The sequence below is a fragment of the Hippopotamus amphibius genome, chromosome 17, assembly GCF_030028045.1.
Source record: "Hippopotamus amphibius kiboko isolate mHipAmp2 chromosome 17, mHipAmp2.hap2, whole genome shotgun sequence".
Classification (NCBI taxonomy): domain Eukaryota; kingdom Metazoa; phylum Chordata; class Mammalia; order Artiodactyla; family Hippopotamidae; genus Hippopotamus; species Hippopotamus amphibius.
Window position 1 is genome coordinate 51,378,557 of NC_080202.1, and position 283,595 is coordinate 51,662,151.

The 283,595-nt window shown below is 48.8% G+C and overlaps 10 protein-coding genes and 2 non-coding genes across 25 annotated transcripts in view; 7 read left to right on the forward strand and 5 right to left on the reverse strand.

Annotated features, from left to right (window-relative positions):
- The first annotated feature begins 3,286 nt into the window (after positions 1-3,286).
- Positions 3,287-33,033, forward strand: WDR45B (WD repeat domain 45B). Of its 2 annotated transcripts, XM_057715807.1 has the most exons (11): positions 3,287-3,510; positions 7,760-7,834; positions 18,647-18,748; positions 22,624-22,711; positions 23,763-23,857; positions 26,116-26,169; positions 26,592-26,782; positions 27,354-27,439; positions 28,312-28,413; positions 28,893-29,014; positions 29,375-33,033. In XM_057715807.1, the coding sequence occupies exons 1-11, from the start codon at positions 3,444-3,446 to the stop codon at positions 29,479-29,481; spliced, it is 1,089 nt and encodes a 362-aa protein (XP_057571790.1). In that variant the 5' UTR covers positions 3,287-3,443; the 3' UTR covers positions 29,482-33,033. The 2 variants fall into 2 exon arrangements, with proteins under 2 accessions (XP_057571790.1, XP_057571791.1); XM_057715808.1 differs by lacking the exon at positions 26,116-26,169 and having other exon boundaries at positions 3,288-3,510.
- Positions 33,034-49,752: 16,719 nt separating this feature from the next.
- Positions 49,753-122,001, reverse strand: FOXK2 (forkhead box K2). 2 transcript variants are annotated; one of them, XM_057715598.1, is made up of 9 exons: positions 121,589-122,001; positions 76,976-77,170; positions 73,762-73,909; positions 70,937-71,083; positions 65,659-65,852; positions 64,665-64,840; positions 63,259-63,555; positions 62,831-63,040; positions 49,753-52,995 (listed from the first exon to the last, which is right to left on the reverse strand). In XM_057715598.1, exons 1-9 carry the CDS (start codon positions 121,999-122,001, stop codon positions 52,799-52,801), a joined length of 1,977 nt encoding a protein of 658 aa, XP_057571581.1. In that variant the 3' UTR covers positions 49,753-52,798. The 2 variants fall into 2 exon arrangements, with proteins under 2 accessions (XP_057571581.1, XP_057571582.1); XM_057715599.1 differs by lacking the exon at positions 121,589-122,001 and adding an exon at positions 99,961-100,106.
- Positions 122,002-139,648: 17,647 nt separating this feature from the next.
- Positions 139,649-139,720, forward strand: TRNAM-CAU (transfer RNA methionine (anticodon CAU)). Its single transcript has one exon. It is a non-coding gene; the product is annotated as a tRNA-Met (tRNA).
- A 225-nt stretch (positions 139,721-139,945) lies between these two features.
- On the forward strand, positions 139,946-140,017 carry TRNAQ-UUG (transfer RNA glutamine (anticodon UUG)). The gene has a single exon. It is a non-coding gene; the product is annotated as a tRNA-Gln (tRNA).
- A 2,647-nt stretch (positions 140,018-142,664) lies between these two features.
- Positions 142,665-164,085, reverse strand: NARF (nuclear prelamin A recognition factor). 2 transcript variants are annotated; one of them, XM_057716255.1, is made up of 11 exons: positions 163,957-164,085; positions 162,959-163,039; positions 159,448-159,591; positions 156,096-156,228; positions 153,813-153,947; positions 149,668-149,786; positions 148,946-149,075; positions 147,642-147,705; positions 146,555-146,692; positions 146,117-146,274; positions 142,665-144,331 (listed from the first exon to the last, which is right to left on the reverse strand). In XM_057716255.1, the coding sequence occupies exons 1-11, from the start codon at positions 163,981-163,983 to the stop codon at positions 144,090-144,092; spliced, it is 1,371 nt and encodes a 456-aa protein (XP_057572238.1). In that variant the 5' UTR covers positions 163,984-164,085; the 3' UTR covers positions 142,665-144,089. The 2 variants fall into 2 exon arrangements, with proteins under 2 accessions (XP_057572238.1, XP_057572239.1); XM_057716256.1 differs by lacking the exon at positions 146,555-146,692 and having other exon boundaries at positions 163,957-164,052.
- A 3,671-nt stretch (positions 164,086-167,756) lies between these two features.
- LOC130840012 (cytochrome b-245 chaperone 1) lies at positions 167,757-173,860 on the forward strand. 3 transcript variants are annotated; one of them, XM_057714966.1, is made up of 7 exons: positions 167,757-167,815; positions 168,860-168,987; positions 169,804-169,845; positions 170,404-170,477; positions 171,045-171,141; positions 171,722-171,866; positions 172,245-173,860. In XM_057714966.1, the coding sequence occupies exons 2-7, from the start codon at positions 168,903-168,905 to the stop codon at positions 172,363-172,365; spliced, it is 564 nt and encodes a 187-aa protein (XP_057570949.1). In that variant the 5' UTR covers positions 167,757-167,815; positions 168,860-168,902; the 3' UTR covers positions 172,366-173,860. The 3 variants fall into 3 exon arrangements, with proteins under 3 accessions (XP_057570949.1, XP_057570947.1, XP_057570946.1); XM_057714964.1 differs by lacking the exon at positions 167,757-167,815 and adding an exon at positions 168,253-168,391; XM_057714963.1 differs by lacking the exons at positions 167,757-167,815; positions 168,860-168,987 and having other exon boundaries at positions 169,580-169,845; positions 170,408-170,477.
- HEXD (hexosaminidase D) lies at positions 173,814-192,127 on the reverse strand. 7 transcript variants are annotated; one of them, XM_057714959.1, is made up of 15 exons: positions 191,761-191,890; positions 191,401-191,517; positions 191,050-191,099; positions 189,522-189,661; positions 186,317-186,426; positions 184,207-184,294; positions 179,674-179,838; positions 178,396-178,579; positions 177,476-177,547; positions 177,150-177,345; positions 176,257-176,339; positions 175,258-175,336; positions 175,081-175,182; positions 174,807-174,896; positions 173,814-173,963 (listed from the first exon to the last, which is right to left on the reverse strand). In XM_057714959.1, the coding sequence occupies exons 4-15, from the start codon at positions 189,603-189,605 to the stop codon at positions 173,954-173,956; spliced, it is 1,263 nt and encodes a 420-aa protein (XP_057570942.1). In that variant the 5' UTR covers positions 189,606-189,661; positions 191,050-191,099; positions 191,401-191,517; positions 191,761-191,890; the 3' UTR covers positions 173,814-173,953. The 7 variants fall into 7 exon arrangements, with proteins under 7 accessions (XP_057570942.1, XP_057570940.1, XP_057570937.1 ...); XM_057714957.1 differs by having other exon boundaries at positions 173,814-174,199; XM_057714954.1 differs by lacking the exon at positions 191,761-191,890 and adding an exon at positions 191,988-192,127 and having other exon boundaries at positions 173,841-174,199; positions 174,807-174,978.
- OGFOD3 (2-oxoglutarate and iron dependent oxygenase domain containing 3) lies at positions 192,010-227,037 on the forward strand. 2 transcript variants are annotated; one of them, XR_009049951.1, is made up of 10 exons: positions 192,010-192,130; positions 194,096-194,313; positions 197,247-197,322; positions 198,395-198,437; positions 200,556-200,620; positions 201,165-201,221; positions 201,472-201,625; positions 205,076-205,199; positions 208,487-208,715; positions 226,978-227,037. XR_009049951.1 is itself a non-coding variant. In XM_057714962.1 (9 exons), exons 1-9 carry the CDS (start codon positions 192,057-192,059, stop codon positions 208,621-208,623), a joined length of 948 nt encoding a protein of 315 aa, XP_057570945.1. In that variant the 5' UTR covers positions 192,010-192,056; the 3' UTR covers positions 208,624-208,798. The 2 variants fall into 2 exon arrangements, 1 of the variants encoding a protein (XP_057570945.1); XM_057714962.1 differs by lacking the exon at positions 226,978-227,037 and having other exon boundaries at positions 208,487-208,798.
- On the reverse strand, positions 220,820-222,404 carry UTS2R (urotensin 2 receptor). The gene has a single exon (XM_057714961.1). The coding sequence runs from the start codon at positions 222,321-222,323 to the stop codon at positions 221,169-221,171; it is 1,155 nt and encodes a 384-aa protein (XP_057570944.1). The 5' UTR covers positions 222,324-222,404; the 3' UTR covers positions 220,820-221,168.
- Positions 227,038-234,469: 7,432 nt separating the features above from the next.
- LOC130839632 (testis-expressed protein 19.2-like) lies at positions 234,470-236,289 on the reverse strand. The gene is made up of 2 exons (XM_057713860.1): positions 236,268-236,289; positions 234,470-235,775 (listed from the first exon to the last, which is right to left on the reverse strand). The coding sequence occupies exon 2, from the start codon at positions 235,526-235,528 to the stop codon at positions 234,470-234,472; it is 1,059 nt and encodes a 352-aa protein (XP_057569843.1). The 5' UTR covers positions 235,529-235,775; positions 236,268-236,289.
- Positions 236,290-254,653: 18,364 nt separating this feature from the next.
- Positions 254,654-257,031, forward strand: LOC130840735 (testis-expressed protein 19.2-like). 2 transcript variants are annotated; one of them, XM_057716518.1, is made up of 3 exons: positions 254,654-254,719; positions 255,212-255,911; positions 256,068-257,031. In XM_057716518.1, exons 2-3 carry the CDS (start codon positions 255,459-255,461, stop codon positions 256,524-256,526), a joined length of 912 nt encoding a protein of 303 aa, XP_057572501.1. In that variant the 5' UTR covers positions 254,654-254,719; positions 255,212-255,458; the 3' UTR covers positions 256,527-257,031. The 2 variants fall into 2 exon arrangements, with proteins under 2 accessions (XP_057572501.1, XP_057572500.1); XM_057716517.1 differs by having other exon boundaries at positions 255,212-257,031.
- A 21,375-nt stretch (positions 257,032-278,406) lies between these two features.
- SECTM1 (secreted and transmembrane 1) overlaps positions 278,407-283,595 on the forward strand; it is a 12,570-nt gene continuing 7,381 nt past the window's right edge. Inside the window, exon 1 of the mRNA XM_057716220.1 lies at positions 278,407-278,447. The gene's annotated coding sequence lies outside the window, so the exon portion shown is untranslated. The remainder of the gene's footprint in view (positions 278,448-283,595) is intronic.

The window sequence follows — 283,595 nt, forward strand, 5'->3', positions numbered from 1 at the left end:
AGCTAAAGACCGCCAGGAACTCTGTTGACTCACTGCAATGAGGGAGACTTCACACGGTCAAGAAATGGGGGCATTTCCATAGGAGGGTGTTGGGAAGGACTCAGACTAGCGCTTGTGTTAGGAGAGCACTTCGCTGTGTTCGATGCTCTCAGGGAGCAGCAGTGATTTGGGGGCTGCTGTCTTAGTAACTCTCATTGAGCAAGGTTAAAGCTGTTGCTGTAAGAGCAGCAGCTGCTCAGGCACCAGGACGCGGTCTGGCCTTTGCTTGCTCAGATGCTGCCTCATTCTGGACTGTGTTCATGCAAGGTCTTGTACTTATGCTGCGCCTGTCAGCCAGAGTGTCCTTGTTTAGGGAGCCGTCATATCTGATGTAGCCCGCTGTGGCCAGGCTGTGTGCCAGAATCGCTGGTGCTCTTTCTGTGCCTGATGAGATGACAGAAAGACGACTGTCTAGGCCAGGAGTGGACTTGGCACTCGGGTCTAGAAAATGCCTGTCTGCCCAGCAGAGGCTAACTTTCTACTTCTACTGGAGGACAGTGCATTGTGTGGCTCAAAGCCGACCAGCATTGTCTGCTGGCTTCTTGATTCCCTGCTTCAAAGTTTTATCATTGCTCCATGGTCCACTTTAGAAATGAGGGTAATGGATGGTAGCTTTTGAAGGTTCTCTGATTGTTCTACTAGTGAAACACTGTATCATATGAAACAACCTTACCTACAAAGATTTCTGCATGTTACAATAGTTTCCTACTGCTGTTGTGTTTGAATTTCCTGTGGCTGCTGTAAGAAATGACCAACAATTGAAATTTATTCTCCTACAGTCCTGGAGGCCAGAAGTCCAAAATAGGTACCACTGGACTGAAATTTAGGTGTGGCGGTCCCCTGGTTAAGATTCCGCGCTCCCAATGCAGGGGGCCCGGGTCCGATCCCTGGTCAGGGAACTAGATCCCACATGCCGCAGCTAAAAGATCCCACATGCCGCACCGAAGATCCTGCATGTGGCAATGAAGATCCTGCGTGCCACAACTAAGACCTGGCACAGCCAAATAAATAAATTAAGTAAATAAATAAACCCTTTAATAACCCCACAGTAGACAGACACCTCACTAGATACCCAACCCCCAGTGGAGATATCCTTGGTCATAGGGACACTCAGAGTATCCCAAGAGGATTCTGTGAAGTGTCTCTTCCTGTGGCCCAAGCTGTTAAAACGTTACATGGTGTTTTTCCTCTTACAAATGGAAAGGTGGGCTTTAATATAGAACAGATGTGAAGCTTGTGCCCTCTATTCCCAGCTCAAACCCCCATCTGCCCCTAGAGGTGAGAGCTCAGGAAAGGAGGGTTGGCTGAGGATGGTCTCTCTGCCTGAAGGCTTGGGAGTCATCAGTGGGGCTATGCTGGTTCCGGTGTGGAAGCCAAAACAAAGTGCCACAAACAACAGGCCTTCATGTTCTTGGTCTGGGGCTTCTAGGGGAGGACCCCTTCCAGGCCTCGTCCACCTCCTGCAGGTGGCCTGACACTCTTGGCTTTCACCAGCTTGTGGCCGTATCACTTTAGTCTCGGCCCCCACCATCCCCTGGCCATCCCCTCTGTGTCCACTCCAGAAAAGGACACATTCACGGGTTCTGGGCGGTCATATCTTTGGGGCCCCCATTCACCCCACCACAGTGGGTGACACAGGCTTGAGCTTCCTTGTTAGGATATGATGGCTGTGGGGAGGAGATGGCTGTAACAGCAATGGAAGTGAGTGGAATGTGAACTGGAGTTGGCCCTGAAGGCTGCCCTCAGGGAAATCAAGCAAAAAGTTGAGCCTCTCACTTCCCCACATGCCCATCGATGACCACAGGAACCTGCTCAGGCTCCAAGCAGTAATGACCACACAAGCCTCTGGCATCAGGATTCTTTCTGAGTCTATGGGCCTCGGCGAGGAGTGTTGGATCTGCTGTTAGATCCTGTCCCAAACCATGGGCTGGCTGCCTGTGCAGCCCTGCCAGCCTGCGTTCCCCCCACATACGCTGGCACGGAGGGAGAGCCTGCTCCAAGTTCCCAGGGCAGACACTACCACACGCGGAAATGTCTCTGCCCTGGAGAGTGCGCCAGCGGCCCCAGGGTGCAGATGGTGTGAGAGGGATGCATGTGGGATGGGAGGGGCACTGTCTGGACTGCAGGTGCCTGGGTGGGAAGGGGAGATAGGACAGGGGACAGTGAAAAGGGAGACCAGAGGGTTCTCTGTGCAGGGACCCTGGGGCCAGCTGCTCCTGTCTCCATGGCCACTTGTGTTGGAATAGGACCATGGGCCCAGAGCCTTGCTTGATGATGGGCTGTGTCCCAGGGGTCGTGTCCTGGGTGGAGGTGGAGATGGGGGGCGGCTCTGTGATCTGGAGGACTCTGTGTGCCTGTTGGGGGGAACTTTGTGTCTTAGGGAGCTCTGTGTCCCTGAAGAGGGTTCCGTGTTTCCTGGAGGGGGCTCTGTGTCTTGGGGGTTCTGTGTCCTGGGGGCAGCTGTGTGTCGTGGGTATCTCTGGATCTTGGGGGTGGTCTGTGTCCCTGTAGGGGTCTCTCTGTGAGGAGATGTAGGGTGGGGCGGTGAGAGGGTCTATACATTCATATACAGTTGACCCTTGAACAACGCCGGGATTAGGGGCACCCACCATCCACAGTCAAAAATCCGCGTGTAGTTTATAGTCGGCCCTCCTAACCTCGGTATCTGCCGTTCTGCTTCCACGGATGTAACCAACCAGGGTCGTGTAGCCCTGTGGCACTTATTGTTGAAAAAAATCTGCATATAAGTGGCCCCACGTTATTCAAGGGTCACCTGTACTTCCATTTCCTCACTTCCACTTATTTTGCTATTTTTGAGTACATTTTACTAGCATATCTGTTAAAAACTCCATAATGCATTGTTATTTTTACTGAGATATCTTTTTATCAATTACAAATAAGAAAATCTCTTACACTTACCATAATTTACATGATTTCCGGGGAGACTCGAGTTACTGTGCGGGTCTGGGCCCTGCCTGCTCCTGAGGGTCGTGGGGCATGTCTGTCCCCTTGAATCGCCGCCCCTCGCGGACTCCGTCGCCCGGGGGGAGGTCTCCTCTGACGGGGGCAGGCGCTTCCCGCCCCAGCCCCGCCCTCCACAGATACGACCGCGCCCTCCGAAGATGAAGCCCCGCCCCTCAACCAGGCCCCGCCCCAAACCTCCCCGCCCCGCCCTCCTCAGGCGCGGCCCCGCCCCCCCGCAGACGTGACGCTCTCAGCGCTCCCTCGCCTCCCGGCAGGCCTCGGGTGGATGCATTCGGCGCTCCGCGACTCCCTGGCTGCGCGCGCAGGCGGTGGGCCTCTCGCTTCCGGCCGCGGCGGCCTCAGCGCTGGCCAGACGGACCCCTGCGGCCGGCCTGCCTGAGCGGCATGCGGCGCTGAGGCGCAGTGGATCCCGCGGCGCCATGAACCTCCTGCCCTGCAACCCGCACGGCAACGGGCTGCTCTATGCCGGCTTCAACCAGGACCACGGTGAGGGGAGCCCGTCCGCGGCCCTGGCCCTCCCGCCGTCGTGGCCCCTCCGAGCGGGGTCCCGCCCTCGGCCCTCGGCGCCCTGCGGCGGCGTCCGCCCCGCGTCCAGGCCGCCGGTCCTCCCCACCGCTCGGCGCCTCTTCCCCTCCCCCCGACGCTCCCTTCCCACCCCACCCCCCGCCACCCTCCCCCCGCGGCCGCTGGCCCGCCGCCCCCTTCCCCATCCCCGGTCGGACGGTGACGGGTTTTCCGGGTAGCGTCGGTTCCTTCCTGCGGGTTTAGGGTCCCCCGCGGCCGGGACGGGGTCGCGCTAAGGTGAGGACGCCCCCGCAGGACCAGGACCTTGTCCGCGAGGGTCCTCGCCTTTTCTGCTGATTTTCATAGAAAATGTCGCCGGACGCACACTTTCTTCTTTTGTGGGGTGGAAACCGGACCGTCCTGCACGACTTTGGGGAAATGGCATTTTTTCGCGTTTCCGAGTCCGGCGGGATGCGGGGCTGCGCCCAGCTCTCACCCGGGGAGGGGGGGGACCCGAGTCGGTTCTGAGCGTTCGCTTTGGAAGCCGATTTGAAGAGGATCCAGAAGCAGGAACCGCAGGACCCGTGTCTGTGAAGCTAGTTTGGTGTGGAATTAAATAGGCCGGGCGGGGGTCGTCCGGCTGTGTCCGCGCGTGGGCACCGGGGCTTGTGGGGTGCTAGGTCCAAGGGTCCGACTGTGGGGCCCTGGGAGAGTGCAGTGTGTCTGGCGGCCGAGGCGAGGCGGGGGTTTTCCCTCAGGGAGGAGCCCTTGAGGGCAGGAAGGGTTCTTAGAGGGGTGGAGCTGGTCGTGGGGAGGAACGTGGGATGGGGGCGGCCGGCCCGGGGACCGCAGGTGTTGTGGCCCCACGCTACGGTTGTGGGGTGCGCTCTTGGGGCCAGTTGTTGGGCATCGGGCAATATGTGGCTGAACACTTTGGGTTTTGATTTCCAGAGGTAGGCCAGTAGGTTTTTCAATAGGTTCTGATAATAATTGAGAACTCTTTAAGGAGTTAACCGTGTTATACTAGCTCCTTAAGAAATGTGCTTTCAGTGGAAAGAGGTGACTGGCTGATAGTAAGCGGGGAAGAGGCAGCCCTAAAAAACAAACACGGAAGCAAAAAGCTTCCCGACTGTGCGGCCCTTAAATGCAAGATCTTTTATACCTGCCTTAGTGCCAGATGAGGAATCCTTGTACTAAGTTTCAGTATAATAATTGAGGCTCACAGTAATGCTAATTATTTTAGAAACCAGTGAAGTTTATAATGTCTTTATAAAGGTTTCATCAAAGATTATTTAGAAAATACAGCTATGGCTTATAAATGAATATATTTCAGTTGTCTGAAAAATACACTCTCCCTTGTGTAAAAGCACCTCATCTCATTGTAATAAATTACAAGTAAAGCTTGCAGTGTTGCTGAAAGAAAATATGCTTTTATACTTAAGCATCTGCTTATCCTTAGCTTAATTCCCTGTAGTGTAAATGTATGCCAGATTGTTGGGTTCATTACATTTTGTTTTTACACTGATTTTTAATTTTTACTCAGCATTTTTAGCACTCATTGCAACTTTAGAAACATTTGCTCATAATTTTAAATTGTTCAAACATTTGACTTGTCTTCTCCCAAAGATAACTTGCATTACAGTTTTTAAGACTGAGGTGTTGACATATACATTTCTGTAATCTGGCAGCCGTTTTTCTTTCTCTTCCCGTGGGAAACACAGGTTTGAGTACACGCAGCTTCTCTATAGACTAGCTTGTCCTGCCTGGACCGAGACCGAGGCCACAGGCTGACTTTTCTGGCTCTCTCTGCTGTGGGTCTGGAGTGTGGGTGAAGAGCACTTGCATGGGACCTGCCTATGGCTCACTCGTAGAAGAATGCCCTTCAGTGATTCTGATGCTCTGTTGCCAGTCTGTACTGTGCTTCCTCTGCCCTGTGCTTGGTCACCAGCAGTTGGCTTGAGGACTTCTCTGTGGGCAAAAGTTTTGTTAAGATAGCAAAGATGGGAAGATTAATGCCAACTTTTGTATGATAACCAAGTAAAATCAATTAATTATTTCTCAGGGATAATGCCTAGCCTCCTTAGAGAGCGGTTTCCAGCCTTGTGGTGTTTGTAGTGCCTTTTCATCTGGCTTTTTATTTAAGGGCACTATTCTTACAGAAAACTGCACGTATCCTAAGTATTCAGCTTGGTGAATTTTCCAAACTGAACACACCCTTCCACAGCACCCAGGTTAAGAAACCAAACACCTGTGCTCCTTCCAGCCACTCCCCCATTCGGACTTCCAATGACAGAGATTAGCTTTGCCTGTTTCCGTACTGTATTTTGTTTCTGGCTTTTTTATTCAGTGTCCGTGTTTGTCAGGTTTTTTTTCCTATACTGTTGAGTATAATTGTAGATCATTCTCATTGGTGCAGTGTTTCTTTGTGTGAATATATCACAGTTCATTTATCCATTCAAGCATTGGTAGGCCTTTGGGTAGGTTCCCAGTTTGGGGCCATTATGAGCATAGTGGTGCTGCTGTGAGCATTCTGATACCTGTCTTGTGGTGAACGTATGTTGTCATTAATGCAAGGCTTATATACCTAGGAGTAGAATTGCCAGCGGTAGTCGTGCAGGCAGTTTTCTGCAGTGGTTGTCCTGGTTTGCCCTCCAACAGCAGTTCTGAGAGTTCCCGTGAGACTTCTACACAATCCTTACATTTGGTGTATTTTCCATCATTTTGGTGGATGTTTAGTAGATCTCATTGTGGTATACATGTGAGCTTGTATTTGCATTTCCCTGATTCTGTATGTTTATTGACCATTTGGATATTCTCTTTTGTGAAACATCCAAATCTTTTGCTTATTATTCTGTTGGGTTGTCTGCCTTTTTCTTGTGGTTTTAAAGGGATTTTTTTGTGTATTTTATACAAGTCATGTCAGAAATACATGTGTTCTGGTGAAGACAGGTAAGAGATGTACAGGCTTAAAACTTGTGGAAGGTTTAATAAATAGTTGAGAAAGGAAGAGGAACTTCTGTATTATTTCCATACTTTGCAGAAAGCCAAGCTCTGGTTCCTCTGTCCAGATAACATGATTCCAGTAACACAAAGAGGGAGTTGCAATCCAGAATAAGTTAGAGATAAAAAGTAACATTGCATTTTCCGTGAGTATCAGACTCCAGGCCCAGATAAGTGCCTGAGAGTTGATTGCAGAACAGTCTCAAGCTCATGGGGAAGCTGTCATGGTCCTTGCAGTTTTATAAGTAACTTGGACAAAACATAGAAGCATGCTTTTCATGTTAGGGTGGGGGGTGGCTGATAGGATAGAATAATGTCTTCCTAACCCTAGAAGGCAGATTGAAATCTGGAGAAGAGACCCTGGGGGCAGCTTTGGCATGCAAGCCAGTAGTGCGGTCGTGGTGAGGGTCCAGGCTCTGCAGCTTGTCTTGGGAAAAGAAGTGGAGGGTTTGGTGTTTCTCCTTCTGGCCACAGCTTCATGTGAGCCTGCAAGGTGGTATTGAAGGAGATTAATGTGGTCTTGGTCACATTTAGGCCAGTGAAGTCCAGGTCACAGGATCATCTTGAAAGTTGAGTGCTTCATTCAGTTCCTAACAGTGCCTTTCATTGGACCATTAATAGTATGGTGTGTGACTTGGGGATGGTGACCATGACAGGGGTTTAGGGAGTTAGGATTAGTCCAAGTGGGAGTGAAGTTGTGGAGACCTCAAGCCGCCTTCTGGAAGACCATCCATACTAGCCCTTCCCCCCCCTTCCCCAACCAGGTGTGTCCACACCTGTTGGGTTTGCCCGCTTTGTGGCTGTCCTCGTGGACTTTCTTGTTTGTCATTGCCTCTCTAGGACTTGGTGCCTGATGCAGCCCTCGAGAGGTGTGTCGGGAATGGGGAGGCCAGTGGTGGGTGTTAGAGGCAGGAGTTGAGGGAAATGCACGGTGGCAGAGTGGCTGGTGCAGTCGCCTGTGAGCCCCTCGCTCTGGAGTTAAGTGAGCCTGGTCCACAGGATGCCAGAAGGGCCCTGTGGGGGGCAATGGAGTGACGTGCAAACCCTCTGATAACAGTCCATGAGGAGAGTCGTAGTGACACTTGCAGACCACATCCGTGTTGTTTTGAGCATCCACAAGAGTTCCTAGGAGAGGTCACTGTCTCGGGACCCCTTGCTTGTGCCACTTTAGGCCTGGGGTCCTCAGCTGAGACCCCAGTGGAGTGATTAATATGTCTCTCTCAAACTTTAGGGTGCTTTGCGTGTGGGATGGAAAATGGATTCCGAGTCTATAACACCGATCCACTAAAGGAAAAAGAGAAACAAGGTAAGAGTAACTGACGTTTCTTGGTTTCTGCCCTTTTCCAGCCCTCAGAGTCTAGATTTTATCTTGCAGATTAGAGGGGAGCTGGCTTTGAGAAGTGAACAGGGTTCATGGCTCTGTCAGCCTGGACACAGCTGTGTCCTCTTTCTTCCGTTGAGCTTCTACGAGCGCTGGGCTCTGCGGGCCGGGTGCAGTGGTGATTTCAGCAGGTGTTGGTGACTCTGAGTCCTCTGGTGAATCCAGTATCTGCTCGTCTTGCTGAGAGAATCAGGTGTGATTGTGCTGACCCTTTCACTCTTCCTGTCAAATGTGAAGCGGTAGGGAGCTCAAGTGAGGGGTTTAGTTACAGCATGTGGGACTTTGATTCTTAAAATGACCCACACTTAGAAAATGCTACTGTAGCGATAAATTATAGTTGCTTCTGTTTACTTATTTCAGTGTCTTAAATTATGTTTTCATGTAATACAAGTTTTCAGAAGCTGGAATCAGGAATTCTGTTGGTAAAATAAAATGATGGTGGTCCTTTTCCCATCTGACAGGAAAGATGTGTAATTTATGGATAGAATCGTCCCATTTTCTTCTTCTCCTACATGTTTTTCTTGAGCTTTTAATGTCTCCTGGTCTTTACCTGCCAACGGATGAACAAATCTCAGATAAATCATAAACAATGAGGAACATCCTTTTTCTTCCTGCAGTTGTGGTTTTGGTTTTTATTCATTGTGCAAGTTATGTTTTCTGATGCAGAAACTATTTCTCATCTGTAAGAGGAAGTCACTGCATTCTTAAGCTCCCCTATCAGCCCCCTTCCATTTTGATAACTAATATCCTACATCAGGGATTTTTCAGAATCTTTTTTTTTTTTTTTTTTGGTACTGGAACCTCTTTGTCAAGTAAAATCTTCCATACATCCCTGATATGTAAAACAGTTAGTGGTGCTTTATATCTAGGAGTTTATTTTGTAAGCTGAAGTCTATAACTTGTTTATTAGAGAAAGACCGTGTATTCGGGTAGTAAAGGGTTCAGACTCTGGGCCCACACTGTTTAGATCACAGTCCTGCTCTGCCCTTCGGGCAAGTTCCTCACCTTCTCTTGGCCTCAACTTCTTTATGTGTAAAAATGAAGATAACTGCCAGCCTCCTAGGGTTATTGTAAAGATGGATGAATTAGGACACATGAGACACACAGACTAGTGGCAGCACACACAGAAAATGCTTTGTAAGCTTGTGCCCTCATCATTGGTGGCAGCAGTGTTACCCTTAAAGAGAGGGTCTTTGGGATTAATGAGTGTTACAGGCCACAGTGGGAGTCTCCTGTCAGTCTTCTGCTGTTGACTTCTGTTTATTTTGTTTTGGTTACATAGTGAATTAAGACAACTGTTTTGTACAGAAAAGTAGTTACAAGATATTTTGAAACAGCTTAACTTGTAGATTTCAGGATACTTTTTACTTAAATTGACCTAGAAATTCAGGAGTTACAGACTTTAGTTTCAAAGATAAATCAGCGGCATATTAAAAACTGCTTTCTAATTAATGAAATATTTACAGTAAATGTAGAATTTTTTATAAAAAACAAGTTAAACAAGAAACATCCAAACCTCCCAAGTACCAGGAAGGTTTGCTGTTGTCGTGGCGCAGTACCATGTGTTCTCTGTTCCTGCTCAGCTGCACTGTGTCTGGGGCAGGCTGTCCCTGAGCTTAGCTTGTAGTGAATTTTGAAATTGCGAGAGATTCAGCAGGGCCGTGTGGTACTTACTGATGGTGTGTTGAAGGACTTCACCTACGTGCACTTGCAGGCTAGTCTGCTGCTATATATCTGGCAGCTAACTCAACAGTAGAAAACAGGCAGAAGACTTGACTTTGTTCCTCTTTTATATTTGAGATTTGCTTTCCTAAATGAGGAAGGACATGTGCCTGCATAGTACGGTCGTTCCCAGATCTGGGCTCTCAGCCTTGTCTCCTCTGTGACCCTGGTTCTGAGTAAGGGGACTGAGCTACTGGTTGTGAGCCGAGTGCCTCTTGCAGGCACACCCATCACTGGATGGAGCTGGCAGTGCTGGGAAGCCATGTTGGGCATCCTGGGATCCCAGTGGAGGCAGCTTTCTCCTCCCAGGTGTCGTGGGTCCTGCGTCCCGTGCACAGAGCAGCGTGGCTCTGCTCAGGGGAGGCGTGGGATCCCTGGGAGCACAGCCCCTGTGGTGTTCTCACAGGGTTGCTGTGGGGTCCGAGTGTAGAACTCCTCTTCATGTATATCACACACACATCCAACAAAGACATGTCAAGAGTGATACATTTGGATAAAATTATATCTAAGTGGTTATAGAAATAAAAGGAGTGCTAAAAAGTCAACTCCACTCTTCATTTAGAAACACAACCCTCCCACATTCCAAAGGTGACTAGAACTTTTGTAGCCCACGCTGGATGAAATTGCAAGGTCCTCAGTGAGACCACCCAGGGTCTGGAAATAAGAGGTGACCTGTTTGCACACAGTCCCTGATGTTGCCCAGTTCAGCACCTGCCTGACCTGACAGTCTGTTGGGGCCTTACCCATGGCCCATCATCCTCCAGTTTCAGAGCAGGTTATGTGGGCTCCATGCCCTGCGTGGTCAGCCCAGCATGTGGGGGATGAGGGGACTAGAGAGAGATGGGAAGCATGCTAGACGGAAGGGGCTAAGCCGATTGTGGGGGTGGGGGAGGCGTGTCCAGGTCAGTGGTGAGGGTATGGAGAGGCACATCATCCCATGGCCTGTTCCTAACCTTGATGGTACACGTTTAAATTGGTAGAAGCTTTTTTGTAGAATAATTTGGCAAACTGTTCATTTTCTATATTTACACGCCCACACACACATACTCTGTTTGATCCAGCAATCACACTTAAAGGATTTTATCTGAAGGAAAAAATTGAGAAAAAGACACTAGATGCTGTGGTACCTCCTGATGCAAAGGTACGGCTGTGATGCACTGTTAGAGGGAAAAGTTGGAAAATAGGGTGATGCTGCCAGCTGGTGCTGTTGGTTTGAGTTCAGAAGTACGTACATGATCTCATTTACATCTGTTCCTACTTTATGCTTTTCTGTGTTGTTTTATTTTTATAGTGATAATATATAATTTGTATAATGAGAAATAATTGATATTTCCATTAGAAGAAAACTCCTCGGAAATAGGAAAGAAGGAGCTGAGGGTTGCAGGCCAAGATGAAAAGGCAGAGGGCTGTTGTTGTCTCCGGAGGGCTGAGTTCTGTTCCTTCCTGTAAGAGCCTCTCAGTGGAATGGATGTTAAGCCAACACTCAGACGTCGTTCTCCCCATTTTTTTTTCGGTTTCTCTCTCTCTCTTTCTCTCTCTCTTTTTTTAAGATCCCATGAGCTGCTTGTGGGATCTCAGTTCCCTGGCCAGGGATTGAACCCAAGCTCTCGGCAGTGAGAGCTCAGAGTCCTAACCACTGGACTGCCAGGGAATCCCCCCAGTTTCTCATTTTTTGAGGCAGATTCTGTTGGAAGAATGGGACATGTCAGGTATTGATTTGTGCCTGAAGCTTTCATTGGTCGAAGTTGCTTGGAAGCCTGTCTTGCGTCCTCCATCTCTCTCTGTAGTATAGTCTGCTGCATAGCAAGCCACTGGGCCTAGGGACTTTTAGAGAGAGAGACACTGACGAGCATCCTTGGGCACGTGTCTGCGTTTTCTGCCAGTGAGCGATGCCTGTGGATCTTGGGGCCTGGGGCACGGGGGCTCTGATGCAACATTGGGCTTCCTTTCAGGAGACCCCCCACCTGCTGCAGGAGGTGGGGGTTCAGACACTCTTGGGGGCTGGGGCAGGTGCTCACTGGGGTGGCATCTGCAGCCCTTAGTGGGGGGCACTAAAAAGTCCTCTGGCTCTCCTGGAGTTTGGAGTCTTGCCTTTGATTGCTTCTGCTCTTCCTAAGAAAGCCTCATGTTCCCCTTTCCCTGCTTCATCAGTTGATGCTGAAAAATCTGCTTTTCTCTTTTTGTTTCCAGAGTTAAATTTCAGAGGTCATAGCTGTTTACAGTGGTCAAAACTGCTTGTCTGTCTTAATCCTTAACTCAACATCTTTGTAATCTTGACATTGATTTTTTTTAAATTGCATCAAAGAGTCAGCCATAAATAGGCATCAAGGTAAAACAAAATAATTCTAATTTCATGTAATACTGGGTTTTTTTGGTTGTTGTTTTTGGAAAGAGCCTTAGAGAAAAATCATAGCCTATATCATTTACTTATTTTTTATTTTAAATTTGTTTATTTATTTATTGGCTGCGTTAGGTTTTTGTTGCTGCACACGGGCTTTCTCTAGTTGTGGCAAGTGGGGGCTACTCTTCATTGTGGTGCCTGGGCTTCTCATTGCAGTGGTTTCTCTTGTTGTGGAGCCAGACTCTAGGCACGCAGGCTTCAGTAGTTGTGGCACGCGGGCTCAACAGTTGTGGCTTGCAGGCTCTAGAGCACAGCCTTAGTAGTTGTGGCATACAGATTTAGTTGCTTCATGGCATGTGGGATCTTCCTGGACCAGGGATGGAACCCATGTCCCCTGCATTGGCAGGCAGATGCTTAGCCACTGGGCCACCAGAGAAGTCCCTTAAATTAAAAGTTTTTAAAAAATTTGGAACAGAATGTAATATCCTTTTAACAGAAATTTTTGGTGATTTCTTCACATGAAGTACTTCAGTTTTTATTTTTTTCCCATCCTACCTGATTGGTTCTCTGTGTCTGGGTCCCATTTCAGAGCCTGCTGTGCCTCCTGGCATTTCTTCATTCTCCTGTTAGCTTGGTCACGTCTTGCTAAGGGAGTGACTTGCTGCTTTTAGAACTTGAGAAGACTCATGACTCTTGACAAATCCAACGTTAATAAGTTTGAAGTCTCGGTGCTCCATGTAGTGTTGTGTGTATTCGTATTAAACATCCTCCCTTAGTTGGATAGTATTTTAAAAATGTGTTGGTTACCTCTTGGCATAATTCAAGGTTTCTCTTAATAGATTTGTTTCTAGAACTTATTGGACCTGCACTGAGGAAATAATTACACTCCTAACAGACCCCTAGAACACGTCATCTTGCAAAATTGAAACGCTGTCCCCATTAGACACTGACTCCCCTTCCTCCTCCCCCAGCCACCACCATCCTACTTTCTGTCTCTATGAATTTGTCTACTCCAGGGACCTCATATAAGTAGACTCATACAGCATTTGTCCTTTTGTGACTGGCTTATTTCACTTAATATTCTCAAGGTTCATCTGTGTTGTACCATGTGCCAGATTTTCCGTCCTTTTTTTAAAAATTAATTAATTAATTAATTTAATTGGCTGTGTTGGGTCTTCGTTGCTGCACACGGGCTTTCTCTAGTTGTGGCGAGCAGGGGCTACTCTTCTTTGTGGTGCGTGGGCTTCTCATTGCGGTGGCCTCTCTTGTTGCAGAGCACGGGCTCTAGGCGTGTTGGCTTCAGTAGTTGCAGCACATGGGCTCAATAGTTGTGGCTCACGGGCTCTGGAGCACAGGCTCAGTAGTTGTGGTGCACGGGCTTAGTTGCTCCGCAGCATGTGGGATCTTCCTGGGGCAGGGATCGAACCCGTGTTCCCTGCATTGGCAGGTGGATTCTTACCCACTGCGCCACCTAGGAAGTCCCTCCATCCTTTTTAAGCTGAGCAATATTCCAGTATGTGGATGGACCACGTTTTGTTCACCCCTCAATAGACGTTTGGGTTGCTTTTAATTCTTGGCTGTTGTGAATAATGCTGCCGTAAACATGGGTGTGAAAATACTTCTTCACAGCCTTGATTTCAGTTCCTTTGAGTGTATACCAACAAGTGGGATTGCTGGATCACGTGGTGGTCTGTTTAATTTTTTGAGGAACCATCATAGTCTCCAGTAGCAGCTGTACCAGCAGTACATAAGGGACACAAGGGTTCCCATTTCTCCACGTTCTTGCCAACACTTGTTATTTTATGTGGGGATTTTGGGGGGTTTTTTGTTATTTTTTGATAGTGGCCACCTTAATGGTTATGGTGGTATATCTCATTGTTGTTTTAATTGAAGTATAATTGATTTACAATGTTGTGTTTCTGGTGTACAGCAAAGTGATTCAGTTATCCATATATACATATATATATGCCTTCTTTTTCGGATTCATTGCCATTATAGGTTATTACAAGATAATTGAGTATAGTTCCTTGTGCTATACAGCAAATCCTTGTTTACCTGTTTTATATATAGTATTGTGTATATGTTGATCCCAAACTCCTAATTTATCCCTCCCTAGCCCCCTTTCTCCTTTGGTAAGGGTAAGTTTGTTTTCTATGTCTTTGAGTCTATTTCTGTTTTGTAAGTAGGTTCATTTGTATCATTATTTTAGATTCCACTTTAAAGTGATATCATATGATGATTGTCTGACTTATTTCACTTCGTATGATCATCTCTGGGTCCATCCATATTGCTGCAGATGGCATTATTTCATTCTTTTTTAAGTCTGAATAATATTTCATTGTGTGTGTATATATTCCATCTTTTTTATCTGTTCATCTGTCGATGAACATTTAGGTTGCTTTCATGTCTTGGCTATTGTAAATAGTGCTGCTGCAAACATTGGGGTGCATGTATCTTTTCAAATTAGAGTTTTCTCCGGATATACACCCAGGAGTGGGATTGCAGGATAATATGGTGACTCAATTTTTAGTTTTTAAAGGAACCTCCATATTGTTCTCCATAGTGGCTGCACCAATTTGCATTTCCACCCACAGTGTAGGAGGGTTCCTTTTTCTCCACACCCTGTCCAACATTTATTATTTGTAGACTTTTTGATGATGGCCATTCTGACTGGTGTGAGGTGATACCTCATTGTAGTTTTGTTTTGTTTTTTGTTTTTTTTTAATTAATTAATTAATTTATTTATTGGCTGAATTGGGTCTTCATTGCTGCATGTGGCTTTCTCTAGTTGTGGTGAGTGGGGGCTACTCTTCATTGTGGTGTGCCGGCTCTTCATTGTAGTGGCTTCTCTTGTTGCGGAGCATGGGCCCTAGGCACGTGGGCTTCAGTAGTTGTGGCACATGGGCTCAATAGTTGTGGCGAGTGGACTCTAGAGCGCAGGCTGAATAGTTGTGGTGCACAGGCTTAGTTGCTCCGCGGCATGTGGGATCTTCCTGGAGCAGTGATGGAACCTGGGTCCCCTGCATTGGCAGACGGATTCTTAACCACTGTGCCACCTAGGAAGTCTCCTTATTGTAGTTTTGATTTGCATTTCTATAATAATTAGTGATATTGAGCATCTTTTCATGTGCCGGTTGGCCATCTGTATGTCTTCTTTGGAGAAATGTCTGTTTAGGTCTTCTGCCCATCTTCTGATTGGGTGGTTTGTTTTTTTGTTATTGAGTTGTATAAGCTGTTTGTATATTTTGGAAATTAAGCCCTTCTCAGTAGCATCGTTTGCAAATATTTTCTCCCAGTCCACAGGTTGTCCTTTTGTTTATGGTTTCCTTTGCTGTGCAAAAGCTTTTAAGTTTAATTAAGTCCCATTTGTTTATTTTTGTTTTTATTTCCATTACTTTAGGAGATGGATCCAAAAAAATATTGCTGTGATTTATGTCAGAAAGTGTTCTGCCTATGTTTTCCTCTAGATTTATAGTATCTGGTCTTACACTTAGGTGTGTGGTTTTTTTTTTTTTTTCCTTTTGGTTTGTTTTGTTGTTGTTTTGTTTTGTTTTGGCAGTGCCAAACGGCATACAGGATCTTAGTTCCCTGAACAGTGATTGAACCCATGCCCCCTGCAGTGGAAACATGGAGTCTTAATCACTGGACTGTCAGGGATGTCCTACATTTAGGTTTTTAATCCATTTTGAGTTTATTTTTGTATATGGTGTTAGAGAATGTTTGTTTATTTACTTATTTATTTATTTATTGGCTGTGTTGGGTCTTTATTGCTGCTGTGAGGGCTTTTTCTAGTTGCGGAGAGCAGGGGCTACTCTTTGTTGCCGTGTGCAGGCTTCTCATTGCGGTGGCTTCTCTTGTTGCAGAGCACAGGCTCTAGGCGTGCAGGCTTCAGTAGTTGTAGCATGTGGGCTCAGTAGTTGTGGCTCATAGGCTCAGTAGTTGTGGCACATGGGCTTAGTTGCTCCACAGCATGTGGGATCATCCTGGACCAGGGCTGGAACCTGTGTCCCCTGCATTGGCAGGTGGATTCTTAACCACTGTGCCACAGGGAAGCCTAGAGAATGTTCTGATTTCATTCTTTTACGTGTAGTGGTCCAGTTTTCCCAGCACCATTTATTGAAGAGACTGTCATTTCTCTATTGCATGCTCTTGTCTCCTTTGTCATAGATTGATCATAGTTTGTGGGTTTATTTCTGGGCTGTCTGTACTGTTCCATTGATTTATGTGTCTGTTTTGTGCCAGTATCACACTGTTTTGATTACTCTAGCTTTGTAGTATAGTCTGAAGTCAGGATGTGTGATTCTTCCAGCTCTTTTCTTCTTTCTCAAGGTTGTTTTGGCTTTTCGGAGTCTTTTGTATTTCCATACAAATTTAAAATTTTTTTGCTCTAGTTCTGTGAAAAATGCCATTGGTAATTTGATAGGGATTGCGTTGAATCTGTAGATTGCCTTGGGTAGTATGGTCGTTTTAGCAATATTCTTCCAGTCCAAGAACTGGAATATCTTTCCATCTTTTTGTGTCATCTTTAATACACTAACAATGAAATATCAGAAAGAGAAATTAAGGAACCAGTTCCATTTACCATTGCATCAAAAATAATAAAATACCCAGGAATAAATCTACCTAAGGAGACAGAAGACTTGTACTCCAAAAACTAAGATGCTGATGAAAGAAACTGAAGATGACACAAACAGATGGAAAGATATATACCATGTTCTCATTGTGGTTTTGACTTGCATTTCTGTATTTATTGATGTGCGTTTTTTCATCAGTGTTGAACACATAACATCATCTTTGGAAAAATGTCTATTCAGGACCTTTACCCATTTTTTATAGTCCAGTTATTTGATTTGTGTGTGTGTGTGTGTGTGTGTGTGTGTGTGTTGTTTTATTATTGTTGGGTTGTAGGAGTTCTTTATATATTTTTGATATTAACTTCTTATCAAGTATATGATTTGCAGACATTTTCTCCCATTTTGTAGGTTTCCTTTTCACTTTGAGTCCTTTAATGCACAAAAGGTTTTAAGTTTCATATAGTCCCATTGGTCTGTTTTTGCCTTTTTTAAAAAAAATATTTATTTATTTATTTGGCTGCTGTGGGTCTTAGTTGTAACGTGGATCTTCATTGCAGTGTGTGGGATTTTTAGTTTCAGCATGCAGGGTCTTTAGCGCGGCATGCAGGATCTAGTTCCTTGACCAGGGATCAAGCTCGGACTCCCTGCATTGGAAGCACAGAGTCTTAACTCCTGGACCACCAGGGAAGTCCCAGTCTGTTTTTGCTTTTGTTGCCTGTGCTTTGGATGTCACGTCCAAGAAGTCATTGCCAAGTCCAAAGTCATGAAGCTTTTTTGCCTGTGTTTTATCCCAGGAGTTTTGTAGTTTGGGATCTTACGTTTAGGTCTTTAACCCATTTTAAGTTAGCTTTTGTACATGATGTAAGTTAAGGATCAACTTCATTCTTCTGGGTGTGGGTGGAGATCAGTTTTCCCAACAGCATTTGTTGAAGAGACCATCTTCTTCCCCATTGGTGCTCAGAATTTGTTTAATAGCAGGTTATTACAAGTTTTGCTCAGCTTTCATCTATTGGAGTCCATTAATCTCTTCAAGAGTATAAAGGCTGGAGGTTAATCAGCAGCTTATCTCCCCGTGCCTAGTGAGTGCATCCAGGGAACCAGGTGGTGTGTCTAGTGGTGGAGGCATGGCCTGCACTGTGGGGTGAAGGATTCCTGCGCTGTCAGGGGTCTGAGGCTGCACACTGAGCCAGGAGCGGTTTAAGGACTGAAACATGGTAGTCCTTTGAGTTTGGGCTGTGGCCACATCCTGTTACAGCCAGACTTACTTGAGGTGGCTTGTGTGTCACAAGACCATTAAATTGTTTATAAGGAGAGCTGTGTTCCTTGTGGATAATGTTAAGTACAGAGTCCTTTCTAGGGTTTCTACTAGGTCTTTAATTTGAAACTTCTCCTTGAGCGAGCTGATGGACTTTGCGTCCATCTTGTGTGGCTCTGACTGTACAGGTAGGAGTCGATTCTTAGGTTAACTTCTGATTTTCAGAGGTTTTGCCCTTTGTTGTACCCTCACTGTCGCAGGAGCTCGTCACGACAGACCAGAGTGGGAGCTGGGGAGACCGGTGGGGTGGCCTTGCTGTGACATGAACCATTCAGAATGCAGTGGCTTCTCTGAGCCCCACACTCCTCGTGGGGGTTCCTGTTGCTCCCCTGAGAGTGTGTTGGGCTTCCTTCCGTCATGGAGCACAGCACAGCTGGAAATCTGCTGACGTGTTCCGCTTCACATAATTTGTAAATGTTTGTGAGCATTTTGGACTTCTGGTGGAAGAGGTGTTTAAAGTGGTGAAAAGGAATTCCAGCTTTTGCATCGCAGTGTTTTGCATGCTTTCTCAAAGCTTACAAATTTTGCTACACCTTAAACTATGAATTCAGATATTTCATACATTTTGCTACATTGGCTTCTTAGGTGCTTAGTGTTTATACATGAAAATACAGCTGAGAAGTCTGAAGCTAATTATTTTCCTAGCTGATCACTGTTCTCCTTTCTGATGGTAGATGGAAATTGCTGATTAAAAATATCAAATGCTGACTGTTACGTTTTTACTTTTTTTCTTTTCTTTTTTTAAATTGTAAAATATACATACTGACTTATTTTTATCATTTCAGAATTTCTAGAAGGAGGTGTTGGCCATATTGAAATGCTATTTCGCTGCAACTATTTAGCTTTAGTTGGTGGTGGAAAAAAACCAAAATACCCTCCAAACAAAGGTAAAGTAATCCTGCATTTAATAACGCACCTCACATGTAGTCCTGTCTTGAACTTTTTAGAGTATCTTTGTGTCTCTGGCCACATTGTGCCTTCCCTGGGGGCCCTGTGACACATGAAGGACTAGTCCTTGGGAGAGAAATCTGGAAAGAGAGTGTCTGATCTCTGCTGCCCCCAGGAGAAGAAATGTGTGACGAGGGTCACTTGTCCCCGTGGACGTAGAACACGTGCTTTTCAGTCGTGTTGGGTGGATGGGGGCCTCCACCCCATCTTGTTCTGGGTGTTTGTCTGCAGTTGGTGTGCTGTGCTGTGAGTTCCTTCTAAAGCCAGGTGTGGGGAGGCTACTGCAGAGAGCCACTGACTCACCGAAACACGTAGAACAGAGAACAGCTAGCTGGGCTCTGGGTTGAGGAGTGTTGTTCCTGGTGTGTGTGTGTGAGTCTGTGTTCAAAGAGGTGGCAGTGTAAAGGGTGTGGGTGTTTGATAGTAAGGGAGAAACAGAAACTACAACCACAGCTGAATATCACGAGCCTATAACTAGGTATCATTTGGGGCATGAGGAAGATACCCAGAAAAGGAGGGTGGAGCAGGAGAAGAGGGGCAGGTGGATGGGGGCAGACCTGGGGGTCTCAGGTGAGGGTGTGGTTGGGAAAGCAGTGCCAGCAGGTCTCAGGAATGTTCTGGTCTAGAAGCAAGTAAGTGCAAGGCTGAGGAGCCTGGAGGTTGGAAGCAGAAAGGGGAGCCGTGCTCACAGGAAGAGGCAGGAGAGGGAGGTGAATGTGGGCGTCAGAGGCAGATGCAGAGCCGGGAGGAGGCCTGGGTGATCACTGCAGCCCTGGGGGGCTGCTGAGTTGGAGCCCACTGGTGACAGGCTCCCCTGTGTCAAGGGCCATGGAGACCACTCTTTTTCAAAGCTTGGCAGGCAAAGAGTGTAGTAAGGGAGGTCTCCCTACGAAGAGTAAAGATGGGGGTGAGCTGGAGGTCTGCCTGAGATCATGAAGCGCAGAAAAGGGGGGCACGGAAGCACAGAGTTCTGCCTGGCTCTGGGCAGGCTGGGGGCCCAGCTGGCAGTTCTCATTGGAACCTGGTGGGTTTTGTGGACGTGATATGGGCAATGAATCCACTCGGGTGAGGCTTCGCCCTGATAACCACAGAGGCTGAAGGGCAGGAAACCTGGCTGCTGTCCAGGTCGTTGCCAGCATGCCTGGATGGGCAGGACCTGTGGCTGTGAGTCCTGAGAGAGGCCACCCAGAAGCGACACCGAAGCAGTTGTGCTGGGGGCCGGGGCAGGTCTTGCAGTAGAACAAGCATTACTTGACCTGGGCTCCTTGGAGATGGGCAGAGATCCTGCCGCTGGATCAGTGTTTGTCATATGAAGAATTTCATTGATCATTGATCATTGGTGAGGAGTCAGGAGCCTGGCCCCGCTTGTGGCATTGTTTGGGGGGGGCAGGTTACTGCTCCCCGCCCCCAAGGGAGCAGGGGACTGGATAATCTCTGGGGTCTCTTTCACCTGTAACATCTTATTCTCAGTAAAAAAAAATTCTAAGAATGAAAGGGTCTCAGAAGTTTTGCAGACTTAGGAGAAAGCAATTTTCTAACAACATTTTAAGTTAAGCTTTTTATAGTGTGCTGAGGGCAATTTTTAAAAAAGAGCTTGGTCTGTTTAAACTTTTGTAAGATTAAATATATATTTTTTCAGTAATGTCAAAATTACTTCTTAATATTTTAATAATTATCAATTAAGATACATGTTGTTATACTGTAAAGAATCTAGTGTCTTTGGTTTGTGAAAACAGAATAAGACCGGACCACTGCAGTAGTCGTCATGGTGACCAGCTGGGTCCTGACAAGGTGCTGTTCAGGGAGCATAGAGGCCCTTTCCATTTAGGAGGAAGTCCAGAATTCTGGAATATAATTTTTGCTATCAGGAACAGTATTAAGAGACAGATATACAGAATCCTTCCCAGCACATTTTAAATTTTTGGTTCCCTGCAGTAAGGCAACTCACAGCTAGCCCTCACAGGCCACGAGGAGTTGACAGTCACCAGGGTCCTTTGATTTTTCTTACTGCTCAAGGCATCGTGTCTGGTCACTTTTGTGAGTGAGAATTTGTGCTGCTGCCTCTGGGGCTTCATCACGCTGTTTCCAGACATTTCTGAAAAGGGAATTTACCCGTTTTTGTGACACCCTTGACATCTTCGTCTGTGGGCTTCTGTCTGGTTTGGGTCAGTTGCAGACTTTCTGGTGTTAGGTTGCAGGGCCAGAGGAATTTCACTGACTCGCCTTTCATGTTCAAGAGTAGACTGTCCTTTGCCCAGAAGGTTGTGAACATTTGGTTTTGGAAAGATTATTTTCAATAAGGTAACTGTCCACTCACTGACATGTTGGTGCCCTTTAAGGAAGAGCTGATGGGGGAGTTTATCAAAGATGGTGTTTCAGGGAGCAAGGAGAACACAGTCCTCTGCTTCATTTTTGAGTGGCTGTAAATTGTAACTAACCTCTTCCACAGTAAATACGTTTTATGTTATTTGATAATAATTTTGGCAGTTCTGGTAGGCTGGTATTCAGTTCTTTCTTTTTTTTTTTCCGAGTTGAGAACAGTGTTTTTATTTACCAACCAGTTATTCTGATCCCTTTTCTTTCAACAAATTTTAATGATCAATACATTATTTGTGATTTTTTTTAATAATACTTAAATAAAACCAGATTTTACCTTATGAAATTTAAATTTTAGCTTTTATGTTAAAAGAAAACTAGGAACTAATGGTACACAAGATCTAGAGGATTAAACACCAAATTTTAAATTGTGTTTTTCTTTTTTCAGTAAAAGTAATAACATAACTAGAAATATAGTGCCTTAGAGCTGTTAATGTTAGATAACTTACCTGGTTTCTGAGTCTATTAGTCAAAGAGTGCTTATGGTTGCAAAATATGGGCATATGGTTAGATCAGCACCATTAATAGAAGAAATTAAATCCAAGCCCACCATAATGATTAATTTTATTAAGGGAGTTCAGTTCTTTCTTGGTCTGAAACTTAGGACATTTACCCATTATGGCAAAACTTACCCCTGAATCCCACCTTCCAGACTGTTGTTGGTCATGGTGTTGGGACCTTTAGGGGAAACATTCTTTCCCTTCCGTTCTCAGTCAGCCGTCACCTGACTGTTGAGGGAGCTTATTTCCCTCACCCCGCATGCTTCATACCCAGCTTTTCAAGTGGAGGAGAGAAGTCGTCTGGACACACGCTCCTCATCGTCCAGGGTTGTCTATAAATTGTCTTAGCCCTTGGGACGTAAACTGCTAATCCATCCTGATGGAAGATTGTAGTGTGAGCAGAAGATACTCCCGAGCTTGAAGCAGAGCGAGAACAGTCAGGGCTGAAGAACCCTGGCTCTGGTTTTTATGTGTCTGATTTTTTCCCATGAAACAACCCTTTCTTTCCTTGATCCACGTTTATCTTCAGCACTTGGTACCTGTGGCTGGCTTTTTGGCTCAGTCTAGTGGAATTAAGGAAAGAGAGGTGGAGAGAAGTTTGCCTGAAAGTTAGGCGAGGGTTGGCAGAGAGGAGGTTCAAGTGCAGTGAATGCCTGTGTGTGTAGAGAGGCAGAGGTTGGCTGCCTGAGGTGTGAGCAGGTGTGTGATTGCTAAAGAGGAAGGCGGGAGGGCAGGAGAGAGGGGGTGAGCGGGCGGGCGGGTCTGAGACCTGGGGGGCAGGACCGTCCTTCCAGTGGGAGAGCCGAAGGTCTCTCCCCCGACCCCTGACCCCTGGTCAGATATTTGCGACGTGAGGACCCATTCAGGAGCGGCCTTAATTAGCACAGCAGCCCCTGGCCTGTTCGTTACCGTGTTCATAAAACTCTTTCCTGTTCCAGTGATGATCTGGGATGACCTGAAGAAGAAGACTGTGATTGAAATAGAATTTTCTACTGAAGTCAAGGCTGCCAAATTACGGCGAGATAGGTAGGTTTGGTGTCTCATTTTTAGAGGTGGAACAGTCACTTTCCCTGAAGATGGCTGAAATCACTGAAGGAAGAGAAGTGTTCAGGAAAATGATGTATAAAAACGTGAGACTGTAGTTTATAACCCAAGGACATAAGGCAGTGAGCTTTCTTTGCCTCCCAGGATGGCTTAGAGGTGAGTGGTCAGTGGGTGTGGGTAAAGCGCCCCCCTGTGGCCCTGCCCCTCAGCTCTCAGCCCTTCAGGGGAGCCGCCCCACCCAGCAAGCGCAGACTCAGGGCACACGTTTCCAACCTTGAATTGCCCTCCTGCCTTCCTCTCAGCCCACACTTGTCCACATGCTGCCTCATAAATGTTTCGATTTGAAGGTAAAGGAAAATTGAGGAACTCCTCAGGGAAGGTGTCATTGAACCTCACCTGTTGAAAGCAGCAGGTCTCTCTCAGCCGTTACCTTCCTCATGTTTAGGAGAACACAGAAGTTTTTCCCAGTGTGTTGATCGAAATAGAGCAAAGCTTCAGCGATTTGGATTTTAATTTGGTGTGATTTACGTGTTATGCTCAGCTGAACCAGGCGAGTGTGAATAGGGGTTTGTCATCCCTGCCCTCGTAGGTAGATTTGTTTCTTCCAGGAATGTCCGTGTTTAGGGGCTCGTAATAATGCAAATCCTGGAGCCAAATCAAGGATCTCCCACTTTCTTCCATTTCTGAATTGTCAAGACATGTCTAAAAGTGGGATCAGATAGAATTTCTGCCATTGTGTCCTGCGTGGCTCTTATTCCAGACAGAATATTTGATGAGAAGGCCCCCATCCCCCAAGGCTATTTGTGCCTCCACCCAGGTGAGAGGTGCTTATTCCTAGTGCCAGCCTCGCGTCCAGGGGCTCCTTGCCAACCTGCTCCACAGACCTCACTGCCCAGCACCCGGCTACAGGAAAGGCCCTCTTGCGTGTGCTCGTTGGAGAGTTTCTGTTTCCAAATGATAAGAATAAAAGTCACAAAATGTTTGAGTTTCACTTTAGGGGAGAGAAATTCTGATGGTGTTTTTCTCTTTCCAGAATTGTGGTTGTTTTGGACTCTATGATCAAGGTGTTTACATTCACACACAATCCCCATCAGTTGCACGTCTTTGAAACCTGCTATAACCCTAAAGGTAAGAATCCAGAGGAGGATGGACTGTGGAAACTGGCTTCCTAGGTCTGGTCCAGGTGGGATGCAGGCCCGTGCTGGGCACCTCTCCTTCAGGTGGTCCTGGAGCAGTATCGCCCTAGTGGTGGGTCCCGGGGCATCTGGGGCGCTGGGGGGGGGGTCTGGGAGACGCAGGCTCCTCCCCTCGGCCCCCACCTTCCACCTTCTGCCATGAACCTTCCCGTGCTCACAGCCCAGCCTCCTCACTGTGGTTCTGAGAACCCCGCCTCTTACCAGAATCATCGGGGTCCCTCTCGGGACTTTTCACAGTGACTACCAGCCATTCAGGAGCTCCATGGTGAGCTCTGAAATCCATGTTTTTATTAAGTTCTGAGGTATTTCCTTCCTTTTTTCTTCTGGTGGGTGGATTGTATGTGGCTGACTTTATTGTATCATCTTAACTTTGCTTTTAAAATTTTTGGTTTTTTCTTCCAGCTTTATTGAGGTATAATTTACATAAAACTCAGTCATTTTAAGTGTATCGTCAGGGTGGAACAGTCCTGTCACTCCAGTTTCCCCAGGCTGTGCCCTTCCCCACCTGACCTTCAGGTTTTGCCTTTTCAGATGTGTTTGGTGTCTTTCTCTTTAATATTTTTTAGCTCCCTCCATGTTTTTGTGTGTGTGCATTTATTTTGTTGCTTTTTATAGCTGAGTAATATACCATCATATGGATATACCGCAGCTGTTGATCTACACCAGAGTTTTGGCTATTATGAATACAAGCTGCTCCTCATGTTTTCATGCAGGTCCTTGTGTGGATGTATTTTTTCATTTCTCTTGGGTATATACTGAGGAGTACAGTTGCTGGGTCATAATGTAATTATTTTTTAGGTTCCACATATAAGTGTTAACGTATAGTATCTGTCTGTCTTTCTCTGACTTATTTCACTTAGCAAAATAACCTCCAGTCATCCATGTTATTGCAGATGGCAAGATTTCATTCCTTTTTATGGCTGAGTAGTATTTCATTGTGTATCTGTTCATTCTCTGTGTCTTGATTGGAGCATTTAGTCCATTTGCACTTAAAGTAATTATTGATAGGTATGTACTTAATGCCACAAATCGTTTTGGGTTGTTTTTGTAGGGTCTTTTTCGTTCCTGTCTTCTTTTGTTCTCCTCCTTTGTGGTTTTGACTGTCTTTAGTGTTATATTTGGATTCCTTTCTCTTTTTTGTATGTGTATCTATTACAGATTTTTGGTTTGTGGTTACCATGAGGTTTAATGTATAGCCATCTATATACATACATGTGATTATTTTAAATGGCTCTTTTAATTTCAAATGCATTTTAACAACCTTACATTTTACTCCCTTCTCCCACAATCTGTTTTTGACATTGTTGTTTTTTTTAAATATATTTATTTTAAAATTTTATTATTTTATTTATTTATTGACTGCATTGGGTCTTTGTTGCTGCACACAGGCTTTCTCTAGTTGCGATGAGCAGGGGCCACTCTTCGTTGCGGTGTATGGGCTTCTTCTCATTGCGGCAGGTTCTCTTGTTGCAGAGCATGGGCTCTAGATGTGCAGGCTTCAGTAGTTGTGGCATGTGGGCTCAATAGTTGTGGCTTGCGGGCTCTAGAGTGCAGACTCAGTAGTTCTGGCGCACAGGCATAGTTGCTTTGTGGCATGTGCAGTCTTCCTGGCCCAGGGATCAAACCTGTGTCCCCTGGATCAGCAGGTGGATTCTTAACCACTGCACCACCAGGGAAGTCCCAACATTATATTTTACATATTTTTGTTTTGCGTATCCTTTACTTACTGCAGATGTAGATGATTTTACTACTTTTGTCTTTTAACCTTCCCACTAGCTTTGTGTGTGGTTGATTTTATTACTTTTACTCTATATTTGCCTTAATCAATAAACTTTTTCCTTTAACAGTTTTTATGGTTCTACTTGTGGCCTTTTCTTTTTGCTTAGAGAGGTCCCTTTACCATTTGTTTAAAAGATTATTTTTTCTGCATTGAATTACCTTGATACCTTTTTTTTTTTTTAAATCAAATAAGTATAATGTTTTCCTGGACTCTTTATTCTGCTCCAGTGGTCTGTGTTTCTGTTCTTAGGCCAATATCAGACCACCTTGATTTCTGGAACTTTAAGGTAATTCTTGAAATTAGATGTAGTAAGTCCTCTACTAGTGTTCCTGTTTTATAAGAATTTGGGGTGCTATTCTAGGACCTTTTACTTTCCTTATAACTCAGTGACAGCTTGTCTGTTTCTTCAGAAAAGCCTGCAGAGATTTTAACTGTGATTGCACCTACTCTGCAGATGGATAAAGGTGGGTTCCAACCCGTGGTCACAGAACAGCTCTCCACCCACAGGTCTCTGGTTTTCCTTTGCAGTGTGTTATAGTGTCTTTACATCTCTCGTTAAATTTATTGAGTTTTGATTTTTTTGTGTTATTATTAGAGGATTCATTTTTAGATTTTACAATTTTTTATTCTCCGTGGTGGTACCCCAAAAGACAGACATTTGATAAAGTTTATTCAGTAATAAGTTCAGCAAATGTTTCCAATTATGAAGCCATCTCATGGGAGGGAGCTTTGCTTGGCCCTCTGCTGCCCTTTATAGGGAAAAGATTTTGTGAATAATTCTTACGTTTTCATGGGACCTGGAAGGCGGAGAGTAGGTGTGGTTGTGGAAAAGCAGAAGCTTTGAGATGGTCCTGAGTCCTTAACGCATTTCCCCTTCTCTGTTTAGGCCTCTGTGTCCTGTGCCCCAATAGTAACAACTCACTCCTGGCCTTCCCGGGTACACACACGGGCCACGTGCAGCTCGTAGACCTGGCTAGCACCGAGAAGCCACCAGTGGACATTCCCGCCCATGAGGGCGTCCTGAGCTGCATTGCTCTCAACCTGCAGGGAACAAGAATTGCGACCGCATCTGAGAAAGTAAGTGTGTATCCACGCCTCCATAGTGGCCTCACCTGCCATAGGGTGTGGCTCCTAGGAAACCAGCCCTTCCCTGAAGATCCTGACCCCCAAGAGCTTCTTGGCCACCTCCTCTCAGGAAGTGAGTCATAGTTGACATAGAAGATCCAAAAGTCATTTTATTTCATTGTGCCCCATCTGTTTGGCCCCAGCATTAGTACTTCTTTTTCTAACTAGGCATGGGAGTTATAATTAAGATGCCATTTCTCTGGACAGTGAGTGCACTCACGGCTCCCAGGGCCCGAGACAGCCCCGGGCCTCTGCCAGGGGAGCATGTGCACAGGGCTCCAAGGGGCCTGTGGACCTGGGCCCCGGGGCTCCCTGACCCTCTCTCGGCCCCTGCCCACTGCCATCGGACTGAAGAGACTCTAGTCCGTTCTTGGTGACAACAGAGGGAAAGTTGAATTTTAGGTAATGTGGGTGAGTTTGGGAAAGGGTCAGATGGGCTAATGGGTTTGTGAATGTAACTCATTTCAAAAAAACTCAAAAGTTGTGAATCTTTGATAATGAAACACTTCACTGTTTTTCAAAGGGGACCCTTATACGAATATTTGATACTTCATCAGGGCATTTAATCCAGGAACTGCGAAGAGGATCTCAAGCAGCTAATATTTATTGGTAAGAAAGCTTGTTGTTTTACCCTAGAGAAGGGGCCCTGTGTGATCTGGAGGGAGAGTCAGGACCACCCCTACAAGGCGGGCGAGGGCTGCTGTGCTGGTTTTATTATTACTAATTTAACTCCTTATTATGGGAATATACACAGAAGTAGAGAGAATATTATAATTAACTACAAAGAACCCATCATCCTGCATTTGTCAGAATTTGCCTGTTTTATTTCATCTCTTCACTGTCCCTCTGGCTTATTTTTCGGTAGTATCTTCATGCAAGCCCTGGAGGCCTTGTTAGCCCGTCTGTAGTCACTTCAGCCACCTGTGAGGCTGACCAGCTCTCTGTGGTGGTTGTTACCATGTCCCACAGTATCTGTGGCTCTGACGGGGCTGCACCCCTGCTTGGGCAGGACCTTGTTCTTTGTGTCTGTGGCCTTTGCAGGTGTGGCGCTGCACTGGGGCCTGAGTGATAAAAATGTAGCTAGTATCTGGACGTAGCGTCCGTGAGGCTGTGGTGCAGCCCTCTCTTCCGCCTGTCTGCTCTCGGGCCCTTCCAGCCAGCCTGAGTGATGCCCACCTCCACAGGGGCTGGGTCGTTGGAGGGGAGTTTTTCTCCCCCGAGTGGCATGTTGGAGTGGCCTCAGGGCCCCTGGGGTGGCAGGGTAGTCGGCAGGAAGCCCCTTCCCTCTCCCTGACACCTGAGGAGGGGCTGTGCCCTGGCTTTGACCCTCTGGTTCTGTGCTGAGCCCCATCAGCTGGTCAGGAGGGGGTGGATCTTAAAATGACTGTCCTGACCACGGGGGTGCTGAGGTCAGGGCTCACTCTTCAGTCCACATGAGACCATGAGACCCAAGATCCGAGTTTCGTCTGGTTTCTCTGCAGCATTAACTTCAATCAGGACGCTTCCCTCATCTGCGTGTCCAGTGACCACGGCACGGTGCACATTTTTGCAGCTGAAGATCCAAAAAGGAATAAACAGTCAAGGTAGGTTTCCCAGTTAGGACAAAGCATTGCCTGAGTGTTGCCCCACTCGGTCTGCGTCATAGCCAGGATGCTTTTCATTGGTTGTTCATTTGATTCTCTGAAAACCAATGCAGATTACTTGATGCTAAGACAGTGGCCTCATGACTTCCCCTGCCATTAGCTCCTTAGGAAACGTCTGATGAGGACCCAGGCACCTTCAGAGAGGTAGAACTTGGTCCTGAACTCCGACCGTCATCCTTGTGTTTGCTGTTCAGAAAGTTAATTTGGTGGCAGTAGAACCCTGTGCCCCTTCTGGTGCTGATGGTTTCTGGGTTTATAATAAAGCCATTTGTAATGATTTAGCTTTTTCATGTGAAAAATAAAAATTAAAAGCAAAAATAGAATGTAAATCATTAAGGCTAAGTCAGCATTAAAGAGAGCTGTGTCTCTAACTTTGTTATGTGACCGTGAACTTTTTCTTTGCTTCTTTGTCCTCACAGTTTGGCATCGGCCAGTTTCCTCCCAAAATACTTCAGTTCCAAGTGGAGTTTTTCCAAGTTTCAGGTTCCCTCAGGCTCTCCGTGCATTTGTGCCTTTGGAACAGAGCCAAACGCTGTCATTGGTAAGTGGTCCTTCTGGAGGAGAGTGGCCCCCAGGTGTGGTCAGTGCTGCACCGGCTCCACTGGAGGCCCTTCCTCTCTCCTGCGGGTCAGGGTCTGCACAGCCACCTGCCCTCCGGGGTTTCCCGGGCAGTCAGTGGGGCAGATCATTTGGCCTTGGAACCGACAACCAGCGATGGTTCCCCCATTGCTACACTGGCTGAGTAGATACAGCTCCCCTAGAACCAGCGGGGTTCTCGGTCAGGTGTGTCCCCGCCACCCACAGATCCCTTGGGGCTGCTCGGCCTCCACTCAGCCTGTGCAGTGTGCTCAGTGCAGGCTGCTTGCTTTGCACCCTGAGTGACATGGTCTCCTCTGCCCAGCAATCTGTGCCGACGGCAGCTACTACAAGTTCCTGTTCAACCCCAAGGGGGAGTGCGTCCGGGACGTGTATGCGCAGTTCTTGGAGATGACCGACGACAAGCTGTGACCCTCCACCAGGAGCGCGAGCACCACAGCCCCCGGGCGCCCAGCGGCCCCTCGAGCTCCTGGGGTTGGTGATGATGGGCTGGAGGGACGGCCTGGGACCTTGTTGCGAAGCCATACGTGGTCGTCTGTTTTCCAAAGCCAGACCTCCCGAGTCCAGTGTTAAAGGAAGAATCTTCAGGGCATGTGGACACTCACACCTGACCGCTGGCTTCACCTTTCGTTCAGCCGTGACACTCACTTCATTGGTTCTGCCACATCCACCGCCTGCAGCCAGGGCTCCGGACAAACTGGGGGCGCATTGCAAAGAGGAGGGACAAAGTGAAATTTGTTTGTGGTGTCAGATTCCATCATTTTTACTGAGTCTGTACCGGGGAGGTGAACACGTGTAAATGTTGGTTCTTTCTCACTAGATGTAAGTGGGATAATCATACCAGCAGCCTTAGGAAAGGACGAAGGAAGCCCTGCTCCCATCTAAACTGAAGAAAATTAGAGGACACAGGCCTGGCATCTTCCTCAAGAGCTGCGGGTCGCACGTCCCATCTCATTGGAGCCATTGGAACTGAGGCAGCACCAGGCCCACCCTGTGAGCAGCGTCTGTGGCCTCCTGGTGAAGCTCTGGGTCAGAGGGAGTTTCCCTGTCACGCGCAGGGAACAGAGCAATGCACAGCCTTTAAAGCTTGGTCATAGAAGACGGCGTCACTGAATTTGGAGGATACGAAGGGAAACGGGCGTCTCGACGAAGCCGTGCCCGGCCTCCTGTGGGCCTGGAGCGGATGCCTCTGCCGCCCCATTCCACGTCCCTTTCTCACCATCTGCTCTCCCCGTTTTTAAGAATAGCTGCACACTAATGTTCTGGGAACGAGAGGCACATACTTTTTTTAACGTTTGGTAACTAAAACAGGTTATGGGCTCTATATTATTAGTACTACTTGAAGTATATATTTAATTTTCTTAAATTCTCTTGAAACTTAATTTTATGTTTTGGTTTCAGGTTGCAAACATTAAAATCTGCAGCAGCAAGTTTTCAGTTTTGCCAGTTTTTTTACTGTCATGTAATCAACTAACTTTGTCTGTGGATCTTAGTGTGACGTTTGCATGTTACTTTTATGTGTATTTAATCATGAAATTTAATTTTGCACACTTATTTGTAATGTTTCTTTTAAATAAAAGTGACTAATTTTGTTGTATTCTGTACCCAGCAAGGGAAAAGAATTGTATGTTACAAAACCAAAGCCCCAGTTTTAGACCCTCGTTGCACTGCAGGCTGCAGGAGCAGCGCAGCGTGCTCTGTGCCTGAACTGTCCAGGACTGCGGGGGGCCGGGTGGACACCCTGCTACCTGTGCGGGGGGCGGCCTGGCTCCGGGAGCAGAGGGGAAGAGGGTGACGTTCACTGACAGTTTCCATCATCTCCGGTGGGGAAGCTCTGCCTGAGGTCCTTTTGGGGGACATTCCCCTCTGGGGAGACGCCAGCATGGTGTTGGGCCACCTGTCCGTGTCCGTCCAACACAAGCCCTAACGTTGGGCCCAGGAGTAGGAGGGGTCCTTCACGTTTATGTGATCAGCAGTTTATATTTTCCCCAAATACAATCTCTTTACTGTATCCAAATATACATTAAACTAGGAAAAAGTTTTGTGAAGGAAGTGTAGGTGTCACGGTGTGTGATGCGCTTCAGGCTGGTGAGGAAAGCTGGGCTGAGTGAGGAGCCAGTTCACCGGCCCTGGGAGAAGCTGTAGCTGGGACAGCCCGGAATGTTCCAGCACCTCCATTAAGAGTCCACCGTGTGGGAGCAGGTCCTGGCTCTGCCACACTGGGCACAACCTTGCCTCCTTTATAAAATGGCAGAACAGGGACACCCTGGGCGATGTGCGAGTGACCCCCACCAAGGGCGCTGGTTTGTCTTTTGGGGGTTTCCCCTCGGGACAGTAAAGACACCACGTCTCACCTGGGAAACGGCCTGGACGAGGCTCCCAGGGAGCAGGGTGAGGTCTGGAGGGCCAAGGTGGCTAGGCACTGGCCACCCTCCCCAGGCCTGGGCGTGGGGCCTCATTTTACCGCCACCAGGGACGTGACGGAAGAGCCGTCCCTGGTGAGCGGGCTGTCGGGCGAACCTTCCCCTGTTCACTTAGTGCAGCAGCAGACTTGGTTTTTCAAACTAATAACCACTTATTTGTCACCTTATGTGGAGAAGGGGGGTTGCTCTAAGCCGGGGCCGGCTCCACTTCCTCCCTCGGCTGAGTCCTGCCAGCCCCTGAACGTGGGTACAGAGGGACACAGATGTAAAAATCCTGCGTCCAGGGCTTCCACAAGCCCCACTTGGTGGCTGGGCTGGACAGGCCTGGTTTGTTTCTCCCGCATGTGTCCATGGGAACATCCAGGAACCACCTCACGGGGCCCTGCTCACTGGACTCTCCTGCCTGCTTTCCAGGCCTTGGACGGGGAGGGCTCCCGTGTCTCAGGTGGGGACGGAGCCTTACATGCCCTGCAGCCGCCCCCCGCCGCCCCCCCTCCAACTCGTGTGTCCTCTTAGTCCTCAGTGGCGATAACCCCACTCACCACGGCCTGGAGGGTGAGGCCCACTCCCCCCTTATTCTGTAGCTTGTGAGACCAAAGCTTCTCATGCTTGCATTTCTCTTCTGCAACCAAACCAAACTCCTAGGAGATTTCACACAACTTGGTCCCTGGCCTCTTTCCTTTCTTTCTGTAAGAGGCATTTGATCAATTAAAAGACTTTTGGAACTTGGGCTAAAGTTTTGCTCTTCAAAATGGATCAGAAAATATTTATCAAAATACAAAATGTTCATTGTAAGATAGAAAAGAACATATAGAAGAATATAAAGTTGGAATCAAAATCACCCTGAGCTGCCATCTCCAGAGAAGACCACTCTCAGAAAGCCCATGCCCTCTGGGGTGAAATCTGAATTATTAGCGACATTACAGGGACCATTCTTTAACTTTTCACAACTCATGGACATGTCAGGACATACTGTAATTGCCCAAAGATGCCTATTTGTATTTGTTGCTTTTGTAAACATTTTGGAAATGGAAATCCTTGTGCATACATGTTTACACACTTGTCCACCCGTTCCTCTGAATAGAACTGGAACTGCCAGGCCAGAGAGTCTGCACGTACGAGATTTAGTAAGTTTGCCACCTCACCTGCCATGATTCTGTCCGCTTCAACAGCCAACACCTCACATCCTCACCAGGACCAGGCGCTGAGCACAAGCTTTTTAATCTTTGACGGAGAAGAAAGATCTCCGATTTCTAGCCAGGTTGAACATTTTGGAATACCTTTGCTGGCCATCTGTAATTATTTTGCAAATTGCTTATTCATGCCTTTGCCTATTTTTCTGTTGGTGTATTTTGTCTTTTTTAATGAGAACTTTAAAAATAAGTTCTCCCTTGTCCTTTTTTTCGCTTTGTGTTTATTTTGATTTGAGGGGTTTTACTTTGCTGTGTATGTATCTTGAATTTTTACATAGTCTGATCTACCAGCCTTTTTCCTTTATGGTTTCTAGTATTGGCTCTTGATTAAAACAAAACATTTTTCACTGGGTCTGATGTATGGGTCTTATTTTCATAATTCAGTCTGAGTGTGACTTCCAAGCATGTAATGAGGAAAGGGCCTCATCTTCCTGCACCGGATGGTCAGGCACTGCTCCAGCCAAGCGTGACTCAAGCCCAGCTCCTCTTCCTGCCCAGGGTTGTGGTGTCTCATCCACCTTAGCACTCTTTCCTGGTTTGGATGAAAATTATGCAATTGCCCTGCTACAGTGCCATCTGTCAGCCGATTCATTTGTTACCCACAGACTTGCTGTCCTACTTCACGAAGAACTATGTTCTGGTTACATGGCTCTGCTGATGTTAAGCATCCTTAAGCATTTTTTTTCCCAGATGAACTTTAAATGGCATAACAGCTAAAAATAAAATTTTATTGGCGTTCCAAAAACTCAAAAATGATTGTTTCTGAGGTGCTGAGGGACAGAATGTATCAGGCTTTGGTAAATATTTTCTCCCCAACAGTAACGTGGTAACAGCACAGAGGACACCATAAGTGCAGTGTGATTCATCTGTGGTTGTTTTTAATGGCAAAGCTATTCAACTTGTGTGGAAAGAAGCTGTGAGTCTTCCTTTGTCCTTCCTGTGTCCTGTTTCAAGATGATAAGAATTATTTTATGAAATTACAATATGGAAATTATGATATGTCTACATTTGGTTTTCTTTCTGTTTATCATGCATAGGGCTTACTGAACTTCTTGAATCTAGGTTTATGGCTTTCACCAACTTTGTGAAATTTCAGCCATTATTTCCTCAAATAACTCTTCTGCTATTGTCTCTTCCTGTTGGGATTCAAGTTCATATGTATGACACCTTATGTGGTACCACTCACTGATCATTGAGTCTGTTCATAATATATAGTTTTTAAAGTATTTTTCCCTGTTTTTTAAAATGGGATAATATCAACTCTCATCGAATACCACTAAATGACCTATTACTGCCCACTCTGCTTTAAAAACTGTACCATGTACTGTAAACTTTAGATGGATTTGTCAGTTCTAAAATTAGTTTCTAATTCTTAACTAAGCTTTTTCACTTGCTCATACACATGAACAATCTTTATGTCCTTGTGCATATGTATAGTACATGAGTTAAAAGTCTTTGATACTTCTCACATTTGGATCGTCTCAGCATGTCTCCATTGGTTTTCTTTTATTCTGTGTACGAGTCACGTGAACCTGTGTCTAGTACTTTGGGGTTGTGTCTTGGACATTGCAAATGTGCGTATGTTGTTTTGGATTCTGTTGTTTCTCTGAGGAATGCAGGTTTTTTCCTTTAAGTGTTTAAGCACTCTGGACCCTCCTGAACAGCCTGCCCCGTGACGCCAGTGGGCAGGGTCAAGACAAGAGTCGGGCAGACAAGGTGCTGAGAGCACCAAGGTTAAGGAGGCCGTGCTCTCAGCTTCACGCTGCTGGGAGTGGGTATGTCGTTTTGTCAGATGGTCTCTTACTCTGCTAATGTGGTGAATCACATTGATTTCTGAGTGTTCAACCACCTCTGCAGTCCTGAGATAAACCCTACTTGATTCCGTCATGGTGTGTTGTCCTTCTCTTGTTATTCAGTCATTTAAAAAAATATTTATTTATTTACTCGGCTGTGCTGGGTCTTAGTGGCAGCATGCAGGATCTTTTTAGTTGCGGCGTGCAGGATCTATTTCCCTGACCAGGGATCAAACCCAGGTCCCCTGCATTGGGAGCGTGGAGTCTTAGCCACTGGACCATCAGGGAAGTCCCTTATTATTCAGCTATTATCCAACTTGCTAATATTTAAGGATCTGTGTGTGTGTGTGTATGTGTGTATGAGATATTCATCTGTAATTTCCTTTATTTTTGGTCACGTCTTTGTTGTGGCACATGGGCTTCTCTCTCTAGTTGTGGTGTGCAGGCTCAGTAGTTGTGGCGTGGGGGCTTAGTTGACCCGCAGTATGTGGTATCTAAGTTCCCCAACCAGGGATCAAACCCAAGTCCACTGCTTTGGAAGGTGGGTTCTTAATCACTGGACCACCAGGGAAGTCCCTTCATCGGTAATTTTCTTATAATGTCCTTGCCACATTTTGACATCGTGGATTTCAGGTTAGTAATTTTATAGTTTGGGAATTAATTTTAAAACTATTTGCTTTATGCAACAGCCACCAAAATATAAACATACAATAGATTTTAATGAAAACAAAAGACCTGAGGAACTGAGGGAACACCTAGTGAAATGTGGTTTTCTCATAGTTCTGTCCATGAGAAATGCCACCATCGGTAGAGGCTGTTTTCACCCAGACATCTGCTCCAACAGCGCTGCCCACAGACACTGGTGGCACGTCGTAGAGTGAGATCTGCATGATGGTGAGTCTGTCTTCTGGGGGGTGTGAGCTGAGGAGGACTAGTTAACCTCAGAAGACTACGTTACCTCTCCTGGGCAGGTGCAGGTGGTGATGGGCCAGGGTCTGGCCAGGTACTGCGGAAGAGGGTGTCTTGGTGACCTTCAGAGCAGACGTGTGACTCCAGAAAATCTCAGTGATTCCTACTGTTCTGATACCTACAAGAGGGGCTGGACTTGCATCTGCCACATCCAGCTGGCAGCTTCTGTGCTGACAATGCCTGTCCTTCCAGTGCCCGTTGGACGTGGCCTTGAGAGTGCCGGTAGGTGCCCACTACCAGTCAAGCACGTGATAATCGGGCCCTTTTTCCTTGTGAGCAAAAATAAGAGCCACCAATTAAGTTGTTTATTTGAATACAAGAATTGACAAGGTTTCTGTTTTCAAAATTGACACCCAAAACAAGTTACTTTTCTAATTCCGAGGAAAGAATTGTCTACTGTTACTCCATTGAAGAGCTCTTTCATGGTAAAATCATTGTGACATTCTGCTCTTTTGAAGGTCAGCCTGTGTCCTGGAGGACGCTATTCGAAGCTTTCCGAAAATGGTCCCCAAGGGAGGAGTGAAAGGCTGTCAGGCACCTGAAGGCTGGGGCCCCCCCAGCAGCCTCACAGCTTCCCGGAGACTAATTTCATTGCAGCCCAGTTTGGGTCAAGACCAGGGTCCAGGAGCAACATCAGGAAGGTTCAGGCGGTCTCCCGAATCTGCCCTGGGGAGGTCACAGCAGCTGGTTTACAGTACGTTTGTTGTTTGATTGGGGGAGGGGCTCCAAAGAAAATCCAGCGAGAGCCGCTCTCTGTGAAATCCCGCTTCAAGGTGCTTTCAGCTGTGACCTGGTGAAGCGCAAGCACACACGTCCTGTGCAGCCCGGATGCTGCAATCACTTCAGGTCTAGAGGTGCCCAACTCAGTCACACAGCAGCAGCCACCTCAGGGGCCTATGTGCAGCGGGTGAGCCGGTGTCTCTGCGGGCACACCTGCCTGGAGAAGTGGCGGAAGGATGTTCTTTCTGCGTTGAGAGTGGATAAGCACAGGGTGGTCTGTGGGCACTGGGGGTGGGGACAGGCGTCTTCATCGCTTAGCAAATTCCCCAGGGATCCTGGGCAGAACAAAGGTTAAGTTCCACTCTCCTCACTCCAATCCCTTGGCCCCTCGTTTTGCTCGGCGGCTGTCTTGGGTCAGATCTGTAGGGTGTCAAGCTCATCATGTAAATCATATTTTTACCCCCACCTCCTTCCAGGTGAAACTTTAAAAAAATCATGGTAAAATACGCATAAAATTGACATTTTAACCATTTTAAAGAGTACGATTCATGGCAGTAAGTACGTTCCCAGCGGGGTGCAATCTCTCTAGTTCCAGAACCTCTCATCATCAGATCTGAAGCCCTGGCCCCATTGCTGCCACTGCCCGTTCTCCCTGCCCCCAAGCCCCTGGCAAACACCAGCCTCCTTCCTGTCTCAACGGATGTGTCCCAACCAGGGTTAGGACGTCAACATACTTGGGGGGATACAGTTCAACCCAGAGCATGGAGTCTGCATCTTGAGTCTGGTGTCTTTGACTCCGTGTAAAATGCCTCAGGTTCACCTGTTATATCAGTAGTTCCTTCCTTCAATTTCCAAGTGGTGTTCCACAGCTTGTTTATTTCTTCAACTATTGGAACACATTTGGAATGTTTCCAGATTTGGGCGACTACAAATAATGCTACTATAAACATTCCAATACAGGTTTTTGGGTGAAAGTAAGTTTTCATTTCTTTTAGGTGAATCACCAAGAGCAAGACCTTTACACAAACTGCCGCCCAGTGGTTCCAGGTGCTGTGCTCTTTCACATCTGCCGGTGGAGGAGTTACAGTCGCTCTGCATCCTGACCAGGTCAGAGTTGTTCTGAATTCTCAAGAGGTTTCTTTCTTCCATGTTTGGTAGAATTTGCTAGTGACATCATCTAGGCCTTAAGTTTATTTTTATTGAGGTGAAATTCACACCGTATACAATTAACCATTAGAAAGTGTACAAATCAGTGCATTTCGTGTATTCACAATGTTGTGCGGCTGTCAACTGTCTCTAGTTTCAAAACTTCTTTGCCCCCAAAATTACCTCATGCCCACTGAGAAACCCCCCCACTTCCTGCCATCGCCCCATCTCGTGGTCACGAGGGGTGCTTTCTGTCTCTGTGGATTCGCCTGTTCTAGATAGGTCAGATAAAGCCAGTTATGCAGTGTGTGAACTTTTGTCACTGGCTGCTTTCACTTAGCAAATGTTTCAAGGTTCATCCATGCTGTAGCGTGTCAGCACTTCGTTCCTTTCTCGTAGCTGAACGACACGGATGGCCCTTGTTTGGTTGTCCATTCATCTGTTGGTAAGCATTTGTTTCCACATTTTGGCTGTTGTGAACACGCTGCTATAAACATTCCTGTGCACATTTCTGTGTGGACATGTTTTCATATGGGTCTTAGGGTAATTCTGTGTTTAACTTTTTGAGGAAGCGCCAAGCTATTTTGTACAGCAGCTGCACTGTTTTACAGTCCTACCAGCAGTGCATGAAGGTTCCTGTTTCTCCACATCCTAACACTTGATATTTTCCTTTTTTTTTTTTTAACATTAAAGTCATCCTGGTGGGTGTGCAGTGGCTTTGCTTTGCATTTTCTTAATGACCAATGATGTTGAGCCTCTTTTCACGTGCTTCTTGGTTGGTTGTATATCTTCTTTGGAGAAATGTCTGTTCAAGTCCTTTGCACATTTTTAAAATTGTGGTAAAATATACATAACAAAATGTATCATTTACACCATTTTTGTGCACAGTTCAGTCATATTAAGTACATTCACACTGTTGTGCAAACATCACCACCATCCACCTCCAGACCTTTCCATCTTCCCAAACTGCAACTCCGTCCCCACTGAACACTCATTCCCCCCCTTCCTCCCTCCCCTCAGCCCTTGGTAACCTCTTTTTCACTTATTGTTATGAATTTGACTACTCCAGGCACCTTATATAAGTGGAATCATACAACGTTTGTTGCCTTTTTGTGTCTGGCTTATTTCATTAGTGTGTCTTCAAGGTTCATCCATGTTGTGACATTTGTCAAAATTGCATTTGCTCGCTTATAATTGGGTTGTCTCTTTGTTGTTGAGTTATGAGTGCTTAAATATGTTATGGATATTAGATATATGATTTGCAAATATGGCCTCCCATTCAGAAGGTTGTCTTTTCGCATGGTTGATAATATCCATTGATGCACAGGTTTTAATTATTATGAAGTTCAGTTGACATAGTTTTTTTCTTGTTGCTCATACTTCCAGTGTCAGACATGAAAATCCACGGCCAGATCCAGTGTCATGAATATTTACCCCTGTATCTTCATCGAATAGTTTTATAGTTTTAGCACTTATATTTAGGTCATTGATCCTATTATTTTTTTTAAGATTTATTTTATTATTTACTTATTTATTTATTTTTGGCTGTTTTGGGTCTTCATTGCTGTGCGTGGGCTTTCTCTAGTTGTGGTGAGCGGGGCTACTCTTCGTTGTGGTGCATGGATTTCTCATTGCGGTGGCTTCTCTTGTTGCGGAGCATGGGCTGTAGGCATGTGGGCTTCAGTAATTGTGGCGCGTGGGCTCAGTAGTTGTGGCTCGAGGGCTCTAGAGTGCAGGGTAAGTAGTTGTGGCACACGGGCTTAGATGCTCTGTGGATGTGGGATCTTCCTGGCCCAGGGATGGAACCTGTGTCCCCTGCATTGGCAGGCGGATTCTTAACCACTGTGCCACCAGGGAAGCCCTCGAATTATTTTGTAATTGAAGTATAGCTGACTTACAAGATTATATTAGTTTCAGGTGTACAGCATAGTGGTTTGATATCATTATATGTTACACACCATACAAAGCTATTACAATATTATTGACTGCATTCCCTGCACTGTGACTTTATTTTATAACTGGTAGTTTGTACCTTATAATCCCCTTCATTTCTTTTGCCCATCCCCCACTCACCTCCCCTCTGGCAACCACAAGTTTGTCCTCTGAATCTGAGTCTGTCTTTGTTTTGTTGTATTTGTTCATTTGTTTTGTTTTTTAGCCTCCACGTATAGGTGATGTCATACAGTATTTGTCTTTCTCTGACTTATTTCAGTAAGCATAACAGCCTCTAGGTACATCCATGTTGTTGCAAATGGCAAGATTTCATTCTTTTTTTTTTAATTTAGAATTCAAATTTCATTCTTTTTTAATGGCTGAGTAGTAGTCTATTGTATATATACACCACATCATCTTAGGCTGCTTCAATATCTTAGTTATTGTAAATAATGATACTATGGACATTGGGGTGCATGTGTGTTTTTGAATTAGTTTTCATTTTCTTTGGATATATACCTGAAAGTCGTATTGTTGGATCACATGGTAGTTCTATTTCTTATTTTTTTGAGGGCCCCCCATACTCTTTTCCGTAGTGGCTGTATGAACTTACATTCCCATCTAGAGTGCACAAGGGTTCCCTTTTCTCCACATTCTCACCAACACTTATTTGTTGTCTTTTTGATAATGGCCATTCTGATAGGTGTGAGGTGGTATCTTGCATTTCCCTGATGATTAGTGATGCTGAGCATCTTTTCATGTGCCTGTTGGCCAGCTGTACATCTTCTTTAGAAAAATGCCTATTCAGGTCCTCTGCCCAGTTTTAAGGTTCCAGCTTCATTCTTTTGCATGTGGTTATTCATCTGTTAAGGAAACTATTCTTGCCCCATTGAATGGTCTTGACACATTTGTTGAAAATCAATTGGTGGGACTTCCCTGGCAGTCCAGTGATTAAGACTTTGCATTTCCAATCCAGGGGTGGGGTGTGGGTTTGATCCCTGGCTGGGGAACTAAGATCCCACATGCCGTGTGGCACAGCCAAAATATATATATTAAAAAAAACCCCAAAATATTAAAAAAAGAATATCAATTGGCCATAAATGTTTGGGTTTATTTCTGGACTCTTATTTCCATTCCTTTCACCTATATAGCTATCCTTGTGCCAAGCTCATAGTTTTGATTACCATACCTTTTTAGGAAGTTTAGAAATTGCGAAGTGTGAGTCCTCCAACTTTTTTTTCTTTTTCAGTATCGTTCTATCTATTTAGGGCCCTTTATAGTTGTTTATGAATTTGAGGATTGGCTTTTCCGTTTCTGCGAAAAAGACTTTGGGAATTCTGATAGGGATTGTATTGAGCTTGTAGATTGCTTTTGGGAGTATTGGCATCTTAACAGTATTGAGTCTTCCTACCTGTGAACACAGGGTGTCTTTCTATTTGTTTAGGTCTTTCTAATTTCTTTCAACAATAGTTTGTAGTTTTGAGTCTGCAAATCTTTCTCCTTCTTGGTAAAACTTATTCCTAGAGATTTTATTCTTTTGGGTGCTGCAGTAAATGCAATTATTTTATTTATTTTTGGATTGTTCATTGCTGGTGTATAAAAATACAATGATTTTTGTGTCTTGATCTCGTACACTGCAACCTTGTTGAATTTGTTTCTTAGCTCTAGGTGTGTGTGTGTGTGTGTGTTCTATGGGATTTTCTATCTATGCATTCATGTCATCTGCATATACAGATAGTTTTACTTCTTCCTTTCCAATTTTCTTTTTCTTGTTTAATTGCTCTGGCTAGGACTTCTAGTACAGTGTTGAATAGCAGTAGTGAAAACAGGCATGTGTGTCTTGTTCTTGATGGTAGAGGAAAAGCTTTCAGTCTTTTACCATTGAGTATGATATAAGCTGTGGAGTTCTCTTGAGTTTCTCCTGCTTGAATTTTGTTGAGCATCTTGTATAGATTTGTGTCTTTTTTTTCTGCCCCCTTTTCTCTCCTCCTTCTGGATTATCATAATACATATGTTGGTTGCTAGGTGGTGTCCCACAGGTACCTTTAGGTTCTATTTTTTGGGTTTTTTATTTTTTTCTTTCTGATTAGATTGGGTTATTTCAATTGCCCTATCTTCAAGTTTACTGATTATTTCTTTTCTTTTTTCTCTTTTCAAATTTATTTATTTATTTATTGATGATTGATTAATTGGCTGTGTTGGGTCTTCGTTGCTGCACACAGGCTTTCTCTACTTGTTTCGTGTGGGGGCTACTCTTCATTGTGGTGCTCGGGCTCCTCATTGCAGTGGCTTCTCTTGTTGTGGAGCACGGGCTCCAGGCTTGTGGGCTTCATTAGTTGTGGCTTGCGGGCTCTAGAGCACAGGCTCAGTAGTTGTGTCACACGAGCTTAGTTGCTCCATTCCATGGCATGTAGGATCTTCCTGACCCAGGGTTTGAACCAGTGTCTCCTGCATTGGCAGGCAGATTCTTTTTTTTAATAAATTTATTTATTTACTTATTTACTTATTTATTTATTTATCTATTTACTGGCTGTGTTGGGCCTTTGTTGCTGTACACGGGCTTTCTCTAGCTGTGGGAGGCAGGGGCTACTCTTTGGTGAGGTGCGTAGGCTCCTCATTGCCATGGCTTCTCTTGTTGTGGAGCACGGGCTCTAGGCCCGTAGGCTTCAGTAGTTGTGGCACCTGGGCTCATTAGTTGTGGCTCACAGGCTTTAGAGCTCAGGCTCAATAGTTGTGGCACATGGGCTTAGTTGCTCCGCAGCATGTGGGATATTCCTGGCGCAGGGATCAAACCCATGTCCCCTGCATTGGCAGGTGGATTCTTAACTGCTGTGCCACCAGGGAAGTCCCAAATTCAATTTCTTGACAAGCCTATTCAGTCATCCTATATCTTCTTTAGTAAACTTGGTAGTTTGTGTATTTCAAGGAACTAGTCTGTTCCATCTAAGATGTCAAATTTATGAGCACAGTTTTTCATAGGCTTCCTTTGTTATCCTTTTTATAGATATGGATGTGGTATAAAGCCTGAAATTAAGGTTCAATATTACATGCTACCTTAACATTTGGTTCAGCCGGGAAGGCCTGGAATGGCGTAAGTACAAATTCCCTCTACCCACTCGACTTCCATGAATAAAGCCCCCCAGCCAAACAACGTTCCTTATCAAACAGAACAGGTATAGCTCCTGTTTATCCCTGAGTAAGCATTTTCAGTTCCCTTCCAACTCATGGGATTATTCGAACAATCACATCCCCCTATGGGAACAGGGTCCCCCACTCCTGATACTACAAAGCCTGCCTCCTGAAGCCCCAGGTTGTTCACTATGTTCCCAAGTGACCCCCATGTGATCCTGCTTAGCTTCCAGTGTCCTCAGGTGTGAGTGTGTGTGACTAATAAAATGCCTTCCATCTCATCTGTCCAGTGTCAGTGTCGTGTCCAGCCACCCCCATGTACACGGTGTGGGAATCCTGCCCTCCATAACAGGCCAGATAGGAGGCAGTTAGAGCAGTGGAGCTCATCATGACATTATCTCATTCCTGATAGAGGTCATTTGTATCCTCTCTTTTTCCTCAAGTCATTCCAGCTGGAGTTAATTTGACTTTTTTTTTTTCCCCCAAAGAATCAGCTTTGATTTCATTGATTTTTTTCTCTCAATTTTATTTATTTTTTCAATTTTAAGACCATTTGCTATGGGTTACGTTCATTCTTTTCTAGTTTAAGGTAGACTCGTAGATGACTGAATTTTAGGTTTTCTTTTCTAATATAAACCTTTAGTGCTATAAAATTCCCTATAAACTCTTTTAGCTGCATTTCACACGTGATATATTTTCATGTTCACTCTGTTACAATTATTTTCTAATTCCTTTTAAGACTTCCTCTTTGAATCATGGATTATTTCAGAATATGTTGTCTAATTTCCAAACATTTGAGGATTTAAAAACTATCTTTTATCTATTCCTAGCTTAATTCCCTAATTGTCAAAGAGCATACTATGTATGATTTTAATTCTTTAAAGCTTGTAAGTTTTGTTTTATGACCCAAGATTTGGTCTATACTGGTGAATGTTCCATGTGCATTTGAAAAGAATGTGTATTCTGCTGAGTAGAATGCGACAATTATGTTGACTGGTGTTGCTTGGGGCTCTTATAGCCTTGCTGACTTTCCACTTATTTTGTCAGTTACCTAGAGATGAGTGCTGAAGTACTGAAATGTAATGTGAATTCATCTATTCTTTTAGTTCTTTCAGTTTTTGCTTCATGTGTTACATTGTCTTGCAGAATTGCTCCTTTTACCATAATGCAGTGCCCTTCTTTATCAGTGATAACTTTCCTTGGTTTGAAGTCAGCTCTGTCTGAAAATAACTACTCTTGGGAATTCCCTGGCAGTCCAGTGGTTAGGACTTTGTGCTTTTACTGCTGAGGGCGTGGGTTCAATCCCTGGTCAGGGAACTAAGACCCCACAAACCAAAACAACTCCCAAAACAAAAAAAAACCACTCCTGCTTTCTTTTGATTAGTTAGCATGGTATCTTTTTCTCCATTAATTTACTTTTAATCTATATTAAGTGTCTTCATATTTAAAGTTGCTTGTAGACAACACATAATTGAGTCTTGTTTTTTGATCCACTCTGACAATCTGTGTCTTTTATTGGTATATTTAGACCATTGATGTTCAAAGTGATTGCTGATACAGTTGGATTAATATCTACCACATCTGTTACTGTTTTGTATTATTGTCCTTGTTTTTTGAAAATGTTATAGCTAGGTAGTTGGTTGTTTGTTTTTTGCATTTACCCTGATTGGTGTTCTCTGAGCTTCCTGGATCTGGGGGAAATTCTCATTCATTATTTTAGTTATTTATTTATTTTTTAGTCTTCTAAACTAGCACAATTCATACATTTTATTTATAGAGAAAAGATTAAGCAATGGCTCATACTATGCCAGGTACTCTCATTCATTATTGTTTCAAATATTTCTTCCACTCCTTTCTTTCTGGTACTCCTTTTACACATAGGTTACAGCTTATGTAGCTGCCCCACAGTCCTTGGATATTCTGCTTTGGCTTTTTTGTTTTTTGGGTTTTTTTTTTTTTTTTTCCAGTCTTTCTTCTCTTAGCTTTTTAGTTGTTTCTTTTGATGCATCCTGAAGCACAGAGATTCTCTCCTCAGTTGTGTCCCATCTACTAGCAGGCCCATCAAAGACATTCATTTCTGTTACAATGTTCTTTATAGTTCTTTTTAAGGCTTTCCATCTCTGTGCTTACATCGCCCATCTGTTCTTGCATGCTGCTACTTTATCCATTAGAGTCCTTTACATATTAATCCTAGTTGTTTTAAGTCCCATCTGATAATACCAACACCCGTACTACATCTGGTTGTGATGCTTGCTTTGTCTCCACAAATTGTTTTCCTTTTAGTTAATCCTTGTAATTTTTTCTTAACAACTGGACATGATGTACTGGGTAAAAGGAGCTGCTGTAAACAGGTCTTCAGTGATGTGGTAAGGTGTACAGTCCTATGGGCAGATCTCGGTCTTAGCGAGTCTGTGCCTCTGAGCTATGAACTGCACTAGAGTCTCAGGTTTTCTTCCCTCTTGGGTGGGACAGGATGGCTAGAGTGGGCTGGTTGGGAATTTCCCTTCTAGATCAGATAAGCTCTGAAAAACCGAATCAGGCTAGGCTCCGGTTAACTCTTTTCTCCTGAAGGCAGCAGTTCTCTAGACTATTTCAAACATGGTTCCTTTCCCCTCCCCTGCTTTTCTCCAATATTTTCTGTGGGAACCTGGTTGAGCTTCTGGAAGTAAAACTTACAAAAGTGTGGGGAACCCTTCAGACTGGGTTCTCCTGGGGTATTAATTCTCAGAGTTGTCAAGCAGTTGATTGATCAGTTTAGGTTTTTGTAGCCCAGCACCGGTCCCTGTGGTGATCTCTGCTCCTGTGTTCGCCCATCTGTCCCTCCAGCCTTAGGGGTAGTGGTCTCCCCTGCATCCTCACCTCTCCTAGAGCCATGATAAGTTGTTGATTTTCGGGCTGTTGTGCTATCTACATGTTAAGATGAAGTGGTGACTTCCCAGCTCCTTACACATGAAACCTGAAACTGAAGTCCCTGCTTCATTTTTTTTGAGGCACTGCTGTTGGGTACTTGGAACCCTAGGGCTGTTGTGCGACTTGGCGAGTTGACCCTGTATCATTAGGTAATGTCCTTCTTTATGTCTGATAATTTTCCTTATTCTGAGATCTCCTTTGACATTAATTCAAGTGTTTGCAGTATATATTTTTTTCTATCCTTTTACTTTTAACCTATCCATATTACTTAAAGTAAGTGGGGTCTTATTTTTTGATCTGACACTCCCTTAATTGGTATGTTTAGACCATTTATATTTAATGTAATTATTGATAACATCCTACCATATTATTGTTTTTGCTTGTCCCCTCCCCTTTAGTTTCCTATTCTCTGCCTTCTTTGTGTTATTTCAAAAAAGTTGTAGCATTCCATTTTAATTTACCTGTTGGGTTTTTCCTTCACCTTTGTTAGGGATTAGTGACTGCACTAGTGACTAGCACACACAAAGCTAGCTTTTCAGTCTACTTCAGAATGTTCTACCCCTTCAGTGCAGAGACGTACAGACCTACAAACCTTTGTCTTCCTCCTTCATATTGTACTTTTGTCAGTATTATATTTGCATACACTGAAAACCCTCATAGACAATGTTAAAACCTTAACAATGGACAGTTAGAATATTTTTAAGAATTTAAGAGGAAAAACTAGTTATAGTTGCCCAGATAGTTACCATTTCTGTTGATCTTTTCCTTCATTCCTGAAATTCCAACATTTCTCTCTGCTCTTTACTTTTTGCCTGAAGAATGTCCTTTAGCAATTCTTTTTGAGCAGCTCTACTGGTTAAGAATTCTTAGTTTTCCCTCATCTAAGAATATATTTTAATCTGCACTCCTGATATTTTCTGTGGATATAGTAGTCTAAATTGCCAGTTACCTTTAGCCCTTTAAAAATTGTCTAGTCATTTGGCCTCTGTGGTTTCTGATGAGAAATTTGTATTCATATTATTGTTACTCAATAACTTTTCTTTGGCTGCTTTCAAGATAAAATGTCTTCAGTTTCAGTAGCCAGTGGTCTGCTTTTTTTGTTTTTTTTTTTTAATTTATCTATTTATTTATTTATTGGCTGCACTGGGTCTTCATTGCTGCACTCAGGCTTTCTCTAGTTGCGGCGAGCGGGAGCTACTCTTTGTAGTGGTGTATGGACTTCTCATTGTGGTGGCTTCTCTTGTGGAGCATGGGCTCTAGGCTTGGGGGCTTCAGTAGTTGTGGCTCACAGGCTCTAGAGCACAGGTTCATTAGTTGTGGTGCATGGTCTTAGTTGTTCCACAGCATGTGGGATCTTCCTGGACTAGGGCTCAAACCCGTGTGCCCTGCATTGGCAGGTGGATTTCCAACCACTGTGCCACCAGGGAAGTCCCAGCCAGTGGTATGTCTTGACATGGCTTTTCTTTGAGTTTATCCTACTTGGACCTTTGTGAATCTTTACAATTATATCTGGGACATTTTCAGGTATTATTAAATTTTATACATATTTATTTTACACCAATGTCTTTCTCCTCTTGCTGGGAATTCGTTAACCCAGGGTATATTAGATCTTCTTATATTGTTCCACAGGTCCCTGAGGCTAAGGTTTGTTTGTTTCCAAGCATTTTTCTGTTGATCCACTGAATTTTTCATTTCTTATTTTTAAGTTCTATAGCTTTTGGTTCATTTCAAGAGCATTTGCCCTTATTTCGTGGTTTGTTTACAATAATTAAAGCCATAGAAAGCTAATGTTGTTGGGGGGGGGTTGGGGTAGGATGAATTGGGAGATTGGGATTGCCATATAGAAGGAAAAAAAATCAAATTCTACGCTTTAAATATATGCAGTTTATTGTATGTCAAAAAAAAAAAAAAAACTATAAGGATGAGGCAGGAGAGATGGAGTGATGGAAGTAAGATAAAGTCTCATCCTCCATATCAGGAAGGAAATACATAAAATGTCTCAAATAACCAGGAAAGCATATTCATTCTAGATGTAAGGGTCTCCAAAGAAACAGACAAAAGAGCTAACAGTTGTAAGGTAGGTTGGGAGGTAAGAAGGGTTACAGCAGGAGCTGCTGTTTTTTCAAGTGTGTTCTTGGTTTTTATTTGTTTGGGTTTTTTTTTTCCCTTTATAAAGCAGAACTTCACAGCTTAAAAAAAAAAAAAAGCTAATGGCCTTTTCTGATTATTCACAACATGTTTAAATTGACACCTGCTAATTTTCTTTCCCCTTAAGAGACTATCCTGGCTGTTTGTACACTGAGTAATTTTGGACTGTATTCTGGACATTATGCATTTTATGAATTTCTGAGTCCTATTTAAATCCTCTAGAGAATGTAGAATTTTTTTTTTAAGCAGGCAAATAACCTGGCTGCATTTAGAATAAATGTGCTGACCTGCCCTCTATGGGTTGTGGTTTGGGGTCAGTTGTTTGGGGGGGTCATTGTTTCCCAAGCTCTGCAGTGCTATTTGGGGCCAATCTTTATGAGAGTTCAATTAATAAAGCCTTCGCTCTGCTTCCTCAGCCAATTTCAGGCATGTGCAGCGGAGGGTGAGCCCACGATGCCATACACAGCCCTACGGAGTCTTTCTCTAACTTCTTGTCTCCCAGGTACCCCCTTTCCTGGCCGTTGGCTAAAAGGCTCAGGCTTTAGCCTCCGTGACACTGCATACTCCTTGGGGCCAAAGAAAAGTATTTCTCCCTCTCACCCCCACCTTCTTTGGACTAGAAATGCCCCCTTTCTCAGTTCCTCTTCTCTGAGTCCTCAGTGTCTCCAGGGCTGCTGCCTACAGGCACAGTTTTGTGCCCTCCCTCCCCGTGTCCCACAGGGGTGCCCTTCCTAACACACGGTTCCGATATTGAGACTGTCCTGGGGTCTATACCGGGAAATACAAGAGGGGAGAAAAGTTCAGGGAAGCCATCACATTGATCGTTCTTCCAGTTTTAAACCCCCTGCTACTATTTCTTTTTCACAGATAGTTGCCTTACTGATTCAGCCAACGGTTGAGACACAGAGCAGAGTGTCTGGGACACCACTGCGATCTCAGAAGGACATTTCTAAAATCAGAAACTTTGTGCCCACAGGTTTAGTCATCTCATCAGAGGTCACCTAAGACCCATGTTAAAATCTAATTTTGTATTGACGTGGAGGGGTAACAACAAGAGGCATAGTCCAAAGAGACGTATGATGAGTGCTGGCCACCAGGCTACAGTTTAAATCACTACATACTATGGGTTCTTTCACCTCCCATGTTTAGGCCTGAACTCACTATGTGGCAACTGCACGTAGCTTCATGACGTGTCCCAATGTCCTCCGTGTTTTTTTGGGCCGTGCCGCACAGCATGCGGCATCTTAGTTCGCCGATCAGGGATCGAACCTGTGCCCCCTGCAGTGGAAGCACAAAGTCCTAACCACTGGACCACCAGGGAATTCCCCCCAATGTCTTCCTCAGCCAAATATGGCCTAAATATGGGCCTCCCCACAATAACTACATGGCTTCTGCTACATGAAAGACCTCTTTATCAGAGTTACTGAATTGTTTCCTATACCTGAAGGCCTCCTCCTTTCAACATCTTTTTCTTGGGTTAAAGTATGTTATCTCCTCTAGGATAGCTGTCACCTCTTAATTGACTCAGTTTAACTCCAACAAGATGACCCTAATGAATTACCAGAGTAACTCTTCCTGAGCGAAAAGGGGGAGGTAAGACCTAATACATTTTGAAGCATCTATTAATACAACACAGACAACAGATCTCAAAAGACATTTAGGAATGCTCCCTTTTGTTAGGAGAGAGAGTCTTAGTACACAAGGAGCAGTTCTTTTATGCTAATAGAACTGTTTTTACATTAGAGCATTGATGTCAAGAACAAAACTCCATGTGAACTCTGTCCCTGAGCTTCATTTAGCTCCCAAAGGGGCCTTTGTGTCATTATTTCAGTCCTCCTCCTAGTACTCCTCAGGACATTGGCAGTCTGTACCACAGACTTTCTAGTAGCTGGACAATCCAAATGTTAACAGTGTGGGGATGGGAATACCCATGTGCCTCATTAGACACAACTTACATCTCATGGGAGGATGTATCCCAGCCTATTTGCAATGATCTTTCTCAGGCTGAGGGGCAAGTCCTGCAGAAGAAATGGCAGCTAGAACTATAACCTCAAAGCAAGTTTTAAAACTCCAACATGATGGATAAAAGCCAGCAAGACCGTTATCACTGCCTGTGACCCAGTGCCCTTTTCACATGCAAACACTCAATGCCCCCTTTCTCCTGCTGGAGTCAAGGAACTGCTGTCTTCACAGCAGCAACTTCGAACATTCGCTCCAGTGCTCTAGGCCTTTGGCATGCTCAGGAGAGAGCATTACAAAAAAAGCAAAAAAGCAGTGCCTGCTTAAGCTTTTAAAATGACAATGATACTCTGTATTCAATTAAAATTAATAAAAATATTTTATTGAATTTCAGGAACTTGGTACTTTTAAAATTTCAAATCTTTGCACACAAATCACCACTATACTTTCTAGAATAGTGGAGGTTAGGGCTTGAAGATTGTCACTTGTCTCCTTGTGTCACACAGCACAGAAATCCCAAGTCCTGACACGCCCCACCCACTTCTGACCGCGACCCTGCCTACTCTGTTGTTCCAGGGGGACGATGCGAGGTGTGATGCATTTAAGGAGCTCAGCTGTCGAAGTGGAGACTCTACTGACGTGAGAGGAAGATCAATCCAAAACCATGCACAGATACCTTGGGATGCACCACATCACTTGGATCACATGTGAGGTCCCGTTTGTATTTTTGTCTGGTTCAGGGCAAAACTGCTGAAATGAAGTTTTTAGTTCCTGAGGGAGCTCAGAAGTTTGGCAAAGGTCAAAGCAGAGGCTTTTTGAAATGACATTTAGGAACCACGAGTGGACAGCTGGGTGGGATTTAAGTGCAATGTGACTGTTGATGTAGCACCAGGCATCAAGTGGGGCCACAAGGACACAAACTCAGGGACTCCCAGGTATTGAAGGGCTCCTGGGAATGCAGAGCTAAATTCAAAAATTTTTAAAGTGCCCAGGACATGGTAGTTTGTTAATCTATGTTTTTTCCCCTGCCCTCTCCTTGATATTCTTAAATTCCTATGTGCCAGTGAATGAGCCAACCGCACTGGACAGAGGGAAAAAGGAAAGAGAATGCCCCACCTCTGAAAAAGGCATGCTCTAGCTCCTGGAAGCAAGAGCTATCCTCCTCCCTTCTCCAGATTTGAGAACAGCGTGCTTTCCTTACCTATAAACCAAGCAGAAACCCCTGCAGACGCGTAACGGCTACGTTTTAGGCTCAGGAATAATCAACTGATGGACGGGCCCCAAAGGGAGACCTGCCCGAGTCTTTCTGGACGGTTGTGGAGATGCGTCTCCTGGAGGGCACATGAGGCATTTGCTTAGTGTCGCCCAAGCTCTCTCCCCAGCAGGGTGGTCTTATCCACTCACCTCCCCAGAGCTCACGGTCAGGGGGCTGCAGTGGCTGTGGCTGAGAGGTATGGAGCACTCAGTGGAGTGACCCAACCCCACATATAGGACACAGCAGATCTGAATTATTTTGCAAATTGCAAACCTTCTGAGTAAAAAGACAAATAAAAACATACATTCCAAGGTATCTGTAAAGTGCCTGGGAGATGCAGATTGCTGCCCTGAGGTGCTCTGATCTGTCCGTGCTTCAGTCTGCAAGTTAGATTTTGCTACTGTCACACACGTGGTCTCGTTCACATGATGGTTTCATTTTTATTTTTTAAATGGCTGAGTTATAAATCCAGCTAGTGTGCAGTAATTTCATAATTTTTAATATGCATTACCTGCAATAACATTGTGACAGCTCCATACCATGGATTGACACACAATACTTAGAACAGATTTATCATATTTGGTCTTTAGGTAAATAATAAATGTTTTTAAATTGCCTAAATATACCATTCTGAGCCGTTTCATTCCACCAGGAAAATACAGGGGGGGTTTCCTCTATTTAAAAAAAATTAAATACCAAAATAACTACATTTAAATAAATAATGTTATGATGATGACATTTAAAAATTCACAATAAGGCCAGAGCCCTCTTTCTGTCTGCATGCTGCTCGGCTCTGACCCCCAGAACCCTCTGGAAAGGTGAGTGGCTTTCTTCTGGAGGAACATGGACTGAGGCTGTGCGGGCCTCCTACTTCTCGTTCTTTCACCTTTGTTTCCTTTCCTCTTGCTTTTATTTTTCGCAGGAGCCTTGGTACTGGATTCAGTTCTAAAAGACTGAGGGGAATTTCCTATTACAAATCAGAAGGCGACCTAGGTGTTTCCAGTGCTTACCCGGGCGGAGGGTGCCTGCTTCCAAGACCCTTGTATCAACAGGCAGCTTCTGCTCCACCCCAGCAGCTGCTCCTGCCATGAGGGGGGCAAACCGCAACATCATCGGGCGGCCGGCTGACCGGGCGATGCCGAGAGCTGGTGACGGCACCTAAAATAGCGAACGTGCCACGGAGAGATCTGTGACGTTTGTTTGAAAAGGGTGTGTGATAAAAGATTGAATCTTTTTTTCCAAACAAAGAAGTAATAGTTCTGTCGTTTTAAACATACACAATACATAGGAGACTTGTTTTACTTAGAGTGGAAAATTATGCCAGGGACAAAGTCAACACAAAGAAACAAACAACAAAAAGTAGCAAGAAAGAGAAATGGGTAAGTGCAGCTCCGCGAGCCTGGCAGCTCTTTCCATCAGGGTTACTAGAGGCTGCGGGTGTCCGTCTGTTGTCTGTCCATCCTACACATGGAAATGGAGGTGGATTAAATTCATCAGGTAACTGTTCTAACATGGAAAATTTGCAGATGTCAAGTAGCTCCATTTAACTTAAAAAGGACAGACAAAAGTAAATCATTCCATAGGCTGAAAACAAACAACAAAAACAAACAAAACTACGCTGTTTTTTCTCCCCAAATGAAATCCACACAAAAGGTCCTGTGTGATTCCAAAATTTCCAGAGTAGAAATGGAGTGATCTGAAATGTCAAAGACCCCATTATTTTGTAAAGAAAGAAAGTACACCTCAAAATATTCTAATTCCACATGTGAACAACAAAATACTGTCTTGTCTACTGGTGGCGGCAGGGTGGCTCCAGCCCAGCAGGTCCGCTCGCACCAGACGCGTCCTCCCTTGGAAGGACTGTGAGTCTCTGCTCGGAGCTGAGCTGAGCTGAGCTGAGCTGAGCACTGGGCAGGGAGCCAGAGCCGGAGCCCAGCTTTGCTGCGTTGTGTGGTTTTGTTCAGGGGTGACTTCAGTCTTTAAATTAAGGAGTTTTAAGGCCATCTGGGTTTGTGTTTCCAGTGCTGAGGTGAAGTCCAACCGCAGGGCCCTCTACCCACCGAGGGAATGCGCTCCAAGCGTCGGTGAGAGGCAGTGTCTCCTTTTGGCACCACAGAGTTGACATTAAAGTGAGAAACATTCTCCTGGCCGCTAGTTCTGGACGCCCTTCTCCCGCACGGCCGTCGGCGGTGCGTCCACACTCAGGGCGATGACAAGGCCCTCGCCATCTTCTGTCTTGACCCGCTTCAGCTCCGGCTGCTCCGCCGGGTCGCTGTTCTGGCGCTTGGTGGGCAGGGAGGCCGACGCCGAGGCGTGCGTTGCCAGCATGTGCAAGGGACTCGCCGCTGCTGCAGAGAGACAGTGAGTCAGAGCCTGTGCTTCTGCGTGGACCCTCAGCCCTGCCAGGCCCCTGGGGATCAGAAACCCTGCCACACGTGAACTGCGCGAACAGTGAGTCTTTTTGTGAACAGCTGGCACCTGTCTATTACTTCCAGTAGTGTGCTGCCTGGCGGTGGGGGCGGGGCGCACGGCACTGGACGGAGGCAGAGGTGGGACAGAGACCAGAAGGGTTTGCTGTTTTAGCCAGGGGGCCGCTGCCAGCTTCTCCCTGATGCAGAGCCCTCAAGGCCTGGAGGGGATCACGGTGCAGCAAGCCAAGCCTGCATCTGGGAGGGGGCTCTCTGAGCCCTGGGCTGGCTTCCCCACACCCTCCACCCGAGCCTTCTTCTCTTTGGTCTTCATGGAAGGGCCCTTCCTCCTCATAGGCACAAGGGCCTCCACCACCTCTGATCTCACCTGCCTCATACAACAGGCAAACGGCAAGGGATGCACCAAAGATGGTTGCCCCACACCTACAAGTGCTGGTCCTCCAGGTGGGAGGGCAGGCCTGGGCTGCGAGGAGCCCGCACCTATTCCATACGGGTGGGGATGGGGGTGAGGTGGGGGATGGGGTACAGTGTGCGCTGGAGGAGGCACAGTGACTGGATAAGCAGCATCCTGTCCAGAAAGACCCCTGCCTTCCCACCCCACCCCCTCATGCCCCGAGGGAGGTTTCGGACCATGGCAGCAGGCGGCCAGACGGAGAAAGATGTGCGCACAAAGAGCCCAGAATGGCGACCCTGTCTCCTGCGCATGCCTGAGTCCCAGCAGTGACGCACATGCTGTCCCGCCACACTGGTATTAGTAACTACACGTTAATGCTGCTGCAACTCATGACAGTCTGCTCTGCATGCTGCAGATGAGCTATAAGCATAAGAAGTTTATACCAAACGTTGATAACTCCAGGTATACACTGCTTTAGCTGGCACAAGGGGATTAAAGAATTTCCTCCCAAGAAATGGAACTTGAAGTTAAGTGAGGAGATGAGAGAGGGTCTACAAAATGAAAGAGACAGGAAGCCATAGGACACAGACTGAGGTCAAAGAAAGGAGAGCTCCGACACTGCCAGGATGCCAGTGCCCCCACTCTCATCTCCAGATTCACCACCATTCCAATCAAAGTCGCAGCAGGCTTTTGTGTAGAAAAACTCATGTGGCCATGCCTTTAGGGAACAAAGGGACCAGCAGCTGGACCCTGGTTAACAAGGGGCCTCTGACCACCTCCAGTGTCATCTCTCGAGAACGACTGCTGTGTCACTTTCACGAATAAGGGCCTGTGTGGTGCTGGGGCAGCACTGCCACGGAGCCTGGGTTCTAGCAGGACACACACTTCACTGCTGCAGTCCATGGTGGAGACACAGAACCCTGGCTACTTTGGGAGATGCCCCACAAAATTCTGGCTTGAATAAATGCTATTTCAGGAGGATGTAGTGGTTGTAGAATCAGAGCAGAATGGAGTTAATGGTAGATCATGACAATTGGTCAAAGCCTGAAAAATGATGTGACTGGAAGAAAGGGCTGCTGCGGCCGGGCAGGGCAGCAGCGAGCAGGGCCTGCTGTCTGGGGTGGAGCCTGGGCCCCGGATTCATAAGCAGGCATGGCCTAGGCCATGCTGAGCAGAGTCTTCTGCTAACAGTGATCTGCAAACCCTTAAGAAAGGTGACAGAAAGAAAAGGAAAGGACCAGGACAGTGAAGGAGACTGAGGAGCGGGCTGAGGAGAAATCTCAGCAGGAAGAGTGCAAAGGGGAGTTCAGGCCACAGCGAGCAGGTGGGATGCCACCTAATAAGCACAGCGTCGGCCCAGAACTCCACATCTGACCAAAATGATGGGGGGGTTGCTGAAGAAATAACAACCATAACCATGCTAGTGAACCACACATTTGCATCCATGACTGAGGCCAGGCTTTCCTTTCCACCCCCTCCCCATGCCTGTGGCAGCAGTAACCGGAGCTCAAGGCACATGCCTGGGGAGACAGGCTTCCTTTCCCAAGGGTGAGAAGGCGGCTGTGACAATGTGCTACACTGGAGCTCTCTCCTCGGAGGCCATACAGGTGCCCACAAAGCAAGGAGAGCACCGTGTTCCCGTTGGGGGTACTCAGCCCTCAGTCACGTGGTGCCTCAGCAGGAGGGTGACTCAACTCCAGGGTCACCTTCCAAAGGGACGCCAGGCACCATCCTGACCCCTTTTGCCCCCCACCCACCCATGAGCACAGTCTGCACACATGGGCAGAGGCCAGCAGCTCTAACCCAGACGGTGGCACGGCCTCCCAGCGGATCCCCTGCAGCCTCCTTGTGGCTGGGAACGCCCCTGAAACACCCATCTTGGGCTTGGATGTTTGTTGGTCCCCCAGCGTGCCCACTTCCCACACCAGCAGCCCCTGGCCCTACAGGTCTCCCTGCCAATGCACTGTCCTACCCGGTTTCCTGGCTGTGTCCTGGGATGCACTCTCCACTCAGGCAGAGACTCCACTCCGGTCCGAGCATAACTCACGGACACATTTGCTGCTACAGCCCAGCACCACTGCTCCTAAGAGATACTCAGCACAGCTGTGAGTGATCAGCGCCCAAAGCTGAGCCACACCAGACGGGACACCAGGCTGGCAGGCGCTGAGCTGCTGTCCCAGGGGAAACACAGGGTGGGGCTTGCAACTGATCAACACGTACCTTGTTTTATGTGTTTCTGATGAAAGACAACTCAATCTATACATTAATCCATTAACATTGAACTTATGCCTGTATTTTCTCCATAAGGCACGTCACAGCCTCTGTGCCTAGAACACTCCAGGCCTTTTCAGAACCATGCTTGGAGGCCACTTTAAACAGCAAAACCACCAACAAAAAGCACAAAGCATGAAAAACGTGGCCCCAGGAAACAGTGAGGACACGTGTTCACCGTGGGAACTGAGATGAGGAGGAGGGGCACTGCCACGCTCTGCTCAGCTGGGAACCAGCATGCCGAACTCATATACTTTGCTGCTCTGCACAAAGCTGCAAAGGACTGTGAAAGCACAATGAGTCCTGATTTGGGAATTATAAATTTCACTGATCTGCAAGAAATCTGAAAATATGGAATCCATGGACACAGGCTCAAGTGGATGGGAGCACCTCGAAGGAGTCGCACCGGAGCAGCAGACTCACATGGGGTGGGTACCGCAGGCGCAGAAGCAGAATGATGCCCTGGAGGAGGCGGCGCTGCCTCACTGCTAACCAGGCTGTGCCCCACCAAGTCTAAGCAGCTTCTCCCCTCGTGCCAGCGGAAGGCTGTGTGGCTCCAGTGGGCGCTCTGCCTGCTGCAACTGCAACCTGCAAGTCATTCCCGGAGGAGGCTGGGGTAAGTCAACAGAGGACACCACCGGGCAGACAGAGCAGGTGCCCACAAAACCCTTTCATCTCAACACCTGACAGGGCCTGGACCCCAGCACAGCACAGGCTGGAGGCTGGGGCCACTTTTTATGAGAAGGAATAATACCTGTGAGCACAGTGGAGACTCCTTAGAACAGGTGAAACACTGGTCATACAGGGACACTGTCAGAGGATGAAAACACCTTTCTTCCTGAGAAAACTGTCCCACAAGATGGAGGTCTAAGGTAGCAGAGTCTCCACAAACATGGACTGAGTACCTGTGACCAGAGCCATGGTCCAGTGTGGAAGAGGCTGAGAAGTGGCCAGAGCATGTTGGATTTCTTAGGGAGCAGTGTGAGCACCCCAGAAGGTGCCAAAAGGTTCCAATGCACAATGGCCTGGGCCTGACTTCCAAATTCATTCTACAAGGCCAGCACTACCCAGATACCAAAACCAGCCAAAGACCCTATGAGAAAGCTACAAACCAACATCCCTGATGAATACTGATACAAATATCCTCAACCAAATACTATCAAACCGAATTCAACCACATATTAAAAGTGTGATCACACACCATCACCAAGTGGGATTTACCTCAGAATGAAGGGATGGTTCAACACATAAATCAACCAATGGAATATCCCGTTTTAATAGAATAAATGAGAAAACCCACACGACCATCTCGACACAGAAAAAGCCTGTGACAAAATTCAACACCCTTTCATGATAAAACTACTCAGCAAACCAGGAATAGAAGGAAAATTCCTTAACATAATAACATGTATGATAACCCATGGTTAATTAGCTTCAGTGGTGAGAGACTGGATGCTTCCCCCAAGATCAGGAACAAGACAAGGAAGCCCGCTTTGCCACTGCTCATCAACACTGTATTGGAAGTCCTACCAGGGCAGCTGGGCAGGAAAGGGGAATAAAAGGCATCCAAATGGGAAAGGAGATAAAACTATCTCTACTGGCAGATGACAATCTTTATATATAGAAAATGCTAACAAACACACATAAGGAAACCCCCTAAATCAAGAATGAATACAATCAATAAATGAATTCAGCAAACTTGCAGGGTACAAGATCAACATGCGATAATCGGTTATATTTCTATACAGTAGCAATGAACAATTTCAAAAGAAAATTATGAAAACAATTCCATTTAGAAAAACATTCAAAAGAAAGAAAATAGGAAGAATTTTAACCAAGACTTAAACACTTTAAGACTTATATACTGAAAGCTATAAAACATTGTTGAAGAAATTAAAGGCCTAAATAAATGGAGAGATATTCCATGCTCAAGGATTACAGAACTTAGTATTGTTAAGACGGCAATACTACCCAAAGCAATCTACAGATTCAATGCAATCCCTATCAAAATCTCAATTTTTTCCCCCAGAAATGGAAAAGCTGATCTTAAAATCCACATGGAATTGTTAGGTATCCAAAATAGTCAAAACATTCTTGAAAAAGAATGGAGGACTCACACTTCTGGATTTCAAAACTTCCTACAAAGCTACAGCAGTCAAAACAGTGTGGTTTTGGCATAAGGATAGACACAAAAATCAGTGAAACAGAACTGAGAGAAATAAACCCATACATCTGAGGTCAACCGATTTTCAACAGTGGAGCCAAGACCATTCAATGGGGAAAGAACAGTCTCTTCAACAACTGATGCTGGGACAACTGGCTCTCTACTTGCAAAACAATGAAGCTGGGTCCTCGCATTATATACAAAAATTAACTCAAAATGCATCAAAGACCTAAACATAAGAGCTAAACTATAAAACTCTTAGTAGAAGAAAATGCAGCAGTCTTAAGTGTAAGTCTTCATGACCTTAGATCTGGCAATGAATTCTTGGATATGACACCAAAAGCATAAAAAACAAAAGGGGAAATAAAGTAGAAGTCTTCAAAATTAAAAACTTTTGTGCATTAAAGACACTATCAAGGGACTTCCTAGGTGGCGCAGTGGGTAAGAATCCGCCTGCCAATGCAGGGGACATGGGTTCGATCCCTGCCCCAGGAAGATACCACATGCCATGGAGCAACTAAGCCTGTGCGCCACAACTATTGAGTCTGTGCTCTAGAGCCCATGAGCCACAATTATTGAGCCCATGTGCCACAACTACTGAAGCCCATGTGCCTAGAGCCCGTGCTCCACAACAAGAGAGGCCACCACAATGAGAAGCCCGTGCACCACAATGAAGAGTAGCCCCCACTCGCTGCAACTAGAGAAAGCCTGTGTGCAGCAACGAAGACCCAACACAGCCAATTAAAAAAAAAAAAAGATACTATCAAGAAAGTGAAAAGACAAACCACCGAATGGAAGAAAATATTTGCAAATCATATACAGGTATCCCCCACACCCCTCTCTGTGAAAGTCCCCTTTATGCCACTTTGATCTTATGAAAGACCTACATTAGTGCCCATTTTTGCTAATGGAAAGAAATCTAAAGAGGATTTTCACTTATGGAGAAAGGTGAAAAGCGAAAAGTTACCATTTGTTTTGCAGCGAGTCATTAGAGAGGCAGCAGAGCCCTAAGCAGTGAGTGGCACTGCTGAGCTCCTCCCTGGGAAGCATACTCCATCTCAGCATCAAGTCACCAGAGCTTTGAATTGCATCTGTAAGCATCTGTGCTCTATTCTGACTCATTTTGTGCACCCATTAGCTAGGCATGTCCTCAGGTTTCACAGGAACCCTCTACTTTTGGATAGCAGGGGAAACCTGTATTTGATCAGGACCTAATATCCAGACTATATAAAGAGCTCCTTTAACTCAACAACAAACAACTCAATTTAGGAAAAAAACAGTCTAAGGATTTAGACATTTCTTCAAAGACGCCATACAAATAACCAACAAGCAAATGAAAAGATGCTCAACACCACTAGTAATGAGGGAAATGCAAATCAAAACCACAATTAATGGCCATGATAAAAAAAAAAAAGAAAATACCAAGTGAGGATGTGGACAAATCAGAACCTTTGTACATCACTGAGAATGGAATGGAAAATTGTTGTGGCTGCTGCAGAAAACCATTTGGTGTCTCCTCAATAAATTAAACAGAGAATTACCTTACAACTCAGCAATTTCACTGCTAGGTATACACCCAAAAGAAATGAAAACAAGGACTCAAACCAATACTTGTATATGAATGTCACAGCAGCATTATTCCTAATAGCCAGAAGATGGAAACAACCCAAACGCTCATCAACTGATGAATGAATAAACAAAATGAAAGCATATTCAGCTAATGAATGATGTACTGACATGTGCTACAACATGGATGAACCTCAGAACATTGTGCTAGGAGGCCAGCTAAGAAAAGCCACAATTCATACAATTCCATTCGTAGGAAATATCCAGTACAGGTAAATCCACAGAGACACAGGAAGTACATTAGTGGTTACCAGGGACTGAGGTAAGTGGGGAATGGGGAGTAACTGCTTAATGGGTATGAGGTTTCCTTTTGGGGTGATGAAAATGCTTTTCAACAGGTGATGGCTTCAAAATACTGTGAATATACTTAATGCCACTGAACTGCACACTTTAAAATGGTAAATTTTATATGATGTATATTTTACTGAATACCACAATTAAAAAAAAAATACAGATGATTTGAACCCTAAGGTTCAAATAATTATTTTATACCCTTAGGGGAATTGCCAGGGTATTCCCAAATACAACTTTTAATGAATTATAATTTTAATTTTGGTTTTCATCAATTCTGTAGTTATAATAATTGATAAATGAATCCTTAGTCACAGATAATTAAATCTTTAATATTTCTACATTTTGTTGTTGCAGAGAAAATATGTACTCAGTAAATGACATTTAAGCATAAAGTACATGGCACTAGCACAAAATCTGTGGCGGGCATGGGACTGAGCCACGAGGACTGGTGAGCCTGCCTGCCTGTCTGTGTGCTGATATGTGGGGGAAAGTGGGCATCAAATCAGGGCAGTATTCAGAGCCAGGAGCATGTTTAAAAGAATGATGTTAGTTTTATTTTAAAATATCAGCATTGGGAATTCCCTGGCAGTCCAGTGGTTAGGACTCCAAGCTTTCACTGCTGAGGGTGTGGGTTCAATCCCTGATTGGGGAACTAAGATTTGCAAACTGCACGGCACAGACACAAAAAAAAAAATTCTTTTTTTAAATTAAAAAAAATAAAACAATATTTTCAGTAGTGGAAAATTTAATTCCTTATTAAATTTATAAAGAAAATTTTTAGATATCAATTTAAATATGTGAAAGGGATACACAGTTTTTCAAACTCCTTGGACAGACAGGTGGACATAAAAGGGCCCTGACCTGCACAGTAGTTCTCAGAAGGTCTGGACCATGTGAAAAATGTACATTCTTGGGCCCCAGGCCAGACCTGCTCAGCTGGGGACTCTGCGAGGGAGTCCTTCAGTGAGTCTAAGGCACATGATATTGGGAGTCACTGGCCTACATCTTGGCTTACGACGGGGAAGAACGGCTCGGACCAGAAATGGACTGTCCACCTCTCGACACTACCTGTGCTTCCAGCTCCACACAGGGCCACCAGGTTTGCCACATCCGGACCACCTGTGACAACAGTTATTCATGGAGAAAAGAAGAATGAGGCCCGAATAACTCTTAGTTACTTAGGAGACACAGGGCTAAAGGAAGAAAGCACGTTAAATGGGCAACTGGTTGCAAATTTCTCAATTTATCCACAGGCAGCAATGTTACCTATTACTTAAAAACAAAAAACTCTCGGGCATCCTTGGTGGTGCAGTGGTTAAGAATCTGCTGGTCCGGGAAGATCCCACATGCCACAGAGCAACTAAGCCCATATGCTACAACAATTGAGCCTGTACTCTAGAGCCCGTACTCTAGAGCCCATGAGCCACAAATATTGAGGCCCGCATGCCATAACTACTGAAGCCTGTGCGCCTAGAGCCTGTGCTCTGCAATAAGAGAAGCTACTGCAATCAGAAGCCCGCGCACTGCAACGAAGAGTAGCCCCCACTAGCCACAGCTAGAGAAAGCCCGTGTGCAGCAACCAAGACCCAACACAGCCAATAAATAAATAAATTTATTAAAAAACAAAACAGAAACTCTCAGTGGTCAGTCTTCCCTAGAAAACGTTGCAGATCTTGTTCTTCCGTTGCATTTGGAGAGGAGCAGGGGGTACGTGGGATCACATGAGGTGTCCCAGGTCTCTATCCCTTAATAGCTCAGTAAGGATTCAGAGGTCAACACAATTAAGCCTTCTGTTCCCCACTCTCTTTCGAAGAAACTATCTCTAGGCACAGAGAGCTAGTTTGAGCCAGTAGCTTCTGATTCTACTGCTTAGGGTCCTGAAGTTGAATCACAACAGCCCACATGTGTAGACAGCAAGCACTCCACACGCCTGGGTGAAGGCCCACTGCTAAGACGTCTGAACACCAGCTCCAAGGACCCCGAACTCCTGAGCTGACTCAACAGCCAGCTGGACTCCTACCCTTCATACTGCTCTGCAAGACTGGGTGGAAGGAGGTTCTCTGTCCTCTGGTTTAAAAGCCAAGCTCCCTTAGGCTCATCTATGTCAGAACACCCACACGTGCACGGGGCTCCAGGGGGCTTTCAGAACAAGAGCACAGGAGACCAGCATTCTCCACTTCCACTGTCAGATACTCTCAAGCACACCCCTGCCTCAGGGCAGGGCACTGCCACCAGATGGATCAGCTGGGACAGCCCCCAGGTTGCTTCTAGGCCACACCCAGATGTCTACAAAAGGTGGAAGTATTTTCATCTCTTTAGGTAAGTCATTCCCCTACATATGAACCTTCAAAATGAGAACTTTCAAAGATGTGAACATGTGTTCCATCAACGTCAAGTGTGTGAAATTGCAGCTTGCCCTCCATCCCGTTGCTGATGATCCTTCAGCTCTACCATCTCCTATCTCCTCTCCCTCCTCCAGTCAGTAACTCTTCTTGCCTATTCACTCAATGCCAGCCCCTGTATGCCAGCTGTTGTACTGTACTACTGTACCTTTCAAGGTACTGTACTGTAAGATTTAAAGTGTTTATTTTGTGTTTTATGTATTATTTGTGTGAAAAGTATTATAAATCTATTACAGTATAGTACTATATAGCCAAGTGTGTTAGTTGGGTACCTAGGCTAACTCTGTTGGACTTAGGAATAAATTGGACTTACAAACATGCTCTTGGAACGGAACTTGTTCATATGTAGGGGACTTACTGTATTTAGAAATGCTTCTCTCTTCAGATGGCTCCTCCAATGGGAATCACATGGGCGTCAATTCCCACAAACCAATTCCCAGGTAGCCTATATAGTATTACTCAGTTTCCTATAGTTTAGAAATGAAAACATTTCTTCTGACAAAAAAATTAAAATTGTAACGGAACAAAAACCTTCATAAAGGAGAGCAGAGGACCTTGGCTCAAGTTACCAGCACCCAGTTACCCGCAGAGGACACTGCTTACCATTGTTCACCTGGCCGTGGACGGCGGCGGGGATTGGCACCACGTGAGTCCCGTTTTGTGTTACAGTTTTTATTGGAAGCTGGTGCTGACCTAGAGGTGCCTGCTGCACTATGGTGACCGTCTGGACAGGGGTGGTCTGTGACGTCTGAATGATCCGGCCAGCAGCACCTAGTGTGGCATGGCTAATCGCAGGAATAGGTTCTACTTTCACTAAATTCAAAGAAAAGGAAAAGAGAAAAAATGACACCAGCTAATATTACGGGGTAGCTTACAGAAATCTCACTAGTTTAAAGTAAAACAAACCAGGCAGTGAGCAGCCCTGCTCCAGCACGTTATGTAACACGTTAGCAAGGGGGTGGGCATGAATGAGGCTGGCGGGTTTCTACGAGCTTGGAAAGCTGCCCAAAGTGATTGCTTCCGCTGCTCACCTTTTACTTCTCTGTGGTCTCCGTTCTCTTGTGGCTCTGTCTTAGGAGGGGCCAGCACGGCCGCCTGAGTGACCACAGCCTGCCCTGCGACGGTGTACGTGTTTGCTGGGGCCAGTCCGGCCACGCTGGTGACAGACACCGCTGGGATCTGGTGGACGACGTGAACCGTCTGCACGACAGGCTGCTGGGAGGTCGAGGTGGTCACAGGGGCAGCGACAGTGTAGGTGACAGGCTTGATCGTCGGTGGCAGTGGTCGCTGCACGGCGATTAAGACGGGCTGACTAGACAGAGGTGAGCCTGCCAAGGACGGGAGCGGGGTAAAGCGCATGCATCCCAAACCAACTAACTACGACCTCTCACTAGCAACATGCAGACTGACTGAATAAAACAGGACGTGGCCCAGATGACGTATTTAATGGGGATATTTAATGTACATCTAACTGATAAAAATGCAGTCTCTGCTTTGTTCAGACCTTTTTTTGGCCACGCCACATGGTGATATGGGGTCTTAGTTCCCCGACCAGGGATTGAACCTGTGCCCCCTGCAGTGGAAGCGTGGAGGCTTAACTACCGGACCGCCAGGGAAGTCCCTGTTCAGATTTCTTACAACATCTCTTTTCATAGTTCTCTCCTCATGAAAAAGAAAACATCAACACAAGATATGGCAAGGAGCTGCCCAATGATGCCTGAAGGAGGGCGCCATGCTCCCCAGGATCAAAGTCTCCATCTTATGACTGGAACAGAGGAGCAGGAAGTGTGGAGACGGAGCTGGCCACCAGCAGCTCTGCCAGCCTCTATTCTTTCTGGTTTGGGCACTGGGGCTCCGGCAACAGGAACTACAGATGGGGGCTGGCAGGGGGTGTTGCCAGCATGGCCAGGAATTCCAGTACATCAAAATGCACACTTTGCCAACCAACTATGAACCATAACAGAATGACTTTGGACACATTTTCAGACTATTTTTTTTTAATGTAATTCCCCAGGGCACATATTTTTATTCCACATTGCGACTTTGTAAGTACACTGCAAAATGCTCATCTATTAATTAAACAGACATTTTCTTTGCTGCCAATGTCTACTTTGTCTAATTTATGTTCTTTCTTTCCGAGGGGAATCTTTTTCTTAGATTTCTGAATGATGAAGCAACTGAGAAACAGGTAAATTCTAAAATTTTTCAGGCACCTACACATAATCATAAAAGAATGTTGACTGATTTTTTTTTTTTTAAACACAGCGCAATTAGTTTTTCAGAGCCTATAAAATAACACTCAGGTATCTTGCAGAAAGTATCAGGCACAAGGTGCAAAGGACCCAAGGCCTCTTGCTATTTCTTCTCTGATGAGCCTGGCTCATGTGCTCGTCTGACCCACCCCTCTCCCGCCACACCTGCCCTTCGCATGTCTCACCTGGTGCACTCTGGGCAAACCGCGCCTCCTGGATGACTGCGAGTTTAGGCTGTGAGGCACCAGGCTCGGGCTCCAGAGGGGCTGGTGAACCTTCCCTTGACAGGCTCTCGGGGGTCTGAGCGCCACTGGAGTGAGCAGACAGCACTCCAGCATGATTGGGAGAGGCTGGGGCACTTCTGTATGACCAAAAAGAAGACAGTGGATTTTTACAGGTAAAGCACTCATCAAGCTGCCTTGTTGTTTTAATAAGTGTATTTTGCCAAAAGGGGTGTCATTTGTCTTCTGCCAACCAACTACAGCTCCAAAAGTCTTACTTTCTGTGTGACGCCTGTGACCTGAGACGGACACTCAGTAAGGCTGGGCTGGCTGTGACAGAGCCACTGTGTGCAGGACGCCAATGCTCCACACCCAGCACAGGCTGCACAGCATAGGGTGGGACAGGCTGCCTCTCTAAGCAGCTCCCATCCACAGCCAGGCAGCAGGAGCCTGCAGAGTGCGAGCCACCTGGGGCTCAAGACTTAACGTTACAGTCATTTCTTTTTTTTTGTTTAAAAACAGAGCATCTATTAATGAAGCTAAAAATATGTATTTTAAAATCAGGCAATTAACACTGTATAAACCAGTCTTGAGTTTAAGCAGCTAAGATGTAGCTTTAAAGAGCTTTTCACATGCCAAGGAAAAGGAAAAAACATTAGTCATCAACGTGGCATCGTGATATTGCCGACTCAGCATATTGACAATATGCATTCAATGAAGCAGCAATTGCTACACAGGAATGAAATTTAGGTAAAACTTTACAAGCTGAATTTTCAGACCACTAAAAACAAAAATACATGGATGGCATCAAACACTTTTTTTCCCCAAATCCCCAACCCAACATTTAATCATAATGCATTTGGTAATTCCTTCATTTTCAAAAGGAAACTTTACCAATACATCAAAGGTAAATTTACTGACCATTAAGTGAGGTCTTTTTGTTTGTCTTTTTCCTTACCTAGACGAGAGCGGTCCCAGAGGGGTTCTAAAGCAAGGCACGCCCCTAGGCCGTCTTTTCCTAAAAGCCTGCTCTATTAATTTGCTTTCAGAGGCAGGATCTATCCTCCAGAATGAGCCTTTGCCTGGTTCTTCCTGGGAACGTGGTACTTTGATGAAATAACGATTCAGAGAGAGATTGTGGCGAATTGAATTCTATGAAACATAAAAAAATACGTAGAATTCATATATTTCTTTGCTGAGAAATAAAAATGTGCCCCACTTTTAGTGCCCTGCAAAGGTCCTGCAGCTCTGTGCTGGAAGGAACCGGCCCTCCCCAAAGTGAAGGAGGAATTGTGGGATGTGACTACTCAGAGGCTGCCGCATGGCTTCTACAGAGGAAAGGACACAAGGACATGGGGCACTGTGAACAGCCTGGCAGGATGGGCACCGGGAGGCAAGGAAGGGAGCTGGAGAATGGGAAGGGGTGAGAAATCTACACCACACGTAAAGAGGCTATTTCCAACGGGAAAAAAAGGCAACTTCCACCTTTTTACCAGGTAGGAAATCAAGGGCTATCACTGTGACCTCTGCCCGTTTGGAGATGAACAGCGCTGGGATCAGCTATTCCTTTAAAATACTTTGAGCACAAAATTAGCTTACAGAATCTGTCATAGCCTTTAAAATGTAGTAATCCAGCATAAGGTATTTGGCAAATCAGCAAAGGAGAAAAAATAAGCCAAAGTTTGAGAAATATTATTGACACCATCTTCCAGTAAAGGAACTTCTATATATTTTATTTGATTCTCAAAATAATCTCATGAGGCACATGAAGAAAATTTCTTTTCTATTACAAAAAGCTCACCTCACAGTTTACATGTGATTTGAGGATAGCTCCCTGCTGTACCCAAATCTGAGACCTCTGAAAGTTCACGAAAAGTTGGATGGAAGTCATGCATTCAGATCCTTTCATACATTTACATTAATGTTTAAATTTAAAATTAATAAACTATTAAAGTTTCAACCCAAACTAAAATTCTGGGCTATCCAAAAATCATTTCTAAGTTCTTCAATTAACTTTCTAATAGAATTGCTAATCACAACCTGAAATTCTGAATTGCCAGAGGTGGCTCAGAAATCAAAACATGTCGAATACTACTTTACAAGCAATCTAAGGGACTATTCAAGAATCACACCAGTCAGAGGCCACGACGAATCATCAATGCCTGTGGACATCAGTCACCTCATTGGCAACATGAAGGGACAGGCTAGCTGTGTCTGTGATTTGTGAGACTGTTTATAAGCAGATGTAGTATATCAGATTTAGAATATATCTATAACCACAGATACCTGCTATGACATTTTATCATAGGGTCTGGCTGATTACTAACCAACACCTATCTATCAATCCCTCCAGAAAATCGAATCTGTTACTGGTGCCCCCATCAACACAGAGAAGGCAATCCTTCCCCATCTGCGCAAGACCTTTTGAGTAGAAGGCAGATTCTAAGAAAAAAGACCGAGAAAAACCAGCCCAGACAATGACACTGGAGAACACTCTCACTGTGAACTGTGGGTGAGGGTCCAGAGTTCCTGACTGTGCCATGGGAAGCCGGCACCCAGACAGGAGCTCAGAAGTGACCGTTAAGCCACAGTGCTGGGTGACATGTGACAAAGGAGGTGCCAAGCCCTAAGTGAACGCTGGAACTGCACTGACTAGGGTAGGTGACGCTGGAACTGCACTGATTAGGGTAGAGTAGGTTCACATGCATGTTGTTAGGAGGAGAAAGGGAGGTTATTAGCACAGTGGGAACCTGGAGGCAGGAAGTGCTACTTCAGAAGACTGGGGGGGGCTAGGATTTCCACCCACTGACAAAGGTCAGGACCAGAGTCAGCAATGCAACTGTTCCACTACCCCTCACACCACCGACAAGCTGTACAGTAAGTTCTTAGGTCAGGGAGTTGCTATTTTCTGTTCTGAATGTGTAACAGAATCCAGTCTACACCATCAAAAAAGAGGGCCTAACTTCCTCTCCACTATGACAACAATCTCACAGACAAATAAGCCCAATTAATGGTCACCTGTGATCCTCCAGCCAACAAGACTCTAGAAAATATGAGGAGGTAATAAGAGACACTTAATGTATACACAGACAGAATAAATAATTGTATTTCTAAGGTAACTGAAGGCCTTTGTAATTTGATCAAACCAAGCTACATACATTAAAACCACATTGATTTGACTCCAGTGACTCAGAAATTATTATGAAGTATTCAGAGAAAAGGCAAGTTATTATTTAAAACTAAATATAAAGAAAATGATCTGCAGTACTGCACACATTCTCCTTCCCCCAAATTCTGCTTCCCAGAACTCAGCTGACGAAGGGGAAAGGCGCAGAACGGCTCACTCGTGCCTGCTCTGTCCTGTCCTCCCTGAGCACCTCTGCCCTTCCAGAACCTACGTTTCTCAAGGGCAGTTTGTGTCTGTTAGTCTCATTCAGCACTGAGCACTTGCCAGTGTGTATTCAGCATAGTAAGGACTTGTAAAGGACCTTCTAGGGGAGAGTCCAGCGTGTGGGGTGTGGATGAGCACCAGTCACTCCCTCTACTTTCAGAAACCAGCTCTGGTCCTTTCAGAGGCCAAGAGCCCCAGAATTCTCAAACTTTTCAGTCACAACGAGTACCTCAGTTCTGAGTGGGGTAAAATTATAAGTCATAACAACAGAAAACATTTTGGCATAAGTATGCAACCATAGGAGATATGCCATCTTTCCAGCTAGCGTTACTCAGACCTAGCTTTTATCCTCAGATTTGCTCCGGATTAATCAAAAAGCTTTTGCCATGGGTAGACCGCAAAATACCAAAAGTAAGTCTGAAAGGAACCATGGATTTCTATTAAGTGTTCAGAACTGGTGTGCTGGGAAGTGTCCACAGGCGTCATCTCAGGAACTGAGGCAGAGCAAGGGGCTCAAGCATCAGGGCCTGAGCTCCGAGAAGAATGACACTGCTGCCTCCCCTGCACCACTGGGGATGGCAGGATGCAGTCTGCAAATCCACACTTGAGAAATGGGCTGTTTTGGTTAATAGTTTTTTTTTTTCCTCAAAAGAAAAAAGATATGGGTCTTTTATGAAACAAGGTTGCAAAATGAAAGAAGGCTTTTTGTTTTCAGCCAGGAAAGAGGTGATGGGAATGAGCCTTCTGTGTAGAGACTGTAAGTACAGTCCCTCGGGATGGGCAGCTCAGAGAGTCCCATGACAGAAAAGGACACATGCACGCATGCTGGGGAGAGCAAGGACTGCTGAGGACAGGGATCTGAGTGCACGTCCATAAATTAAGGAGGGCTGGAGCAGGAAAGCCCTTTCCTGCTAAAATAGCTGGAGTAGGAGGTGTAAAGTCCCAGGAGCAGCCTTACACAGGCAAGAGGTGCAGTCACCCTTACGAACCTTTATCTGGACAGAAAAGAAGATGTTTCAATAAAAACAAGCATTAATGACAGTTCGATAGAGAGGATATTTATAACTCTCAGTTCTAAGTGGGCTCTGAAGTCACTTCAGGAGCCAGCAGCAATCAGTGCACTCAGGGGTCACCTCCACAGGCCTTGCCTCTCAGGCCTCTCAGGTCACAGCCCCTCCTGACCTGACTCATCCCCAGGAGACTGAGGCCAGGAGAAGGTCGCCCTTCGGCCTCTTTAGCAAGAAAACCTTATGATGCACGGAATCAGTTCTCGCATAAATGGACGCTACAAAGCACAGGGAAATATGAGCAGAAGGGAAACAGACCGTTGAAAGTCTGGCCAGACTTTTCAGAGACACTCACTCTCATCACAATCCAGCTCACTGGCGTTTCAAATCAACGGAATTCTACACACAGTGAGCTGCACGGAACTCTACTGAGCTCCTGGACAGGACACTCTGTGAGAGACCGCACCTGCCTGTGCAAAGGGAGCTATGTTCCATGGACATGGACACAGACTGTCATCTGTTTCTGCTTCTTGTTTTTCACTTTCTTTGAAGCACAACCTCACTGTTACCGATTAAAACATGGTAAGTACGGCTGGGGCTTACTGTACATCCTCTTAAGAGACCTGCCAGGTAGCTGGGTACGGAAGTGTTCTCCTGAGCCACCGTTTCGCTCATGGCCAACTAAGAAATGTCACCCTGCTCTGAACAGGAAGGTGGGCAGGGCGCAGAAGCTCCAGGCCAGGAGAAGAGGCTGGGCCTCATTTCATACCTGTAAGCCTTTACGTGACTCAAGACCCCTTACAAAGGAAACATTCAGGACTTTCCTGGTACACTTTTTTTTATAACACGTTTATACGTCTGCAGGTAGAAGCAAAAAGTTTTTACCCTCCATTAAACCCTATCCACATCACTTGATTATGGCTATGGTTCAACAGATGCATTTTTCAAACGATCATTTACTCATTAAGCCTGAAAGGAATTCTGTAGCCATTCCTGGTTACTTAATAAATTCAAAATTTGCAAATGTATATTTCTTCTCTTCTGTTATGCTTTCATTGTTCCACACTTCAAACTTACCCTTTCCCTTATTGTCTGAATTAGTGAGGTTCTACTAAATACCTAGTAAATAACCACACGTTAACACAGACACACAGAACAAGGGAAAACATATACAATGTAGAGGTTTAAAAATTAAACTAAATTAAAAATCTGAACAATGGAAATAGTATGCACCAATTTCAAAGTGTTCTCTGAAGAGGCCCGGATTCACAGACAGCGTAGGAATAGGCTGAACGTACAGGTGGACAAATGAAACAGGGCAGTGCTGTGTTCATCTGTTTTGTATACTGGCCAACCGGAAGAGGTATCTTTTGAAGAAAGGGTTCTTCAGTAAAACAGTTTGAAAACCAACTCTGTGTAAACTTCAAAAAGCAACATATGTCAGCAGACGTAGATAAGGAAGATGGAAGAATGCCAAAGTAAATGGATGGACAGGATTTTTAACTCTCCCTCACTTTAGACACATGAACTACACTGGTCCAAGAGAAACATCTCAAACAATCCATGCCTTTCCTACCCATGGAGACCATGACAGTAAGAAACACTGCTGAGGTTTCTTCCAGAACCACTATTCCTTCCACTCCGTGCTAAGGACGTCAGAGACAGCGTGGCATCGGTAGGCCTCTAACTCTTCATTTCTCAGTACAAGAGACCCTCACTCATCTCACTCTACCTGTGCCCCAGCTACATACATGGCAGTTCAATTCTCTTCTCAGTTGGAAACCAGCATCTACAAGACATGTAATAGAAACATTTAAGAACAACTGAAGTGGATTTACCTGCCAGCCCTTGTCCGCAGTCCTGTAGTAGGGATAGTTTTTCGTGATGTGCGTATAAATTCCATTTAGGGTGAGTTGTTTATCAGGAGCCATCGTAATTGCTTGTACAATTAATTGTGCATAGGAATAAGGTGGCTTTGAATCATCCTGTATTTAAGTAAAAGAAAAAAAAAAAGGTACTGAAATTATCAAAATTTTTACTGAATTTACTAAAATTCAGGATTCTTGACATTTTTGAGCATTCCTATGATAATGCTTAGTTTTCCTTCCTATAGAAGTAATCTAATATGATGGCGGTCCAGTGGTTAAGACTCTGTGCTCTCACTGCCGAGGGCCCGGGTTTGATCCATGGTTGGGGAACTAAAATCCCACAAGCCACATGGTGGGGGGAGAAAAGCAATATAATATGATGGGAAAGCATTTGGAAAATTTGGAGGAAGCAAAGAGAGGTGTGTATAGCAGCATAAAAAAGAACACTAAAACCAATTAGGAAAAAGTCCAAACAGTAAAAACGAAAAGAATAAGAAAATGAGAAAAGCTGCCTGACCTCAGCAGAGTCCACAGCATGCATATTAAACCACGCCAGAGGCTCAATACGTGCCTCTAACAGTCAAGAGAAGACCTGGGCCAGGACAGTGGTGGTGAGGGGCAGAGTGAGCTGGCAGGTCTCCCAGGCCGCTCCATCACGCACACAAGGAGAGGGGGCAAGAATGCTGAACACCGCAGCACCAGAGTAACGACCACTCAGAACCACCAAGCGTCCATCAAGAAGCTCCGCCGGTAAGAAAACCCCACGCAGAGGAGAGCACCAGGATCCAGATGCAGGGTTCCCACACCGGGGTCCAAGGCACTTGGGCAGGCATCGCTCAGGTGTACAGGGCTGCCATGCACACCGCAGGCTGCTGGCACCCCTCGTCCCAGCACACTCAAAGCCACCGTGGCTCTTTGCCTCAGAACCCCATATACACGCACAAGCCCACTGGGGAGAGGGTGCCTCTGGCTATAAACTGGGAAATACACACATCAACAGAGGAACCACAAACATACGGCTGAATGCAAAACAGTAAGCTGCAAAAGAATACATTCAAGATGACACTCCTTACATGAGGTTTAGAAATGAACAATTTAGATATTGTTGAGAGATAAATACAAATAGGCAGACAGGCAGAAGACTGTGGGATGGGTGAGGAAGGAAGGTGAAGTGCTGCAGAAGGGAATGCAGCGTGCACCTGTACAGGCTAAGCTTAGTCCTGACAGCTGCCCATGGGCATGCGCTCTGCACAGAAAGACTGAATCACCCATAATCCCAGCATCCCACTTTTATTTTTTTTAAATATTTATTTATTTGGCTGTGCTGGGTCTTAGTTGCAGCACACGGGATCTTAGCTGCGGCATGTGGGACCTAGCTCCCTGACCAGGGATCGAACCCGGGGACCCTGAATTGGGAGTGGAGAGTCTTAGCCACTGGACCACCAGGGAAGTCCCTTAGCACCCCGCTTTTAAACAGCTGACATTTCCCGAGCACTTGGGCCAGGCTCTGCCCTGTCTGTCCCCTGAGTGAGCTCCCTCTGAGTTACAGGAAAGTGACAGTGGAGCTGCTGAGCTGGATTCCATACCAGGCAAGAGCACAACGCTTTCCTCACTGTGCTTATGCCGCTTGTTTTCTTGTTATCTTTCTTCTACGCATTTCGATTTTTTTTTAAAAAGCTTTTTTATACTGAAAAATGGAACAAAGACAAGAAAGCCCATGATACACCTGTATCAGCTGGAAACAAGTTTTTGTAAAGTAAACAACAGTACAACCAACACCAGGTCAAGAGAGAACAGAGCTCACATCCCAGAAGCTTCCTCATGTCTCCTCTGCCCACTTTACCTCCCAGAGAGGCCACCACTATTCCTGACATTTTATACTAATCACAATCTTACTGTGACTTAACTTTTACCATCTAAGAACACATCTTGAAACAAATTAGTTTTGCCTGATTTTAAACAGGCAAATGGACAAAAATGGAACCCTATAAAGGGTGCCCCTCTGCGTCTGCCCCTGCCCAGCACCCTGGCTGCTGCGGAGAGATGGTGTGCAGCCACACCTCATCCGTCCCCATGGCTGTGACATGTCCTGCTGCATGAACATACCACATTTTATAAATACAAACTTAAAGTAACACTATGCCTGGTCTTATTCTCTTTTTTCACTTAGCATTATATCAAGAGCACTTCCATATCAGTAACTATGTCACATAATATCCCCTTACTTAATCATTCTTCCCTCATTTAGGGGCATTTAGGTTGCTTTCAGTTTTCTGTTTTATATGCACTTTTGTTTGAGATTTTTGTCCATTTCCCTTAAATGAAGTCCTAGAAGGGGCATTACTGGGTCAAAGAATAGAAACAGGCCATCAAGAATTACCATCCAAAAGGGGGACAGATGTGTCCTCCCCAAAGTGTGTGTGTGTGTGTGCGCGCGCGTGCGTGCGCATACGTGTGCACACACTTGTCCAGACATGTGCATTTGGGATAGCAGGACTAAACCCCAAGAGCGGTCTCTTAGGACACCAGGCAGTGACCTCGTGAGGACCACGGGTTCAAGATCTCAGCACCTGGGCCCACAGCTGCCACCAAGGAATGCCCAGTGCTGAATGACTGAAAGAATGCATCTCTGAGAGCCCAGCACAGAGAACATGCTCAGCAATGACCCCGCATCCGTGAAGACGGGCACTTCTCAGAAGGCCTTGGGGGTGTTCCCTGATATGCAGGCGAAACAGTGAGGACAGCTGGCTCCCCAACAGGCCCTGGGTTCTGTTTCGAGGCTATAAAACATTTACCTTTGGGCTGTCTCCACCTGAAGCTTCCTTCTCATTTTCTGGTTGTGAGTTGTCGGCCATTAAATTGAGGTCAGATGGTATCACACGGCCCATTTTGTACCCTGAAGACCCTGCTCCCCTGGGGCTGGATGGACAGGAGTTCGCAGCACTGTAGATGAGAAAAGATTGTTCCTATTGGTCTATTACAGAACAGAACATACATCACACTGTGTTTCAATAACTGGCTCTTATTTCAAGGAAAACAAATTTTAAAAGAGAACTTCAGTACTTTCCATGGAAAAATGGACTGATTAATTCTCCGTGAAATTTAAGATCACCTCAACAAATCAGGTATTTGCTTCCAAACATGTTATCTTAGGAACTTACCAAGGACACAGAGCCATGTGTGATGGCTTCAGGGCTCAGCCTGGTAGAGGGACACTGAGCACTGTTCTGCTCGCCCCCTCCCACCACAGAGATGAGGACAGGCTGTGATGAAGGACATAACTTCCAGCTACACCAGAAAGGTCAGAGGGAGTCTGGAGAGATGGGGACAGCAGCCAGGCTGAAGACAGGATGCACAAAGAGGGGAGGAGGGTGTGGATACAGACACACATGCAGGCTGTGAGGGGCTCACAGGGAACACCCAGAAATCAGAAACAAGAACCTGTTTTTAAACATGCACTTTTTTTTACAAGGTAGGGCTGTGCCATGATGCTGAGAATGTTCTGATTCTTGATGTCTGCTGATTAAAAGCCACGTTCATTTGTGATAATTCACTAAGTTATGTATTTAACTTATGCTCCCTTTTCTGTACAGTATTATACTTTACAAAAGAGAATGAGCTACTGAAATGGAAGGATGCCAAGATAAGATCGTTTTAAAAATCCACTAAGTTATAGAACAGTATGTATGGCCGGATCTCATTTATGTTATGGATAAAAAAGGACAACTATTGCAAAGGTACAGAAAATGTATGGGAAAAATACCTAAGAGACAGCAGTTACCTCCAAAAAACTGAACTGGAAAGGAGGGGCCCAGGAAGTGGAGAACACACTATTACCTGGCATCCTCTGAAACACTACTGGACTCTGCCAAGAATATGCACTGTCAGTATACACACTTACCCACGAAACAAGTGTTTACCGCATGCCAGGAACAACTCTTAAAGCACTGGGGAGACAGGAACAAGACAGATGGCAGGACCACACTCATGGAACTCCTGCTTTATGATTTTAAAACTAGCTAACACAGATGAAGGGTCGATGTGGTGAGTGGCCCCACTGGCTGGGGGTTGGTGGGCTCCCTAGTGAGCCATCTCAGCAGCAGGGGTGCTGTGCTGCTCAACGCTGGGGGCGGGGTGTGGGGAAGGGATGAGCAAGGAAAACAGGATGAAGATGGGGCAGGGGGTGAGGAGAGACTGAGTCAGGAGCTGATCCAAACCCTAAAGTTTCCAACCACCTCCAGTTCCCTGAGCACCCACAGAACGTCTGTCTCCACACAGCCAGGCAAGTGTGTTTGTGGCCTGATTCCAAGGCTGCTGCTTTCACTCTGGGCCGCTGTCCCACGTGGGTAAACATGGGCCTTCTCCTCTTCCTCTGTGAATTCTGCACACTTTTCACACAGTGCTGAATAAAAATCTGGCCACTGGCTGCTGACTTTTTTTTTTTTTTTAATTAATTAATTAATTAATTAATTAATTTATTTTATTGGCTGTGTTGGGTCTTTTTTGCTATGCGCGGGCTTTCTTTTAGTTGCGCTGAGCGGGGGCTACTCTTCATTGTGATGTGTGGGCTCCTTATTGCCGTGGCTTCTCTTGTTGTGGAGCACAGGCTCTAGGCGTGTGCGCTTCAGTAGGTGCAGCACATGGGCTCAACAGTTGTGGCTCACAGGCTCTAAAGCACAGGTTCAATAGTTGTGGCGCACAGGCTTAATTGCTCCATGGCATGTGGGATCTTCCTGGAGCAGGGATCGAACCCGTGTCCCCTGCATTGGCAGGCGGATTCTTAACCACTGCGCCACCTAGGAAGCCCCTGGCTGCTGACTTTTACCTACCCACTGCCACACTTACTACCTGGTCCATCTAGTCACATACATACAAATTCAACCAAGTGGGAGAGACAGAGGCAGCATCCTCAGCGGAGCAACCATGGCAGGGGGCAGAGAAGGGGCCCGAGAGCAGCTGTACTCACACGGCACCAAGCAGGGGCGCAGCCAGAGTCTACCTGACACTCTCTCCAGAGGCCTTTCCAGAGGGATACCTTTCTGTCCGTGCTGGTTTTTTAGGATAAGAAACAGAAGCGTTTGACTGAAAGCTACAACCCAGAGCTGCTAGCGCTCCCCCTGTGCCCTCCTCGCTCTGCTACATATGCAGGGTCAGTCCTTGTGGATGAGGCAAGGTCTTCTCTGCTCCCCAGCCATGGCCTGTGGACACACCTGGACAGTAGGAGCTTGGCTCTTCCGAGAAGCAAATGTGTTCATTTTACACCTAAGTCTAACATTACTCACATGGAATAAGACACCTGAATACATACTTCAGTCTTCTAATACCCAACAGAGCATAAGAGGACTGACCGTCTGAGCCCTGTTTCAGCGTTGTGTCTGCGGGTCCCAGGCAGTTCCTGACCTGACCCTCAGCTACTGCCTCCTGAAAGTTCAGCATAATGTGACCATCATGCACAGGGTTCCTCACTGGAGACCATGCCCTGAAGGCACCATCCCCCACTTCCTGAGGCTCCCAGTCTCCCTTAGGACATCAGGACAAACAGAAGTTTGTCACCTCACTGTGGTCAAACTCAGTAACCCAAAGTGTAAGTCATCAGAATTTGCACGAAACTGTAGCAAACCAAAAAACTCAAAATGCAACTGAAAACCCATCTCACACTTTAGACCAATAAGACAAATCATCTATCCCTTAAACTTACACTCAAATAAAAGAATCCACAAATGAAAACCAGGAACATTTGGGAACTGTGTTTCATATGCACACAAACTGAGAGCAAACAGTGCTCACAAACTAAACAATATTTTAAGTGCCCTCAACAACTCCCTCTCCCCGTAGGTCAGCACCAGGGAAGGGAGAAGACATCGCTGCCCACCACTATGTCGTACGATGGCTTCTGAATGTCCCATGGCAAGAGGCAAGGACTGAAATCTGGACAGGGTCACGTCCATCTTGACACATGCACACCCTGACCCCACGGCGACCCCCATCCACCCTGGAAGCTCAGTGTACCTGATGGTTCCTGTGGGGGAGGGGAGGGGGCTGATGAGGTGGGCCATGGTGTCTGGAATGTTGATGGTCAGCGGCGAGATGTGAGCCTGCATGGGCTTCACCGGGGACTCAGGCGCTTCCTGTTTCTCCCTCTTCTCACTGGACAAGGCAGTGAACGTGATCTTGATATTTGTGCTCGGGAACCTGAACGTGCACCTAAAAGAGAAAAGCCAACTGTTAGCACTGTCTGCCGAGCCGCGAGGCAGGATGCCCCACCTACAGCAGGTTGCAGAGCCCATGTGTCCCCAAACATACTGGAGCCTCACCTTGTGTGAAAGAGTCAGCGAGAAGCCCATTTCAAGTTCACCTCACATGTTACAAGTCACTTAATGAGTGAAATCACAAAAGAGGCATCTCATGACTTAAAAACACTAGTAAGCAAAAACATCATGTAGACTAGCCCAATAGGAAAAAAAAAAAAGTAGAGCAGACTCAAAAAAGACTCAAATACCACTTAATCTGCACTGGGCAGGGCCTGGAGACAGGCTTGGGATCGGGAGATGTGCTCTTGGCATCAAGTAGGTGGAGGCCAAGCAGGAATGCTGCTAACCCCACAGTGCATGGACAGCCCCATCACAAGGAGGAAGCCCCAGGCACACCCCTCACCTGCTGCCAACCTCTGATGACATCTCTTGCCTAGCCCTTTTCTCAGCTTCCCACTCTAGTCTGTCTGTAGCCAGTAGCCAGGGTGTTCCTAAAACAGCAAGATCTGCATGCAGTGTTCAAAGATACAAAAGGCCAGCCTGTCTCTCCTGCCCTCAGGCACAGCCCCTTCCTTCTCGAGGTCCTTCTCTCATGCTGTCCTTCCTCCACTTTAATGCCCCAGAGGTCCCCACCCCACTGTGGGTCAGACCCCACATCCCTGCCTCTTGTCCGCTCCTCTCCTCGCTCACTACCTGGGGGTCCCCTCATACCCCTCAGCTGCTTACGCAAGGGTTTCCTTACAGCCCTGCACTCTCCCCTTGCTGCCTGTTCTTCATTTCACTCTGGCCACATGATTCTACGTTACCCCATTTTCCCTTGTTGTCACCCCAATAGGATACAAGCTCCATTAGAACAAAGCCCTTATCTGCGGGGTTCACTGCTGTAAGAGAGACCAGAGAGTCCCTGGTAGATAAAGAGAAGACCCTCAGTACACACTTGCTGAATTAATGAAAAAGTGCCCAGCTTCATACATTAAAAAGGTAATTAAAACAAGTAAATCACATGAATACAACGAATGGGAAGCCCATAATTGCAACTGCCTCTTTGTCGCTAGCATGAGATTTGAATAATCAATTCCAAGCTTAGAAAAGAAGAGGATTAAGACCCCACTGGCCTTAATTTCTAGCACAACATATATAACAATTATGGGAGTAAGGAAGTTCCCTCCTTTTCCTCCCATATGTAGCTCCTGAGCCCCTGTCCTCAGGCAACAGTCATTGTTCACCAGGAAGGCCGAGCTGTTAGAACAAGCTTCGTCACCCAGTGCAAGGGCTTTGGATCCTGCAGAGCAGTTACCTCTCTGTGCCTGTCTCCTCATCCACAGGACAGATGACAGCATCTCTCTCTGAGAGTACCAAGAGCATTAATTCAGATATTTATCAAACACTCAAATGTTTATTAAAATGAAAAAAGCAAACCACCTTCAGCTCCACTGTAAGATGTCAATAGTACCTGCTTTTCCTACAGTTGGACACTCGCCATCCACTGTGCTGTTTGTTCCATCATTACCCAGAAACTCACAGAAGCCCAGCCTGGATCAGAGGAGCAACACACACACCTGCCTGTCCTCCACATGCCACAGAAGCAACAAAGCACTGTGCACAATTCCAACAGAGGAATATGAGAATGGGACTCCTCCCTCCCCCAAGGGGTACCTACACGTCTCCCGGGGTTTATTTTTGCTTTTCACAAAATAGGACCACACACTCCATGTTGGTCCTTAGCCTGCAGGTTCCCTCAATGTTACCCACAGGGTCTGTTTGCACAGACTGGCTGAGCGCTGCCTTCAGGGCTGGCACCATCACATGGAGGACTTCCTTCCTTTGTATCCTATTTCAAAAGTTTCCAATTATAAGACAACAATCGTCTCCACGGCACAAGCACTATCCATAAACCTCAGGCTCCAAGGGCACATAGGGTACCTAAAGCAATGCAAGGCTACCTGCTGACACCCTCTGACCGACAGCATGCAAGAGTGTCCTGGCCATCAATGGACACTACCACCAACACTACTCACTTGACAAGTGAAAATGGTATCTCTGCTTCTAAGTGTGAACTCCTCATATGTGTATGAGCCATGAAACACGTAAAAGCTACCCAGGTAGTCTGGTAACTTTCTGTTTTTTAATCTGGGTTCTGATTACATGGGTGAGTTCCTATTAGTGAAAATTCATTGAGTGATACATGTATGAAACATACACTTTTCTGTACATGTAGTATACTTCAATAAAGAGGCCTTTTTAAAAAAAACTTTTTCCAAAAAGCCATCTGTAGTTGGATACAGAAAGTGGTAAAATGTTCATAACATGTCAGGGGGTTCACAGTGCATCTTCTATACTTTTGGGTTAACAATGGCCTATTTCTTTACCTGCATTGTGATTACATTGGTACCCATGTTATAATTATAACTGATTTTTCTATGTAGGATACATTCAAAGCAAAATACATCAAAAGGGTTTTCAAGTTCTCTATGGAGTTCAATTAGTGATGAAATCATTGTTTCCCTTTAGGGTATGTGAATGGCCACTGCTTGACTTTTCTAAGCTAGAAATAAAAAATAGTGGGATAGGGACTTTCCTGGCAATCCTGTGGTTAAGATTCCAGGCTTCTACACAGGGGGCACAGGTTTGATCCCTGGTTGGGGAACTAAGGTCCCACATGCCACGCAGCCAAAAAAACTAATTAATAAATAATTAAAGCTTAATTACAGAAACTAGATAGCCTACCCTACCCCAACATGTTAAAAAAATAGTGAAATAATTTTAATTAATTGCTTCACAAAAGTAAAAAGAGCAGCAAAACATTAAAACAGCAGACAGGGAGGGAATATGGGGATATGTGTATAAAAACAGATGATTGAACTTGGTGTACCCCCCCAAAAATAATAAAAAACAAACAAACAAACAAACAAAAACAGCAGACAAAGCAAGGTGAGTGTCAGATCTCTGTCTCCCTCGCACCACCACCAAGAAGAGGCTGTTACATCTGGGCACGGTGGTCCTTGTTCCCATGAAGCACTTCAGGTCATGGTGCGGGTTTAAGAGATACTATACTGATTTGGAAAATTAAAAGCATGTTGTCCATCTCACACTGCTTCATACCATCATAATACCTAACACCATGTGCTCTTTAAAAACAATTTAACTGATCCTAAAAGATTTGTAATAAAGCTCAATATAAAAATATGCATCTATTTATGAGAACCCTGAGAAATATGACAAAATAAGAGAAAAGGGAAAGATTTTAAAATGAACAATATGAAAAGCTAGACAGCAGAAAGCAGAACTGCAAACCCCTAAGCAAAAAATGACCAGGTACTGAGCACCTCTGAGCAGCTACACAGCTTGAGCCACAAATCAAAACTGAAGCAACACAACAGTTAATGGTTTCAAACTTAGGCAAGGACTCTGACGAAAATTAAGTTTCTTTCACTCAAATAAATGTTAACAATTTTAATATGGATTAGAAATATCCTTCTCTCCACCTCTCTTAGTCTCCCATACTTGGTGACAGGCATTTTTCTTGTTGGAATGGAAACTCTTACAAAAGAGATATGCAAGCCAATGGCTTGCGTCTAGAGGCCTGAATTTCCAGATTCACAAAGACGCTCTAAGGATTCTGAAGACCTGTTCTTTACGTATCAATACAAAGCTAGGCCTTGCTGCAAATACTTCAATACTAACATCATATAGCTAGGCAGAAATAAGCCATATTGAAATAAGTCTCCAACCAAATGGAAAGCCAAATTTAGTGATATCTCTATGCAAAGCAAGTTCAAACAACCAATTAGACAAACTATTCCCTACAACCAAGTCCAACTGGGCCACTTCAGAGGTGTAGCTGGCCTCAGGAAGAGGTTGGCTCCTGTTCCTATTACCCCACAGAGGATGAGATGGGCAGGAGCAGTGGTCTGGCTCCATGGTGCCACTGGGAAAGGTGAGTGCAGCAGAGCAGCCTTTCACCTCAGCACCAACAGTGACTGCAGGCCCCAGAGGGACAGCCACCATGTCCCCAGCCTCCTGTCATCCTTCTCTGTCATGGCACAGATTACTGAGACAGACACATTTCCTGAGTTGGAAAAATCTCCCCACAAGTGGGCTCCATTTCCACCTACTCAAAAAAATACATCTGAATGCAATTCAGACAGTCATTATCAGGGTAACTCTGGAGTCTCTCAGTTTTTAAAGAGTATTTTAGAAAGTTTAATGGGACAAGGCCTGCAGATGCCACCTTCATGGCCATGGCACAAAGCAGCAACAGTGTCCCTGCCATGGGACACCAAGAAGACACAGCCTCCACCTTTGGACTTCCTGCTAAAAATAACAAACCCTGATTTCACCAAGAGGAAACATCACACAAATATACTACAAAACAACTGGCCTGTCCTCCTCTAAAAGTCAACATCATGGGGCTTCCTAGGTGGCGCAGTGGTTAAGAATCCGCCTGCCAATGCAGAGGACATGGGTTCGATCCCTGCTCCAGGAAGATCCCACATGCCACGGAGCAACTAAGCCCGTGTGCCAAAAAAAAAAAAAAAATGTAAAAAGAAAAAAAAAAAAAGTCAACATCATGGAAGACACAGAAAGGCTGAGGAACGGTCACAAATGAGAGGAAAGTTCAATGCATGTGTGACCTGACTAGAGAAAGGGCATCAGTAAACGATCACTAAGTCCAATTAAGACCAGTGGGTTAGGTCACAGTGTTGTATCAGTGCTAATTGGTGTTGGTGCCTGGGCTGTGGTTATGGAAAAGAAATTTTTAGGAAATACACATGGCGATATTTTAGAGGTAAAAATGCATCACATATGCAGCTTATTCTCAAATTTTTCAGGGAAAAAAATAGAGCAATGAAGCAAGTGTGGTAAATGTTAATATTTGGAGAATCTGGGAAAATGAGAATGTTCTGTTTTTGCAACTTTCCTATAAATCTGAGTAATTTCAAAGAAAAAGAAACAAATTTGGAAACTTTCAAGATGTCGAATGCAAAGCTTGATAATCTAGGCTGTGCCAGTCCAGGTGCTTTTGGGCCTGTGCCAGGCCAGGAACCGTATTATGATCCGTGACAAGGTGAACACAGACACAGTGTTTGGAAACCACTCCCCCTTTAGTTGTTCAGACTGGACCTTCTCCATGGACAGTTTGAGAGCCCTGTTCTGGGACACACGCTTGTCATTATCTCTCTTCTAAGTATTTCAGAATCCTATCAAATTCCAAGGACAGGGACTTCCCTGGTGGTGCAGTGGTTAAGAATCTGCCTGCCAATGCAGGGAACATGGGTTCCATCCCCAGTCCAGGAAGATTCCACATGCCGCGGAGCAACCAAGCCCGTGTGCCACAACTGTTGAGCTGGCATGCCACAACTATTGAAGCCTGCATGCCTAGAGCCCATGCCCTGCAATAAGAAAAGCTACCACAATGAGAAGGCTGTGCACCACAACAAAGAGTAGCCCCTGCTTGCTACAACTAGAGAAAGCCGCCTGCAGCAAAGAAGATCCAACACAGCCAATATATAAAAAAATTTAAAAAAAAATTTATTTACTTAAAAAAAATTCCAAGGACAATCTTGTGGGACACCTAACAGTTATGAAATGTCACCTCATTACAATTCTTATCAATTCCAGACCCTCCTCCAGAACCTGTGTGTCCCTGATAGTCAGCCTCGGGCTAAGCAGGGAAGTGTGATCCCAGTTCTGGAGTACACAGGACAGGGTCATGGCAACATTCACGCAAATGACCCTGACATCTGTGCCCTCACATTCAACCAACAGAGTTGATGTCTATTAAATCTACACACCATCCCGTCACTGGGCTTCCGGACTGTTGTGGGAAGACATTCTGGAACCTTTTTGAAGCATTGAAAGTGTTGAAGTATGTGGGCCGAGCGATGGGATTCAGAATGTCCTGCTTGAGCAGTGGAGGAGCTGAGGGTGCGGGGCGTGGAGACTAATATCACCCTGTTTGGTCCTGAGGGATGGCTGGTTAGCCAAAGACGGGTAAGATTCCTCAGAGGAGGAACAACCTAAGACAGGCACAGCCACAGAGGGGCCAACAGGGGTGGTGCATCCTTATATCACCGTGTTTGGCCCTGGAGGATGACTGGTTAGCCAGAGACGGGTAAGATTCCTCAAGGGAGGAACAACCTAAGACAGGCACAGTCGCAGAGGGGCCAACACGGGTGGGGCACAGACCCCTAATATCTGAGAGAGGTCTCCTGCCCCCAGGGCTGTTTTGCTCTCCACCCCCAGCTCAAATCCACACCTGCTCAACTCAGACCCAGGAAGTAAACAAAGATAATTGCCTCAATCATGTGAGGCCTTTGACTGTTTATGAGTGTAACCTGAGAATGTTAGCCCACGAACTCAATAAAAGCAGCCTGGGATGAGTCAGTGGGGCTCTTGATCCGAGAGGTCTTGAGTCCCCCGGTCCCATCTTTCTCTTCAGTCTGTGTCTGTGTCTTCTTCAAGCTTGCGGCACCCGTCACTCACCTCGAGTCGCTGAGCTGGTCTCGGCAAGTGGCGCCCAACGTGGGGCCCGAAAGGCTTGAGTGACGAAGGTTCACGGAAAGTGAAATTGATAAAAGTAAAGAATTGGGAAGTGCCGTGAAGCCCCCAAGAGGAGAGTAAGAGGCCTCTGAGAAAATCCTGCCAGTAAGTAAATCTCTTGGGTAGTTTGTGTTCGGGGTAAAATATGGGAAATAAAGTTTAGATTAATATCGACCAGATGTATGCCTGTTACGGCAGCTCCTAAGGGCAGGTGGAGTAAAAAGCAAGTGAAGGTCTTGTAAAAAGCAAGTGAAGGTCGATTGTTAGAAGTTCTGTAAATAGTAGAGAATATTGTATGTGCTTTCCTTCTTTAGGCTAACACTGGGTTTATGTACTTAGGGATAAGGTTGGGAACGAACTTAAAAAAAACTGCATTCTAAAGGGACTCCCGTACCAGGTTCTGTTTGGTCAAATGTGGTCTCTGATTAAGTCAGTATTAGAGCCTCTATTAGAGCCTCTATGGGCTCCTGAAGGCTCAAATGATAGCTTTGATGAAGAAGCCGGTCCATCAGAGGACCGATGGGCATGTGCGGTGCCAAACGAAACTGAAAAACAAAAAGGAATTAGAATTCATACTGGAGTAATTGATAATGATTATACTGGAGAAATTAAAGTGATAATATCAACTTCGGTTCCATGGAAAGCCCATCCAGGTGATAGAATAGCACAGTTGCTTATTCTGCCATATTATAAGATTGGCAATAGTACAAAAGTAAGGAGAACGAGAGGCTTTGGAAGCACAGGAGAGGCTGAAATTTTCCTCTCTGAAAAAATTTTAGAAACACGCCCGACGTGCTCAGTAACTATAAATGGAAAAGCTTTTAGAGGATTAATAGATACAGGTGCTGATGTTTCAATTATAAGCAGTAATCATTGGCCTTCTCGCTGGCCTACTTGTCCTGCAGACATTACAATGGTAGGTTTAGGTAGAGCTCATGGCTTGCAGCAAAGTGCTAAAATATTGCCTTGTATTGGCCCAGATGGGCAGCCAGCCCACTTACAACCCTATATAGCAGACCTTCCCATTAATTTATGGGGAAGGGATTTATTGCAACAATGGAAGGCTGAAATCCACATTCCAATGATAGATACTTATAATATGCAAAGTCAAGAAATGCTAATAAATCAAGGATATCAGCCAGGGTTAGGTCTTGGTAAATATCATGAAGGGAAACTATTTCCCATTCCAGCTGAAGGTAATGCAAATAGAGAAGGTCTTGGATATCAGTCTTTTCACTAGTGGCCACTGTTCGTAAAAGCTTATTGCTTCCCCCAGCACCAATCCCATTGACCTGGAAAACTGATACACCTGTATGGGTTGAGCAGTGGCCTTTAACCATAGAAAAGTTAGAAGCTCTAACAGAATTAGTAACTGAACAGTTAGAAAAAGGACATATTGAAGAATCTTTTAGCCCATGGAACTCTCCAGTATTTCCAATAAAGAAAAAAACTGGTAAATGGCGTTTATTAACAGATCTCAGAGCAGTCAATGCAGTTATACAACCAATGGGGGCCTTACAACCAGGCCTCCCATCACCTAATATGATCCCTGCTAATTGGCCTTTAATAGTTATTGATCTGAAAGACTGCTTTTTCACCATTCCATTACATCCCAAAGATAAAGAAAAATTTGCTTTTTCTGTGCCTGCACTAAATAATAAAGAACCTCGAAAAAGGTTTCAGTGGAAGGTGTTACCTCAAGGCATGTTGAATAGCCCTACTATTTGCCAGAATTTTGTTGCTAAAGCCCTTGAACCAGTGCGACTAGAATTTCCTAATTGTTATCTTATCCATTACATGGATGATATCTTATGTGCTGCTCCTAATCAAGATTTACTTACTTCTGCGTATATTAGCATGCAGCTTTGCCTTGATAGAGCAGGACTTAAAATAGCTCCGGAAAAGGTACAAATGCATAGCCCGTATCAATATTTGGGCACAATAGTTGCTAGAACAACTATTAGACCACAAAAGGTGGAACTGAGATCAGATCAAATCCAAACTCTTAATGATTTGCAAAAACTCCTAGGAGATATTAATTGGCTTCGCCCATGCGTAGGGATCCCCACCTATGCATTGTCTAACCTATTTGCTTTGTTAAAAGGAGATTCAAAATTAAATAGTCCAAGAACTTTAACATCAGCTGCTTTAGAGGAACTAAAACTTGTAGAAAATAAAATTCATTCTTCTCAATTACAGAGAGTAACTGTTAATCAGCCATTGCAATTAATTATATTACCTTCTCCTCATTCACCTATGGGGATATTAATGCAAAATGAAGGAATTGTGGAATGGTTGTTTTTAGCAAATACTATGGTAAAATCCTTGTCACCTTATTTAGAATTATTAACTCAGTTGGTTCTGAAGGGAAGAACTCGAAGTAAGCATTTAATTGGAACTGACCCTTCACATATAATTATTAATTTAACTACTAAAGAAATTCAGGCTTGTTTCCAAAATTGTGTAAGTTGGCAAATTGCCTTTGCTGATTATATTGGAAAAATTGATAATCACTATCCGAAAAATCCCATTTTGCAGTTTCTTAAGAGAACTCAATGGATTCTACCTCGAACAACAAAATCTGATCCTATACCAGATGCTTCTATAATTTTTACTGATGGCTCTAGTAAGGGCCGAGCGGGATATACGGGATTTAAAACACGACAAATCCCTGTCCCTCACTTTTCAGCTCAGCAAGCAGAATTATATGCAGTTATCTGTGCTTTGCAAGACATACCTCAGGCCGTTAATATTTTATCTGATTCTGCCTATGTGGTTCAAGCCACTAATATGATAGAAACTGCTACTATTAAGCAGTCTATTCCACAGCCTCTTTATGATCTTTTTCTATTACTTCAACGAGTTGTCCATTCTAGAAACGCTCCTTTTTATATTACCCATATTCGGGCCCATACTACTTTGCCTGGGCCTCTGGCAACAGGTAACAGAGCTGCTGATAGACTTGTTGCACCCGTATTGGATGAAGCTCAACATTTCCACCAATTAACTCATGTAAATGCTAAAGGCTTAAAAATGAAGTTTGATATTACATGGAATCAAGCCAAAGATATATTAAGAACGTGTCCATCATGCCAAATTATTAATAATCCTCAGCAATCTGAACCTGGTGTAAACCCACGGGGCTTGCGCCCTAATTCTTTATGGCAAATGGATGTTACTCACATCTCATCCTTTGGTAAGCTCTCCTATGTGCATGTAACCATTGATACATTTTCTCAGTTTATATGGGCTACTGCCCAGTCTGGTGAAACTGCAAAGCATGTGCAAAAGCATTTATATGCATGCTTCGCAGTCATGGGGTTGCCACAAGCCATTAAAACAGATAATGGCCCTGCTTACATTAGTAAACCATTTCAACAATTTATTGATATGTGGTCTATATCACATTCTACAGGACTTCCTTACAACCCCCAGGGACAAGCAATAGTTGAAAGAGCAAACCAACTACTTAAAAACATGCTCCAAAAACAAAAAGGGGGAATCACCCAAGGGCAACAAACAATTTTAAATAAAGCCTTATTTACTATTAATTTTTTGAATGTATCTGCACAGGCTACAGATACAGCAGCTGAGAGGCATTTTCAAGCCTCATCTAGGAATGTGACTCACTTTAATGATGCACAGCCGCTGATATGGTGGCAGGACCCATTGACTAATATCTGGTCATCAGGAAGGTTAATCACATGGGGAAGAGGGTTTGCTTGTGTGTCACCAGGACAAGGCCTGGAACCTGTGTGGATTCCATCTCGGAGAATTAAGCCATATCATGAGCGTTCCAAAGAAACGCCATCTTGAATGGGATATAGAATCTCCGGAGATAACTTTGTACATTTGTTTTCAGGTTTGAGCTTTGGAGACTAAGTTTACTAATTATGCCATCCCTGATAGACCTTTGTGTGAAATAAAACGGATATGGGCTGACAGACAAGATCAGATTCTTTGGGATGTTTGCTGTGGGACGGAGGGTGTGATACTACTTAATGGTTCCTATGGAACAGTATGAAACTGGTCCCCTAAGGGGTATGCAGTCTCTAATGGTTTACACCAAAAAAACTCCTCCTGCAATCCCTATAAAAGGTTGTGATGGCATATACCAATATTGCCATGCACTCGCCCTATCCCATCTTATGGTTTAGGATTGGATTAATACTTCCTTGGCCTCAATTAGAGAATGGCAGAGCTCAAACAGAAATATGGAAACTTCCCTTAAGTTTAAGAACATTACAAATCTGGAATGGCCATGATGCCAGTGACACATTGGCTGGGATATGGAGCGGATGGTGTCACACTGGACATACAACAATTACAAACTAAAATAACTGGCATGCAATATGATTTTTGCAGTCTCTACACCAAATTTGCTACTTTACAAAGTATAGCTGATGGATTAAAAGCATTGCATCCATTGGATTGGATAAAAGGCATGAATAGCAGTCTCCTAAGCATTTTGATACTTTTTGTTGTCTTTTAATTATCCTATGTTTAAGTTCTCAGGTGCACAGGAAGAACGCTCCAAGGATTGACTGAAAAAGAAATAACTCGAATAGGCTTATCTTCTCCTACAGGCTTATCTTCTCCTAGGAAAACAAAAAGGGGGAGATGTGGGAAGACATTCTGGAACCTTTTTGAAGCATTGAAAGTGTTGAAGTATGTGGGCCGAGCGATGGGATTCAGAATGTCCTGCTTGAGCAGTGGAGGAGCTGAGGGTGCGGGGCGTGGAGACTAATATCACCCTGTTTGGTCCTGAGGGATGGCTGGTTAGCCAAAGACGGGTAAGATTCCTCAGAGGAGGAACAACCTAAGACAGGCACAGCCACAGAGGGGCCAACAGGGGTGGTGCATCCTTATATCACCGTGTTTGGCCCTGGAGGATGACTGGTTAGCCAGAGACGGGTAAGATTCCTCAAGGGAGGAACAACCTAAGACAGGCACAGTCGCAGAGGGGCCAACACGGGTGGGGCACAGACCCCTAATATCTGAGAGAGGTCTCCTGCCCCCAGGGCTGTTTTGCTCTCCACCCCCAGCTCAAATCCACACCTGCTCAACTCAGACCCAGGAAGTAAACAAAGATAATTGCCTCAATCATGTGAGGCCTTTGACTGTTTATGAGTGTAACCTGAGAATGTTAGCCCACGAACTCAATAAAAGCAGCCTGGGATGAGTCAGTGGGGCTCTTGATCCGAGAGGTCTTGAGTCCCCCGGTCCCATCTTTCTCTTCAGTCTGTGTCTGTGTCTTCTTCAAGCTTGCGGCACCCGTCACTCACCTCGAGTCGCCGAGCTGGTCTCGGCAGACTGTGACCCAAGAAGCTGTGGTTTGTGGTGATACCATACTCTGTACTTTTGATTTTTTTTCTCCTGGGAATATTTGTCCCATCCTACATACAGCAATATTCACACAGAATAGTATCTCCCAACCATGTTCCTAGAGCACAGCACTGAGTATCCTGACAGCCAGCACAGGCTGAACCCTGCGGTGCTACAAATGGCCCCAGATCTCTGTGGCTCACAGCAAAAGTCTGGGTCTAGATTCTACCATCTGCCCACCTCATAAGTGGCTGCTCTGCTCCACGTTTCCCTCACTCTGGGGCCCAGGCTGATGCGGTGGCCCCACTGAGGATACCACTGGCTCCAAGGCAGAGAGAAAAGACAGAAGAAGAGAGTCCTGTGGCCATGACTGTGGTCAATGGGCAGCAGGGCTTACAATGAGGATCCTCCCCATACAAAACCACCTCCCTAGTGTTAGCAATCCCAAGGGATGTCTGGAAAATCATTTCAAGTCCTTTCAGCTATGCAACTGGCCACAGAGACATTAGCTGAGCTGCTGACTTGCTCTCCAAGGGAAGAAATGAGAGGCCAGTTCCATTCACCTGTGACAGCTGACAAAGATAATCTAATATGTAGGGGAAGAAAATCCGATCGTTTAATCTTAGGATTGGCAAAGGAAAGACTGTGTTAACAAAAATAACGTGTCGCACAGGGTGGAGTGCTCCAAGGCCATCAATGACTTGGTGTGGGGAACAGCGATTGCCAAGGAGGAAAGCAATAGGATCTTCTGCATTTGAGGAAATGTGTGGACAGTTACACCCAAAACTGGATCGGGAGGTAAGGGGGGGGAATGAGGAAACCAGTGAGGAGGCTTCCAAGGAGCTGAGGTGTGTGGTGCTCACACCACGTGGGGCAGTAAGCACAGAGAGAGGAGATGGGGTCTGATGGGTGTAGGAGATGGAAATAAATGGCCCTGCTGACCCACCAATCTGTGTGGGCACAGAGGGGAGAAGACCGCAGGATGGCTGGCTTCACGTCTGGCTCCTGTGACTAAGGGAACATCAGTACCAATTACTGAGATGCGGATGGATGGGGTGGATGAGGAAAAGGCCGGGCGTGCAATGGCTAAGTGGACACATGACCTCTGAGGTGCCCGTTACCTACAATCCCAGAGGGACGTCCAACCAGCACTTCCTGAAACCTGGACAGAGACACACTCGGTGTCCTCTGTGGTGAGGGTACATTCACCACATCACAGAAGAGAAGGAGCCTAAGAAATTCAGCCAGCAGGTCTGGTGGAAGAGAACAGCCTTCGGGACTCATGCGAACATCACTCTGAAGGAGGAACACCATCGTGGGAGTTTAACAATGGGCTCCAGTCTCAAGTCAGCTACAATGGCAAGCCATGCCTCTTTTTTATCTTTTGCAAAAATGGAAGAAAAATTCCTCTTCTTTCCAAACCCTGAGGAGGATTTAGCCAAAAAGGCACTTTAAATGGGCCTATATATACATTTTCACCATTCTCTTCTATTAGTTTCCTCTAATATATGACAGAAATATCGAAACTTTTACTACAACCTTTAATAAATTGTGGCCCTTAATCAATCACACTTGTCAGTGACTTACAAACCACTCCCCCACCCCAGGGTGCCTTTTCTGTGGCTCTAGGAGCAACATGTCCACACTACTGGTCAGTCTTAGCCACTGGTCACACTGAGCTGCCACCACCATGGGTCTGAAAGGACCACCCGCACCTGGTAGGTGCTCCCTTCACCCCAGAAGAGGGTCTGTGGAGGGACAGCTCACTAGCTCAGGAGAGGGCAGCCCCTCAGAAGAGGTGTCTTTGGGAGGCCAGCAGCCACTTTTTTTTTTTTTTAAAGGGTGGTAAGGGAAGGCCTATTTATTTATTGGCTGCATTGGGTCTTCATTGCTGTGCGCAGGCTTTCTCTAGCTGCAGTGAGCGGAGGCTACTCTTCATTGCAGTGTACGGGCTTCTCATTGCGTTGGCTTCTCTTGTTGTGGAGCATGGGCTCTAGGTGTGCAGGCTTCAGAAGTTGCAGCACGTGGGCTCAGTAGTTGTGGCTCTCAGGCTCTACAGCACAGGCTCAGTAGTTGTGACGCACAGGTTTAGCTGCTCTGTGGCTTGTGGGATCTTCCCGGACCAGGGATCAAACCCGTGTTCCCTGCATTGGCAGGCGGATTCTTAACCACTGCACCACCAGGGAAATCCCCAGCAGCCACTTATTAAAGGGCACAAGTCACAGGTCGAGAGCTTGACCCACTATAAGACAGATTAGGACAATGAACACCATGCTGGAAGGACCCCAAAACCCTAAGTAGTCCACACTTTTCTCTGCTGCTCCTCAGCAGTAAACCTCAAGCAACACCTATTACCTCAGCTTGACTTCTTACCCTGAAAAACGCTAAAACATTCTATGAATACTCATGAAACACAATGGTGTTTATTAAAGGAGGCCATGTTATTGTAGTTTTTGTTGGGTTAAGCATGAATTTCTAACCGGAACCTCAAAAACCTGATTCAATAAGACACCTGCAACCTGGGCTCAGGCCCTGGCCAGCGAGTTTCATCTTTGAGTGAAGCACTTTCACTGCATGTTTAGCTTTGAAGTGACTCAGAAACTACACAGCACATGAAACAAAGCTTTTCCAGGTGGACAGGGCCACTGCGGACATGTGGCTAGTTAGTGAGTGCTAACAGGCACTGTGCTCAGAAGGGCCCATAGATGAGGCTGAATGTTCCATAACCAGCACCGTGAAATCTCCTTAGTCATTTTATCTGAGTCTGTGTTTTGTAAGTGAGGCCCAACGGGTCAATGGATCACAGCCTGGGGCTTGGAGGCTCAACTCACACACATCTTGCCTCCCACACCCCCTTCCACTCCACAACCACCCGCCTTCCAGGACGGAGCTGGACAGGGGCACCTTCGGCACCTGGGAGAGTCTGCACTTGCCGCACGAGTACCCCTCCATCAAAGAAAGCTTGATATTAAATAACAAAAATACCGCAGCAAGTTGAGAGAAAGAGGCCACAAAAGAAATGAAAAAAGCTTTTTAAAAAATTGAGGTATAGTTGAAGTACAATATTATATAAGTTTCAAGTGTACAACACAGTGATTCACAATTTTTAAGGGTTATGTTCCACTTACAGTTATTATAAAATATTGGCTATATTCCCTTTGTTGTACAATATATCTTTAGAGATTTCTGCAGCATTCTTAATCCACATTTTCATTTTGCACTAGACCCCGTATACTATGGAGCTGGCCTTGTATCCTAAGATACCAGTATAATAGGAAATGGTGTATTTCCATAGGCAGATCTGCTTTTGTAACCACAGGCCAGGAAGTCTTGATTCCAGAAACATTCCTGACCCAATTTAGAGAGCTGGTGTTGGGTTTTCCAGCAACACATGTGAACAGCGGCTTCAAAACTGCTTCTGAGTTTTTCTTTGGCTTGGAGAAGAATTTTGTCTGTTGGCCATTTGCTGCACTGCGATTCCATTAATGAAGGTACTGGAAACGGCTGCCTTATCTACTACTTTGTGTGGCAATTTGCTGGTGGGGGAAAGGCTGACTCAGAGAAGCACATCCATTTAAAATCCTGATGCCAGGCTGAGGGTAAGGGCAGTGCTGGATATCAGTGTAGTCAACGTGATGCTTTGTGCATCCAGCAGTCTTATAAAAAACCACAGTACAAACTCTACTTTAATTTCCAGTCATTCAAAACATGTTCTAGACTAACAAAGATTCCCACTAGTTGTAGAAATAAGCCCATGAGCCCTCCCTCGTCTGAATCACAAGCCACCACACCCACGGCACTGGGTGCAGATGGTTGGGTGGGCCCTCTGGCAGTGTCACAGCAAACAGTCAGCAGCACTGAGCAAAAGTAGGTGCTCAGAGAGAAGTGGTTACACCTCTGAAGTGGGACTACTCTTGAGATTACCCCAAACTTGCCCAAATAACATTCACGCGAAACCAAAACAGGCTCTCCAACAGACACCTCACTCAGGCTGAACTCGTAAGCAAAGCCGTGGGGTAGGGCCTGGCCTCCCTCCTTCCTCTCCCCAGTTCATAGCAATTCCTTTTGCCGAAGCAGAATAGCAACAGCCTCCAAATATTTTTGATTGTACACTTCTAGGTGAAAAATTAAGCAGGAGTCAAAGTATGAATAATGTATCATCAAGAAATGAAAAAGGTAAGGGACAGAATCGGAGAAATATTCACAATACATATAGCTCACAGATGACTTGCATTCAGGATATACAAAGAATTCTTAAAATTCAATAATAACACAAACAACTCATTAAAAATGATCAAAGAGACCTTCACTAAAGAAGCAAAGAAATGGCTAACAAGCACATGAAAATATGCTCAACATCATTAGTCATCAGTGAAATGCAAGTCAAAACCACAATAAGATACCACTGCACATCCACAGAATGGCTAATATATATTTAAAAAAAAAACAAAAAAACTGACAAAACCAAGCGCTGGGCAAGGTTCCACAGCAACTAGAGTTCTCCCACACTGTTGGCGGGAATATAAAAGGTTGGGACTGCTTTGGGAAAGTCTGTGGGCTTCTCAGTAAAGTCACTCCACTCTTAGGCATTTGACAAAGAGAAATGAGAGCATCTGTCCACACAGACTCCTTCATGAATGTTCACAGCAGTAAAATGCATAACAATCCAACCTGGAAACACCCCCGGTGTCTAGCAACAGGTGAATGGATCAACCAATGATGTTAAGTCCATACAAGAAAATACTTCTCAAATACCACTCAACAATCACAAAGCAAAAACTGTCCAAATAAGCAACATGGATGAATCTCAAAAACATGTTAATCAAAAAAGCCAAACTGCAGAGTATACACTGCATGATTCAATTCTGAAGAAATCCTAGAAAAGATATAACTAGTCTACAGTGATGAAAAGCAGATCAGTGACTGCCTAAGGCTTTCAGTTCGGTGAAGAAGGGCAAAAGGGCAGGAGAGAAATTCTGGGAGGCAGAAATGTTCTTTCTATTATCTTAACTGGGGTTTTGGTTACACAGAAATATGCATCCGTCACAACTCTTTGAAAGGTACCCTTAAAATAACTTTGTTTTCTCCTATGCAAAGGATACCTCAAAAACTGTTTTTTTAAAAGAAAAGATTAGGACTTCCCTGGTGGCACAGTGGTTAAGTATCTGCCTGCCAATGCAGGGGACATGGGTTCAATCCCTGGTCCGGGAAGATCCCACATGCCGCGGAGCAACTAAGCCCATGCACCACAACTACTGAGCCTGCGTTCCTAGAGCCCGAGCTCTGCAACAAGAGAAAACACCGCAATGAGATGCCTACGCGCTGCAACGAAGAGTAGCCCCCACATGCTGCAAATAGAGAAAGCCCGCTTGTAGCAACAAAGACAAAATGCAGCAGCCCCCACCAAAAAAAAAAAAAGATTAATCTGGCAACAATATATTCACATACGTATAAATTATATCACTGTATTACATAAAAATAGCAACCAAACAGGATGAGGAAAACAGAAGTATATTTTCTTCCAATATTCTAAAAGATAATCTTGATCTCTTTCTGGGGTACACCCACACACACTTTGGAGACTTATGTACTACAGAAAACATCACTTTTGTTCTACCTGTGAGGTTCCAAACACAAGGAATATAATGTCTAGGACTGTGGGATTTTTTTTGTTATACTGAGATATAACCTGGTATAAGTTTAAGGTGTACAATGTAATGATAAATGCATATAGTGCAGAATGATTAGCACAGTAAGATTAGTTAACATCCATCAAATCATATAGTTACAATTTGTGTGTGTGTGTGTGTGTGTGTGTGTGTGTGTGTGTGTGTGTGTAGAACTTTTAAGATTTACTGTCTCAGCAACTTTCAAATTTACAATACAGTATCATTACCTACAGGCACGATGTTGCATATTATATTCCCAGGACCTGGAAATTTGCAATTTTGAATTCCCGCCTTTCACCCACTTCCTCCAACCTAGGATTATGTTTTTAAAATCATTGATAAGGCTGCCAATTACACAGCAGTGAGACATGATTGTATCAAGTTCCTTATTAAATGAAGAGTTTCTATATATGTTCAACATTGGAGTAAGGCATTCCATTCTTAGGGCACTTTATAAAAAGATAATTTCCACTTTATGTGTAGGAAAACAAAAGCAAAACCCCGTAAGGTGTGCTTTCTGAATCGGCAGTTCTGATGCAGTGTCACCCTCCACAGAGGTACTGCTGACAGTGAATACCTGCAGGTGTGCTTAGACTTCTCACTTACCAGGTAAGCTACACACCAGAGGTGTGCATCTGCTCAATCTGGAGGAAAGTCTTCTCAAAATACTATGCTGAATGGCCAAAATGCACACGAGAAGATCATTGTCATTAGTCATCAGAGAAATGCAAATTAAAACCACAATACAATACCACAACATACCCATTAGAAAATCTAAAATGAAAGAGAAAATGCCAACATTGACAAAGCTGTGAAGACACCTGAACTCTATCTTATACAGTGTCGAAGAGATGTAAACATAGAAAGCGTTTTCCAAAGCGGTTTGTACCTATGAAAGTGAACATATGTACATCCTGTGACCCACTGGAGCCTATCCGACAGAAACATGCACATGCTTGTCAAAACACAGCTACCAGAATTTCAATCAAGTTTTCAACTAAAAAAGTCTTTCAACTTAAAAAAAAAACCCAACTATAAAAGACTCATAGCAGCATTATCCATTATAATAGCCCCAAATAAAACTACCTAAATGTCTATCTATGGCAGAATATCAAATTGCAGTATATTCACATTATTAAATATTTTACAGCAATGAGAATGAATGATCCACAGCCAAGTGTACAAAAATATGGGCTAATCTCAAAAACATTTTATTCAGTGAAAAGCCAACACCACTCTCTTGAATTCCCTTCTGTGTAAGTCCATGTATATGAAGCCAAAAGCAAACAAACACTCCAGAGTTTAGAGCTCAGGATAGTGGTTCTGTGGCTGGGCGGTATACATGACGGGCTCCTGGGTGCTGACAATGCAGTGTTTCTTAACTGGGGACAGGTTACATGGTGGGTTCTCATTAAGCTTTATACTTAGGATCTATATTGAGCTTTTCTATATGTAGATTATACTAAAAACAAAAATAAAAACGAATTGCGGAGGGTCACAAGACTAGAGACCAACTAAGAAAGTACTCCAGAAGGGTATTTCCAGGTGAAAAATCACCTAGTCAAGAACTATGCAGAAGGAAGGGTAAGGGACAGACCTGAGAAATGTTCAAGTGGGATGAAGGGGTCAGATAAATAACTCTACGAATTTAGAGAGGCAGAGCAGACTGCGAAGAGTGCAAGCCCTGGTCCTAGATGGATATCAGCTCACAGAAGGAATGGAGGACACTTAAGCAGAGAGAAACAACAGGACTGCAGACTTAGGGCTGGAGGACAGCCACCCCATCAGCATCTTACTCTTCATATCCCACCACAATGACTCGCCCTCAAGGCTTCCACTTTATACAGGCCCACAACCCCTTGTTCACAAATTCCAAAAGGCAAACAGCTCCAAAAAACCTGATCTGAAATGATTTGCAGCCAATTCTGATCTGAACTGAGAAGGAGCTAATTACAGCCTTTAGTTATCCCACTTAGAAAATTCCAGTGTTTTGCAACAGAATTTCTAATGTGTTGGATTACAGGGTGCTGGGAATGTAAAACAGTATACAGTATACACACTGTACTACTTTTCTAAAATCCAAACTACTCTGATTCTGAAACACCTCTGGCTCCTTGGGTTCTGGGTGAGATCTGTGTACGCCTGCTGGGCTAGCCATGGTACCATCTCCTTAAGAATTTCTCCAGAAATATTTGGTTTGTTGAAGGGGAAATCAGATGACTTAAAAAAAAAAAAAATCCATTAAGCTACTGTCCAGAGTAGCTTATCAATTAGTATTGTTGTCACTGTCATGAATGCACATGGCATAAAATTTAAAAGCCACTAAACAATAGAAACAGCAAGACTCCCTCTCACCACTCTAGATTCTAGTGACAGCTCTCAAAGTAGACCCCAGAACTAGTCAAACAAGTAAACAAGCAAAGAGAAGCCCGCCTCAAGAGGCAAAGGCCCTGGGTTCTAAGCAGACCAGCGGTGTCTGCCTCTCCGCTCACTGCCACTTCTTCAACTCCCCACTACGGCGCCTCCCCACACCCTACAGTAGCTCACAGAGCCCCTTAAAAGAAGTATTCATCTGTGTGCAAAAAAGCTCGTTTCACCTATTGCCTTGTTGGTAACTAGAATCCCACTTGTGAATCATGTTTGACCCTCAATAATTTGATTAGCCTCTATCATAAATGACCAAATTGCAATGTGGTTTTCTTTTTTAAAAAGACATTTCATCAGAAAATTTTAGCACAGGCTACAACATGGCTGAATCTTGAGGATATTATGCTAAATGAAATAAGTCAGACACAAAAGAACAAATACTGTATGATTCTACCTGAAGTCCCTGGAGGAGTCAAATTCATAGAGACAGAGAGTTAGACTGGTGGTGGCTGGGCCACGGGAGGGGAGGATGGGGAATCAGTGTCTAACGGGCACAGTTTCAGTTTTACCAGAAGAAAAGTGTTCTGGAGGTGGTGGTGTTGCACAGCAATGTGAATATGCTTAATGTCACTGAATTGTATACCCTAAAGATGGTTCAGCTAGGACATTTCATGTTACATGTATTTTACCACAATTAAAAAAAAGAAAATTAAGAGCACTTACAATTGTGTCAGAACTTAGTAAGCACTCAATAAATCTTAATTATTGTTTGTTTGTTTTTTATTAAAAGACATTTCACCAAAAGAATTTGAAGACAAGCCTGACTGGGAGAAAATATTTGCAAAAGACATATCTGATAAAGGACTATTATCTAAAATACACAAAGAGGACTTCCTAGGTGGCGCAGTGGTGAAGGGTCTGCCTGCCAACGCAGGGGACGTGGGTTCGAGCCCTGCCCTGGGAGGATTCCACATGCCACAGAGCAACTGAGCCCATGCGCTACAACTATTGAGCCTGTGCTCTAGAGCCCATGAGCCACAGCTACTAAGCCCATGTGCCACAACTACTGAAGCCCACGTGCCTAGGGCCTGTGCTCCACAACAAGAGAAGCCACTACAATGAGGAGCCTGCACGCCACAATGAAGAGTAGCCCCTGCTCTCAGCAACTAGAGAAAGCCCGTGTGCAGCAACAAAGACCCAACGCAGCCAATAAATAAATAAAATAAATAAAATAAAATAAAATACACAAAGAACTCTTAAAACTGGACTAGAAAACAAATAACCCGATTTAAAAATGAGCAAAAGTTCTGAACAGACAACTCACCAATGAAGATATACACATGGCAAATAAGTATATGAAAAGATGTTCCACATCATGTCATGAGGAAAATGCAAATTAAAACAATAATGAGATACAACCACACAGAATGACAAAAATCCAGAACACTGATAACACCAAATGCAGAGAAGGATATGGAACAATAGGGACTCTTGTTCATTGCTGGTGGGAATGCAAAATGGTTCAGCCATTTGTCAGTTTCCTATAAAGCTAAACATACTCTTACCATGTGATTCAGCACATAAATAAACTGTGGTACATCCACACAATCCAATATTATCAAGCACTAAGAAGAAAGGAGCTATCAAGTCTTGAAAAGAGTGAAAGAACCTTAAATGCATATTATTAAATGAAGGAAGCCAATCAAAAAGGCTACATATTTGTGTGATTCCAACTCTATGACATCCCAGAAAAGGTAAAACTATGGAGACAGTAAAAAGATCAGTGGTTGCCAAGGGTGGGGTTGGAAGAGGGAGGGATAAATAGGTGGAGTACAGAGGATTTTTAGGGCAGTGAAACCACTCTGTATGGTACCATAATATGGTGGGTACATGTAAATATATATTTGTCTAAACCTATAGAATGTTCAACACCAAGACTGAACTGTATTGCAAACTATGGACTTTGGGTAATTATGAACTGTCGATATGGGTTCACCGACTGTACAAATATCCCACTTTGTTGGGGATACTGATAGTAGGGGAGGCTGTGTGTGTGGAGGCAGGGGGTGTATGGGAAATTTCTGGACCTTCTGATCAACTGTGCTGTGAACCTAAAGCTGCTCTAAAAAAGATTAACCCCCCCCCCACCAAAAAACAAAAAGACATCTCAAAATATTATTCTGATAGCATGTCCAGTTTTTAGTTAGTATTTCCAATAGCTGAGGGGGGAAACAGATTTAGAAAATACCAAGCCCCCCACATGGGAAATGACCTCTGATTTATGGCCCCTCTGGAGACAAGCCAAAAAGTCCTGCTACAGTCAGACTACAGGTGCCCACAGGCGGAAGGGGCACACGGGCACATCCACACGGGCAACATTATGCCTTCTAATCAGCTCAGGAAGTTGAACCAATTCGGTACCTCCTTCCCAGGTAAATAACCTAAACAGTAGCCAAAGGCAGGCAGTTTTAAAAGAAACACAGAAAAACAAACAACACACAACACAGCAAGCAGCTCCTGCACACTGGCTGACCAACCCCTGACCAATGCACCTCTGGCCGCACTCTGACACCCCCCCACCAGGCTCCTTCTCTATGCCTCAGCCTTCCCGCCTCCTGAGCTCACAGGAGCTTTAAGACACAATGTAGTTTAAATAGTAAGTTAAGCATAATAAAACCATTTTTCAGAAGTTTACCAAAAGTTTTGCTTTGAGTGTCATATCTGGTTGTCATGCAAGTTGTCAATTTTTAATATACAGATTTAATAAAAGTTTAAATCATTAGACATATAGAATCTAAAACTACTTTTTTTGAAATTCCAACTCCATAAAATTGCTTACCTCAGGAGTACTTTTTTGACGATTTCTCCGCACATGCCCTCCTCCCTCCCTCTGTGAGAGAGGCTGGCGGGATGTACACCTTCACCTAGAGGAGGGGCCTGTCAGTGAAGCCAGAGACCAATGCACTCCAGTGTGGACCCACTGCCCCAGAAGGTCGCATGTCAGTCCTCCAAGGGGGCCGCTGCACTTCAGCCACACAGTATTTTTTTTTGGATCTTTATTGGAGTATAATAGCTTTACACTGTTGTGCCAGTTTCTGATGTAAAACAAAGCAAATCAGTTGTATTTATATATATACTCCACATCCCCTGCCTCTTGAGCCTCCTTCCCGAGCATCTCTCCCACCCTCCCTATCCCACCCCTCTAGGTCATCAGCAATCATCGAGTTGATCTCCCAGTGTTAGGCAACTGCTTTCCACTAGCTAGCTATTTTACATTTGGTAGTATATAAATGTCAACAATACTCTTTCACTTTGTTTCAGCTTCTCCTTCCCCACCTTCCCATGTCCTCAAGTCTGTTCTCTACCTCAGCATCTTTATTCTTCCTCTGCCACTGAGTTCATCAATACCACATAGTATTAACAAATGAAAAGGCTTCCCACTCAGCAAGCCCAGGTGCCAAGTGCCAGGAAAGCCATTCACTGCTCACCTATTTATATGTGTGCCCTCTGCTGTCACTCTTGACAAACTACTTTAAAAAGAACTCAGGGACTTCCCTGGTGGCGCAGTGATAAAGAATCTGCCTGCCAATGCAGGGGACACGGGTTCGAGCCCTTCCCTGGGAGGATTCCACATGCCACAGAGCAACTAAGCCTGTGCGCCCCAACTATTGAGCCTGTGCTCTAGAGCCCGTGAGCCACAACTACTGAGCCCATGTGCTGCAACTATTGAAGCCCACATGCCCCGGGCCCGTGCTCCACAACAAGAGAAGCCAATACAATGAGGAGCCTGCACACCACAATGAAGAGCAGCCCCCGCTAGCAGCAACTAGAGAAAGCCCATGTGGAGCAACGAAGACCCAACGCAGCCCATAAATAAAGAAAATAAATAAATAAATTTATATATAAAAAAAGAACTCAGAAAATGAGTATATTCAATGAAACCTATGACGTTTTCCCTCTAAACCTCTTCCTGATATGACAAATGACAAATAAATGGTACTCCAAAACTGTTAATTATTTTACTGAACTACTGTTGTCTTTTCTTCACGTCTATATATAAGCAAAAAAAAATTTTAAGGTTTGACTCTTTGTAGTTCATCTCAATGTAACTAAATTCAAAATTTAACATTTAAATTTACATCCAATTAATAAGCTGTTCAAGCTGTAGATTCTAATTTAAAATACGAGTAATTTCAAATAAACCAAATTTAAATACAGATATTTGATCTAAAAGTCAGTCAGCTTTACATTTGTAAAAGCTTCACTACTCTTCCATTTCTCCCTCCCACCCTCATATCAAGTTTTCTACTTCAAAAAGAAGTCCCATCACCACCCAGTTTAAAAAAAAAATCCCAAAGTATTTTCTATCTCACCAGAAAACAAAGCAGAAAAGGAAAGACAAGAAGATTCTCAAGGACTCATCATCATTGCCTGGGCTGGGCGGTCTGTAAGCCCCTCCTCGGTGTGGTAGGGGGACAAGTCCTTCACTGGGTTGCCCATGGCTGAGCCTGGCCGGAGGAGGTAGCTTAAGTTTGGTGGGGCTTTTACTCCATATAAAAAGAGGAAAACACTTTGCTCTTTTATTTTATACCACAACACGATACACAGAGGAGCCCCCAGCAGCAGTCCAGAGGGCAGCTTGCCACCACTCATATATCACAGACAATAAAAGGACCATAAGAGAATTCTGGGAGAATGAAGAGAACTGCTAGCATGGTAGAATCGAGGTGATCTTTCCTTTTGCAAAATGAACTCAATGGTGCTATGTGTCTTCTGATACTTTTAATAAAAAGAAAGAACATTTAAAAAAGGAAATGTGCATTTGACACAGGAACAGCAACTTTAAGAATCTACTAATTCAAAATTCAACTTTTTTACTACTATCATATATTATATCGGTATTGCTTATAATAGCAAAAAATGGTTAATCTAAATGTTGAACAATAGGGGGATGGTAAGGTAATTCACAGCACGTCCAACAGAAGGAAGCTCATCCAGCACGTTTTAAAAGAGTTAACACCATGAAAAGAAGTAATTGAGTGAAAAGAGGAGACAAAAATTCTATCTATAAAGGGGGTCCCTACTATTTAAAAACAAATTTAAACCTATTCACAGAATAATGCACAAATGTTCTGTACTAACAGTGGCTACCTACGGATGGTGAGATTACAGGTAATTTTTCCTAGCCATTTTCATTGTTTCAAATGTTCTATCACAAGCATTACGTTATATTATTTTAAAATTTATAATATTTCAAAATAAACTTAATTTCATCATTTAAACTCTAGCCCATAGCCCCACTTATCAGTTGGCTGGAGGTCAGCCCTCAAACACATACCCAGAGCCTGATGCACAAAGAACCTTCTGCAGAAACTGCTAAGTTTTACATGCTTCTTCCTGGAGAGTGCTTTGTAACCTCAGGTGCCTACCAGAAGCTGCTGGAGAGGTTTTCCAAAGTGTACACACACACACACACACACACACACAGACACACACACACAGACACACACACACACACCCCTCCCGTTGCCCTCTCCCCCTGTCTCTGAAGGGGCAAGGAGGCCCAAGCACCATTTTTCAAAAGACCTCCAAGTGACTGATGGTAATGCCTACCCCTGGTAAAGAGTCAACGATTGGAACAAACAAACCTGGACATTTGGCACCACCTCACAGACCATCCCAGTGAGGGGCCCAGCTAACCAGGGCTCCCACTTCACCCACAGAGCAGGGCTTACTCATGTTCTAAGAACCAAGTAGAGCCAACACGTCACCAAAATGACAGTAATGAGGCCAGTGAGGGGTGCGAGGCAGACACACACTGCACCTTCTGCTCTTCCCGGAGGGAGGGAGCGAAAGGGGGAGAGGGCAGCGCACAAGGGCTGAGAACCCTGAACCTGGGCAGGGCACTCTGACCATAGGCCCCACAAGTCTGAGCAACCAGCTCAGCCTCCAAGTGCACAGCCCACCTGCTCCTCATTGTGTCTACCACCCCGAATGCTATGCTTTTGGCTGGTATCAAAATTGGGAAGGTCGAAGAACCTGTGCCTTAATATAAATCCTGGGGATTTACCACTGCCTCAAATTCAATGTGTCCAAAACGAAATTCAACCATTCCCAATCAGTTAGGGCAGTTCTAAGGTGTAGGTCTGCTCTAGAACTTCCCCACCCAAGCAGCATGTGCTGCCCTCTGACAGGACCCGGTGCCACTCCTCACCTACATGGTCCTGTAGAGGTGCTGATCTCAGCACCTTGTCCACTGAAGCCTGTGGCCCACGCAGAACCAATCAGTGTGCTTCCATCTCTTCTCATGTTTTGAAACAGTTTAGCTCCTGGGAGCACCAGCCTAGGTCCTTCCCCTCCCTCCAGCCAGTAGGAAATTCATGTGCTTGGGAAAGTGGGAAGAGACTAAGGACATCACCATCAAGAAAGACCACAGGTGACGGAGTGGGATCCCTGAAAAGCACCTGGGACCACCTCAGTCCATCCTCCTCAATAGTGAAGCTTCTGCTTCATCCAGGTTGAATTTCAGCACTGAACAGGTCAAAGGAGGCCCGGGACAAGAAATACACAGAACAAAGGAAGGACAGTGAAAACCATAGGACAAAACCAGAAAAAAACACCAGACTAGAACATTAATGCCAGAAGGAAAAACATAAACGACACATATGCAAGCCACAAGGTCTGTGTTATCCTCTTGGACAAGGCTTAGCATCTGCTCTGCCTCCCATGTGCTCAGACTAGCCAATGGCAGCTACAAGAACCATTAACAATGCCCATACTCCCCTCACTCCTGCAAGCTGCACCACACAGCATACATGCTCCCTCCCTCCTTGCAAGAGCATCTACAGCTGCCTGCTTACCCACACGCCCTTGCAGTCAGGTGGAGCCATGAATTCCAATGCTAACCAAGATGATGCACAGAAAGTGCCTGGGACTCCAGGAAGTGCTCACCCTGCTATCTGGAATACAGAGGTAATGCTGGAATGCTGGCCATCAAAAACTGTAAAGGCCAGAACCACAGTAACTTCATATTTTTTAAATGAGAGAAATACACTTCCGTGGGCACAAAACCCCTCATCCACAATTCTGAAGTCACCAAAGTCTGGTTTTTGTTGTTATTCATATGGCCACAAAGCCTGATCTGAAAGTGGGAACGTGCATGTTTCTCTGCAGAAACAAGATATGTCTGAGCAGTAGCGCAGCCCAGTCTCTGCAGGAGATCCCAGGAGCTGAGTTATACATAAGTACTGGGTCACCCTTCTACAATCGCAAAACGTTCGGAACTCCAAAATATCTCTGCCCACAGATCTGTGTAAGGATCTTATTTAAGGCCCTGTTAGCTGTGTCTAGTCATGAGCAGCAAAACCCAGGTCTGGCTCCGCATCCATCTCCAGCCCCGCTCTTCTCCACCCCCACCATGCGGTCATGATAACCCTTCTGCTCTGAACACCAGAGCTCCTTGGCTGATGAAGGACAAACTTCTGGGCAGGCAGGGTACTCCCCAGCCTCAGGCCCCCTGACCATCAGTCCATATATGCAACTCTCTAGACTGTGCCTTACTCCAACTCCCTCCAGCCTCCCTGTCCCCACACGGCCCCTCCCACCAAGGCAGGGCCACATCTTCTTGACCCTTGCATCACAGCCCAGCCCTCAACTGCTGGGCCCTCGAAAAGCCAAAGAGTTTTCTCGTGGATTCTTGTTTACTGTGAGGGAGAGGTCTGAGATCAGGGAAAGATTTGAGATCAGAGAGAGACAACATGTACTGTCGTTTAAAGTACTAATAACCTCTCTAAACAGGAGGTGCCCTGCGGCCCTGCCCCTGCCTTGCTCTCTATCAGAAGCCTCCTGGGCCCACCCTAACCAGAGGAAGGGCAGATACCCAGACATCTAAAAAATACACAGTTACTACAGGCTAGGAGAAGAGTGCCCTTGAACTGTCCAAAATACAGATGCCAACAACAGACTGGATGGTCTGGGGCATAATCAGGAAAAGTAATCCCTCTTTTCTTTCAAAAATGAAAAGGGAAAGCTGTCTTTGCCTATGTCCACAGATACGAACTTTAACACAAAACTTTCACACAAAGCCCAACAAATAAACTATTTTTGATGAATCGGATTTTCCTTGCTAGCAATCACAAAGTCAGAACTAAAGAATAAAATTCCCATCAGACTGCCCTATGAAGGCAACTCAAACAGAACACAAATTTCAACACGTGGGGCCATGCGACATTTATACCAATAATGGACTCCATGAAACTTCCTATTTTTCCTTTCAAGCAGGAGGGCAATCCTCACATCTCTGAGAATTCGAGATTATTTTTAATATACTCACTCCTAAGAGCTGACAAGCGGTGACATGATCTACTGATAGGCACAGCTGCCACAATCTGTGGACACAGCCTATTCTAGGAACAAGACACACACAGCATTTCAAAGCAAGACTAAATGTCCTTCCATGTCAAAAGTGTACTACAAAGTAAGTAAATATCCACCTATATCATCACAGCTCTTTAGCCTATTTACGACATACACAGGCCACTTCACAATCACAAGGCAGGTCTGGAAGCCACAGGAAGGGCAGTTCGCTTGCTGCAGAAGAGGAATAACTAACATGCCTGAAGAACACATTACTCTAAATCTGAGTGGTCAACTTTTAGATGCAGCAGCTTCTTATTAAACAGAAACATATACTCATTACAGTATTTTTTAAAAAAGGAAAAGAGAAATGTCAACCCATGATGCCCATTTGGAGATAAGCATTCTTACCACCTTGATAGTGTTTCAAATGCAGATATGCATCAAGTATGCCACACACATACCCCTACATTTCTAACCGATGGAAGATGTGGTATATGTACACAATGCAATGTTACTCAGCCACGAAGAAGAATGAAATCTGGCCATTTGCAGGAACATGGATAGACCTAGAGATTATCATACTAAGTGAAGTAAGTCAGACAGAGAAAGACAAATATCATACGATATCACTTATGTGTGGAATCTAAAAAGTGATACAAACAAACATTCACAAAACAGAAACAGACTCACAGACTCAGACATAGAGAACAAACTTATGGTTACCAAAGGAGAAAAGGATCGGGGAGGGATAAATTAGGAGCTTGGGATTAACAGATACACACTACTATATATGAATAACAAGGTCCTACTGCATAGCACAGGGAATTATATTCAGTATTATATAATAACCTATAATGAAAAATAATCTGAAAAAGTGTACACACACACACACACACACATATATCTGTATCTTAATCACTTTGCTATACACCAGAAACGCAGCACTGTAAACCAACTATACTTCAATTTTTCTTAAAGAGCAAAAATAAATAAATTAAATAAACATCTCATTGGTTTAAAAAAAAAAAAAAAAGCCAAGTTTAGATTGACCTGTAGTTTCCCGTCTTCTAACCGATGACTTTTTCTTGGCCTTGAGTAAAGCTTAGTGGTTTAAAAAACTGGCAAGAAAACTGGATGTGGGCTCAAATCCAAGCTATGCAACTTTGGGTTAATACCTCCAAGCCTCAACTTGGAATAGGGATAAGAATCAACTCAACAGATCTCACAGAGCAAATGAGAGGAGGAGCTGCAGGTTGGTGCCCCACAGCCTCCATTCCACCCTCAGCACCATCTATATGGAAGAACTTCACCCGTTCCCACTGGCCTACACATGGCAACATTTGAAGATATTTGTAATAACTTAAATGCAATATTATTTCTTACTTTATGCTAAAGCAAAACATCCTGCAGATATTAAGAAACATTAACAAAATCACTACTATGGTCTTAATTTTTTCTAAGGGATTTTAAAGAAAATAAATCAACTTCACACTGCGTTAAGACTACTGAAGAATTTCATATCTTTTGATTCAAAGTACAGACCCTAACAAATTACTAAAAATAGCCAAGACAGACTTATTGAGAATGACTAAGAATCTGACTTTCATGTCATTTTGGACTCAAGGTAATTTAGAAATTTTTTCACATTCTATTTCACTTTTAAAAAAATGGGACAGGGACTTCCCTGGTGGCCCAGTGGTTAAGAATCCACCTTTCAATGCAGGGGACGCAGGTTTGATCCCTGGTCAGGGAACTAAGATCCCACATGCTACAGGGCAACTAAGCCCATGTGCTACAACTACTGAGCCCACACACCACAACTAGAGAGATAAGCCCATGCGCCGCAACAAAGGGCCCACGTGCCACAACGAAGATCCCGGGTGCCACAACTAAGACCCAACACAGCCAAAAATAAAAATAAATATTCTGGGACTTCCCTGATGGTGCAGTGGTTAAGAATCTGCCTGCCAATGCAGGGGACGTGAGTTTGAGTCCTGGTCGGGGAAGATCCCACATGCCACAGAGCAACTAAGCCCATGTGCCATAACTACTGAGCCTGCGCTCTAGAGCCTGTAAGCCACAACTACCGAGCCTACATGTCACAGCGACTGAAGCCCATGTGCCTAGAGTCAATGCTCCACAACAAGAGAAGCCACCACAATGAGAAGCCTGCACACCACAACTAAGAGTAGCCCCTGCTCTCTGCAACTAGAGAAAGCCTACACGCAGCAACAACACCCAATGCAGCCAATAAATAAATAAATAAATAAATAAATAAATAATCCAAGGAAAACAACTAGACTATTTCATACTCAGTGAAAAATGAGAATTGAAAGAATTAAAAATTTCACTGGAAAGAACTAATCAATTGGAGTGACACTAGCAAAATTGCTCAGTAGGAAGCTTCAAGCTCTCATCCCCCACCACACACACACACACACACACACACACACACACACACACACACACACACAGAAAAACAAGCAGAAACTGTCAGAACCAATTTGTAAAAACCCTGCAAAGCAGTCAGAAGTCTATAACCACCAAGTGCTGAATTGAGAAAGTGGTACTGAAAGGTAGGGAAGTTTTAGAATTTGCTGTCCCTGTCCATCCCCTCTGTAGGGCAGCAGCAGACTTGGTCTTAAAGCATAAATGATCTTAAAGAGCAAGCAGCCTAGGTTGCCAATGTGGGAGTTTCCTTGGTTCTAGGGCGCAGAGCATATCTTATTCCCAATTTATTGCATATGTCTGTTCCAACCCGTTTGGGGGCTACCTGAAGGACTGACACAAGCACCCCTCTGTGTTTTGCCTACCTCTGAACTCAGGCTGAAAAAGTTTGAAAACACTGCAAGTCAAATTTGCCCCAGAGCCTATGGCAAAAGATTACAGTCCAAATACACAATACACTGCCTGATGCAAAAGCTGGGGAGAGTTTTTCTGGGTAGTTAGGACATTCAAAAGTAACAGTGCAGGGGGGAATTGGTTGTAAATATTTTGCATATTGTCTAATTAAACACAACCGTGGGGGGGGCGGGGGCGGTACAGGGAGTAACAGTGCATACTGGGAAATTCAGAAAGCCACACACATGCCCAGGGTAAGATGCATGCTCATACAAGACCTGAGAAGACCTTGGGCTTTCACCTTGGGCTGATCCCGAAGCACAATGCAAGCCTGGTCAAAAGTTGAAGGGTGGCCTAGGCACAGATACAATTTTCAAAGACTGGGAGATGGGAGAGTTCCTGGTGTTCAAGGAAATCTCTGTCAAAACACCAGCTAAGGGACTTCCCTGGTGGTCCAGTGGTTAAGACTCCACATTGCCACTGAAGGGGTCGTGGGTTTAATCCCTGGTTGGGGAACTAGGATCCCGCATGCTACATGGCATGGCCCAAAAAAACAAAAAACAAACAAACAAACAACAACAACAAAAACCCACCAGCTGAACACAAACCATGAAACAGGACTTCAGGGATCACTCTGTCAAGGAATACAGTCTTTAAACTAATAGTTTCAGAAAATCACTAGGCAGAAAGGACTCCTGTAGCCTTCAACAAATGAAAAACAGCAAACCCTAGGGAAGGAGGAGAATCTGATTTCCAGAACTATTACATTGTAACAGTCAAATGTCCAGTTTCCAATAAGAAAGAAATTACTAGGCATACAAAGAAACAGTAAAGCATGACTCAATGGAACAAAATTAATTAACAGAAACTATCTCTGAAGGTGAGAGACGGGACTTGCTAGATAAAGACTTTAAAACAACTGTGTTAAGTATGTTCAAATAACTAAAGGAAAACACAAAGAACTAAAGGAAATCAGGAAAATGATGTATGAACAAAAAAGGAATATCAATAAAGAATATAAAGTATAAGAAGGACCGAAACAAATCCTGGAGCTAAAAAGTACAGTAACAAAACATTGACTACAGGGATCAAACAGCATATTTGAGCAGGCAGAATGAATCAGCAAACTTAAAGACAGAACCACTGAAATTATCAAGTCTGAAGAGCAGAAAGAAAAAAGAAGACAACACAGCCCTAAGGACTCATGTGACATCAACAAGCAGACCAACATACCTATTTTGGGAGTCCCAAAGGAAAAGGGAAAGAGTCAAAGAATATTTGAAAAAAATCATTGCAGAGAATGGCCCAAATTTGATGAAAAGACATGAACCTACAAATCCAAGATGCTCAACAAACTCCAAACAGGATAAACTCAGAGGTTCAACACTGAGCCATTAAAATTAAACCATCAAAAGATAAAGAGAAAATTGTGAAAGCAGGGAGAAAAGTAACATGTTACATACAAGCACTCTCAATAAGGTTAACAAGCTGATTTCTTATCAGAAACCATGGAGGCCAGAAGACAGTGGGATGACACTTAAAGTCTTTAAAAAACAAACAAACAAACAAACAAACAAAAAACCAAACCTGTCAACCAAGAATTATATCCTGCAAAACTATCTTTCAAAAAACAAGGGAGAAATTAAGACAATCCTCAGTAAATAAAAGTTGAAGGAGTCTGCTAACATGAGACCTGCCCTACAAGAAAGGCTACAGGGTGTCCTTCAGGTTGAAATGAAAGACCAGTAAACAGTCACTCAAAGTCATATGAAGAAAAAGAGATTTCCAGTGAAGATAAACATATGAGAAAATATAAAAGTTAGTATTGTGACTTTGGTTTATAACTCCATTTTCCTACAGGATTCAAAAAACAAAGGCATAAAAATAATCATAAATCCGGGAGTTCCCTGGCAGTCCAGGTTAGGATTGGCACTTTCACTGCTGTGGCCACGGGTTCAATCCCTGGTCGGGGAACTAAGATCCCACAAGCCACAGGAAAAAATAACAAAAACAAAAAACCATGGTATTTGGTACACATGTATAAAGATGTAATTTGTCACAAAAACATAAAAGGGAGGAAGAAGGAACTGTATAGGAGCAGAGTTCTTATGTTTTTGAAGTTGATATCAATTCAAAATAGATTGTTTTAAATTTAGGATGTTAGGGACTTCCCTGGTGGTGCAGTGGTTAAAAATCTGCCTGCCAGTGAAGGGGACAAGGGTTCAAGCTCCGGTCTGGGAAGATCCCACATGCCATGGAGCAACTAAGCCTGATGCCACAACTACTGAGCCTGTGCTCTAGAGCCCGAGAGCCACAACTATTGAACCCATGTGCCACAACTACTGAAGCCCACATGCCTAAAGCCCGTGCTCTGCAACAAGAGAAGCCACCACAATAAGAAGCCCCTGTTCTCTGCAACTAGAAAAAGCCCATGCACAGCAATGAAGACTCAACACAGCCAATAAATAAAAATAAATGTATTTTTTAAAAAAGAAAAAAGCCAGTCATTTAACAAATAAAAGTGGTCAAATATCACCATCCCCAAAATACTAAAATCATTTAAAAAATTATTTATAGAGAATTCCCTAGTGGTCCAGTGGTTAAGACTCCCTGCTCCCAATGCAGGGGGCACAGGTTCCAACCGTGGTTAGGGAACTAGATCCCACATGCCGCAACTAAGAGCCCACATGCTGCAACTAAAAAGATCCCGCATCCTGCAATGAAGATCCTGCGTGCCTCATCTAAGACCTGGCGCAGCCAAATGAATGAATGAATGAATGAATATTTTAAAAAATTATTTATGAAAGCAAAGCTCTTCCCATTAGAGATACACAGGGAAAAATTTACCCCTAAACATTGAATGCCTGGTTATTAGGAACCCACAGATGTTATAAAGAACTAGGTATTTTTCAAAACTGTGACTAACAGATAAATTTGCATCAACAAGAAAATGAACACTCTGAAAAACAACTTTAAAGAGAGAACAAAGTAAAAGATCAATGGAAAATAAAGTATAACTTTCACAGGTGGGGCAGAAGTGGGGGTTAGAGTTGAACCACCTCATTAAAACCAGGACGTGCTCTGGATTGGTCAATCCCAGAAGGATCTCCCCAGACCTCTGCAAAAGTCCTCAGCCAGAAGAACCACTAGGAGCCTGGCCCTCCTCCAGCCCAAGGTCATAGGAGCCAGGATCTGTGCACCTGCTCTGTGGGAGAAGTGAAGACATATTTGCAGGGACGTAGGCAAGACTAGACCCACGTTGTCTAGCGTGGAGCAACACTGAAGAAAAGAAAACTTCATGGTCTGACTCACTCCTGGAACAGATCTATAGTGGTTACCATGCAGCATGACAAGTTATATGACCAATGCATATCATCAAGGACATTATTATTCAACTACAGAAAATTCTTCTCACATTATCCAGGCTTCCCCTGACCCCCTCCATGTATCAACCAACTTTAACTTAAAACATATAAAAAACTGTATTGTATTACACATAATACAAATAAAAAAAGGCCACTTAGGATGGTCATCAATAAAAATAAGAAATCAAGTGCAGGGAATTGTAGAATCAAAGAGTGAATTTAACTTTATAACTGGTTCTAAACTGTTTCCTCTGGTGCAATATCTACCAGATACAAACCTCAAAGCCTACAAACAAATCCACCAACAGACATTTGAGTCCTATCATGTTCCTGGCACTACTCAAGGTCACTGAAGGTCATAGGCCACAGTCCCAGTAAGTGTACAACCTGATGATGAACAAGCCCAGCGCACAGAAAACTTGAGCGCCAAGGTATAGGATATGAGCAGTGTTTAAAACACGTGTGGGCAAGTCCAGAGGGAGACTAGGCAAAGTGGGAACACAAGACTCAAGGAGGAACTGAGATGGACAGTTTATATTTAAACCACACCTTTCCCCACACAGTTCAAACAGCTGTAAGACTGATACTCATAATCCTAACATCCTCCAAAAGTTAAGAAATGGCAAAAACATAAAGACCAGAAAACACAACAGTAAGTCTCTAATCTACTTGTTTAGGGTTTTCTGTATCCCATCTCTTCAAGAGTCAAAAGATGAGTTTCACACTGCTGATTACTGGTGAGTACCATGAGAAAACGGCATCCTCACAGCAGTCTTTCATAGTGTGGTTGTAGTGACACTAATTCACATTCCCTCACACCATCAGTTCATTTTTCAAGAGAACCAAGACCACAAAAAACTGGAACAACTCCACTAGGACAACTCAATGTTTTTCTCATTAACCATAAATGCTTGTAAAGTAACTTAATCAACCTAACTAAAGCCACTGGATATGCCTGAGCATACACATTCCAAAGGGGAGAACATCAGGTTACTCCTTAAAGTACTATGACCAACCTTCTCACAACCCAGGTGAGAGTTAGGATTGCCTCCTGTGAGTGTCCTTCCAAAGCTGCAAAGGGAGTGATTCTACGCCAGACCTCTCCACCTCTGGCTTCATTTCAGAAAGGCACCTGCCACTGAATTGGAAACAAATGCTTTGGCTTCTGCACAGCACAGGAAACTATAAGCAAGACGAAAAGACAACCCTCAGAGTGGGAGAAAATATTTGCAAACGAATCAACAGACAAAGGATTAATCTCCAAAATATAGAAACAGTTCACCCAGCTCAATATCAAAAAAACAAACAACCCAATTAAAAAATGGGCAGAAGACCTAAACAGGCATTTCTCCAAAGAAGACATATGGATGGCCAAGAGGCACAGGAAAAGCTGCTCAACATCACTAATTATTAGAGAAATGCAAATCAAAACTACAATGAGGTATCACCTCACACCAGTCAGAATGGGCATCATCAGAAAATCTACAAATAGTAAATGCTGGAGAGGGTGTGGAGAAAAGGGAACGCTCTTGCACTGCTGGTGGGAATGTAAATTGATACAGCCACTATGGAGAACAGTATGGAGGTTCCCTGAAAAACTAAAAATAGAGTTACCATATGACCCAGCAATCCCACTGCTGGGCATATACCCAGAGAACACCGTAATTCAAAAAGACACATGAACTCCAATGTTCATTGCAACACTATTTACAATAGCCAGGACATGGAAGCAACCTAAATATCCATCAACAGATGAATGGATAAAAAAAATGTGGTACAAATATACAACGGAATATTACTCAGCTGTAAAAAGCAATGAAACTGGGACATTTGTAGAGACATGGATGGACCTGGAGACTGTCATACAGAGTGAAGTGACTCAGAAAGAGAAAAACAAATACCATATATTAACACATATATGTGGAATATAGAAAAATGGTACAAATCAACCGGTTTGCAAGGCGGAAATAGAGACACAGATGTAGAGAACATATGGACACCAAGTGGGGAAAGTGGGGAGGGTTGGGGGGGAATGAATTGGGAGATTGGGATACCAAATTGTACACTCTAAATATACGCAGTTTATTGTATGTTAACTGTATCTCAATAAAAGCTCTTAAAAAAAAGAAAAAAAAAAAAGAAACAAATGCTTTGGGACTTCCCTGGTGGTACAGTGGTTAAGAATCCACCTGCCTGAAATAGAGACCCAGATGCAGAGAACAAACATATGGACACCAAGTGGGGAAAGCAGGGGGTGTTGGGGTGGGATGAACTGGGAGATTGGGATTGCCATACATACATTACTAATAAAAAAATATCAAATCGTACGCTTTAAATATATGCAGTTTATTGAATGTCAGAAAAAAAAAAAGTCAACACACACACACACACACACACACACACAAAAGATGTCAGTATAATGACCTGATGAAGACATTTAGAGTCAGGAAGCCCTGAATGGGATTCCTGCCCAGACCATTTGCTCCAAGTGTGAACTTGGGCAGCACCCCCCCCCCCCAAAAAAAAAGAATCCACCTGCCAATGCAGGGGACACTGGTTCGATTCTCTGGCCCAGGAAGATCCCACATGCCGCGGAGCAACTAAGCCTATGCACTCTAAGCCCAAGAGTGACAGCTACTGAGCCCGTGTGCCGCAACTACTGAAGCCTGCACACCTAGAGCCCGTGCTCCACAGCAAGAGAAGCCAACCGTGATGAGAAGCCTGCGCACCACAACGAAGAGTAGCCCCCACTCGCCACAACCAGAGAAAGCTGATGCACAGCAACGAAGACCCAACGCAGCCAATAAAAAAAAAGAGAAAGAAACAAATGCTTTGGTACCTTAAAGGTTTTAAACAGGTACCATTTGTAAGTTACTAAAATTCACTGTCTATAGGGCTAAGAATAACATCCCAATGGTAGTGACTGTTAAGATCACTGTGCCCCAGGGGTCTCCGTCATCCTACCACTTATGCTCGGGGCAGGATCATTCCCTGTTGTGGGGGGACTGTCCTGTACATCACAGGACTTTTAGCAGCATCCCTAGCCCCAGCCCCAGTTGCACCCCCTCCCAGTTGTATCAATGTAACTCTCCAGAGGTTGCCAAATATCCCGGGGAGGGGAAGGGTACCCCAGTGAGAACCCACTGTTGTACTCTGATACCCTTCACTGGATAAGATACAGAAGCATTCTACAAATAACAAACTGCAGCAAAAGCCAAATAATGTCTAAAATTCCTATGGAATTCTCAGCACCAAACATATACTCCAGAAACTGAGGCACGTTAGGAAACGCAGTTTCCCATAAGGTGCTTTCTAATCTCCCCAAAGCCATTTCCTGGAATGACGGCAGTAAAGCTTTGTCACGGTGCTCAGGCTGCTTCAAATCACAGAAATGGCAATGTGTGCCTTCAGTGTGCCCTGATGCACCGTGTTTCATTAGCAAATTCAAAAAATCCTCATTAAAATCTGGGACCGGAAGTCTGGGAGCTGACTTACCGTATTACCGTTATTTAAGATATTATAAACTACTCCAAAACCCAAACATAAAGAAAACATGAGCTACACAAAAATGTTAAACAGATAAGAATACTATCCAAAATGCTAATTGCTTTGGTTAAAAGCTTTCTTATTTTAGAAACCCTCTTTTTTTCATCAAAGAAAACAAAAACAAAAAAACCTTTCTCCTCAGCAAAGCAAGAATCGTTGAATTTTCACAATGGAAAAACTTGCTCTGTTACCATAACAGCCTCATCTTCTGGAATATTTCCACCAATTATGCATGAAGCTATGCTGTGCTTCTGCAACTGTGGATCTAGATGGGATCTGCTGATGAATAGGCGACCATAAGTGAGGGAGCCACATCAGACCAGTATCCTGTCACTAAATGATCAACATTTGAGAATATTCAATTATAGTAATATCCTAAATCAGTAGTCAACAGGCACAAGTATATTATTTTTTTTAAAGTAGACCATTTTTAAAGTCTTTACTGAATTTGTTACAGTATTGCTTATTTTATGTTGTTTTTTTGGCAGTGAGGCATGTGGGACCTTAGCTCCCCAACAAGGGACTGAACCCACACCCCCTGCATTGGAAGGCAAAGTTTTAACCACTGGACCACGGGCAATTCCCTGCATGTGTACATTATATATGTACCAAGTGATGATGGATCTGCGCCATTACCAGGGGGTACAAACATATAGGACCTGGTCCCCATCTTGGTGGACCAGTAGGGGAGAAAGTCAAGCAAGAAGACAAGTTACAGCACAAAGTGATGAGGAGGGAGTATTTTGCCTCACCCAGTTTGACTGCGGAAAGTGCTGCTGACAGGCCAGTCCCAAGAATGGGCTATATGACCTACCACTCCCTAGGAGGGCAGTCCATAGCACCTCTGAATGCCTGAAAAGCACACGGCTGACATTCAAGGCCTGCAGGGGAGCCCAGCTTCAGGTCCTCACTGCCTCTAAGGAAGAGACCTTGGCCCAAGTTTCAAAAGTAAACGTGGCTCATTACACTTCAATAAAAAGGCAGTTTTAAAAAGAAAAACAGTATATTGTAAATTGCAAAGTTCTTCAACTGGACAGAGAAGCCATCCTTCATTTACAAAATGAAAGTTTGGCCAATGGCATTAATGAACAAGAATCCTTCAAATCAGACCACAAACAGGACATGACTTTTAACCAGTTCCCTTTCCTGACTTTGCCCCCAAGGCAGAGGCACTTTTCCTTTCCCCTTGAAACAGGGAAGGTCTGTGGTGAAGCTGACATATTGGAGCAGAGTTGTCTTTTCCTGGAGGGAAAAAGATAAATTCTCCTGGCGGAAGAAATTTCAAACTTTGCTCACTACGCCCAGACGCCCCTGATCAATTTAATGCACACACGTGTGCATGAATGTGGAGCTACGAGCAAGCTGGAAAGTGCTGGTGCCTTGAGAACATTTTCACCCCAATGTCACATTTTCTGTCACATTAGATCTCCAAAGGCTCCCCACACCAGGACACTGTGATAGACAAGATACAAGCAGCCCCTGATGTCTAGCAAGGGCAAGGGCACAGGCACGCTGCTAACTGTGCCACACAATGTCAGTTATTATCCCTGTTGAAAATGAGGGAACTAAAACTCCAATAGTTTAAGTGGCAGGGCTGGAATCTGACTCCAGTCTGTCTAGCCCCAGAGCCCATCCTTGCCTTCTCCTGATACAGTTAGTTGGCACACAAATGACCACTACAGGTGACAGGTCCCATCATGTAGGCTTGTTTCTCAAAATGTGTTCGAAATTCAAATTATTTAAAATCCAAACCATCTTAAACTACTCCTTGAGTAAACATTAAAATGAACAAACTGAGTTTTACCACTAGAAGAACTATTAAATGCTAGGTAAAGTACAAATAAGCTGGTTATTGGGTTATTTTTAACTTAGTAAAGTAACTGTTTATGCTAAAGTAGCTGCACTGTGTTTCTAATGTCTACAAATAAGTGATAATAAAAATGTATCTCAATTTGCCAAATGAATACATATTGTAGCTTTTAAAAAATACACAGTTGTCATTAAAAGCAATTAATTTGTATACTGAGCACTTTCCAAAGTGCAAAGCACCTCTACCCCTCTGCTATGGATCTGTCACTACATGTCGCCTACTTCTGGGTCCTGGATTCCAGCCATCCTGGACCCCAGCTCTTAGCTCTGCCTACAAGCTGGGCAGAGTCTCAGGTCATAAAATGAAGGTGTTTCAGCCAACCCTGCAGCCCTGGAACAAGAAAACATGCCAGACCTCACTAGTGGCTCTGCTTAGGTCCTCAAAGAAGACACCCTCATTTTGGTGGGAATGCAAACTAGTGCAGCCACTATGAAGAACAGTACAGAGTTTCCTTAAAAAAACTGAAAATAGAGCTACCATACAATCCAGCAATCCCACTTTTGGGCATATATCTGGAGAAAACCATAATTTGAAAAGATACATGCACGCCAATGTTCACTGCAGCATTATTCACAATAATCAGGACATGGAAGCAACCTAAATGTCCATCAACAGATAAAGAAGATGTGGTACATACATATGATGGAATATTACTCAGCCATAAAAAAGAACAAAATAATGCCATATGCAGCAACACGGACAGACCCAGAGATTCTCATACTGAGTAAAGTAAGTCAGACAGAGAAAGAAAAATCATATGATATTGCTTATATGTGGAATCTAAAAAAAGGCTACAAATGAACATCTACAAAAACGAAACAGCTACAAATGTAGAAAATAAACTTATGGTTGGGGGCAGGGTAAGAGTAGGGGAGGGATAAATTGGAAAAATGGGATTGACACATATACACTACTATATATATAATAGATAACTAATAAGGACCTACTGTATAGCACAGGGAACTCTTACTTAGTACTCTGTAATGGCCTATATGGGAAAAGAATCTGAAGAAGAGTGGATGTATGTATTTGTATAACAGATTCACTTTGCTGTACACCTGAAACTAACACAATATTGTAAATCAATTATACCCCAATTAAAAAAAAAGAAAAGACATCCTCATTTTATCATCTACTGGGAACTCTATCCTCCACATCTCAACTGTGTCCATTCTTTGGGCCTCAGCTACATCTCTCAGTGGTTTCCCCACCAACTTCACCCTGGTGATCCACATGGTTTCCACTCATCCTAACCCTAATCTCACCTCTGCCCCCCCTTACAATATCTACCCCCTCCCCACAAACACTTCTTACACCCCCACTCTCTTCTCTCTCTCTTCACCCAGGGGTCCCACACCCCATCTCCTTCCTCATCCTCCAAAACATCCTAATCACCAAGCCCATGGCTTCCCATCAGGGTGACACTGCAGGTCACTGTCCTTTTCCCGAGGTTCTCCTCTCTTGGCACTCCCCTTCTTATTTCCCACTTCCTGGTACTAGTATTCTCTAGGAACCTTCGTTCTGCCCAATCCCTATTATCTAAGCAAGACCGAGTCACTGTGAGATCCTTCAGTTCTTTTCTTGGAGTCTTCACCTGCAAAGTTCCAGAAGCCACTGTCTGCTCAGCTTTCTCCTGTCCTCACCTTAGAGGATGCTATCTATGATTTAATGAGAAAGTCTTCAAGTGTGACATTACCAAACTTCACTTGCAAGTTAAAACATGCCACATAAGAAAGAGAAAGTGTTGCTGTATCACCAACTGATAGACAACTAATTTAGCATAGGAACAGGGTCACTTTTCTGCATGTTAAATATCTTTGAGCAATAGTAAATTCAACTTGCTCTATTAATGTTTGGCTATTAGATATTTAGAATCTCACTGATCAAAAAATACATCAAATTCATTTGACATTTCAAAGTATAAACAACTGTTAAAGAGTTGCTTATTTTTACTTATAAATTATACTTAGTTTGCTACCATGGTCACAAGAGCAACAACAGCAAACTAGACATTCCTGCCCAACAGATCTTCCTAAAACACTTTACTGCTCACTCAGGCGCCAGACCAGGTCCTTAGACAAACAAAAACCCTGTCCGCCAAGAGAACATTTTTCATTCTCTCAGTGACCACTGTGAAAATGCTCCCCTACCAAGCCCAGGCAAACCTCATGCTCCACAAACCTGTCCTCAAACTCCTTTCCAGCCCGAATTCTACCTCTCCAGTGCCAGGCTACCTGCTCAGCCATACCTGTAAGGCCACTCCACCTGCCCACGTCAGGAGCCCGGCCCAGGTGGTCCATGGCTCCCCCACCTAGACCACTCCACAGACCACCCGCGCCCAGCACCCCCCAGTCCCAATAACACCTGAACCTCCAACAAATTAAATGCTCCTGGGGAGGAAAAAGTTGCATTTCTGTACACAGCCCTGCATACTTGGCCGAAAATCAAGGATTTTTTTTCAAGAAAAAGGTTTTTAAAACAATTTCCCTGCATTTAGTTAGCACCAATCACCTTTACACAGTTTTTTCCATTAACCTGTATCTGTTATCACCCTACACCAACAATTTGGAAATAATGTCTTATGAAAAGGGAGGTGCTGCAAATCCTAAAAGTTTATCCACTATCTCACACTGTAAAAATGCCAAAACCCTTTCCTTAAAAAAACCACTACCCTCTGTCAGTATGGGCAGAGGTTCCCAGGCCCAAAAGAAGTCCAGGCCTGGTGGAAACCTCGGTGACCCAGGGGCTCTTCAATGTGCACTAGCTGGAGATGAAGGCCAGGGGCCTGGCCTCTACCCATCACCTCTCTCTCTCTCTTTTTTCTTTTTGATCTTTTCTTTTTTAATTTTTGTTCTGTTTCCGTTGTTTTGTCCCGCCTCATGGCATTGGAAGCTCAGTCTTAACCTCTGGACTGCCAGGGAAGTCCCCTCGTTGCCTTTCTTACTCATCTCTTCTGCAAGGCTCACTCCACTCCTCAAAAAGTCTGAATTCTTCTCCCTTGCAGAAAAGTCAATTTATTTCCATGTTTGGTATGGCAACACAAATGGTTTTGGCTGAATGATAATAACAGAATTTTCTTTAAAAACCTCAAAGTTCTCAAAGTAAAATTATAATACCCTTTGTTGTGACACCAAGTTATCTGTAAACAAACTGTCAAATTAAAAAGCAGCCGTCAGGTCCCTACTATCGGTTTTATGCAATCTACAGTATAAATACACACAAACAACATTCTGGTTTGAAAAATAACATTCTTTGAAATGCTCCCATCAAGGTTTAAGGAACTAGCTGGTGCAGCTTTACAGGCTAATCAGTAACACAGCACCCATGTACAAAAGTGAAGGAATAAAGAAAAGCACCAGCTCTTATCACCATCTCCAACAACTGAAAGCAGTCAAAAATTCCAGTTCATGGAGAAAGCTTCTACTTGGAATAATCTAGAAAGCCCCTGAGGAATAATTAGCATTTCCTAGAGAGCAATTTGTTTTCAAGCAGGCTAAATGATATCTTCACAAAACCATACAACCAAGTTGAATTGCTTTGTAGCAGGATTGACAGTTCCTCATGAAGCTCACTTAATTATACTCTATAACACCTCATAATAATTTCTAAATAGTTGACTTTTTAAAAAAAAAGTTATGTTGAAAATATCTAGTTTTCCCAAAATTTTAAGGTTCAGAGCACAGAGTTAAACATTCATCATGCTTCCAGAGCTTTCAATTTTAAGGCTACAAGAAACACAATGAGAAAAAGAAGTCCTTGCAGCTTAAAAAAACACACCCTTGAAATGAAAAACATGTGGAACAAAAACAAAGTAACAGATAACCCATCATCAATTAAGAAGACACTGATTTTTGTTTTGGGCAGTTCCACCAACCAGAGTTTTACATTTCTATTCCATGCTACCTACGTGCTAGTTATGAAAAATACATGCTAACTCCCAGAAGGCAGAGACAACCCCAGAAAAGCTCAGCCCACGTGGACAGCTGCCTGAGCCTACAGCTTTGGAAAGGTGAGGGTGGGGGATCCCGGGCAGGGGCTGTAATCTGTACATCGGTCGTGGGGACCGTGGATGAGGCCGAGACACTGGGGTCATGGAATGGGATCCGGCCGGGGTGATGGGGTCTGGTTCTGGTCGTAGGAACCAGATGTCGGGATCTAGGTCCTGGTTGTGGGGAGGACGGACAAGAGTATGGGGTCGGAATGGGGTTCTGAGTCTGGGTTTTGACTGTGTCCTACTCGTGGCTAAGACCAGGCGGGGATCATTGGCCGGGCGCTGGGTCCTGGCTGCCGGACGTAGGTGGGGGCAGCAGATCCAGGGTGGTGATCAGGGCCCGGATCTGGGTCCTCCTGGTCGTAGGTGGGGGTAGCGAACCGTGCGTCAGGGTGGATCGCAAGTGCGTGGTCCGGGTCGGGGTAGGGGTCGTGGTCGGGAACCGGGTCCCTCCAGCCAGGCCGCACCCCCCCCCTCCGCCCCCGGCCCCACTCACACGCGCGGCAGCTGCAGCGGCGGCGCCCCGCGCCTTTGGAACACGCCGTCCACGAACACGCCGTTCTTGCCGAGGCAGCGCAGGTAGAAGTCGCCGCCCGCGTCGGGCCCAGACTGCGCCGACGGCTCCGGGGCCGCCCCGCCATGGCCGCCGCCGCCCGGGGGCGTGAAGATCTCGAGGTGGCGCCGCGAGATGAAGCTCGAGTGGCCCATGCTCACGTCCACCGAGCCCTGCGACGAATTGCGCCCGATGGTCACCGAGCGCTTCTTCATCAGGTACTCGAACTCGCGGCCCTCGAGGCGCGCCACGGCCCAGCCGCCCGGCGGGGACCCGCCGCCCGCGCCCCCGCCGCCCCCGGCCCCGCCGCCCGCGGGAGGCCCGCCCGCCCCCGGGAGCGCCGCGGCCGCCGCCATGGGCCTGCGAGGGCCCGGGCCGCCTTCCGCCGCCGCCACGGAGCAGAGGGCCGAACGAGGCCGCCGGCCGGCGAGCGACGAGCGGCGGCGAGGGGCGGGACACGCGCGGCGCGCCGCGGGCCGGCGCCGGGCCTGTGACTGACGGCCGCGCCCGCCTATGAGGGCGGTGCACGGCAGTGGGGCTACCGGAGACGGGCCAATGGCGAGGCACGCCGGCCGTGCGCCCGCACGTCGGCCGCGGCGCCCGACGCAGGCGCGGCTCCGGGCGGGCTGGAAAACCCGGGACGGAGCAAGGCGGCCACGGAGCAAGGCGGCCGCGGAGCCGCCGAGCCAACGCGCGGCGCCGCGCAGCGCGGGGAACCGGGGACCCGGCTGGGGTCAAGGTCGGCGCGGGCAGGTGGCGGGGGCCCGCACACTCCGCGCCCGGCCCCGCGCTTTGCCGCTGCTGTCACGCGCGCACCCTCAAGCGTGGCCGGAGCCTGCCGCGTGCTGGCAGCCGAAATCCAGGCGTTTCTACGGTTGCGGTGGCAATGAGACCCCACCGTGAGTGTCTGCGGGGTGGCGGGGAGGGGCAGGCGAGCGGGGAAGGGGAGGCGAGCGGGGAGAGGCCGTGAGGAGTGTCCACGGGGGCAGGGGGGGAGGGTCCTCCGGGAGGAGAGTGGGGAGGGCCTGCGGGGAGTGCCCACGGGGGCGTGGGGAGGGGCGCAGGGGCGCGGGCCAGCATCCGGACGCCGTGGGCCGGGGGTGAGCGGGAAGCCTCGAGGACCGCAGGCAGGTCGGGCCCCAATGACAGAGCCCGGCGCTTGGGGTTCTCTGTGTAAACACCCATTCAAAAGAAGTGGAAATTAACGTGTTCCTCTGAATACGACATTCGTCTGTTTCATTTGCTGTAGATGTGTTTGTGGTTATAGTACAAACTCCTAGGGGTTAACACTGCTTTGAACCATAAGTATGGCAGAATCTCCTAGACAGAAGGAAAATAGTTTCGTTAAATACGTATATGTGGGAGAGACTTTAGGTGGTGTTTGAGACAAGTGTGGAAGTATTGGGTTGGCCAAAGAGTTTGTTCGGTTTTTTGTAAGATGTTCGCAAAACCCGAAGGACCTTTTTGGCCAATCCCTAATAAGTGGGGGAACCTTTCATTCACAAACAAAACACAGTCGATCAGAAGAAAGAGCATCCCATCAAGTATGACGGATGTTTCCACACCAGTTGTCAGAGTGACTGCAGTGTGTTGTCCGAAGGTCCTGGTGCTCTGGTTGGGGACAACCACCACTCTACCAGGCATTCGGAAGCCTCCTTGTGATAAAGTAATTGACCGTGTTTGGAGTATGTGCTGTGTGCTGTTGAACTTATATAAGGACGCTCACTAGAAGCATTCACTTGCTTTTCACATTTTTTCATCAACACAGTGTCCGCCTCATGCAGGGAACCCAGGCCTACAGGTATAAAGAGGATGAGCTGTCCCATTGCACTGATGTGTCTCAACGATATCCCTATTATGTAGACACAGGACCTCTTGATGAAAAGGTGGACAATGCCAGGCAAGTGGAAACCGTAACAACCACACGGTTATGAGAAGGAAAGAGGTCACTGACACTGGGATAGTCAGAAAAGGCTCCAGAGCAGCGGGAGCTCCTACTGGTCCTTCCATCCATTCCGAGAGCTCAGTACACACCCGCTGTATACCAGGCACAGGCCAGGGTTGGACAGAGAGCAGCGAGCAGACCCAGCAGCACGTCCCATCAGCACGTTTGATAGAAGGACCAAAAGGAAGCCGCACACAAGATCCGCTGAGACAGAGAAACAGCACCAGGAGATGCTCTCAGAGTTTGGCAGCGTTGTTGCTCTTTACATCAAGCAGCTGAAGGCAGAGATGTGGAGGAGACACACCCGACCTAGGGCTTACAAAGGTTTGTTCTCTCATCCAAGGGGTGTGTCCATGCCGGACAAAGGGACAGGAGGAGAGCAAGACTTCAGGGCACCTGCCACGTGGGGAACATGCCTGGTGGTGCTTATGGAGGACCCCCAGTGCACGTGTTAACACATACAGGCACAGCTAAGGAGAAGCACATAGAGCAGAGTGAGAGGTCTGAGAGGCGGGCAGGAGAGCCAGAGGAGGAGGGCATCTCTGACCTGATGCCTGAAGGACATGAGCCAGGGCCACAGTGACCTCTGGGCAAAGAGCAAGGGCATTGGCTCAGAGGCAGGAATACTGTGTGCTCGGTGTGTCAGAGGCAGGGGGAGGCCCCTGCATGAGGGGAGAGACAGCCAGAGAGCAATTCACAGGCTGCTGCTCCGCTGGCCCCTCAGCACCCTGGGTATTTCAAGTAATGAGTGATGTGACCCAGTTTAACTGTTAAAAAGATCAACCTGTCTGCTGTGTGAGACAAAACTGAAAACAGGGAGGCCCATTTGTGTCTCTTGTAATGATTCAGGCTACAGAAAAGGGTATTTGGACTCATGATCCTCAAAGCTTTTTGTGTAAGTACCCAACAAACTAGTTTTGTGAAAATTTGTAAGCTCGCACATTTACGATAATAGCAAAAGTTTCCATCAGGTTTAAATAGTTGCAATAGATGTAATTTCCCAAATATTATAAATATTGCCTTTTAAAATAAAATCATGGGGACTTTCCTGGCGGTCCAGTGATTAAGACTCCGTGCTGCCACTGCAAGGGGCATGGGTTCAATCCCTGGTTGGGGAACTAAGATGCCACATGCTGTGTGGTGCAGCCAAAAAAAATTTTTTTTAATAAAATAAAACCATGACATCATTCCTTAAATGTATCAAATGGATCCTGAATGCCATTGTAGTTTGAAACCCACTGTCATATGTTTTATAAATATATAAATACTTGGTTAACAGTCAGGAGTTGTATTAAATCCTTTTCTTCTAAACTCAAATTCTCCCACAATTTTAGTTCTAAATACAGTAAGTATTTATACTTGAACATAATTTATTGATGACCCTATTTTTATGCCTGGAGAGAGAGAGAGATTCATATACACATACATATTTTTATTTTGTGGTTTGCTGTGAATTTGTCTCATGTTAAAAATACTTCTGGAGACTTCCCTGGCGGTCCAGTGGTTAAGACTTCGCCTTCCAATGCAGGGGGTGCGGGTTCCATCCCTGGTCGAGGAGTTAAGACCCTATATGCCTCCTGGCCAAAAAATCAAAACATAAAACAGAAGCAACATTGTAACAAATTCAATAAAGACTTTTAAAATGGTGCACATCAAAAGAAAATTCTTAAAAAAAAATATGCAAGTTTTGATTAAGACTAAAGAGTTGAATTATATTGGAGATTTGTCTCAATAATATCTAGGGCTTTTCTTCCCCTGACAATTAGTCCATATATCCAGTGAGGAGAATTATAGAATGAAACGGTACAAAATCAGTATTATCCCTATTTTTTAAATAAATGTATACACATAAATAAACCGAACTGGAGGAAGTTTTATTAAAGCAGCCTAACCTCGTTGAACCTCTTCTGTCTGCAGGTCCTACATGAGAACTGAACAGAGATTGCAGAGGTCCTGCAGGACTGGGAGATGTTGAAGCAAAGGGAAGAGATCTTGGTGCAACTCAGACAACCAGCTGGGACACCAGAAAGGCCACACCCTAGGAGACAGAATACAGCTGAAGAGAGGAAGTTTCAACTCAAGGTCATATCAATAAAAATCATCTGAATGAAAACACAGGAAAAAATTAAAATAAGGAAAAAAGATAACAGAAAAGAGTATTAGAGACCCATGGGACAAGATCAAAAGGTCTAATGCACATGAAATTGGACTCTCAAAAGGAAGGGAAAAGAAATGGAAGAGAAGAAATTTTTAAAGAGAGAATGTGTACAGATTTTACAAATTGGTGAGAATATACCAACTCACAGATCCAGAAAGGTTGGCAAAAATAATATATAAAATATATATTAACATACATAATATATATGCCAAAAATACAATAGAGGAGATGAAACAAAAATTTTAAAGTACACAAATAATTCAGTAGAAGGCAAGAGAGATGGAATAAAGGGCAGATGGAACAAATACACAACAGCAAGGTGGTGGCTTTAAACCCAACTATCATTACATTAAATGTAAATGTATAGAAAACTACAGTTAGAAGCCAGAGACATTAGAATTCCCTGGTGGTCCAGTGGTTCAGACTTGACACTTTCACTGCCATGGCCCCACGTTCAATCCCTAAGCCGAGATCTAAGATCTCGCAAGCCAAGTAGTGCAGCCAAAAAAAAAAAAAAAGTCGGAGACTAGATTAAAGGGAGAAAAAAAACACCTAACAAATGAGTTCACAAAATCCTGAGCAGATATAATAACATAACTTCTTAATGTTCATAGCAAAAACTGACAGAATCAAAAGGAGAAATAACCCACAAATATAATTTGAGATTTTAACATGTTGCTATGTAATTAATAGAACAACCAGGCAAAAAAGTCAGTAAGGATATAGATTTAAATACTTATTAACTAACTCAGCCAGTTACACTCCATAAAAATGATTATGTACCCTCACCATCAAAACTCTGCAGTGGATGGAAGATGCCTTAGAGGACTGGGGTGGGGAGGGTGGGGGGGACTCGGGGGTGGGGGGAGTCAAGGAAGGGAGGGAATACAGGGATATGTGTATAAAAACAGATGATTGAACTTGGTGTACCCCCCAAAAAATTAAAAAACAGTTGATTGAACTTGGTGTACCCCCAAAAAAATTAAAAACAAAAAAACAAAAAACTCTGCAGTGGTCCAGCCACATCATGTGCCAGCAGAAGTCTCAGATTTCCACCTGGGTCTTTCCATTAACTGACGAGTGGTGTAGCCTGGGTGCCATCTTGCCCATATTCTCAGTTTCCTCACCTATAAGATGGGCCACAGCACTGGCTGCTCTCGGAAGCCTCTTCCAGCTCTAACCCTCCATTCTGAGGAGGCTCTAGGGGCTATCCCAGGATGCTGCCCCACTTGAAAACCCTCTTTCTAGAAGAAAATGAGATTCAAACAAGGCCTGACACCTCCAGTGTTTGTCAGGGCTGTCCTGACAGGGGAATGTGCTATCAGAATTGTCTGTGATTCAGTTAAAAAACCCTTGTGCTACATCCTCTGCATGCCAGGCACTACTCTAAGGCCTGTCTGGATACTGGCTTAGGCCATCCTTATGATGCATTTCCCGCCCACACAGTACTCCTCAGGGGCACAGAGAGGTGGACTAACTTGCGCACGTCAGCACTTCAGTCTGCGCTTCATCACTTCACTGGAAAAGCAAAAACAAGGCTTCCTATGTGCCACTCAGCCTAAAGAGGGTGTGTATTGATGATCTAATAATCATGAATTTTGATACTCTAAGAAACAAAACTTCAGAGTAAATCCCGGCACTGCAGCTGGTTTCATTTAACAAAATAATGTGAACAACTTGTGATGAGAAGTCCTGGAATCTTGAGAATGTAATACCAGGTTTCATAACTTTTCCTACTAAAAAACCTTCAGAAGCTCATGGTTAGACACCAGATGGAAGCCAGACCCAGCAGTCTGCGTTTCCTCCCTGTCAGCTCCTGCCCAACTTTCCCCATTTCTTCTCACTGCTCCTAGGTGGTGTGGAGGACCTGTGCCCACCAGCCCCTCAGCTCCACCTGTGCCCAACTCCACCCTGACTGCCACCTGCCCGTTGACCCCTGCATTGCACCTCTGCTCATCTGCTGCCTGCACCCAGCACCTTTCCCCACCTATCCAGTTCCCTCTTGCATAAAGTATTCCAGTGCTGCAGCAACTCTGCTGGGGTCTCCAGGGCCCTAACGTGTGTTCTGTGACACTTCATAACTACCGTGCACTGTTACTTTCTCTACTGTTACTTTTCTCACATGGTGTATGTCTTGTCTCCCTGACTCTACTACTGCAGACCTCGAGCTGTATGTCACTCATAGTGACAGGCGCTCAGCACACAGCTGCCTCAGGAACTCATGCAGCTCCATCCATCTGACTGGGCTGCCAGGCACTGCTTTCAGCTCTGTCCTTGGCTGTGGATACCCTGTCCATTTTGACAAGATGGAAGCACCACTTTGAATTACATGGGAAAAGTGTATAGAGAGGAGACAAATATTCTTATTTTGGCCAAGCTTTCAGAGGAAATATAAGGTATGTTCATTAAAATATGGCCCTGCTGGTAATCAGTACTGGAAATTCAAAAGGTATTACCTTGAATAAATGGTAAATTTCACATTTCTGGTTTTCTTCTTTATAGAAAACACATATACCAGGGAGTAAATAAATCTTATTACCATAAACTTTTTTGCTGCCCATGATTCTGAGACGAATGAAATGTTCCATTTGATCAAACATCCTTGGCTCTGAGGCAGGAATGTGGCTGTTCCTGTGTTCTTACCTCAGCATTACAGTAGCAGGCAGGTAGTAGGCATTTCATATATTTGTCAAACCACGAAGCTGAATTGAGGTCCACTTGATAAAGAAATCCAAATTTATCACTTATATGTGGAATCTAAAATATGACACAAATAATCTTATCTATGAAACAGAAACAGTCACAGACAGAGAGAACAGACTTGTGGCTGCCAAGGAGGAGGGAGGGTGGGGAGGAAAGGATTGGGAGTTTGGGGTTAGCAGATGCAAACTTTTATATATATAATAGATAAACAACAAGGTCTTAGTATATAGCATGGGGAACTATATTCAGTAACCTGTAATAAACCATCATGAAAAGGAATGTATATATGTATAACTGAATCACTTTGCTATACAGCAGAAATTAACACAACATTGTAAATCAACTAGACTTCAGTAAAATAAATTTTTTAAGAAACCCAAATTTATCATATGACTATGAAGTTTCAAATAGTTGTGATACAGTCACAACAACCTGACATCAAAACCTTACTGACGTGACTTTTCTTGACAGTTGAGGCATTTCACAGTCTCACGGTGCCCATGATCATAATTACTGATGCCATTTTCTCCCCTGCTGTCCTATATGCGGAGAAGTACCTGCCAACGTAGAGTTCATCCTGATTGGTTTAGTTAACTATTTTGGTATAGATCACTAAACAAAAGTAATTAATTCTTTTTTTTTTATTTTTATTGGCTGCACTGGGTCTTCGTTATTGCTCACAGGCTTTCTCTTGTTGCGGTGAGCAGGGGGGCTACTCTTCATTGTGGTGCGAGGGCTGCTCATTGCGGTGGCTTGTGGAGCACTAGGCACACAAACTTCAGTAGTTGTGACACACGGGCTCAACAGTTGTGGCTTGCAGGCTGTAGAGCACAGGGTCAGTAGTTGTGGCGCGTGGACTTAGTTGCTCCGAGGCATGTGGGATCAAACCCGTGTCCCCTGCATTGGCAGGCGGATTCTTAACCACTGCACCACCAGGGAAGCCCCAGCAATGTATTCTTGAATATTGATTTGCTAAGTTGGTTATATGGCCCAATTGATCTATGGAGTCAATACCATCCCAATCAAATCCTCAGCTGGCTTGCTGGTAGGAATTGACAAGCTGCTTCCAATACTCATATGGTGTGCTTGCTTCGGCAGCACATATACTCATATGGAAGTGCAAAGGATCAAAATGATCTTGAAAAAGAACTAAGTTTGAAGGATTTACAGCTATATTATAAATTAAAATAAAGCTGTAGTAACCAAGTGAACCTAAGATGCCTCCTCTAATTCAGCTTTTAATGAAAAGCTAATAAAATACAGTATAGCTATAGTAATTAAGTCAACATAAAGCTATACTAATCAAAATTGTGGGGTACTGGCATATGAGCAGACAAATCAGTGGAACACAATAAAAAGTCCAGAAATAGACCTCCATGTATAGAATCAACTGATTTTCAACAGAGGTACCAAAGTTACTCAGTAGGGAAAGGGCAGTGTGACATAAATATATACTTGGTCTCTGCCTCTGGTTCCTGACACAGAGCTCCTAAATCCCTTGGAATTTCCTGTGTGATAGGAGCATCTTTTGTTCTAATGAGGCAAATCTGGGTGGGCTCCTGGATGGGGGCTGGTCACCAGAAAGACCAAGCCAGGGTTAGAAGTGGAAGTTTTAGCCCCACCCCGTCCTCTGGGAGAGGGGCTGAAGATTGAGTTAATAATCAACCATGACTATATGATGAAACTTCCATAAAAGTTTCTCAACTATGGGGTTCAGAGAGCTCCCAGGTTAGTGAACACACACATGTGCCAGGAGGGTGGCACCTCAACCCCACATGGGCAGAAGCTCCACTTCAGACCCTTCTGAGCTTCATCGTGTACATCTCCTCATCTGTATCCTTTATTTTTAATAAATAAATTTATTTATTTATTTATTGGCTGCATTGGGTCTTTGTTGCTGCGCGTGGGCTTTCTTGAGTTGTGGCGAGCAGGGGGCTACTCTTTGTTGCAGTGCACAGGCTTCTCATTGCAGTGGCTTCCCTTGCTGCAGAGCACTGGCTCTAGGTGTGAGGGCTTCAGTAGTTGTGGCACAAAGGCTCAGTAGTTGTGGCACATAGGCTCTGCGGCATGTGGGATCTTCCCAGACCAGGGATCAAATCCATGTCCCCTGCATTGGCAGGCGGATTCTTAACCACTGCGCCACCAGGGAAGTCATCACCTGTATCCTTTAGAATATTCTTTATAATAAGCCAAATCCTTTAGAATATCCTTTATATAATAAGGATATATAAAGCTATATCCTTTATAAACAGCTATTTCACAAAAGAAGATATGTGAATGATAAGTATACACATGGAGAGATGTTCGGCATCACTAGTCATCTGGGAACCACAGACTAAAACCACAAGATACCTGAAGAATGGTTAAAATTAATAAAGACCGAACTGACTAAGTGCAGGCAATGATGTGAGGCAACGAGAACTCTCCTACACTGTCGTGGGACTATAAAGTGGTACCACCACTCTGCAAAATAGTCTGGCAGCGTCTTACATAAAATCTTATACACACACACCCCTACCACATATGTGTAGATCCAGCCATTCCACTCCTAGGTATTTACCCAAGAGAAAAGAAAGCAGATGCCTGCAAAATTGCTTGTCCAAGAATGTTCACAGCAGCTTTATTCAAAATAACCAAAAGCTGAAACAACCCGAGTGCCTTCAGCAGGCAAGTAAGAAACAAATGGATGGGATGGGTGCAGCAGGGCAGGGGTGCCTTCCTGGATTCCAGGGAGCTGGTGCTAGCTCTCCCAGGTGCGCCCTTTGGTGCTTTCTCATATAAGCATTTTGTGGAAAGTATTTTGAGTTTCCACAAAAACATCATTCGAATAGAGCAAAGCTGGAAGTATGGTATCTTCAGACTTGGAGGTTCCAGGTGTAGGAATTTACAAGTTACTAGCACAGCTGTGCTCGATTGATTCCTACATGGTTCAAGATGGAAATCTACACAGTACTGTAATGTATATCAGTGGCAGCCAGCTGAATATTTACTAGGACATCCACACATTAAAGAAATGAAGGGGTGTCATACAGATGGCCAAGAGGCACATGAAAAGCTGCTCAACATCACTAATTAATAGAGAAATGCAAATCAAAACTACAATGAGGTATCACCTCACACCAGTTAGAATGGGCGTCATCAGAAAATCTACAAACAATAAATGCTGGAGAGGGTATGGAGAAAAGGGAACCCTCCTGCACTGTTGGGAATATAAACTGATACAGCCACTACGGAGAACAGTATGGAGGTTCCTTGAAAAACTAAAATTAGAATTACCATATGACCCAGCAATCCCACTCCTCAGCATATACCCAGAGAAAACCATAATTCTAAAAGACACATGCACCCCAGTGTTCACTGCAGCACTATTTACAATAGCCAGGACATGGAAGCAACCTAAATGTCCATCAACAGATGAATGGATAAAGAAGATGTGGTATATATATACAATGGAATATTACTCAGCAGTGAAAAGGAATGAAACTGGGACATTTGTAGAGACATGGATGGACCTAGAGACTGTCATACAGAGTGAAGTCAGAAAGAGAAAAACAAATATATATTAACGCATATATGCAGAATCTAGAAAAATGGTACAGATCAACCGGTTTGCAAGGCAGAAATAGAGACACAGATGTAGAGAACAAACATATGGACACCAGGGGGGGAAAGCAGGGTGGGGGTTGGGGGTGGGATGAATTAGGAGATTGGGATTGCCATATATACATTACTAATAAGATAAAAAATATTAAATTGTACACTTTAAATATATGCAGTTTATTGTATGTCAATTATATCTCAATAAAAGTTCTTAAAAAAGAAAAGAAATGAAGGGTCACCCTTTCATTTCTGCCCACGTGTGGTAACGGCGATATGGTGTGTGCTCCATGGTCAGGGCTGATCTACCACCTGTTCACCAGGAAAGGCTCAGAACAACACTCACCCAGCTGCTCACATGAGCTACTCCCACTTCTTAGGATTCTGCCCTTTTCCATAATGAAAAACAATAATAAGCATGTCTCACTTTTGTAACTGCAATTTAAAATTACATTTTAGTTAAGGTTGGAAAACAATTAGATCATAAAAGTTAAAAATTGGTAAAATATTTTAAATCCTGTCTGATTTTTGGAAAGAGTGAGTTTTATAGGTGAATAATACACACATTCCTAGTTGAATTTCATTCTAAAACAATGAGAGCTTCAGAGATAAATCTTATAATACCAATTTTAAAAAGAAAATACTGAGAATACCAAGTTTACTGATATTAACTGGACCTGAAAATGTGATTCTAATCCTCCTTTACCAAAACCTCTTCTCCAAACACCTCCCTTAGGAGCTTTGGAAACTGGAGGAGGCGTGTTCCCTCTCTCTGTACACCTGGGGACGGGAAGGGGGTCCCTGGGCGTGTCCCTGTGTAGTTCTTCACACATGTCACAGAAACCACTGCATATGGGGCTATTTGTATAGTAAGTCCCCTACAAAAGAACCTTCAAGTTGCAAACCTTCAAAGATGCGAACGTGCATTCCATCAACGTCAGGTGTGAGTGAAATTGCAGCTTGTCCTCTGTCTCCTATTTCTGATGATCCTTCAGCTCTACCATCTCCCACCTCCTCCAGTAACTCTTCTTGCCTGTTCACTCAATGCCAGCCCCTGTATGCCAGCTGTTCTACTGTACTACTGTACTTCTCAAGGTACTGTACTGTAAGATTTAAAATGTTTGTGTTTGTTTTTTATGTATTATTTGTGTGAAAAGTATTATAAACCTATTACACTACAGTTCTATATAGCTGATTGTGTTAGTTGGGTACCTAGGCTAACTTTGTTGGACTTAGAAATTGGACTTACGAATGCACTCTCAGAAAGGAACTCATTCATATGTAGGGGACTTACTGTACTTACTTCCTGGGTTAAGGCAATGGTCCCAGAAAGGCAGGCCTGAGGTGGGCGGCGCTGCACAGACTGTCCTATGTGCCTGTGTTCTAGGCCATATTTACCTAAGTTTGAGAAGAACACCAGGGATGGCCTGGGAGCGGGGGATGAAGGTGTGAGGCACATGCCCTTTGTAGTGACTGGTGTCCCATGGTCAGCCACATGCAGACCTAACTTCAGTTGCCCTTAGTATCATCGTCCAGCCAAGTCTTCTCCAGGTGACCTTTCTGGATATCTGTGCTGAGGTTGGTGTCCCCCCAAAGCCCACACGGAAAACATGCAAGACACAGACAGTAGGACAGACAAGAATTCAATATCTAAAGGTTGTTTCTGAATAGAGGAGATTCTATTGCCTTGACTCAGGGCCCCCAGCCTGAGCCCCACCTCACCTGGGCTGTGTGGCTTCTCAGAGTTTGTCTGGGCATCCCTGGTCCTCCCATCTCCTGAGCTATAAACCTCCAGGCTAATTGTGACTCATGGGCTACTCATTGCCCATTCAGGCATTCACTCTTTCATTCATTCATTCACTAGCTTGTCCACTTATCAAACATTTCCCATCTCTCGCCTCATGCCGGGTCTAATGCTGGATGCCCAGGCCCAGAGGAAGCAAAGGGGACATGGGCCCTGCCTTCATCAGGCCAGGGAGGGGAGGCAGCCTTGATTCAGCACTCCTCACCTGAACCAGCAACCCAAATTCCCTCACACATGGCCAGCCCCCTTCCCTGGGTCCCCCTCCCCTCACATGTTCACCAGCCACCCAAATGCAAGACCTAGCTCCTGTGGCACCTCCATCCACTGCCCTGGCCACCTGCCATGCAGTGAGAACTGCTCCTCCCTTGGAGACTCTTGGTACCTGCCTGGTTCCCAGCTTGCAGTCTGGGGCATCATTGCACATGTTACCCCAACAGGACTCTGAGCCTGGAGTTGGAGCTCCTGATTAGCTTTGGCTCTGCCCTGATGCAGAGTTAAGTTTGGGAAAGTGACATAATGAGTGAATGATTATTCCAATCAGTTACTGTCTATTGGCCCATGAAGAAAACTTCTCTGAGCTCATGTGAAGCACACAGGACCAAGACAAAAACCTTGCCTCATCCTGCTGGCCCTGGGTTAGGGATGAGAAATAGAGGGGAAGCAGGCAGTCAGAACATGAGCATGAAAGCTGAGGCAACTGTTTTGTAGACAATTCTGATAGTAAACATCAAAGTTAAACGTGTCAATTCAACATCAGTGGAGAGCTACCTCCACAGGAGACACTGCTTCATTTAGGAAACAAAAAGGTGAGAAGACAGGGATCTTGCCTGTAACAAATCAAGTACCATAATTTTAAAAAGTGGGCAAGGAAGATTTCTCATGTTGGAGAGTGAGTTACAGAGAAGCAAGGAAGGGCTGGAGGAAACCACGTGGTTCTGGGCTACAGCTGGAAACGTCAGTATGAACTCATTTCAACCTTCATATGACACAGCAAAAGGGCCCAAAGAAATATGTTTTCCCGTGATAGAACTCCTTCACACATTCAGTAAATCACTGGATGTGATGTAGGGTTATTTTATTACATAGTCATGGAGCTCAGTACATGTAGGGGCAATAAAAAATGTATTTGAGTTGCACTTGTATTTGTCTTAAATTCATATTAACTTTGCATACTTGTAAAGAATTACTGATCATATCAAAATTCAAACAGAAAGAAGTATCTTACTGGAAAGAAGGGGTAAAAAAGAAAAAAAGAAAACTAAAAGAAAAAGTCTGGTAGAAACTTCAAAATATCAAAAAAGTGTACCACAATGGAAACTAAAACCCGTAATGGTCAATATTATGAAGGGAAAGAATCATGATAGTTAAGAAAATATGGGTAGTGAAAATGACAACACAGAGATGAAAGGTATTATGAGAGTCAGAACACCCCTAAACAGGAAGCCAAAAAACAGAAGGAAAAAAAAAGCAGAAGGAAGATGATGGTAACAGAAAGGAAAACCACAAGCAGTCCACTCGGCAGGACACACCAGGTGGCGCCACCCACTGATTTTTTACTTCATTGATTACTGTGATGCTTCACTAAACCTGTTAGAATGAACAATGATTCCCCCAACCCTGTTTAGTGAAAAATTCATTCGTTCAAAATTGCGATCCCATTTACAAAGAATCAAAGTACAATGGACAAAAAAGATGCTTCTTGAAACATTCTGAAAGTTATTTTTTAACATGAAAACTGCTACATAATATAGACTAAACTATTCCAAGACTAAACATTGCCTGTATTGTTTTGCTTGTGTACAGTTTTCAGTAAGACAGACATCACTTACATCAGGTAGACTTTCACATTAGTGGATATCTTTAGAAGCGTCAAAAATCATGACGACTACACAAAGCACATGAACGTGTTTAACTGGCCTCACAAATCATGAAAACAGAGTAGGCTCCTTCTGCAAGGAGGGCAGAAACACACACAGGTATGCGATCCAATTAGTGAAGATGAGAAAAGCAAGCACGGAAAACGTTTTCCATTTCTTCCTGATCTGACATGAAATACAAATCATGAAATACATGACACAAAGCTCCTAACAAGCCATTGTGAGGCCGCCACGGATGGGAGGTGGGTCCCCTCCTCCAGACACACCAAATCTGATGGCAACCCTGAAAGAGTATGCAACATCACCAAAAGAATGCAACACTGTACAATCTTTTCTAAACTGTTAATAAAAAGCAAAATTTGATTAACCCTGCTAAAGACAAGACAATTATCTTTCTATTTACCCTTATACAAACAGCATTACCAAATCACTCCCATACAGAGGAGTAATGAAGGTCTGCATTCAAAAATTTAGAAAAACTTGGGACTTCCCTGGTGGTCCATTGGTTAAGACTCCGCGCTCCCAATGCAGGGAGCCCTGTTCGATCGCTGGACAGGAAACTAGACCCCGCATTCCACAACTAAAAGGAAAAAAAGAAAAGAAAAGAAAAAAAAAAAAAGGTGTATTAGGCAGTTAACTAGTGGTTATGTTGAAATGTTTTAAATGTTTTGTTTGAAGTTTGTGATATTAATCAGCTGTGTATAATTTGCAGCTTGTTGTGTTTACTTATTCTAATCAACATTCACCTTCGTACCTAATTTCGTATTCTTCTTAAAAGGGGCGCTCCAAACTGCACTAGCTGGAGACCCCACCCATCCCGTACCCCGCGGGGAGCAGAGCACCGGGGCCCGACCCGGCGCGCGCAGCGTCTACGCGGCCGGGGCGTCAATCAGCGCGGCCCCGCGAAGCAGGCAGCCCCCGAGGTCGCCCTGCCCTCGGGCGCGGCCACCAGGCTCCCCGGGTCAACACCGCTAGGTGTGAAACGCACGCCACCCGCTACGGGCTGGGGGCAGCGCTGCCGCCGGACGCCGACGCCGACGCACGCAGGGCACGTGAGTGCCCGCCCGCGTGACCGCTGCCACGTGACTGCCGGCGCCGCGCCGACGCAGAAACCCGCTTCCGCCGAGACCTAAGGAGGCCGGGTGGAGGCTGTGGGCTTATGGCCGCCGTCCGCCGCCTGCTGCGGCGACGCGTGGAGCGGGTGCCGCGCTTGGCAGTGGGCCCCGGGCCCCGAGTGCGACGGTGTTTCAGGCGGAAGGCGGGGCGGCCTCCTCCCCAGCAGTTGGGCACAGTTGTCAGCGGGAACGCAGCGGTCCTTCGCTTTGCTCCTGCGCTCTCACGCCTCGGCTGTGCTGAGGAGAGAAACAGGCGCTGACACGCTTTTCTAGGGCACTGCCTCGGGTGATGAGGTACTGAAAAGTGAAATCCCTTCCCGGGAGCAGAGGCCTGTCACTGTAAAGCCCCGTGGTTTGCCGGGAGCGGTGTTGTTTAGGGTGCGACGACGGTGGGGATCCCCAAGGGAAAGCAGATAAGTCCAGGTTCCGAATTAGGGTCTGTTCCCACGGGGTCCCGCCCTCAAGGGGCTGGCTGCCTGCTCTGCGCCGCAGCCGATATTGCGATTTAGGGTTGGCCACTAAAACTGGTACGTGGGAGTCAGCCAGGGCAGGCTCGCTGGGAGAGTCCATGTTGTTGAGCGCAGCACAGTCTCCTTCCCTGTCCCCACGGCCAATTCGGTCCGACGGTTGAGCCAGCATCACTAGGAGGGGTGAAGACGGAGTCTGACAGACATCTGCAGATGACCTAGGCCACCTGGTTCAGCCTTTTCCACAGGAGAGACCTTTGGAAGAGCTTGCCATGGAACATGGATCTTCTCAGATTCTCGGCCCCTTCAGAGAAGTCTGTCGGCACACCTCATCGGCAGAGCTCTTTGTCTCCAATCCTCCTGTCAGGTTTTTCCCAGGCCCTGCCTGGGGCATTGATGAGAGGTCCCCTCTGTCTTCTCCCAGTGGCCACCTTTTTGCCTCAGAGCGTACCTATATGGCTAGATGTATCAGGCTCAGAGAGTATCCTAGACCCCGGTGGTGGAGATTTAGTCTCATGGGACAGCCCTGTGGGTGCATTTCAGGAAGTTTCATCCCCCAAGGCAACTGCAGGTCTGTCTTGATCTTGTGAGCCAGGCGCTGCTCCTTGTGCCTCCCTGTGCTGGATGTATCACCGAAGCTGTAGAAGTCCCTGCCAGGTGGCTTTGCCCAGACCTTTGCTAAAGTTCCTCCCTCATCCTCACTCTCCCTTCGACGCCCTTGGCAAGGTGGTTGTACCTCGGGATTCCAGTTGTGTTCTGCAGTTCTGGGTGTCTTCTCCCTCCCCTCTAAATCCATCTCTACCTTCCTCTTCCCTAAGACCAACAGGAAACTGGAGGGCAAGAGAGCTGAGTGGCTGCAGCCAATGGGAGGAACTGGCAAAATTAGAGGTTGGGGTGGGTTGGGGAGGAGGCGTGGGGTGTTCCTCAGTTCTTCCCTGCTTAGCTGAGGGTCCACAGCCTGCGAGGGAAGAAGGCCACAGCTCCTGTTCTCACTGGGTCCAGGAACTCCAGCTTCCAGGCCTTAGGATTCTGGCGGCTTAGCGCTGTGGCCAGTGTTGAACTGCATACTGTGCCTGTGTCTTCCTTTAGCCCTGCTTGTAGAAATAGTTCCATGCACCCCAGCGTTCACTGCAGCACTGTTTATAACAGCCAAGAAATGGAAGCAACTTAAATGTCCATCAGCAGAGGAATGGTTAAAGAAGATGTACATATATACAATGGAATATTACTCAGCCATTAAAAAGAATTAAAATCTCGCAGCAACATGGATGGACCTAGAGATTGTCATACTGAGCAAAGTAAGTCAGACAAAGACAGATGTCGTATGGTATTGCTTATATGCGGAAGCTAAAAGAATGATCCAAATGAACTTATTTACAAAACAGAAACAGAATTATGAACTTACGGTTACCAAGGGGGAAGGAAGGGGGCGGGTACAGTTAAGGAGTTGGGGACTGATGTACGCACTACTATATTTAAAACAGATAACCAACAAGGACCTAATGTATAGCACAGGGACCTCTGCTCAGTATTATGTAACAACCTAAATGGGAAGAGAATTTGAAAAAGAATAGATACGTGTATAACTGGATCACTTTGCTTTACACCCGAAACTAACACAACATTGTTAATCAACTATACTCCAGTATAAAATAAAAAGTTAAAAAAAATAGTTTCATGTCCTTTGAGTGTCCTGGTGCTCATAGTCTGGCCATAGAACTCCAGCAGTTTCAGTCTCTGAAAAAATTGAAAGATTTTTTTCCCCCAAAGGATTTATATCCAGAATGTTCTTGAGGGAACAGTTTCTACTTCTTTGAAATGCAAAGTTATTTTTAATGTTTTTCTTCAAATTATAAAGCTGAATAGCAAGAATTCATAACATTTTAATTTTAAGCATTTTTGTATGGAAGAAACAGCTTCCTTGGCCATGGGGAAGAAGTAGGTGAAGAGAAGAAGCTGAGTTAAAAGAATAGTTTATTGATAATTGGACAAATTAGGAGTCTTTTTCAAATGATGGGGAGAAACGTTGCTTTTGTTCTTTTCCGAAATCCAGCCAGCATCACTGCAGTACAGAACCTGCCACCATTGTCCAAGGACACTCTGGGCTGAAGGTTGTGTTTCTTGACTTTTTTTTTAAACAGCAGAAAAGGACATGAATTCAGAGGTTTCTCTGGGTAAGAAGCTGAGGGAGGAAGAGCAAAAGTCCACTTTATTCATAAACCGGCACTTGCAGAGGATGCCCCCCCGCCCCCACCCGCATTTCTTTCGTCTGCTAGGCTGTGCCCTGGGGAGGCTGTAGCGCTTGTCAAAGGCAGGCAGAGAGAGGAAGTAAGTTACAGCAGAGTGGCGCAGCGGAAGCGTGCTGGGCCCATAACCCAGAGGTCGATGGATCGAAACCATCCTCTGCTATGAGCTAATGTTTTGCCTGCTATAGCTGGCTTTTGGGTCCCCAGCTTTCTGGCAAGGCCTACCTGTGGACGGGTAACAGCTGGTTCTATGATGTAACGGTTAGCACTCTGGGACGCCGAGTCCAGGGATCTGAGTCCAAATCTCAGTGAGACCTGTGTACCCCTTTTGGCCCTTCCCAGGAGCACTTAGGCCAAGGGTGGCCAGCAAGAGGACATAGTAGTGTATGGTTCTATGGTATAATGGTTAGCACTCTGGGCTTTGAATCCAGTGGTCTGAGTTCAAATCTCAGTAGAACCTGCTTTGCCTGTGGCCATTTTGTCTTCCTCTCATGTCCCCGGCAGTGAAACACGGGGACCTGGTCTGGCACAAGATAGGTGGTAACTCTGATTTCCTGATCTCTTTGTTCTTTTTAATGTCCTTCCCCCATCTCCCACCCTGCTCCCCAGTTTGGCTTTAAAAAAAAAGGAGACTAGGGGAATTCCCTGGTGGTCCAGTCATTGGGACTCTGAGCTTTCACTGCTCAGGGCCCTCGTTTGATTCCTTGGTCAGGGAACTAGGACCCCACAAGTTGCATGGTGCGGTGCGGTGCAGCCAAAAAAAAAAAAAATTAAAAAATAAGGAGACCAAAGGGGCTCATACTCTTGTTCTGAGATGTCCCATTATGCATGTTTAACCTCTAGAATCCCACGTCAGGACAGACAATTACTTTAACCTTCTCCACTGATGAGCTTTCAGCACAGACTGTTTACTCTTCATGCAAATGCAGAAACGGGTCCTTTCCACTGGGCACGTGGGCCGCTACTGTCATAGGGAAGGCTCTTGAGAGTGACACTGTCCACAGGTGCACCTGCTCTTCTCACTGACACCAATATTTCATACTGGTGTGCCCAAGTATATGCTTACGTGTGTATGTGTATATACGTATGTGTCTGTGTGCGCTTATATGCTTACATGTGCATGTATGTCCTTGCACACGTACACACACACGTACACATGCCAGCACACATGGGTACGTATGCACACACATGCACATGTATGCACATACACACATACCAGTATGTGTGCATGCATGTATCCATGTATGTGCATGCAGGGATATGTGCACGTGTATATATGTGTGTGCCTTATATACTTATGGATACAACACGCATACACACACACATGTGCACGTATGTGTATGTGCAATTTGATTTCAATTTAAAAATCAGACTTCCATTCTGCCACCTGCTCTCCTTGTCTTCAAAATATGTGGCTTGAAAATAATTAACTTTCACTGAAAGAACATTGTGCCTAAAGTTTTTCATGAAGTGTGTAAGGAACATCTATATAAATCTAATTTAAAAGCAAGTCTTTACAAGGAGATGGTAAGAAAGATAGTTTTTCCTTGAAATCTAAGCTTTTCGCAGCTTCAGTGTAGCCTTAGGAATACTAGTGCTGTATGCCTCATACAATTCACTACTTGCGTGACTCACTAAGGGTAACATCCACTCTTAGAACGCTGTGCTTAAGAGTTTGTTTGTCAAGCTTTTGGAAATAACCACGTAAAACTAATGTGGAACACTTTTTACAGGGACACGGAAAGGAAGGTATTGTTTTTCTGTTAAAAAGCCAGGCTTTTCACAGCTTCAGTGTAGCCTTAGAAAGACTAGTGCCATGGGTCTCTTATCCAATACACTACATCTGTGAATCAAAAAACCAAAACCAAACAAACAAAAACCCCAAACACATGGCCTATCCTTATTCAGAAAGTCCAGGGGCCAGTCTCTGTCCAGACATGAGACCATGCACTCTGCTTCCCTGAACATCACAGTTGAGGGTTCATTTGCTTTAGATGAATGCTATGCCTGCTGTTACTGATCAGGAGCAAAGCCAACACCCACGTGGAATGAGGCGGCGTTTAAGTACCAAGGTTGGGCCTGAGGTGGGAGCCCACATTTGGTGGCCAAGTGGCCTCAGGCAAGTGAGCCACCCGCCTGGGCCACAGTCCTCTCACCTAATGCATCTGACTAGACTGTGTGAAGACCTGAGGTCTCACTGCAGGCAGTGTGTGCAGAAGCTTCTGCTCAGCTTTGGGCCAGCAGGTGAGGCCACAGAACACCTTTAAGTCAGTGGCAGAACTTAAGAGCCTATAGACAGGCAGTGCCCTTGCTCCTTGCCCTAGGCCAGCATCAAACTGATGTGTGGGCAGAGCATGAACTCCAATCCTTACTCCAGCAAAGCTGAGGAGGCAGGACCAGCATCCACACTGGCTGGAACTGGCCCAAGCTCACAGGCCAGGAGGAAATGGAATTGGGAAATTTAGGCTCTGATATGGTCCAGAGCAAGGGCATTGGAGAACTTCTGTTCACCAGGATGGCCAACACACACACCCCTACAGCACATGCTCATGGTCCACTGGAGGTATCAGTGGCACCAGGACTCAGACAACAGCACTCCTGTAGGGCGGCTGCTGGGTGTGACACAAATCTGGACCTACTCTGTTCCCCTCCTCATGCTGGGATAGCACTGCAGACACCCCCTGCACACTGCCCCAGCCCGATCATGGGTCCCCCTCTCACTCTGACTGCTCATATCACTCGAGTTATAATGAAGGAGAACAAATCCTCATTCTACTTTCCTCTCATGCAGCCATAACCAAAGGTGAGCTGCGGCTAGGACTTGACACCGTGTGTCAGAACACCCGGTCCCCCAGCCTGGGCCCTGGCTGAGGGGTGTCTTTGTTGTAACTAGAAGAGGTGGTTTTTGAAGCAAGAAGAGCAGCCCCATCCCTTACTCCTGGCATCCCTGGCCCGTGGAGGGCTTTGGGCAGATGCTTCCCTGCTCCAGATTGGTACTGGCTCCCAAAGCACGAGGGAGGTTGCCTGAGTGGGCCTGGTGAGGGAGGGCACACGCAGGCCCCTGGCTGGGCAGTCAGCATCTGGTTCACACAGTCTCCACACTCAGACACTCTTCAAGTGTTTATTCCATAATCAGTTACTATAGAGGATAGAAACTCAACTGTATATACAATTTCACACAATATATCCAGTTGTCAACCCAGATAGGTATACAGGTACAATACAACATAGATTAGATGAAGGAAATCTAACAGCTCAGGCTTTACAGCACTGAGTGATCCAAGAAGAACGTCACCATCCATGTTAACAAAATTCAAGTGCTTTGAACAACCAACTGGAGGCCTATCCACAGATGTCTTTCGTTTCACAGGACGAGCCCTGATACAGAGTTCCATGATTCTGTAACTTCCAATTCTTTGCTTGCCCTTTCTGTTTGTGGGTAAACTGCTCTCTTCCACCTTTCTTTCAGTTGAGCTCACATGAATACTACTACATGCCAAGTGGGGGACTCCCATCAGGGGCCACAGAGGCTTCATTGAGCCCCGTGGACGAGCCAGGCCCATGGTGTGCGGGAAGGATGACAGGGAGGAGAATGAGGAGAGGCTGGACCATTGGGAACCTGCCTCACCCAAGTTCAGGGTCAGAAGGGCCATCACCTGCCTGACCCCCCCCCCCCCCCCCCAGGGAAGGATGGAGGAGGCTGACTCCTGACCACACAGCCTGGCCTGAGCAGGGCAGCTGCCTCTCTGTCCTTCCATCTGTAACACCTGTCACCCTTCACAGGCCTCCCTCTGCCTTGAGGTGAGTTCACTTAAAGACTGAATGTGAAAGCATGAGTTTGGGGCATGAGCTGCCAGAGCCTGCAGGGCCCATAGTTAGAGGGTGTGGTCCCACGAGGCGGCTGCTACTGCAGCCCTGGCCACTGCGGCAGTGAGGAATGTGGCCCACTGTTGCCAGAACTTTTTCTCAAGAAAAACTGAAAGTCCAGATTCATATATGAACCCCGATTCCCAAAGGATGCAGTTTATTCACATTCCGGCAAAAACATTTTCAGGAATAAAATAAGTGGGTAAAAATAAAAGCCAACTGCGCAGACCACAGACCACAGCCCACAACCCCCGCAGCCTGCCCGCTTCCTGTCATTTCCACATCACATCTCTCTGAGGCATGTGAATCAGAACTTCTGGGGTCTTAGCTCTTCACAGGACACTTTTTGGATTTTTTTTTAAGCCTAAAAGACAGTAGTCTGTCTCCAATCTTGTTCTTTGGAATTTTCCAATCTTAAAGGAAACTCCAATCAGGGCACCCTTCTCTCATGTTAAAATATTCCAATCATACACATATTATGAAGATAGCACCACATCGAACTGAGGGAGGGGGCTGCTGACAAATAAGGGTAGCAGAGAATTCTGAAAAACCAAAGTAGTAAGAGAAAAGCTGAGCTGTTTTCTTCCAGTGTCTCTGATACCCACACGTGGCAGCTCCTCCATCCTCAGGCAGCTGACAGGCCTGCCTCCTAGTCTCCTCGACCTTCACCACTTGATGTCTCGGCTGTTAGCAGGATGCCCTGGGTCCTGGTACGCAGTATGCAGGGCTTCCTGGACTCGGGGGGAGTCGGTGCCATCCAGCCACTCCTGGTACAGCTCCTGCACGTGGGTGCTGGTCTCCGGGAGCTGCACAGGTATGTCAGCGTAGATGCCTTTCATCTTCTGCAGCAGGGCCTTGTCTGTGCGCCCATCCTCGGTCTGGGCTTGGCCTCTGCCATTAAGGCATCCTGAAATACACAGGGAGATTACTCTTTCCCTCCTTTCATTTTAAAGGGAAGATGGTTCTGCAAGAGAAGAGGAATGACAGCAGTGTGCAGTGTCTTGTGGCCAGAGCCTGTAACCGCACCCTGGACCCCAAGACCCCGGTCATAGGCTCGCAGCCCCTGGTGCCCTCTCCTATTTACATTACCCATGAGATGTTTTTACCTAAAGCTGAAATAACTTGCCAGCCTTTTACAACTGGGTGGCTATGTATGCAAATCTGGATTTCCAGTTTCTCTTGAAATTTACTGAAACCAGGAGAGCACAGAAATTCATGAACAGCTAAGTCACTGCCGTGGGCATGATGCCTTAGTGTATGTGTCCACATCTGGGCTGCAGGGGACAGCATCCATAAGGAGGCCAACACCCAAACACCTTGGCCTGAATAAAAAACATGCCTCCAACGTATTGGTGCTACTTATTCTCAAACATGTTAGATGATGTTGTGACTTGTAAGATAAAAATTCATTTAAAAGAACATGCAGTGGGACTTCCCTGGTGGTGCAGTGGGACTTCCCTGGTGGTCCAGTGGTTAATACTCTGTGCTCCCAACGCAGGGGGCCTGGGTTTAATCCCTGATCAGGGAACTAGATCCCACATGCCACAACTAAAAGTTCACATGCCGCAACTAAAGACCCTGCATACCCACAAATAAAGATCCCACATGCTGCAACTAAGACCTGGCACAGCCAAATAAATAAATACTAATATATATATATATATAAAAAAATACAAATAAAAGAACTTGCAGCAAATTTCCAAACCTCCCTCCACTTACCCCTTGGCAGCACCTGACAGCTGCCCTCTGGACCGCACATCTCACTTCCCCAGGGGCCTGCTTCTCTCTCCTCAGATCCCAGCCCCTACTCTCCCAGCTGGTGCTCTAACTACAGGGCACAAGTGAGTCCCACCCAGCCTCTACCCTGACTGGCATGTAGGTGTGGGGTGCCTCTCCCGGAGGGACTGCGTGGACCACTCAAGCCTATAGCTCCCCCACTGCCTCCTCGTCCTCACCTCCTGTCCACTCCTCTGCTCAGACCATGAGATCTGCTCTCCATGCCCCGGCCCCTAGAGTGACGTCTCCAAGGCTGCCTGTCCCCCATGGCCAGTGCTTGCCTCTCTGCCCTCAGCCACCCCCACTGGGGCCTCCTCTCCTTGAGCCCATCTCGCACCTGGATCCACCCCCCCCAGGTATTCCCACCTGTATCTTGTGGGCACCCCCCACCCCAGAATGGAACAGACATCCCTGACCCCTTCTCCGAGTTGGCTCTATCACCACCGAGGGGCCTGATGGACCATGGGAACCACATGCTCCCCTCCTGCCTGACTCCACCAGCAGGTCCTCCTGGGGGACCCCTACCCCCTCTCATGGGCCTCCATCTATCACACGGGTCTCTCCCGTCACTCATGGACGAACCTGGCTGGAGGATGTAAGGGCCGTTCAAGCTACCGGGCAGTCTCAGTGTTCTTGACACCAGCTGCCACACGAGCCGGCTCTCACCTGGTGTGACCCAAGCGACTTTTCTCTGGGACCATGTCCCCAAGAGGATTTCCAAGGTGACATCTCCCAGCCTGCTCTTTCCAGTATGTGGTTGTGAGGGAAGGAGAGGGACCATCATGCCACAACCACCAGGGTAGCATCCACACTCCCTCAAAGCCGTTGGAGCTGAGTGAGGCTGGGGGGTGGCCTATAGAGCCTGTATCCTAAGGGGCTCAGAGGGGCCCAACTCAGCCTGTCCCCCAAGTCTTACCCCCGGCACAGGCGAGAACCTCCACAAAGTGGTATGGGAACTTGCCCTTCTTCAGCTTTAGGACCACGTTCTGGATGTTTCGAAAGCCATAAGCAGCAGCAAAACGCAAGAGAACCTCCCCGCTCTTCTCGAGGGTGACCTCCTGGAAGTCTTTGTTCCTATAAAATCAACAACACAGACTTTGGTCCTTAGGGTCCTTCCTCTGTGGTTTGAGGATTATTTCCAATCTAAGTCTGGGATGCAGGCAAAATTTAAAAGTCTATGAATAACACATAAACGGCCTTTAGATCTTGACTGGTATAAACTCTATAAATATGACCCCTCTCCCAGACCTGCAGCTGGCTCTGAGAGGCAGGGGTCCTATTTGTAGAGTTTACAACTGACAAGCAATGCTGACCACACAGGCAGACAGACAGAGGCCACCCCAGCCCTACACACCTCAGGGCGCGGTAGGTGACCTCCCCCACATCCTCATTGAACAGCTCCTTGGCCGCATGTCTGAAGATGTGCACCAGGTACCCGTCGGAGCTGGCTCCGTCGTGGCGCCTAACCTCCTCTTCCTTCACATCTCCAAACCTCATCAGGTAGGAAAAGCGACAGCAACAGTTAAATCAGACTCCCCAAGTTTTATGATCCAAGGTTGCAAAAACCTTTACAAGTATTTAGACTTCGGGCAAAAAGCTCATCTGCGCTGGGTTTCGCTAGCTGACAGGAAGCCTGCAGGTGCAGTTTCACTCACTGCTGCCTGAGTGACTGCACTCTCTGACTGCACATACGTCAAGACACAACCCTTAGAACCTTATGACTTGGGGCATGAGAACTGGGCACCTGAGGGCCAGAAGGCATGCCGTCTCTGCCCAGCCAGGACAAGGCCTCTGGGTCCGCCTGGGCCCAAGCATGGGCTCTGGCCACAGACATGCCAGTTGCTTCCATTTTATGAACCTCAGTCTGCTTTCCATACCAGGGCCACATGTGCTCCTGATATCACTGCTGGGAGGACCTGCTGTGTAGCCTGTGTGTGCCCTGTGGCCCTCGTGCGCTCTTGTGGTCTGTGTGTGCTCTGGGGCACAGGACGCAGCAGGAGTGCGGTCAGCAGTTGGGGTCACCACTGAGGGCAGAAACCCAGTCTGCTGCTCTTGGGCAAAGGGACCTGAGGGAGCCACTCTGTCTAGAGGTGACTCCCCACCCCCCTGGTAGGTCCAGGTTTGATGTCAGGAACATGTGAAGTTCAGAAAGGGGGTGGGAGGTGCTGTGCCCATGTCAGACCAGAGGGTAAACGGCATCCACTCCACGGTGCTGCCCCCGCTCTATTGAGAGTCAAGGGTCATAGTGGGGCAACAAAAGAAGTGGCCCCCTAGGCCAGGAGCCACACCACACCCATGCCTCAGTGTGGCATGTGGCCTCACTGTAAAGGAGGGAGGCCTTGGGACATGCGCCTGGCAGAGGTCTCAAGGTCACATAGGTGCAAAGGCCCCTTCCTGCACCCCCAAGTTGCAAGGGTGCCCTTCCCTGCAAAGCCACTTACAGGGTGTCTAGTGCAGCATCTCTCACCGAGAGGTCACTTTGCTCCATCATCTGAGCAATTTCTCCTATAGACAAAGAAGGGACATAGAACATAGTGACAGACACAGCCCACACTTCCTCAGAAGCTGTTCCCAGTACCACCTCCTTCCCCTGGAGGACATTCTAGGTTACAATGACCTTGGACCTATCACAGGCAGCAGATGCAAAGTAACACTGATGAAATGTCAGGGAAGTCTAACTCCTCTTTCTGCCCCTGAAACAGAGGCTTTTGCAAATGTCTCCCCATGTTTTGTTTCCCAAGCAGAAAGCTTTAGTGTGGTATCGACAGGATGATGATTATCTGCAACAAGACCAATCGAAAATCAGGACCAGTTTTTTGGGACTTCCCTAGCGGTCCAGTGGTTAAGACTTCACCTTCCAACGCAGGGCGTGCGGGTCTGATCCCTAGTTGGGGAGCTAAGAGTCCCATGTTTTGTGGCCAGAGTAACCAAAACATAAAAGAGAGGAATATTGTAACAAATTCAATAAAGACTTTAAAAATGGTCCACATCGAAAACAAAAGCATCTTAAAAAAGAAAAAGAAAATGAGGACCACTTTTGTATCTCCCTTTACACAAGGGATCCTAAGGAAACCCTTGACAGGAAGGGTGAATCCTGAATCAACTGCTGTGGAGGTGCACGTGAGAAGACTGAACATCTGCGGAAAAGAGTAAAAATCTACTGTATTCAGAGAAAAGATGCCCAAGTGTGGTTCTTAGGAAAATCTATCATCTAAGGTGAGCAGAGGGTTGTGGCTGGAGCTCTCTCCACCCCGATCATCCCCATTACACCACAGGAGCCTGTGCGGTGGGGAACTTTCCACCAGCTTCCACGTGGGGAGTTTCTGGTCAGGGGACCCACAGAGGGGTCACTGTCCTCGGAGGTTTCTGGAGAGCAAGCCACTCCACCTCTGTGCCAGGGGGACCTGTTTTCAAGGCCGTTTAAAGTACACCCACCTGGGCTTCAGCAAAGATCTAATCTACCCCTCAACTGATGGCAACATTCTGAATGGCTCTTGAGGATTCCAGGGAATCACTCTCATCCCAACGCTGAGAAGGTGCTGAGGGCTCTCCGCACAAGTCCGGGGGCAGGGCCTTTGCAAGGGTCTTCCCTGAGTCACACATGCGCTTTCTGCTTTGCTCTGAAGGAGGAAGCTTCCCTGTGCCTCCAGCGTAGGCATGGCTGTCAGGCCCTCATCGTGGACACGCACCGGCTGCTGGGCTGACTGGCCTCCCCTCGCTGCTCCACCCGAGGCCCTACCCTCACCTGAGGTTAGCACGCAGTCAGTGCCCCGGGAACCCCGCGAGGCTGTAAGAACATCTTCCTGAAGGGCCTCCAGCTTCTTGTCATAGCATGGGGCCACGATGACATGGAAAATCTTGTCTGGGGACAGGTTCTGTGCAGAAAGAAGAAATCCGCATTGGGGGCCGTGCAGAAGGGAGGAGGCAGCTTAACATGCTGGAGCCAGAACATGCAGCAGGGGAGCAGGCCTGGTGCTTTCTCGGGATCCAAACCCCATCACCCACACACCAAGTTCCTGAGCCACAGCGCCAACCATGGTGCCACCTCACTTGAGACCTGCTGCCTGGATACTCACAGGGAGAAGCCAGAAGCCAACCTGTTTACCCCGAACTACAAGCATGGTGATCAAACACAGCGACAACAAGCACTGCTGAGCTGTAAATGAACACCTGGCCATTTTCCTTGCAGACTTTCTAGACGCTTCCTAAGCGACCAGGCTGCTCCTCTCCGTGCCCCTGGCTGAGCCGGAATTGGTGGCAATTCCAAGGGCTGGCAGCTGAGTGACCAGGTGTCTGGGTGCCCCCTTCCCCCAGCAGGGCCTGGGCCTGGGGCTCGGACCACCTTGCATGCCCGGTGGCACCTCCCCCGCCCTCCCTTGCTTGCCCTCAGTTCCCATCAGCACCTGCCCTCACACGGAAGCTCGTCGCCTGAACTGCATGCTGCCCTTAGGGAAGAGGCTGGCTTACCTGCCGTCTGGCAAAGTAGTCCTTCACCAGGGATCCCATGATCTGCTGGGGAGATTTGGCAGTGCAGAGGTGGGGGGTGACAGGGTGACCCAGCACCCGCTCAGCATATCGGACCCAGCCTGAGGATGGAAGGGGCCCTGTGTCAGCTCCTCACGCCTGCCTCACTAGAGTAGAGCTGGGACACCTCTTCTTTCGGCCGCTCCAGGAGTGCGTGACAGGCTCCCTCTGACCAAGCCGCCTCTCCTCAGCCGCTCAGCCATGGGAACCCCAGGTGCGTTTGCCACAAGACTGGAGGGTGCCAGGAATAGGCACCTCCCTCGTACCCAGACCAGAGAGGACAGAGCAGAAGGAAGGTAAAAGCTAGGGTAGCAGGTACCCCAAAACTGAGAACAAGCTTGGAGCAGCAACTATGAGGCAGTGTGCTGGGCAGCTTGGTTCCAACTCACCTTGCCAGCTGCAAAGTTCTTCTCACAGCCAGGATGTGAGGCCACAGCTCAGACAGGAGCCGATGGCCACCAGACCCACTCAGTTATTGGAAATTAACAGCCCAGTAATTGCCAACTTTTAGGACAACAAAATACGAGAAACCCACACTCCCCAAGCAATACAAAATAGAAAGCACAACCTGCAATGTGCCATGGTATGCCCAGAATGGTCCTGAGCATTTCCCCAAATCACTGACTCCCACAATGCCCTGAGAGCACCACCACTGCGGTAGTTTCCAGAGGTGCACGCATGTCAGAGAGGTCAGCAGACCACACAAACCAGCAACTCAACCTGCAGGAGCAATAGCTGGCTCCCTTCTCCCGCTGGGCACAGCCTGGTGAGGAGAGTGTCTGGTGGCACTGCTGCCCTGCAGACTGGTGCATACACCACAGCCTCATGAAAGGGGCGGGGTGGGGGAGGGCAAGGAAGCCTGGTGACAAGCTGCCCACCAGAACCCTAGGGCAGCCACCTTCAGCACGCACTCCTGGAAGGGAAAACAGCAAATACCAGCCAGACAATCCCACCTGAACAAACTCAAACCACAGCCATCACCTGCTTGCAGGCCTGAGCACACTAAGGAAATGTCCATGGTCAGCAGCAGAAACCCCAAAGAGAAAGGCTGTTGGAGGATGGCTTCCCTCGTTCCCAGCCTCTGCCCATGTGCATGGAATGGTTCACATTAAAAAAGAAAAACTAGGAAATTCCCTGGCGGTCCAGTAGTTAGTACTTGGCACTCTCACTGCTGGGGCCCCAGGTTCAATCCCTGGTCAAGAAACTAGAATCCCACAAGCTGCATGTCGCGGTAAACAAACACACAAACAAATAAATAAATAAATAGGAAAAAGAAAAACTACCAAAGGCCATAGAACGTTTGGAGGCCCAAGACCAATCCGACCACAGGCCTGGCTTTGGAAGGCCCCTGTACACCCTGGTCTCAGCTCCAGTGGCCGCACCTGCAGACTCGGCTCTCAGGCAGCCCCCAGCTCTGTGCTGCAGCTGGGCATGCTATGTGCTGTAAGGCCCAAGATCAGGCAGAATACCAGGCGGTAGGAGCCAGGGCCCCAGGGGACCTCCTGGTTGGGGTGAGGAAGAGGACCAAGCAGGGACTAGGCGGAGGAACCAGGTCACAGGGTCTACAGCACCTGGCACCCGAGACCGGATAGGCTAGCACTTTCCCAAGGGCACCCCGATCAGAATTTGCTACCAGCACTGGCCTGCAGCTTGGTCAGCCCTGCTGGCCCCCAGCTTTGTAGCAGCATGGGTGTGGACAGGACACCCACGTCCCACCCTGTCAGACCACCCACTTCTTCTCAGTGACCCGCTGTGAAAGCAGAGAGGGAACCTGCTCAGAGAAGTGTCTGGCACAGGCTCCCGCTCTCCAGATGCTCTGCTGGGTTGGAGAGATTACTTTCCACACTTCAGTTCAATGAGTGTTCTTGGCGGGATCTCACAAAGGCCAAGGCCTGTGAGTACGCCCAGAGCCGAGAAACTCAATGCCCCCTCTCCCACGCACCCCCTCTGGGCAAAGGTGCATTGGTGAGGTGGTGCTACATCGGCTTGTGGGCAGCAAGGGCCTGCCCAGATGTCCCTGGCCCTGCCTGGATGCGCTGCCCTCCAATCAGTCTGAGGAAGCACCACTGGGACATACGAACCCTGCGTGCAGAAGCTGTGCCTGGTGAGTCAGCCCAGGACCACCCATAGCCTGATACTGCGTGCCAGGTCAAATCATCTGACCTTGGTGTTGCTTTAACTTCCCTAAGTTGTCATAGGGAAGCAAGATTTTAGCACCAATTCTAGAAAAGAGTTAGTTTCGAACCAGATCTCTCCTCATCACCCTGCATGTGAGAAGTGGCATAAACCTGAACAACAGTTACGGATTTCACTGTCTGGCTTAGCTACAAAGAGCTCCTAGAGGAGAATGCATCATTACCTAGGAAGAAAACTCAGAGAAGCTCCAAATCCATGAGTAAACAGCCCTGAACAGCTCAAGGAGACCACCAAAAGCAGCAAACACCAGGCTGGGGGGAGGGGAGCGGCTGGGGAGCAGCAGCAGCAGACGGCCCGGGTATCCTACCACAAGTGCTGCGCTCACTCCAAGGATACAGGGCTCATTGCTTCCTGCAGGAATCAACCACCTGCTTACTACCCACATCAGCAGGGCTAGTTCCTGCCAGGAGTGGAGTCTTCTGTCCTAGGCTCCATCCTAACAGGGCCTCCCACATAAGGAATCAATCGCTAACTAAAGGTTTAGCGTCAAGACAGCACTGGAATTCCTGAGATCCTGCTGACAGGAACGTGGAACCGGCAGTCTGGAACCGGAAGTCTGGAACTGGAGCCCCAGGGGCACGGCCGAGCTCGGGTCATTTTATGCTGCCTCTTCCTTAGATGGGTGGGACTGAGCCACAGTGATCGGCTGTGTGTGGCATCAAGTGAGGGCCCCACGAGGATCTGGTGCTGGGATCCCAGGGGCAGGGGTACCTCTGCAGGGCCCTTGGAGAGCCAGGAGGTTCCCTGAGACCTCAGCTGTGCATACCTACTCATTAGCAGCTTCGAAAACACCTACAAGGATATAAATGCAGAAGTGGACACCACAGCCCAGCAAAGTGTGCATTTAGAGTTAATTTACGTGTAAACTCTGGATACAGAACTGCCTGACATGCCTGGAGAGCTGGGAGCATCCACATGGCGGTCACCTTTCCAGGACAAGCTACACACAGGAAACAAGCCCCACCTGATGCTGAGTACCTCCTGCCAGTCCGTGGGCTGCTGAACAGCACGGCTCAGTTAATGAATCAACTCATGCACCTCCTGGACAGATGGCACATTTCCTCTCCATGATTTTACAAGTGGGTGGAAAGTATTTCCAAATTCTAAGCAACCATAATGTCAACATTCCATTTCATTAAATCATAATCCTAATGATTAATGGGTGACATGTCAAATGCTAGAAAAATCTGGAACCATGGTGGGGGAGGAGGAATAAACTGAGAATAGAAATGTGAACAAAATCCTAAGATTACGTAGACCACAACTGGACTCTCACAGACCTGATTTATTTAGAAATAATTTTTCACTAAATGTCACTTACCAGTATAGCACTTCCTGCCTTCCCTTATGCATCATCTTTAAACATTTTCTCATTCCCAAACTTCCTATTTTTCCAGAATTAAAAAACCTGTGATAAAATTTCTCTACCTCAGGCACCAGGTTCTATATAATAAAACTAACTAAAAACTGGTTTAAAAAGTGCTCCAGGATGGAATCTAGTATTAATGTAAAGAAATATTTTTCATTAAGTAATTTCTATTTAAGCTGGCAAAGGATCCATCGGTGTTCACCATATTACCTATAATTGTTTGGACATCTGAATATGTCATACTTTTAAAACAGATTTATTCTCCTTAATACGTTTGTCTCAAACTTCAGAAATACGGATAAATGAAGATAAGAAATTAATACTCAGCTGTCAGGTCTCCCCATCAAACTACCCAGAATTAATAAATATGTCAGGCGACATGAAACTACTCAAGGCCCAAACTCCTCCCCAAGACCAACTGACCCCCTGACCTCATCCTTTGCCTAGGCCTGCCCCCAAATGCAGACTGATGTGAAAAGGTGCCTCAGGCACCCAGAGGCCCAGCAGCAGGCCCTGTGCTTACCGGGACAGGCAGAGGTCAGCATGGGTAATGTGGGCTCTTTCTCATTGTGCTGGCGGAATCGACGCACAAATTCTTTTTGACTCTCCAGGATGCTGAAATCTGCAGCGATTGTTGTATCAAAGACATAATGCACCCCTGCAGGGAAGAAAGGTGCATTCAGCTTTATATCACAGAATGTGGGATCTATTCTCGGGGTCTGGAGCCTCAGAGACAAACTGAAAGGGCAGACTCCACAGGCATCACTAGCTTCCCAAGTATCATTTTTCACAATAAAACATATATATTCTCTCTTCTGCTTCTTCTTTTCCTCTCTACATCTACATACACATAAACACCCTCCTATACTCCATATATAAATTAACAGAATATTACAAGGTACCAGCAGTATTCTCTTCCAACACACTGACAAATCAAATTCTAGTCTGTAATGGTCTTTGATATCGTCAAAATAAATGAGTAAACTGGCTGAGCATACCTTTGTAACGGTCTTAATTATTATGTTGATTTTTAACTAGCTATATTTTCCTTAATATTTTTCTTTTTTTAAAAAAATTGAAGTAGTCGACATACAGTATTATATGTTCAGGTGTATGATACAGTGGTTCACAATTTTTGAAGGTTATGCTCCACTTATAGTTATTATAAAATATTTGCTATAGGGAATTCTCTGGCGTTCCAGTGGTTAGGACTTGGCACTTTCACTGCTGTGGCCCGGGTTCAATCCCTGGTCAGGGAACTAAGAGCTTTAAAGCTGGCATGGCACGGCTGAAAAAAATTTTTTTTTGCTATATTCCCTGTGTTGTACAATATATCTACAATATATCGTTGCTGCTTATTTTATACCTAATAGTTTGTACCTCTTAATCTCCCACCGCTATAGTGCCCCTCCCCGCTTCCCTCTCCCCACTGGTAACCACTAGTTTGTTCTCTATGTCTGTGAGTCTGTTACTGTTTTGTTATATTTACTAGCTTAGTGTATTTTTTAAGATTTCACATATAAGATATCATGCAGTATATCTTTCTCTGTCTGACTTATTTTACTTGGCATAACACCCTCCAAGTCCATCCATGTTGCTGCAAATAAGTTCTTAATACTGGAAAATAAGCCTAAGACAAAAGAATGTACTTTCAATAATTACAATAAAATAAAGCAAGCAAATAATTTTGCAGCTTGTCTAAACCTTAAAAGCAGCCAGTTATTCTTAAAAAGAAATATTACAAACATTGTGTCATCTTAAAGAGTTACCTTAAAAAAATCAGTTTCACTGTGGATATATTTTATTAATATTAACATATAATGCCCAACTATTTATTTAAAAAAAAAAAAACCCCTTAAAATAGGGCCTTTCACTATGAGAAGACAGAGCATCTAATAACTTTGATCTCTGGTAAAACTAAGATAACCTTAGGCTTTTTAAGGTTAAAAGCATGAAGAATGACATAAGGAGTCCATGCTCATGGCTGCGGCCTTAGTTTTGGTTGTGGCAAGCTGTGCACCAAGAAATAGCTCTGAATGGAAAGCAACATGGAGCAGTGAGGCAGGCAGACTGGTGTGAGGACATTTAGTCTGTGTCATCTTATTTTATTAGTAATCCCAATGCATTTACATCTTTAAAAAGCCACTGAGGAACAATAAAATCTCTTATTTGGCAAATGGCTCAAGTTCTTCTCTTCTGAGCCCACCTGTAGGACACCCTGGGTTGGCGGAGAAAGTTCTATTCTGACATGGCAGACAGACAGAAGCATTCTTATCGCTCTTTGAGGCAGTATTACTCTAGTACTCATTCACACGAGTCCTCATGTACTGAAATGACTACCTTTCATTGTTCACACAAAGGACATAGCCCATTCCCTTCTTGTTCTGCTCTTCAGAGATCTTGCTGGCAATCCAGACTCCAATCATTGCAGATGTGATTCTCCATCAAATAAACGCCCTCTGTAACCCCTGTGAGCTGGGCAACTCAACATTACTGGGCAAGTGTGGGTCCCAGGTGTCCCCAGCTACATGCCCTAAGACGGTCATTTGCTGTTCCTGGCGGGGCCAGCCCCGGCTGTTAACACAACACCCATCTGCATGGCAAGAGGGTAAGTGACACCTGCCCACCACACATGAGTCAGAGGCACGGCCCTCTTAAGTTCCACAAGACTCTCATAGCAGTTCCTATCTACCCTGTGTCCTTAAAAATTGCACTCTAGAGATAAAAAGGACAGTTAAAAACTTAACTTATAAACTCAAATTACACTGAATTTATTTGCTATAAATAATATCAAAAGGCACCTCACCAAGACTTTTGAGGAAGCCACAGAGTCTTCTGGATGCATCAGTCACACTGAGGCTGAATTTAGCAGCAAAATAAGGCAGAGACTGAGGACACACCGACACTGCCAGCACCTTGTGCTTTGAGGTATCACATTTCTAGGAGAAATAGAGAAGAACATTGTATATGTGTGATTACACAGGGAGTGAAAGTAAGACACCTTTGTGAAAAGTCTAGAACAAACAGAATGTAATAGATGCCCTATGGAAAAACTAATAAAATACACAAGACACTGGCAAGCATAATTAAAGAAAAAGAAGAAAATGAGAATAGGGACTTCCCTGGTGGGGTGGTGGTTAAGAACCCACCTGCCAATGCAGGGGACATGGGTTCAATCCCTGCTTCGGGAAGATTCCACATGCCATGGAGCAACTAAGCCTGTGCGCCACAACTACTGAGCCTGCTTGCTAGAGCCCACGAGCCACAATTATCAAGCCCATGTGCCACAACTGCTGAAGCCTGCGTGCCTAGAGCCTGTGCTCTGCAACAAGAGAAGCCACCGCAATGAGAAGCCTGTGCACCACAATGAAGAGCCCCCGCTCACCGCAACTAGAGGAAGCCCACGCGCAGCAATGAAGACCCAACAGAGCCAATAAATAAATTAATTAATTAATTTAAAAAAATGAGAATTAAAAAGATGAGACATTCCAAGAGATTTTGTTAATTTTAAGAATAATATTAAATCAGAAATATGTATCAATATTATACATAAATGCAAACATCTGGAAAAAATGGATAAATTTATTTTTTAATTTTTAAACATTTTATTTATTTATTTATTTATTGGCTACAATGGGTCTTCGTTGCTGCGTGCAGGCTTTCTCTAGTTGTGGTGAGCGGGGGCTACTCTTCATTGCAGTATGTGGGCTTCTCATTGCAGTGGCTTCTCTTGCTGTGGAGGACTGGCTCTAGGCACACAGGCTTCAGTAGTTTTGGCACATGGGCTCAGTAATTGTGGTTCACAGGCTCTAGAGCATAGGCTCAGTAGTTGTGGCGCACGGGCTTAGTTCCTCCATAGCACATGGGATCTCCCCGAAGCAGGGATTGAACCTGTGTCCCCTGCATTGGCAGGTGGGTTCTTAAGCACTGCACCACCAGGGAAGCCCCCAGAAGGGATAAATTTAAAGGAAAAGGAAAAGTTATGTACAATACTGGCCCATCAATAACTGAAATGACCCACGACAATGAAAATACATGAAAATGGGGCCCTGTGGTCTGTCCCCAAGAGGCCTCAAGCCCAGGTCACTTAGCTGCAAATTTTTAAGTAGTAGCTAATTCTCATTTTCTGTGAACCTTTCTAATAAATACCAAACAAACAAGCCTGAAGCCAGGCTATCAACACCCTGAAACCAAAACCAGATGCTGGCAACTCAAGAAATCCCTAGAAAAATATGAACAAATTGAGTTCAGAAGCGTGCTGACTTCTCATGAACACGCAGGAGGTGACCCAGGGGAGCAGCATGAGCAAGCACGTCAGGCATCAGAAAGTCAGCAGTGGGCCCCCTGACCTGGGATTAGAGAAGATACAGGGTTATCGTGACAGAGGCTGTTCAGGTTAGACACTGCCTACAAGTTAGGAAAAGTGGAAACCTGGGCAGCAGTGTTCAGTGGCCACCTTCCACCGCAGTCTACCTGTGAACTGGTCACAGACAGAACAGTCTGGTCCTGTCCCCATGCCCCCACCTTGCAGCTCAGGTGAGACAATGCTGAGGCTGCCTGTCCCCTCTGGATGGGATCCCACCTTCACATGATGCCTAGGAAGCCCACACCCGACAACACTATCAGGCACCAACCCGGCACACACTGACCTCCGGCTCCCTCACAAGCTCCTAGGATGCCCAGGCCAGCCAGGAATGGTTTCTGTGATTTGTGACCAACAGCATCCTAATATAAATTTGGAAGCAGGAACAAGGGGGTGCAAGTTTCAAGTGGAGGAGGAAGGGCAGAGGGTGGTCTGTCCCCAGCTTTAGAAGCCAGACTCGGCACTTCCTGTCTCTCTGTCTGACACCCTGAGCAGGGAATTTCGAAGACTCACTCTTCACTTCATTCTCACTCTAATATCACCTCCACCGAGGGAGCCAATTTGTGACCAAGAGGGGATCAGCCTGAGCCCAGAGCCAAGGGCAGCAGAGAAATAGAAACTGCTTTTTCCTGATGACAGTCCTGAGTGACTGACTCAGCCAAACCCAGAATCTCCCTCAGTTCTAAGCTTTCAGTTTCATGAAATAACTAAGCATATCTTTTTTATGCTAGTTTGACTTGCGTACCCATTTTCTATATCCGAAACGCTGATTGGTATGAGTATCTACATCTCTTTAATAGTAAGATTCTTAAACATCTATTTAATAGTAAAACTTTACCAGCATTTCCACTAAAGTCTGAAACAATACTTTAGTTCTACTTTTAATTTACTTTTATTATTATTATTTTTTAATTGGCCGTGCTGCACATGGCCTGTGGGGTCTTAGTTCCCCGACTAGGGACTGAACCTGCGCCCCCTGCATTGGGAGTGAGGAGCCTCAACCACTGGACCACCAGGGAAGTGCCGACATTAGTACTATTTTTATCACCACTGTTATTTCAGGTTGATTTAAAGGTCCCAGACAATACCATCAGAAAAAGAAACAAAGCGTACACAGATTGGAATGGATGAAATTTGTTACCTGCACTCAGTACACCTAAAAAGCAACCTGGCCTCACATGATACCTGCACTGTCACATGGGCCAGAGCACCCAGCACTGTATGTAAAGCCGGTACAGACCCTTCCTGGAAAGCAACTGTGAGCACAGAAACACCCCAGGCCAGAGTGAGGGCGAACAGAGATATGCCCTTCAGCCTCACCTGCCTCCGTCTTTCCTGTCTTTCCCTTCCACCTGTCTTCCTATCGCTACTGGAATGAGTGACATCAGGTAGTTCCGTCTGTATGGGGGTCTGCAGGGATGAGGTGAAGGACCACAGCCCTGCCCCAGCTCACAGAGCCCGTCAGGACAGAAACCCAGCCTCTGAGAATGCCCCAAAGGCAGAGCAGCAGCAGCTCAGCCACAGCCCCACCCATGACCAAGCACGCAATAGGCCTCCCCCAAGCCAGGGGAACCTGGTTGGTGGTGCCAGCCACAGCTGCTGCTCACATCAGTGAGGGAGTGTGACTGTGGGTGTGGTTTTGTTCTGACAGGGAGGGGCCATGGAGAGGGTCAACTACAGCAGGGGACACAGGGCCAGGGCCAAGATGCACTCTCCCCAAGCCCCAGCAGAGGCTTCATACCTCACCTTGACTTCCACCCACCTCTGTTGCCAGAGAGCGCCCAGGATACTATACCTTGTTAAGATTCAGAACTCGGAAGAAGTCCTTGGCGTTCTGCTGGGAAACCTGGACTCCTTCCTCTGCAGACACACAGCTGTCACAGGCCAGGCAATCGCTCAGAAATATCTTGGCATCAGCCAACTTATGGAATTCTCCCTTCTACAAAACAAAGATGATGTTTTAGCCCGATTCTTCAATAAAAACTCTTTAATACTTGTTTCTCTAGGAAAAGTAACAGCACGAGCAAAATATAGAAAATTGGTGCAAAATCCCTGAGACATCTGGGCCAGGCCTGGAGCTCTAGGTGCTGCAGCCACCACGGTGCAGTGGTCCCACAGATGGCAATGCTGGGGGAGTGGGTCAGCATCGTAAAATGTGGCAGGAGGAAAGCTACACTTCTGGTTTTCTCCTGCCCCCACACACCTCCTTGCTGCCTCTGGGGACTCTTGCCTTGGCCTGCTCTGCACTTCCCACTGAGCTCGCCCAGTCCCATGGCTCCCCGTAGAAGCCTCCCATGGAAGCCTGAAGCCTGGCCTCCCTGAGAGGCTTAGAACTGACATAGCTCACTGCTGACCCGTAGGCATCAGGGCCCTCACGTCATGCAAGTCTGAGCTGTGATGCTCAAACTCGCATCTCAGTAAGTGACTCTGTTCCCCTGGATGCCAAGATGACAACCCTCAGCTGCTTCATCTTTTGTTGGCTGCACCCGCACCTACTTGTTCCCTGAAGCCCCCTCCCCAGGCAGAGGTTCACCAGAACACAAGTCACACCTCCACTGCTGGAGGCCCTCACTCCCCCCAGCTCTCACTTCTAGCCATGCTCTGGGTCTCCCTGAGGGAAATGCTCCCCGAGAGCTTGGCTCACCCCTTGGACCCTCACAGACAACTGCCAGAACAGCACCAGGCACCCCCTGGCATCTATATGGTGCCTCTTTTCCCTGAAATGTAAGCTCTGAGGAAGGAACCTTGTCTCATTCCCTTCTGTTTTCTGACATCTCCTATATAGAGAAGGCACTCAATAAATATTTTGTGGATGAATGTATGAATATTCTGGAGCCTACTAGAGCCATTTCAACAAAATAATGATAGCTCCTGATGGCTGTACATTGTTTTTTTTTTTTCAAACATGATTTGGTGAGAGAGGGCTTGGGGTGGGGGGTGTGGCCCTCCCACCACCGAAGCTCTGAACAGGAGTGCATGCTGTCACCTCCCTCTCCCCATGCACCCGTGTCGCTGTGCAGCGCTCTCTCTGGGACCGTGTTATGTTGCAGATGCTCTTTCAGAAGGTATGGATGGGACCCAAGGGTTTGCGCTTCTAACAAACCCCCAGGTGGGGCCAGATCTGCTGCTCCAAGGGTCAGGAGCACATGGCTGGTGCCTAATAGATACTGTTGAGCTGCACTGAGAGTTCTGCCTCCATTGCCCCTGCAGAGGTGCCCAAGACCACACTGTGAGCTGCCACAGGCAGCAGGGCTTCCTCTCGGCCTGCAAGCCACATGCCATCCAGTCATCCTCATCCTCCTGCAGGCTTTCACGGGCCAGATCCGGTTCCTTCCCACCCGTCGCAGTCCTTCCTCTTTCTCCTGCTGCCTCCTAAACACGGACATTCTCTGCAGAAGCCTGTCCATCGACCCTTCTCTCCAATAAGTCTCACTTCTCTGAGCAGCGTGAGGCCCCCACTCAACCTCTCCAATCTCTGCCTCCAGGGAGCTCTCTCCCTCCCAAGTTACAGACTGATATCCTGCAAAGCTCACTGGTCTGCGCAGCTCAAACTGCACTCAGCTTCCTGTGTTGCGCCCCCTTTCCTGCTTCTGCCACTCTGGTTGGCCCACCCAGACCCAACCACTCTCGGCCTCCCAAGTAGTTTCCTTCTATTCTTCCCCTACTCTAGCCAGCTTAAGCCACCTGCCCTAAAACATGCTTCCAAGCTGTCTCCTTAACCTTCACACCTTCCCAGTGCCTGATAAGCTTTCACCCCATCCCTCCACCCTCCACCCTCAGTTCTCACCACCCCTCAGGGCCCATTCCAGCAGCCACTTTCTTGACCTGATCATCCCATCAGGGAGTCCACCCATTGTGCTGGCAGGGTGCCCACTTAAGCTATGTACACACATTATCTGCCGGCCACCACAGCCCAGGGAGAGAAGTAACCCAACTCCCCATGTCACTGATAAGGAAACTGGGGCTCCCAGGGTTAGATGTCTGTCCAAGGTGGTGTAGCCAGAGGGCAGGCGTGGGAGGCCCCAGGCCAGCTGCTCTGGGGCTGCAGGGCCCCAGGTGCACCCTGCCTTTCTTCTGCGTCAGTGCCCTGGGTGCTTGTTTCATCCCCTGCTGCGCACTAAGCCCTACAGTCACCAGAGCACAGAGTAGCACCGGTATACGAGGGAACTAGATCAACGTCTGCCTGACTCAATGTTGTACAAGGATTCTAATCTAAACAGGAAACCTGCTGCTTGCTTCTTCCATGTTGCCAATTCTCCATTCCTAAAACCGGTACCAGTACTTTTTAAGGGAAGAACTAACCTTAACCTCCCTGTGCCACAAACCTCTCTTTGTAAAATGGGGACAACAGTAGTGCTTGCTTGAAATGCTCATTCTGAGCATGAAATGAGATCACATATATGAAGCCCTTTCTGTAGTGTCCAACTCAGGGTTATGTACGCAGTAAATGTAAACCATCACTATCAGCTAAGGAAAACATAAAAACTCAAGAACTGAGAGAAGAAACCACTAGAAAAACAAACTTACAGAATCATGAAATCTGAATTACTTTATAAATTACCTACTTAAAATCCCATCTTACAGAATAAAACTTTTCACTAAAAAAAAAAGAAAAAAAAGAGAAAATCAGGGGGACTTCCCTGGTAGCGCAGTGGTTAAGAATTCGCCTGCCAGTGCAGGGGACATAGGTTCAATCCCTGGGCTGGGAAGATCCCACATGCTGTGGAGCAACAAAGCCCGTGCACCACAAGTACTGAGCCTGCTCTCTAGAGGCCACGAGCCACAACTACTGAGCCTGTGTGCCGCAACTACTGGAGCCCATATGCCTACAGCCTGTACTTCGCAACATGAGAAGCTACCACAATGAGAAGCCCGCACACGGCAACAAAGAGTAGCCCCCACTCGCCACAGCTCAAGAAAGCCCTTGCGCAGCAACAAAGACCCAAAGCAGCCAAAAAATAATAAATAACAAAGTTCTCTTAAAAAAAAAAAATTGGAGGTTTCAATATTATACCCCTATTTCTAATAAACAGCCAAGGACGACATTTTTCTTTGTCCCTAACATGATATGTTTTGGTTTGGTGTGTTCTGAGAAGACATGCTTTTCGTGCTCTTACCTTGAAGATCTTGTGCCTCCAACTGACTGACCTGCATGTCTGGCCCCTGGCAGGGGCTTTTTACCCCTTCATTTCTTGCTTCTTTCTTTCTTGGAGCAATGATGTACCACCCAAAGAGGAGAAAACCAGCAGGAGCACCAGCAGAAGCTGTTTACTCCAGGCTGATACAGAACTGAAAAATCTACTTGCCTCTCCATTTTCGTGGGCTGGACTTGGTACGTCAACTGATGCATTCTCTTGGTCATCGGTTTTCGTTTTTTTACTACATTCCTTGAAAAGGCAAAGGAACATATGAAAGAATAACTTTTAATCTGACTCTCTGAGTTTAAAAAAATGTACATACTTGCTGATGAATTCATCTCATGTCTAGAAATCTCTTCTACAGAAAAAGAAGCACTTATACTTGTGGACACACAAACACACCCATACACACCTCTGTATCTGCAATGTTTGCAGCAAATGAAAACCAGAAACAATGTGGCCTCTCATGACAGGTAAATTAGTGTCTGACTACCTGGTCAAGTGTATACTTAAAATACAACAAACTAGGATTGCGTGTAACGCACTGAAAAGGTATTTCCTGTATAATGTTAAGTAAAAAGAAACAGCAAGTGATGGAATAATATTTATGATACTATTCAATTTTGAAAAAATAAACAGAAAACTCCCTGTGCACCACAGCCTAGAAACAAGTGGGTAAGGCTATCACAGTTACCATGGTTACGAAGGTGGCAAGAGGCCCAGCCCCGTATTTCCTTCCTGCACTTCTGTATCGTTTTCGTTACTATAAGCATGAAAGTTTTTAGGTAGCATAACCGCCCCCCCCCCCCCCCAACACTTTGATCACCCTATCGCGAATTCACACCAAGGATAGCGTCTGCTGCGAGGTCGGTTTTTCTGGTGGTTTTTGGCTTCGAAGGTACTTTGAAAGGACAGACACGCGCCCCGACGTCAAGTCGCCTCCGGGAAACTGGAGAGGAAACCCGATGCGCGGGCTGCCCACCCTCAGCCGCCGCCGCCGCCGGCGCCCTGAGGTTCTGTCAGCGACTACGCGGAGGCAGAGGCCCTCGGAGCTGCCAGGCTCCCGACGCCTCTCGGGCCCCGGGCCCCGTGAGCGCAGGCTCCTCCGGACCCTGGACCCTGCCCCCGACCCGGCCCTAGCCCCGGCCCGAGCGCGCGGAGCCCACCTTCCGCGTGCAGTGCTCACACTTCATCTGGAGCGGGGCGGGCAGGTCCCGGTGCGCGACCTGAGGGGAGCACCAGGAGACGCGGTCACCGCCGCCCGCCGCCCTTTGTTGTCTTCGCTCCAGCGCGGCCCCACCCCTCGCGGCTCTACTCGACCAATGAAAGGTCCAGGAGCGGGCGAGCCACAAGCCTGAACCAATAGGAGTGCACAGAGGGCGGTGCGGCTCCACGCTACAGGGCTCTGCCTAGGCCAATGAGACCGCGGGAAAGGGGCGGGTCAGGCCCTGGAGCCAATTGGAGCGCGCGGGGCGGAGCGCGCGGGGCGGAGCGGGCGGGACCCCCGCGGAGGCCGCTGCCGGTTCTCTCGTGGGTTTCCGCAGCGTGCCGGTCTGACGGCGGCTCTGGGTTAGCTAACTGACGGTCCCGAAGGGGTGGGGGAGGTCGTTTCGGGGGCACTCGGCCGCGTCAGTTCGGCGCCAGACGCTCGCCTCCCTCCGGCTTCGGCCGGCTGAGACGGCGCCGCCCGGGCCTGCCGCCATTTCCGCCCCGAGGCACGTCACGTAGGCCCGGCGGGGCGGCAGTGCGCACGCGCGGCGAGCCGGGAGCACGTGGCGCCGTCGGGAGCGCGAGGCGCGTTGGAAGAGGTTTCGCTGCACCGGCCTCCTTCCAATGCCTCTAGCAAACCAGGGGGGATATAGGGCTAAGTGGAGATGCTGAAGTGAAGACAGTCACTCTGTCCACTGTGAACATTTTATGAAGTTAGTGCATGGTCATCATAGCACCATGGGAAATGAGAAATATGCCTTGAAGAAAAGCATGAGGGTCTCTGTCAAACACCAGCAGTTCCCAGGAATCTCAGGAATGGACCGTCTCCCTCCTCACCTTGGGGGGACGGGGGTCACAAAGGTCAGCAAAACATTCAAGGATATTCCACATCCCAGAACCTCACTAGGACCTTAAAATTTTCCTTATTAAAACTTTTTTTTTTTAAATTGTAGTTCTTGGTTCGCCACCTTTTTAGGAAGGCCATCGGTTGAATTCAGGAAGTGCTAATTGGCTGCCAGATTAACCCATTGTGTTACTTAAATCTATGTCAGCACCTCTCAGAAAACATCTTCAATTATCAGCTTGAATAAAATAATTTTAGCTTGTCATTTGTATACATCATGGGGAGTCAAAAATTATCTGCACTCTGGTTATATTAAAACTTCTGTTGGGCACACTGCTTTAGTGCTTTCTGTTCAAGGCTACTGTCTCCTCAGTCACCACTGTGCAGGTGTGAACATGTGACATCAGTTCATTTGCAACTGCAGTGTGAGCAAAAATGGATGCCCCACTTATGATCTGCACGAAAGAAGAGCAGTGTGCAGTGATGCGTTTTTTTTGTGGTCTGAGGGTGTACCTGGTGTCATTATCAAAGACTGTGTGCACTATGGAGAAAGTATTTTGTCGCGAAGTGTGTATGAATGGATAGAGAAGTTCAAGGAAGGTCGCACAAGTGTTAGCCATCAAGAAGGATGCAGCTCAGCCTAAAACATTTTTTAATGAGGGAATGTGAAAGCTTGTTGACAGATGGACAAAGTGTATTGAAAAGCAAGCAGATTATGTTGGAAAATGATGTATTTGTCTTTTCTAAAAGTTAATTAAAATAAATTTTACAGCCAGAGTGTGGATAATTTTTGACTCACCCTTGTATTTTAATGTTTTAAACATATAAACACAATATTATCATGTGTGAAAAAACAAGTTACAATTACTTAATTTCATCAAATATGTAGTTGGTGTCCAGGTTTCCCCAATGGTCTCATCATTTTTTGTTTCAGTCAGGACCTAAATAAGGTTCAGTGTTTTATTAGTCTATATTTTAATTGGTTTGTGTGTTTGTCTCTCAAAATTTTTTTTGTTTCTAAAAAAATAAGGCTCACTTAGAAATTAACAACAAATATAGTACAGGGAGTTTCCCAGTCTTAAGGTTTTGGAGGTTTTTTGGTTTGTTTTTAGGTTTTATTTTTAAATGGCTTGTACTCTACTACAACAGGTGAAATTATGCAAATAATGGTAATGCAAAGTAGAATTTTCTGGGTATTAACTCAGTTCTCCCTAAATCCTACGGAAGTAAGATCACTTTCAGCTGCACCAAACAGGAACGACTTGAGGTGCTAACCAATTCACATGGACCTTCAAGATGGTGGGGGTTTCTTACCAGAGAAGGCACTTCAAGAAGATGGAATGTGAGCTGAAGCATCAGGTCTGGAAACACGCCACGTTCAGGCAGTACCTACTTCTGTTGCAGCTTAGAGCATAAGTTCTCTGAGTGTGGTTCCCAGAGCAGCAGCAGCAGCACATGTACATTTCGGGCCTCATCCACTGCTGGGAACAGGTCCAACAGTCTGTATTTCAGCAAACCCACCAGGTGATTCTGAACCACAGGCGGGGAGTATATGGAGACTGGTAAAATAGAAAACTCATCTCCAAATTTCTGACATTGTGCCTATATTGGTAAAACATGGGTATGCATATTTCTTCATGAGGTAATATGCACTGTGTGTTAATCTTATGTAAATTGTAAGACACATGACAATAAATATAAAAAAAAAATAAGTAGGAATACAAGCTCTAGTATGTTCTTCCAGCACTCCACACATCATCTTGACCACCCCAGTTTGGAGGCCACTGAAGTAGGCAGTGGCTGTGTGGTGGAGGCTCTCCTGTTCCAGGCAGGGTCCTTCTCCATCGGGTGGGAAATAGAAAGGCAAGTCAAGGTCCTGCTCAGGACGATGGGGGTAGGTGCTGAGTGTTTTGGTGGACAGCGGAACAGGGAGGCCACCTACAGGGCCATTCTAAGGTTTTCCTGGAGAAAAGTGTCTCTCCTACTACAATCCTCCTTCCTAGACACTGGGGCAAGTTTCCAAGCAGCAGAATGACTGCCATCAGGAACATGTGAATGTTTAGTTTCCCAGCTACACTGAGTTTTTCCGGGGGTCAAGGATCTCTGGGTTTCCCCTACTATGCCTTGCAGCATTGTTCAGATTTAGTTTTATTTATATTTTATTGGCTGTGTTGGGTCTTTTTTGCTGTGTGCGGGCTTTCTTTAGTTGTGGTGAGTGGGGGCTACTCTTCATTGTGGAGCACAGGCTCTAGGCATGTGGGCTTCAGTAGCTGCAGCACATGGGCTCAGTAGTTGTGGCTCACAGGCTCTAAAGTGCAGGCTCAATAGTTGTGGCGCACGGGCTTAGTTGCTCCACGGCATGTGGGATCTTCCTGGAGCAGGGATTGAACCCATGTCCCCTGCATTGGCAGGCGGATTCTTAACCACTGCGCCACTTAGGAAGCCCCAGATTTAGTTTTTTAACCTGTTGATATTCTCACTGGGTTCACAATTGAATCTGCAGATCCAGTTGGGAGAATTTACAGTTTTTACAATAATTTTCCAATCCGTGAACAACTATCTTAGTTCTACTTTAATGTTTCTCATTAAAGTTTTTACAGAATCTACCACAATGTTCGTACATATCTATTGTGAGGATGACTACGTACATCACGTTTTCTCACCTTCCCCTGCGGACCTTCTAAGGGTTGTGACCCTAAATGCTTTCTGCTCAGCGCCCGAGCCTGCACACCACACCAAGCAGCCAGCTCTGAGACCTCTGCTGCTCCATAGGCGACCTCGCTCGGAAGCCCGGCCCGTCCCCCTACCTCACGGTTTGAATGGGGGCCCCGGAAGTCAGCGCCTGCCAGCCGGCTCCGCGGGTCCGGAAGTCAGCCGTCCCATCCGCCCCCGCGGGTGCGGAAGTCGGCCGGCCCCGCCCCCAGCTCGGGAAGTCCTGAAAGCTAGAGGTCCCGCCTGCCCAGCGTCCGCAGGTTCGTGTCCGCGGTGGGCGCCCGCTCCAGACCTCCGTCGCGGGTGGGTGGCGCGGGGCAGGCTGGGGGGCGGTCTCGCAGCCGGGTCCTTCCGGGAGCGCGGTCTCTGGAGCCGGCCCGGGTCGATGCCCCGGAGGCCTGGTGGCGCGCGAAGCGGGCGGGCGGTGTGGCCGCAGCGGTCAGCGGGGTGTGTCCAGGGTGGCTCGTGCAGGTGACAGGCGTGATCTCGCCCCGCGGGCGGCTGAGTCGCGGGTGGAGACAGATAAGGCATGTTAGGTGAGGGGGCCGGTGATGTCCCAGGATCCTGGTTTCGTTTGTGTGAACTGAATCCACTATTTGTTGTCAGAAATTTGACCTGACTTCACAGGGAATATCTGAGAAGTCCCCCAGAACGGGGTCCCTGGAGCCAGCATTTCCAGCGTATCGCAGCGTGCAGGGCGGAATTCTCCACGTGTGGAAGATCAGTCCCCTTTGCTGACTCGTTCATTAAGGCGGTGCTCTGGTACCTCCGGACCCTCCGCTGGGTGCAGACTGCTATCTCCGCAGCTGCAGGAGACCGCGGAGCCGACTTTTTCGGTCAGTGCCGGTACAGACTCAAACCATGATGAGACTTTCAGTTCCCTATTTCAGAGGCCAGCACAGGAAAATGAGGGCATTCTGGTAGGTTCTGGTAGCGTGCCGGAAGTTTGAAGGCTGCTGGGGCCTAACGGTTTCCAAGAGGCCGAGGTTTCCAGGTAGGAAGGGAGCAGGTGATGATCAAGTGCTTGTTGATGCTTTGTGAGTCTGAGCAGGAGAACATAGCCCCAATGCAGCCATTACAACTGAGCAGAAAAGAACCTTCCTTACAGAGGACATGGGTCTCGGGGGGATTAAGTGACTTGCTAGACCACAGAGACTGCACTCAGCACAGGCTAAATGGTTCCTGAGCCTGCATGGGCCTTAACTAGTGGGTAGCCTGGCTTCCTGTCCTGGAGAGGAGCTGGGTTCTTGTCTGTTGGCAGTGGCTCAAGGGCTCCAGCTGTCTGTCTGTCTGCCCTTCCTCAGCCCCCCAGTCTCCTGTTGAAAGTGGTGGCAGCACGTTCCAGGGATGTATATGCAGGTGGAGACACGCACCAGCTCCTGCCTCCATCTGAAGAAGGCTCCAGGCATCAGGTCCTGGTCCCTGCTGGTTGGTAAGGATGTTCTTATTTCCCCTCAAGTTAAAAGCCTAACTTTAAAAAAAGGATGAAAATTAAAATTTACCTTGGTTCTACTACCCCAAGATATGGCAGATACTGTGTCTTTCCAACTTTTATCCTCTGCGCATGCTTTTACAGATGATGTACATCTGTTTTGTCTTTTTTCACCATTTAACATTCTTTGGCTAATACTCTGCATGTTCTTCTGACGTCCCTGTACTTCCCCTTCTGCTTGCTTTCATGCACCCCGTCCCACGTGATGGAGACAGTGAGGAGTAAGGGGTGGGGGGTGGGGGGAGGCCCTGGCCTTCATCCCTGTCAGTATCCATTGGAGGGCCCTGCACTCCCTGAGCAGCTGCACCATGTTGACTGGAACCTAGGTGTGTGGGGAGGTGCCGCTGTGGCTTCAGCGGCCTGGCTCTGGGGCTTTTTTTCCCTGGATTCTGCCAGTTTCGTCTCACGTGCCGGGTTGTGATTCTTTACCTGCAGTGTTGTCTTCATTCCACACAATGTGCTATCAGTGGGTAAAAGCCACATCAGGTTCCTCTTTCTGGTTCCCCCATCAGCTCTGGAACATCACACAGACATGTGTCCAGTGAATACTGTGTCTGGTACAGAACATTCTTCTGAACAGACTTCCTGGTTGTTTCCTCCACTTCTGAGCTTGGTGGTCTTCTTGCCCCCTGCTCCCTGCCCTCAGTCATCCCTGGCAATGGGAAGGGGCTGCTTACCTGGGTCTGTGGGTCCTGGGAGGAGGTGGGCTCTGGGCTGGTGGTGGCCAGTGGGAAAGTACCCGCTTTCTCCACACAGGAATCTTGTCGATTGGTCTGGCTGCCGCCTACTACAGTGGAGGTGAGCTGCATCCTCTGCCCCTCAGGAACGTCCTCAGCTGATTGGAAAATAGAGAGAAAAAGGAAAGCCCATCATTTGTTATCCATCAGGGCGTGGCTTTGGGCATTGCCTCTGCCTCTGAGTGGTTTGTGGGTGTGGCCCCCACGGCTTACCTTTCTCACTTAGGTCTTCAGCATTTTCATACACCATGAACTGTTCTTCAGGGAGGTGCTCTCGTGTCCGCCTTGGGTTCTGTTGCAGGGATGACCCGTGCGCTCAGCAGCTCCCTATAAGCGTTCCCACCTTTTGTGATTGTGATCACAAGTAGATGCCTGGGGGGGAGAGGACAGAGCTGGCGGAGCGCATCCTGTCCTGAGTGACAGAGCCCGCAGTGCTGGTGGCCTTGCGGGGGTGTGGTGTCCTTGTGGGCGTGGGCAGTCAGCCAGGCCCCCAGGTGCCACTCTTGCACAGCGTCTGGGAAGCAGCCATGCTGGGGAGGGGGCACCCCTTGTGGGCACATTGGCCTTCGCCCCTGTGCTGCCTTCCCTCAGCTGGTTATCTCCTGTGTTTGCTCCCCAGATAGTCTGGGCTGGAAGCTCTTCTATGTCACGGGCTGTCTATTCGTGGCCGTGCAGAACCTGGAGGACTGGGAGGTGAGGCCAATGCAGGAAGCGTGCCCAGGCTTTTGGGCTCCTGGGCTTCCCTACAGTGTAAATCCAAGCAGGAAGAAAGGCTCCAGGGGCCTAATGCCCCCCCATCCTGAAATTTGAGCTTTGTGGTTTCTGGATAGCTGGATTCAGCCCCTGGGCATTGTCTGTCTGTGAGCATGCCTGGAAGAGGAATCCTCTGATGCTATTGTTCTCTTAGAAGTCTCCTAGAATAGAAGGGCAAGGCCACCTCCCTCTTGTCCCTCTTCATGTGTCCTTTCGGTTGCCTGGCCCCAGTATTACTCTCTGACTGCTGACCTCCATTCCCTCATTTGATGACCTGGCCCGCTGTGCTCACTTCCCGTGAGTGCAGAGAGGAGAGGCATCTGTTTCTCTTCACACCCAGTCCCCCAGAGGAATCAGGCCGCAGGGTCTGGGGTTCTGACCGGGATGGGAAGGAATAGGGGCTGCCTCCTTGAGTGTCTGTTCTGGTGAGGTTGGGGACGCAGTGGGCGAGTTTGTGCATGGTGGGCTGGTGCACAAGCCACCACCACCTTGTGGCCGGCCTTCTAGGAAGCCGTCTTCAATAAGAACACTGGGAAGGTCGTGCTGAAGACGTTCAGCTTGTACAGGAAGCTGCTGACTCTCTGCAGAGCAGGCCATGACCAAGGTGAGGCATGGGGAGTGAACAGGACACAGGTTGCTCAGGGGTGGACAGAGGGCGGTGAGCATCTGTGTGTGGTGGCAGGGAGCAGGCCTGAGGCCTGGAAATGGGCTGGGTCCAAGCTGGCTGCTTGGCAACCTCGTTGACACTGTGTACCCCTAGATGTGCCCTGGCCCGAAAGAAATTGCTGGACAGCCCCCAGCTCAGTGACTGGCCACTGGGGACAAGGAAGGCATTTTCCAGCAGTTGGGGAAAATGAAGCAGAAAGCTGGGCCAGCGCCATGCTTAGCTGTCCCCTGACGTGTTAGACTGAGAGAACAGGTGGGCCTGCCAGACGTTCCTTCTCACTCAGACTGAACATTAACTGGCAGCCACACAACCCTGCTCTGTGGCCACTGACCTGTGACATCTAAGGTCAGGGTCTTGGCATCCTCTGGGGCCCAGCCTCGGACGTGGAGTGACACACACCCTCTGCTTCATGACAAGGGTGATGTGATTTCTACATTGTGGCCCCAAAGTGCCCCTCCCCAGGTAGGAGGGGCAGGGCGGGCAGGGGACACGGTCACTGACCTGGCCCTGCCCACAGTGGTGGTCCTGCTCAGTGACATCCGGGACGTGAATGTGGAGGAGGAGAAGGTCCGATACTTCGGGAAGGGCTATGTGGTGGTGCTTCGGTTTGCCACGGGCTTCTCCCACCCCCTCACCCAGAGTGCTGTCATGGGCCACCGCAGGTAAGCCAAGATTGGGTGACTTGATAGGCCAGGGCTGCGTGCCTGTGCCCCCACCCCCAGTCAGGTGGTCCTCACAAGGGACTGCCCAGCACGGCAGGGCATGGAGAGAAGACTCAGGAACGTTGTGGGAAGCAGGTGAGGCTGAGGGGGCAGGCCTGCCACCACCCGCGAGGGGGATGTCAGGGGTCTCTGGTGGGCGTAGAGGACTGGGCTAGGGTCAGGTGAGGGTGGCGACCAGGACACAAGGTGCTGGGTCCTAGTGGGGAACCCTAAAGGTAGACACCTGGGATGAGCCTGGGGTGGTCTTGTGGCTGCTGCGGGGTGGCCAGTACTCGGCCACAGTAACCCACCCTTCCTCCCGGTGCCGGTCTGGATCAGTGACGTGGAAGCCATCGCCAAGCTCATCACTGCTTTCCTGGAGCTGCACCGCCTTGAGAGTCCTGTGGAGCTGTCTCAGAGCAGTGACAGTGAGGCCGAGGGCCCCGGGAACCAGAGCTGACCTCCGTGGACCCCCTGCCTTGATTCTCGTGGGGCCCCAACAGGATTGATGGGCTGCCTGCAAGTCTTCCTCCTCAGCTCCCGGCTGTGTCCCTGGCAGCCCCGGGGCAGGACCCTCAGCCGTTCCTGCTGCTTGCTTCTGTTCTCTGAGCAAATCCACAGTGGGACCTTCTCTGCAGGCTCTGAGGGGTCCAGGGAGGGCACGGGCCTCAGATCTGCCCCTTCCTGGAATCAGATAGCCTGCTGAGGCAGCAGCCCGGTGTGGACAGGCCAGACCTGCTAGCCGTGTGGCACTCAGGCCTCTGAAATGGGAAGGAAGGACACGCAGGGTCCCAGGGTGTGAGGCCCAGGGCTGAGCTCTCTGGATTGGGAGGTTTGCCAGGACCAGGTCCTGCAGGTTGCGGAGAGGTTCCAGCAGGCCAGTGCAGGGCCAGCAGCCGGGTCAGGCTCTGAGGGTGCTGCTTCGCACGTCGTCCCCAGGAATCCCATCTCCTGCCCTGCTCCCCACGCCCGTCCCTCCCCTCAGCCGGACGTCCTCAGTGCTTGGAAGTGAGGTGCCTGCCTGCAAGCTGCCATGGCTCAGCGTGGATGCCAAAGGGCGCCCTGGTTGGTGTGCTGCAGCCACTGCTGAGGCCTCCACAGTCCCCAGACTGCTGTCCACTCAGATGGCTCATCTCGAGTCCAACCAGGATTGCAGCTGGGCCCTCACAGGGAGGATGACTTCCAGTCGCTGCCCCTAGCATAGACAGAGGTTTTCTCTTCTAGCTTCGTGAAGCATTTAAAAACCTGGACCCACCCCTTAGAACCCAAATTCCCAGCTTCTCTTGAACCCTGGCGGCTGGGCCTATTTGTGTGGGGCCAGGCTCATGGCTGCTGCTCAGCAGGGCCTGGGCAGCTGGTTGCAGCCACCCGCGTGGAATCTGGGGGCCAGCCACACTGACCCTCACCTGCACTATTGGTTTTCTCCTGCCTTCTCTGCACCCAGGTCCCTCTGGGGTGCAGCACCTCTGAGTGGGGGAGCCTGTGAGGCTGTGCACCTGGGAACGGCTAGGTAGACCTGGGGTTCTGGGGCTGCCTGAGTGAGAGACAGCAACCTCCAGGGAACTCCAGAGAAATGAGATCCTCTCCCCTTCTCAGTGGTGGCCGCCATCCAGCCCTTAGTTTGGACACACGGTCATTTAAACATGCCAAAGTTGTTTGTAAATCGTTAAGTGTGAAATGCTTTTTTCTTAAAAAGTGTGAAACAGTGTAACTGGTTTCTGGTGTGTTTGCCTCTGGGCTGGAGGAGGCTCCAAAATCAGAGGGAGAGTGGCCAGCTCCCTTCCCCCCAGAACTAGGTTGAGACAGGAGGGTCTCCAGACCATCACGAGGGCCTCCCTGCAAGCAGTCGGGGCCAGGGTAGTAATTAAGTCTTTCAAATTTCTAGTAGCATGATTTTTGGCTTCCACTCTCCTTTTTATTTCAAAATAATTAAAGTTCTAATGCTGATCACTGCATTGGCCCAGAGCGCCTTTTCTTTCCACGACTCTTCTTTCCGTGGCCGCTGCCCCCTGGCATAGCTGTCCAGGGCTCAGGAGGGGCACGTGGGGCTAGGTGCAGCTGGATGAGGGTACAGGGAGGCAGACAGCCTGGGCTTGGTCCCCTCCCCTCAGGGGTCCTGACCCAAGTCCGGCCTGGGGCTGGCCGCCTCACCCAGATCCTGCAGTAGAGCCTGCAGCCGCTGCAGGCTGGGGTGCACGTTCTCTTCCAGCCACTCTTCCACTGCATCCGGGTAGAAGACGCGCTGCAGGGCAGCCTCTAACTCCCCCACAAGGGCACTCCACCTGGCCAGGAGACTGAGGACCAGGAGGCAGTGAGCCTGCCCGGCGAGGGCCTTGGGGCATACCTCATGGCCTCCACCCCACTGGTCAGTACGTCCAGTGCCTCAGTTTACTCCTCCATAGAACAGGGCCGACAGCACCAGCCTCACCGGGTTGTTGAGAATAAATGAGTGACTGTCACCGTTTGACCTAGGAAACTAGAAGGCACTTCACAGCTGGCTGGTGGGGTTTTTCTTGGTGCATGAACCTGGCAACAGTTGACTGAATCTTATATGCAGTGGGGACAGTCTGTGTTGGCCTCTGCTCAGAGCCAGGAGAGCACTGGGGAGGGCTGGCTGGGACCCTGCCCCCGTGGTGACACATGCAGCTGCAGGGCCAGGATCAGCCCTAGGCATTCAGTTCTGTACTGAGCCCTGGGCCCTGCTCAGGGCATCTGGTGACCCTCACCCTCTCAGGCAGGAATGCCCCAGCTTCTCTAAAGCCTAAGTGCACGGCTAATTCAGTTGAGTCACCTAGGAACCCATAGCTGGGATGCCTAGAAAGCCTGCCCGGAAAGCTGCCAGCATGCAGTAGAGGGTGGGCAGCCCCAGGGATGGGCGCAGCTGGGAGGGGTGTGGGCTACCTGAGTGCCTGGGGCTGGATGTGCTGGATCATGACAGGGTGGACGAGCTTCCGCCTGCGATGGTAGGGGCTGAACCAGCCCGTCACGTACCTGGGGGCAAATCCACACACAGGTAGGTGCGCTGTGGCTCGTAAGGCAGCCTTGGTGGTTGTAAAATAAGACCTTTGAAAAGCTGGTAGAAATTTTGAAAAGTTGTTTTCCACCCAGAAAGTCTTCTTGCAGAACTGGCTGGCCCCTGCCCTGCCGGGTGGGGGTTCCTCCCCTGCCCACTCACCCGTCCCCCTCCAGCAGCGCGTCCACGGAGCTGCACAGGTGGAGGCTGACTTGTGTGACGAGGTTCAAGATGTCGCTGCCAGGGAAGGAACCGGCCCCCTCACTGCACGGGGAGCCGCCGTGCTGAGGATGGGTCCAAATGTGAGGAGACAGGCAGGGCTGGGAGTGAGGGTGTTACCTCTTAAAATCTGTTACTTCCAGGCTTGAAATCCCAAGAAAGTTCTCCACTCGTGCTTTAACGTTTTCAGCAAAGCCTCCTGAAACCAATCACAGAGGTCGGAGGGGCCTCTGGAGGAGGAGGTGGCCTGGACCCATGCTGGCTGGACCTCCCAGCCCTCAGGCATGGGTGGTGGACAAAGCAACTGAGAAGGACCACTGACCAGGCCCAGCTGGGCACCTGCTGACCTCAGGGATGGGTGAGCCCAAGGCTACTGCAGCCTGGTGGGGAGGCGAGAGCGCGCTGGAGGCTCTGTGCTGGCTGCATCCTGGGGAAGGGGCGCCAAGGCCAACGCACAGGCATCTGCTCTGTTGTACCTTTTCCCAAAGAGTTCAGAACTGACGCTTCAGAAGAGGATACACCAGAGTCCCAGTATCTGTCCTTCCACCTCCCTGTAGCTCAGCCCAACACAAAGCGTGTTTATTTTTTAGCCCTCACTTTCCTCAACCACCTTGACGGTTTTCTGCATAAACACCGCATACGCTGCCGCTTAAATTCCCACCTGGGCTCATGCAGTTTCTGTAACCAGGGCCTTGCCACCAACCTTGCCTGCTGGTCTCCGTCTCTAAGCATCTCTGCCCACACCTGGCTGCTCCCTAGAGAACCAGAAGCGGGGAAGCTGCTCCTCTGGGGCCACACCCACCGGCACTGACCATTCAGCACATTTATGCAGCAAAGGCGGACCCTTCCCCACACCCTACCCATGATGAATTTCCTGTGGATTCACTGTGCCTGAGGGGCACGTACCCTAACTTCCTCGCCTCTGTCTTGGGTTTAGGCTTGAAGACCCGGGCTGCAGTGGGGTGGGTGGGTGGCTGAGCTGGGGACGTGGGCAAGTTCCCCGCCCCCCCCCCCCCCCCCCCCCCCCCCCACTGGCTGGAAGACTACAGTCCAGCCCTGAGGAGGTGGCAGTTGGGGGCCCTGGGCACTTGGCTTCCTGGGAAAGGGAGGAGACCATACCATGTAGAAGCGCCTGCAGGCAGACAGCCAGGGACGGGATTCCCACGGGCAGCAGCTCACACAGCACAGAGAAGTGGTCATACCTAAGTCCACGGGAGAGGGGCGCTCAGCACAGCAGATGCTCAAGCGTGAGCCAACATGAAACAGGGATCTAGAAGCTTCTGCAGAGCGACTGCTGCTTCCAAAAGGTTCTGTGGCTTGGCGGGTGTGCAGCTGGTAGTCATGGTAGTCACACTCGGACCCCACCCAGAGCAACCTGCCTGGGCTTAATGCTCTGTGGTTGCCACCCTGAAATCCTTAAGTTCATCTTTGACTCAGCTTTGTGGGTGAGAGCCAAGGGTCAGCGGGTCAGCCCTGCCTCCAGCTGCCTCCCATGGGTTCAGGGCCTCCTGCCCTTGGTGTTGGGGCCACCTGGCCTCCCCTTCAGGATGGGATCTGAGGCCAGGACTTTCCTCGGACCAGGGGTTTACTTGTAGCTCTACTTTTCAAACGGTGTGAAATCCTGAACAAACCAAAGTCTGTCCTCATGCCTCTCCCAACGTGACCTTGGGGGTGTGTGTGTGTGGGGGGGGTGAACACACAGAGATGCGTGTGGTGCAGACAGGGTGCAGGCCAGGAGGGCCAGGGTCCCAGGGCCCTGAACACCCCGAGCAGGGTCCCTGCTGCAGAGTGTGGTGTGAGGGGCTTGACCACAAGTGGCTTGTTTTGGGCAGTTGGGCCTCCCACACCCTTCTCAGAGTGCCAGCTGCTTCCCCTTGACCGAATGTGGGAAGGACTGAGGCCAAGACAGGATGGACCGAGGAGGGAAGTGGTGTCCTAGGCAACGGGAGCTGCTTCGACCCTCCCGGGACAGGCTGGCCCCAAGAGCATCCCTGGGGCCCGCATGGCCTCACCTCTGCCAGCCAGTCAGGATGATGCCCCGCAGCGTATCCGCTGGCATGCTGCCTGCCACCTGCAGCCACTGCATGTGGTTTCTGAGGTGGTGCTCGATGGGGGTCAGGGCCTGGCTCGCCCCTGTGGCTCCCTTGAAGGCACTGGCAGCCCAGAGCCAGGAGAAGCCACTCTTCCGGTACTTCTCCACGAGGAGCGCTGGGTGAGCAAGTGAGAGGTATGAGTGGCAGGCCCTGAGGAGGTGCAGACGCGAAGCCCAAAATACACACTTGTCCAGGTGGAAAACTGGGGAGAGCGCACGACTGCTGGGCTCTGTTCTGGTACTGACCCTTGCTGTGGACGTCCAGGTTGGCCCCATAGTCCCAGAGCACAGGCTCCACCAGCTGCGGCACCCTCGATGCTGGGGGTGGAGAGAGGCTGTGAGGGCACGTCCCTCTAGCCCTCCCTTCTTGCATTAAGATAGATTTACGTACATACTCAACACTATGCTATAATTTTGGCCGTAAATGCCGCAGCCACAAGGCCAGCTGGCTTTGGAAGTGACTGGACACTGTGGGAGCTGCTAGGTGTGAGCCCCAGGCCGGTGGACCCAGAGCTCCCTCGAGGGGGACACACTCTGTCTGCATGTGGGGCAGGCCCAAGTGCAGTAGGAACACACCACTAAGTGGACTTAATTATAATTAACTAAAACCCAAGTGGCCACAACGTGGTAGCGGCTGCAGTGAGGACACCTGGGGCTTGTGGAAGCGTGGGCAGCGACCTCCCCGTCTCCCCCCAGAGCCTCAGGCAGGCTGGGCCCCGGAGGGCTGGGGGGCTGCTGCTTCCCTCCACCAGCCACTGTGAACTTCAGTGGAGGCCCCTGCAGGGCTGGCCATGCAGGTGTTTGGGGCCAAAGTCCCTAGAAGCACTGCAAGCTCTCAAGGTCCACCGGGGGCCCTTGCCCGCCCGCACCCCCTGTTCCTGCTGGCCAGCACCCTTGGGGCCTCGTGCTGCACTCTGGGTCAGATTTCTCAGAACAGTACTCTGCAAGATTCCAGGAGGCCTTTTAGGGGAATGGCATTTTCATGTGAGAAACACGTTAAAGTGGTCCTAACAGGATGGTCTGGAGTTAGAAGCTTCTGTGCGGATGTACTACAGGGTCTCTCCTTAGCAGTCGGGGGCTCAGAGTAGCTCAGCTTCCTCCCCTCATGGCATCAGGAAGCCCTGCTGCTAAGTGTGGCCTGCCCCCCAGGGCCATGCCTGGCCAACCTGAGAGCTGGTCCTCGGGAATGTCCCGCAGCATGTCGTCCCACACCAGGGGTATTGTGGTGGGGTGCTGGGCCCGCACGTGGCTGGCCACCGCCTCCATGTGGGACAGACACAGCTCTGCTTTGGTGTTGGGCTCCTGCTGCAGCCACTGTCTTGAGGCCTCACCCTCTCCGAGGTAGTAGACCTGGGAGGAGACACAGGTCGGTTTGCCCCAGGACCACCATCCTCACCTGCAGGTTCACGCAGAGGTCTGGGAAAACTCTTGGGGCAGCTGCCCATGGGGAGGAGGCAGTGAAGGGTGCCCCTGCCTTCTACACCAAGACTCAAACCTCGACTCAAGACTCCCTTGAGCCTGGGCACAGGGGCTCCACAGCATCCAGAAGGTGGAAATGACCAGATGTCCACCAATACAAGATGGCGAAACAGAGCGTGGCCCATCCACACACTGGACCATCACTCAGCCACGCTGGAGGAGGTGCCTTGTGAGACAAGCCCACGCACCAAGCAGGTCTCTGTTTATGGGGTGCTGGGGGTGGGGCGGGCAATGTAGAAATGGAAAGGAGACTGATGGATGCGTGGGCAGAGGGCGGGGAGATGACAGACCCTGCACGAGCCAGGGGTGAAGGCTGCACAACGCTGAGAATGACTTAAAAGTTACTGGATTCTTTATGTTATGTGTATTTTACCACCAAAAAAAAATATGTTTTGAAGAAAAGGAACAAGCTCTGGGGTAAAATGTCTACAAACCACCGCCCTAGCTCAGACGCCCTAGCTCAGACGAGCAGAGGCCTTTGGGTCGCTGTGCTTGGTGGCTCAGAATCTTCCCAGGCCACTGTATTTCTCAAGGACAAGGAGGGCACCCCTGAGAACCGCCTTTCCAGCCAGTGCTCCATGGCCCTAAAGTGGTATTTCCTTTCTCCCGCAGTCTAAAACTGCATTTCTTCAATAGGAAGAAAGTAATTGGCTCAAACTCATGGCCACACTGGCCCCGAGGACGTGAATATGCCGTAACCAGGGGCTGCTCTGCTGCTGTCCCGTGGGTGCCTTCACCCCACTGCACCCTGCTTAGCTGAGCAGGCTTGCCCATGTGAGATCACCTGTCACCTGGGACCAAGGCCCTCTCTGAGGACATCTCCCCGGCCAGCCCTTCTTTATCCTTGGAACTACTTTTCTATTTAAGAGAAGAACCCACAAGGTGGGAGAAGGTAACCTTGAGGTGAAGAGAAGGGGCTGCTGCAGAGTTGAGGGAGCTGTCTGCTGGCGAGGCAAGGCACCCACCTCGTCACAGCCGATGTGGAGCCACCGGGAGCCTGGGTGCAGTTCCATCACCTGGTCGATCATGGCTCTGACCAGCGCCAGGGATTCCGCTTTGTGGGGATTCAGGGTGTTGGGGAAAAGTGCCACTTCCCGGAGGTGAGCGAGAGCCTCGTGCTTCAGCACAAACTGTGGGGAGATGACAGGAAAGCTGGTGACCCTGGGGGGAAGCTTGTGCCTGATCTCCCTGAAGTCTGGCTCCTGCCTCTGCATCCTGATGGCCTTGTGTCTATTAGAATCCCTGGAGAGGCTGGCGGGGCTGCACTGCGGACCGAGCCAGGATGCCAAGTGGGCGGGGCTCTGAGCAACCTGGCTGCTTGGTCAGCAGCCCTTCTCCCTTCCAACTCTGACTGGGCAGGTTCCCTTCACAGCAGAATTACACGTGGGCGGACTTGCTCGAGTGAAGAGGCTGGCAAATCCTCTCCCAAAACAAGTGCAAAGTGGAACCATTTGTCTAAAACAACCATTTGCAGGCTCCAGAAACCAGCCAAAGGTGAACAACAAGTTGGGAAATGTTTGTTCATGAAAGACTGCCATAACTTTGGGTAAAAACAGAGATTCTGCAGCTTCTGCCTACGCGCCCCCACCCCACTGCAACGGCTGCCTGTGGGTAGACCCGGCCCTTGGGGACCTGTCAGTAAAAGGGGCAAACTGTTCTGAATTCTGTGGCCCCCACAGGGCCACAGAGGTGACATATGTTCTCCTTACACACCAGCTGGCTGGGGCCACACACACACGGGGGCCCGACAGGCTGGGTGGAAAGCAGAAGCCGTGGCAGACTGAGAACTGCCTGAACTCTGAGTGGGGGCCCCTAGCCCCTCTGGCACAAGATGGGGCGTCATGGACTTGAGCACAACCACTGCCCAAACGCTGCGGAATCACCAGCTGTGAAGACAGAAGAGGGACCCCTGGGGCAAAAAATAAAGACAAGAACAAAAAAACAGCAGAGGCATCCATGGCCACACACAGCTGGGGAGATGGACTAAATCCAGGCAACGTGCAACTACCCACGGGGGAAAAGGTCAGATTTGCTATAACATATGATCTGAAATGTCCAGTTTTCAATCAAAAATTGAGACATTCAAATAACTGGAAAGTGGGACCCAGCAAAAACAGGTCTATGGAAACTAACGCTGAGTGAGCCTAGATGTTGGATTTATCAGACAATTATTTCAACGAAACTATTATGAATATGTTCCAAGAATTAAAGGAAACTATTTACAATAAGGGAAGTTAAAAATCCATTCAGGAGCTTCCTAGGTGATGCAGTGGTTAGGAATCCGCCTGCCAATGCAGGGGACATGGGTTTGGTCCCTGCTCCAGGAAGATCCCACGTGCCGCGGAGCAACTAAGCCCGTGTGCCACAACTATTGAGCCTGCGCTTTAGAGCCCGTGAGCCACAACTATTGAGCCCATGTGCTGCAACTACTGAAGCCCACGCACCTAGGGCCTGTGCTCCACAACAAAGGAAGCCACGGCATTGAGGAGCCCACACACCACAACGAAGAGTAGCCCCCACTCACCGCAACTAAGAAAGCCTGTGCACAGCAAAAAAGCCTCAACACAGCCAATAAAATAAAATAATTAATTAATTAAAAAAAAATCCATTCGGGGGGAATTCCCTGGTGCTCCAGTGGTTAGGACTCCGCATTTTCACTGCCGAGGGCCCAGGTTCAATCCCTGTTGAGGGAACTAAGATCCTGCAAGCTGCGCGGCATGGGAAAAAAAAAATCCATTCCATGGGCCCAGCAGATCTGAAATGTCAGAAGAGTCAGCGATTGAAACAGAAGATCAACAGAAATTATTCAACTGGAGTAACCGAGAAAAGGCGCAAGAAAAATGAACATGTCTACCAACACATGAGCAAAGGGAGTCCCAGAAGGAGAGAAGGCGACAAAAAAAACACGAAGAAATGGCCCCAAACTTCACAAAAGTGAAGAAGCTCATCAAACCCCAAGCAAGATAAAGGCAAAGAAACCCAGACCTAGACACATCATAATTAATACTACGTTCATGGTTTGGAAAACAACATAGTAAAGAGCTAATTTTCTGCCAGAATTGATTTACAGATTTAACACAATCCCAGTCAAAATCCCAGCAAGCTTTCTGGTAGATACATAGACAAACTGATTCTAAAATATATATGAAGAGGCAAAGGAACTAGAATAGCCAGAACAACTCTGAAAAAGATTAAAGTTGGAGGAATCTCACTACCTGATTTTAAGACTTACAACAAAGCTATAACAATCACTATAATGTGGTATAGACAAAGGGGTAACACACAGATCAATGGAACAGAATAGGGTCTAGAAACAGATTCTCATAAATGTGGTCAATTGATTTCTGACAAAGGTGCAAAGGCAATACCAAATTCCAAAGAAAGAACAGTTTTTTTTACAAATGGTGTTGGCACCATTCGTCAAGTAGTTCCCTACTACATGCAACAAAAATGAAACTCCACCTCGCACCTCACACAAAAACCAACCTCAAATGGATCACAAGTCTAAATGGAAAATGTACAAGTGTAAGACTTCAGAGGAAAACAGGGAAAATCTTCATCACCTGGTGACTGGCAAAGAGTTCTGAGAAATGACATCAAGGGACTTCCCTGGTGGTGCAGAAGTTAAGAATCCACCTGCCAATGCAGGGGACACGGGTTTGATCCCTGGACCTGGAAGATCCCACATGCCGTGAAGCAACTAAGCTCGTGAGTCACAACTACTGAGTCTGTGCGCCACAATTACTGAAGCCCGCGTGCCTAGAGCCCATGCGCCACAACAAGAGAAGCCACTGCAATGAGAAGCCTGCGCACCACAACAAAGAGTAGCCCCCGCTCACCCCTCAACTAGAGAAAGCCCACGCACTGCATCGCAGCAACAAAGACCCAACACAGCCAAAAATAAATTTATTTAAAAAAATGACATCAAAAGCATGATCCATCAAAGAAAAATGGATACACTGGACTTCATCAAAGTTAAAGACTTTCGCTCTTTGAAATACACCGTTAAGAGAATGAGAAGACAAATTTCAGACTGGGAGATGTTTGCAAATCACGGATCTAACAAAAAACTTTGTCCCGAATACATAAAGAATTTAAAACACAATAGTTCAGAAACTGAAATGGGCAAAATCCTTGAACTGTACATCATTACTGAAGAGGGTATTCTGATGCAAGTGACCACACAAAGAGTCTTCATCAACCCTGCTGACACCCTGATTTTGGACCAGACGGTGAGAGAACAAATGTCTGTAGTTTAAGCCACCTGGTTTGTGGTCCTACGCTATGGTAGCCCCAGGAGACGAATCCATCCTAAGAGCAGAGTAAGGCCACTTAAGGGGGAGGAGAGCATGAAATGATGGAGCTGTACTTGAGGTGCTCAGACCAGCTGTGGTGGGGAGCAGGGCACGGGGTGGGGGGTGGGGCGGGTGGGCACACTGACGCTTGGAGACCCATCAGAGAGCTTTACAGCAGGTCAGGCAGTAGTTTAGACAAGGATGGGGACAGTGGGATGGAGGGAATGCTGATTCAGGAGCAGAGGAGTAAAGGCAGCAGGACCTGAAGGTGGACAGGAAGTGCAGTGGGTATGGGGGGTTGGGGGCGGTGCAGCCCCTCCCTGAGGCTGGAAGGGGCCTCTCAACGGAGATGCCAAGTAAGCAGCTGTAGACTAGAACTTAGGGTCTGCACTAGAGACAAGGGTCCTGGGAGTCACTGAGGACAAGAAAGGGAAGCAGGAGGGGAAATGGCTTTGTCCAGAGGGGTGTGAAGTGAGTAGAGGGCCCTTGAAAGGTGCCGTGGGGATGGCCAAGTCCAATACAGCTATAGGACAGCACACGGAGAGGATGCCAGGCACACAGAGTGGGGGACCCGAAGGGCAGAGGGTTTAGGAGGAGGGGGTTGTGGGTAATGAGAGCGTGTCAGGACCGGAGCCCAGAGAGCACAGCAGGGAGAGTCAATCAGGAAAGCTGGAGGGCAGATGGTGGGAGAGGATCCCTGAACAGGAGGGAAAATGCCATCACTGGAAGTGAAAGTGAAGATGTGGGGGAAGGACTACTGATAGATCTAAATGGAGCCTGAGAGCCATTAAATCAGTATTATGTTTAACTTGCTTCCCATTATTTGAGGCAGATGTGAAAAATATTTTTGAAGATCATATAAGAGCTTGGGGAAATATTTTCAATATTAAGTAAAAAAGGATAACACAGAAAACACATTTTCTTAATGTTGTATTTCACCTCACACAATAATACTTTGATAAATACATGTTAAAAAGGAAAACAACCCAGCCCACAGGGCTCTGTGGGAATCAGGCCCCCCTTCCAGCTCTTCCCCTCCCCTCCTTGGACAGAAGGTGCTCCCACCTGGAGCTCCGAGCTCCTCAGCTGTTCACAGAGCTTCTCTGTGCAGAGCTGAACTGCTCTTTGCCTGTGGCTGGCCCCGCCTGTGCACCCTTGAACCCCCCACCTGGGTACCAGGTAACTTCCCTTCCTCCCACTTACCTCCATGTGCCCAAATGTCTGCACCAAGGGAATGACCTCCAGCTCATTCAGTGTGGCCAGATGCAGGATCTCTTTGATTTCGGAGGGACTAGAGAGACAGAGACCACCCAGAGAGGTTCACGCTGGCTCCTGTTCACACTCCCCCCAATCCCCTCTGGTCAGGTCCTGGGGGACTCTACTGCAGAAACTAGTAAGGTCACTAACTCTGACAAGCCCAATAGATATTCTTAAGTTTTCAGAGAAGACTCCCACGCTAGAATTTAGGAAAACGATGCTCTGTTATGTCATAAAGTAACAGTTTACTTCTTATCAGCTATTCTGACCCAAACTCTACAAGAGGCTAAAGTTATTTTACAAGAAACTGGGCCACATAAAGAATCCTATTTTAGAGCAAGGGTGGGAAGATGGGCCTGAGGACAAATTCACCACCTGTTTCTGTACAGCCCCTGACCTAAGAAGGGTTTCTACATTTTAAAATTGCTGAGAAAAATCGAGAATATTTTGTGATAAGTGAAAATCATATGGAATTCAGCCTTCAGTATCCACAAATAGGGTTTTACTGGAACACAGCCGTGCCCACGCATTATCACCACCTGTGGCTGCTTCTGCCCCACTAATAGTTGTAACAAAGATCAGACAGGCTGCATAGCCTAAAATATCTACTGTCTGGCCCTTTATAGAAAAGGCTGGTGACCCCCTTGATAGAGGAAAGAAAGAAGAAGAGTTTCAAGACTTGGATGGTGTGACGCATCCTAGGGCAGGGGTCCCCAACCCCCGGGCCGTGGACCGGTACCGGTCCTTGGCTTGTTAGGAACGGGGCCGCACAGCAGGAGGTGAGCGGCGAGGAAGTGAAGCTTCATCTGCCGCTCCCCATCGCGCGCATTACCACCTGAACCATCCCCATCCTGCCCTCCCCACCCCCACGTCCGTGGAAAAACTGTCTTCTACAAAACCGGCCCCTAGAGCCAAAAAGGTTGGGGACCACTGTCCTAGAGGGTTAGCATCCCCATCTGCAAATGGATAAAACTCTTATAAGGAAGTTGCTGTCAGCACGCCCGAGTGGACCTCCAGGCCAGCATTCTGCCACTGAGGCCACTGAGGATGCCATCCCAGAAGGGCCCACTGCCTGCTCCACTGTGAGTTGTCATTTATGAATTTATCTCAATTTCTGTGTGTGTTTGAACCTCTCTAAAGTTAACCAGCTCTATAAATGAATTGATTATGTAAAGTTCTGTCTTTAAATATACCTTTTTCAAGCTTCACCCGAACTCTGGCACCTTTTCACTTTCAAAAACAAAAGAACAAAATGCATTCATTGTAGGAAGAAACACGAATACCTCCGCTATCTGAACATATCAATGCTCTGTTTCATGCCTTTCCTGTTTCCCACCCACATGCACGTGCTGGGAATTCTGCCACATGGAGCCAAGCCACCCTCCAGAAGGGCTGGGCTGCTTTACAGCCCACCAGCAGGAGGCTTGCTTCTGCTCACCCTTGTGGACACAGAGCATTATTATTTTTTTAAAAGCTTCACCAATTTGGTAGCCAAAATGGCATTTCATTGTTGTTTTGTTTTATTACTGTCATATACTTACTGGCTATTTTTTTTCTTTTTGGGTATCAAAATGTTCTTTGCCCATCTTCTTTTGGGCTGTTTGTTACTGATTTACAGGATACCCATAATTTTAAAGCCAAGTGGGGTGCACCCCTGACCACACTATCTGACTTCACTGATTCTGGTCCTCTCCCCTTTAATCCTCACTTTCCCGGTAAAGATCCTGCCTGTGGCCTTAAAGAGCAGCCCTCCTTCCCCTGCATGGACACCAGTCAAAGTGTCCTCCACGCACTTCACACCCAGACAAGACTGAAACAGATCACAGCGCTTCCTTGTGGGGGATCAGAGCAGATGCTTATTTTCTTTTAAACGTTTCCAAATTCTCTTCAGTGAACACGCTTTATTTTTATGATTAAAGACATGCATTTAACAAGACAGAAGAGGACTGTCCCACCGTCATTCAGTTCTCACCTGCCCTCCCCTCCCTTCCAGGTTGCCACCCCGCACACCCCGTTTTCTCTGCAGAGGCATCCCCTCGCTTGGCGGCTCGGGTACCTGTATGCGTGCTTGGCTCTCAGCAGCCTCAGGTGGCCCTCGTAGGGAAACATGTCTTCATACTCAATCAGGAGGCCGTTTGCACCCAGGGCACGGAACAGGGGGAAAATCTGGGGGGAGACGGAGATGTCATGAAGAAATGACTATTTGAAAGGAAAGTGATACACACGAAGCTCACGGACTCGTTCTTTCAGCTGATGGACGTGGACTGTAGTTGATTTTTGTACTTTTCCTGGAAACTTTCCACCTGGAATGTGTACTCTGTGTTAAGCCAAATCAAACTCTAACGTAATGATGCATTCATTTGACACAAGGAGGCGGGAATGGGGGCAGGTGGCTCGGGCAAGGGGAGCCTACAGGGCTCTGAGGGTTAGTGGAGCCCCTGGAAGGAGCCTAGAGGAAGGAGATAAAGGAGGAAAGAGGCAGTCCTGCTGTGCTCATGGGGTCCCTCCCCTGGTTCTCCCCCACTTTTTTCTCTACCTTTATCTCAAAGAACATGGATTCCTATCTTTCAGGACTTTTAGGACTGTCTACTGTACACAGCACTGAGATTTTCTTCTAGCCTGGCATCACCCCAGGGGTGGGCGCTAAGGGAGGGGGCTCCTGCAGATACTTAGAATAGTAACCCTCCTCCAGACAAGGGCTGCTGTGAGTTTAATACGATTTGTAGCAGTCTTATTGATGTTACTGTCAAAGTTTTCTTTCCTCAAGAATATGGGGACGTTCTGAAGCATGCTGGATGGGTGCAGGAAATCAGTTTGGGACTAAGAATTAGCTGGGATAACTTATAAAATGGGTAATCAGTAATTGACTGCATATTACAAGAAGAGGCAGATTGTGAAAAGGAGGCAAACCAACCCAGGTCGGTCACTTTCACAAATGAAACACAATGGTTACAGCATTTTCATATTTTCCTTAGCGTTTTTGCTTCTAGTTTCCCTTGCAGCGTTTTGACCATCTGACCACGGGGTGGCCTTTTTGGCATTTCTATTGGGGTTAGTAGGGATCCTTGGTGCTGTGGGTGGCTGACAGGCTGGTAAGCTCAGCCTGAGGGTGCAACCCAGCCAACTCGCAGAAACAGGAGGAATAAGAAATTGTTGTCTGAAGCTCTGACTCTGTCAGCAGCAGCAGGTAATGAAATGGGGGCTCCAGCTACACGTAGGCTGGATCTTCTTTGCCTTCCACATCTATCCATTTGTCACCATGCTTTTCTCTCTTCATGCTTGACTTTTTCTTCTCTGCCATTTATTTTCCAGTACTGTTTCCAAGGTGTGTATTCATTTTTGTTCTTTTTCCAGTTTAGTCTCCATTTCTGACTTTTTTTTTTCTTTATAATTCATTCCTGAGTCTGGAGGCAATCTTTTCACAACCTCCTTTGGTCTGGCTGTCACGTTCCTGAGCTTTTCTATATCTGACTTACACTGTTCTTTCATAACTTCTATCACTTTCTCAGGATCTTTGATCTCATTTTGAAATATTATGGAAATATGTCATCTGCTTTGTGGTCACATGTTCCTGGTGCACCTTCACTGTTACTCGATCATCATCCTCTTTTTTTCTTACAATGTTTTTGTCTGGCACAACCACACTCCTTTTCTGTTGCTCATTTTTAAATGAGATGTGTTCTTGGGTTTTTTTTAAATTAACTAATTAGTTGGCTGTGTTGGGTCTTCATTGCTGCACAGGGGCTTTCTCTAGTTGTAGAGAGCAGGGGCTACTCTTCCTTGCGGTGTGTGGGCTTCTCACTGCTGTGGCTTCTCTTGTTATGAAGCATGGGCTCTAGGCACATAGGCTTCAGTAGTTGTAGCACATAGGCTCAGTAGTTGTGGCTCACTGGCTCTACAGTGCAGGTTCAGTAGTTGTGGCACATGGGCTTAGCTGCTCTGTGGCATGTGGGATCTTCCCAGCCCAGGGATCGAACCCATGTCCCCTGCACTGACAGGCAGATTCTTAACCACTGCGCCACCAGGGAAGCCCTCTTGTGTTTTTGAGATCAGGTTCTTATGTTTGGGGTAGAGCTGGGCCAGCCCAGGGCTCCCTCTGCTGCTGTTACATAAAGGATTAGCAGTTACAGACTTTGTGTGGCATTTCCACAGCACTTGGTCTCCACTCCCTCTGGATCCCATCACCCCAGTATTCGAAACTTCTCTCTCAATCACCCTCAATGTTCCTGCCCAACTCAATGTGGATTCTTTTCCCAACACTGTGTCCTTACTGTGGGTTCTGTCCTGGAAGGCATTCTGGAGTGCCTTGAGGCCTTGGGCACTCATCCTCAATCTGAAGCCAGTGACGCCTCATCCAATTTCTGACAGACCTTTACTTATTGGGCTATTTTCTGGATCCTCTGGTCTTGGCATCATTTGAATTCTTTTTTCTTTTTCCTCTACCACTTCCCTGCCCAGCCGCTAACCCCACATGGGTGTTGCGCTGCCTGTGGTTTGGCCCCACCCCTTGCATTTTGGAATTCATGGGGATACCCTGATGCCTCCTTTTATTTTAGAGTTCATGAGTTTCCTCTGGCTGTCGTAACGAGTCACCACAAACTGGGTGGCTTGAAATAGTAAGAATTTAGTCTCTCACAGTTCCGGAGGCAGAAGTCCAAAATCTAGGTGTCAGCAGAGCCATGCTTCCTCTGAGGCTGTAATGGGAATCCTTCCGGCCTCTTCCAGCTTCTGGGAGTTTCCAGCACCCTTGGCCCTCCTGGGCTTATGGATGCATTGAATCTAATCTCTGCCTCTGTCCTCATGTGGTAACTTCCCTTGTCCTCATATCATCTTCCCTCTGTGTATGTCTATGAATCCAAATTCTCCCCTCCTTATAAAGACACTACTTATTGGATTAGGGCTCACCCTATTTCCTTATGACCTCATCTTATGTCAGTGACATCTGCAAAGATCATATCTTTAAATCCTGTCGCATTCACAGGTCCGATGGATTAGGATTTAAACGTATCTTTTTGGGAGACCTGATTCGGCTCATGATGAAGAGGTTGTGGGTTTCTTTTGTCCTTTCTGTTTTTCCTTTTGCTATCCTGGTTGCTGTCTGCTTTGTGAGAAGATTTGGGGGAAATTCAAAAATCTATGCCACCTGCCCCAACTCAGAACCCATGGTTACGTTCCAAGCACACGTCTAAAGAACACCGTTCACAAATTCATAACCAAACCCAAGGCAAAGTGATTCTTCAGGGGAGTAAGGGAGCTCTCACCTCTGAGAGGTAGCAGACCCTTGGTGGGGCTCCTTTCAGGTCCAGATGAACTAGTCGCATCTTAAATGGTGAGGAACCCGACATCTTACTATTTTTTGTGAAGTCATCTAACAAAAAACCTCTTGTCTGGGTACTTCTTCCTAGTGGAGAAATTCAGAGTTATAGACTCCAGAGGCTCAACTGGCCTGGTCCTTCCAACGTCTGTTTCAATTCTGATATGAACTAGGAGCAAAGTCATTTCACCAACACAAAATCAAATCAAGATGTCTGTCTTGGGAATTTCCTGGCAGTCCAGTGGTTTAAGACTCCGTGCTTCTACTGCAGGGGGCATGGGTTCGATCCCTGGTTGGGGAACTAAGATTCCACATATGATGTGGGGCAGCCAAAGAAAAAAAAAAGATGTCTGTCTCCATGTTTAAATGCAGGGACCCTTGCCATTTAATTGTGATTTGTCCCTAAAATAGAACAACATTGGTTTCCTTATAAGATGGCTATAATCTGTAATAATACAAGTGACTACAAAATAATTTTCTGTTTTAAAGACTCTCTTATCCTATATATACTATGCCAGTGAAAACAGGCAAATATTTCAAACATTTTTCAGGCCCCACGATATGATGTTTCTGTAGAAAATTTATCCTCAATTTTATTCTACTTTGAATAGCATTAAAAATAATTTACATTTCTAGAGTTCGAGTCGGCTTTGTTGTATGAAGGAAGAAACTAAAAATTTATTTTAGGTCAGAGCAAACAGTCTAGGATTTAAAATAGGCCATTGATAATTTAAAAAACAAGCCACAAGTTTATCAGTGCTGACTAGTTTATGTTAAACTAGAGAAAGTATCTGGATGACACTGAAGCAGCTGGAAAACAGTGAAATCTTATTTTTTTCTATCATAAAACATACAGGATTGGACAGGAAAACGAAAGAAAATCTTTGCATGTTGGTCATATATTCAGCTTAGTAATTCAAACTACTCATTCTGTGCAAAGATTCATAAATTCCTGACCTTAAGGAATCTACAATATAGCAGAGGAGATAACGTAATGCACACAGAAACCAATCAGTTTGATTTTTTTAAAATAAATTATATTCAAAACAATCTCAATAATAAAGTTCTTAAGGCAATTACCTAAATTACCACTGAGAAGTGGATGAGTTTAAGACAAAGCCTTCTGAAAAAGTGCAATGTTTTAAAGCTGAATTGTTTTACATTTTAAACCCCCCCCCCAAAAAAAAACCCCAAATCTATTTTCCTAGGAAGAGAGTTAAAAGAAAAAAAATTTTTTTTCCATATAATTTCTTGGCAGTGCAGCACTTGGGATCTTAGTTCCCCGATCAGGGGAAGCTGTGCCCCTTGCATTCGACGTGTGGATTCCTAACCACTGGACCACCAGGGAGGTCTCAAAAGAAAAAATTTTGAGCTGAGAAGTCTGCACTGGTCCTGTGTGTGCCTCCTCGTGTTCAGAGAGAAATCCTCCTATTACTCCTGTAGCCCTAGGGCAGCAATGAACACAAACATCTTACCTGCATCAGACACTTTCAGAGTTGTTTATCAACGTAAATTGCTGCAAAATCTAAAGGAAAAGAAGAGGGAGAAGTCAGTGATCCGTCTTGCGAGTGTTAGTTCTTTGCTTTGATTCCCTTCCACGTGAGGTCTATAGAAATGTGATCATTTCAAAGACCTGGGTCAACGGTCATAATTCTCATCAGACAACCTACTAGGTCTGCAATTGTTCTAGTTCCTCGGGCTTCTAGGTAAGTTACCAGGAAAAGGCATCTGATTTCCCCAGTTGCAGGATTGCTGGGCAGATCTCTTTTCTTGTTCAATGAGTCTGTGAAGATTTTCTGTTCCCCCTGTATCAGTAAATCACTCACCTTCTTCAGACTTAATCCTCATGAATGAATCTCACTGCTAATTCCACTCATTCAGAATCAGGTATCTCCACAGGACAGGTTAAGATCTTACTTCTTGCCCACTGGACGGAAGGTTCTCTAGGGAAATTGAGTGTTGTAAACAAAGCAGCAGGGCCTTATGTGAAACACGTGTACTGAGCACCAACTGGACCCAGTGCCCTCAGGTGTGGCATGGGCCCAGGGAGAGGGGCATGGAAGCCCCACAGGAGAGGGTGCGGAGAACCCTGGGAGACCCCGGAGGAAGAGGGCTTGGAGAACCCAAGGAGGAGGACTTAGAGACCTCCCGGGAGGAGGGCTTAGAGACTCTGGGAGAGCACGCACGGTGGCGAGGAGACACTTCAGACGAAGGCCTAGAGGCTCCTCGGGTTCCGCGGAGTACAGGGAAGAAGGAGGGGGCTGGCAGAGGCTGGTATGCCGCGGCTGCGCTCGGGTCCCCGTTCCGCCCCGCTCGGCGCTCGGCCTCCGATTGCTCAGGCCTGGCCACCAGACCGGAGATCGACGGCCGAAAGCGTCGCTCTGCGTGCCCGGCCGCGCCGGCCTCGCGCTACCTCTCGCGGCGGTCTTCCCAGGCTCGCGGCGGCTCCCGCATTCGGCCCGGCTCTGTAGCGGCCTGGGCAATGGCACCTCAAAGGAGGGGCGCTCCAAAGGCGCTTGAGGGCAGCGGGGCGGCGGAGCGTCGGCGCCCGAGCAGGTACCAGACAGCGCCGAGAGTGCACGGACCGCGGCGTGGGCGGGGCCTGGTCGCGGGGGCGGGGCCTGGCCCAGAGGGGCGGGGGCGTGGTGTGGCGGGGGTGTGGGCGTAGCCCGGCAAGGAAACGCTCGATCTACTGCGGGCGGGGTCTTTTCCGGGACCAGGCTGCAGTATGGGTGTGGCCTGGCAGCGAGGGGCGTGGCATATGCTTGGGCGAATCGGGCGTCTGGGGGGGGGGGTCTGTCTGTAGGGCGTGGCCTGCGGAATCCCGCCAGACCGAGCGGGGGGCGGCACCGGCGCAAGTCTGCCAGTCGCAAGACCTTCCCAGACCTCCCTCCCCGATGTGTACCGAGGGCTCCACGCCGGGCCTCCCGCACGGCGACGGGGGTTTCGAGACCCCTATCGTTTGGTCTCTGTATACTTTCTTCAAGGCTGTGCACGTGGGGATTCCCCGTTGGGGGACCCGATGAATGAAAAAGTGATCTCATCACGTAGCCTTCGAGGGGATTCTGCCTAAAGCTTTCAGAGCCAGGGTGTATTTTAATCACTTAAGGATAAATTATTACCTTGTTGTCATGCTTGTCCCATGGGCCATGAACCTTGCGCCAAATCCCCTTCCGTTTTGGCAAGATTCTTGGGGTGCAGCTTGAGCCAGCTTACCCTAAACAGGGGTGCTTATTTTGAGGAGACCTCCAGGGGAGTGTTGCATCCGAATCTGGCCCAGGAAGCTGTTTCTTCCCCGCTTGTTCCTGTACCTCCCTCTCCATCCTTTTCTGTCTCAACAGCTGGGCTGTCCCAGGCGAAGGTGTCACCCACAGCTTTGCACCTGCAGTTAGGTTTCCAGCCCCAGCTGCTGAGATGCACAGGCGGTCTCCTGTCCCATTCGGAATTGGGGAATAGAAGTGATGGGCCCACCAGAGTTAGGTGTCCACCCTGCTCTAATTAGAGGAGGCCAGGTGGGCTGGAGGCTAGACAGCAGTTCTAGGAGTAGGGATGGGGGTGTTTGTGAGCTGGGCATCTATGTTCTCTATTAAAATGATCATGTATCCACTCAACATGGTCTGACTGAACTGTGCCCACATTGGAATTTATTTAATCGAAATTTGTATGTTATTTATATAGCAATTTGAAGCATGGAGGGACGTATAAAAATAGAAGGCAGGCTCCATGCTTTTCAGGAATTAATCATGTACTTGAAGACACGAGGTGCACCTCCTGAAAGGATGCCCTCTTTTCTCTTTTCTGCCAGTCCTTCAAGCTCTTCACATTTTTCTTAGATAACAGAGTGCATGGCTGCTCAGTTACACACAGGTGAAAACACATGTACATGTACACAGACACATGCATGGGTATATACCAGCCAAACACACATAGACACACATGTGCACACACACACAGACATTCCTGCAACTTCTGCACAGGCAGTGTGAATCCCACAGTTAACCCAGGTGGTACAGAAAGTGTTACTGGTGAATCATTTCTGTTGTATTCTCTTCGTGGCTGGCTGGTGGTTTTAGTGAAGTGGGCTTGACTCATGCTTAACTTAGTTCACATTGTGTGTGTGTGTGTGTGTGTGTGTGCATGCACTGGGGCCACGTGTGTGGAGTTGTGGCAGTCATTTTTGGATGCAGCAATGTGATTGATGCCACAGACTCTGCCAGGACCTCCCAGACAGGTTCTCTGTGGGCCTGGCCAGGCTGGGAGGAACACCGACAGGCAGTTCATCTTGTTGCCCTCAGGGGCAAGTGAGCCCTGTCTGGTCATATGGGGTGAGGGACATGTTCCCCACCATGACCTCCCATGCTGGCGAGTGCCTCTGAATTGATTGAGAGTTGCTCTGACTGCGGCCAGCCTGGGAGCAGTTTAAGCCTGTAACTAAGTGTGGGTGTGGTCTCTGGTTGGTGTGGTCTGCATTTTCAGCACATGCAGGTGCGTTGGGTGACCACAGCTGTTTCCTGTTCTCAGCACCAAGAGTGTCCGGGCACCTCGGGATGTGCGGAAGAAGTGGCTGAGAGTCGCGGTCCTGGGGGCCTGCACCATGCTTGCCGCACTCCTGCTCTGGGGCAGTCTGGGGGGTGATGATGGCATCACTGAGGTCCTAGCTCACCGCAGCGAGGTCCTGCCAGGCAGGTTCATCGAGGTGCCCTGCTCCAAAGACTATGACAGTCACCGAAGGTTTGAAGGTACACGATGCGTCTTTTTTTTTGCTACAGTGAATTGATGGGAATCAGGTTGAAAGTAGCGTGGGGGTGGGTTGGGCCCCCATGTCCTGTGCCCTGCCTGCGCTGCTGGAGGGCAGCAGTTTTAAAAACCTAACTAGAGCGGCTGGGTTTGTTTTTTTTTGTTTTTTTTGCGACTGGGTTTTAAAGACAAAGTTCAGTTTATTTTTCTATTCAGAGCAATGCCTTGGACTTTAACTGGGAAAAGATTGCTGAGTCCTCCCACCAAGGGGCGCCATTGTGACGCACACAAGCGGGATTTAAACAAAGGGAGGCAAAGAGGCTTCCAGGGGATAGGGGTGGTGTTTCCCCTCAGGGGTCCGGAATGTGGACTGGTTCTGTTGTGGGCATGCTCTCCATGTCTTGGTCAGCTTTTTCCCCTCTAAAGCCCCAGCTTTTGAGAAAGTATGTTTCATACCCTTTTAATAATTTATCAACATTAAAAACAGAATGAGGTGGAAGGGAAGTTAGTGTAGATGGGTATGGGGTTTCAGTGGGGAAGGTGAGAACGTTCTGGAGATGATGGTGGTGATGCTGTACAACAATGTGGACGTGGTTCATACCGCTGAACTGTACACTTTAAAATGGCTAAAAGGGTAAATTTGGGGTTATATATATTTTACCCCCCCCCCCCAAAAAAAATAGCTGGAGTGTATGTTAAAGCCTCTGGACCCTCCCTCCCTCGCTCCTCTCTCCTCCTGTAGCTGACGGAGCTCCGCCTGTGTGTCTGGGTGGCGTGTGTGTGTTTGTGGCATGTGCACTGACATCATTAATCACTCACAACTCACTTTCTCACCCAAATTATGCTCTTGATGCTTATTCATGCTGAGCAGGTGGTTTTGCTGCTGAATTTTAAGATTTCAAGGTCAATGGGCTTTGGGTTCTCTCTGATTGCAGTGTATCTGGAGACTAACCTATCTGGTACAGACCCTGTGACACTAAACTGACGTTCCTTTTGGGCTGGTGTGTTTTTGTTAACGTTGCATGTGTACCTGGAAAAATGTGTGCTTCTGAACGGTTGCTGCGGAGCTCTGCGTGCCTCCTAGTTCACACTCATGTGTGCAGATTGTCTTCTTGGACTTCTGTCTCACCATCCACAATTACTGGGAGCTGTGAGGCAGGGTCTCCACCAGGACTGTGGGTCTGGCGGCCACCTCGTGTGTTTAAACTGATGTCACTTGGTTTTCTGTTGCCCCTGCATCTTCCTGGTGAAATCATTCCTATAATCAGTCTTTTCCCTTCTCGCAGTTCTTTTGTGTTAAAGTGTATTTGTTGATATGCTCTCACTCCCCAAGCTGCCTTTTGGTTATCATTGTTTTGCCTTTACCTTCGACCTTTAGGGAGTAACCCTTATAAAAAGCATATAGCTGCCTTTTTGTGTTTTCTAAAATATTTATTTATTTATTTATTGGCTGTGTTGGGTCTTTGATGCTGCACACAGGCTTTCTCTGGTTGCGGTGAGTGGGGGTTACTCTTCATTGTGGTGCACAGGCTCCTCATTGCAGTGGCTTCTCTTGTTGCGGAGCACAGGCTCTAGGCGCATGGGCTTCAGTAGTTGTGGCACACAGGCTCAATAGTTGTGGCTCACAGGCTCTAGAGTGCAGGCTCAATAGTTGTGGCACATGGGCTTAGTTGCTCCGCAGCATGTGGAATCTTCCTGGAGCAGGGATCGAACCCGTGTCCCTTGCATTGGCAGGCGGATACTTAACCACTGTGTCACTAGGTAAGTCCTGCCTTTTTGTGTTTTAATAAAAACACCTGCATCGGTAGGATTGTATTTAGCTCCATGGAACTGAGGCATCCCTCCCCTAATGACCCCCAAGTGGGAGTTTATTTTTCCCATGTGACAAGACCCAGAGAAACATGCCCCAGGCCAGCCTGGCTCCCTGCAAGCCCCCCGGGCCGAGCCCCCCAGCTCTCCCACTCAGCACGTGGCTCACGTGGTCCCAGGACGCAATCTCCACCTCCAGGCATGTTTCAGGCAGGAAGAGGGGAAGAAGGATGAAAGCTAAAGGTCAGCCAGCCCAGCGTGTCCTGAGAGTGTCCCAAGGCTCCATCCCAGCAGCCAGGACATATCCTGTAGCCCAGCCAGTGTGAGGCAGCCAGGCTGCCCTTAGTGTCCGGACACCAGGGGCTTGCTGAGCTCATCCATCTTTGGTGCTCTTCCTCGTCCTGGCCCCATGCACCTGACCCTGGCCCTTTCCATCCTGACCCTGGCCTTGTCTACCCCAACCCTGGCCACTTTAACCCTGGCAATGTCTACCCCAAACCTTGCCCTGTCTACCCTGACCCTGGCCCCATCCACCCAACCCTGGCCACTTGCATCCCGAGCCTGACCCCACCCCCATCCAAGCTCCCCCATCCTCTTCCCTCTGAGCAGCTCAATCCTAGGTGCAGAGGCAGAGGGAGGCAGGGTGGAGTGTGTGGTGAGCACCTTGGGGCAGCTTTGCCAGGCCCTGCAGAAGCATAGTGACTACAATTGCAAGCACAGCTTTGGTCATCCAGGACTTGCCAGTAGGTCTGGATCTGTGGTCAGTGGTGGTTCTAGAATGTTGTGGATGCCACCTCTGGGCTGTTTTCTCCAGGATAGGCAGAGTGCCAGGTGCTTTGGGAGTGATCCGCCTGGCGTGGGGCCACCAGGAGCACAGCCCTCCCAGTGAGATGTGTGTGCTGCAGGGGATGTGCTTTTACTGGAAAGTCACGGCTACTTATCTGAAATTCAAATCTGACCAGGTGGCCAAACCTGGCCCCCTAATCGCACGGAAGGCAAGGCCCCATCCCATAAAATTCCATTGTCCCTGGGAAGGGCTGCCCACAGTTGAGTCCTGGACAGCGGCAGGCAGCTGTTGTCTGGGTTCAGCGGAGGTGGCATCTCATCCTGGCTCGACTCTCTCCAGGCTGCTCCCCGAGGAAGTGTGGCCGGGGTGTCAGTGATGCTGTCATCACCAGGGATGAAGCCCGGAGGATTCGCAGGTACACACGTCTCCGAGCTTCTGTCCTGAACGAGCAGGAGAGTGGGGCCGGGGGTGGGGAGCAGAGGATTACTACTAAAAGGATGATTTAAAGAAATTCATTTAGAATTCCTTAAGAATTCCCCCTGTGCACTTTCAAGGCAAAGATGGGCTTTTCTGATTTCCAGGAGAAAAGGCTGTTGCCCTCAGTGATGTAGTTGCTGATGGAACCTTCTGGAGGCCTGGGCCCTCTCCAGGGGCAGTGGTTCTGGCCCATTGGGGAGGTTGGGGGGACACTTGCCCGTCAGCCATTGAGGGGCCCAGCGGGCGCCTGTGTAGAGACAGCGTGTTCACCCAGCAGCCCCAGGCAGTCACTAGGTGATATTTTGGTCACATCTCCAAAACTGGTTGGGATTAGCCCTTCCACCGGCTAGCCGTGACTCATAGCTAGTTGGCACTGGGTTCTTCCTTGTCTTTTAAAAACAAGGAGTTCAGACACAAGGATGTGCCCAGTGGAGCAGCATCTGGTCCGCATGCCAAGCTGAGCCTTGAAAGGAGACGCTTCTCCTGTTTCTAGATAACATTGTAGGGGCTAGTGGGGTGTGTGGGGGTCACTGGAGTGAGGGATGGATCCAGCCCCCAGTCAGCTTCCCGAGTGGCCATGAAGCATCTGTCAAAGGCACCAGAAGTCCCTGCATCTTCGGTGATGTGGGTGGTCCTATGGGGTCCAGCACAGGCCACCACATGGCCTCTACCTCCTGAGCTACTGATTACAAAGGCTGCCCCCTAGTCTGTGAGGACAGGAGAGGGACCTTCCAGTCCAGAGGAACCCATTCAACTCAGCACCAGTCTCTGAGCTAAAGATGGAAACTAAGCCCATTTGTCCCCAAACTATGTCATATGTGGCTAACGAGATGGTGACAAAATATTAACGTTTAGTCACTTAGCTTGAAAGTTGAGTCCTTTGGTCTAAACGTGATTTTGTCATAAACATCAAGCGGTCAGTTAACGTTTAGTCATGCTGATTGATATGTGTCTAGATGTATCATAGCTGCTGCTAACTGAATTCTGACTAAGCCCGGTCTTCCCCACAGCATAGCCGAGAAGGGGTTATCCCTGGGAGGATCCGATGGAGGGGTGAGTTGTGTGCCGTTCCTGCTTCAGTTTTCTTTTCATCCCTTTAACTTTGCTCTCCCTCCAAGGGGAAGGTGAGGGCGCCGGGTGTGTAGGCCCTGCGCCTGGGAATGAAGTGCCCCCTCCCTTCACGGGAGGACTGCCTCGGATCACGTATTTGTGTCAGACACCCGGGCTGGGGGCAGGCAGGGGAGGTCGCAGGCGGGGAGCAGACAGAGCGGGTGACGAGCAGGGGCCCAGTGAGGAGGGCGAGGGTCCTGGGAATGGGAGAGCCAGAGCACGCAGGAGGAGCTTCCAAGAAACAGTGAGGACCGTGCAAGGTGGAGGAGGCCCTCACAGATGCAGCGTAGGGCTGCCATCCACCAGGTGAGACTGCAGGAGGTCCAACACTGGCCCCCGAAAGGTGCATCCACCCAAAACTGTAAATGGGACCTTATCAGGGAAAAAGGTGTTTGCAGATGTCATTAAGTTAAGGGTCTCAAGACGAGATCATCCTTATGGACCCTAAATCCGATGACAAGAGTCCTTGTAAGAGGAAGGCAGAGGGAGATTTGAGATTGAAGAGGAGGCGGTGTGAAGCTGGAGCCAGAGGTAGAGTGATGTGGCACAAACGAAGGGACCCCTGGGGCCGCCAGAAGTCCAAAGATTCAAGGAAGGATTCTTCCCTGGCGCCTTTGGAAGGAGTGGGGCCCTGCTGACACCTTGATCTCGGCCTTCTGGCCTCCAGAGCTTGAGAGGATGAATTTTAAGCCTGCTGTTTACAGCAACCACGGGAAACTCAGACAGGCCAATGCGGCTCTGCATCTCCTCAGCTTCCGGGCAGTCTTGGGAGTCCATCCGTGTGAGCACTTTACGTTGGCCAGAGTTCTGTTGTCCCAGACGGGGATCTCCTTGCCCAGTGTGGCCTGTAGGAAGATTCACTGTCCTCTGCGTAGTTTGGTGATTATCTCCATGACTCTTTTGTTCTGCAAACTCTTTCCTCTTGAGTTCTGAAAATTAAGCTGCTTTTATTTTGGTTCAGTTCAGGGGGAATATTTATTAAAAACCTATTCGACTCGTTTTTTTACTCCCTGCTCAGCATTTACTCGGGAAATTGTCTTGCAATGAATCATCCAGGTTTGATACCTTTAAGTGCAGCTAACATTTTTAAAGCCTAAATTGTATTCAAACAAACCCCTGGACTGGTCACTGCATCAGTGAGAAAAGACACCCAGACAGGGTAGAGGTGGTCCGTGCTGGCGCCCACTCCCCTCTCAAGACGTGGGAGAGGCCTCCCGGAGGCAGGATGGGCAGGGGTGGAAAACACTGGCGGTTTCATTAAAGAGTTATGACCCAGCAATTCTACTTCTGGGCATTTACCCCGGAGAACGAGAGCATCTCCCGTAATGAAATGCTGTCCCAGTGTCACAGCCGCTTTATTTGCAACAGCCCTAAACTGGGAACAGCCCACGTGTCCATCTCCAGGTGAATGGCCCAACAAGTGACTTATACCCAAACAATGGGTGCCCCTCGGCCATGAGACAGTGGGCGGCAGATACCTGCACTGACTGACGTGCGTGAGTCACAGGGAGGCAATGCTGAGTGAAAGGAGTCAGGCCAAGAGCGAGTGCACCTGCGTGACTCCAGGGCCTCAGGTCCTAGAAACTAACCAGCTGCTGTGGCGGAAAGCACCTGGGGAGGGCAGCAGGGAGGGATTGCAAAGGGTGCAAGGAAATCTGGGGTGATGGCCGTTTACTATCCTGGTAGTGATGGTGGTTTCGCTGGCACACGTCAGCATCAAAACTTACCAAACTGAACACTTTAAACGGGAGCAGGTTGCCGTGTGTTGGTTATACTGCAGCAAAGCCGGGGGAGGGGCTTGTCCTTAGGCCCATGGAGGAACTGTGTCTGTGGACTGTTTTCAGAATTTTAGACCAGAGAGTCTTCATTCTTAGGGCAGCAGAGAAAGATCCACTGTCACGCACCTTTGCCCAAATGTCTCAAAACCCACCCGTGGGCGTCGTCGCCCTGAGCTGGGTGTGCAAGGACAGGTCTCGGGAATGTGTGTTTGACATGCGTGGCTTTTAGAACTCGGTCACCTGCCAGGCAGCCCTCATGCTGCCCTGCCAACGTCTCTTCCAGGCGTCTATTCTGGACCTGCACTCGGGGGCCTTGTCTGTCGGGAAGCACTTTGTGAACTTGTACAGGTGAGAACCCCGGGGTGCGGGGGGCAGGTCTCTGCCTGTTTCTTAGCTGGGGGGACACCTGAATGAGGCTTGCATGTATGGATCAGAGCAGCTTCAAGTCTTGGGTAAACATGATGTTTGCCATCGGGCTGAGGCCAGATGCGGCCTGGAAGGTGCAGCTCCTCCGAGGGGCAGGATCCTTGCAAGCTTGCAAGGCCCGTCAGGAGTGGGCCAGGGCACGGGGTTGGAGGGAGCAGTGGGAGAGGTGAGCGGCAGGCCAGGCTCCTGAGAGCTGCCTCCTGAGGGGCTCTGATCCTCCTCGAGGGCCAGAGATAGAGAAGCAAGAGATCCCCCAACCTTGATAAATGTCACCCCACCTGCCAGGTACTTCCCTCCTGCCCTCCTCCCTTTTATCATGCGGTTATCATTGTAGAGAGAGCAGCTCCAAGATAATAAGGACCAGCTGGTTTTCAGGGACTTGCTGGTCAACTGGAGGAAAGACTGAATGTAAAGGAAAGAAGGAAACAATAAAACGCCACGTTTGTTAATACTCATTTTTCCACAGATACTTTGGGGATAAAATACAGACTATCTTCTCAGAAGAGGACTTCCAGTTGTACCGGTGAGGGAAGAAACACCCAGGTCAGAGGTGGAGAAGGTGGCAGCAGGGCTGGGAGAACTGCAGAGAACTGGCCCTCAGGCTCCTGGGTGTGCACGTGATACCCTGTCACACGTGTGCAGACCCGTGTGCGCATCTATTTACCTTTCCGCCTTCTCCAGCCCGTGTCTTTTTCTAGCGTAGCACGGCGTGTGCCCCATGGGCCCGGGGAGGATTCTCTCCTGTGCGGCTCAGACCTGTGTCCTTTTGGCAGGGACGTGCGGCAGAAGGTCCAGCTGGCGATCGCCCAGGCATTTGGCATCAGTGCGTCCTCGCTGCACCTGACGAAGCCCACCTTCTTCTCCCGTATCAACAGCACAGCGGCCCGGACGGCTCACGATGAGTACTGGCACGCACATGTGGACAAGGTGAGCACATCTGGCGCCCGTCCACTGCTTCCCCAGCTGAGCGCTGTCTGTGCACGTGCTCAGGGTTTCAGGTGTTTCCTCTCATGGATGCTGTCCAAGAAATAAGGTGTTTCTTGTGTGAAGAGGTGAGAGAAGATGGTGAAATGCATGTTACAGAACAGCGAGGGCCTGGTGGGGACCATCCTTTGCTACTTGTTCCCAGACACAGAACCATGTCTGTCTGAGCTGTGAGCTTCGTTGGATGTCATCTGACCTGGCCTTGATCGACCTGGCCTTTCTGTCAGGTGGTCTCCTCTTGGGCCCGCATCCCCCCCCCTTCCGCCCGGGAGGCCCCCTTCTCCCCACTTTTCACCTTTCCTTGGGAAGATATCTCGACCACATCCGGAGTCTGGGCGTTCACCTTCCTTGGTCTCCTGTTGTTCCCTAGACACAGTGATACCTGATCAATCAATGGTCCTGATCAGCCCCAGCTGAAGCCCTCTCCCGCCTGCACCACAGCCACCGCCCTGCCCTGCTCGGCCAGCACGCCTGGCGTGGCACTGGCGAGAGCTGGCCTCGGAAACGTCTGAGGGCTGTTGGCGGTCACCCCAGCCGCGGGTGTGCTCAGGTGACCCAGATAATCTCCATGTCGCTTGACGCTGGAACAAAGGAAGCAAAGTGAAAAATAAGCTGAGAGTTTGGGCAGAAGCGCGCAGATTGGGCTCCTGCCTGAAATTCAGTCAGACTTTCATATGTTTATTTAATCTCGACTGTCTGAGCACGCTGGAGGAGGGGAGCACTTGAATGCGGTTAGTGAGATTGAGGAACTCAGTAATTAATTTAACTTAAATTGAAGTAGCTGTATGTGGCCGGTGGCTCTGAGCCAGTGCAGCTCGGAGGGCTCCATGGAGCTCAGTTTGAAAGTGTGGGCCTCACCCTGGGGGGTGTCCGGTGTCTGCTTGTTCCCTTCCCGTGGGCTTGAGGTTGATCAGTGGGTTTGGACTCATCCATCCACGATCAAGCTTCCTGTCCGCCCTCACTTCATGGCTTTAGCAGCCGTTGACCCATCAGTAACCACTGCCCAGAAGCATCATTTCATTAGGGGACCAGGGCCAAGACCTTCAGTGTAAGATCACTGCAGAGGAAGAAACAAGGTTTTATGGGGCTGAGGGCAGAGACGACATGTGTGGAGGACAGACAGGTTTGCACAGGAAACGGGAAAGGGAGCCCCACAAGTGGCATGGAGCCTGGAGAATTTTCCTGCAAGGAAGGAGGAGCAGCCTGCATGTACCGGGAAGGGTGGGTTCAGGAGAGACAACACTGAATATAGCCTGGTTCCATGACCCAGCTTCAGAGGAAGAAAAATTAAGGAAGAAATTCTGCAGGCAGAGAAAACGAGTCGACAGGGCAAGCGGGGCAGACATCTCAGAGCCAGGAGGCCTCGGGACAGGGTCTATAGGACCAGGGTGGCTATCACAGCCAAGAGGTCACTCACACGTGGACGCAGCAAAAAGACATCCTCACAGTAGCGGACTCTGGGCATCTGCTCCTCGCCGTGAAGCTCTCCAGCCTCCAGCTCAGGACAGTTCAGGCCCTGCCGGCCTCTGCCATCCTCGTCACCTGCCATAACCTGCCTCCTTCCCAGGTCACTGTGTTCACGTGGGTTTGGGGTGGTTCCTTTGCAGTATCTGAGCTGGGTAGGTGGGAGAGGATCAAGCTTCCGGACATCCCCCGCCCCCGGGTCTCTTTTATGTTTTATGCAGCTCAGTGGATGTAAGCTTCACTGCTGCCCTGGGCTGTTCTCAAGTTTAGGTCACTTTGATGTTTATTTGGTGCCCTGGTGCTGGTTAAGGGGCCCCCAAATGGGGTCTTGGTGAGGGAGGTGGAGGGAGCCCAGGTCTGTGTAGAAAGTCCAGCCCCACAGATGGCGCTGTACTGAGTTCACGAGAAGATGACGAGGTCTCGGTCTCCTTGGCGGGCTTGCTGCCCCCCCCCCCAGTCAGCCCACCCTCTCTAAGGAGACGACCGTTGTCATGGTGATGGTGGTCTAGCTGGTTGCAGGGGGAGAGGGGCTTTTGGACTTTTTGCGCCTTGGTCAAATGTGTTATGGAGATTGCCTGGGACTTCTGTGTCCCGCTCCCATGACACCATTTTACAGATGTCAGTAAAATCATTTCAGAATCTATTCCTAAACCCAGTAGCTCAGATAACAGGAGCCTGGGGCTGTGCAGTAGGGCTCTGCTAGGATGACTTCTGGGCTGCTGTCCCTAGACTCTTTCATTTTTCTTTATCTTTTACTGCAGACTCGCTGATTGAATGATTCCTCAGGCTGGGAGCTGTTATTATGTGATTAAAATTCCTTGTATGTGCAAGTCACTATCTTTTTTTTTTTAATTTATGTTTTTTTTTTGGCACACGGGCTTAGTTGCTCCGTGGCATGTGGGATCTTCCTGGAGCTGGGATCGAACCCGTGACCTCTGCATTGGCAGGCGGATTCTTAAGCACTGCGCCACCTAGGAAGCCCCAACAAGTCACTATCTTTGAGTGAAAAAAAAGAGCCTATGTCCCCGATTCCCTCTGTTAAGTAGGTGCTAATTTGTATGAGTTTTTCTGTCCTTGGAAACATCACCTGCTTCACATATCGCAGAAAACTAACTCCTCTTCAGCCGTCTAAATGAAATTTTAAACAAACGTTAGAAATCTCATATTGAAAACAATTTCTTCATGTGGCGCCCCTTACCTATAATAAGTCCTGAAGACACACAGATGGGACAACTGTCTGTGGCCACCTTCCCTCCCAGATGTCAAGGGGTCCTTGGGAAACAGAGGATAGCCCGTTCTGTTTATGTTGCCCCCAGGCCCAGAGGGTCCAGGCTCCTATAAGCCCAGAGCACAGATTTCACGGCCACCCCTCACCGTCCCCTGCTTTCCACTGCCCATGCTGTCTTCCAGAAGAACGTCCACGCAAAGAGGGCCAGACAGGAAAGGACAGACAGTGTAGGGTGGGCACTGGTCGGGGAGCAGGGGAGGAGTTCATGTGTAGTGGGAACAGAGTTTCCGTTTGGGAGGATGAAGCGTTCCGGCGATGGTCGGTGCGGGTGGGTGCACAGCCATGTGACTGTGCTCAGTGCCCCTGAGCTGTGCGTGCAGCGATGGGGGAAGTGGTAAACTATGGTTTGTGTGTTTTACTACAATTTAAAAGAAAGCTTGGGGTGCCCACATCTGGAGAAAGAGCAGAAGCACTGCCTTTGCTCCCTGTGTTCACACGGGAGGGTCCTCTTGGGTGGGTGGCGTGGCAGCCCCAGGGGTCACACTTGTGGGCTTCTCAGCTTGGGCTGCACCTGTGACTGTGCAGGAACCAGGCAGGACCACCTGCCGGTGAGGACCGCGTGAGGCTTGGGTTCTGTCCTTTCCTGAGGAGCGAGCCCTCCCACAAGCAGATGGTGACGTGCCCTCATGCTTTGCCCGCAGGTGACCTATGGCTCCTTCGACTACACATCACTGCTGTACCTCTCCGACTACCTGGATGACTTCGGCGGGGGGCGGTTTGTGTTCATGGAGGAGGGGGCCAACAAGACGGTGGAGCCCAGAGCAGGTAGGACTCTCGGGAAGGCCTCGGGGCCCCCAGCCGTGGCCTCTCCCAGGATGCTGCATTTTCCCGGTGTCCAGTGCGTCCATGGAACCCACTTGTCAGAGGTGGAGGCGGGTGTGGCCACGATGACTGCTGTCACTGCAGAGCGGGTTTCCAGAGCTGGCTCCCTCTCCATCCGCTGTAGTGACTTGAAGCCTAAGACGAAGTAGTGATCCTGACCTGATGTCGGTAATAACACCGAGCACAGGGACCTGCCTCCCTGACCTGGTGGTCCCCGAGCCCCTGCTGCCCCCAGCCCAGCTCAGACACTCAGTGCCGCCCAGTGAACATGCGTGGAGCAAGGAGTCATCCCCTATCCTTCCCAGGTTTTGGGGTGGGGAGGGGTGGGGATCCCCTGGGGGCTTCCTGAGGGGCAGCCCAGGCCCCAGCCCAGCCCCAGCCAAGACTCACAGATGGAGCCTGGCCATTTGCCTCTGGCCTGGGCACCTCAACGGTGCCAGCACCATTCACTGGCTGCCGAGGCTCACCCGTGGCATCGCCCTCACCTGCCCACTGGGTGCGTAGCTGTGTCTGCAGGCGGACCCTTTCTGAATGCTGAACGTTCCGTGTTTCTGGGGTTGGGTGGGCCGTCGCCTCTGTGCGAATGTTACGCCTCGTGGGGTGTTACCAGCACTGGCCTTCTGGTTGCTGCGAGGGTGGTGATTTCATGCCAACACTTTCCTCCTGGTTCTGGTGACTGGCGGCCTGCCCTCCGGTTCTTCCTGGCATTTGTGTCGTGCTGTCATTGTTGTGATCGCTCTGGACTAGGGAGCTGTCAGAATAGGTGCGGGGCTTACCTGCCGGTGCATTAAAAAGGAAAGAGGGCCTTGGGCAAGATCGTGAGCGCTTGTGGGCCTTTGCTCGACAAGCTATCACGGTGACGTTGCATTGGGTCGGAGGATTCCCGTTCCAGGTCGACAGGACGAGAGTCACCAACTCTGTCCCGTCTGCACAGACGTCACAGGGAGCCTGGCGTTTGGCGAAGAGCGTGGCGCAGCTGCTCTGACAGGCTGTGCCGAAGGAGTTCTCATTTTCCCTTAAAGAGTTCATTGTTTCTTGTGGAAATTCACAGGAAAATATGCTGAGTGTTTTCAGCTTTTCTACTTATTCACTCTCCAGTGCCCTCCATTCCCTCCTGCGCATCCAGGTTTCCAACGGGTATCATTGCTCTCCTACCTCAGCATGTCGTGGAGTGCAGGTCTGCTGGTGATGGTTTTCCTGGAAATGTCCTTATTTCACCTTTTTTCTAAAGTATGTTTTCACTGGCTGTGAAATTCTGGACGGATGGGGTTTTCCCTGTCTCTGGACTCCCCGCGGCTGTCACCACTATAACTACCCCGTCGTAGCTCCCTCTTTGCTCCGCCACCTCCAGGATATTCTCTAATCTCTGGTTTCATCTGTCTGACTGCGATGTGCCTCAGTGTGGATTTGTTTGTATTTACTGCACTTGGAGTATTTGTCCCGCTAATGGATTAAAAGTCAAAGTTTTCATCACATTAGGGAAAGAGTTGGTCATTATTTCTCCAAATCACCTTTTACTGCCCCAGTATGAACCTCGCCTCCCTCCGAGGCTCCAACATGAATGGTGGATGGTTTCCTATGGTCCCACAGGCCACGGGGAGCTTCCCTTTTCTTCAGTCCTTTCCTTCTCTGTTCTTTGGTGCCTCTGTTTGCAAAGTGTGCAGAAATGCTGGGGGGCCCCCTGAGACACCCATTCTTTTTTTTTTCCCCACTTCTTTAAGAACTTTTATTGAGATAACAATTGACACACAATTAACTGCATGTGTTTAAAGGAGACACCCATCCTTGCTGCACGTCAGCGACACTTGATAACTGTGTCGGCAGCGGGGGTGGGGTGGGCGCACAGACCGCGTGGACTGGCGAGGAGGCCGTCGGGCCTGCTGTGCGGACGGGCCTGGCTGTTTGTCCGAGGTCTCGGGTGTGATTAAAACTGGAAAAACTGAGGACGAGACCCTTTGACATGAGCCTCAGAAAGTGGCATGACTCCAGATTGCTCTGGGAAAGAGTGTTTCCTTCAGGTCAGGGGCAGCCTGGCTGGTCTGGAGGAGGGTCTAAGTTCCAGGTGTCTTCAGGCCCCCATGCAGAGGTTTCCATGTGTGACACCGTTTCTTTTGCTGCGTTTTTTCCAGGCAGAGCACAGTTCTCTGTTTACAACCAGAAAGCGGCGGGCTCTGGGGTGGACTTCCCCCCCCTTCAAAGGTTTAGCAGTCAGGTTTCCAGCAGTGGCCTTTGAAGGGAAATGAAGTCGTCACAGAACATTTTGTGCTGGGCCACGTGGTGGGAACACAGCGCCCGCAGGATCCCAGGGCTCTTCCCTCGTGACTCTGTAACGGTCAACTCATTTGTCCTGAAAAAATCTACAGTACTATGTATGAGGCCAGTTAAATATTGAAGCACGTAAATGTGGGGTTCTCTGAACACAGATGGATGGCAGACCCCCCACTCTAGGACCCTTGGAAGCCACCTCCCGGGTCTTGTCTTTAGCTGCCCTGGGAGGGAGCTACCAGTGCTGGAGGTTTGTCTTGACACGTCTTTCCTGATCCTTTGTTAAAACATTGTCATTACCCTCCAGGGTCTGGTTTTGTTCCGCATGTGATTAGAAATAAGATCCTGGACTTCCTAGGTGGCGCAGTGGTTAAGAATCCACCTGCCAATGCAGGGGACGTGGGTTCGATCCCTGCTCCAGGAAGATCCCACATGCCACGGAGCAACTAAGCCCGTGCGCTACACCTGTTGAGCCCATGTGCCACAACTACTGAAGCCCACGCACCTAGAGCCCATGCTCTGCAATAAGAGAAGCCACGGCAATGAGTAGCCCCCGCTCGCCGCAACTAGAGATAGCCTGTGTGCAGCAACAAAGACCCAACACAGCCAATAAAGTAAATAAATAAATAAATAAATAAAAAAGATTTAAAAAAAAAAAAAAGAAAGAAGATCCTAAGGTGGCCTCAGGGAGGTCACGTGGCTTATAGAGAACCCTGGGGGTGGCCCCAGGGCCTCACCCCAAGTTCAGGTTGCCCCACAAAGAGCCCGCAGAGGCTGGGCTGGGGCGCCCTTCATCCTGCATGAGGGCTCCTCTGCTGGTTCATTTCTGACACCCGCCTTCCCGAATCAGAGGTTTCTCCAGCCCGCTGGGTCTATTATGTCACTGCGTTGGCCTGAACATGGGTCCTCTGAGGCCCAGACACCCATGCAGCCATGCGGTCACGCTCTGCTCTCCTCTCTCCCAGGTCGGGTGTCCTTCTTCACCTCGGGGTCCGAGAACCTACATCGGGTGGAGAAGGTCCGCTGGGGCACCCGCTACGCCATCACCATCGCCTTCACCTGCAACCCTGACCACGGCATCGCGGACCCAACGTTCACGTAGCCCTGGGCGGCCTGTCCAGCAGCCCTGCAGGGAAGCAGCCATGCTGGACACACGCCCCTTCCCTCCCGCTCAGCCCATTTCCACTGAACAAGGTGCCTTATGAATCATCCTGAATTTTGATTTGCTAACATTTGATCATTTCTCAACTGTGAGTAAATGGTGGGAACCAGTTTCCCCTCACAAGCATCGGTGTTGGCTTTGCTGTGCTGACGGGGGGCCAGGAGCTGGCAGGGCCGCCATGCCCTCCTTTCTCAGGAAGGAATCCCGTGCCCGGGGTGGAATCCCCATTTGTCAGCAGACAGAGGGTCCTTCCCCGGCCACTGGAGACCGACTTAAGTGTGGACAGAACCAAGTGGGGCCAGCAGCCTCTGCTCTGGGAAGCAGAATCAGCAATCATGACACCTTGGAGAAGGTTGTAGGAGGAGGGCAGCTCTGGGAGCAGCAACAGGAGGGCTGGGAGGGCTGGTGCTGCTGGATTCTGGGTGGAGGTGCACCTCTGATGCTCCAGCGGCTCTGGGCAGAGCCCCCAACGCTGCTTGCCCCTGAGAGTCACCCTGGTACCGTGTTCATGCCGGGCTGGGCTCTGCCCCGTCACTGGCCAGGGTCCCTGACACAAGGTCCGAGTGTGTTCCCAGCGTGACCATCCCCAGCTTGCCTGGGGCCCCCTGCCCAGCTGAGGGTCTGTCTGGTTAGGTTCAGGTCTTAGCAACCCCTGTCCCAGAGCTGTCCATGCCTATTACATAAAAGTAACAGCCAGGGAAGCCGGAAATAGGAAAGAAATAAACTGGCCATGGGGGAAGCCCGGGTAGCACGGCCCAGGGGTAATTGCATGTCCATCAGTCGGCTTCTGCCAGGGTCGGGCAAGGTTCCAGGGCTGTCCCACAAAGCTACTGGCCTGGGGTTTGGGCACCGCCTGGGAGAAGAGCTGATTCCCCCCCTGCCCCGCCCCCGTGAGCGCAAAGAGGGCCCCAGAAATGGCTGTGGGAGCAGGACCCTCCTGGCCACCCTGAGCCAGGAGGAGCCTCAGCACTTTCCCCTCCGCCCACCCAGCACGGGCACGTGGACACGTGCCCCCGATGTCAGAGGAGGCTGCACCCTTGGCCACCGCAGACCCACGTGTTCCCCACACTCTGCAGCCACAGGGCTGCTTGGGGCTCATGCGGAAAGGGACAGCGTTCCTGGACCCTGGGATGAGCCATTCACACAGCACCTAAGGCTCCATGAGGGTCTGGAAGCCAGGGCCCCGAATCTGCACCTCGGTTTTCCAGGGGTCCCTCCTGCACCATGGGTGATGATATGTGTGTCTCAGGGCTGTGGGGGCCAAACTTCCACATGCAGACTGTGGCATGGGATGTCCTCCCTCTGGGTCATGGCTGTGGGTTCCAGGGGGCCAAGGCTGCCACCCCCATGGGGTCCTGGATCATGGTTCCTGTTTTTAAAGGACTTGGGGCAGATCTGGGAAGGATGAAGGCCAGGCTCTGGGAGGTGGGCAGAGCTGATCTTAGGGTTGGTGATGCTTTGGGGACACTGTCTCTAGGTTGGACCAGCCAGCCTCAGTCTTGTGCAAGAAAAGCTACCTCCTCCCATCCGGTTGTCCTCTGGGTTCTCCTGTCTTGGCTTTTCAAAGGTTTGTTGCTCTGGTCTTGGGATGAGATGTTGCGAATTCCAACAGGGAAGCCTCATGCAGGCCTCACGTTGTTCTGTAACCTTTGTGTTGTCTGAATGACCCCTTACCCTCAGTTTGAGGGTGGGCAGGTGTCCTCTGGTGTTCCACGGCCCGCATGGCCACTCACTGACCTAAGGAGGGGGCATCTGATGGTTTAGTTGTGGCTGAAGTGCTTTGCAAGTAAGGTATTGGTTTTTGTTTGTTTGTTTGTTTTATAAATTTATTTTTATTTACTTATTTAATTTATTTATTGGCTTTGTTGGGTCTTGGTTGCTGCACACGGGCTCTCTCTAGTTGTTGCGAGCGGGGGCTACTCTTCGTTGTGGTGCGCAGGCTCCTCACTGTAGTGGCTTCTCTTGTTGTGGAGCATGGGCTCTAGGCACGTGGGCTTCAGTAGTTGCAGCACATGGGCTCAGTAGTTGTGGCTCACGGGCTCTAGAGCACAGGCTCAATAGTTGTGACGCACGGGCTTAGTTGCTCCGTGGCATGTGGAATCTTCCCAGGGCAGGGCTCGAACCCATGTCCCCTGCATTGGCAGGTGAATTCTTTACCACTGTGCCACCTAGGAAGTCCAAGGTATTGGTTTTAATTGACATTCTTTGCTACTTATCCTGTTCATAATCATCACAGAGGTACTTGGACAAAGAAATAAAGATATTTGGGTGAAAGCAAGAATGTCCTTCTTTCCGGAAATTCCCTGGCAGTCCAGTGGTTAGGACTCTACACTTTCACTGCTGAGGGTGTGGATTCAATTCCTGGTTGGGGAACTAAGCCACACTGTGCAGCCAAAAAAAAAAAAAAGAACATCTTTCTTTTAAAATGAGAAAAAATGCACAGCCTATGCTGGGTGGCCCCAAGAAGTGCTCACCTGCAGCCATGTGGGCTCCTCGGTCCTGCGGGGAGGTCCTGACCGAGGGCAGATGTGGTCTGTTCCAGGGAGAAGTGGGGGTCCTGGCACGTCCTCTGCTGAGTGACTTATTTCCTAATAAAAGTGTTTAGTCTGAATCAAAGAACGTGAACGTTGGTCTCATGGCTAGAAAGAAGGGGTTGCCACTCTGGCTCTCCTGGCGAGCCGGCCATCAGGGCCAGGCCTGAGCACAGCTGAGCCTCCGTGAGAGCAGAAGCTGAAACGTCAGGTCAGGAGCTGACCCAGTCGGACAGGGCCCAAGCTGGCTGCGAGTTACCTTCCCTTCCCTATGCAGGAGAAAAGGGCAGGAGGTCGCAGAAGCAGAAGGGACCACAAGTGCCAGGGAGGGTGTCCAGGGAGGGTGTCCAGGGCAGGTGAGGCCCCACCGTTTGTGCGGGAGTTGGGCTTGGCCAGCGCAGGGAGGGTGGGGGAGCTTGTGTCCACCTTGAGGCTGGCTTCGCCGGTCACTGCCTGGCGCCTCTGCTGCACAGGGCCTCCGCCTCCTCACCAGGTGGGCAGGTGCTGCCAACTCCTTGCCTTGCGCAAGCGGTGCCCAGGCCTCGGGGCAGCCTGGGAGGAGGGAGGTCTTGGGGTCTGGGGAGGCTTGGAAGGTGCTCGGCAGTGACAGCGGGTTCAGGCGTCAGCGTGCGCAGGCAGGCAGGATGTGGCTGCAGCAACCCCCTGATTCGTGCAGGGCCCGTGGGCAGGAGCTGCCAAGCAGGGGGCAGGGGCTTTGGGTGGTTGCTGCAGGGGCCGTGGGGATGCCGCAGGCGGGACAGGGTGGGGGCTGTTTATAGAAATCTCCGCAGCTGCCCAGCCTGCCTCAGGGCTGGTCCCAGAGCAAAACACCAGCCTGTTTGTTCCCCTTTGAGTTACAACTGGAACCACCTTGAATGGTCTTGGGATCCATGCTGGCTCTCAGTCCTGATCTTCTAATCCTGGAGCCACTTTGCTTCTGTGTTCTCCCCTCCAGCACGGTCTTCACGTGAGAACTGGGACCAACCCACCCCAGTCCCCACCAGCCCTCAGCCCCCAGGTGGCACTGACCCCTGGGCATCTTGTCGGCTTGTGCTGTGGGGCCTCGGGCGCACGTTTCTCTCAGGCAGTCTAGGAACGTGGTCCCAGCAACCAGCCCCCTAATTGGCGGCATCTCTGCCCCACCCACCAGGTACCAACTCATTTACCACCTGAAGTCGCAGCATCTCAGAGCCTCCCACACCTTCTAGAGGTTTTCACAGAAAGGAAGAGTTTGGGGACGCTTCTGCTCATCCTTGAGACTGGGGGCCAAGGACCTAAGACCCCGCGATGTGAGTCCCGAGTGATGCAGCATCTTCCAGAAACCAAGCCAGTCACACTGAATTTAGGGCCCTGGCCGTGCTCAGCCTGGAAGGCAGGGTCCAGGGTGCCGGCGAGGGGGGGGGCAGCAGGTGGGGGCAGGTGAGAGCAGCAAGAGTTTATCCCCCAGCGTGTGTACAAAGTGAGAAGACAAAATACAAAGTAGTAAGACATGTGAAATTGAGGCCAAGCTGGGGAGAACACCAGTGAACCAAACGTCAATCAGATCTTAGGCCTGAGACTCCTGGCAGCCCCGGGGGAGAGGGAAACATCCTTAGCCCACATCCAACCCATCTCTCATTTCCTCAGATGCACTGACACATAAATATCAGTTTCATATCTTGATCTTGAGTTCCAGGAGAAGTGTAGAGCCCCCATTCCTCCCCAGGAAGGGGCCCTGAAGGCTTCTGTCTACTACCACGGCCCCCAGTAGCCCCTCTGTTCACCCTCGGGGGCCTGAACCTCTCCTGCTGGCCAGCACACCGTGCCCCACAGCATGGCAGGGGAGGGTTGGACCAGGACACATGGCTGTGCTCTGTTCCCTGCAGATCTGAGGCCCCACCCTGACATTCCTTCCATCTCAGCACCTTTGAGGCCAAACTGATCCCAATGGAGCTGGGGGTGCAAGTGAGCCCCTGTTCCCAAGAAGGCCAGTGGGGGCTCCGGGAGGGCTGGGCCTCGCCTGCCCCAGCGCAGGGTACCTCTCCCACTCTGCAGCATGGGGGTTATGGCTGCCAGTCCCCATCCCAGTGAACACACAAGGTGGGGGCTTGGAACCTTGCTGTGGTCACATACCTGGCCCGGTGCCCAGCTTGAGCCCACTGCCCCCGCCAACTGTCCCTGAGTTTCCCAGGCCTGGGGGCATCCACCTGTCTCCTCCTCTGCCCCTTGATAAAGAACAGACAGCTGGGGAGCACTCAGGAGGGTCCAGTGGTTAAGACTTTGCCTTTCAATGTAGGAAGGGCCCCATTCCGGGAAAATTCCAGTGGGCAGGGAAGAAGAAGAGGAAGGAGAGAGGAAGGGGGAGACGGGTAGGCACCGTCCAGGTCTCTGCACACTCAGCGTGGACCAAGATGTCCTCTCCAGGAAAAAGTGAGCCACTTGCTTACGCCTGCTGCCGCCTCCCGCAGTGCCCTGGCCCCCGTAGGCCCTCCCTGTGCCCCCCACATAGCCAAACCTCCCCCTCCCTCTGCCCTTACCTGTAGGGGCTGTGAGGGGCTGGCAGGGCTTGCGGGGTGAGGGGGACGTGGCCGTGAGGCGGGGGTTGAGCAGTGGGTGCTCTCCTGTGCCTGCTTCTCTATGAGAAGAGTGCAGGGCGGGGATGGGGTTGCTGTTCCCTGGGTCTCCTCCCCTCCACTCCCCACCGGCCCCTTGGAGCCCTCGCTGAGGCCTCACATCCAGGGTGTGTGGGTCTTGCCTCCTGGGGAATGGCTTCAGGCACACACCCCTCCGAGGGAGATCCAGACCCCTCAGCCAGGTCAGGACCTGCCCACAAGACCCCAGTTGGTGCCCCAATCTCACTGTCAGCTCAGGCAGCCTTCCTGCATTCATCACAGGTAGGCGTGTGGGCTCACGTTGCTCCTTCAGCACCGCCCACATCCCTATAATCACCCGCGCCAGGACCACCTCCCGGCTGAGTCTCTGGTGGAGAAGGCTCCCGGCCTCCAGCTGCCTGCTGCCCAGCCTGGCGCATTGTGGGGCACACGCGGTCCATCCCAGCTCTGCCCAGCCACCATGAGCTTGGAGGAGGGGCCAGGATGAGGGGAGGGGTGGGGGGCGTTGGGAGGCCAAGGGCAGAAATGGAGGTCCCCCACCCCGCCATCAGGCCCCAGGCCCAGCCCCGACTCGCCCCGGCCTGGGGAGGAATCTTGGCGCAGGGCAGCCCGCTCTGGCGCCCGGGCAGCCTCGGTGTTTCACGCTGACACATAGTTTTGCGGTGAGACCAGGCTCTGGGCTTTCAATCACACTGCAGGGTGCTTCAGGTCACAAAGGGCAAAGGCAGCTGCACCACTGAGCTGGGGGTGGGTGCTCCTGCCTCCTGCGGGTCCCGCCTGGCCTGGTTCCTCACCTGTGAAACAGGAATAAGAGAATTTTGTAACAAAAGATGACCTGATGGTGAGCTCGCCGAGGAGGCCACCTGGGGGCGAGGGAGGTTGCACATGGAGGAAGGGCAGAGAGGGGCTGGAACACTGGGCTGGAGTCCCCAGGCCGCCGATCGCCCCAGCTGCCTCCCGGCTCTGACCCCACTCACCACTCAGGCCCGCCAGGCCTGGGTCTCCGCAGCTCCAGGAGGGGAGAGGTGGCAGGACAGAGCCGTCCAGCCTGGGGGCCCTCCCTGGACAGCTCAGGGGACGGGGCTGTCCTCTGGGCCCTTGCCAGGCCCCGGGAGAACGGGCCCCCACTGCCTGCATGGAGCTGGGTCCTCGGCTGGGCTGGAAGAGGCAGGAGTCTGGATCTCCTGGCTGCTGGCTGTTGGCAGCCTCTCGGGCTTCCTTCCTGCTCCGAGCATCATCGGTCTGGAATTGCAGTGGAAAAACCTGCTCTTGCAGGTGGCCCTGCGGCTCTCAGATTCCCGGTTTGGTGGTTTGTGGGTGTATGGGGCCCAGGCTAGACTCTGGCCATCCCCACCCACTGCATGGGATGGGGGCTCCCACCTTCTGCTGGCCGAGCCCCTTCCTTTCTTTTACCCGGTGGGTGTGTGAGTAAAGGTGCCAATAAGCTGAGGGCTTTCTCCAGGGCAAAAAGGAGGCCCAGCATCACCCGCAAGGCTGGCTCTCCAGGTGACCGGGTCAGGACCACCAGTCAGCTGGGTGGGTTCAGGTGTGGAATCAGGTAAAAGTTCAGGTCTCTGCAAACTAGCTAGGCCAGTCTACCAGGCAGAGCCAGCTTCACCATGTCACCCACGGCCCCCGGCACTGCCCCCAAGAGCTCCATTTGGTGAAGACAGTCTACAAAAGCAGAGAGCCCCCTGGGCAGGTAAAAGTGGTGTCTGCTGGTTGTAGGTGCAACTCATTTCCAAAGAATGACTTCCTGGAAAAATTAAGAGTAGGGGAGACTTTGGACAGTGTGTTTTTCTTTGTGGTGCGTAATTTACAGGAAGTGCGGCAGCCCTGGACGTGCAACCGGGTGACAGGAACTCTGTGTGCTGGTGCGTCTCCTTGTGGAAGCTGGGCTCTCCCCACCCCTGGGGACTCATGGAAAGTGGGAGGGAGGGGCTCAAGGCACAGGTTTCGGGACTGAGCCAGGCCACTCTGCTGGATTTGCAAGAGCCCACAGGTCAGCAGCCAAATCCTCGTGAAGCCTGAGCCTCTTGGAAACTGACCAGCCTGCGGGGCAGGAATGTGCCTGCACCTGGTAAATCCATCATGCAATCCTCCGCCACCAGGCTTCTGGATGCCCGCGCCTTCTGTGAGCTTGGCTGTGAAATCAGCTGTGAACTCACCCGCCTCTGGCTCCTTCCCCACCTTCCACCAACCCCCTCCACCACCTTCAGGAAGACAGAAGACAGAATAAGAGAGGGCGGCAGGTCCCTGGTGGAGGGACAGAGTTTGTCCATTCATTCATTCATTCTCCAGTGGGTACTGGCCACCACAGTCCTGGTCACAGGTCCCACAGCCTGCCTGACCACTGTCCCCACTCCTTGTTTTTGCTATAGGAACTGAGGGGAGTGGGTGGAGAAACTCAGGGAAGGGGATGCAGGGGGTGGGGATGGGGCGGGGGACATGCCCCCAGGCCTGGCACACGACCCCCTCCCGATGCAGCTGGGCACCCAGTCCCCGTGGCTCTGTGCCCAAGGTCTTCCAGAGGAGCTTCATGCACCACCGCCAGCGAAGGCCTCCTCACCCAGCCCGCACCCCACTAACCCAGCTTCAGGGGAGCCCCCCCGGAACCAAGTCCACATTCACAAAACCTCCCATCTGATCACAGTATCTCACAAAGGGGTCCTAGTAACCTTCTATGAAAAGAAAGTCATCCCCCCAGCCAGGGTGGGGGTGGGGTGGTCCGGGGGCAGAGGTCGGGACTGAAGTCAGGGCAGTAGTGCCTCGAAGGAAAGCCATCAGGAGCCCTGTGGGCTGAGCCTGGCCTTGGCGTTTTGCCTCTTCATCTGCAAGTCTGGGTGCTGGGTGGATGGCATTGGAATGCTGAGACCTCGTCCATCATCCTAAGTGACCCTCAGCCTGAGTGCTCAGCCATCAGACAGCTGGCAGCCCTCCCGGTCCCACGGCTGACCACCACCGCCCTGGGCTGCACTCAGGCAGAAGGTCCTCTCAGCTCCTGGCGTCCAGTGCAGTGGAGGGGAGAGCCACCTGCTCCTCCCCGTTCTCCCCCGTCAAGTCCCACCCCTCCCCTTCCTCTCCCCATCCCCTCCCCCACTCTCCCTCCCCCATCCCCTCCTCTTCCTCTCTCCCCTCACCCTCCCCTTTCCTCCTCCCTCCTCCCTTTCCCACACCCCCCATTGGCCCCTCTGCCCAGTAGCCCCAGGTGAGGCCTCTAGGGTTCAGGAGCTCAGTTTGGATCTGATGCTTGCAGAGTGGACAGGGACACTGTCGCGCTTTTCTAGAATGGTGGCCTGTGTCCCCCTCCCTTCCTGGCTATGTGTAAAGGGGCTCCACGCACAGCTCTGGTGGTCCCCTGCACAGGATGAGCAGATGCTACCACCCAGGGCGTCCAGTGCAGGCTGTTGGGGCACTGGGGGCCCTGACAATAGGGGAAAGATGCCCAGGCAGAGGCCCAGGCCCACCGGCACCTGTGGGGGCCTGAGATTCTGGGGCAGGCAGGGAAGGGACGGGATGCAGGCAGGAGAGCAGCCCACGCTGGTGCCGATAGCATCTGTGCCCACCCCAGGAGGGCCCTGTAGGACAAGGCCACTCGCCACAGGCCCAGGAGCTTGTCAGGCTCCAGCTGTGGTTGACGAGTGTGGGGGTTAAGGTCAGAGGGCCCTAGCACCCAGGGGTGAACATGCACCTGGGGCTTCCCGGGCTCTGTTCCCCAAGGCCTCCTCCCCTGGGATCCACTCCGCCCCCACAGCGTCCACACTGCCAGATCTCCAGCAAAGTCCCATGGTCTTAAGCTCCAGATAACACAGGGGAATTTGCAGAGGGAACACCAGATTCGAGCCCTCCTCTTTGCTTTTGAACTGTTGGAAATGACTCAGCACATGGAGCAGCCCCCCGCCTCCCAGCAGGGTGTAAGGCCGGCCAGGCCTGTGGACATGCCCAGTCATGCCTTCCTGGGGACAGGGGACGGGAGATCTGGTCAGTGCCTTTCTGGGGACAGGGGCAACTGGCCAAAAGGTTCGGGTGACCCATAGACCAAGACAATCCATAGTGAAGATGGCCCTGATGACATCCCTTTCTTTTGCTTTTTTTTTTTTAATTTATTTTTATTTATTGGCTACATTGGGTCTTTGTTGCTGTGCGCGGGCTCTCTGTAGTTGCAGAGAGCTTTCTTCGTTGTAGTGTGCAGACTTCTCATTGCAGTGGCTTCTCTTGTTGCAAAGCACGGGCTCTAGGTGCGCAGGCTTCAGTAGTTGCAGAGCATGGGCTCATTAGTTGTGGCTTGCGGGCTCTAGAGCACTGGCTTAGTAGTTGTGGCGCACGGGCTTAGTTGCTCCGCGGCATGTGGGATCTTCCCGGGCCAGGGATCGAACCCGTGTCCCCTGCATTGACAGGCAGATTCTTAACCACTGTGCTACCAGGGAAGCCCAGATGTCCCTTTCTTTTGAGGGGCCCTGCTGGCTGCCCCTCCCTCAGTGCATGTTACCAGGTAGGTAAGCCCCAGGTTCATGGGACAGAACTGGAGGTGAGGGAGCCTGGACTCACTCCCGTTGGAAGCCGAGGTGACACGGATGGGAAGGGGGGTGCCCTGGCCCCCCATAGCCTGCAGGCAGCACTGTCCTCCCCGCCATTGCCCGTCTGAGCAAGGCCTACGGCCCCAGCCCCGCAGACATATGGCTTTGAAAGACAGTCACCATCGCAGAGCTGCCCGTTATTAATCTGAGTTTACCCAGAACAGCTGCTCTTTTATCATAAAACAGTGCCTGCCCAGAGGGAGGGCAGTGTGGGCAGGATGGAGAGGCCAGGAGGCCAGGAACCCTCAAGCAGGGCAGCTGGAGGGAGCGGCAGATGCACAGCCCTTGGGGAACAGCCTGGAGGTCCCAGGGCAGCAACGCCTCCACGTAGACGTGCACATGGGCATTCACAGCAGCCCTGTTCATTTCGGGAAACGGTGAAAGCAGCTCAAATGCCCACAACCGCCACGTGTTCGTCCACCGGGGTGCATTCAACTCTGCCCATGCCGCGCGGATGGGCGTCTGCTACCGGAACGTGGTGGGTGGGGCTCCTCCACTCGGTTGGAGGCCTCCCAGCAAAAAACAGAGGTTTCCAGGAAGGAAGGAATTCTGCCCCAAGGCTGTAGCATCTTCTCTTGCCTGAGTTTCCAGGCCACTGCTTCAGGCAATGGAGCTCAAACGTGCCAGCTCCTTAATTAATGATCCAATTCCTTCAAGACCCTTTTGTTATTTATATGTCTGTCCTGATTGGTGGGTTTCTCTGGATGTCCCCACCTGACAGATGTCCTCACCTGACAGATGTCCTGAGACTGGATTGTGATGATGGTTGCACAACTCTGCCTTTTCGTTGAAAATTATTACTTGCACTTTAAGCGGGAGAGTTTTATGGTATGAAACTGCCTCCAATAAAGCTGCAGCGTTTGAACAGGAGCCCTGACCTGCTAGGACCCGTTCTAGCCACGTGCAGGCTTGCCCTGGTCAGCCCCGGGCCCTCCACTGTCCAGCTTGCCGAGGGCTGGGCACTGTGCCTGATGGGCCGATGACTGTGAGTCTTGAGCCAAACTAGGCCTCTATAAATCACCTGTCCCTTACTGGGGGGTTCTGGGGGCCCAGGGTGAGGGGAGAGGGAGGGGCTGCAGGCGGTGGATCCAGGGAGGTCGGCCAAGCCACAGCAGGCCAGCAGGAGTCTCCACGTGGCTGTGGGGTGGGGTGGGGGGGGTGCACAGGTGTGAGAGCCTGCCTAACATTTTTAAACCCTCCGAAGCAGGCTGTTATCATAAGGCTCCCCAGAGGCTGGCAGGAGGGTGAGCACCTCCAAATGGAAGGTGGGAGGACAGCCCCCACTGCTGTCCCAGGTGTGGCCGCGGATGCTTGTCCTGTCCACCGGGGAGTGTTAACCAGAGTCCTCAGGTCTTCAGTTTGGAGCTAAAAATGTAACTTCTTTAGCATCACTCCAAGAAATATTGCAAAGGGCATCTTTACAAGTGCAGATGAGTGGGGGCTGCAGGGCCACTTCTGGGGGGTCTCTGTTCTCCACGTTGGGGGCCTTCTCGACACATCCTGGAATCAGGATTCAGGACGCTGAGACCCAGGGTCTTGGTCAACGTACAAACTTTGGGCTGTTTCCTTCTAAAAACATTTGGGGTCCCACGTGGGGCCAGTGGCCTTGGACCCCATATGTAGGGACCAGTGGGGAGGGAGGTGTAGATCTCCACCTGCCCACGTGTTAGGATCCTGCCAGGACCTTGAAAGGGGTCCAGGAGGGGCCTGGTCGGTGATGAGACTGATGCGTAGCCGAGGCTGAGACCCAGTTGTGAGATGTGAGCTGGGGCCACAGTGGGGAGTGTATAGGCCGCTGGAAGGTGGGGTAGGGGTGGGGAGAGGTCCAAAACCTTTCCCCGTGGGTGGCATCTCTGTGGGCAGAGCCTGGTGGTCTTGGTGTCCACGGGGGGCCCAGCTCGGATGCTGCACACCGGAGGTGTGAGATACACCCTATGTGGGTTGCGTGACCTGCACCCCTGCCCCCACCCCCACCCCCAGGTCTGGGGAAGGAGAGGCAGATGAGCTGCCAATGGGAGAGCAATTCTAGCTCATGGTTTCAGTTTGGGCGCCGAGTTCCTGCCCTGGAGTGATGCCCCCGCTGCCCCTCTTCCCTCAGCAGGTTGAGGCTGGTGGCTCCCTGCCCTGCCCCAGGGTCTCAGGTCCCACACCCTGGGCCCGGCTCAGGCTGGACAGCACCCACTCACCGTGTCAGGAAGGCTGAATGGCCAGACATGTCCCCTCCCCAGCCAGGCAGTCTCTTCCAAGTGCAGGGGAATGTCCTGGGGGTCCCGCCTCCCTTGACATCCCACCCAAGCTGCTTCAGCAGGACAAGACGCAAGAGCTCAGAGTTTATTCCAGGTGCTGAAGCTGAGAGGGATGGAGCTACATGGGAGCAGGGCGCGATGGGGATGGAGGCAGGTGCCACCAGAGCCACACCCCAGCCAGGAGGAGGGTCCCATATAGGCAGCCTGTGTGCCTACACAGTGCCCCGCCACGCGTCAGGTGGGCGCTTACATCTGCTGGGGGCAGTGAAGACTCCACTCACCACGGTCTTCAGAAGCTGGTCCTGGGCTGAGCCTCCTGCAGACCTCGCAGGTGGATGGGGCAGGGGGTACTTCTGGGCATTAAGGGGAAAGTGGCTGGGCCGATGGAGCTGAAGTGAGTGATGGGGAAGGGAGAGCAGGGAACTTTCTGGAAAAGGACTGAGGAAGGGAGGCAGTCAGTGGGGGAGTCCAGGAGTGACCTGGGCTCTGGGGACCACTCCCCACCCCCCACTCCAGCACCCATGTGAAGGCCAGGAGCACTCAAGTGCAGAGCCCCCCAGGGGCCGCCTGGGACAGTGCAGTGGTCTCGGTGGCCTGCTGGCTGCTGGAGGACAGTGAGTGGCCCGAGCTGCGCTGGCAGCGGCTGTGGCCCTGCGGGAAGCTACGGATGCCCACGGGCCCATGGGCGCCCCTGCCGTGGAGCAAGCGCTGGCGGTAGTCACGGTAGTTCTTAGTGAGCAGTGTGTAGAGGAAGGGGTTCACACAGCTGTTGCCATAGGTGAGGCAGGTGGTCAGGTAGTTGATGATGCGGGCAGAGTGGGGTGTGAGCGGCAGGGCCCCACGGTACTGGGCGAGGAGCTGCCACAGCCAGAAGGGCAGAAAGCAGGCCCAGAAGAGCAGCACGATGCTCAGGATGAGGTAGAGCACCCTGGGGTTGGGCAGCCGCCGCGTTTGCGTGAAGGAAGCCCGCTGCGACTGCCAGTAGGCCCGAGCCAGGCGGATGTAGAGCAGCCCGATGACCACGCCGGGCCCCACGATGCTGGTCCCGAAGAGCAGTGTCAGGTAGGTGCGGTGGGCGCGCTGGCCCCAGGCCGGCAGGCACAGGCTCTTGTGGCCCCTGCGGACCAGCCGGATGGCCAGCATCATGGGCAGAGCCAGCAGTAGTGCCAGCAGCCACGTGCCCAGCGCCAGGACCTTGCGGTAGCCCTTGGAACGCTGCACCGTGTCCAGCGGCCTCACCACGGCGGCATAGCGCTCGCTGCTCATGAGGGTCAGGGTGAAGATGCTGGCATGCATGGTCAGGAAGTCCAGGCTGAAGAGGACGCGGCAGCCCACATCGCCGAAGTGCCATGCCTTGGTGACGTAGGTGGTCACGATGAAGGGGATGCTGAGCAGGTAGAGCAGGTCCGCCAGCGCCAGGTTGATCACATACACATACATGGAGGCCGAGGCATGCAGGGAGCGGCACATGACCGCCAGCGTGTACACGTTGCCTGCCACGCCCACCACGCCCATGGCTGAGAGCACCACCCCAATGATGCCCGTGGCCACCAGGTCCTCCAGGGAGCTGGGCTCTGTTGGGCTGGCCCATGAGCTGTTGAGGGACGCATTGGGGGCACTAGACGGCTCCGGCACGGTGCTGCCTGTGGTAGCCAGCGCGGGGAACCTGCTGGACGGCTCTGGACTCAGCGCCATCTCTGCCGCCTCACACCAGGCTTGGGGCTGGGGCCTGCTACTCCTTTAGGCAGAGAACGGGCATCTGTGGATGACACGCTTGTCCTGCAGGAGAGGATGCCCATTAAAGATGCGGGTCAGGCACCCCCTCCCACTCCCAGGAGGCCATGAGAGGACACAGTTCCCACTGGGCTGGGGAGGTCTGCAGAGGCATGGGGCTCGCCAACTGTAGCACCCCCTTGGGGACTCTCCGTTCGGAACTCTAACGCTCTGCCTCATTTCCCCAGCTACCCGGGGGACCAAAGAACCACCTAAACCAGCTGCTCCCCGTGCGTGCCCCAGCAGCACCCCCACTGCAAGTCCAAAGGCCTCTTGGCTGGCTGGACTTTTCTGAAAACCAGAGCACAGCAGGCAACCTCCAGGGGTGGGGTCATCAGTGGATGGAACCAGGAGTCCTCCCTAGGCCTCCTCACTTCCTCATCTGTGAAGGGCAGGGAGGCCGTGCTGACTCCTGCGTCCTTTCTCCCAATTCATTTCTCCAGTATGTGTTTAAAAATATATTTTGTTCAAATTGCAAAAGTAATATCTGCTGACTTAATTTTTTAAATTAATTAATTAATTAATTAATTAATGTATTTATTTATGGCTGCGTTGGGTCTCCATTGCTGTGCATGGGCTTTCTCTAGTTGCGGCAAGCAAGGGCTACTCTTCGTTAGGTGTGCGGGTTTCTCATTGCAGTGGCTTCTCTTGTTGCAGAGCACGGGCTCTAGGTGCCTGGTCTTCAGTAGTTGTGGCACGCAGGCTCAGTAGTTGTGGCATACAGGCTTAGTTGTCGACGGGGGCTCTAGGTGCGTGGGCTTCAGTAGTTGCGGCACATGGGCTCAGTAGTGTGGCTCACGGGCTCTAGAGCGCGGGTTCAGTAGTTGTGGCACAGAGACTTAGTTGTTTCATGGCATGTGGGATCTTCCTGGACCAGGGATAGAAACTGTGTTCCCTGCATTGGCAGGCAGATTCTTAACCACTGCACCATCAGGGAAGTCCCAATATCTGCTGACTTTAAAGTTCAAATAGGAAAATATGTTTGGAAAAGAAGGGAAAGCCCTTGTAATCTTCCTTTATCCACATGGGGAAAATGAACCTTGTTTCCTACCTCCCACCACACATGAAAATAATTCAAGGCATTTCCCTTGTGGTCCAGTGGTTAAGACTCCACACTCCCAGTGCCGGGGGTCTGGGTTCGATCCCTGCTCAGGGAACTAGAGCCTGCATGCCGCAACTAAAAGATCTCACGTGTTGCAACTAAAAAGATCCTGCATGCTGCAACGAAGATCCCACATGCCACAACTAAGACCCAGAGCAGCCAAATACATAAATAAATTTTTTAAAATTTTTTTGAGGAAAAAAATAAATTTGTTCTTTACTTACTTTGCTTGAATGTAGGGTGACAATTTTTTTTTTGATGTCAGATTCACTGAGGTATAATTTTACATGCAACAATAGTCACCTTTTTTAGTGTATAGATCTATGAGTTTTGACAAATGTATAAACTCATGTAACTGCCACAACCGTCAAGATATGTAAAGTTTCATTCCTACTAAAAATTCTTTCAGACCCCTTTGTAGTCAAGTTCTACCACAAGCCCCAGTCCAGTCCCTGGCAACCACTGATTGGTTTTTTATCAATATAGCTTAAAAATGTTTTCACCTTTATTGGAATATAATTGCTTTACAGTATTGTGTTAGTTTCTGCTGTACAACAGAGTGAATCGGCTATATGTATACACATATCCCCATATCCCCTCCCTCTGGAGCCTCCCTCCCGCCCTCCCTATCCCACCCCCTAGGTCTTCACAAAGCATTGAGCTGATCTCCCTGTGCTCTGCAGCAGCTTCCCACTAGCTATCTATTTCACATTTGGTAGTGTATATGTGTCAGTGCATATATAATAAATATTTTAAAAAAGAAAATAATTCAAGATGGACTGTGCACCTGTATGTAATAGATTAAATCGATTAATCAAGTTCTGGAAGAAACAGGAGAATATCTGCATGACCTTGGGTAGGCAAAGATTTCTCAAAGAAAAAAAAAGAGCAAAAAATACTTGTAATAAAAGACCCTCCAAGTGGATTTCATTAAAATTAAGAACTTCACTGAGAGAGTAAAAAGTGTAAACCATGGACTGGGAAAAGACAGGTATCAGACAAAGAACTAGTAATCAAAATACATGAAAGAACTACAAATCAATAAAGACTAATGATGCATTTGGAAGGAGAAAAAAAAAAGATTTGAATAGGAAATTCTCAAAAGAGGACATCCAAATGGCCAAGAAGAACATGAAAGGATGCTCAACATCATTGGTCATCCAGGAGATGAGGGTAAAAACCTGTGCATCCTCACCAGGATGGCTGGAATCAAAACGGCAGATCCCAAGCGCTGGGAGGACGTGGAGGAACCAGACTGCTGAACTGCTGGAGGGGCCGTAGAATGGTGCAGCCCCTGTGGAAAACAATCTGGCACCATCAGTAAAGTTGGACACAAGCATGTCTTCTCATCCAGCAATTCCACTCTTAGGTTTGTGCACAAAAGAAAGGAGTGGAAATGTCCACAAAAGGCAAGAGTGAGGATGTTCACAGCAGCCAGGAACTGGAAACCACCCAAACATCCATGAACAGTAGTGTGAATAAAGAAACTGTGACCCTTCCATAAAAATGCTCCGGAGCAACAAAGAAGATGGAATTACCCTACAGTCAACAATTTGATGAAACTCAAATATGCTATGCTGAGCAGAAAACAAAACTAAACAAAACAAAAAACCCACAAAGAGTACACACTATGTGATTCCATTCACCTGAAGTTCAGGAACAGGCAAAATCTCTATGATAGCAGTTACCTGGGGGGTGTCAACTGGGAGGAGACAGTGGAGAGCACTCTGGGATGGGCTTGTGCTATATCCTTATGTGGCCGGTGGTTACACAGGTGTAGACACATGTAAAAACTCCCGGAATTGTACACCTATGACCCGTGCTTACTGTGTGACAATTACCCTAGTAAGAAAAAAAGACCTACAACTGGGAATACTTGAACTGAGAGAAGAGGCCCTTCTATCGCCCCACCTCCCCACATCCAGGGATAACACTGGCTCCAGGTTTTTTTTCCCTCTGCACATCCAGCCTTCACACTAACATGGATAAACTCGGGGCCTCCACCCGACGTGGCCTGAGCCCTCCGTGCAGAAGGGAACCTGGGTGCAGAGATGCCGCCCCAGGTCCCCTCCTGGTGGGTCCCCGCCCAGCCTCGGGTCCTCGGGCAAGGGGAGCTGGGGGCCTTCCTACTGGCCTGAGGCCCCCTCTCTGGCCGCCGACGCACGCGGGTCAGGGTTCCGGAGCCCTCCCGACTGGGGCTGCTGCGAACCGAGCCGAGGGCGCCCCTAGCAGAGACGCGAAGCCCCCGCGGACCCCGCGGCGCGCACCTCACCGCCTGCCACCCGAAGCGCCGCGCGTCCTCCCCGGGGGGCGAGGCGGGCTCTGCGGCCGGGCGATCCCGCCGGGGACCTTGCGGGCCGGAGGGGAGGGCGTCCGGCGCACCAGGTCCCAGCCCCCGCCCCTGCCCCGCACCCTCGCAGCGCCCGCGCCCACCTGGGTCACCGGGCCATCAGCGCCGGAGTCGCGCTCGGGACTGCCGCCTTGCCGCCACGCGTCTACCGGGACCTTCCCGAGGGCTCCGTCCGGGACGTGCGCGCGGAGGGGCGTGGGGGCTCCCAGGGGCGCGTGGTGGAGGGAAGCCTGCTAGCCGGTCCCGCCAGGAGAGCCGCTTTCCGCGCCCGGGCCCCTGTCGCCGCTGCCACCTGCCCAGCCGCCAGCTGGGAATGCGCGGCGGCCCTGCTCCAGGCCGGGATATTAATAACCCCGGGGCGGGGAGGTGGGGCGGGGAGGGGGCCTGGAGGGACTGCGGGGATGCGCTGAGGCGGCTGGGGAGGCGGGGGGGGGGGGGGGGGGTAGGGCAGCCGAGGTGGGTAGGGCAGCCGGGGCGGGGGCGGGGGGCGCAGGAAGGGGGGCAGGTCACTCCGCGCTGGGACCCCGGCGGCCTCAGCCTTGGGGTGAAGTTTCCCAGGCGCTGAGCGGTTGTCAGTCAAGCCCTGGCCCCTCCCGTGCACCTGGTGGGGACACAGTGGGGAGGTGATGGTTCTGAGAGACCCAGGCGGGGCTGCGACCCAGTGGCATTAATGACATTCATAATGTACACTCGTCACTATATCCAAAACCTTTCATCAACCCAAACACAAATTATCCCCAGTAAACAACTCTGCATCCCACTCCCACTGTTCTCCTTCTGTCTCCATTTTTTGTTTAACTCCTCTAGGGACCGACTTCCTGTGAGGGCGATCATACAGTTTTTGTCCTTTCGTGTCTGGCTTCTTTCACTTACTATGATGTCTTCGAGTTCCTCCACATTGTAGCAAGTGTTAGAGTTTCCTTCCTTTTCAAGGCTGAATACCATTCGGTCATTTGCACACCACATTTGTTTATCCCTTCATCCGTGATGAACGCTTGGGTTGTTTTCCCCTTTTGGTGATAGTGATGAGTGCTGCTACTTTGATTCATAATTTCCAGTTCCTTTTATGGATTTTATTTCTTCCTTTATCTCTTTGAAAAATGCTAACCATCCTTAATTGTCAGGTCTTTTTCAGTTGACTCCATTTTCAGAGAGCCTGGGACCCTCCAAGCACTGCTCTCCACTCCTCATTGACAGACGGGGACCCTGAGCCCAGAGGCTCTTGGCATGGGGGTGTGCCTGAGTCATGCACCACAGCTCTCAGACGGATGGACTCACAGACAGGTCTTGTTCTCATCCTCCTGCTCTGTGGGCAGGGGATTCAGGCTGGTCGGCCTCATGGTTTTCAGGCCTATCTGCTGCTTTTGGTCCAAGCACCCTGTGACCCAGGGCATGCCCCGGCTACAGACAGAAGCCTCCAGGAACACAGCCAGGGTCAGCTGCTGGTGTCACTGAGCAGCCCAGCTTGACACAGGCCCTCAGGGCCACAGGCTGGGATGTACAGATAACCAAGGACAGCATCTGCTTAAGTGTCGGTCAGCTCCCTGCCCGTCTCGGAGCAGCCCTGTTTTCATCTCCTGGTCATGACGTCCTGCAGAGCTGCAGGCCACACAGCCCATGGCCTTCTCTCTATTTGCACCATGAGGGAAGGACAGACACCTGTCCGGCGTGCATGCTAGACGTATCCTGTAGATGGTAGGGTAGGGGCTGGGCTGCCCTGAGTGTGAGAGACAGGGGCCAAGGGTGGGGGATGGAGATATTGTGAGGCCCAAAGGTGCTGGTGGCCAGTGCATCCCCTCCAGTCCTCTAGTGCACAGTGTCTTCAGCCTGGACCTGAGAGGACCCAAATGGCTGCAAAGGTCGGGGGTGAGGAGAGGGGGCCGGGATCCTGCAGGAAACTGATGCCGCTACCCTCGGGTTGGTGGACCCCTTGTGTAAAACCTACTGTGCTCTGTGCAAACGTACCTCTGCCCATCTTCGATTCACTCGATGGACCATTAAATCATAAATCCTAATTATAAAGCCCCCACTTTCCACAAATGTGACTTTGAAGCTTAGCTCTGCGTATAATGGGTTCATTATGTTTTGAAATGATCATTTTTCTGCAAGAACTCTTTTCCAACTGTATTGCTAAATTACGTGGAAAATGAGGCTTCATAGGCAGAATCTGGCTTCATGGGGGTCTCTTCACAGGTGCCCATCCAGCCCAACCACAGACTTGTCACAAGCATATGCCGTCACTGCCCTGTCCCACCCCCCTCAACACAAATGCCTGGGAAAAAGAAAGGGGAGGGAGCAGTACTGGGAGTGGGAGGTGCGCAAGCCTTGATGCACCCCTGAGAGTCTAGGCCAGCCCCTCCCAGGAGAGCAAAGACTGGGGAGGAGGCCAGAGTTGGGCAGAAATGGTTGGCATAGCCCCACCTAGAGCTCAGTCACGGGCAGAGGCTGCCTGGGGCCCAGCTGGGGGCACCTGCCCCAGAAGGAGGTCCCAGCAGGGACACACCTGCTTGGCTGGCCCCCACCCCGACCCCAGCCCAGGGCCCCTCTGCAATCGGTAGCTAACTGTGCTTTTCCAGGAGACTCTTCCCTTGGTGCTGCTGCTAACGTTATTACTTGATTTCAATTTCGAACACCACAAGTTCCCCAATCCTTGTCTCAATACCCAAGATCTGAGACCCAGCTGGAGGGATGAGGCTCTCAATCAAACTAATTAAAACATGCCCAGGTCTCCAGCTGCAGGCGGGGCCCCTATAAATGAGCAGAGTCTCCAACATCCGAGCAATCCACGTGACTGAAGTGCAAAGCTGGCATGAAACAGCATGGAGTTCGGAGAGGTCCCAACTGAAAATGCCCGAGCTCGGGAAAGCTGGATGCAGGGAGAGGGAAGAGAAATGTCAATTACACACAACACTGTCTCTCTCTGAATCAACGTTGGGGCCCGTAGGGAAGCCACATGGACCTTCTGCCTCTCAGAGAGGTGCTGCAGGTCAAACACTGCAGCCTCCCAGGTCCCGAGGGGCCACTCAGGCTGGGTAACCTGGAGAAAAGGGCCCCAATTCAGGGTCCATGAAACAGTGCGTTCTGAGTGAGGAGGCTGGATGCAGGGGCCCCGAGAGCCCTTCCAGGGATGGCAAAGGTGGGAGTCGATGCAGGAGTGAGGATGGAAACCCCAGGGGCTCCAGATTTCTCCTGAAAGCAGTACAGCCAAGGCCACATGTCCTCACTGTGTTTGTGGGCTCTAACTCCTGACTCTGTCCAAGTAACAGAGTACAGAGGCACCTCTCCCCTCAGCATGGGCATCACACTCCACCCTGCCTCCCTGGCAAACAAGGAGGTCAGGACCTCACCTTCTTCCTGAGGCCCTTCAGCCCCATCCATGAAAACAGCAGTAAGGTTCCCAAGCCCCCAAACTAATGGAGGGACCTCTGCAACAGCCAAAATCCAAGAGGGGCTGGTCTGTGTTCCTACGGAAGAACAGAGGTGAAATCTCTCCTGGGGACTTTCTTCACCACCACCATCACCATCACCACCATCTCCATCACCACCACCATTACCACCACCATCACCATCACCACCATCTCCATCACCACCATCTCCATCACCACTATCATCACCACCACCGTCACCACCACCACCATCTCCATCACCACTATCATCACCACCACCGTCACCACCACCACCATCTCCATCACCACCATCTCCATCACCACTATCATCACCACCACCATCACCACCACCACCATCTCCATCACCACCATCACCATCACCACCATCTCCATCACCACCACTACCACCATCATTATCATCACCATCAGCAGCAGCAGCATTTTTACCCTCACTCAGTACATAATACACACCTGGACACCTCCATCGAGCTCAAGTGAACAGCATTTTTCCATATTTGCTTCAGATGGTTGTTTAAGGAAATGACGCATCCCCAGTCCTCCACGTTCCCATTGTCCTCTCTCCCTAGAGGGACTGCTGCCCTGACTTTGGGGCGACTCCCAAACTTGTTTCTGATTGTGTCTTTTCCACGTGCAGTTCATAATGTGCTTTAAAATTTTTGTAAATGGGACCTACTGTACCTATCTTTTTGCACTTTTACCTTGTCTCTCAACCTGACAGATATGCACTCACTTACCCTCTGAAAGGCTCTGTGGTTTTCCACCCCACGTACCCCAGCTAATTTACAGGGACACCATTCCTAGGGCCAGATGCTGACCAGAGTCAGGCTGGGCTCTGAGCCAGACACAGAGATGGCCAAAGAGGTCTGGACTCCAGCTGCCTTGGGGTGGATCTGGGTGCCTTCACTGGGCAGCTGCACGGCCTCAGGGGAGCTACTACCTCTCTCCGTGCCTCAGTTTCTTCATCTGTAAAATGCGACTAGAAGTAGACCCTACCTCATCTGAGGGTTGAGAGAGTTAAGGGAGTTTATGTGTGTGAAGTGCTGGTGGCTCTCAGTAACCACTGGCGGTCAGGACGGCGATGACGGTGAAGATGAAGGCGATCCCACAGTCCCTTGCCTTTGAGACGTGTTCGTATAGTGGGTAGAAGAGCCATGCTCACTGTTCACGTGGCTGCCCAAGACAGCAGGGGATCTGCATTCAGGCTGGGTTTGGCTCCTGGCTGAGTGAGGGGAAGAGGCAGTCATCACCTCAAACCACAGGGAGGGTGGTGCTGGTCCAGGAGGGAGCCCTGGAGGAGGGGGCTATCTGGGCTGTGGGATGGCTGGGACATGGCAAGAGGAGGTGATTCTCCTAAATCTTAGGGGTCTGTGCACTGTGACCTTCCAGGCACAAGGCTGAAGCCCCCAGAAGACAGAGATTAAAGATGGAACTATCCACAGTCCCAGCGCAAGCCAAGGAGTGGTCAACTGTCCCCTGGTGCTATGAGGCCCTGGGTACCTGGACATCTGCCCTGTGCTGCCGTGGCCTGTGCAGGTCAGGGTGTGGCCCATTAGCAGCTGCAGCACAAGGCCCAGAGCCCCCGACACCTAGGTCTTCAGAGGGTCAAACTCCAGGGGGGTGCACCCCCTTCACCAGATGCTAGGGCCCTCAGGGGAGCAGGGCACATCCAGACCCCATGTCACCTCCGCAGGTGCTGGCAGTGACTGCAGCCCAGCCCTCCGCTGGTGTGGGGATGCCTGCCTTCCTGAGCATGGGATAGGGGAGTCTCAGGCCCCCGTTGTCTTTCCTGCCTGACACAGAAACTTCTAGAGAAGCCCCAGAAATAGTAGCAGATTTCTGTCTGCAGACTGGGGCAGAGACCCCTTTCCCTGAGGCACACGCCTTCATTCACATTGCCTCCCAGCAAGGGAACCATCTCTGTGGCAGGACAATTTGTGGAGACACTTTGTTCTTTCTGCATTGTTTCCACCAAGTGCCCAGGGTCTGGGCACTGGAGACCACGGGCCACCCTAGAAACGGAGGCTCCTGCAACACAAAGATGCCCCCATGCCCTGGGGGCGGGGGGTGACTTGGAGTGGCACAGGCCCCTCTGGGGCTGGAGGAGCCACAGGCCTGGTCATGGTCAGCAACATGGACACGCATTTTGATCGTGTCCATTGAGTTCCTACCCGCACAGAATAGCAGGAGAGCTGGCCAGTCCTGTCCTCCTGCTTTTCTTGGAAATCCAGAAACTCTGGAGTCATAGGACCTCTACCCTTACCTCACCTGATGGGCAGCTGCCTTCAGGGTGGTGTGGAAGAGCCATGGTGTACATTCTATGACCCTCTCTGTGGCCCCTCCCAGGGCTTGGAATGCTGCCAGCACCACAGTAGAGGTTTCTGGAAGGGGCCTGCACCACAGAAGGTGGGATGCCACATGCCCTGTGTCTACCTCCCCTGCCCCGCTTTGGGTCCCACCATCTCTGTCCTGTGCTCTGTCCAGTGCTCTTGGCCTAGTTTCTCACAGACACACGCCAGGTCTGCACTTACACGGCTGGTGCAACGTTGACTGATAACATACAGGACCCAGTTAAAGTCAAGCTACTGATCAACAACGACAAATAATTTTTAATGCTATTTGGAAGATCTGACAGGAACATCCCTCCACAGGACCCCAGGCTGTGAATGCAAATAAGCATAATTGTTTGTGCTGCTGCTTTGAATTTGGGAGAAAATCACCTTGTAATTGTATGCTGGGGGAAGGCCAGCATTTCCACTAAAGGCCAGAACTGACTGCAGCTTTTTTAATGGAAAGAGTGGATTACTTCACATTGGAGTGGCATTGAGGGGGGTGGTGCTCGGGGGGACAGTGGGGGCTGTTCTTCACAGGCCCTCTGGAAAGAGAACGGACAGGTATCCCTACTCTGGGGCAATGTGCTACAACTTTTACATTTGATTTTTTTTAATGGAGGTGAAATTCACATAACATAAAATTAACTATTCAGTGGCATGTAGTACTTTCACAGTATTGTGCAACTAACACCTCCATCTAGTTCCAGAACATTTTCATTACCTCAGAAGGAGACCCTAAACCCATTAAGCAATTATTTCCCCCTCCCCCTTTCCTCAGTCTCTGGCAACCACTCATCTGCTACTGTCTTTTTGGACTTGCCTATTCAGGACAATTTCATATAAATAAATCATACGCTATGTGGTCTTCTGTGACAGGCTTCATTAATTTACCACACTGTTTTCAAAATTTATCCACATTGCAGAACTTCACTCCTTTTTGTGCCTGAATAATACCCCATTATATGGCTAGATCACAGCTTGTTTATCCATTCGTCAGTTGATGAACTTGTGGGTTGTTGCCACCTTTTGGCTACCGTGAATAATGCCGCTAAGAGCACGCGTATGTATGTTTTTAAGTTATTTGTGTATATACCTAGGAGTAGAATTGCTGGGTCATATGGTAATTATATGTTTAGTTTTTTTAGGATACCTTTGATCTTATTTCATCTTCACCATCACCTTGTGAGTTGATGTTTCCCCCCATTTTCAGATGAGAAGAGCTGAGGAACCAGCTGTAGCCTCTTGGCAAAGAGCTGGGGCTCTCACTTGGGTCCTGCTGCAGGACTGCCTCCTCCTGACCTCAGCATCCCTGCAGTACTGCAAAGCAGCTGGGTCATTAATAAATAGTCTTCCCAAAACAAGGGTTTGCTGGAGTAATAAAAGGACTGTTTAACCCGGAGGGACAGAGAGTGGAGGGGATGAAGGCAAGACCACGCTGAGTTTATTTGGAAGAAGAGCCAGGTGCACTTTTGAATACACACTCCAAGTTGATAAATGCCCACAGAATTATGAGATCATGTTGAAATGTTTCGAATGGCTGCTGCATTCATGCCTTCTCTCCATCTAATTAGCATTGAAGTCTTCGTGATTTAAGACCTGAAGACTCACTTCTGAAAGATAAGAGAGGAAAAGACTGCCCCCAAAATTTGATGAACGGACCTTGCTGCTACTGTTAATACCAAACGCAGCAGCAATCCCCCCCATCCCCCCAGAGTGGACCCTTAGACCCGCATCTTTCACTGAAAGGGATACAGCTCATCCTTGAATCATTGGAGGCTATGTCAGCCAGAGACCCACAACGGAGGATTGTAGACCCAGAACTCTAGGTTGGTTAAGGAAGAGAAGCTGCCAATGAAGAGCTTCTTCCAGAGCTTCCTTCTCCAGTGAGTGTGCTCAGAGCGTGGGGAGGCTGACGCATAGTGCCTCCCACCCCGGTGTCACAAACATTATTAGCAATCTTTGCACATGGTTCTGCCTCTAGTTGTTTTTTTTTTGTTTTTTGTTTCTTTATCAGGGGCACAGATTTAGATTCATTAAAATCTGTATTGGATAACACTCTCACTGTTGTTCAAAGCATGCCCTTTGTTGTTGTAGGCATGTGTGTATGTATTTGTTGTTTATAAATAATGTGATAAACACCTGTAAACACCATGAGCCAAACAACTGACCAGAACCCTCATTTGGCCTGTGCTGCTACCCCTCTTTCCCCCGCTCCCAGGGGATCTAAACCTGTAAAGGTGGCTCGATCTACACACTGAGACGACAAGGCCGATCCACAAGGACCAGCTGAGGATGAGTCAGCACAGCAGCTTGATGCAAAACTCTGCTTTATTTAATCAGAAACAAAAACAAAAACAAAACAGAGCAACAGGAACTAAACTGTCAAACTGCGTTAAATGGCTCCTCTCCCAGTACAGATTAGAGCGTGCGATGCTGCTGACAGGACCCTTTGGAGCCCCAGAGACCATCTGGTGACTCCGTCACCCCAGACTCCTGAGTGTGCCTGGTAGTGTGTATCCCACCCATGACATCTCTCCACAAGTCCAGGGCAGGGCTGGGGCATGGCACTGCACCCTGCTCTCCACGCCATACTCTCCAGCACTTGTTCACACCAGCATGTCCTTGTCAGTGTCGTGTTCCTAACTCCATGACAGTTGGCGGGTAAAAACTTCTCTCCCCAATATTAGCATTTGTGTTGCTTCCCCCTTAGGCGGTGGTGGGTCCCATTTCTCAGTCTCTTAGCCACTCACCATTCTTCTTCCCCAGGCCCAAGTCGCCAACCTTTGCCAGTTGCTACTCTGGCTATTGTGGAGGGTCAGTCCTTCCCGCCTCTGGTGTCCTGGGGAAGCCAGGACGGAAGCCACTTGGGCCTCCGTCCCTCAGTTCTGGGGCCCTGGACTGAAGGGGGGGAAACGTGGCAGCTCCCCCAGGGCTGAGGCTCCCGTGAAAGCCAGGCTCTCCCCAGGCCCGCTGGGCCCACTGGTGCTGGGATCGCATCCTTGGGTGGAGGACTCTGGCCTAGAGGCTGAGTCCCCCTCCACTGCCTCCCTCTTGATCCACGGTGAAAACGAGAAGATGGTGAATCCCCTCTTAAGCAGGGCTGACTCTGCACGGACCAGCTCTTCATCCTGCCCTGGAGGACGGGATTCCAGAATGCTTAGATGCCACTGGTGCAGCTCCTGCTTCGGGGGTGCATCTTGGAGTCTCACCACCCACAGCTCCTCAGGCTCCAGCAGCACTTGCCAACGCTGCTCTGGGGTCCGCAGGGCCCATTCTGGCTTCATCTTCCGGAGGTAGACGGCATCATAACAGCCCACCAGGGAGAGGACCTGCAGGTCCAGTAACGAGGCCTGGGCCTCAGCAGGATCCATGGCCCGCGTGGTGCCCAGCTCCAATACCATGGGCCACCCCGGGGGCACGTCCACTTTGAAAAACCCCTCCCATGGAGTAGGGGGGCTTGGCCAGTGTGAGCAGGTAGGGGGTACCTCAAATCTCCAGGGGAGGCCTTGGGTCCAGTCAGCATCCTCAGCACCCAGACCCAGCGGTGTGGCCCCCTGAGGCTCCAGCTCGGTGGTCACAAAGGGATCACTCAGGCCCACCTCTTCCGACTCCACAGGGCCTGATGCCAGGGTGCCCAACCCCCAGTCCACAGGCCCAGCCCCTGCAGGCTGCCCTTGGCCCTGCCCCCAGCTTGGCCACATCCCCGGGGATGCCCCCTGCTCAGACCCTGCCTCTGCCTCGGTGGGGTCCATCGGCTCAGGGTCCCAATCTTCATCTTCCCAGTCTTCCCACTCCAGCCACTGTCTAAGGTTCAGAAAGGCAGCCTTGAAGCAAGCGAAGCAGACCCTTAGTTGGCCATGTTGAAGCTGATACACCCAGGCTGCGTGGAGGTAGGACATGCCCTCCGCCCCGTGCCGCGTGCTGACTGGGGGGCACATGGCAACGTGGCCTGCAGGACTGGCTGGGATCTTAAGGGGTCTGGCCTACTGCTGGGGGGCAGGGAAAAGGGGGCTTGAAAATGAGGAGAAAGGTGAGGCTCAGCAGGAGGAGAGAGGTGTTTGCTGTGCGGGGATTTGGGGTGGGGGTGGATGAACTGGGTCCCAGTCCGACAGGGCCCTGCAGAGGGCAGGAGGGACAGACGTCAGGAATTATCTTCAGCTGTGCAAGCGCTCTGTCCTCTGGGAGCTGCAAAGGAAAGCAGTGAGGTTAGGGCCCCCAGCAGGCAGGTGGGAGCAGGACATGCAGGGACGAGCAGGACGCAGGGCCGCCTTGGGCTCAGACCCAGCCCTTCAGCTCTGCCTCTGCTCAGTTTCGCTGATCCGGGGCCTGCGGGCCACACAGCCTCCCCGCCATCCAACTCCTCAACCCCCCCAACCTCAGGGATCCCAATACCCAGTCAGCCTTGCCCAAGCGAAACTGAAGGAACCTGATGGAAACTTACAGAACCTGACGGAACCTGAGACAACCTGAGAGAATCTGTTAGAATCTGAGAGAACCTGACCAAATCTGACAGAACCTGACAGAACCTGACTGAACCAGATGGAGCCTGACGGAACCACCGCCCCCGGAGCTGGCCTGAGGCCACACTGGACCATGGGGGCTCTTCAGTCTCCAAGCCCCACCCACCGTGCCAGCCTGTGGGCCCCAGACCCTCTCCTCAGTCTGGGGGGCTCTCACCCGGCCTGCTGCCTCTATCCTGTGGGCACCCGGCGGGGGGGGGGGGGGGGGGGGGGAAGGAGCGGAGAGCGCCTGCCTGCGCATATGAAGGGCCGTTTCCCATGATGCTCTGGGCTCATCTGCATATCTCCCATGAGCCTCAGCCCACCAGGAAATGAAACTGCTGAGTCGTCCTCCTCCCCAACAGGAGAGCCTGTGCATCCCCCACGGAGGGCATGCCTGTCGCCTGTGCCCTGTCCCCTGGGTAATTGTGCCTGTGATATTTGTTCCTCCAAGGGCTGAGAAGACTGAAATTGTGTGGGCGAGGATCTCTCTCATGGTCATTGTCCCTTCATGGGTCCCTTGGGTGACCTGCCTGGTCATGGGTCCTTTCTTTCTGTGGTTAAAATGGATTCCTCCTTTGTATCTCTTGATTAAATTTTTTTTATGAATTTCAGAAACTGATGAATTCCCAATTATGTACATTTAAAGCACATTTCTGTCTCTTTGGCTTTTCTTTTCACTTTTAAAATAAAGGCTCTTTATCTACAAACAATAATACAAATAGTAAATGAATGCTGGAGAGGGTGGAGAGAAGGGAACCCTCCTACACTGCTGGTGGGAATGTAAATTGGTGCAGCCACTATGGAGAACAGTATGGAGGTTCCTCAAAAAACTAAAAATACACTTGCCATATGATCCAGCAATCCCACTTCTGGGCATATATCCGGAGAAAACTATAATTTGAAAAGATGCATGAACCCCAATGTTCATAGCAGCACTATTCACAATAACCAAGACATGGAAACAACTTAAATGTCCCCTGACACATGAATGGATAAAGAAGATGTGATATACACAATGGATTATTACTCAGCCATAAAAAAGAACCTAGAGGTTATCATACTAAGCGAAGTCAGAAAAAGAAAGACAAATACCATATGACACAAATGAACATAGCTACAAAACAGAAACAGACTCACAGGCATAGAGAACAGACCTGTGTTTGCCAAGGGGGATAGGGAATGTGGGAGGGAAGGATTAGGAGTTTGGGATTAGCATACACAAACTATTATATATAGGATGGATAAACAACAAGGTCCTACTGTAGAGCACAGGGAACTATATTCAATATCCTATGATGAACCATAATGGGAAAGAATATGGAAAAGAATGTATTTGCATGTATAACTGAATCACTTTGCCGTACAGCAGAAATTAAGGCAACATTGTAAATCAACTATACTTCAAATTTAAAAATAATAATAAAATAAAGGTTCTTTAAATGAACAGTTTTTTTAAAATAGGCACTTAAAAATTTTTTTTATTATGGTAAAAGTAACAATATAAAACATACTATTTTAACCATATTTAACTGTACAGTTCAGTGGCACTAAGTATATTCACACTGTTGTGCAACTCTCACCATCATCCATCTTCTGAATTTTTCAACTTCCTAAACTGAAACTCTGTCCCCATTGAACACTAACTCCCCATTCCCCCTCCCCACGCCACTCCAGCCCCTGGCATCTACCAATGTACTCTCTGACTCTATGAATTTGACTATTCTAGGTGCCTCGTATAAGTGGAATCAAACAGTGTTTGTCTATACCTACTGTATATTGGAATGCATTTTTAAGGTTAACTTAATTTAATATATATCCTACAAACAGACTGTACCTTCTTTTTTTTCCCCCTGTGCTATACAGTAGGTTCTCATTAGTTATCTATTTTATACATAGTAGTGTATATATGTCAATCCCAATTTGCCAATTTATCCCACCTCCCCTTCCCCCCTTGGTGTCCATATGTTTGTGCTTTACATTTGTGCCTCTATTTCTGCTTTGCAAATAGGTTCATTTGTACTATTTTTCTAGATTCCACATATATGTATTAACATACGATATTTGTTTTTCCTCTTTCTGACTTACTTCACTCTGTATGACAGTCTCTGGATCCACGTCTCTACAAATGGCACAATTTTGCTTTTTTTCATGGCTGAGTAATATTCCATTGTATATATATACCACATCTTCTTTATCCATTCCTCTACTGATGGACATTTAGGTTGCTTCCATGTCCTGGCTATTGTAAACAGTGCTTCAATGAACATTGGGGTGCATGTGTCTTTTGGAATTATGGTTTTCTTGAGGTATATGCCCAGGTGTGGGATTGCTGGGTCATATGATAGTCCTATTTTTAGTTCTTTGAGGAACCTCTGTACTGTTCTCCATAGTGGCTGTATCAGCTTACATTCCCACCAACAGTGTAAAAGGGTTCCTTTTTTTCCACACCCTCTCCAGTATTTACTGTCTGTAGATTTTTTGATGATGGCCATTCTGACCAGTGTGATGTGATACCTCATTGTAGTTTTGATTTGCCTTTCTCTAATAATTAGTGATGTTGAGCATATTTTCATGTGTTTGTTGGCCATCTGTATGTATTCTTTGGAGAAATGTCTATTTAGGTCTTCCACCCCTTTTTGATTGGGTTGTTTGTTGTTGTTGTTGTTGTTGTTTTGGTATTGAGCTTAATTTGGAGATTAATCCTTTGTCACTTGCTTCATTTGCAAATATTTTCTCCCATTCTGAGGGTTGTCTTTTCATCTTGTTTATGGTTTCCTTTGCTGTGCAAAACCTCAAGTTTAATTAGGTCCCATTTTTTAATTTTTATGTTTATTTTCATTACTCTAGGAGGTGGGTCAAAAAAGGGCTTTCTGTGATTTATATCAAAGAGTGTTCTGCCTATGTTTTCCTCTAAGAGTTTTTATAGTGTCTGGCCTTACATTTAGGTCTTTAATCCATTTTGAGTTAATTTTTGTGCATGGTGTTAGGAAGTGTTCTAGTTTCATTCTTTTACATGTAGCTGTCCAGTTTTCCTAGCACCACTTATTGAAGAGACTGTCTTTTCTCCTTTGTATATTCTTGCCTTCTTTGTCATAGATTAGGTGACCATAGGTGTGTGGGTTTATCTCTGGGCTTTCTATCCTGTTCCACTGATCTATATTTCTGTTTTTGTGCCAGTACCACACTGTCTTGATTACTGTAGCTTTGTGGTATAGTCTGAAGTCAGGGAGCCGGATTCCTCCAACACTGTTTTTCTTTCTCAAGATTGCTTTGGCTATTCATGGTCTTTTGTGTTTCCATACAAATTGTAAAATTTTTTGTTCTAATTCTGTGAAAAATGTCATTGGTAATTTTTTAGGGATTACATTGAATCTGTAGATTGCTTTGGGTAGTACAGTCATTTTCACAATAGAGCCTTACAATCCAAGAACATGGTATATCTCTCCACCTGTTTGTGTCATCTTTGAGTTCTTTCAGCAGTATCTTATAGTTTTCTGAGTACAGGTCTTTTGCCTCCTTAGGTAAGTTTATTCCTAGGTATTTTATTCTTTTTGTTGCAATAGTAAATGGGGTTGTTCCCTTAATTTCTCTTTCTGATCTTTCATTGTTAGTGTATAGCAATGCAAGAGATTTCTGTACATTAATTTTGTATCCTGACACTTTACCAAATTCATTGATTAGCACCAGTAGTATTCTGGTGGAATCTTTAGGATTTTCTATGCGTAGTATCATGTCATCTGCAAACAGTGACAGTTTTACTTCTTCTTTTCTAATTTGGATTCATTTTATTTCTTTTTCTTCTCTAAGTGCCATGGCTAGGATTTTCAAAAGTATGCTGAATACTAGTGGTGAGAGCAGACATCCTTCTCTTGTTCCTGATCTTAGAGGAAATGCTTTCAGTTTTTCACCATTGAGAATGATGTTTGCTGTGGGTTTGTCATATATGGCCTTTATTATATTGAGGTAAGTTCCCTCTATGTCCACTTTCTGGAGAGTTTTTATCATAAATGGGTGTTGAATTTTGTCAAAAGCTTTTCTGCATCTATTGCGATGATCATATGGTTTTTATTCTTCAATTTGTTAATATGGTGTATCACAGTGATTAGTTTGCATGTATTGAAAAATTCTTGCATCCCTGGGATAAATGCCACTTAATCATTGTGTATGATCCTTTTAATATGTTGTTGGATTCTATTTGCTAGTATTTTTTGAGGATTTTTGCATCTATGTTCATCAGTGATATTGGTCTGTAATTTTCTTTTTTTGTGAGACACTTTTTCTTTATTTATTTATTTTAAAAGTATTTAGTTATTATTACTATTATTATTATTTGGCTGCATCGGGTCTCTAGTTGCAGCAAGCAGGGGCTACTCTTCATTGCTGTGTGCAGGCTTCTCAGTGCAGTGGCTTCTCTTGTTGCAGAGCACAGGCTCTAGGTGCATGGGCTTCAGTAGTTGTATCATGTGGGCTCAGTGGTTGTGGCTCACGGACTTACTTGCTCCGTGGCATTGGGATCTTCCTGGCCCAGGGGTTGAACCACTGTCTTCTGCATTAGGCAGGCAGATTCTTAACCACTGCATCACCAGGGAAGTCCTGAGGCACTGTTTTTAGAGCAGTTTTGTGTTCACAGCAAAACTGAGGAGAAGCTATAGTTCCTCCTGCCCCACACAGGCACAGCCTCCCTGTCAAACTCTGCACCAGATGGTACATCTGTAATCATCAATGAACCTATAGTGACACACTATTATCACTCAATGTCGGCAGTATACATTAAGGTTCACTTTTAGTGTTGTTCAATCTATGGATTTGGACAAAAGTTTAATGACACATATCCACCATTACAATAACATTCATGGTAGTTTCACTGCCCTGAAAATCCTCTGTGTTCTTCCCATTCATCTCTCCCTATCATCATCACTGGCAACCATTGATATTTTTTTGTCTCCTTAGTTTTGCCTTTTCCAGAATGCCATATAGTTGGAATCATACAATAGGTAGACTTTTCAGATTGGCTTCCTTCACTTAGTAATATGCATTTAAGTTTCCTCCATATATTTTCATGGCTTGATAACTCATTTCTTTTTAGTGCTGAATATTCCATTGTTTGGATGGACCACAGTTTATTTATCCATTCACTTACTGAAGGACATCTTGGCTGCTTCCAAGTTTTGGCAATTATGAACAAAGTTGCTATAAACATCATGTGCAGAAAAAAAACCATCTTGTGCAAGTTTTTGTGTGGACATAAGTTTTCAATTCATTAGGCAAATACCAAGGAGTGCAATTTCTGGATCACTTGGTGAGAGCATGTTTAGTTTTGTAAGAAACCGTCAAACTGTCTTCCAAAGTGGCTGCACCATCTTGCATTCCCACCAGCAATGACTGAGAGTTCCTGTTGCTCCACATCCTGGCCAGCATTCAGTGTTGTCTGTGTTCTGAATTTTGACCATTCTGATAGGTGCGTAATGGTATCTTATGTTGATTTAATTTGCAATTCTATAATGATATAGGATGTGGAGCATCTTTTCATGTGCTTATTTGCCATCTGTATACCTTCTTTGATGAGGCATCCATTCAGGTCTTTTGCCTATTTTTAAATCAGGTTGTTTATTTACTTATTGTGAAGTTTCAAGAGTTCCTTGTATATTTTAGGTAATAGTTCTTTATCAAATGTGTCTTTCACAAATATTTTCTCCCGGTCTGTGGTTTGTCTTTTCATTCTCTTGACAGTGTTTTTTGCAGAGCAGACGTGTTTATTAAAGTTTTAGTTAAATCCAGCTGATAATTATCTGTCTGATAAATTGAGACTTTGATGTTACATCTAAAAAGCCATATCCAAAGTTATCTAGATTTTGTCCTGTTATCTACTGGGAGTTTCACAGTTTTGCATTTTACATTTAGGTCTATGATCTATTTTGCGTTAGTTTTTTTGTGCAGGATCTGTGAGTAGATTCGTATTTTTGCATGTGGATATTCACTATTCCCAGCACCATTCGTTGAACAAACTATCTTTTCTCTACTGTGTTGCCTTTGCCTCTTTGTCAAAGATCAGTTGACTATATTTATGTAGGTAACAGACTCTTTTTAAAACAAAGACTTGCTTAGAGTCTTTTGGATCTCATCAAATGTTAAATCGTTTCTTCTTAAACTTTTTTTTTAATTTTTTAAAAATTTATTTACTGGCTGAGTTGGGTTTGCATTGCTGTGTGCGGGCTTTCTCTAGTGGCTGCGAGCAGGCACTACTCTTCATTGCCGTGTGTGGGCTTCTCAATGTAGTGGCTTCTCTTGTTGCAGAGCACGGTCTCTAGGCTTCAGTAGTTGTGGCACATGGGCTCAGTAGTTGTGGTGCAAGGGCTTAGTTGCTCTGTGAGCATGTGGGATCTTCCTGGACCAGGGCTCGAACCTGTGTCCCCTGCATTGGTAGGCGGATTCTTAACCACTGTGTCACCAGGGAAGTTCCTTTAAAGTTTTTTTGATCTTCCAGTATATCCTACAGTTCCAAGGCCACAATGCTAGTTTCCTTCATCTAACTCTCAGTCTCTAATATTTTTGTTTGTTTGCTTCTTGTGTTAGTCGGCTGGGGCTGCCATAAGAAAATACCAGACTGAGTAGCTTAAACAACAAAAACTTATTTTCTCACAGTTCTGGAGACTGTTAATCCTGGATCAGGGTGCAGGATGATTGGGTTCTGGTGAGAGCTCTCTTCCTGACTACGCAACTGGCTACCTTCTCACTGTGTCATCATATAACAAGGAGAGGGAGATCTCCCTCTCTTCCTCTTCTTATAAGGCTACAGTCCTATCTGATTAGGGCCCCACCCTTATGACTTTAACCCTAATTATCTCCATTATCTCCTAACAATCCTATTCCAGATGTAGTCATATTGAGGATTAGAGTTTCAACATATGATTTTTGGAGGGACCAATTCAGTCTATAGCAGTTTTTGCATTTTTATGCAAAATGCAATTTAAATGGAAGTTGCTTTTATTAATAATATAAGAATGTAGATAGACAGCTTTTGCGATGATTTGCCAAGTTAACTGGGTAAGTCAATTCTTCTTTCCAAACTTCAACAGACATATTCAAGCACACCAACAAAATCTCCCCCAAGGTGTTTGTTGAGCATCCCAGAATGAAGGAATCTGCAGTAAGTAGCTGGCCCTAGTTTGGGCAGTGCCTGCAGGAAGGGGACACAACCACCTCTAGAATTAGACAACAGTAAAGGTTCTTGGATAAGTGGCTCCCAGATTTTGCTGCAGGTTAAAACTTTCTTGGGAGCTTTGAAGAATCCTAATGGCCACATCATAGCATGTGGCAGACACACCTAAGTTGACCACCAGTCAGTCACACCCTCCCTGTGATTGGAGGTAGAGCCTGTAATTTGTTTCCAACTAAAAGCAGTGGTCAAGGTGGTGGATGTCACTGCCTTGATGAGGTTACATCATGTGCATAGTGTCCCTCCTGCAATGCCAGTACCCTAAACTTACATAAGACTCATACAGCTCTTGCTCTCTTCTGCTGGCCTTGAAGAGGGACCCAGCCATGCTGTGGACTGTGGATGGGAATTGTGAGTGGCCTTTGGGACCAGCTGACAGCCAGGAAAGCTGAAGCTGTCAGCCCTATAACCACAAGGAAGTGAATTCCATCAGCTGAGAGCACAGCCTGCCTAACTCTTTGGTTGCAGCTGTGTGAGACCCTGAGCAGGGGGCCCAGCCAGGGCGGGTCCTAACTCCTAACCCATGGAAAGTGAGAAAATAAATGTGTGCTGTTTTAAGCCACTAAGTTTTATAATTAGTTACAAAGCAAAAGAAAACTTATATTCACCCCTTAACAGTGATATCAGAATTCTCACATGGGACACAGGCATCAGTGTCTTTTAAAACCCTGCAGGTGCTTCCAAAATGCTGCACAGTTCAAGGACCAGTGCCTAGACCCCTAGGTAAGGTTAGAACTTTTCACAGATATTGGGTACTTTGATCCCTCCTCTCTCACCAGTAAACCTGGTCTGACTCCAATCCATACCCAAGCCAGTCTCCACAGGGACCTCTAGTAGCAATGGTCCACCAACCACCCGATGGCCCCACCGCACCGTGACCTGCCACAAACTGAGTAATTGGTCCTGCCTCGAGTTCCTGACCCACATGGCCCTCATGGGGCCAGAGTCACAGTTGGCAAGCCAACAGGGCCCAGAACCTGGCACCCAGACCTGTCCACGGCCCAAAGCCCACCCCCAGGGGCCTGGAACAAATGAGCTCTTGCAATGGAAAAGGGGGAGAGAGAAGATGAGGGTAGATGGGGCTGATGGGCCAGAAGAGCACCAGGACAACTGCCCTGGTCAGCTCAGGGTCCCATTGCCTGGGGGTCTAGGTGCAAACACTGGCTGAGATCCTCGGGAGGAAGGAGTCTGAAGCTCCACCATGTGCCCCCAGAGCACCGGCACCTTCGTGCTGCAGCAGAAGTTACTGGTCTCACCCACTCAGCCTTCCACAGCTCCAGAGGCTCAGAGAACATTCCAGAGATGTTTGTGGGGTGGACACATTCCTACTCCTTCTCTGGCTTGGTGACCTCCATCCTCAGGATAGCCAGCCATCACAGTGTTCCCGACCCGCTGTGTTCCCAGGCGCGGCCCCTGTGTCCCTGGACGGGTTCAGAGCCCGCCCTGGCCGGTGCCTTCCCAGGCACAGCCTCTGCCAGCGCGTCCGGGAATCTGACCTCAGAATGGCCAGCCGTGCCCAGAGAAACCACCCAGCCCATGAAGCCTTCAAGCCCCCATGGGCTTGAATCTGTGGGCAGGTGACCCAGCTGGAGTCAAGCCCTGACAAGAAGGAAAAGTGTGTTTAGACAATCAAGTGACTCACCAAACAGAACCTTCTTGACCACTGTTGTAATAATCAAGATGAGGAAGGGCTCACTGCCTATTCCAGTGACGTCCAAGTACTTGGATCGTAAACATTTATGTCATTGCTCTTATATCACAAAATCCAGCTCTCAACTTCAGTCTCCATATTTGCGCCAAGCATTTCAGTAGATTTTTATTGGCTTTCACCTCTCATTCCTCCTCAGTCAATAAAGAAGGAGATGAACAATTTGATACTCTCTTGCATGAATTCACTACAGAGAGCTCTTCTGTTGAAGAGGGACGCTGCCTGTGGCTGCAAAGGAAGACCTCTGCTTCCACGGGGAGCAGGCATCCGGCAAGGCCCAGAGGACATGAGACACTCACATTGCCGTGGAGAACAGTTGTGCTCTGAAAGTCTGCCTGTCTGTTGATTTTCTATTTTCTCGCTGACCTGCCCATAAAATTAGAGTTGTGGTTCCAAAAGGAACAGAAAGCCACAAAGACAAATAATAATTCTCTGACCAACTTATGCTAATAAGACTCAAAGTCAGCCATAAAAATAAGTGAGGTCCATGAGTTTACTGTAAAATAATGTACAGAGCCACTGGTTTCTGTCTCTGCACCCCCTTGGGGTATAATTGGGGTCACACACGAGTGGGGGCCTCTAGCACCATGCTCCAATTTCCCTTAGAGGCACATACTCCTACAAGGATATTAAATTTTTAAAAAATATTTATTTATTTATTTGGCTGCTCCTGGTTTTAGTTGTGGCATGCAGGATCTAGTTCCCCGACCAGGGATCGAGCCTGGGCCCCCTGTACTGGGAGTGCAGAGTCTTAACCACTGGACCACCAGGGAAGTCCCAGGACATTTAATTTTGAATGCCATGATAAAGCTGAAGAGATAGCAAGGGTCTTGGATTTCCATTTTTATATCATATGCACCTAAGCATGTGAGAATCATTTTCGTTTGTTTTCCTGTTACTATTAGAAGTTGAGTTCAGCCACCCCTGTTCCCCTTCTCTTCTGACTGCTCTTTGTTGGCCAGTTTCACATCCAGTCACAGCCCCCATCATCCTTTCTGCCTCTAGCTGCCGCCAATTAGAGGTTTGACCTCAAAGAACACCTTCCCCCAAAACGGCCTTTTGCCTTTTCCCGTCTCTGGGCCGCACAAGCTTCGGAGGCTTCCTGGGGGGATAACCTAATGCAGATTGTTCCTCCTTACACAGGGCCTGCCAGACGCCACCCACTGCAGGGACACGCCTTCTACGTGGCCACACTCTCCATGACATTGCCCTGGACGGCTCTTGTCTGAAACTAAAGTGTTTCTCTGCTGAGGAGATTTTTGTTAGCCCCTCCTCACTAATGGAGCCTGCAGAGCAAGAGATGGCCCTTTGTTTCCCTCTTTTTCTCTTTTTTTAGTTGGAGTATAGTTGCTTTACAATATTGTGTTAGTTTATACTGTACAGCAAAGTGAATCAGCTACACGTATACATATATCCTCTCTTTTTTGGATTTCCTTCTCATTTAGGTCACCAGAGAGCATTGAGTAGAGTTCCCTGTGCTATATATACAGTAGGTTCTCATTAGTTATCTATTTTATACATAGTATCAATAGTGTATATATGTCAATTCCAACCTCCTAATTCATCTCACACACACCCCTTTCCCCCTTGGTAGCCATATGTTTGTTCTCTACCTCTGTGTCTCTATTTCTGATTTGTAAATAAGATTGTCGATACCACTTTTTTCAGATTCCACGATATTTGTTTTTCTCTTTCTGACTCACTTCACTCTGTATGACAGTCTCTAGGTCCATCCATATCTCTACAAAGGACCCAATTTTGTTCCTTTTTATGGCTGAGTAATATTCCACTGTATATATGTACCACATCTTCTCTATCCCCTGAATTCCCCAACTCAGGACAGGCCCTCAGCTGACATCCGTCCCACAGGTGGGCAGGTGGTATCAGTCCCAGCAGGAGGGGTCCCAGTGGGCTCCAGAATCCAGCCACACTATGTCACTGCAGCTAGACCTCCACGTAGGGAGAGACATGCCTGACACTCCATACCAAATCGACCTGCCAGACTCAGATTTGGGGCTGAAAGCTCTGTGTTTTACCAGAAAGAGATAAATGATATTGTCAAATGATGCCAATAGGCCGTGTCTTATAGCAGGAACTTGGGCTGCAGGGTTTCCGGGGAAGGGCTGCCATGGATACAGTGGGGCACTGCAGGAGCTGATGCTTCGATCCCAACTAGGAAGAGGGCGCGTGAAGGAAAGGAATGAGTGTGCAAGACTCAACATCCTGGCCAGACGCGGGAAATCTGTTTAATTCTTCTGTCTCTCTTGCTGCTGCTTCTCACAGCAAGTGTGCATTTCAAGTCTTTGTGGCATCTGTAATTGGGTGAATTCATTTTCTTCACAAGGGTTGTGGGGAAACCCTTTAGAAATACAGATGGTTTTGGAATTCCCTGGTGGTCCAGTGGTTAGGATTCGGCGCTTTCACTGCTGGGGCCCTGGTTCGATCCCTGGTTGGGGAAATGAGATCCCACAAGCTGCACAGCACAGCCAAATAAAAAAAAACACCGATGGTTTGTGCAGAGATGTCATTTTGAGGACTTCTTGGCAGCAGAACCCTCTTCATATCTGACATTGAAGGGAGAATTTTATCATTATTTAAGATTGTTCTGTCGGGTGTGGGGTATGAAAAAGGCCAGAACAAGAGGGGAAGGAGGTGTGCGCTCCAAGAGCCTGTCTTTTTTTCAGCACCTTGGAAAGACACTTGTGACAGGTTGTCTGGGAACTTGGAGCAGAGGGCAGCCCTGAGCCCCTTTTCTGACTCAAGTCAGCTTCCAGTTTGGCTCTGTTTTCAGGAGAGGAAGCTGAGACCCAGAGAGAGAACACAGAGCTGACATCCCAGTGAGGAAATCACCCCACATCCCTCACCTGAAACCCCATTGCCACTGCCTTGTGTGACCCGACACCGAATTGTGGTGTCGGCCCTGGAACTGGGTCTGGGAGGCACTGACCCAGCTGTGTTGGCCAAGGACAGACAGCAAGCATCCCACCCCGGGGCAGGAGGCACTTCACAGCCATGACACTGGGCTTCCTGGGGGGTCTTCCTGGAGAGCACAGGGCCTAAAGGTGCAGTTGGCCAGGGACATCCCCCTCATGGGTGGGAGACGCCTGGGAACCCTATTCTGTGACGTGGTAACCTTGGCCTGGGCCAGAGAGGACTGAGGTCCGTGGAACGGGACCCCTGCTGCCCCCAAAACTTGTACTCTGTGCTAAAGCAACCCGTCTGCCCGTGACTCACTCTGTGAATCACTAATCAGAAAAACTCACATTTCCCACTAAATATGATAGTGAAAGTTTTGCACCACACATAACAAGTGTTATTATGCAGGGGAACCACAATTTTTCCCCAAGGGAGCTCATTTCCAGTTGCATTACTAAATTGCGTGGCAACAAGGCCCAGGAAAGAGAAGCTGGACCCGTAGGCATCTTTCAGAGGCCACCCCCTCTCCAGGTGGTGGGTTTTTAAGATGCAGCAGTGCGAACACCCACCTGGCAGGGGAACCAGCCTCGCCCAGGACGAGGTCTGGCCATCTAGGCAAGGACAGTCCCCAGACACACTCTGACCTCCACTGCCCTCAGGGATGGACTGGCATCCTCCATCCAGAGCAGCCCAGGAGGACGGTGGGCAGCCAGCATCCCTGCCCGTGAGCCCCAGGGACAGTTCCTCCTTTGCTAGATGTTCTGTGTCCCACATGTCCTATTTCTGTCCTGTTTTTTTTCTTCCTTTCTTTCTTTCTTTGTGCTTCAGTTTTGCTGTTGACAATCTTCAGTGTCACCAGGTCTGTCTAAAGCTGTGTTGAACCTTCTGTTAACCCCGTATGGTAAGTTCTTAAATTCAGGTGATGATCTCCAGCTCCAGCCAGGCCACTGGATTCTCTACAGGGTCTGATTCCCTAAGGAAGCTCTTCTCTTCCTATTTTCTCTAACCTTTTTTTTCTTTTTTAATTGGCTGCCTTGGGTCTTCATTGCTGTGCATGGGCCCTCTCTAATTGCAGAGAGCAGGGGCTACTCTTCGCTGTGGGGCACAGGCCTCTCATTGCGGTGGCTTCTCTTCCCACAGAGCACAGGCTCTAGGCGCACAGGCCCCAGCAGTTGTGGCACGTAGGCTCAATAGTTGTGGCTTGCGGGCCCTAGAGCGCAGGCTCAGCAGTTGTGGCACAAGGGCCCAGACGCTCTGTGGCATGTGGGATCTTCCCGGCCCAGGGATCGAATCCATGTCCCCTGCATTGGCAGGTGGACTCTCAAGCACTACACCACCAGGGAACCCCTTCTCTAACGTTTTAGTCAAAGTTATTTTGAGGTGACACCAGTCGATGGGGATGTCCACCTCTCTGAAGTGCAATGAGAAAAATAAAGGTTAGTTCTCATGAAGTGAAATTTATTAAATTTAAAATCCTTTTATCGGGAAGTATAGACCTTTCACCTCTGCTGTGAAGAAAGTCTTTTATAGAAAAAATGCCTTGGTTGGAAAAAGAAGCTGTTGGCAACCCCATATTGGTCCTCCAATTTTACTTTTCTGTCTATCCAGAAATCCAGAAGCCTGGCAAGGCCAGAGCTGGCCCTGGTTTTGAGTATTCTGAGCAGGTTGGGTTGTAGCTAGAGCAGCCCCTTAATATTAATCCGTTTTGAGCGTTGGCTTCTGTGCAATTGTTGCAAAATAGTGCTTTGAGACTTTGAGAAGCTGTTTCCCCCAGCCCCAGATTCCTGTCCCATTTCCCATCCCATCAGGCACAGAATCTCGCTAAGGCCTGTGGGATCTTGCTAAGCGATGGTTTAGAGGCGGCGGGCACAGCCTCCTGACCCCTGCCCTCCTGCCGACTCCTGCAAGGAGTGCAAGAAGTCTCCTTCTGAGAACCAGGGCACTTCCCCTGTGTCCTGAGAGGAGAGATGTTTCTGGAATTCCAGAGCTGGACAGGAACCATCGGAAGTATGAAATGGGTCTGCAGGCAGCTGGACAATGTCCCCAAAGATGTCCACTAATCCTGGGACCTGTGAGTATGTCACTGCACACAGTCAGAGGCTTTGCAGGTGTGATTAAGTTAGGAATCTTGACATCATGGCGGGGATGGGGGGGGTGGTGGCGGGTAGCCTGGATTCTGGTGGGACCAATGTCACCATCAGCGTCCTTACAAGGCAGGGGTAGGGGGGCAGAGTCGGACAGAGAAGGTGTGAGGACAGAAGCAGAGGCTGCGGGAGATGCTGCTGCACTGCTGACCTGGAGATGGAGGAAGGGGCCATGAGCCAAGGGGTGTGGAGCCTCTAGAAGCTGGGACAGGGGAGCGAGGGGTTCTCCCTCCAGAAAGAACCAGCCCTGGGCCTATTGCAGACGTCAGGCCTACAGACTTTAAGAGGAGAAATGGTGTGGCTTTAAGCCACTGAGTGGTGGTTATCTGTCTGGCAGCCACTGCAAACTCACAGGTTGAACGTGTTTCTGCCTGGGTGGTTCTGGAGGGGCTCTGGAGCAGGGGACATTGAGATGTCCCATTTCCAATGCTCTCCCTGAGGTGGAGGCAGCTGTGTCAAGGGTGGCGTGTGGGGGGATGGATGCCTCCTGGCAGAGCGTGACCAGGGCTGGGCTGGCGTGGTGGTCACTGCATGTGGGGACACGGGGAAGACGTGATGATCACTTGCTGGGGGGATGTTCACCCTGAATCTGGCTCTTTTCACAGTGGCTGCAGCTGCTGGAGCCTCTGCTGCCGGGAAGTAACCATGGAAACGGCATGGCTGATGGATGTGTGCATAGCCACATATGGTCTGAGTGGATGTGGCAGGTGTGGCTACAGGGGAGCTTCAGACACTCACAGTGGTTGACATGAAAGAACCTGAGGGTGGTTCCAGGGGCTCTGGATTCGTTCCCCCAAGGGCTCTGGGCAGTGGAAGACCCTGGGAAGGAGGTCCCAGTCCTGCCGTGGCCCCGTGGGGACAGCACTCACTCTGTCATCGTGTCCATTCACTGAATGCCAGCCCCTGGCTGGAGTCTGGAAATGTGAGGGTCCACAGCCCATGGCAGCCTGACGGGCAGGTGCTGGAGGGTGGCTGGGGGAGGCAGGCAGTGGAGAGAGATGTGCTCAGCACTCCAACCAGGAGGGACTGGTCTAGACCCTACCACCACCCACCAAGCACTTCCAAGGGCTTTCAGTAGCTTCCAGAGGTGTGGTCATAGCACATATTTATTCTAGAAAATGAGGTGGATATGGAAATCTATGAAGGAAATTCAATAACTCACATACCACCACCCAGAGGTAATCACGCTGATCGCAGTGTTTCCGTTCTTTGTATGCTCACAGACACGTGATACCCAATGTGTGCACACAGGGCCCAACGCGTGGCACTTACAAGTGCACACGGGCAGGAATCCACCTGCATGCATCACACCTGACACTCGCACACATGAGCACGGATTTTTTTCCTTTTACAAAATCAAAGCAATACTATGGGCACAACTGCTCTCACAATCTGTTCTTTTCTATTCACTGAACAGTTGCTGACACTTCACAGTGGATCTTCTTTGAAGCTTGTTGTCTGTGGCTGTGCGGGTTCCACGATGAGGCCGGATCCCGTGCGTTCCTACCGGGGCATTGATGTTGTTTCCCAGTTTCCAGTCCCATATTGCTCCAAAGTGGACATCCAGTTTTGCAGTTTTAAACCTATCCCTGTAAATATCAACGTCTTTGCTGACCTCTTGTGGGAATGGGTTGCGATCTTCCTGTAGGGCAGGATCATTCCCTTCTGTCTCTCTCATCACGTTCACCATTGTCTTCACCCTTGGCCACCGCCTTCAGTTTCTGAAGAGACCTGAGGGAAGAATCCACGGGTCTGAGGCTACCCAGGCTGTTCTAAGTTTTAGATCGTTCCTCTCGTGGACCCACCCGAGCATTCTGAAAGGTGCATGGGTGTTGGGAAGCCTGTGCCCATGTCTCCACGACACCGAGGACGAGTAGCGGCCCCTTCCAGCTTGGGAACTACTCCGGAAGTCTTGCCGGCTGCCAGTGTGGGAAGCTGCTCCCAGAAGCTCGCTCAGGTCGTCCAGGCACTGTGCTGGCTCTTTGTTCCGGCCCCTCTTCTGACGATTGCGCCTCCTGCGAGGGCAAACACTCAGCATGGGATGGAGCAGTTAGTGCCTGTTGAACAGATGTGGGCATGGATCAATGGAAAACCAGTGACCAGATCCACAGGAAGCGAGACTGTCCTCTGATTCTCCCTGCTGATCTGGAGTGGATCCAGAGTGCCAGAAGCAGGGAAGAATGGGAGGATGGCGGCTGCCCCTGCTGGGTGTCTAAGTGCCTTTGCTCTCTCCTACGTTTCTCTCTCTCTCTCTCTCTCTTTCACACACACACACACACACACACACACACACACACACACACACACAGGAGAGCCAGGCTGGGCAGCCCATCCTCACCCAGACCCAGAGTTCCTGAGCCAAGGTTGCCACCTTGAAAGCCAGAGTCCACGAAGACTCATGGCTGATGGCAGGACCCTCGATGGTGAGCCCCAGCGTCAGGTGGTGGAAGGGGCCTGGGTGCTTAGGCAGATGTTCCGATGATCCAGGGTTCAGGCACCCACTCATGGCCTCCTTGCTGTGGGGCATAGGCCCCCAGGCCTCAGCATTGCTCATCTGCTGGAGGGGGCAGCTGGGGTCAGGTAAGGGGTCGGGGGTATAGGCTCTGCCACAAAGATGTCCCAGGTGGAGTCAAACCCTGACAACCCTGGGCATTGAGAAGAGGATGGGAGAATGTCTCCCCAAAGGATTGAGTTTTGTGTTCTGAGTTTCTTCTCTGTGTCAAACAGAGACCTGAGTCAAACTCCATCGTCTACTCTGGGTGCCCAGCCTGGAGGCGATGATAAAAGCACGTACAGAGGACAGACTAATGCTGGAGAGGCGATGGCTCACTGGGCTCAGCAGGCAGGTGAGAAGTCACCAGGCTACTTTAGTGTCCCAGCCATGGGAGAGGCCAAAGAGAAGGTACCTTGAGTCCCTGCAGGTCACAGAATGTCCCCCCATCTCCAAGTCCACAGCTCTTCCAAACCATCCAAAGAGCTGTGGACTTGGAGGTGGGAGGACATGTCCCCCTAGTCCCTGCCTGGCAGACGAGGGCCAGGGGCCCCAGAGCTCCAGGCTCCAGCCATAGTTCACAGCACAGAGCTTTCCTTCCTTAAGACCACAAGAGAGCAAGCACACATCTGCACGTGTGCACGTGTGTATGTGTAGATGATGTATATGCGAGGGTGAGTCAAAAATTATCCACACTCTGGATGTAGAATTTATTTGAATTAACTTTTATTAAAGATAAATACATCATTTTTTGACATTATCTCCTTGTTTTTCAATACACTTTTTCCTTCTGTCAACAAGCTTTCATACTCCCTCATTAAAAAATGTTTCAGGCTGAGCTGCAAGTCACACATGCACCACTGTCTTCACTTCATCCTCATATAGCTGCTTTCAGGGCACCAAACAGGTGACAGTCCGATGGAGCAAGATCAGGACTATAGGGAGGATGCTTTAACACCTCAAAACCAAGTCTTTGCAGTGGGTCGACAGTGTGGGCAGAAGTGTGTGCACGTGTACACCCTCAGACCACAAAAAACGAATCACTACACTCTGCTCTTCTTTCGTGCAAATCACAAGTGGGGCATCCGTTTTTGCTCACACCGTAGTTACAAATAAACTGATGTAACACGTTCACACCTGCACAGCAGTGACTGGGGAGACAGTCGCCTTGAACGGAAAGTGCTGATAAAACAGTGTGGCCAACAGAAGTTTTAATATAACTGGAGTACAGATAATTTTTCACTCACCCTCATATGTATGAAGATAAATATTTGATAGTGTATATGTGTACATACAGAAATGTATATATATATGTATGTATAGAAAATAATGTATAATATATATAGTATATGCAATAATGTATGTATATATAAAATAATGTAATTGAGAGGGTGACATCCATCACCTCTACACTTTTGTTGGTTAGAAGCAACTCACATTTCCCCCTCCAATCACGAGGAGCACATGACTGCCTGGGGGGTTTCACATGATGTGATTTGGGATTTTTCAAACTCCCAAGACAATTTTAAAGTGCAGCAAAACGGGAATCCAAGGAATTTTACCGTCATCTAATTCCAGAGGCAGTTGGGTCTTCTCCTGCAGACCAGGAGCCTACGTGCAAACTTGTTCACTTGGTGACACTCATTAGACATTCTTGGGGAGACATGGCAGATACAGTTGGATGCACTGGTTGGAAGTTTGGAAGGAAGGGCTGAATGACATGATTAACTTAGAAAATTATTTAAAAAGCCATCTGCAGGTTTCCCCCACTATCCAAGTAGAGCCTATCTATAAAAGCTTTCGCAATAGCATAAAGCAAAATCTGCAGATAGAAAGAGTGATGGGAATAGTCTTAGCCCTCAGAGGAGCAAATATCACAGGCACAATCACCCTGCGGACTGGGCTGTGGGAGCAGGCACGCCCACCCCGGGAGCTACACAGGCTGGGATGGGGGTGCGGGTGGGGAGGGGAGGGGGCGGGAGGAGGGAGGGGGAATGACTCAGCAGTTTCATTTCCTGGTGGGCTGAGGCTCATGGGAGATATGCAGATGAGCCCAGAGCATCATGGGAAACGGCCCTTCATATGGCAGGCAGGTGCTCTCCGCTCCTTTCCCCCACCCCCGGGTGCCCACAGGATAGAGGCAGCAGGCCGGGTGAGAGCCCCCCAGACTGAGGAGAGGGTCTGGGGCCCACAGGCTGGCACGGTGGGTGGGGCTTGGAGACTGAAGAGCCCACATGGTCCAGTGTGGCCTCAGGCCAGCTCCGGGGGCGGTGGTTCCGTCAGGCTCCATCTGGTTCAGTCAGGTTCTGTCAGGTTCTGTCAGATTTGGTCAGGTTCTCTCAGATTCTAACAGATTCTCTCAGGTTGTCTCAGGTTCCGTCAGGTTCTGTAAGTTTCCATCAGGTTCCTTCAGTTTCGCTTGGGCAAGGCTGACTGGGTTTTGGGATCCCTGAGGTTGGGGGGGTTGAGGAGTTGGATGGCGGGGAGACTGTGTGGCCCGCAGGCCCCGGATCAGCGAAACTGAGCAGAGGCAGAGCTGAAGGGCTGGGTCTGAGCCCAAGGCGGCCCTGCGTCCTGCTCGTCCCTGCATGTCCTGCTCCCACCTGCCTGCTGGGGGCCCTAACCTCACTGCTTTCCTTTGCAGCTCCCAGAGGACAGAGCGCTTGCACAGCTGAAGATAATTCCTGACGTCTGTCCCTCCTGCCCTCTGCAGGGCCCTGTCGGACTGGGACCCAGTTCATCCACCCCCACCCCAAATCCCCGCACAGCAAACACCTCTCTCCTCCTGCTGAGCCTCACCTTTCTCCTCATTTTCAAGCCCCCTTTTCCCTGCCCCCCAGCAGTAGGCCAGACCCCTTAAGATCCCAGCCAGTCCTGCAGGCCACGTTGCCATGTGCCCCCCAGTCAGCACGCGGCACGGGGCGGAGGGCATGTCCTACCTCCACGCAGCCTGGGTGTATCAGCTTCAACATGGCCAACTAAGGGTCTGCTTCGCTTGCTTCAAGGCTGCCTTTCTGAACCTTAGACAGTGGCTGGAGTGGGAAGACTGGGAAGATGAAGATTGGGACCCTGAGCCGATGGACCCCACCGAGGCAGAGGCAGGGTCTGAGCAGGGGGCATCCCCGGGGATGTGGCCAAGCTGGGGGCAGGGCCAAGGGCAGCCTGCAGGGGCTGGGCCTGTGGACTGGGGGTTGGGCACCCTGGCATCAGGCCCTGTGGAGTCGGAAGAGGTGGGCCTGAGTGATCCCTTTGTGACCACCGAGCTGGAGCCTCAGGGGGCCACACCGCTGGGTCTGGGTGCCGAGGATGCTGACTGGACCCAAGGCCTCCCCTGGAGATTTGAGGTACCCCCTACCTGCTCACACTGGCCAAGCCCCCCTACTCCATGGGAGGGGTTTTTCAAAGTGGACGTGCCCCCGGGGGGGCCCATGGTATTGGAGCTGGGCACCACGCGGGCCATGGATCCTGCTGAGGCCCAGGCCTCGTTACTGGACCTGCAGGTCCTCTCCCTGGTGGGCTGCTATGATGCCGTCTACCTCCGGAAGATGAAGCCAGAATGGGCCCTGCGGACCCCAGAGCAGCGTTGGCAAGTGCTGCTGGAGCCTGAGGAGCTGTGGGTGGTGAGACTCCAAGATGCACCCCCGAAGCAGGAGCTGCACCAGTGGCATCTAAGCATTCTGGAATCCCGTCCTCCAGGGCAGGATGAAGAGCTGGTCCATGCAGAGTCAGCCCTGCTTAAGAGGGGATTCACCATCTTCTCGTTTTCACCGTGGATCAAGAGGGAGGCAGTGGAGGGGGACTCAGCCTCTAGGCCAGAGTCCTCCACCCAAGGATGCGATCCCAGCACCAGTGGGCCCAGCGGGCCCAGCGGGCCTGGGGAGAGCCTGGCTTTCACGGGAGCCTCAGCCCTGGGGGAGCTGCCACGTTTCCCCCCCTTCAGCCCAGGGCCCCAGAACTGAGGGACGGAGGCCCAAGTGGCTTCCGTCCTGGCTTCCCCAGGACACCAGAGGCGGGAAGGACTGACCCTCCACAATAGCCAGAGTAGCAACTGGCAAAGGTTGGCGACTTGGGCCTGGGGAAGAAGAATGGTGAGTGGCTAAGAGACTGAGAAATGGGAGCCACCATAGCATTAGGTGGAAGGGACCCAAACACCTGTAACTGGGAGAGAAGTTCTCTGTCAGACGTCGTGGAGTTCGGAATTTGAGGCTCTTCAGAATGTGCTGGGTGAATGGTTTCCGTGCAGCATGTGAAGTGGGGAATAGCACACAAGTCTGTGCACCAGCCCGGCCCTGGCCATGGGGAGGAATGTCTCAAGTATGACACACTCCCAGGAACACACTGGAATTGGGGGACCGCAGGGACATGTGCTTGCCTTTACCCAATGGCCTCTGGGCTCCACAGGACCCACTTATCAGCACTGCGGACTCTGCAATGGGAGAGACCTTGTTTCAAATATTGGCTATTTTACGCAGTTTGGCTATTTAGTTCCTGTTTGTTTGTGTGTTGTTTTTAATGAAATAAAGTCATAGAGTTTTGCATCAAGCTGTTGTCCAGAGTTCTTCCTCAGAAAGTCTTTGTTGGCTCTCCTCATCTTCTCCCTCTCAGGGACAGATCCATCCTGACAACTCCTACTTCACCAGTCACAGTGGACCAGGATGGCTAAGAAAATCCTATAGCTTCCAGATTAGTGCTGGTTAGGAAGCTTGAGGGTGACCCTGTCTGGGACTTTCCTATTTTAATTCCTGGAAAGAACAGGATAGGGTCAGAAAAAGTATTCCTGGAAGAGTGGAAGCAATGGTGGGCAAGTGTCTATTTTCCCTCTTACCCCCAGATACTCTGATAACCAAATGAATATCCAGTCAAAATCCCAGGCATGGTTTATGGAACTTTGGACCCAACACACACACATTCACGTTCACACTAACTCACACCGATGACCTATGTGACATAGGCACATGCCACGCAGACCTTTGGGTGAATAGAATGTCACTCAGTTTTAACATCAACATTTCATATCTGTGTGATGACTGTTCTGTGATAGTACTGGAAACAATCAATCTCTAAATATTTAATGAGGTCTGCTGTGCACCATGCACTGTTCCAGGCACAAGCGATATGTCAGTACACGAAACGGAGGGTTCCACGGGGTGGAATTTCCACTCTAGTAAAGGATGTGGCTGAGGATGGAGGAGGTGGGGAATGAGGAGAGTTGAATGTGTCAAGGGAGACACTGTCCAGAGAACCTCCTGTCCCTTGTGGCCCACCCCTCCTTGTCTTATTTGCTTTGCCCACCTACTGACTTCTTGTTGCCGCTCTCCTTCCAGGGGACCAGGACGCTGCAGTGTGGAAGCATATCCACGTGACCTGGTCGCATCTCTCACCAGAGCTGTATGAGATCAGGAACCCCTGCAGTCACTCTTCTCATGCTCTGGTCATCATGCACTTAGAGACTGTCCTTTAAAAAATAACCTCTGGTATCGTTTGCTTATTTCAAAATAATGTATATCCATTGTCCAAAATTTAGAAAACAAGTAAGAGGAAAACTAACATCACTGGTAACACGTCTCTCAGAGAGAGAGAGTGCTGTCGGTATTTGGTATATATTATAGTATTCTTTTTTCTGTAGATACTTAGAATATTTGTTTAAAAAACATATATTTATTTACAGTATGGTCTCTGCATGTTATTCTTAAGTAGGAAGAATGGCTTCAGGAAGTGCAGGAAGAGAGGGCCCAGGCACCGACATCCGGTTGTGGCCAGCCCTATTCTGAGCCTTTCTGGGGTGGTATCTAGATGAGGTGGGTGTTATTATCTGCCCTGGGCAGGTCCAAAGCCTGGTTGAGGCTCAGAGTCCCATATTTTCCCTCATGGCCATGGCTTCCCCTCCTGTCTGGAGTCTGTGACTGATCCAGAAGCCCCAGCAGGTTGTGTGGACAGTAGTACCTGAGCAGGAAAGGAGCAAATGTGTGTGGGAACCACAGAGCCCTTCGCCTGAATGAGCATGGGGGTCTCCACACCGTATGCACGTTCTTGCCACTGTAACCGAACACATCAGAGGAGTACCTGATGCCATTTAAAGGTGGGTTTCTGGGCAGCTGGGGAACCAAGTTGGGGGGTGGGGGAGGGGGTGCAAGACCCCTGGAAGCAGAGCCCCCACCACCCTGAGGGGATTTTCTTCACCAGCAGTGGCAAGGGCAGAGGCTGCCCTGTGGAGTCAGCAGAGACCTGCTTGGGGAGGGTCTTTGACACAGCTCTGAGCAGCCCTGTGAGTGGGGGGCACTGGTGCCTCCTGGGGAGAGGTCAGAGGAAGGCCCGACAAGGTGCTCGGGAGGCTCAGACTGATCTTGGAGAGACAGCAGTGAGCGGTGCTAAAGAGATCTTAGATCCCTGCCCAGGAATTGAACCTGGGTAGCCTGGAGAAAAAACCAGGAATCCTAACCAATAGACCCCCAGGGGCTAGAGGCTAGAAGCCAAGTGGTCCTCGCTCTATCCCCCGTTTGAAAGCAAGGATGTTTCAAGGAGCCAAAAACTGTAAAAATAGGTACAAAGTTTATTATTAAAGACACAGTTAATGTATGGGAGAGCAGACAGAGAAATAGTTTATTTAAGACAGAAGCTAGGCAGAAATACACACCCAGAGAGAAAGGGTATGGGCGTCCTCTCTAATGAGGAGGAGTGCAGTTAAGAGGTTGTTTATTTATTTGTTTGTTTATTTTAAGCTCTTTATTGGAATATAATTGCTTTACACTGTTGTGCCAGTTTTTGCTGTACAACAGAGTGAATCAGATATATTTATACATATATCCCCATGTCCGCTTTCTCCCACAACTCCTTCCCATCTTCCCTATCCCACCCTCTAAGTCATCACCTGTCATTGAGCTGATCTCCCTGTGTTATTCAACAGCTTCCCACTAGCTATCTATTTTACATTTGGTGGTGTATATATGTCAATGCTACTCTATCACTTCATCCCAGCTTCCCCTTTGCCCCCATTCCCCATGTCCTCAAGTCTGTTCTCTATATCTGCATCTTTATTCTTGCCCTGTCACTGGGTTCATCAGTACGATTTTTTTAGATTCCATATATATGAGTTAGCATATGGTACTTGTTTTTCTCTTTCTGGCTTACTTCGCTCTGTATGACAGACTCTAGGTCCTTCCACCTCGCTACAAATAACTCAGTTTCATTCCTTTTTATGGCTGAGTAATATTCCATTGTATATGTGTGCCACAAAAGAGGTGATTTAAATCACTTATATAGGACAGTCCTTCCAGGTCTTTGTTTACCTTTGGCCAATGATCTTATTTCTTTTCTCACACCTGACTGGTCCCAGGACCCTTCCCAACAAGCATGCCCAACTTTTTGCTAAGATGGATCCCACCGCAGAGGCCTGTGGGTGCATGTCCACACATGTTATGGGGTGGCAGCCCCCTTCCATTTTGACCCCCAAGAAGCCTTCCTGCGCATGTGCAGACAGGGAAGTTGTCCGGACCTCAGGAGTGGTCATCTTATCTCTTTACTTTAGCAGAGCTTAGCTTCTGCCACTAGCTTTGTCCCCGGAGTGTTTGGGTGAGAGCAAAGCTTCAATTTTACTCCACTTGACAACCCCAGGGGCCCATCTATCTCCTACCTCAAGGGGACGCCATGAGGGGATAATGATGAGGAGATGCCATGAGGAGAATACGGAGGGGGCAGCCATGAGGGGAACTCACGAGAGGAGCCATGAGAGGACGTTAGAGGGGTACCATCAGGGGACACCGCCAGGCACACAGACCGCCCCAAGGAAGCAGCACAGCCACGCCTCCTGCTGTACCCCCGGCCCAGATCCCAGCTCCAGGTGGGTGGGCTCCTGGGGTCCTGCCAAGGGGGCGGGCTCTGAGCTGCCTCCCTTCTCCAGTGAAGGTGGGGGGTACGTGCCCACACATTGCCAAGTGAAGACCCCACCTGGAAGCAGGAGCGTGGCTATTACAGCCCCTTGTGTGCAAGAACCCTTCTCAGGCGCCCCTGTCCCTGCTGTGCATGGCACTTTTGTTCAAAGACCCACAACTGGAGAAAACCCGCACATGAACATGAGACTAAATCACACCCATAAATCTTTGGGTGGTGAAAAAGATTATGGAAACTGGGGGCTTCCAGGCGCCCCTGACCTGCCCCACTGGCCTGTGGCAGGCCCCTCACGTTCCAGGAACCCTGGGAAGCGGCCGTGGGGCAGCAGCATCCACTTCCATGCCTGGGACTCCGTCACCGACTTACCGTTTGCCCATGGCACCCCCTAGTGGTGACTTCAGGCTGCATGGACCGGTGTGTCCCTACCCCAAGCCGCGGCCTCCTGAAAGGAGCCCCAGCTCCCCACAGAACCAGAACTAAGGGCCTGTCCTTTAAAGCCTCCTGAGAACTCCTGACTCTGTGATCTGCTCTGGCCTCTGTTTGCTGATCTGTGGAATCAGGATGTTGACATGGGGTCCTTGGGGTCCTGAGTCCTCTCCTGGCAAAGCCCCATGTGGTGGGCTGGGGGCATGTCCGAGCCACCCCCCAGTGCAGCTCTGCTACTGCCCTGGCCCTGGAGACCTGCTGTGAGTGTGCATGTCTGCGGGTGCAAGTGCGAGTGTGCAGTGTCTGAGTGTGCATGCGTGTGCCCCCACCGCTGGGCACGTCCCCAGGGCCCTCAGAGCAGGTAGCTTGGTTCCCAGGCCCCACCTGCCCAGGCCAGGTCTGGTGAATTGAAGTAAATAGAAGACTTGATTAATAACCATAGGACCTTGGGGTGCAGAGGGCCTGGCTCCGAAGGCTGGGACCACAAAGTTAGAGGACTGAGAATCAGATGTTGGCCAAGGCCACCTTTGGGGAGGGTGTTTCTGCCTGTGTTTTCCATGGCTTCTAAAATGAACGTGAACTGCTGCGGAAATAAGAAAACACACGACTGTAGTATTCTCACCCTGTCTGCAGCCCGTATCCACAGTCCGGGTGGGAGCAGAGACACAGAGAAGCGTTGAGAAGGGCCAAGTGAGACCTTGGACCCATCCAGCCTCTTCCGGCAGATGGAAGACCCGGGCAGTGCAGAGGGCTGTGAGTGAGGTGCGGGTGTGCAGGGCACTGTGTCGCTGTGCTGGGCTCCCCACGGGGGGAGGGGGCCCCGAGGCCACCCAGCCAGGACTGATGTGGCATCGTCCTCAAGGACCCTTTTACCTCTTTCTGTGACAGCTGAGATTCTCTGCAATAAACAGGCCGTGGCTGGCAGCATGGGTGCCCACAAACACTCCCTGTGACGCTGGGAGCAGGGGACGCTGCTGGGGGGCTCCAGGTCGGGTCTGGGAGCTGATCTTTGTAACAAAACTCCAGGGACGGTCACGCTTGTCCGGGGCTCACCCTGTGCCAGGCCCTGGATGACATGCTTGTGCTCATATATGGCTTTCCACCCCGAGACAGGGTGAGGCCAGTGCTGAGAGACCTCAAACAGCCGAGTTCATGCCCGGCTGATGGGGCCCAGAACCCCTATGCTGGATGTGGCCCTTCAGCTGGACTCCAGCCTGGGTCAGGCCCCCTGAAAACTGGAGAAACACAAGGTACTGTGTCAGAATCCAGGGCCCTGCATCCTGGGCCAAAGGTCGCCCTCCTGTGTAGAACCTTCTGTGTAGCCTGTTCAGGGCCTGGGGTTGACCAGTTCACACCCCGAGCATCTTGTCCTGAAAACCACACTCTCTGCCCCAAGGGAAGTTGGGGAGAGGCCTGGAGAAGGGGGCCGTGCTCAGACAGCCTGCTTCATGATGAAAGGACCCGATTCTAGGGTCATTCTGGAGTAAAACACAATCTCTTAACATCCAAGCTTTTGCAATATACCAAATAAATGCGCTGTCCCTGTGGTGGGATGGGGCCTGCCTGGGGAGGAGGCGATACGCCTTGTGTCAGACACCCCATGCACGGCTCTTGGTTAAAGCCACAAATTCTGCTCCCGTTTGAAAAGCAGGACCTCAGATGTTGGATTCTCAGGACATTTGGGCTAAAATGTGCTCACATCCTCAGCCCCAGATGACACAGGAAATCCACGTCGATTTAAATGCTGTTCTCTTGGTTAGAGAAGACATTTAGAAGTTCTTTACATCAATGGCTTGGGGAAACAGGGCTGATAGGTCTTAGAAGATGTTTTCCCATTTGCAACAATTTTATAATTAGGAAAACCACTAAGAAAGATGTTATTAAACCATGCATGTGGTCTCCAAATCTAAGCTATATGCAACTCAGCAAAGGAAGCACGTTTTCCAAGCATCAGGAAGCCAGGAGGGCCAGGAATGTGGTGGAAGAGGTAACGGAATCACCCACTAATTAAAGTCATTGATGGCCCAGGCCCAGCTTTCAAGCCACTGGGATTGAAAGGGCAGAGGGGCCGGGCTTGTTGCTCCACTGATTCTGGGTACTTGTGTTTCAGGAAAGAAGAGGAACCTGCTGCTTTTGCAATAGGCTGCTAACCTCCACATTTCTGCCCTGTGACCTTGACTTTTCACCATGATCCCTGTGAAGACTCTCATCCTAGCGCCTCCCTTCCTCTGGAAACCCTTTCACACCTGTGTGGTTGGCACCGTCTCCAGGGCAGCTCAGTGACCTGCAGGGTCAACACACCCCCCTACCCTGACCCAGGGACCAGGTATGCTTTCCAGGCTTCCCTAAGGAAACTGTACAAATGGATGTCTCAAAATAGCAACCTGGTAAGGAAAGTCCGGATAGAAAACTGCCAAATCACCGATCAAGCGATGCACACGGCTATGCTCAAGACTGTTCTGGGACTTAATGAATGAACAGAAACCAGATGCTGGGATTCTGAGTATTTTATGTCTTCAGGCACAACGCTTTCAATTTGCCACATTTTCCTTTGGTATTTTTAAAAACAGGATTTTGTTTGTTCACTTGAAGTGTCTTAGTCAGCCTGGCTTGCTACAACAGAGCCCCCCAGACTAGGCGGCTTATTAACTGCAGATATTTATTTCTCACCGTCTGGAGGCTGGAAGCCCAAGATCAGCAGATTCAGTGTCTGGCGAGGGCCCTCTTTCCGGTTCATAGCTGGTGCCTTCTCATGGTGTCCTCACATGGTGAAGTCGCGAGGGAGCTCTGGGGTCTCTTTAATGTGGACACGAATCTCTTTCATGGAGGCCCCACCTGCTGACTTGCCCACCTCCCAGCGGCCCCAGCGCCTAACACGGTCACAGTGGGGGTCAGGATCTCGCACGTGGATCTCGGGGGACGACCACATTCAGTCCATGTCACAGGCATGAAGCATGAAGCCCAGCCTTCGCGCTGAGGTCCCTGTGGATGCTCCTTCTGCATCTCCGTCAATGACTCATGGAGGACCACGGGGATCGAAAATGCTTTGGAGGGAAGGTCCCGCCTGTTTTCTGGGTTTATTTATTTATTTATTTATTTATTTATTTATATTGGCTGTATTGGGTCTTCGTTGCTGTGTGCAGGCCATCTGTAGCTGCAGAGAATGGGGGCCACTCCTCACTTCAGTGCACTGACTTCTCATTGCGGTGGCCTCTCCTGTTGCGGAACACAGTCTTCAGTAGTTGCAGCACGTGGGCTGAGTAGTTGTGGTATACAGACTTAGTTGCTCCGTGGCATGTGGGATCCTCCCGGCCCAGGGATCGAACCTGTGTCCCCTGCATTGGCAGGCAGATTCTTAACCACTGCGCCACCAGGGAAGCCCCGGCCTGTTTTATTATTAATTCTTCAATTCCATCTCAGAGCCGGGTTTCTGAATAAGCGTAGGGAAGAAAATTTACATTTGTTTCACTTGTACAGTAGCTTTAAATTGACCAATATGGTCTTTTTTTTTTTTTTCTTTAAAAAAATATGAAGTTGAGTCAAAAATTATCTGCACTCCGGTTATATTAAACCTTCTATAAATTCTACAGCCAGCGTGCGGATAATTTTTGACTCACCCTCGTAAAAATGTTGGTTTGCCTACAATGAACATACAATGAATAGATACCCTTAGAAATATGCATCAGGTGTGGGGGTGGGTGAGTCTGAGGGGGAGAGAGAGATGATGAAAAGTTACAGGGTGACAGCCAGGGCAGCACAGAGGCAGCAGCCAGCCTGAGGAATCGCAGGAGACCTTGAGGATGGGCCTTGGCCCCAAGAGCCCCCTTCTCCTCCCTGGCAAGCAGGGGGGGGCCCGTGCCTCCAGCTCTGAGTCCCTTTTGTATGGCCTCAGGCTCTAGTATCTTCTACCCCTTCAACCACTGGGCCCCAGCACTGAAATAGAAACCCAAACTCCACTTGCCACAGTGGGGACAGGATAACATGAGGCCCCTTAAAGGAAACACAAATCAGAAAGTCAGAAGGCGTTGGCTCTAATGAAAGAAAAACATGTAAAATTCCTTTGGGCATCATGGGCCTTGAATTCTCCCAGTGCGGTGCTGTGATCTGCCCCAGCTGTGTGTCCTGGGGGGTGACAGAGAGCTCTGACCAGTGACCAGCCCTTGAAGCCAGGGACCCCTCTCCCTCTGATCTCCAGCCACAGAGGAAGTTTTACTGCTGGGCGGGCCAGCCATTGTGGCTGCCTGCAGAGCCAGGTTGGACCCACCTGAAACAAATCTCTGCCATTTTCGTGGCCAGCAGGTGTGTGAGTTGTGGGCCAGCGTGGGGCACAGCTCACCCCCATGTGGTCCAGGAGCGGCAGCAGCTGGTGAGCCGTGCGCAGCATCCCAGCTGCCCAGACCTGCGGAGGCAAAGCCGCCATGTGACCAGGTGCCCCAGGTGCGCGCAGGCTGGAGACGGGGTCACTCCCACTAAGCACTGCCCTGAGGTCTGGTGTTGTCTCCTGTATTCACAAGCAGGGTGCTGCCCCCACCCCTTCAGCAGTGGCTAATTCTAAAATTAAAAGTTCTCCTGACAGTTTTCTGCCCCAAACTTGTCATGGAGCTTTATTTACAGTGACCTTGACTTTATTTATAGTTCAACACCAGGATCGCAGTGATTGCCGCCGGCCCCTCGACGTGTGTGCCCATGTGAGCATATGTGAGCCCAGGTTTGTGAGTGCTCGCGTGCGTGTACACAGGCGTGAGGCTGTGTGCGCTGCGCATGTGCATGGGGGTGTGCACCGTAGGCTCACTGGTGCTGCCTGGGGGGCTTGTGTGTGTTTATTCTCCAGGGCAGGTAGGCAGGACCAGTGCTCCCTCCTGGGCTGGACACCTCCCTCCTTGGGGCCTTGTCCTGCCGTCGGCTCAGGCTTCCCCTCCTCTGCCCAGCAGCAAGTTCTGGACAAGCATCCGAGGGTCTGAGGGCAGCATGTCCGGCCATCACCGCCGCCCTCTGGGGGTCAGATTTGCTCAGCCCTCGGCTGGGGGACAAGCCCAGCTTCACCTTCACTGTGCCTTTTAGGATATTTCATCCATCGCGTCTGGTTCAGAGCCCCCACCTCAGGACTGCCATGTCCTACACACACACATTCACACTCACACACCTCCTCACACTCACACATACATGCAAACCCCTACACCCACACTACCTCCCTCACACATGCACCCGAGATGTGGAAGGTCAGAGAGATTTACCCAGAACACACATCCCTCCTGGCTCCGGTCTGGGGTGGCCATGCCCCGGAAGTGACCCTGCCCCCCACAATCTACACCCTGAGCCTAGGCTTGGCAGGCAGGGGAGCTGCAAGAGCCGTGCGGACCTTCAGGTCAGCAGGCAAGACCCCGGCTGACTCTTTCTTATTTCATATGAACTTCAGAACCAGTTTCCCTAACCTCATGAAAAATTCTCCTAGGAATGGCATTGAATTTTATTATTTCAGGTCAACAGGTATCTTTGGGTCCCTCCTCAATGCAAAGGGTCTGGGAGATTCAGTTCAGTGGCATCCACGGCAGAGATCACGGACAGCAGGGCCGGCTGGGCAGCTCTGCCCAGCGGAGCTGCATCCAAACACTAACCACGTGGGGCTTGGCTTCTAGAAATGACTCATGTGGCTGTTTCACGTCCTGCCAAGGAGGCTCTCCAGGGACAACCAGCTGCAGGCTGTCGCGGGGCGGGGGGGAAACAGACTGTCTAGAACTTGGCATGGCCCTGGGTGATATTAGGGCACAAAGCCTGAGGAGGCAAGAGCGCAGAAAGGGAAGGCCACAGCTCAGGGGCCAAGGCAATAAAGAGCAGACTGTAGCCTGTTCTCAGGGCCACAAGGGCCCTTTACCGGCCAGCAGAAGTAGGACCTGGTGCGACCAACACAGGGCTGTTGGACAAGCCCAGCCCCACCACAGCACATGCTGAACAGAGGCAGTCGGCAGCCCGCTTAGGCAAGCCACGAACCAGGGCGTCCATCACAAGATCACTCAAGGTCAGGAACAAGCGCAAAGCCCGCGTGCGTGCAATGGGGACCGTTAGAAATCACGGCCCAGCAGGCCCTGGGTAGCCCTCGGCGGGGAGGTCTCCAGGAGAGCTGGTAAGAAAGGCTGAATTCCAGACTCAGACTGGTGTTCTGCCTGTGTGTGAAAAACAGATTTCTCTTTGCTTTCATTTCCATAAAGTTGAAGAGGACCCAGAAGAACATGATAACAGAACAGTCATGTTTCTTCCACTATCTGCCTGCTTAGACAGCTTAATCTCTTGTTCAAACCCCATTTTAAAAAGAATAAAAGCCCCCTACCGTGGTCCCCCATGTGATCTAAGCAGATGGTCTGGGGCCCACAAGGCCTACAGAGATCATGGGGAACATGGCTTGGGGCTGTGGTGACCAGGGCTTCCCTGAAAGGTTATGTGACCCGTGCTGGGGGCAAGTCAGGAGCAGCTGGTGAGAAGCAGTGCAGGCCAAGAAGTCGGGGGTCTGGGGTTGAGGGGGAGAGGTCTTTCTCCCGAGAGCCTCTATCACCTGGCTGTGGGTCAAGCTGAGCCGAAGGGCAGCGGCCACCATCACAGGGCAAGCAGGCTAATGGAAGTGCACAGTGAGCCCAGCAGGACAGCACTGAGCGGTTCAAGGATACCTACCCTGGTGTGACGGGCACCAGCCCCCCGCCCACCCTGGGCTCCAAGGTCAGGTCACCCTGCAGAGTCTCAAAGCTGTCCAGGTAAAGATTAAACAAAAGAAGAAAAAAGAAAAAGATTAACGCCCATGTCAATGTCTGTCGTAAGAACAAAACGCAGATCTGGGCTAGAAGGACACACAGGGCAAAGTGACCCAGGGCACTCCCGACCCTCCGTGAGCTGCCCTGCAGAAATGACGGGGACACCTGCAGCCGAGGCAGGTGAGCTCACGTGTGGTTCTCAAAGACGGCGCTGTCACCAGATGGAGGGGCCTCCGGTGGCCTGGGCCCCCGAGTGACCATGTGGCTCAGGCCCCCTACAGAGGCTTCCTGGGCTGGGGCAGGGGCACTTGTAGATGCCCCTCTTTCCACAGAGCCCCCACCCCAGGTCATCACCAAGAGGCCCCCCAGGTAGACACCTCTTCCAAAACAGAGGTCACCGGCAGCCAAAGGGGGGACCTGGTCGGGTGCATGTGTTCACGGAGGCAGCACCTGCACACCAGCGTCCCTCAGCACGAGTGGGCCCCCCAGGCATGCTGACTCAGACCTGCCAATGAGGCGCCAAATGTGGAAGGGGGACCCCCCACCCCAGATGGCAGCCGCCCGGGAGGGCTGCTTGGGTGGGTCGGGGACTACCCGAATGAGCCTGGTCCCCATATGGGCTAACAGCCTGGGCACCTAGCACCTGCATCCTTAAGCAGAGCAGGGCCCCACATTTCCAGCTCCTTCTGATTTTAGGGATGAGGCCACGGACAGTCCATCAGACCAGCCCGAATTCCCGGAATAGCAGGCACAGTTCAGAGCAGCCGGGTGAGCCTGCAGGACAGGGGGCCAGCAGGAAGCAGCTGTCTGGCTGACTCAGCCCTTCTGTGCAGATGCAGCTGAGGCTCAGCTCTACGAGGCAGCAGGGACCAATCAAAAAAATCCTGGGAAAGTGAGGACAGGAACTCAACTCGCCACCACCCCAACCCTGACAGATCTTCTCGCCTGCCTCCCAGACGTCTTGGATCTCCAGCAGGACAGCCGTCACAGGCACACAGAGGCAGAAGGCTGGGCTGCTCCGTGGGCTGGCTGCTCTGTCAAGGCTTCTGTCCAGTCTCCCGTCTGGCTTAGACGGAACAACCTCCCACCCAGGACAAGTGCCCCACCCCCACCCCCCACCACCTTCCCACCCAGAGCACAAGCCAGGGCTGCACAGGAGTGATGAGGGACTCCAGATCCAAGGCCACTTCCTTGGTTCCGGGTCAATCTGCTTTAGTAGCAGACCATCCCCACATTCCTTTAGCCTCTGAATCTCTCTTCAAACCCTTTATCAACTGAGCCAGTGAAAATCCAGCAGCAAAATGGACACTGGGTTGCAGACGCTCCACGTGGGGAAGGGATGGAGGGAAGGAGCGGGGGGCCTCTGCTCACACGCTACCTGTCAAGTCCCCAGATTGTGTGTCAAACGGCAACGCACTGAGCTTCGTGAACATTTTGCGTATTTTATGAAGCAGGCGGGACTCAGAATTTTCCGGAAAGCACGCTCACCTCCTTTGCCGAGCCTCCCACCTCCAGAGGGGGGGAGTCTGGGGGGGGAGCACCGCAAACAGTCATTCCTCTGCCCCAAGGGTGCCCGTGGCTGTTCAGCGACATTCACCTGCTGCATACAGAAGGGCGGGTGTTTGCCCCCCTGGAAGAGCAGAGACCGCGTCAGGACAGAACGCCCTCGTTCACTGACGCCTCGCAGAAGGGAACATGCATGGCTCTCTCCCTGGCCCCCCGCCGCCCCCCACACTCCGAGGGAGCCCAGCCCCAGCACGGAGAGTCCCTTGAGGTTTCTATGAAGTCTGAACAGTGTCTTCTGCCAGATGAGCAGTTGGTTCAGTTCTGCCCTCCATCCATGGGCCTCCTCCTCCAGCCGGCTCTGGCACATTCCAGAATGTGGGGACAAGGACAGGTATGTGCTGACCAGCCGAGGCCCGGGCACCTGGACCTGTTCCCAGGGCTGCCTCTGGAGTCTCTGACCACCCGCGGTCGGTCTCCCACTCACAGCCCTGCCCTCACTCGGCCTTGTGTGGTACCCCCGTTCTGGACTTTGAGCCTCTGTCAGTCTCAGACCTGGTGGCCTCGGGCCTGTCTGGTCCAGCCCTGGGCCAGGACGCCTCTGGCCAGGAGGGTAAGTCAGAAGTCAGAGCTCAAATGAGGATGTGGAGGAAGAAAGAACTGCGCGGGGATGGGGGTGCCAGGAGGGGACTCTTTGCTCCTGAAGTGTCCTGGCGCTGAGGGACAATCTTCTCAGGCCAGGAAGGTGGAAATACCCTTGAGACGTCCAACCAGTGCTCAAGGCTGAGTGAGCCTCTGAAGGGAGGGGGCTGTCGACTGAAAGAAAACCACACAATGAGAGAGCTGTGAATGGAGTGAGCGAACCCCTCCCAAGAGGTGGGGGAGGCCAGCTCATATGGCACTTTTGGCCGGGAGTAGGGGTGCTCAAGCACACATCTTGGTAAAGATTACCGTACTCCTTGTCACAAAGAACAGACATCCCAAGTTAACGATTATGGTGCTTTTGTACGTGTGGGAAGATGAAAGCAGCTGGGGTCATTAAAATTCTTCCTGAGACATGCGTCTAACTATCTAAGGGGCTGCTTGTCCAAAGTGCAGAGGGTCCTTTACCATTTCTAATTCCTGTCTGAGCACAGAGTACACTGTGAGTCAGCGGCTGCAACAGGTCAATCTTTGCAGAACTGGATGGTGAACAAGAAAGACACCGCTCCTCTTTTGTGTGCAGGGCCAAGCCCACCCAAGCTGCAACCCCTCAGCTGAGCCACCCCTGAGCCTTGGTGACCATCCAGGAGTCCCTGGGAGCCCCCACCCCTCTCTTGATGGCCTTGAGGTGACATTCCACCCAGGAGGGGCAGCACTGTGGTGCCAGGGCCTCACAGCCCCTCCCCTGGGAAAGGCCCGGGTGTGGGTTGGAGGGAAGAGGCAGTGGCTTTCAAAGGACCCATGGTTTTGCACTTAGAGCCCATGGGCATTTCAGCCAGTCTCTGCCCCTTCCACCCACCGCCCCAGGGCCTTGGAGAGGGCCCAAGATAGCCCTGGGGGGTCACCCTACTCTCTCTTCTCCCCCAATCAATCTCTTTCTTTAACCTAATAAAAATCGTTGTTTATTCTTAAAGAACACAGTTTTCTCTGATTGTTTAAGACATGTCCATTGTAGGAATTTTGGAGAAGAAAAAAAGTAGAAGAAACTAAAAACCTGTAGTTCCCTGACTCAGACTTAATTCCTGACAATTTTTATGTCCTTTTAGCTTTTCTGGAAGTATATATGTTTATATATATTTAAAAAGAAATTGGGGAATTTCCCTGGTGGTGCAGTGGTTAAGAATCCGCCTGCCAGTGCAGGGGACATGGGTTTGATCCCTGGTCTGGGAAGATCCCATATGCCGAGAAGCAACTAAGCCTGTGTGCCACAACCACTGAGCCCGAGAGCCACAACTATTGAAGCCAGCGCCTAGAGCCCGTGCTCCGCAACAAGAGAAGCCCCTGCTTGCCACAACTAGAGAAAGCCCGCACGCGGGGCAACAAAGACCCAACACAGCCAAACAAACAAAAAAGATTTGTTGAGCTTTAAAAAAAAAAAAAAGATTTGTTGAGTTTAAAAAAAAAAAGAAAAACATTGGGATGATGCTGTCTGTACAGTTGGGGGCCTGGCTGCCTGGTTCTGCTGATGCCCAGACGCTACCATCAGAGGTGCCCTGGCTTTACCGCAGCCCCTCAATCCACACCAACACTTCCATGCACAGGGGCTATGTATGGAGCCTATAGCTGAGCCCAACCAGATCCTGCTTCTCCCCAGACCCTCAGGTGGTCCCAGAAGCACTGGCACCTCCAGGTCAGTACACCTCCAGGAGAGCACCCGGCAGCCCCTCACCCACACAACAGACCCCGGAGCCCTACCCTTTGATGACCATTTTCAAGCAGCCCCCAAAGAAGGTCTTTCCCACTTCCTGTGCCCCAGGAACAGCCGAAGAGTCTCCCTTTGTCAGAACCGCTCTTTCTGAGATGTCTCTCCGAAGCTCCCAAGGAGGGAGGGCATCTCCCAGGATTAGAAGGAGCTGCTTCCCACGGCCCTGGCCTGCCCTCTAATTGGCTTGGGGTTAGAGTCTTCCCAGGGAAGCATCCTGATTCTCGGGTAATTCTGGGAATGGAGGCAGACAGCTGAAGGGAGAGGACAGGGTATGGATGTGACAGCTCCTCCACTGCCATCTCAAGGGAACACTCGGGGTGACCAGGGCAAGAGGGAGCAGGGAGCCAGGCTGTGTGGGTCATGCTCACGCTTAGTGGAATGAAGGAAAGCTTCTTGGAAGGACTCTAACCTTCATGTGTTTCGTAACCACATCGTCCCTCCGGTGACTGCTGCTCCCGGGACTTCCCAGAATGGGGACATGAGCCTCACCCCTCCTGGCACTGGCTCCCACTCAGCCCTCAGCAGACATCTGCTGAATAAACAAGAGCTGATTTGGGAAAGCATCCACGTTGATAGAACAGAGAATAAACCAATAAATACTGAGGTCATAAAAATGGATTTATTCTGCCGTCAAAAAAACCCTGTGCGGGGATGCCCACCACCTTGCACGTAAGCATTCTGTGGGGAGCAGGTGTGGACACTCCGGGTTGCCTGGCACCCTGGCAGGGCCCACAGGTGCTCCCCCAGGGCCCAGAGTGGCCAGGCTCCAGGTCATCCCCCTGGGAAAGGCTGAGTCAGCTCAGGGACTCACCTCCCATGTTCCCAGGTCCTGTGCCTGCAGCCCCACGCCTGACTTGTCTGCCACACACCCGGGATGATGCCAGGGAGCTCATCACACTTGCACACGACTTGCCCTCCCGGGAAAATACCTGGCTGGGCCACACCTGGGGCAGGACACCCACTCTCAGCTCAGAGGCACTGGAACAAGGAGGGACTAGCTGTTTGGGGACCAGAGGGAGGCTGAGGCTGGCAAGCCCATGGGGGTGCGGGGGCCAGTAGCAGGATGGGCGTTTAACAGAGGAAAAGGGGTGGGAGGCGCCTCACTCAGGGCCCATCGAGGGATGGGGTCACCGACCCCCTCATTGTGCCATGCACCATGTATATTAAACCACTGCTCTCATGAGCACACCAGAGAGTTCCCTCTAGGGATGCCATCCCAGGAGACTTACTTTCTGCTTATCTACATTTTGTAAATGTTTTACACTGAATACGTTATCATGATAAGGGGGAGACAGTGCTCTAATGTTCAAATCACCAAATGGAGGCCAAGCAGAGGAGAGCCCGCCCTTCCCCTTCCAGGCAGAGCTGCCCCCCACTGGCTACTGTAGCCACCGTGTCTCCGTTCCCTGCGCCACATCAGCAAGGTGAAATCAAGGTGCACTGGCTGGGCTCATCCCCAGAGAGGAGAGGAGAGCACCCAATCAGCTCTCTGATCCGCCAGGGTCTGGGTGGCCTGGAAGCAGCAGGGATCCTGGAAAGAGCTGTGGGCACGGTGTGGCCCATCCAGAGTCTCCGAGCCCCCTTCCTGCTCATTTTGGGGGGGCTACTGCAGGAGCAAGACCCTCAGGACGGTGTCACCCAACTCACATGCGGGGGCAGAGCCAAGGCTACTTCACATTCCCTGAAGCAGCAACAAAACACCCAAATTAATGAGATGAGAAGCACTTCTATAAATAAAGTGTTACAATATTCTGAAGAAAATAAACGCGCTTTCAGATAAATGGAAAGGCATAGCTAGGTCTTGGTGAGGAAGGATTAATGCTAAAAATGTGATTCATTCTAAAATGAAGCTCTAAATACAATCAAATCCCAAGAGCGCCGAAGGGTGGGTCAGGTTGGGACAGAATAACCAGATGTTTGAGGAACACAGCCATTTCAGAAAGAAAACCTCATACAGTGACTCCACCAGGAATTGAAATACTGTCGGGTCAAGAATTTGTAATTAGTCTTAAATTTTAAAACTTAAAAAATTTCTAAAACCCGGAAGTTCCCTGGTGATCTAGTGCGTTAGGATTCGGCACTTTCACTGCGGTGGCCCGGGTTCAGTCCCTGGTTGCGAACTGAGATCCCTGTTCCCCCCCAAAATTTCTACAACAGATAGAATTAAATTAAGTCAGAAGAACAAGAATAAACAACAGCAGCAAAGAACCAAGCAAAAATCTTAGCTTGTAAAACAAAAAAAAAGAGCAGAATTAAAGAACACGCATGCTACCATAAATGGCGCATGGGCGCTGCTGTGGGGTGAGACCATGGGTTGAAAGAGCTTGGCTGAAAACCTCCTGGACATGAGAGTGAAATGGTCATGACATGAGTGCTGACATCTGGACCGCAGGAGCCCCAGGGAGAGCACTGAAAATGAAAAGGCAGGAAGTGCATTTGTTGGAGTTTAAAAAAAAAAAATGAAAGATCTTGGTTTGAAAGGGGCCACAGGCACCAGGGAGAGGAAGTAACAAAAACACTCCCTTCACCTAACCAAAGACAAGAGGAAAACTTTAAATTTTCTCCCAAAGGATGATGTATAAAGGGAATGAAAACCATCCAATTCTTCCTTAGCTGCTCTGGAGGTAAGCGATTCTGGACCAGGGATTTCAAAGTATCGAGGAAACGAGAAGCCAGGATTCTGGGACTGCACACCCAGCCCCGAGGCATCCAAACACAAAGGTGTGTTTAAACACACTCTCAGGGGCTTCCCTGGTGGCACAGTGGTTAAGAATCCACCTGCCAATGATGGGACTCGGGTTCAAGCCCTGGTCTGGAAAGATACCACATGCCACGGAGCAACTAAGCCCGAGAGCCACAACTATTGAGCCCACATGCCGCAACTACTGAAGCCCGTGCACCTAGAGCCCCATGCTCTGCAACAAGAGAAGCTACCATAATAAGAAGCCCACGCACTGCAAGGAAGAGTAGCCCCCGCTCTCCACAACTACAGAAAGCCTATGCGCAGCAACGAAGACCCAGACCCAATAAATAAACAAATTAATTTAAAAAACACACTCTCAGGCCCATGAGCCTGCAGAGGGTCTACACTCAGAGACCTGCCCTGACGCAGGAGATTCAGGGGTCTAAGATGCCAGTAGACACGTGTGGCGAGAAGCTGGCCACATGCCTCAGGGAAGCTGCTTGTCCAGAAGGAGAAAATTGAAGTCTCCACATGTCAGCATAGGATGGGTGTTAGCTGGTCCACAATGATCTATAATCTGATGCATGGAAAGTGGACTCAGCTACCAGAGACTGTCGGGTTGGATAAAAGTCTAGACAGTTTCTGCTTACGAGAGACGCACCTAGCACGTGGACACACAATGGCTGGAAGTAAAAGTCTGGAAAATGATCTATATTCTAACCAAAGACAGTTGGTGTTGCTGTACTGATATGAAACAAAAGAGACTAAAATAAAGTGGGTGATTCGGGTGAAGAGGGTCACTATCTGCTGACAAAAGCTCAACTTACCAAGAAGATACAACCATTTAAATATTTTTGCATCTAATAAAATAGCTTCCAAATATATGATAAAAGATTGCTAGAACTATAGGGAGAGATGGATGATCCCCCATCACCTGAGGGATTCCAACCCACCTCTCCCAATCACTGACAAATCAGCTCCAGCTGATAAAATTCGGCAAGTACATAAAAGATCTGTACTACCCCCCACTGACCACCTTGACGGGAGGGACCCCAGGGGAAACAAGCATGACTCAAGGACCCTGAGGCGTTTACAACAACTGATGTGTTGGTGGGGCCAGAGTGGGGCGGGCAACTGAGGCATAAAATAGCAAGGTGTCAAAGTGAGGGAGCCCAGAGAATGACTGACAGAAGTTAGAATGAAATTGCAAGTTAGCAACAGGAAGATAAACATTGCAGGGCTTCTGGAATATGAAAAACACACTGCTGAGTGTTTTTTTTTTTAAGTTAGATAGGAAATCAGAACTGAAATATACAAATTCCTAGAACCCAGAGAAAATGAAACTCCACCTCTCATGTGATGCAGCAGAAGCTGAGATTCGAGGGTGAAACTTCCGAGAGAAGAAAAGGGAAGACGATGAGGGAACCCAGTGCCTTCCGAAGACAAGGTACCAGGATTGTCTAAAAATGGGAAAGATACACACCTTGGGTAAGCATGCATGTTTGTACAGACACAGAAAATTTCTAGAAAATTATATGAGGAAGTGTCTACAGGTGTTACCTCTGGGACGTAAACAGGAGTCCCAATGAGATACAGCATAGTTCCTTTTATCTTACGACACAGTTCTTTATCTTATACTTTCAATATAAACAAGTTAGTTTCATTTTCAGAGTTGTAAATGCTTTATCAGGACACCTATTTTTATCAAGGTCCAAGTGGCTCTCATTTCACAGGCGTGAGACTCTAAGCCCTCAGCTGATGCTCAAGGCCCCTCAGCGTATGGGACCCTCCTCCCCTCTTGCCCGAACAGCCCCTTCCCAGCAGTGCCCGCTCCGCTGAGAGACCCTAGGTGGGGCTGGACGGGAGGGGAACAAAGGACTGATCTGGGAGGTAGCCTTAGGAACCAGCCCCTCCTTCCAGCCCATGGGAGCATGGTGGGCAAAGGGGACAGGCACCAAAAACACGGGGTGTGTCACTTTGGTCCCCAGGCCTTTCTCTAGTGCCTCATTGGCCCTTGGGATGGAACCAGGGACCCTGGTCTCCGTTCCCTTCTGTGGAGGGGATGAATTTCACACTGACCTTGGTGCCACCTTCCCGTGAGGACAGCTGCCTTTGAGGTTTATCTGCCCACTAGGCAAAGGTTACTACTTTGGCGTGTCCAGGACTTTGTCCTGTTCTGCCTGCTCCAGACACCAGGTTGTTAGTCAACCTTCAGGCCTCGAGTCCAGCTAGAGAGGTAGCTCTTCTCACCCTCTGACCTCCTTGAAGGTCTAGATGCTCCACCTGCGGGGCAGCTGGAATGTTCTGTCCTGTTCCATCTGGGCCCCTCCTTTGCAATCCTCAGAATTCAAAGGTCCCCCAGAACTCGGTTCTGCATCCTCCTCTCTTTTAATGAAAATGGGGCATCGACCACCCCGGCCCCTCTCACTGCCTGCCTGACAAGGACTTGCTCAACCCATGGGTCCACAGCCTGTGGGAGCTCTCCCCTGGTGGCCCAGAAATACCTCTTTGTCCCTTACTCCACTCTACACCCTGCCAGTGGGTCACCTAGGGTTCTAGTGGGAGGGGACAGTCCATGTGCCACCCAACTGGCACTGGAGACCTCCAGGCCTCTTCACCCCACCTCCAAACCACCAATATCTGTGGACTCTCCCTTCTCCACACACCTCTGAGCCTTCCCCACCCCCACGGAAACGGAACTGCTGCAAGAACCTCCAGACTCACTGCCCCCACCCCACCCCCGCCTTCCAGGGGGATTTTGGAAGTGCAGGTCTGATGAGGGACATCCCACTCTGCATGGAGACAAACCCCTTCTCCTGCTCTCCATCCCCTAACACAGCATCCCTGCTGGGTCTCCCTCTCCAAGCCTCTCTCTCCTGGGGGTGGGGAGCGTAGCCAGGCCCAGCCCTGCACTCACCCCCTTGTTTCTCAGAGCCATTTGAGACCCCAACACCCCAGGAGTGAGCTCACAGGACACGGACTGCCTTGTGGCTGCATTTGCACACCTGCCCCTCTGCTGTGAGGAAGAGGAAGCTTGGAGAGTTTAAGCAGGTTGATCAGCGGGAAGTGACGAGTGAAGGAAAGACCAGCGGCCACGTCCTGGTCTGCAGTAAATCTGGGCCCTGACGGCAAGCCCCCCAGAGCTGGCAAGGCCGGACATGGGCCAAGGACTCGGGATTCAAGTCTCCAACAGCTGCTTCCCTGCAGCAACTTGAAAAATGGAGCCTAGAGTCAAACAAAAAATGACTCAAACACCTTTGCCCTTCCCCACCCATGTAACTCTCACATATTCCCCTTATTCCCTACTTTCAGGGTCTCCAAGAAAAACTTTTATCTTAGTGATTTTTGTATAATAAGCACTAAAATCGTTGTACACGAGAAACGTATAAACCCCTGTAATGAACTCTCGGCTTCCAATGCTTCTCCGAGGTCAGCACCTAACAGCCTCCACTCTCTGGGAATGACCTCACACAGGTACGCTGCCCCACCCCCCACCCCGTGTTTGTCCACAGTGTGTCTCCACAGGCGCCCTGGTAGGACCCTCAGTGGGCAGGGAGCTGGGAAGAGGGGCTCCTTCTGCTCAAGGGCTAATTAAGGGCAGTTTAACCTTTTAACTCTTTACCCTGCTCCTATTCACTACGGATCTTTATCCCTGCCTGCACCCCCAAGAGCTACCCCAAGTGGACCCAACTTGCATTTCTGCCAAATTGGAATCAGGTTCTGAGGATTCTCAATGCGCGGGGCTCTGCCCCGTGTGTGCGAGCCTGTGTGTGCACACAGGAGGGGACCGAGAGGTTCCCTGCTCCACGCAGGGAAGTGAACCCAACCAGCTTCTCAAAGAAGCGTCTGCTCTGACAGCTTGAGGATGGAAAACTCCAGGGAGCGGCTCTTCTAAGGAAACCTCCACCTGCTGTTTTCTTTAGAATGATCACCTAATGCAGTGCCTCTAACAAAAATACAATAAGCAATGTATGACCAAGGCAATCATCGACTTTTTCCGTGAACTCAGGGCAGTTCCTGAAACTCCAGTGACTTCTTATAACTCGGTGTTTCCTTCCTGAATGCAGAACACGGGTGCCGGTCCTCAGGCGGATCCTGGATCCTCCTTCCCACAGCCTCCTCCCCTGGCTCCGCCCCGGGATCGCTCAGTTTTGACCCTCCGCACAGCACAGCGCGCAGACAAGCTGCAGCTGCGGGCGTGGAGGAGCCGCGCGGGCCGGGAGCGGGGACGCAGGTGAGGCGCTGGCGGGCGGCGAGGGGCGGCCCGGAGGAGCCGGGGGCGGGGCTCCGGGTGCGCTCAGGCCTCGGCGGGCGCGCAGCTCACCGCGCCTCACCCGCGCCTGCCGCCTCTTGCTACAGAGACGCGCTCCGAGCGCCGGGCCAGGGTCCGCGAGCCCGCGACCGGGGGCGCAGGATGCGCGCCGAGGGAGGGCAGAGGATAGGGGCTTCGCGTCGCGGTGGGGGGGGCGTCTCCGCAGGGCGCCCCCAGGCTCGGCTCTTCGAGGGGCGGAGAGGTGGCATCCCGGCCTCCCAGGCGTCCACTCCTGCGGACAGAGCCCCTCCTGCCCCCTAACACTTCTGGGGCGAAGGGCATTCCTGTCCGGGCCCGACACCGGCTCTCACACTCGCGCACAGACACACTCACTTTCGTGCACACACACTTGCGTGCACGCACAGGGGCGCACACGCACACTCGTGGACTCGCACACTCAGGCCCTCAGCTCATTCCCTCACACTCATAAAACAGAATGAACCCCCTGAGACTTTCCCCTAAGGTGGGGGTGGGGGTGTTCAGCTGCCCCTTTCCGCTCTCCCCTTTCATTTTTGGTTTAGCTGCAGCAGCAATCTCTAAATTCAATTCACCACCCGCTGCTGGTTTATGATCTGCAGTTTGAAAACCACTTTCCGTGCCTGTGGAGCCAGGGGGCCGTGGTAGTGAAGGTGGAGGGGAGGTGCAGGGACCCCAGGAGGGAGGGACCAGCAGGTGCAGGGGAAGGGGGTTCTCAGAGAGCCAGAAGCAGCCTGGCGGAAGGGATGGCATGTGCTGAGGCTGTGAGGCGAGATGGGTGTGCGGGCTCCGCCCCTAGGTCTGCAGGACTGTACTGCTCAGTGGGAATCCCCTCCTGGCCACAGCAGCAGGGACAGGACACAGGCAGTGGCGCCCTGGATTGGGGCATTTCCTCCGAGCCAGGGTTGGGGCGCTGCACCTTTTCAGCTGCCTTTTGGAGGTGGTTGGTCACTCCCTCCACAGTGTTGGTGAAAGGCCTGACCGGGCAGCACTGTGCTTACCTTCCCATGTAGACATCCAAGTACATATAAGTGGGTACTGTGTGAGCCCCTGCGGCAGGCGGGAAAGCTGTTCCAGCTGCTCTCACATGCTGTGGGAATGGAGATCCTTGCTGACCGAGGACCCCTACACACCTGGCCAGCCGACACCCTTGATTCCACAAACCTGGTGCCTCAGTTTTCCCAAGGTCCTGTGGCAGGACAAGGTGCTGCCAATGGCATGCGCTTCCCAAGGTGTTTCACTGACTCCCGAATGTAAACAGCTCCCCAGTGACTGCACAAACCCCAGCTGTGTTGCCCTGTCTTAGTATGTGCAGATGCCAGCACCTGTGTCAGTGATTTGAGAGAAATCTGCATTGTTGCCTCTGCTTTTCCCAATTCCAAAAGTCTTGAAGTCCCTCCAGTCCTTGCCCCACTCATGCAGTCTTCCTTAACCATACCTGAACCTCTGCCTTCTTACTCCTCACGTTCACTGCTGTGCTCTGGCCTCCCCCTCTCCCGTTTTTCTGTCCTTTTCTTCATTCGAGGAAGGAGGGAAAACTCAGGCAGAGGAGTGGAGGTGCCAAACTTAAAAACCCATCTGAATTTCAGATAATGAATCACTTTGAAATACAAGTATGTCACAAATATTACTTAGAATAAATCTATGTTTAAAAACAAGACAGCCATGGAGCCCCAGACAGATCAGGGGAGCAGAATGTGCCTGAGGACGTGGGGAACTCCCTCCATCCCCAGTCCAGCTCCTCCATCCCCAGTCCGGCTCCTCCATCTCCAGTCCAGCTCCTCCATCCCCAGTCCAGCTCCTCCATCCCCAGTCCGGCTCCTCCATCCCCAGTCCAGCTTCTCCATCCCCAGTCCGGCTCCTCCATCTCCAGTCCAGCTCCTCCATCCCCAGTCCGGCTCCTCCATCTCCAGTCCAGCTCCTCCATCTCCAGTCCAGCTCCTCCATCCCCAGTCTAGCTCCTTCATCTCCAGGCCAGCACTTTGTAGACAGCCCTTCTGTGCTCCATAAGGTGGAAGTTTGTGTCTCCATTTTACAGATTTCGTTCAGTTAAGACTTGTCCATGGTTTCAGGGGTCTGCCCCAAGCTGGAGGTCTTCCCAGCTCTTAGGCTCTATTTTCTGATGGTGAGCAGCCAGGCCCAAGATGATTGCAGTTTGGGGGCAGAGATGGGTGTGACCCAGGTGTTCCCTTATCTGGATTGTGGAATCATCCAGGGGTTTTCCTGGTGAGGAGAACCTCAGGGAGCACACAAAGTTTGACTGAGAGGTTCCTGTGTGTGAGGGCAGAACCCTCCAAGACCTGAGGGAGGTTCAGAGGAGCCTGGAGTCCCAACCAGTGCCTGTCTAGGAGCCCACACCTTCAGCAGCCTCTGGCCTCCCTCGGACAACATGACAGAGGATGGCCAGGGGTCACCTTTCCACAGGTCATACCCCCTGAGAGGAGCCATGTGGTGGTAGGAGGTCTGTGACACTTCTTGGTTTAATAGTCTTCTGGTCATTTCATTGTGTGTGAAAACATACCTATAAATAGCACATTTAATGACTGCAGGTAGGTATTTCTTAAGGTGAGGCTAAAATAGATACTAATGTTTAAAAACTGAGTCAGTGTAAAATAACTGTTAGGATACTGGGCTATGTGGTGTCGGGAAAACCACAGAGGCTGGGGCGGGAGGCTGGCGGGCCAGCCTCACTGGGGCAATTCCCTGGCAGGCAGGTGAAATATGAGATACCGATACCGAGAACAAAGGGTGGCCTGGCAGACCTGACTCAGGCTTGGGGGAACCCGCAAAACTCTCAGAGGCCCACGCCCTCGCTGCTGGAGGTCACCAGCTGTCCTCCCAGCCGACCTCTGGACCTCAGCCTGCTGCTTCCTTTTGCTTTCCTTTTACTTGTCAACACACATGCTCCCTCCCAAAGTCCAGCCAGGCAGGTCAGCGTGTGTACATAAACACACTTTTGCTGAGGTCACCCACTCTCCGTGTCACCTGGTCCAGGTGCAAACCAAGGCTGACCTTTGACTTACCCAGCTCAACTGAGGCACGTGCCCAGGGCCCACGATGGGGCATTGACCACACCCTTTCTGGGAACAGCCCTGCAGAGGAGGCTGAACAGGTCTGCAGGGATTGAGCACCTACCGTACGCAGAGCATGTAAGAAGCCCTGCAAGGCCCTTGGCCCAGCACTCTGTGTGTGTGTGGGTGTGTGTGCGCGCCATGTGTGCTTGCTTGCACGTGGCAGGGAGCGGGAGTAGGATCGTGGCAGCCTCTGAAGAGTAGGTGTCTTTGCCAGGCTGGGTCATCCTGGCTCCTCATGGAGTGAGGCCCTGCACAGTCCAGGATTGTGAACTAACCCACCCATTCATTTATTCTCAATCAACATCCCAGAAAGTGTAGTTAGAACTTGAAACAGGACTCCTAAGTTTATCAGAAGGATAAACACTAGGCAACAGTCAGGAAAACATGTGATGAGGGAATGTTAAGGGGGAGGGTTTCCTTCTGGATACTACAGACCCCTGGGTATCTCCCTCCCAGAAAGAACACGCCTGCTAAGTCACGAAGTTGCAGGAAAGGAACGTGGTGGAAATAAATTCGTGTCCAGACAGAGGACTGCGGGTATCAAGTCTGTGCACTGGGCATTCAGTGGGTGTGCCAGGCCACCAGCAGGAGGCTCCACCACTCATGCCACTGAGGGGCCACTGCACCCAGAGCACAGGTTTAGGTGGCATTCATGTTTTGGTTCCCTGGGGGTGAATCCTGCACGTGGCCCTGAGGATACTCCAGCCTTGGGGTCAGCAGGCAGACCTCCCGGGGAGTGTGTCCTCCCACGTGTTCAGCCTGGGGAGACTTGTCCTGCCTCCCCATCGATGGGGCACCCAGACCCACACTGGATGGCTGGGAAGTGTGGGTGCCAAAGACTGTTCCGAGGTCGGTGGAGGCAGCAGAGCGGTGGGGGTGGAGAGACCTTGAGGAGACTGGAAAGGCTGGGGGTCCTGCCCAAGGCTTCCCCCAGAGTGGGCCAGAGATAGCCACACAAGATGAGTTCCCTGCCTGCTCAGCCAGGCTCAGGGTCGGACACACCTGCGCAGGGGTCTCCCTCCAGGCTACCCTGAGGGCTCTGGCCAGGGGGCCGGGAGTCACTGTCCACCACCAGCAGGGATGCCTTTGGGCCCCGTGGGTTACTGGGCACCATTCTGTGTATTCCAACTTAGGAAAACTTGTTTTGTAAAAATACTCAGGAAAAGGATTGAGCAGATCTTATTTGAGGTGCCAGGAAAAGCCCCAGCGCAGGAAGTTGCAACACCTTTATCTGGAACCGTCCACCACATAAGACTATCATGAGTGGTGATGAGCTATTTACCCCCATCCTAGCAATTGCTAACTGACAGCGAAATCAGAAAGGCAGCCACTGGCTTGTGTCCAACTGTGAAATCTCAGCCTCTTTTGTGTTAGGCTGAGCAGGTTCGGACAGGATCGGGGCAGCGGCCCCTCTCTACTCAATCACCAAATTCTTGGTTCTAAAAAAATGGATTAAAATTATGTTAATGTTCTTCTGGAACACAAACATCCAAAGAAAGATACACAGAGCAGTAGAGAGAGCCTGCCTTCCTGGGGGTAGAAACACACGATGGACAACACAGCGGCTTGGACCACATGGTTTGGCAGGACTTCAGTGGCCCCACATGGTGGGGGTGCCTCGGCCAGAGGGGACAGGGTGCTTCACTCTTCAGTGCCTCGGGTACCACTTGCCCTCCTGGAAGGAAGCAAAATTGGGCCCTGTTGCATGCCATTTGCAAAAAAGACATTGAGGTGGATTCAAGATTTGAACATAAAGATAGACAAAATTTGGCCGTGATGGATTCTCCATGGTCTGGGAGGCCTTTTTAAAAGGATGCTTTAAACAAATGAACAAAAACCACTTTAAAACAAAACCTTGAGGGACTTCCTAGGTGGTGCAGTGGTTAAGAATCTGCCTGCTAATGCAGGGGACATGGGTTCCATCCCTGCTCCAGGATCGATCCCATATGCTGAGGAGCAACTAAGCCCATGTGCCACAACTGTTGAGCCTGTGTGCCGCAACTGCTGAAGCCCACACTCC

What these genes read in the sequence shown, in the direction of transcription:
- WDR45B (XM_057715807.1), top strand. Translation starts at nt 3,444, where the DNA reads ATGAACCTCCTGCCCTGCAACCCGCACGGCAACGGGCTGCTCTATGCC. An exon ending in TACTCTGCAGATGGATAAAG is followed by an intron (nt 26,170 to 26,591) that starts GTGGGTTCCAAC and finishes TTCTCTGTTTAG; the next exon opens with GCCTCTGTGTCCTGTGCCCC. An exon ending in AGAGCCAAACGCTGTCATTG is followed by an intron (nt 29,015 to 29,374) that starts GTAAGTGGTCCT and finishes TCCTCTGCCCAG; the next exon opens with CAATCTGTGCCGACGGCAGC.
- LOC130839632 (XM_057713860.1), bottom strand. Translation starts at nt 235,528, where the DNA reads ATGTGCCCCCCAGTCAGCACGCGGCACGGGGCGGAGGGCATGTCCTAC.
- LOC130840735 (XM_057716517.1), top strand. Translation starts at nt 255,459, where the DNA reads ATGTGCCCCCCAGTCAGCACGCGGCACGGGGCGGAGGGCATGTCCTAC.
- LOC130840012 (XM_057714963.1), top strand. Translation starts at nt 169,580, where the DNA reads ATGTGTCCAGTGAATACTGTGTCTGGTACAGAACATTCTTCTGAACAG. An exon ending in TGCCGCCTACTACAGTGGAG is followed by an intron (nt 169,846 to 170,407) that starts GTGAGCTGCATC and finishes CTCCCCAGATAG; the next exon opens with TCTGGGCTGGAAGCTCTTCT. An exon ending in GCTGTCATGGGCCACCGCAG is followed by an intron (nt 171,867 to 172,244) that starts GTAAGCCAAGAT and finishes GGTCTGGATCAG; the next exon opens with TGACGTGGAAGCCATCGCCA.
- UTS2R (XM_057714961.1), bottom strand. Translation starts at nt 222,323, where the DNA reads ATGGCGCTGAGTCCAGAGCCGTCCAGCAGGTTCCCCGCGCTGGCTACC.
- OGFOD3 (XM_057714962.1), top strand. Translation starts at nt 192,057, where the DNA reads ATGGCACCTCAAAGGAGGGGCGCTCCAAAGGCGCTTGAGGGCAGCGGG. An exon ending in TGGGAGGATCCGATGGAGGG is followed by an intron (nt 198,438 to 200,555) that starts GTGAGTTGTGTG and finishes CGTCTCTTCCAG; the next exon opens with GCGTCTATTCTGGACCTGCA. An exon ending in CACTTTGTGAACTTGTACAG is followed by an intron (nt 200,621 to 201,164) that starts GTGAGAACCCCG and finishes ATTTTTCCACAG; the next exon opens with ATACTTTGGGGATAAAATAC.
- HEXD (XM_057714954.1), bottom strand. Translation starts at nt 189,605, where the DNA reads ATGTCGGGTTCCTCACCATTTAAGATGCGACTAGTTCATCTGGACCTG. An exon ending in CCTGCAGGCGCTTCTACATG is followed by an intron (nt 175,337 to 176,256) that starts GTATGGTCTCCT and finishes GATTGGTTTCAG; the next exon opens with GAGGCTTTGCTGAAAACGTT. An exon ending in ATCCAGCCCCAGGCACTCAG is followed by an intron (nt 174,200 to 174,806) that starts GTAGCCCACACC and finishes CCTGGTCCTCAG; the next exon opens with TCTCCTGGCCAGGTGGAGTG.
- FOXK2 (XM_057715598.1), bottom strand. Translation starts at nt 122,001, where the DNA reads ATGGCGGCGGCCGCGGCGCTCCCGGGGGCGGGCGGGCCTCCCGCGGGC. An exon ending in AGACCACAGAGAAGTAAAAG is followed by an intron (nt 63,041 to 63,258) that starts GTGAGCAGCGGA and finishes CTTTGAATTTAG; the next exon opens with TGAAAGTAGAACCTATTCCT. An exon ending in CCACGGCCAGGTGAACAATG is followed by an intron (nt 52,996 to 62,830) that starts GTAAGCAGTGTC and finishes GTCTCTCTGCAG; the next exon opens with CAGCGGCGAGTCCCTTGCAC.
- NARF (XM_057716255.1), bottom strand. Translation starts at nt 163,983, where the DNA reads ATGAAGTGTGAGCACTGCACGCGGAAG. An exon ending in CAGCCCACGAAAATGGAGAG is followed by an intron (nt 159,592 to 162,958) that starts GCAAGTAGATTT and finishes TTTGTTTTGTAG; the next exon opens with AAGGGAGAATTCCATAAGTT. An exon ending in ACTACTTTGCCAGACGGCAG is followed by an intron (nt 149,076 to 149,667) that starts GTAAGCCAGCCT and finishes CTTTCTGCACAG; the next exon opens with AACCTGTCCCCAGACAAGAT.